Below are 270,935 nucleotides of genomic sequence, written 5' to 3'. Positions count from 1 at the left end.
GATAAATTCCCATTATAAAAATGTGTACTTTTTCTTTCCAGGCAATATATTTTAAGTTTGCAAATGGGTTCTTTCTTGTTCATCATTTTATAGATTTTGCACTGTAACTTGAGTAAGCAGTAACTTAATGGTTGATTAGCAAGATGTTGTCTTAAAAACCTCCTTCAGATCTAACTCCCTCTAACTTTCAGCAGGTGCTCATGTTTGTTTTTTCAAATGTGCATTGATGTAAAATGATTTACTGAAAATGAATTTTCAGATCCAGCAAACCCTAGCCCTCATTTTATTACAAAAAAAAAAAAGAAAGAAAAAAAATTACATTTAAACTGAGAAGATAAAAATTATCTGCAAAAACACTCATTAATCCTGGGGTTTATATGCCATTTCAGACTTGAAGTGGAATATCTAGAATTAAAAAAGTGGATTGTGGGAAGGATATCTTATGAAGGATACCTTATGATATCTAAGGATATCTTTTATTTATATATATATATACACACACACACACACACACAAATAAATACACGTATATACACACACAGATATTTGTTTTAGTTTTATACTGAGTATCTGAGCCTTGGAACCCAACTAGTCTTGCTGACACTGGCCATATCAAATATCTAGTGGTATCAGCCACTAACAAAAACCCCCCAAAAAACAAAAACCAGTAAATATCTCAAATTGAGTTATGTATAGTATAAAAAGGTACAGTATTTAAAAGATTTTGATGATCATTTTCTAAAAAGAAAATGTATTTACTAGGACGGCCCCACAACAGGCTATAAGCTCTATTAAAAAGAACTGGCCCCATTGTAATACCCAAAAAATTCAATGTGCAACCTTATTTTTACCCACTCTTCCCCCTCCCTACTTCTCCTCACTCTGCCATGGCAAGCAGGTGAGTTTAGAAACATAAATGATATATTTCTGTGACGCGCTAGTGAAGTGTGGGTGGAGGTTTGCTGTTAGATGGAAGGATGGGGGAGTCTGCAATGTGCTTACGTCAGGACTGATGAGCCAGAGGAGATATGATGATTCCCATGGCAAGTCAGCACAGAACTCTCAACACAGTGAAGCTCAAAATTCTATACCATGCAGAAATAGATCATGATGAGCAAAAAAAAGTCAAACTAACATTTCCCTGGTGGTGTAATAATAACTGACAGTTGGCTTCACTGGAGTTCATCGGGATTCACATGTATGCAAGTAAGATCACAATCATATGGTTAAACTAGGGAAAACAAAAGCAAAAAATCCACCTTGATTTCTATCCACAGAATACCAGGGTGTCCCTTTGTATCACACCTGCCCTCCAATGTTCATGTGTTGGAACTGTCATGGTTCTGCTGTATCATTGAGCTACTACAGCCTCCAGGATTTCACCATTAAGGGTGGGGTTTGCTTTCAGCCAAGCCTCTTCATCCTCTTCTGCAGTTTTATTTTCCCCTGTACCATTTGAACCAGATTCTCACTTTTGCTCATTTAAAAATGAAAATGTTCCCACAAAGCAGGTGGTCATCTTTCCTGGGCTATTTGCTGTTGTTGTTTCCTTACTAGTCAATGCTAAACTAGTGGTTCAAATTTTCTCTGCTAGTTGTCAGCTCGTTTGCAAATAAAAGGCTGTGCACACTGAGCATCTGCTCCTGCTACAGCAATAAAGTCTCCATGTAAGCTCCTGCATCCATCCTTACTGAGGTCTGTATACTTGAAGGAAGCAACATGATGGAATATGTATTGAAGATGCAAGCCATCCAATTTGAGCTAGAAATGCATTTTAATTTTTTAGCACCTTAGAGAAGTTTTCTGCTTTTAAATTAAACCCAAACCCTCTGATTCCCCAAATTTAATTTAATTTTTTAATCTCCGAGAACAAAAATTGACATTTAAACTGATTTTTAAAATTTGAATTCCATATTCTTACATAAAGTTACCAGACCAAATTAATCCTTGATGTAATTTAGCATGGATGATGGGGTTACAATGGGGATGATTTGACCCTTGGTCTCTAATGTTAAATAAAATAGTTTCAACGTAAATTACCTTTGTCAAGTGTCTTTCATCACATGCCTGTCTTCTTTCCCCTAACTGCCCCAAGCACAAATGTCTCTGCTGCTCCATGGTGGGTAACAGGTAGGAGTCTGGGGTGGATTCTGATAAATAACCTTTATTTAAAAGAGAGCATAGCCCAAGTAAACTGTAGTAGCAGCTACTGCTCGTTATGAGTAGAATTAATATTCAGGGTTCCTTCCTGAGCTGCAGCTCACAGACCTACTAAAGTATTACCAACCTCAAGAAATGAAAAATAAAATGAGATTGGGGCCAAAAATCATGAGGTTTTTTAAAAAAATCAAAATGTTTTTAGTCTGTCTTTTGGCTTTAACTCTCCTCTACTTCTCTGCCAGCGTATATGGGAGAATTTCAGGTTGAAGAAAGAAAAAACCCAAACAACCTTTAATGCACATAAAAATGCATGCCTTTCCAGGGCTGCTCAGATGGAGGCTCGACTCTACTATCCCCTCACCTCTAAGATAGGGGAACTGCCCTCCCCATCCTCTTACTGTGTTGACTCTTTCCCCTCTTAGTTTATGTCCTTTGATAACAGAAGGGCTGGATGGTAAATAATTTGAGAACCACTGACCTAATATATCATGATTCATGCTCATACATGGAAATTACATTACCTTTTAGAGTTGATGAGATATAGATATTAAAGAACTTTAAACTTACAGCAATCATTTTATATCAGGGGTTCTCAAACTTCATTGCATCACAACCCCCTTCTGACAACAAAAATTACTACATGACCCCAGGATGGGGGAACCAAAGCTTGAGCCCAACCGAGCCCTGCTAGCTTGGGGTGGGGGGACCAAAGCCCTAGCCCTACCACCCCAGGGCAGGGAAGCTAAAATCCAAGAGCTTCAGCCCCAGGTGGGGAGCCTGTAACCAGGGCAGAAGCCCTCTGGCTTTGGCCACAGGTGGTGGGGCTTGGGCTTCATCTTCAGCCCCAGTCTACAGCAAGTCTAACGCCAGCCTTGGCAACCCCATTAAAATGGGGTTATGAACCACTTTGGGATCCCAACCCACAGTTTGAGAACCCTTGATTTATATCAATGATTACTATGTCACAATAAAAACAACATGGAATTGATTTAGTCTTTCACAAGGAGTAATGCTTCCTTGACACCCTGCCTTCCGCTCTCCTCAACAGCTTCTCTGGCCAAGATTGGATTGCATTCCTCTCCTGCACTGTTTGCCTGCCTCCTAACAGCTCTGGCTTGGCCAGGGACTTGGAACGGGCAGGGCCTTGTGGCTCTCCCATTTTTAGGGAGAATCCATTGCCCGGGCCCCTGATGCATGCTTGCTTCTGCACCAAAGGAGCTTGGTGCCGGCTGGCGAGACCCTCTGGAGCTGGCTGCTGCCCAGGGAGTCTGGCTGCCATAAAGTGCTCCCACAGGAGCTCCCTGGACTACTCATGCCCCTTGAGCACCTGCTTCTCAGCAGCTTGGTCACATCATATTCACCACCTAGGGACCTGCCATTGAAGCTGGGTCACTCTCTCCATGGTCCCTGCACACACAGTGGAACTGCCCCTTGTTCCCTTTGGCTGCTCTGCCCCAACTCTGTGGCAGACAGGCTTACAGTCACATGGCCCAAGCTCTGCCATGTGAGCCCGGAACCCAGCCCAGGTGCTGGGGGCAGGCTGCTGCTGCTGACAGACAGACTCACTCCCGCCAGCTCTGGATACCCAGACCATGAGAATACATGCCTCTGTTCAGGCCCACAGTCAGGCAGCTGGCGGCACTCAGTGCCCTGCCTGCCTGCTGCCGCCATGGTCCTAGCACAGCAGGGAGAGCTTGCTCTGGCCAGGGTTACTGGGACCAATCCTGCAGGGTGGCCCACTGAGCACCCTGGGCTCTGGCTGATGTTGCTGGGCCCAATCCTGCAGTCGGGAGATAGGGTTGAGTACCCTCTGCTCTGGCTGATGCCATTGGGGCTGATCCTTCACTGCCTCATTTTTTCCACCCCTTCTGGCTTTGTGCCCTGAGCAGCTGCCCCACTCGCCCTGCCCTAGTTATGGCCCAGGCAGAAGGTGACAGAAGCCCTTACTGGCCCAGATGAACCCCAAAGTGTTACATCATTCTATACCAGTTTTAGTATTGCTAATATACAACTTCTTTGTTATCCAGAAACAAACCAGAAGCAGGCGATCTCTCCTTTGGACACTAGATGGCACAGCAGCATCTTATTTTCCCATTGTCAGGTTTATCTCAAGTATCTGATCTGGCAATTAGACTGGATAAACGGACTTCTACTGTATTTGGGGCATGTACTCCAACAGAGACTCCCATATGAAGTCATCAAGTGGAAGCCAACTGGTGTGAGGCAACAAAGGCACCCAAAAGAAACCGTAAGAAGAATCCTTTTTTGGGAGAGGTTGATCTCAACAAGCATACAGCAGATGGAAGCAACAGCAAATTACAGAGAAGAATGGAAGATACTAATGTGAGAGCACATTGCAGAAATTGATTCAGGAAGGATGTGAAAACCCAAACCAAAACAAACCACCCCACTCCATCATTTTTGCTTGTCTTATACTGATTGAACAGTTTGTGCCAGATTCTCATTTTTGATCATTTTCCTGACATTTTCTAACCTTACATACCTCTGCTATTGCTACCACTGCTTGGGCAGGGAAGGGATTTTTGATTCCACTTAATGGCAGGGAGAATTTTTCTCTCTTTAAAAAACTGCCCTTGTCAGTCAGAATGGTATTCAAAAGTCACTTTCCGGCAGCTCAGCTGTCCAAATTAATAAGCTACATGAAATTGTAAAATTATTGGATAAATCCTAAAATATCCAGTGTCATGAGGTTCAATGCCTTTCCATTGTAACTATGTTGTACAAGACACTGAAATCATTGAAAGATGTTCTTGAACATTGCTTTAATACATACTCAAGATACTGATAAAGCCAAAGGTCTGTTGATGTCATTGCATCAGTTTAGTTTCATTGCTGTGACCAGACTTCTCTCCCAACTCCCTCCCTTCATATTGAGTCCCTAAGGATTTTGTATTCCAAGATTTCTCTACTTTTTGTATCCCTGAACTTGTGGCCAACATTTCCCTATCAACAGTGCACTAGATTGAAAAGGGAAACTATTAATACCACTCCATAATTAGCTATAAAGCAATGCAAGGTACTCTCTCGCTCACTGCATATACCATATTCCCCAAAGTCTGCCTTCACAGGGAGTAAAACACTACATGCCAGATCCTTAGATGGCATAAATTAGTGCAACTCCATTGCTGATTTACACCAGCTGAGGATCTAGTCCTCGGATTGGAAACCAAATCCATATCTCCCACATCACTGTGCAGAATGTTGACTACCATGAAGTCCTGTTATAATACATTACCATGCTTTCTAAGTTCTGTTTTTTTCTTTTTTTTAAAAAAAAGTATTGGGTCGAATTCTGATCTGAGACACTGGTTTAATGTCATCACCCCATTTGACTTCATTGGAGTTGTTCCCGATTTACACTGGTGTAAGAGAGATCACAACTGGAGTATTATGTCCCCACTACGGTTTGCACTGATCATTGACTATGCCGTGATGCAAGTAACTTTAGAAGGCAAACAAGGAATTTTATGGACAAATTATAAAGTACAGTTGGATGAACTTGTTTTTGCTGATAACATTGTCCTACTTAGTTCAACATATCGTTTAATGGAATTGATTTATCAACAAGGAGCCATATATTTTGTCATCTATCAATGTCGTAAAAGCAACCATCACAATAAACAGAGAAACACTAACAGTCATTTTACCTATTTAGAGAGAGATGCATTGGTTATGACATGCTAGATGTCAAGTGAAGAATCTCAAAAGCAGCAAACAACTTTTGTAAACTTAAAAAGATTTCAAAAAGTAGCATGATGATTGGCCTTGAAACAAAAATATGAATTTTAACATGGCATCATGTCTATCCTCCTTTATGGAGAAGAGTCATGGAAATCTACAGCAGAAATTTATAAGATCAACTCATTCCAAAGTAATGCCTGTGGAAGATGTTCAAAGTATTACATCTTTTAGGAATTGTCAGCCCCCTTTGACTTCTTTTCTTCCTAACTGGTCTTTCCATGGGACTTTCAACCAACTCAGAGAAATAGTAGGCAAATATGCCTTTCTGAAGTCCAGTGTCCTTGTTTTGCTGTTGTTTTGTTTTGACAGGTGCCGAGTGTCCTCAACTCCCCCTGACTTTAAAAGGAGCTGAAGGTGCTCATCATCAGGACAATGTTGCCAAGTCTGTGGAATGTGAGCATTCACGGGTTGTGGTATTTTGGGCTAGTTTACTTATAGGCTGTTACATTTTGGGCTGCCTCATCTATGTCCCCCAGATGCCCTGGAGCTGCAGAGCTTGGGAGCTCAGTGCCCCGCGGGCCCAGCCACAGACTGAGGGAGTAAGAGCAGCCCTTGGTCACATTGTGCCCCGCATATGATGGGAGGGGGCTGGCACGCAGGGAGCCCATTCCCACTGGACACTCTAGGACTGATTCTCCTTGCCCTTGTCAGTGGGTGGCAGGAGGGGAGGCCCCCAGTGGCTTTGCCCCCCCCCCCAACTTGTGCGTGCTCAGCCATTGCCTCTCTGCACCCCAGCTGCCCAGGTGCTATGAACCCAGAGTAGGCTCTGGCTGAGCTGGGAAGCAGCAGCCCCTTGCCCCCTGCACACATGACACCTCCCTGTTTCAGTGCTGAAGTCATGGTCTTGCTCAATGGGCTCTTTCCAGCACAGCTACTCAGTGGATTCATGAGAGGGTAATGGGCTCTCTCACTGAGGCTGCCGCTGAAGCTGCTTTATCCAGACACCCCCTAGCAGCACATGGAATTCTGGCATGAATTCATGAATTCAGCTCAAATGAATTCATGGCAGAACTCTTTACTAAGGTTTTGTGGGTAGCGTGGGCACATCAATGCTGAGGTCCTGCAGCGTACTGAGCACAGTGTGACTGCTGCACCCGTGTGCAGCTCCAGTGCAATCTGCCGAGCTCTGCAAGGGTTCAGTTGGCTGCCTGCGTACAGCAAAGTGCTGGACTCCCATCCAGTTCCTGCTTGGCCACCTCCTGTTTGCCTTTAACTTCCCTACCCTTGAGCTCACTAAACCCTCTCTTCCACTCCGCACCAATCTAAGAAGATCACAGAGCCCTTTATGGGACACAACTAACAAAATGTGTTCACCGTAGGCTCCCAAAAGAGCAGTATTGAAGTGTGCGCTTACTACGTTCCTTCTCTAGGGCTACTTTATTGCCCATTATTATTTCAGTGGGGAAGGCAGAAGTTGCTAGTTTCATTCAAGAATAGAAGAAGGGGTGTGTATTGAGGAGAATGGGGAAGAGCAACTCTTCTTTGTGATGGTGATATGGGAGCAGAACACAAAGGAATATATACTTAAGTAGGATGTGAGAAGTTCAGTCTGACCCATTTTTATTTTCCTTTTTTTTCCCCTTAGAGAAGGGTTTGTGTTTTAATATGACAATTTATGGAAAGCGCAATGATTTCAAACATGTTTAGTCCTGTTTTTCTCCTTTTTAATATTTTGAAGCTTGTAAACTCTGATCTTTATTTTTAATCTCCAAATTTTTGATCACAACATGATCTTCATTTTCATGAATAGCAAACTGAGGCTTCTATCTCCAGTTTAAGTGCACTGCTTTAGTCTGCTAAAATCTCTACTCTTTCTAGAGTGGTAGGATTAAGATCTGTTAAAACTTGTAACAGATTTGATTTTTAAAGCGGTAATATAATTTGTACTAGGAATTTAATTAAAGCTCTCATTTGTTATTTGATGTATAGACCAATGTGTTAAGGAAGCTTTGTTTCAATAAACCGACTGGGCTACTTTTGGGCTAGTTTAAGTGCCTTTGGGCTATTAATGCAGTAGAAATCTAGCAACCCTGGCTGTATATCACTTGAGCCCATCTCTAAATTAAGCTATAGTTTTTCCCTCTTGCTTATTAATTCTGCACTGAAGATATAATATTGAAAGGTCACACACAATAGCACTTATTTCTCTGGCAATAGACTACATTGTCATACACATCAGATTATGATTTCACTACAGCCTCAAGCTGAGGCAGAAGAAATTTGGAAGGGAGAAAATGCTTATTTGTGAACAAATTATTTCAGTAACACACATTCTGTTAACTAAGATTCTTCATCCTTAGATTGGGGCAGGAACTATGGATTTCTCTTTATCATGTAAAGTGCTTAATGTGTGAGCTTTAAAAATATTCACTATTAATGCATGTGTGTTTAACAGTTAGTTACACACACAATTATGGGCTCCACTGCAGCCCTTGTATGCTGGGTCTGCTATTGTATATGGATTGTACAGTGTGCAGAACTGGTCAGTTGACAGAACTGCTCTCAGTCACTCCATTACAGCTTCTGGAAGAGGGGCATTCTAGGAGCACAGCTGGGGCAGGATGGACGTGTTGTGGGAATCAGGAGGGTGTGGCCAAGGCAGGTGTCATATTTTGGAAACCGAGGGAGTGTGGCTGGAGTGCACTGCAGTCTGTCTAGTGGCTTCAAAGATGCTGGGGCCACTATAGTAGAGTTGCCTCATGGGCTGCGCTAACATCTGTCCCAGAATCTGGGAGGTGTAAAAGTGATATAAAAGCAACTTTGCCCACCTTCCTTTGCATTCTGGCTTGATGAGAACACAGAATCGAAATTCTCAAATACACCAGTTTTACATGGGTATAACTTCACTGACTTGAAGTTATGAATTTAAAATCTTATGAGATCAGAATCATGCACAATAACTTTTTATGGCTCTGCTGAATTTGATTATTATGTCTACTTAAAAAAAAATGTATACATTAGGTGCCGATTCTCCAACCCTCACCCACCACTGAAGTCACTGGAACTATTTGCAGAGAAAAGTACTATTCATGATGAGTAAGGGTGATAGAATCAGGCTCAGAGTGACTAGCATTTAAAGTCAGAAACTACTAACATAATTAACAATGAAATATTCAGTAAGCCAAATTCTGCCTTACATATGTGTACAATTCTCATTAATTTAAATGGGAGCCTCAGGCACATGTTTCACCCATTGTTTTTTATTCCTGGCCCTTTATTCAAATTAATCTGACCTTCATATGAAAATTCTCACACTCCAATTTGAATAGTGTGAAGGGATTCCCCTAATAAATACAATTCTTAATTCTTTCAGTATGTATTCATAATAAATATCTCTGGGATCTGATATATTTCTATAACCTTAGGCTAGGTCTACATTACAGACCGTACAGCTATACCGCTGTAAGGTCTCCCATATAGTCACTCTATCCCTATGGGATAGAGCTCTCCTGTCAGCCTAATTAAACCACCCTCCATGAGCGATAGTGGGTATGTCAGCGGGAGAGCATCTCCCATTGACACAGCGCTGTCCACACTGGCATTGTTGGTGAAACTTATGTCGGTCAAAAAAGTTTTGCTGACAAAAGTGCTAGTGGAGATAAAGCTCTAGTCATTCTTCTTGTGTGGTGCAATATATACTTGAAGACCATCCCAAAAGATTTTAATGGGTTTTTATTAAAATATGTACAAAATATCCCTCTGCTCTCCTGGTTAATAGCGTTTGAGTAGAAGAAACCAAAGGTTCAGCAGGCCCCACCTACCAGGAATTTACTGAGAACACAGGACAACCACACAGAAGATCAGAAATTTTTTGGAAACATTATGGGGCAGATTCTATGGTGTTAGTGTAGGGAGTTGCAAATTACATCTCCAGCAAAGCTCCCTTGAGGAGAATTCACCCCCGAGAGGGCACACTTACCTTCCCTGGGATTTCTGTTTCTGCAGGGGACAGTTTTGGCTTATGAATAGAAGCCCCATGAGCAAACACTGGCAGACAATCAAGAGGAAAGTTAATGTAGCCAAAAGCTGTATTAATATAGCATGGAGCCTCCTCTGCACTGAGGAACCCTTTTGAATGGTAAGAGGCCATGTGCAAGCACTGGTAAGGGAATTCTTGACAGTGCAGCTCCAAACAGAACCACATATGGGTAAGGCTGCAGGAGGCTGAGAGGTGGTGCAGAGATACAGGGCTTCTCAGTGATTTCCTGATATTTGGGGCTGCTGGACCTGTGTCTTCCTTCACATGGAATAAATCACTGTTCTTCCTTCCCCACCTCCCAAAAATTAGAGGAAATTCTACAAGAAAAGTCAGTTTCCTGGCCCATCTGTGATTACTTCCACACGGGGACATGATCTGGCCTCCAGTTTGTACTTAATTCTGACTCAGGCTAAACTTGTAGAGAAACTAATGGGAGTTCTGCCTGAGTAAGGCCTGATTATAACTGACCAAGGATTTGGTCTACAACTGTCTTCAGTGACTCTGGAACTTTGTGGCCTTGTCTATGCAAAAAATTTTGTAAAAGTTCACAGTGTTAACAACAGAATATCAGCTCCACTGGTGGAAACAATGTTGGGAGCCTTACTATAGGCAGGTTATCAGTTCCCACTGATGTTTTAGGCACTATGTTACCTACACTTTAGAGCAGGCCAAATTGACGTGCTTAAAAGGGTGGCACAGCAGCTGGCAGGGGCAGCCTATCCACAGTGGCCCCTCTCCCAACATTGGGAATGCTGGTGAAGCTGAACCGGGCATGGCAACAAAAGGAAATTTTTGCAAAAATTATCTACAGGGCTTGTGAAACGATAAAACGGTTGTGTTGCTGCAGGCTAAGTCCTCTGTACCTTCATAGTTCAATCAGGAAGAACTGGTTGCAAAAACCTATTGATGACTTGGGTTTCACAATACTTGTCACAAGAACTTTTTAAAATGTCACTTTCTGGTCAAGGTCACACGTACACTGCATCCAATTACAATACAAACCTGTCTTTCTAAAGATAATATGAACCAACCAAACCAGTGACTGATTCAGATTTCAGCATATAATAAAACAAAGCACAGCAAATGCTCACATTACAATACAAAATGACTATTACAATAAACAGATCTAAAAAATAAGCTTCTATTTTTTTCCTCCATTTGAGTAATCTTGGCACAAGCAAAATGTACTTGTCAGAACATGAATATATAGAGTAAAAATTAAAGGTAAACTACAAAGCAAGAAACAAAACAAAGTGTCCTTTTTTGCCTCTTTATCCTGCACAGTGAAGCCAAAGAGTTTTTGGTTTTCTGCAGGTTTTCTACATTAGAAATTTAAAAAGTCTTGACTTCCCTCTTGTTGGTGGCAATGATACTCTCAAAGGCAACTGTTCATTTGTCAGGTTCAAATGTGGCATTTCTATGTTTAGGGAGAAAAGTTCTCAGCCGCAGATGTTTAAAATAGTGGGCCTGGGGTGGAGTATACTATCTCTTGAGCTCCTTAAATCTCAGTCGGGTAAAGTGAGATAGCAAGGACCTCATGTCATAGGCTTGTTCACACTTTAGTGGCCTGTCTAAACAGCAGACTTAGCTTATTTATTATAAAACAGACTAATTTTAGAGAGGAACTTTTGGTTAACATGTCTCAAATGGGTCATTCAAAAACACAAGTGTACACTTTTTGGAAAATTTAGGCTTAAAGGTCCTATAGAAAGCTTCTGACAGAGCCAGGAATAGAATCCAGAACTCTAAAATCTGTGGATCAACCAGAAGAACAAAAACATAAAAAAATCCTTCCACCTGTTATGGTAACTGACTAGAGCATTAGTAGGTAGAATTGGTTGGGAATTTTCCATTGGAAAATCATTTAAATAGAAAATGCACTTTCCACAGCACCATAATTTTGATTTTTTTCAATCAGGAAAATTGAAATATTTCATTTTAGGTTTCAGACAGAAAATCCAAAATATAAAATATTTCGTTTCAGATCAGTTTGACCTGAATCAAAATATTTCATTTTATGAACTGACCCAAAACCTTTCATTTTCAATCAGTTCAACAAACTCTGTCTCTATCATGGCACATTACCTTATGGAAGTTATACTTCGGGTCAACATCTTCTATATGGACTACATCTCCCATTAGGCAATATGGATTTTCCTCTGACTGAACTCTCCAGCTGGGCCATGAAGTAGTTCAGATCTCCTTCTGGGGATTTATACTGTACAATTGTAGACCACTTCCCCAGTGCGCTATGGGTGGGGAAGACTCAGGCCTGCCCACTACTCCAGGTCCCAATCCAGGGTCCCTAAGAATAGCAACCATGCACCTCCACATCTATTTAATAAAACTGCTTTCAGTTCCCCGGGCCACTTCCCCACAGGCCCAGCCTTCACTAAAGCTTCACCCTTATCTCAGGGCTCTTTTATGTTAGGCCTAACAGCCAGCCAGGAGTTCTTCCTTGCCCCCCTGGTACCTTCCAGCATTAAGCTGTCCATGGTGCTGTAGTTCCCTTTGTCCAGGCAGGCACCTCCTCTGGCTCCAGCCAGAAACTAACAGTTAGTACTGCTGCAGCTCCTTTTTATAAAGCCATACTGGGCCCTGATTGGCTGCTCCCTACGGCCTTTGACTGGCTGCTTCCTTTGCAGCCTCCCCTCCCCCCTGACTGGCTGCTTCCTACACAGCCTCTCTAGGTTGCTTGGAGGACTTAGCTCCACTACTCTTTTCCTGGGATGAGTATATCAGGATCCTGAGGCCTCCAGAAGGGGGCCTCTGGGCCTAGTCCACCCTGTCACACAGACAATCATTATCTTGGGTTATTTTAAACATACAGATGAGCCCATCCTGGCCCTTTCTATTCAGGGAGAAGATCCTAACTTCCAAACGCGAATGGCTCCCACTACATAGAATAATACATAATCATAATTATAGAAATGGAGGGATGGAAGGAACTTCAAGAAGACATCTTAGCCCTGTTCTTATAAACCTCTAATGATGGGGATGCCACAGTCTCCCTTGGAAGCCTGTTCCAGTACTTAACTATTTTTATGTATCTAGTTCAGTAGTGCTATATGTTATTTTTAAAAATATGTATGGCTTCAACATTGCTCTCCATGGAGCAGTAGTGATTTTTAACAGCACTATTTTTCTTTCAGCGGTGTCATTTTTATTTACATACACCTTACTGCACTCACTGAATAATATGAAACCTATTAGTAAAAACAGTTGTTTAAAGTTAGTGGAAGAATTTACTCTTTTCCTATATTTTGTACAGTACCTGTCTACTAATGTTGCATTTTGCTGTTTGAGATCCAGTCCTGCTAACATGCACATGAGTAATTTTCTTCATGTATGTATATAGTTCCACATGTGAGAGTGTTTGTACCAGCAGGCCCTTACTGTTAAATGTAAGGTTTACTAAAATGGAAAGCTTGCAGTGCAAATGACTTATTAAATAGTTAATAAAAAAAACCCAGATAGAATGTCATGTCAAAAAGCTGGAAACAAACAACTATGCACTCTGTTCCTGTGAATTAAGCTAATTAAGAAACTAATTAAGAAAGATGAAATTCAGGGCCTCATTTTCTACTACATAGATTACTGCCATATACTGGAGTGGAACTCCTAGAGGTTCCTTCTACTTCTTTCTTCAACCCCCTCAATTTCCTTTTGCTTTCTTCCTCCAGCAATTCTAATCCAAGTCCCTTATTCTAGATCAGTCCTTCCATTATCCTCTTACTTCTCATTCCTTCCCTATCTTGAAATGGTAACTTTTTTTACTATGCTCCTACAGTATATTTTTTCCCCATGCCACCTTCATACTCCCACCTTCTGTCTGTTTCCTTATTGTACTTTCTCTCTTACCTGATAAGGTTCTCAACCCAGAGTATTCATCTGCCCAACATTCAAATCAACAGATACCCAAGGTGTGGTGGGGGAGAGCTTTTCAAAGTGCTGCCTGTTTGTATTGTTGAATGCTTTTATATATGTTATCATGGATAATCATTCCCGTGATGTCATCACTGTATCATAATAGATTGGGACTTGGTATTTTTGATGGTTGGGAAAAGGAAGAAGAGGTGAAATTACAAACTGTAGATACAACTTAGAGTCAATTAAAAAAGGAAATAAAATGTGAGCCAGTGTATAACATTTGTTGTACTTAGAACAATTTTCATTCTTCTATCTCTAGCTTTAATTTTTCCTCCTAACTGATAGTGGACTCTCCCTATTATGATTTATTTTATTGGTGCAAAAAGAGAGCAAATATTTCAGTGCAGATTTACAAGAATGTCAAAATCAAAACTGTGGCATTTTGTTTTACTTGATGTCAACTGTAGGAACAATGTTAATCTTTTCTTATTTAAAAAATTTGATACCGTTAACAGGAAGGTAGAAGCTAGGTTTATTTCTGATTCAGTCTCTTTTACTGATATTGGCCCAGGGGGAGGAGGACCTCATCTGAACCAGAACAAAATAAACCTAAGAAAAAGATTGCTTAGAGATTTAAAACCATGAAAAATGGTGCTGCACAGAGAGAGGTTGGTCTACCAGCCTGAGTAGTACTGAAAGACAAAGGAATGCTCCCTCTTAAGCCAGGGAGTCACAGTAAAACTGTTCTGCTGCAACTATAGCCTACTGGCAATAATGGTCTCAGTTGTCCTTGCCCCTGGAAATTCACAGAGAAGTGTGGTGATTCACTAGGTGGTGAGAGAAATCACACTCTTCTTGGTTCTTCAGGTCATGATTGTTGGCTGTAGGGCGTAATAAACATAGCTAGTTATAGGGAAACTGCAGGTGACAGATTTCTAATTAAGGTTATGCTGAACCATAGTGGGCAAATAATGTAACATATCTGCAGTTCATGTACAGTTTTAATTCCATTCATCAATGGATGGATTCATTGTTCAATATCTTCATAAATGATCTGGAGGATGGTGTGGATTGCACTCTCAGCAAATTTGCGGATGATACTAAACTGGGAGGAGTGGTAGATACGCTGGAGGGGAGGGATAGGATACAGAAGGACCTAGACAAATTGGAGGATTGGGCCAAAAGAAATCTGATGAGGTTCAATAAGGATAAGTGCAGGGTCCTGCACTTAGGACGGAAGAACCCAATGCACAGCTACAGACTAGGGACCGAATGGCTAGGCAGCAGTTCTGCGGAAAAGGACCTAGGGGTGACAGTGGACGAGAAGCTGGATATGAGTCAGCAGTGTGCCCTTGTTGCCAAGAAGGCCAATGGCATTTTGGGATGTATAAGTAGGGGCATAGCGAGCAGATCGAGGGACGTGATCGTTCCCCTCTATTCGACATTGGTGAGGCCTCATCTGGAGTACTGTGTCCAGTTTTGGGCCCCACACTTCAAGAAGGATGTGGATAAATTGGAGAGAGTCCAGCGAAGGGCAACAAAAATGATTAGGGGACTGGAACACATGAGTTATGAGGAGAGGCTGACGGAGCTGGGATTGTTTAGCCTGCAGAAGAGAAGAATGAGGGGGGATTTGATAGCTGCTTTCAACTACCTGAAAGGGGGTTCCAAAGAGGATGGCTCTAGACTGTTCTCAATGGTAGCAGATGACAGAACGAGGAGTAATGGTCTCAAGTTGCAGTGGGGGAGGTTTAGATTGGATATTAGGAAAAACTTTTTCACTAAGAGGGTGGTGAAACACTGGAATGCGTTACCTAGGGAGGTGGTAGAATCTCCTTCCTTAGAGGTTTTTAAGGTCAGGCTTGACAAAGCCCTGGCTGGGATGATTTAACTGGGAATTGGTCCTGCTTCGAGCAGGGGGTTGGACTAGATGACCTTCTGGGGTCCCTTCCAACCCTGATATTCTATGATTCTATGATCAGAGTTCTCCTTAAATTCTAACATCATAGCTTCATTGGACTGTAATGCAAAAAGTTAATGGCTACAGGGCAATGGTCGAAGGTAAAAGTCATTGCAGATGTGTATTTCTAAGTAGGTAGCTGATGAACAGAAATACATGACCTGATTCTGCTCTTAAGTATACCAATTTTGCACTCCAGTAATTCCACAGACTCCAGTAGAGTCACCCCTTATCAAGAGGAGAATCAGGCTCAGGGAATGTAGAGAAAGTACTGGTGAATGATGGAGGAAATATCAGTATTAATTGAGCATTATAAATCAAAATAAAGACAAGGAGTTTGATTCTGTTCTTAGGTCTTGTCTAGATGAGAAAGTGGCAAGTGAGAAGGTTTAAACTAGCTCAAAATAAGCCAGTCTGAACAAAAATAAAAATGTCCACACAGGATTGCATTGGTTTAACTGAATTGATTTAAAAAACAATTTAAGTTAAACTGGTGGGATTAGTTTTTAATATAAATATCATGGTAACTCGGAAGGGAATCAGGCTAAAGGGAATGTCTCTCTTGGAACAGAATGCTGTGAAGCACGTTAGGAATGGCGGCCAAGCAGACTGAACTCAGGACTTCTTGGATTCCTGGACCTTCTGGATTTTCTCAGCAAGAATCTCCTTCAGTTCAGAATAGGCTTTTTGTAGATCATTATGGACGACGATCAGGTCAAAAAGGCCAGGTTCATTACTAAGTTCCATGTTGAATGCACCCCTTGTGCAAGCTTCAGGAAATTAGGTTCCATCTGAGAACTAGAACCACCCCAACACAGTTAGGATATTTTGTGACTTTGTGGTCACAGAGGAAGGGGCAAGACTCACTCCTTTGAGGATTTTTACCCGATTCCTGCTCAGTTTGTTGAACAGGTTGCCAATTTTATTGAGAAGGAGTATGTTTAGTGGCTGAAGAAGGGGGCAGGGAGATGGATTATCTGGCTTCTATTTGAGCTCCCCAACTGACCTTATGACCTCAGAAAAGTCACTTGAAGCTGAAGCGCAGATGGATTATTTGTAAAATGGGCATAATAATCCCCTTATTAAATATAAAGTCGATAGTATACTACAGTAATACAGAAATTTGAAACACTGCATTTTACAATACTGATACCACAGAATTGGGGGGTTGGCGTTGGAGGGTACGTGTTAGTGGTTACTATAGTGTAGAACACTGTAGTATTTATACAAGGGTTACCTTCAATCCAGGGTGATTGTAAGGTTTAGTTATTGGTTGTAAACAACTCTGAGATCTTTGAATGCTACAGAAGTACAAAATTATGAGCTGAGAGATTAATTTCTAATACAATACTTAAATATAGGCAAAATGTAATTTTTTAAAATGTGTATGACTTTCATCAGTATCACATGATAGGCTCTTGTGTGAATTGACTGCAGCCCTCAATACAAACATGGCATTCCAGAATGATAAATCAGAATGAAAACCTTGGGAGACTGACATTCTTTAGTATTTAACTCTTGTGCCCTACATAAAAATATACTGAAAAGTATTGATTAAGGCATGATTGTCCATAAACAATCCACAGATATTTTAGGTAGATTACCTTTCCTTCTGTTGGAATCAGTGAAGTTGCTGCAATATTCCCCAACAAATCCAAAGTATAACAAATCATACTTGTTAGAAAGAACATACGGGGCCCCATTTTCAGAAGCAGAAGTTGAAAGCCTCTCAAGTTGTATGTGAAAGGTTTTGAATGCCCATTTTTAGGTGCGCCAGTACATTTGGATTTGGATTGATTCTGATTTCATTTACATGGTGTTTATCAGGAGTAACTGATAAACTGATATCGACTGGTTTTAAACTAGAGTCAGTAGCTATGAGGAAGCAGGAGGACACCGTGGGGTCTGACCTGCTGTGATGGGTTGTCTATAAGGAGTCAGTTGCCTTGTATTTCAATTCAGAAAAAATCCAAGTAGTATTTCCCTGGAATTATTTCTTCTTCAAGTATTTGTCCACACAGATCCTGGTGTAGGTGTGTGTCCCTCGTGTACATGAGCCTGGAATCATTTAGCTGTCAGTGTCTATTGAGGCTCACATCTGATGCCCCTGAAGTGAAGGTATATAGGGTGGAATGGCCTCAACTGCCAGTAGGATCCTTCTCACAACCCATCGCAGCAAGGTGGAGACCACATGTCCTCCTTCTTCCTTGTAGCTCTTTGTTATTTGTTAAATATCATTTAAATCTGTTGGCTTAAAAAAGAAAGAAAAGGACTTTTTTCTTGTTTCTCTCAGGTCTTGCCTTGGTGCTGAAGGTCAGGTCCAATGGAAAACCCTAAATCTCTGGGAATTAAAATATGTCCAGTCTGTAAGACAGCCATGCCTTGTAATGATGGACCTACAAAATCCCTTTGTTTGGGAGAATCCCTTTGAGTTAATTAGAAGCAAGATTGGGTCCACAGACTCCTGGGAGTTTTTAGTCTGCAGAGAATGCCAGATCAAGGCCATAATACTTTAAAGCTGAATTTTTTGGACTAGTTTTGTAAATAATTAGTTGATTCAGGAGTTTTTAAATGATCATTTGGGGTTTAATAAAATGTAAAATAAAGTGTAATCAAGCATGAAATTTAACTATAAATAAAATGTTCATAGCACTAATCTACTTTTGTGAACTTGAAATCAAAAGACAGTCACTGACACAAGGAAACAAAAATGTTCTCTAGAGAGAACCAAACAATAATTTCTGGACGTTGATTTCAGACGGAGGGCTCCTTTGAAATTTCCACTAATGAGGAAGGTAGGCACTGGGACCAGAACAGAGGTGGATGGCTATGAAAGAAGTCTACTGTTAAAAAGAGGAAGAGGAGCATCTAATGGCCTGTATACAGGGACAGAAAACAAACTCCATAGAGAATTAGTGTATTATCTTCACAGTAATCTTTGGATGTATGATGCTGTTCAAACTCCAAGTCACATGGTACAGGAGCATCAGCAGAAAGTATCCCTCCGGCATTACAGTCTATCCCTGGTGGAATTGGACACTAGGAATACAGTACCCTGAAATGTCTGGGTTGGCAGCATTTTCCAACCTGGCCCTCCCTAGGTTCCTTTAAGTATTGTACAGCATAGAAAAACCAAAAAATAATTACTCATGTTGCAGACTATCACGTGATGAGAAACAAAGACAATTTCTTATTCTTTGACTACAGCTTTAAGGAAGACATTTTCCTCAAATCAGTTTCAGTGTGTCATTTTTGTCTAATTAGAGACATCAGTGCATTTATTAAAACCAATGTCTGTAGGAGCAAATGTCCCTAAGGAGGTCCTCAGGCTAGTGAACTAGATTAAGGCTTATAAAATCAACATGTAATTAGATTAAGGTAAATACCAATAGTTTATACAATGGGAGAATTAAATGTATGCCAAATTTACTTACAAATACTTATAAAGCTCTCCATCTAGAATGTTACATTCTTTCTGTATTTAACATTTATTGAAATACCAGGGATCACATTAGAAAAAAGAATGTTTCTGCTTCTCATTTCTCTGCATGACTGGATCATAACCTGACATGGCACTTAAAAGGACTGGGCCAGACCCTGAAAGGGTCTGAATACTTGCAAGTCTCTGTCTGTAGAAATGCAAATGTTCAGCATGACTCAGGATCTGGCCCACTATCATTACTATAAGTTTTAATAGAAAGGTCTGTTAAGAAACCCTCTTCTGTTTACCTTGGTGACTTTTCATGAATATTTTTTGAATGAGTCAACATGTTATTGCTGGATGCTTTCCTTCTTGCTTAGCATTTGTGAAACCTGATATTCCAAAGGCCCTGTAGTTCCTACCTGTTTTCATGGTAACTTACACATAGGAAGAAACAAAATAATCTTTTACACATGAATTACTGTGTGCATAAATTTTGCCACTGGGGACAACAGGCATATTGAAATTTGCAGTAGCTTTCTCAGAAGGGGCTGTAGGAAAGTACATTTTATCAATGGGGAACAGAAGCACAAAGAGACTAAGTGACTTGCCCATGGTCTGAGAAGCCTATGGTAGAAACAGGGAAATGAAACCCACCTCTCCTGGGTCCAAAGCAAGCACCTTAATCACTGGGCTATCCTTCCTTTCCTCAGAGTGGGCTGCAGATTGCTCAAAACGGCTGGGAATGTAACATTATTTAAACTATAAATGGGCTGGGTTACTGGAAATATAGGAATAATAATCTCATTTTGCCACTTCTCCCTGCTGACAAGGCAAGGTACCCATGTAAAATGTCTAGCATAAATTAAATCTGTCACAGGCACCAATACTTTTTTTAGCCTTAGAATTAAATTATGTTAAATTCACAACATTGGGGGAAAAGGTGATTTCAACTATTATTGTTTTAATTGAGTATCTTGAATTTTTAACTGGTTTGGCCATGGAGGATGATGGATACAATGAAAAAAAATCAAGGTTTACTTTGCTCCAGTTATCAAATTGTTAACATTCACTTACTGGAATCCCCAATAGTAAAAGTACATAAGAAAAATATATTTTAGTGTGCTTGTGTTCCTTATTATGTTATTTATGTCTTCAGTAAGGATTCCTGCTATGTATTCCAATAACGTATGAATGGCAGATTCTATGAACAGATGGCATTTTACATATTTATTGAGTGTATGTACATAACAAATATATGCTGTAATAAAATGTATAGAGAAAAATCATAAAATTTTTCAATGGCTGGGCAATTAATTATCTGCATTAAAAAAATTAGATCTTGTTTGAGTTCCATGGTAGATTTTAAATGTGTCCTGAAGAATCATTATCATATAATATGCTACAGTGTAGCAATGGGTCCTAATAAAAAATCCAAGCTCTAAATGCCTCGAAACTTTTTGGAAGTTTGGATCTAGAGCCAAATGTGACATACTTGTCACATTTCTACTATTTAAGGTTTTGTTGCCTAATCCTCCCATCCTTCTGCTCTGAATCTGGAAGAAAAGTTGAAATTTTGAAATATTCTGTGCAATGAACTATTGTGAAATAGTATTTTTGGAAAAATCAAAACAACCTTATCAAATCAAAATGTTTCAATAATGTCAAAACATAAAATATTAAATATATTTAAAATTATAACATAAAAGTGGAAATGATACAAAGTTGGAACACATGAGAGAATCAAAACTAAATACGCCATTTCTAGTTTGAATTGTTTCAAAACTTTTTTTTTTTATCAGTGTTGTCAAGGTAATACTTTCCTGGAAAATATTTTGATAATAGCATTTTCTGATGTGAAACTGTTCTGTGAAAATGTTTTAAATCAGCACTAGTAACAGGATCTGACCCAAAATCAAGGACAAAACTTGAGTTGGCGTGAATGGAAACAGGATTGGGCCCACTGATTTTAAAGAAAGCTGAGGAAAATCAGCATTTTGCAGGAGTGAGCCCATAGGGGAATCCATAGCCATAGCTGATTTCTAATAATTGGACCTACAAATTTACCCCAATTGTGGGCCTAACTGTGGAAAAGAGAGTAAAAGTGTTACAGTAACCTGTAACAATAAATTTTAATGGGAAAAGGTGCAAAAGGAAGACAAACAAACTGAATTAGTCTAAATAAAAAGGCCTAATATTACTCAAGGAGCGTGTTAAGATCATTTTGTAAACAAATAAAGTGTGGGTCTGTAAATCAGTGGACCAAACCTGTCAGAAATTAGGCCTAATTGGTTAACAAAATAATGAGGGGATAGGCTATTCCACCCATCACTCCCTTTTGAGTTTTTGTTTGTTTGTTTTTAAAGACATTGGTCAAAACAATACTGAAGTGAGGATTTCACAACTACATCTATAAAGACATAAGGGTTTCCCAGCTGTGTCTATTGATAAGTGAGTTCTTACCAAAAGCTGTAGCTCACGAAAGCTCATGCTCAAATAAATTGGTTAGTCTCTAAGGTGCCACAAGTCCTCCTTTTCTTTTATCAAACTAAACTTCCTTTTACATCCTCTAGGCTCTTCCCTTTCTCTGGAGGTGATAGATCAGATCACCTTTCTAACAGCCCCAGATTGCCTTATTTCAATGTGACTAGTTTGGAATGTGAGGATGTGACCATATACTTCCTAGCTTATGGCTGCCTCTGCTGCATAGCCAGAGGTGTTAGCCTAAGAACAGGGCCTCAGACTGTCACAGTGAGAAAAGGCCCTTACACCTGCAGACTGTGATTTTGATTCTTTATACCTCTATAACTAGCTAAGTGATAAGAATACACCTAAATTCTTAGATCATAGGCCTTTGCAGACAGGCCTGAATATCTATATCCTAACAGCCTTACTTAATACTTTACATTTAAAATGTTTTAACTGTTTTTCCTGTCTTTTCTGTATCTTTAATACAAAGTTTAAAAGATTTTTAATAACGTGTTTGCTGTGGTACTAAGCAGGCTAACATCTCTGGTTACCAAACCCTGAACTTTGTGTTATGGTGGACAATTTCAGAGTCAAGTTAACACCTTTGACTCTTTGGGCCCCTTTATTCCATCTAAATTAATAGAACATGACCTACAGTATCAGAGCAGCAATACACAAAGCAAAATTATGCACACAGCAAGGATAGCCATGACTAAGGCCAGTGTTTTCTGGCAATGAAAACAGAGTAATTTCTCAAAAAGAAAAGGAGTACTTGTGGCACCTTAGAGACTAACCAATTTATTTGAGCATGAGCTTTCGTGAGCTACAGCTACATCCGATGAAGTGAGCTGTAGCTCACAAAAGCTCATGCTCAAATAAATTGGTTAGTCTCTAAAGGTGCCACAAGTCCTCCTCTTCTTTTTGCGAAGACAAACACGGCTGTTACTCTGAAAAGAGTAATTTCTGATTTTCAAAGATTTATATTTTGAAAATTTCAGATATGCATGATATTAATACAAAAAATATAAGTATAGACAAACATGGGAAATATGTAATCCTTTACAGCACAAAAATGCAGTAGTCTACATTACAATGTTTACAAATGCACTTACATTTTTTTTTACATTTTAGAACATAAAAATGTATTAAGTGATCACAAAACAAGTCGGACTGCTGCCGGGTCTCTGCTTCAAGCTGGGCTGCCACCCAGGCTCCTGGTTTGGGCTGCCACCCAGGCTCCCCACTGGGATCCCAGCTCCCCGCTTCCTACCAGGAGCATGGCAGCCGACCCGGGCTCCAGAGGCGGATTTCCCCACCAGAGGCAAGAAGCCCCAGGTGGCTTCCCCCCCTGCTCCCGACTAGGAGTGGGAAGGCAAGAAGTCCCAGGGGGCAACTGGGCTCCCAGTGGGGAGCTGTGGGGGGCTGAGAGCTCTGGGTCTCTGTCCCCCATACTGCCCCTCTTCAGTCGGTGGAAATGCTCCTGTTGAGGACGCACACCACTGACAGAAGGAGGTGGACATCAGGTTGACTAGCAGTCAACACATTAATTACTGCAGTGGCTAACAGAAGTTGTCTTAAGATGGTACTGTAGACATAGCCTAAGTCTTGGCAAATGTTTGTCCATGCTTTTCCAAAAACTGGAGAGAGAAATGTCATTGGTAGTAGGAAGTTCATTTACAATGTTCCGGTAAACTGCCCACTAACCCTCAAGGCACAGAACTCAGCAGAACTCTGTTTGTAGTCACTGAAGTTGTGGGAGAGTACAGAAACTTGATTGGGATCAACGATTCTCAGATAGCAAAAGAAAAAACAGAAACCTATATACTGCTGTTTGTCTGTATATAAGTACCCCTGCAGGTTGCAAAACTTGACATTTGAGATTGTCCAGTGCATTCTGTCCTTTGTACTGAAGTCTTGCCAGCAGATCAGATGTAATGTTGTACACTTCTGTTCGTAATGTCAACCGTGATTCAAATTTAAGTACTGTCTGAACAAATGGAGTTGCTTCTGCTTGAATAAAAATTTATCTGCAAAAGTGATTCACTCTGCACTAAAGCACTTAGTTCCTCTAAAATGGCAGTCATGTCCTCCACTTTGATTTCTCGAGCAACAAACCCCTGTAGTACTCCACATGATGGTAGAGTTAATCTATGGCTTTAAACCAATTATTCCATCTTGTTACAACCAGTTCTAAATGTTGGGCTTTCAACTCTATGGTCAATAAGGTAGTGTCTGAAATGAGTGTCTGAGTGGGGGTTTGCAGAACAGCTTTTTTATTAGTGCATACAGATGGTCCACTTCTGTATACAAATGGCATCAGCACTTGCCTGGTAAAGCTTTAATGTGTGCCCAGCAGGTCACATGAATGCAGCTGGTTAAAATGCCACTGAAACCATCTTTGAATGACTTTTGCATATGCTTTGCATTATCTGTCACATAAACCACTGCATTTGAAAAGTCAATTTCATATTGTACAAGGGTCTTTATAACAGCTTGTGCAATGGTAGAGTAGTTATATGTTCTCACTGCACTGTTTCTACGAGCTTGGCAGCAGCTGGGCAATCTTCTGAAACCTTCAGCAGCTGTATTAGAATATTTGCAACATACCAGTTTAAGCTGTCTGTATAGTCATCCACAATTACAGCTACTGCTGATCCTTCAATTCAGTGATCAGCTGTTGCTTGTTTAGTTCAAAGATGCAGGGAAGATGGACTTGTTTCAGTATACTTGCTTGTGGCATACAGCCCCACATTTTGTACATGCTTGTTTAGGAATTCTCACATTTTGGGATTGTCTTTTTTCCTAATGGGATGTTTGCACTGCAACAGGCCTCTACCTTGTTTTATACTATCTTTTCCCTGTATTTCTGATTTTCATTTTGTCATGCAAGCACACCAGTAATTATGAGCTATTGCTTTGCTACTGTCACATCACTGCTCTCTGCCCTTCATTTTCTTTCTTCCATTGCTGCAACATGATGTGGACCTTTCATGTGGTTGACTATGTGGTCCTTTTTAACAGAGTCAAGAAATTTGCTGAAAATTGTACAAAATAACTTCCTTCCATCCACATGGAGAACATCTTTGCCGAATTCTTTAACTCTATCCCCAGGCTTAACAGTTTTATGCATAGGTAGTAAACGGCTTCAAATGGCTGAAGCAGAAGATGGAAAATTGAAAGGAATTGGCTAGAGGCAACACATAACGTGATAGTGGGGGAGGAGGGCAAAATTTAAAGGTTCTGGTGGCATGCAGCGGGGTTCAGCACAGGTACCTAAGAGAAAAGGAGTTTTGATTTCTAGAGCTACTTTTGATGACATGTTTTATGATACTATGTAATAGCAGATGGCGACTGTTCTAGAAGAGAGTTACTCCTGAGGTTTACAGCTGACTGGGACTGCAAGCTTGGAAATTCCCTTACTGGCAGCAAGCAACTTGTCAGGCTTTAGGACCCAAGGGAAAGACTGCTGCAGCTGGTGTCATGGAGAGTTCTGGGCAGGTAAGAAGCCAGTGCTGAGGGAGAAAAGTGAAGAAGGGAGACAGCGGCTGCACCTGAGTTGCTTTCTGGAATAGGCAGGCGGGGAGTGACTGTTGTGCAACATGGAGAGCGCAGCACCAGCTGTGTTATGGGAGAAAATGGGGGTAGGAGCTGTAGGCACTGGCAATAAAAGCTTAGAGCCCGCTGGGTGCAGGAGGGTCAGGAAGAGGCTCTAGCTGTGAGGGAACATCACTGAGCCTACAGGCAGCTCGGGCAAAGTCTAGATGTGTGCAGAAGTGGAGATGTGAGCTAAGTGCCTACAGCCAGTTGTGTACTGGGAGGAAGGGCAGGAGCCAGCTGTGTGCAGAGATTAGGGAAGGTGGAGATGGGGAGCTGTCACTGGGAGCCTGGAGCCAGCTATGTGCAGGGAGGAGGGGGCAGGAGCCTGCTGTGCAGGCAAGGTGGGGGACAGATGCTGGGCACTGAGGGCTAGAACTGGACCAGCTATGTGCTGGAGGGAGGGGGCAGGAGCCAGCTGTGTGCAGGGCAGGTGAGCAGGGGAGAGGAGCTGTGGACGCTGCTGAGAAAAGGTGCAAGCGCTGTCCATTGTGCAGCATGACAAGGGAGCCCAAGGGCCTTGCCTGTCCAGGAGAAGGAAGCTCCACGGAGGTATTGCTGAGCCCAGGCCTGTATGAGGAGGGGAGAAGTTGGTGGCGAGTCTCATACAAAAGCCAGCCCCCAGACCTGTGCCCTGGGGAGTAGTCAGCAGATATACACCCTGGCAGAAATCTGGAGGGGGCATGTGACCCGCATGCCCCCTCCCCATGCTTTGCCTCTGGAATTGGCAATTTTGGAAATGAAAGGTAATTTCGGGAAAAAACACAGCAATATTGGCAATATCTGGAAAACACCAGCCCTAATCATGATTGAAAATGATATAAAATACACACAAACCCCACAAAAGACAGAATCAGCTTGGTCTGATCATTCTATCGGTTTTGAGGGTCTGATCCTTCTCTAACTGAAATCATTGTGAACAGGACTGGTTCCTGAGAAAGCAGTAATCTGAATGCTTCTGTTCCAAGTACGCAGTTTCTCTTGTATATAGTTGAAAGGAGAAAGCCTTTATCTTTTAAGTATTGGTAAAATGATATAACAGTTAAAAATAAATTAGCTATCAAAATTACTTTCTTGTGTAATAATTTATATATGCCTGTATAATAAACATATTCACAAAGCACTTACAAATACAGTATGTTATGTAATATGAAATATTGTGTTTTTTTACTTTTCCTTTGCTTGCTCAATGATCCAGTTATCACAGCTCTTGTAAATTTTGTGTAATTAAACAAGCATAAATAAAATGACTGTAGAACATTTAAAATGTTTAAATGCACCTTTTTAGTATTACATCATGCAGTTTAACATAGCCAAATATCTGGACTTAGGCTACAAATATGTCATTTAATTAAAATGCTGTTAAACAGTAGCTCTGAAAAGTATGCAAATGTAACAACATAGTAATTTAGCTTGCTCTGACTACATTTTGCTATATAATAGTCTTTTAAAAGTCCTGCAGAGTCAAATCTTCCAATATGCAGATTTAATTCCCATAATTAACTCTCCATGATAGCTTTCCCCAGATGGTATAATGAAGACTCTTACAACTTTTCATCTTGCTTGAAAATTGTAAAAGCTTCTTTGGATTTTTTCCAGTTTTTTGCAAATGCTGTTATTCTTTGGAATGCTTCTGGCAGACCTTCCCCAGTGATGGCACAACAAGGCTGTACATACCAATTTCGATCACTGCAATGTTTCTGCATGTTGAATTTCCTGGTTATTTCCTCAGCGTTCAAAGCTCCAGGAAGATCCTGCTTGTTAGCTAGCAAAACAACAGGCACATTCTTTACAAATTCATTCTTTAAGATGAGTTCAAATTCTTTCTTTGAATCTTCCAGACGTTGCTTATCAGTGCTGTCCACAACGTACACTAGGCCATCGGCATTTTCAAAGTAATTGCACCAAAATGTCCTCATTTTATGTTGCCCTCCAACATCCCAGATTGTTATAGCAATATTTTGCCCTGTTTCAATCATTTCCACGTTAAAACCGATTGTTGGGAGTGTTAGGAAAACATCATTAAACTTTAACTTGTACAATAGTGTAGATTTCCCAGCTGAATCGAGTCCCAGCATTAATATCTTAGCTGGTTTGACTCTGCAGTGTTTGGAACTCAGCAGACCCATTCTTGCTGTAATTATCTGTATTATGTCTTAAAGATGTTATTTCTTCTATCAGAGTGATTTTTGTCAGAAAGCCCTTCTTTCTCCATGAGATGAAGCAAAAAGAGTAAAAGAAGAGGAAGTAGAAGAAGAGGCTTTGTGCTATGAACAATAAGCCTTTGTGTATTTATATAGAGTCCTTATCAACTTGATAATAGGCAAACAGTATTTTATGAAGGTATAATGTTCACTGCCTAGCCTTTGGGTGGAGCAGACATGAGAGCATACCAATTAGTCATGAAGCCCAAAGGTTACAGTATTTCTGAACATGCTGAACAGTGGCAATGCCATACTTACATAAAAAGCCTGCTGTTGTGGTGTATGGGCTATTTATACATTATAAGAGAGTATAAACACATATAACAGTGCTCTAGATACTGAGCAGGCAGTGGATTTGTAACAACACACAGGGCATGTGCTTGGAAATCACCAATTTTGGAGTTCTAATCCTGATTCACTGTGTGGCCATGAGAAAAATCATTTAACCACTCTTCCTCAACTTCCCTTTCTGTGAAACATGGATAATAATTCTTACTTACTTACCTCATGGGAGGGTGGGAGTGTTGTAGGGATTTTTGATCATTATAAAAGTACAAGCTGATAAAGATCCTGGTCTGAGGATGCAAACCCTCCTTATGTGAGTTGTTCCAGGGCCTAGAATAAGACATAACACAATGAGTGATAATCACAGACAATGAGGATTATAAGTAGAACAAATACACTGATTAACTAGTTAATGTTTGTGTGGCACATTGAATGTTTATGGGTTGATTTTCAACAGTGCTCAGCACTCACAACTCTCACTAATGTTAATAAGAGCCATAGTGCTTGGCAACTCAAAAGAAAAGTCATAAAGTGTTATTATCCATGATATTATTAATAGTTATTACAAGGAAAGCACTTTACAGAGGATTTTCAGGCCCTAACTGCACTGGCCTTTAAAATCAGTATGGATGTGTGTCAGCAATTTTACACACTTTCAACTAAATTGGTTTCTAATATAATTTATCAGGCTATGTGGACCAATTCAAACCATAATAGCCTAAAGAAACATATTTTTAGTTCAGAGTAATTTGCTCCTCCTGCTTATCCATTACCTGAAGGCATCATCTTTGATTGTGACATCAGCATTGGTTGCTGAGGAAGTTATAGTCACAAACAGCAAATTTGTTATGTTTGTGTCTAATTGTTTATAAAGGTGCTCTGCCTCTCAGAGCCAGCATACATACTTTATGATATAGCCCTTGATAAGATGCAAATTTGCCTGAAATCATAATCTTCTGTTTGTTTCTGTGTAATCACACCCACAGCAACAAGTTGTGATGTTACAGCAAATAAAGATTTTGTGTTTGCACCAATATGCTAGGCAATGGAACAAGGTGGGGGGAGGGGAGAGAAGGGAAATCAAGAGAGACTAATTGTTTCTAAACAGTATGACACTCATAGTTTTCCAGAACTTTCTGTGGATCTACATAGGGATCAAGCCTGGTATAATTCTGATTGACTTCAGTGATCTTCCCTGGTGCTCTCTTAAATGTCACAATAATTTAAAACTATATAGAACACCCAGAAGTATTAGTAGTTAGGGTTACCATTTATCTCCACCTAAATAACATACAATACATAATCTCTAGCTTTCTTTTACAAATGTTCAGTGTTTTCATTATTCGTGGAATTGGGACTCAACTGCAATCTCAAAACTGGACGGAGCCTATTTTCCAAATCTGGTTCAGATGCAGGCCAAGGTGACAGAAATCTCTCCAGAAAAGTTCATGAGATTTTGGTGCTGTCAAATGTAAACCCAAATCCTAGCCAGGGGATAGCTGCATGTTGACCAGCAGCCTATGTTCAAGCCAAACACCACCTCCTTGGCCCAAGGCTAATTATTATTTACATAGAAAATTCCAAAGTTTGGGCTACACCCTTTTCAGATAACTCTGAGCCTGATCTTGTAATGTGCTGAGCACCCTCAGTTATGAATTCTTTTGTAGGTGTTAGGGTTCGCACTACCTTTCAGAAGGTGTCAACACCTCAGAGGATCAGGCCTATGTTTCCATTTACAATTATACAATTTTGTAGTGTCTTACTGCTTTCAAATAAATAAAACTTTGATTCTCAGGTCCTAATAGACAAAGCAAGTCCTAGTTTTTCCTCATAATTTATTTGAAACTATAGAGCCACTCAAGGTGATAGTCTTAAAATATTACATATGATTTAATTTATTTTGATTCATTAACATGAAAAGGAACTATCCATTGCTCTAGACATAATTTTAACTACACTTGTTATTACAGCTCCCTTTAGTATCATCCTTACTCCAGTAATTGTGCCAGACCCCTAACTGTCAACAGGCAGCCAAAATAAAGATTGAAAGAAATTGCTCCCTCTTCCACCAGTAACTGCTGTCATAATGCTCATCCCTCTTCATAACCTAGAGTGAGAGAGAAGCAAAGCTTTGAAGGTGGGCAGTGAATGTAAAGTGAAGGGACCTTCACAGAAAACATCTAGTAAGCAGAGGAGAATTCACTAAAGCACACTGAGACAGAAATGTAGGCATGGCAATGCTAAGCATAGCCACACCCAACTTTGGAATCATTGGGCCAGTGAAAGAGAATGACTCTATAGCCTAGCAGTCAGAGCACTTAGCCACTATGTGGGAGATTCAGGAGGTGGTTTCCCTACTCCTACTTAGATTTAAGCATCTAAGGCAGTGGTGGGCAACCTGCGGCCCATCAAGGTAGTCCGCTGGTGGGCCACGAGACAGTTTGTTTACATTGACTGTCCCTGAGGCACGGCCGCCCACAGCTCCCATTGGCCGGGAACAGCGAACCGCGGCTACTGGGGGCTGCGGGCGGCCGTGCCTGAGGGACGGTCAATGTAAACAAACCGTTTCGCGGCCCACCAGCAGATTACTCTGACGGGCCGCAGGTTTCCCACCACTGATCTAGGGCCTTTTGTGAATCTAGCCCATAGCTCCTAAGCCACTTACGGCTTTTTAGGTCTACTTAATTGCCTTTAGCTATGTAACCCTTCTGCCCGTCAGAGTTGGCAGCAACAAGGGCCGGGTTCAATATCTAGGGGTTCCATTCCAATAACACAATGCAAACCGGCTCGAGCCCCCACCCAGTGACCTGGGACAAATATATACCACCCCCGCTGGGCACCTCCAAGAGGCAATACTTCCCCTCTCGCAAGCACATAGTCTGAGTGTAGCAAAAGTCTTTTAATAACAGAGAGAAACAATGTGGCATTATGTTGGGGAAACACCACCAACCGGATTCATAACACAACCCATGAGCAAAAACAACCCCACCCCAGGCAAATTGGGGCATGCCCTTTTCCCTTTGGTTCTTGAGTCCAGCAACCCCAAAAGTCCAATGCCCCAAAAGTCTCTGTCCCTGGTCAGGGCAGCCCCAGAGTTCGAAAGTTTATCGGCGGAGCTTTACCTCCCAACCTGGGTGGAAATGGGACGGGGGTAAGAGGCACCTTACGTGATCTGAAGCTGACCACCCCATAGCGGCGCTCCGCTCCGCCAGCCGCCCCACAAAACTCCTTCACGCAGCTGCACTCCGCTCCACCAGCCGCCCCACGAACTCCTTCGCTCAGCTGCGCTCCGCTCCGCCAGCCGCCCTCCGCTCCGCCAGCCGCCCCACAAACTCCTTCACTCAGCTCCATGGCCCACAAGCAGCTCCTGCCATCCACACACTGCTCCGTGTTGAACTGCTTCACCAGCCGTCCCGCAAACTGCTCCACAATATATCTTCAGGCTCCCCCACTACTTAACACAACACTCAGTGATTTCAGCTCTTAGGTGAATTCAGCTTATAGTAGGGGAGCCCCAGTGCTGGTGCACTGTCAGCCCAAAGTGAGCTCAGCAGCCTATAACTAGACTTCTAATGAAATCAAAATTAGCTCTGATATTCCACAGTGGAGAGAGGAGGAAGTGCAATCAGCATGTAAGGCCCTCACCAAGGGGCCCATGCCACCAAGTATTAATACTTGTCCCCAGCCTCTCTCCATTCACACAGTTTTGGAACCCATGACCCTTGCCTAGCGAGTGCTACTTAGATGATGGTGAATCCCTCCATCGTAACAAAAGGCCACGTACAGTTCCAAGCACAGTTCCCATAATCAGGGTAATAACAATTTATTCTTCCTGCCCCAATACAGAGACACTGGGGATCCCACAGCAGCCAAAGTGACCATTTGGGCAGCTATGGTCTCATTCTAGGCGTGGTGGGTGTGCCTATGCAAATGAGATCTGCCCCTGAAGTTCTTTTCCACAACTTGCCACACCTCACCACCAGATGTCAGGGTGGAGCTCATCCTGACACTGCTTACAGCTATAAGCAACATTTATTAAAAGATGACAAATACCTTGACCTTGTCCTTTTAGCTACAGAGTCCAAGATGTGGTTTGGCTCTGAGCCAAAGTTCCCCATAATTTGAGGGTGTTTGTATTCAGAAATTTGGTTAAGCCCATTAAACAGATAGCGCTGTACAGAGATAGGAGCCAGTTGCAAAATTGTGATTCAGCTGTGAATCCAAGTGACTCAATGTTTGGATCCGGGCCTTTGTTCAGACCTATTATCTTTTAGCAGTGAGATGTGGGATTTTGATAATGGGATGCAATGTTTTTCTTCAAGACAGCAACACATTTTAGTATGTTAGTACTCTAACTTTGGAACTAAGCCTTCAAACACTTATCAGTCTCAGGAGTGCTGACTAACATGAGTAGTCAATGTGAAGTCAATGGGACAGGCCTATTCAGTCACACCTGGAGACTGGAATTAAAGTCAATGGAGGGAGGCAGGCGAGTAAGCCCTATGGGGCAGGTCCACACTGGAACACAGGCGTCTAACGGGGCAATTAGGCAACTACGTCCCATGCTTAAGTGCCACTGAGATTCTCAAATTCCCCATGTCGCTGCCGCCTAACCATACAGGCCGGCCGGGGATGGGGGGACCAGCGACTCGGCCCGGCGCCGCTGGGGCGGGCGCTCCGGGGCTCCGCCCACCACGGCGGGCGGGGCCTCCCGGAAGTGGGGGGGTTCACCCACCGACCATGCGCGGGGGTGAGGTCTGCGAGCGGCCCGAAGGTAGGGTCTAGGCGTGTCAGTAGCGGCAAGGGGTCAGCTTCTTAGGAGGGGGATGAGGGCTGGTCCGCTGGCGGGGGGTAGCTGGGGGCTCACCCGCCCTTGAGCGCGGCTGGCGAGGCTAGCTGCGGGCTCACGCGCCCTTGAGCGCGAGAGGCAGCTGGCGGGACGTGCGGCTTGGGATTTGTGAGCGCTGGGGAGGGTTGCGCCGCCATTCCGGCTATCGTGGTGTCAGGACCGTTATTCCCTGGAAGGGTTACTGCGCATGCTCAGTAACGTCTGCTTCGGCCTCCCCTTACTGGCCCTCAGAACGGCTGCTGCTATGGAGGGGGCTCAGGGGAGAGAAGGAGGGAGGGGGATGGGTGTAGCTTGCCCCGAGGGTGGAAGCAGGGCCGGCAGCTTCTTCCTTTTGCCGTCCGCGGCGGCAGTTTTTTTCGCTGCTTGGGGCTGCAAAAACTGTAGAGCCGGCCCTGGGTGGAAGGAGGGGGCAGAGGGGCGGGCCCTGGGGGTAACGAAGAGGGAGATGGGGTGGCAGGGAGGGGAGCCCTGCAGAGTGGTTTTACGTTCCGGTGGATGGGGTGAGCCACCTGCAGTGGTTGCCAGAGGGGCAGGTGCTCCTGGCTGGCTGTGCTGCCTTAGCACCCCTGCCCCAGGGTTGTGGCCTTAGAAGTGCAGTGTAGCCCTATGCCGACGTGTTGCAGCCTGAAATAAGGTACTGAGTGGCCAAAAAAAGTTGGTTCCCTGATACGTCCACCACCCTAAAACTGGTCACAACTCTGCCTGGGTTTGTGTGAGGAGAATGCCTCCACAGGCATACCTTGTCTGTAGGGAGCCTGACAGCAGTGCCAGCTTTGGCTTAGCTACCATACGGTGAGCCTACATGGGACTCCATTTCCTGTTACCCACTGTAAGTGTTGCATCTTACCATTTATTTTAATTACTTGGTTTTAAAATGGTATTTTATTACTAATTGCCCTTAGCACACTATCCCTTCTTTTGATTCACTCTATTCAGATGCATGTCATTGTTTACTTGTAACTAAGTTACGCACTGTATCACAATGTCATAACTCTAGTTCCACTTCTTTTTCCTGTTCAAATGGTTTACCTATGCCAATGTAGCAGCAACATTGCAAAGTTCTTGTGTCTTTGTAATGCACTGTAGGTAATCATGACCTTTAAAAACTGTGAACTGCAGCAGATCAAGATTACACTACTGCAGCGTATCTTTACTAGGGGTTTTCATTGATGTGTCTATGGTTGTGTATGAAACATAGGTCCAAAAATAGGCCTACTAACTGAGTGATTAGACCAGATTAATATTTTATTGGAACTGCAACAGTATAGCTGCACCATAACAAAATGTTAGTGTGGAAAAATTAAGCTAAATAATGAATACTTTGAGATGAACAAGTTGTCAACCAATGATTTCAAATTATAGTAACTTATCCTCCCTTTGCCAAAATTGCTTCGCATTACAGATGAAAATGTTTATATATTTCCTATATATTTGACCATATAAATAAGACTGAATGTTTCCAGTGAATAATTGTCTTAGAGCAACTTCATATTACAGGTAAAAAATGTGAGGGGAAAAAAAACCGTTAAGGTTAAATCATGCTGCCTCCTGCAGTAAGGAAGGTGCTCCGGACTCACCCTTCCTTATGCTGCTGCTAAAGGAAGAGAGGGAGGTCAGAGTTGTGCAGAGAAGTATGGGGTGCATAGGAGGGGTCCAGACATGCCCTCCATATTTATTTTCCTTCTAAAAAATAGGCCTGACTCCATGTTAGTTCCTGCACTGTTCCTGCATCCTCTCCCCAGCTTCTTAATTTGCAGGACCTCTGCTGATGTCTGCTCTGGCATGGGAAGCAGGTAAGACCAACCTGCTGAACAGGCAGAGACAGGAGGCCCCTGACCTGGGGAGATGGTGTTGGGTAGTCAAGGGATTAACATGCAACATTGTCTTCGGTGACTGTGGTAATAATTATTGCCAACTAGCCAGAGGCAGTGGAGAGGGAGAGCTGGGTTATGGAGATGCTGAGAAATTATATATTTAAAAAGAAAAACAAAAAAAAACCCCCACGCCCAAGGAAATTAACTGCCTAAAAACTTTGTTAATGCAGAATGAAGGTTGCCTAGTGCTGCTTCATGCCTTTCCAGAGTGGAGAGAGTAGCTAAACTTAAACCTCTAAAAAACAGGAAGTACAAAGTTAAGGAATGTGGCACCCTTGCAATGTGACCATAACTTTCCTCCCTTTTAGTAATGCCCCAATAACACACATTGTTATCCTTTATCCTTAGAGATGCTGCAGCATACTTTGGGAATGCAGCACATGAGCATTATAAAATGAAGTCTAACTCTTTCTCTTTGCTACAGCAGAACTTGGGCTTAGGTTCAGCTAAACAAACAGGAGCTACCCACACTTAGACACTGAGCTTGCTGCACACAAACCATCCCAGACTGACAAAGCATGTAGAACTCAGTGCTGAAATGAGACATATTTGATCCCTCAAGGTACATATGCATTTCTCATATTACAGACACATCTCTGCAATTCTATAAAGTTAAATCTAACAAAGTTAATGGCAGCTGGAGTGCATGCAGATAAGTGCCGGAATTTGAATCTGTAGAACACGCGCAAACAATGGCCCAGTCTCTGTTGTTCCTCATGTCTGCTTATTATGGCAGCACTGTTACTGAACCATTGCTAGTCGCTATTGCTAGCTCCATGGGGCAGCATTAAGTCAAATTTTATTCAAAACTGACATCACAAGGATGGGGAAAAGTGAGGAGCAGCAAATTCTGACAAGGACAACCCTCCTATTATAATTTGCTACTTCTGGCCCAGGGGAATGAGAGAGGTGAAGATAGTAAATTTTGCCTTGTGTTAGCTTTTGCTACATGTAGCAGTTTCTGACTCTGCTGTTGTGTTGCTGGCCCTTAGCTTTGGTATAGGGGTTGTGTGCTCTCGAACATTGGAGGGGTTAAATTTTAGAGTGGATGATGTCTTTCCGTGCTGGTATGCCATTGAAAATTGTGTGGTTGAACACAAGGTAGTTTTCAGGTTGCTAAAATATAGAGAGACCAGTAGCTCTGTTGCAGCTCCTTCTTTCTCCTGAAGCAAACCTGTTCCGTGTTGTTCCTTCATTCCTCTCTGAACAGGGAAGGAGAGGAGGAGTCTCAGAGGGCTGTGTAGACTTGATTGCAGGGTTGATAACATTTGAGGCTTCTGGATGGGGTGTATTTAAGCCAGGATAGGGTGTGAAGAGGAAACAAGTGAATGTGTTTGTGTAGATGCTCCTACTTTTGCATTTCTATTCCCTTAGGAGTTTTTTTCCCGTTTTCAGAGGTTGGAGTTGGGGCCTCTTCATCCTCCATCACATCATTACCAAAAGCAGCGGAAGATCACTCCCATGCTAGGCCATGAACACTGTCTTCTCCTCCCCATCTGACAGTGGTGATGAGAGTAATCTGGAATTAACATCACAATGGTAGGTTTGGGGATGTTTTCTATGTTCCACATATGTTTCTTGGACGAGCTAGTAGGGATCCACAGTCTAGCTCACTGTTGTGACTTAAACAAGCTTGTGATATTTGGTTGTTTTTTTTTTTTGAAGTATCTAGGGTCATGTGATTACATGAGAATCTCAGCTGTCATTTAAAAAAAAATTTCTAGCCCTTGTACTTGTGAACAAAAGCTCGAAAAGGCCCCAAAACTAGAAGGCAAACAAATAGTACTGTAAACGTAATTTTTTAAAAATCTCATGATTTTTGAACGCTTGGAGTTGTCAATACTGTTGTGCCAGTTTAAGGTGAGGGTCCAAATTGGTGTCATGGTCACATAATACTCAATATGTCAATCCTATCCTGGAGGCCCTGTTTTCATTTTTTTAGGAGGAGAAGGCTACTGCATTTTCAGCATCCTGAATCTGGATCCAGAGTTGGATCAAGGCAGTGGTTTTATCACATGGAGGGAGAACCCTGACAGTCACTGACATCCAACTATAATTGCCTACACACAGTCCCTTTTAGATAGGGGAATAAACCAGGTTCTCCTTCTAAAATATGGTTTTACATTTCTTAAAACTATATTAAATGATACACATTGAGTGTCAGTGAAAAGCAGTTGCCTCTGAAGTGAAAGGGAACATCTGGCATATAGCACACCTTATGAGGTGGGCAAGGAGAAATACCACATGAACTGTAATGTCCATATAAGAGAAGACTGGATAAGATCTTCCTGTAAATAGGAAGAGTGACTGAACTTCCCACAATGTAGTGAATCTTGGTAATTAGTTTGGTAATGCCATACCATTACTTATTAGCAGGAATCCCAGTTTTCTGTGGAAAACACAGCCCCCCCATGCTCTGATAAAATCTATACATATGTGTCTTTCTGCAATTAAAGTGAAATACTGAACTTTAGTTTCCCTAGCCACAATATTTACAGAAATCAGTTGAACACAATGTTTATCTGAGCCTCCATTACCCAACTCATTGTATTAACTGAACCACCAGCTGCCCGAGGCTGACTGCCCAAGCTTCCCATCTTAAAATAAGGGATAGAAAGCTCTTTGCCCATTCTTCTGATTATCAGAATTTTTGATTATCCGATTCGGCCCTGATCTCAGTTAGACTGGATAAATCAGGGTTTCACTGTGTATGTTTTTATTTTTTTTACAAAATGTAAAAGCTAAAGAGTCTCTGTAAAAACAAATTTCATGTTTTTTTTGGCAAACAGATTTCTAGGATCCCTGCTTATTAGCAGTAGCTCAAAACTGAACACAGAACTTGTTTATTTGGGAATACCTAATCTCTTGTATGGTGCAGATGGGCATATTTCATCTTTTTTTTTTTTTAAGTGCTTTCCAAGGATACCATTTCTAATCATATTGGAGTAGGGATTTTTGCACATCAAGCTTTGTTAACACTGCCACTGCTGTAGCATAACTATCGGCACTCATTATGTTAATGATTATATTGTGTGCAATCCCATGTCAATTTTGGGAGACTACTGTGAGAATGGATCAGCTGGGTTGTGTGTGCATGTATACATTTAAGATTGCTAGCTCATATCTTTTACTCTCTGTGCTGCTATCTTCCTCAGTTGTCACCTGCCAATTCTTACATTATCTGTAAAGCAACCAATCAGTAGAAACTATGGATAGGGTTAGTCCTGCTCCCGTTGCAGTTGATGGCAAGACTCCTGTTGACTACAGACTACTGATTCTATTCTCACTGCATTCTGGAATGGGATTTGTATGTAGTTTCTGTTGAATGGTTTTGCTGTGCATGGCAGTATGTTGCTCTGATGATAGCTTGAGTCACATGCTGCTTGATAGTTTGTGATGTTAGGGAGTAAGCTTTACTTTGTTTACTGACTGACTAGTCTTTCCTTTCAGGATAAAACATGCTTGGCTCTTCCTGTCCATATGAGGAGGAATTGCTAGTTGGGATATGACATCCCCTCAGAGGTCTGCTGCTGTCTTCTGAGGCCCAGGAGTAAGGCCATCTTGTTAATAAACTTAACAGCATAAAAATGACTTTGGTAGCTCCCTTTTTCATCGTAACGTCCTCAGTTTGTTCTGCTTCTTGGGCTAATTCCTGTTTTCCTTGCTTGGTGAAAAATCTCATTGACTTCATTGGAGTTTTGAGTAAGGAGATCAGGATTCTTAGTGCTATCAGCTGCATTCCCCTGCTGTATTTGATTAATTTCATCTGCGGGGTTTTGGGTTTTTTTTGGGGTGGGGAGGGAGGAAGGGTGGAAGTTGTAGGGTTTTTTTGGTTTTAGGTCTGCAGTGGAATTCAATATTTTCCTCTTTCATAATGAAGTAAAAGATCTTAAATCTCAGACAGTGAAGTCTAACAGTAACATACTTTGACATCAGCTCCAGGGCACCATCAGAAGAGAAATGTTCACAGAAACTTTTCTTGTGTAGTAGATGAATAAGAGGATGGAGGAATAATACAAACAGCAGTGATACAGTTGCCAGGTAAACATTCTCTCTCTCTAGTGCTCTGAAACATATCATTATACCAAAGTAATTTTTAATTGGAAAGTTAGACTGCCATAATGTGAAAGCAAAGTGTACGTAGACAATTTCTAATTTGCAAAACTGGAAATTCAGAGTATCTTTCCATAACTCTTAGAATTTCTTTCAAAAATACTCATTATGCAAGTACCAAATAATGCACATAGAAGCACATGCTAAATTGCAGTGACACAGTTTTGTATGTGTCAAAGCCTCATAATATTGCATGCAGTTATTAGGATATTCTGGCTTGACCAGACTATCCTAAAAGTCATTGTAGAGGTGTATGTATTTACATGATAAGCTTGCAAAGTTTTCTGGCACAAACCTTAAGGTTTGAACCTGATCTACTGTACAGTGGATCAGTCTTGCTCCCATTTAAGTCAATGACAAAGCTCTCTGGCAGGATTGGGTAGATTGTCCCTTTATGTAGTTGGCTAGTTCAACATGTGCATAACTAAACAAACTTTTTTTTATTATATAGTTGTTTTGTAGGAAATAGCCATCTTTGTGTGTTGAGCATATTATAAAGAGCTTGGTGTGTGTCACTGAAATACTTATGGATGTAGGTTTGTAATTCTAGTGTTTGTTCAGTTTGCTTGTATAGAAGTTGACTCCTCATTAGCATATTCAGCCAAGAGCATGCAGTTAATGAGGAGATGCGGCTGTGTTGGGATGAGACAGCATATTTGTCTGCATTTGTTTTTGTCTTGTTTTTTTGTTTATATCCTCCTGGTCCGTTCCTGCTTACATAAAAATCTCAAACTACAAATGTAATAAAATTATTTACCTTCTTTCCATCAAAAGAAATTGCTAACTTATGGGTTTTGAGCAGTATTTAAAAAAAACACTTTAGTCATCTGTTTTTGTGTGCCACCATCCCTCCAGCATCAAGCTTTAAATGAGTCTAAAACACTAGGCTGATGTGCTGAGAGCCCTCAACTGTCTCTGGAATTAAGAGTGCTCTATACTTGGTCCTTTAGTAGATGGGACTCCCAAGGAGAAAGCCATGAATAAGATCAGTCACCACTCCTCTAGTTACAAGCAAACTTCATTCATAATCAGTATGTGGTGTTCAAGATATAAGTCGTGGCTAAAGAACAGTGTTTAGCAGGGCCAGTGTAGTTTTCCTTTTCTGACCTCATGATATCAAGCTATGTTTTGTAGTTACAATTTTAGGCAGATAATAAAATGAGTACAATTGCATTCTTAATGTACTAACCTTTTCCATCTGCATTTCTTTCAGCAAGAAGCTGGCTCTCAAAATTTCTGATCCAGGACTTTGTAAGCCTCTTGAAGCTACACACATCTATCTTGTAGCTGCTTCTGGTGAATATGTCTATGAAATACTTAAAATGGAGTTTTTTGGCACTCTCTATGCTTTCTGTCATAATAATGACATGGTACATGACACTTCCTTCGCATACTGTGATAGAGCATACAAACTGGATGTATTTCTATGAATATGAGCCAGTTTACAAGCAGAAATTCCTCTTCACGCTGCGGGAGCGTTTGAAATGCAAAGATACAAATCCGTTTCTGGTCATCTTGGTGTCTTCACAACCTATGGATATAGAGGCAAGGCAGGCCATTCGAGTAACATGGGGTTCTAAAAAATCCTGGGGGGACAGTCAGATTCTAGTACTGTTCTTATTAGGGCAAGGAGCTGAAAGAGAAGACAGCTTAGATGCATTATCGATAGAAGATGAAAGCATTCTGTATGGTGACATAATTCGCCAAGATTTTATGGATACTTATAACAATCTTACCTTGAAAACAATCATGGCATTCAGATGGGTGTCTGAGTTTTGTTCAAATACTAAATACATTATGAAGACTGATTCTGATGTTTTCATCAACCCTGGCAACTTAGTAACGTTTCTTCAAAATATAAATTCTTCAGACAGTTTTTTTACTGGTTACCCTCTAATTGATAACTTTTCCTACAGAGGGTTTTACAGAAAAACATATATTTCTTATGATGAATATCCATTTAAGGTATATCCTCCATACTGTAGTGGAATGGGGTATATACTTGATGGAAAACTGGCTCTGAAGATTTATGAAATGATGAGCCATATCAAACCTATTAAATTTGAAGATGTTTATGTTGGAATTTGCTTAAATATGCTAAATGTGAACATCCATATTCTAGAAGATACACAACTCTTCTTTTTATACAAAATTAACTTTAACATCTGTAAATATAGACACTTGATTGCAGTACATGGTATCACTTCAAGTGAATTGATGAGATTTTGGCAGGATTTATTGACAGACACTTCACTCATTTGCTAATGATCCCATGTTAATATAGGTCTGTCAAAAGCTGACTGTTTTGTCCTGGCCTCTTGGTTTGAATTGCACTGTAGAAAGTGTGTAAATTGAGTTTTGTAGAACAAGGAAATGGGGTTTTAGAAAGGATCACTCAGGCTTATGGGACCACCCTGATTACGAGGCACAATTAAAACAGCAGAATATCTCTAGAGGGTTTTCAGTATGGTGTTTTTAAATTGAGAATGAGACTTCGTTGCACCTTTTTTATTCCAGAATTATTTAGATTATATGGTAACAGTACTCTGCTCACTCCACCCATCTGGTTCATTTCTGAACAGTCTGCTGCAAGTATGGGGTCATCCTGCCTGAGTTTCCTGCCACCTCCCCAGGAATCTGTTGTCTTATGGAACCGCAGGAGCAGCACCCCTTTTTTCTCAAAGAACTGTCCCACAAACCTAGATCCTGGGGCAAAGTGCTATCTGTTTTCCTTCAGATGGGTACCCCGCCTACAATAGGGAATGTCTCATCCTGGGCCCCCATCAACACATGAACTCCTCCTCTGCACTGCAAGATGCTCAAAGTTGCTTGCTTAGTCAACCCCAATGATTCCTTTAGAAATATTGTGCCAAGATTTTCAAAATTAGCTGTTTAATTTTAGGCTCCTATGTTTTCACTGAAATCAGCAGAATTTCTAGATACTCAGCACTTCAGAAAATCTGGCTGCTTTTTTAGGTGCCTATAAATATATTTTATAGAATTGCCTTAATGGCTTCAGAAAGCTGCATTATTTTAGTGGTAACAGTGTTCTCAGTATATTAAGATAGAGGGCCAGATCTACAGCAGTGTAACTAAGTTCAAATAAACTTACTTTCAAGTTACTATGCAAAATAGGACAGCAAAATTTATGCACTAATAGGCTCATCTCCACACCTACCAGAATCCAGGCAGGGAAAATAAGCAATGAGATTTGCTGTGAAACTTGTCAGTTGAAATGGCTTTCAAATGCTGAGATCAACTTTCATTTGCAAAATGAACTGTTTGGTTCAGAGTTTAAAATAAACATTTGGAAATATTTCTAGACATTTTTCTAACAGGAATCTTAACACAAGAAAACAAATGATTTTTTTTTTATGTAAAGACGGGTATTTTATTGTCTTAGTCATATCAGCAAGGCCATGTTTCCAGTAGTTTATGCTTCTGGTAGACAATACAGAATCTGCAAGTGCATTAACACATTTATTATTCTTGACACATCTAAAATCTATCACATACCAAAGATACAACAGTGACATCCTGTACATCTAGAATGACAGAGCACTGCCAGTTTACTTCTACTCATACTATAGCTAATGATAGGATATTTACATTTAATTTGTCTTTTAAATTGTCTCTTAGAGACAAATGTAGAATAGGTATAAAATAACTCCACTACTAGTACCAAGAATGAGGTTTCATCAATATTTTTTAATGTGTACTATGATCAGTGTTGAATTTTGATAACTTTGTATAACCATACATTATATCTTACAGGTTAATTTAAGACTAAGATTCCACTTTAGTATTTAGGGGAGAAAATTGTGTTCACCACCACAAACTGTAGACCCCGGTATTTTGAACTTTGTTCTAGAAGGGTGCTCACTGTGATTCAATTCAAGGTTGTAGGTTTTATTTTTTTAAACTAGCTTGTATAGTTTAATGAAATTCTAAAGATAGGTAATGTCTTCTTTAAATATGGTGGGGAGGAAGCGCTATTCTAATTTTAGAACTAGAAATTACTGCAAAACTGCAACAACTAAACTTCTGGGATCCACTTATGATTTGATATGAGTTTTACTATAGTTGGGTGGGAAGGAACATGCTCAACTTGTATATATCATCTTGTCCAATGACTGGGCATACAGTGAAAAATTCTCACCTACAAAACCGCTTATTATTTTAAACCTACCATGACACGAACGTTTATTTAATAGTGAGTGTTTGCCCCATGAATGCTGATATTCAGTGTAGTTGGACAGTGGTTAATATTGCTTTTTAAAAGAATACTTTAGGTGGAATCACAAAAGACTTCAGTCTTCACAAAGCTGATGCAAGGCAGATGGCTGCAGCTGCAAAAATAGGTATGACAATTAGAGAAAAGTAAGTAACTTTCTCCAAGCAAGATACTTTTGTGCCTGACAAGGTTCACTGATCAGCAATTGCAGGGCTTTTGCCTTCAGAAATGTAGATTTATACACAGTTTATTCAACATGAAATTGTAACTTAGTTACAAAACTGATGATTTAATTTGAAACAGCCTCTTAGTAACTTAGACATTTTTCTTGCTTCTCCCGTTTGTAAACAGCTTTGAACGTATTTATTACTAGAAGCATAAAATGTGTAATACTGCTTGCCATGTTATTTGAACGGAAATGTTGGCTATTTTTAAAAACAAACCTGATTATAAGAGGGGAGTTTAAAATAATCGTATGAATTTACACCATCAGTCAATTTTAATGTAGGACCCAAACAACTCTGTCCCCTTAACATCTTCTGATAGAAATGAAGTGTAAACTTCAGCCTAAGATTTCTTATGACCCTGTTTATGAACTTATTGGCCTTGCAAATGACGCAGATGAAGCAGGTCAAACATCCTTTAGGACCGTACATATTCTCACAGAGGTGGTGTGCACAAAAATGCATCAAACAATGTTTAGTATTTAGAGTTTTATTCTAGTGTATTGAAAATAGCATTCACAATGTAAAATTACCACTGTATCTATCACCTGTATATTCTTCCAGTAGAGTTTGCAGATTTAAGTGTTTAGACATTTTACTGGGATTCATTGACTGCGTACCTTCAAATACAAATAGTAAATACTTAAACTGACTAGGTGCATTGCAGGATGAACCATTTTAATGAAGACCACAGACTGCATATATTCTTTGCCTGTACCCAGTTTTGGCATTGTTTTATGTCTGCTATTAGTACAGTACTAAAAAGAAAATGTACAGTAGATTTACAGAAAATTGTATTAAATCACCTGTTTCTTTTATCTTGGTATAGTTCGTTTTTAAAAGTTGGAGTAATTTAAACTGAATTTAATTATGCTTGAAGTCTGGATTCACAGTGTACATAATGTACGACACAAACTTGAACTAGAAACTGATTGAGGGTAAACTAAATAGGATGTGAACACTGAATTCCTAATCTTCTGTCTATATCAGATATGTTACTTAAATTATAAAACCCAGAAGCTGCAAACATGGGACTCAATGCTGCACTACTTAGACAAAATTCCCACTGATGTCAAGGAGATTGAGGCTGAGTGACATTTTGGATCCTTATAGGAAAATTGTAGCTTTTCCTATTGAAGTAGAATATATGATTTGGGAGGGATTTGAAATGTGTTCCTCTGAATGCTGCTTGTTAAAGTGATCTACTTGATGCTATTTAAAAAAAAAATTACACTTCAAAGGTTGAAAAACCATGTTTGTATACTAGTAGTAATCTGTGATGGAAGGGAAACATACTTTCCACAAGGCAAGGATATATGGATTTTATCTTATTTCCTTGTGTAGTGGGGTCCATGTTTTCTAAAATATGAAAACTGTAAACTAGTTTATAAATACATGTTGGGCCTCTGATAATCAAAAAGGGATTATAATCTCTAACAGGCCCATGTGGTTTTAGATTGTTTTTCTGTAGATGCCTGATAAAGTAATTTTCTAATTGCCGAGAGAATATAACCTGTGCTGTTATAGTTTCTCACCTTCAACTATGGGGCTTTATTTTGCATCCTTAAAACAAGCAAATGCTGCAATGTATTGAATATATCAAGTAGAATAAACTAAACCCAATTGAGCATAATTGTTGTGTTTTTAACTTTATAGCTAAAACCTCACTATTTCTAGCCTTGTGACTGTAGTTACTTATTACATTACTTTCTGCAATCTTCATTAATCTGACTGATTCTTAATAGCCAGACTTTTAAAAGTTAATTTAAGGTGTCGGTAGTACATACATGCTGACTCACTATGTAAAGTAAGGAAAATGTAATCTGCTGGCTTACCCAGAACTCTTTGTAATGCTTTGTCTGCAGTGTTCCTTAAAGCTATAGTGAAAGCCTTTCTCTCACAACTGAGATTTCTGAAATAAAAATACAAATTTTAAGTGCTTTTGGTTTTGAATGAAAAGCAACTGCAAACTTTATAAAGCATAAAGAGAATCTTGGCTATGATGATTTAGCAAAGTAAACACTACTTGTTTAGACAGTGTGGTTCAGTTACTGTCATACATACCTCAGGCTCTGCTCTTATAATGCACAAAAAGGTAGGAAAATACTGCACTGATAGGTTTTTAACAACCCAAACAGCCCAATCATAAAAAAGTGTAAGCATTTTTCCTGAGCACTCTTCCATATAACAGAGCCAGCCATGGTTCTACAATCTCTAACTGCAATACTAGTCTTTGTATTATTACTTCTAAAGTACGCTGCTGCATACCCCCAGCCCCTGCTCCTCAATCCACTACAGTAGTAGAATCATAGGGATCCCAAAAGTCTCATTATAATAAATTAAAAAGGGAATGGTCCTGAAACTAGCCAAGAACTAGGTCTTATTGGTAAAACCAGCCTTGGTTAACTGTCCATATTTCACATCTCTCACTTGTATAATCTGAGTAGTGTAGCAAGGAGAGTTGAATTGATTCAATATAGAACAAAAACTTCAGACATTTGGCTTTTGAACACTAACGCTCTAAAGGGATGTTCCCTGTGTGATAGTCTTTAAAAAGTGGTATTGTACTTAGACTCTAATCAGACAGACATGATTGTCTGTTCTGGGACCAATATTTGACCACTAACTGAAACCAATGTGTTATGGCTGCATAGATTCTGCGTTTAGATTGATAAATAATCTAACCATAACTGCTTAGTGATTTATTATGAATTACCTGTATAGAATACACACTGAACTGGATTTCTGAGCAGCTGTTTCCCTATAAACTAATGCACCTCCAAAGGTTCAAGGGATAGAGCTGTTGGACCCTAGGACTTGTAAATGCGGGGAAATACTGTCCCCCTTTCCCTCTGTGGCTCAAGGAATATGGACTTTTTCCCCTTTTGACCTCAGGAAGATACAAGAAACTAGCCTCTTCTAAAAGTAGGATTCAAACCTTTTTCCTCCAAAGGCCTCTAATGTGGTGGTCACAATCATATTTATAGTTTGATAAGCTTCAGTTGCTCTGACCTTGTACATTTTACTGTACCTAAGATACTCATGTAATAGCTGCTTCTATATATACTCCATGTTCAGAGGTCCTGCTCAATGAAATTTTTGTATATGACACAGAAAAACCAAGTCCTTCAGTGCTATATAAACAAACCTAGTAATTCAATATACAAAAGTATGCTTAATTTAGAATGTAAACGTTCCATGAGGTTCCAGTCTTTAGATTTGGAAAGATAATTACAAACTTAACCACCATTAAAGATTAGCAGCTATATTACATGTCTGCTAAACCTCAAGCTACTAGTAACATTAATTGCCTGTTGCTTTAATAAAAAACCTGAACCTTCCATTTTCCAAAACTACTTTTTTAAGGTCCTGATCCTAGATGTTACTCTGGACTGGTAGACTGCTGCAGAACAACTTTCAAGATTAAGGCCTAAAACCTATTTTAGAAAATGGAAGGCTGAGGTTTTTTTTTTAAAAAGAAAAATGCTGATTTTTCCCCATCCATGTGAAAAACCACTCATGTATCACCAGTATCTTCCTAATGTTTAGTACAGTGACATCTTGTCTGTTAAAAGGTAGCTGGTTTCTTGAAAAAAAAAATATATTTTCAAAATACAGAGTTAGAATTTATTTAGCAAATATATTGTATGGTTACTTCAATCTGGCCTAACTGCTCTAAAGCAAAGAATTTCTTCTGACTTTAATGAAGTAAAAGCACCATCAGATAGCTGTTATACGGAGTGAACACTAAACGCTTTACCTACCACACGTAGGTTACCATACAACAAATGTCACTGCACAAACAATCTAATACTGATTTTACTATTGATCCTTTCACTTAAATCAATGACAAATCTTCCACTGACTTCAATGGGAGTAAGATCACTAACCAAGCCCTTTATTTTTAAAAATCATCTTCTGGACCATTTCACTGACCAGACACTTCCATTCCTGTGCTTCACACTAAATGTTACAGGAAAAAAAAAAAAAAAAAAACAGCTGATGCTGCCAACCTGGAGATGATCTGTGAATTTCAGAACCTGCATGTTCGGCCACAGTGGCCTGAACAAGCTGTACTGTCACCAAACTTTTGGATGCCTGCAACAAACAGTTAAGTTGCTTCAAATGCATTCACTGATATGATACAGTAAGACAACCATGTTTGGAAAGATCTTGGCAAGGAATGCAGGGCAAGTTGATGACATGGCTCTAAATACCAAACAGGTCCTCAAACTTTTTGGTGGCTAAATTCTGCTCTTGGATCTGTATATGTAATAAACCATGGGTGCATATGTCCAGACACCATAATCATCAATGGAGACTGAATCTGGGACCTTTAGCACTAGTATAAAGTTCACTCCTGTGCAGTGGGCATGCGTATACCTTACACAGGATCTCTGCACTGGGGTAAATTTCATCCTTAAAGAACATGCATCTTTTGCTTGTGCTAAACCACCTCGGGAATGGAGGTTGGTTGTAACGCTGAAGAAAACGTTACAGTTGTTCTTTCAAAAGTTTACAACTGAACATTGACGTAATACAGCTTTGAAACTTTACTATGCAGAAGAAAAATGCTGCTTTTAACCATCTTAATTTAAATGAAACAAGCACAGAAAGTTTCCAGACCTTGTCAAATCTTTTTTTTTAAATGTTCCTTTTTTTTTTTCAGTAGTTTAACGCAGTACTGTACTGTGTTTGCCTTTTTGGGGGGGAGGGTGTCTCTGCTGCTGCCTGACTGTGATTCCAAATGAGGTGTGTGGTTGACCAGTCAGTTCGTAACTCTGGTGTTCGTAACTGAGGTTCTACTCTATTAACTTTAAGTCAGTAGGCTACTATACTTCCTTGGGCAAGACACTAGAGGGAGAGATGATCACACAGAAAGGCAGTGTATTATGTACAACTGGACTTCGCTGACAGCCAGAATATGAGGATAAGTTATAGCTCTTTAATTAGTAAAGCACAGTCCTTGCAAAGAGTTCACAGTACAGCACAACACAGTAAAACTGCAAGGGTCTGCTATAAGAATATGTATAAAAGTGTACTCAGTTAATTTGGCTCTGGAAAACCACCAGTTTAGAATACCATTGCCAATAAGAGCAACATTTAAAAAAAAAAGTGAGGTATAACTACAAGTTTACAATATTTAATAATGAACAATACATATGTTGGACATGGGCACCAGTTTAGTATAGTGGCCTTTCACATCTGGACACACAGACTCAAGGGACCAGGTATTTGGACATTGATACAGCCACTTTAGGCTAGATCCACAAAGGGACTTAGGCGCCTAACTGCCCCTTTAGATGCTTAAGTCCAACACTTAGGTGCCACTGAAATCCTCAAAACCCCTGCTCAGATGCTACCTAACCCGGTACCCACCTAAGCTCCCTAGGTGCCTAAGTTTCTGCTGCGGGGCCTGTGCAAAAGCACCTAAGGTAACGATACCACCAAGCTGCTCACTGCAAGCAAGGTATTCCCTGCCTCTCTTGCCTGTGGGGCCTGTTTCAAGAGGTATGCTCCGAGCACACCTAACCCCCTTCAAGACAGCTGGGGGCAAACAGATCAGGACATTTTTGGGGTGGGGAGAGGAGGGGAAAAGCAATGTGTGCCCATCCCTCATAAGAATACACAGTAGGTCAGTGGTTTGGGTATGCATCTGAGATACAGGAGGCCTGTTTTCAAATCCCCACTCTGATGTGGAGCCAGGGCCTCGAGCCTTGGTTTCCCGCATCCCAACCACCTGAACGTTAAAGACTTTTATAAGGGAGATGTAGATCTTCTTAGTCTTGTCCCTTGTGGGTAGCTGTCCACCTCACAAAATTGTTAGAGACTTCAACATGACTGGCAGGGTTTACAGGGAAAACCCTAGGAAAGTAGGTTTTTAAGGTAGATGCATTGACAGAGCGTGAGGGCAAATTTGCACAGTCCCTTCCCTCTTCATATACCACTTTCTTTAATCCTAAAGTGAGTCTCCGCCCCTTGTTTTTTTTTTAAATTAAGAGTAAAATCCACCAGTCACATCAAACACAGATGGTGGAAGTGAATTTCTTTGACAAAGGAAGGGAGTTATTGCAGTTATTGACAGTGCTATGGCAGACTACTAAAGCTACAGGTTTCATACACAGGGCATAGCAAAGGAGTTAACCATCAAGGAAAAAAATAAAAGGAAAATTCAAGAAAAGGTAGAAAAATAACTAATGCTTTCACAAATGCGAACATTGAACATAGGCTGAAATAGCTTTGTTTAGTTATCAGGCAAGAGTAAGTTCTGAGTCTTAATCCTGGAATAAATACATAGGTCAGTGCCACCCACAAAGCTATTCTGTGCTCCTGTACTGAGTTTCTCAAATGCTTCTACAGTGGTAGAGCCCAGCCTTGCAGCAGGACTGAGATCACATAGATCCTGCTGCCATAATAGTGGGAGCAGGATTAAAGAATAGTCCTGTGCAAGGCTCTAGACTGTGGCTCACTGCTAAGGCAACAGTATCTCATGGATCACCTACCTGCCTTCCCAGTCACCACCCCGACACCTTACCTGTGTCAACTATGGTACCTGAATTTGTAAATCTACAGTTAACAACACAGTCAAATCCTTTTTCCTGGGCTCCTGATACAGGTCTAGCTGCTCCATAGGAGGTGAAGCGACTCTACCAGCACTCCTGTAGAGCTCTGGAGTTCCCTTCTGTGATCTATTGGCTGAGCTACAGGGAGGGTGCAGGGCCTAATCTTAGTACCTGCTTTGAGAAATTTCCTTTAGCTCACGTGGTAGAGGCATACAGAGTGGGGTTTTCTGGTAGCTGAAGGACCATCATTCTAGTTCCAGCTCCCCACCTGTGTATGTATGGAAGACTTAACTGATAACTGATAGATTCATTACAGCAAGATTGTAGCCAGAGGCTGAAGTAATTCAGCTTTCTGCTGAAGTACTCGATTGAGATAGCTCCAGGGCTGTATCCCCTGCTCATTTCTACAGGTTCCTCCTCTACATTTGTAGCAGTACCTTAGTGGAGTAAACCTCTCAGCCTCTCTCTTTTCCCCGAGAAGCTGTTTCCACAACCCTTTGGGTTCTTTCCTGCAAGGACAGGCCTGTCTGCCTCTCGAAGCAGCTGGAAAGGGGAAGGCAAAGGCTTCACCATGTGACCAGCAAATGCTCCTTGGAGCCCACTTTGAGAACTCCTGCTCTAGCATTGTACAGGGTTTCACACTTATAAGGACCATCACGAAACCTCTGCACAACATTCACATCATTTCAGAGCACTCTAACCTGGAAGAGCTTTAGAAATGAGATCAGTGCAATTTAACTGAAGTGAGATCATTAATATTTCCTCTTACGACTTCAGTTTGATTGCAAAGCTACAATTAAAAATCCACTAAACTTGATTTTTTCCCTTAGTACAGCAGTTGGATCTTTTAATTAAATCTTTCACTTAAAGAATCAATTCCATGAAGGTCTCAAAATGAGGTAAGAAGCCTGTGCCCACACCTTTCTGTTCTAGATTTTCCGGTTTTCATTAGTATGTCTGACCTATTATTCACAAAAAGAATCCAAGGTTTCTGCTAAGACACTATCTATTCTCTGTTACTGTTCTGTTTCCAGATCACTATATGATAAAGTAACCAGCGATTTCCAGATCTATACCAGATTTGGAAGGTTGCTGTCTATAATAAAATTTACATTATTCACCGATTCCAAATACAATTATTGTTGAAAATCAGAACTTAAAAGTTTCTTGGTTACAGTTATGAGAATGTTTCAGCACTAAAGCATATTCCCAATAATTTACATGGCAATGGTGGTGTACAGCGTTGAACACTAAGTGCCATAAGCGTTGTTTTAGGGTTTTTTTCCTTGACAAATATTTTGAATTAAGTTTCAGTGTTACTGAACCTCCCCAGAACATCATAAAAAGCTCTGCCTTGCTTGAAAGCATCTTGTATTTTTTTCTCTACTTGTCTATGAAAATTCTTTGCTAAAAAGCAGAAGCAAGTGTGAACTGAATCAATGCTAAGCATTCTTCAACAATGACAGAACTAGTTTCTTGGTGACTGAAGGCATCAAACCTCAGAATTTGGTGAGGGAGTTTATCAGTTGATTTGAATACAGTAGGGCATAGGGAAAGTGTAATGAAAATTATACACAGACTGGATAATCACATGGATACACGGAACTCAATTATTTACTTAATCATATAGTAAAAAGGGCATATTTCATTATAAAATTATGAAGAGGGTGGCCAATTGTGGACTGGCAGAGGCTAGCATTTAGCTTCTCTTTTTTCTTCATGTAAAGCACAGACCAATAATTACAAATCTTTTTCAATCTATCACTGCAGATTAGATAAACAAGGATGCGAAGCATTGAAGAGTGCAGTTGTGAGAATAGTTACATATATGAGTGAAAAGCAGTGTCATTCCTATCGCTCGCTTATGACTGCCTTGCCCCTTCAGTGCCAAACTGAATGCAGCTTCAGCTATTAGAAAGGAAAATTAAGAAATCATCAGTATTTGAAAAAGCCTTAGGCAGGAATTTTAAACCTTAGAAATTAACTAGAATATGACCTGACCCTTCCATTTCAAAGGAGGGGCAGGTCACATGAGGCAGGACAATGTGGGGAACTTAATTATTATAACTATCCAAAACATACTTGCCGTGTTGTTCTTTTTGTTCAGCAAAGAACAGATCAGAGGGATCTTTCCCATTTCTTTTACATACAATCCTAATGATAATTACTAGAACTTTCTACCACATTAAAATACAAGAGTTTGTTTTAAGTTCACTAGAGAAGAGGGAGAGAGCTGTTATAAATTCACTGTTCTTCTGTTTTGCTGCTATTCCTGAACTTCACCACCATAACTGTTATGTTATCAGGACATCCTCTGTAAAATGACTGCAGAACTATACTCTTTGCACCAAAATGTGGTTCATCCAGGCGTTCCTTGATGAATCGAACAGCCTCTTCATTGCTGAAAGCATCCCACAGGCCATCAGATGCTAAGATCATGAACTCCGGCTGTAGTTTGTCCAGATCAAAGGTCAGAATATCTGGGTCAGGGATAACAACATTCAGATTTTTCAGTGGATAATCTCCTAGTGAGCGGGACATGGCCAGAATCCCCTGAACACGCCAGGAGCCATTAAAGCTGATGAAGCCACCTGCAATGAAACACAAACTCTATTAAATTGCATCTCTATGACTTACTGCCAGATTCACTGTAAAATCTGTGAAAAAAAACAGATGAAAAACATTACATATCTAAAAAAACAAAAGATGCCTGAAGTAAGATAAACATCAAGACAATGCAGTGAAGAGTTGGATTGGATCTACATGGAAGCCAGTGCTATTGAAATAGCTGAAACATAACATCACGGATGGCCCTCCTTTCAAAACAAAGCACAACTTTGTGTTTTTTACTCCTCAAATGAGTCTGACAAACTGTTGTGAACAGAGAGGTCTCCCTTATTTTAAGCAGTTTACCTTCCAGTGAGCTTTGTGTCAATGCTCAGACAATATACAAAGTGAATCTCTAGATTCTGGTTTTAATAAAGCTCTTCTCCTTTTGTACAATTCACCAACAGGTTTCCCCTCATTTGGGAGGATGTATGAAGGAAATGGAACATTGAAAACACTTGCAGCAAGACCAAAATCTCACTCTCATCAAAAGGCACATATACAAAAGCATTTATGGACACCTCCATCAAGTTGTCTTGGGTGAGCAATAATGATGACGACCCAGAACACTCTTGTTCTGAAAACAATTCAATTCTCCTTCAGCACAGAAAATACAAGGGAGCTGATTGCTTGCTACAAATAGCAGCACCATCCTCAGAGCAAAGGATAATTCATGATGAATGGAGGGGGAGGAGGGGAAAATTATGGTCACACTGAAGTCGATGACAAAATTCCCCTTCTGACTTCAGTGTGGCCAGGCTTTGGTCCTTAAGCAATAAGATTTAAAAAGGAAGTTGGTGTGCTAGGTAACTGTATAATGCTCAAGGACAAGGCATGGAACTAACAGATCAAGATTTATTTATATTTTAAGACACTTTTTGCTCCCTTTAAAATAAGCATTAAAGTTATGGAAGTTCTTCATCCAAAAAGAAGAAAAATTAGTAAAATTGTCACTTTGTCTTCACTGTGGACTCCACATGCATGAAAAATTCACATTTGACAAATGCAGTCATTTTTCATGATTTGCCAATTGTCCGTAAAAGAATTTTTTATTTTTTTTTTTTACAAATTTGCTATTCAAAATAATATTTTTTGCCTTGCAAATAAATTCCAGCCTATTATTGCTTGCAAACTATTCACTGCAACTATGTTATCCACAACTGATTATTTGGGTTTGCATGACAGGTCACAAAAGTCACATGACTCCCTGTTCTCTAGTTGGATGACCTAATCTTTAAACTATTTCTGCTTCCACTTGAAACTGTATTTCAGTTAATTGATTCTTGGTTAAAGCCTGAAACTTAATTTATGTGAACATCAGTCTGAACAGAACATTTTTGCCTGAATGTTTGCAAAGTGAATAATGAGGGGTATAAAGGAAAATTCTATTCAGAAGTCTCAAATATTTGTACATAATTCTCACTCCCTGCCCACCTCCATTGAAGACTGTATAAAATGGTGTCTCAATATTAAGGCATGCACAGTTCCTGACACTGGGAATTTCTAAGACTGTATCTGAAACACCTTTTCAAACATACAGTCAATCAAACCCTGGGCAGTTGCTATATGTAATTATACATTTTTGAGTGGCCTCTTGGAACGACATGTAGCCAGTGCACTTATTTGCCTGTGCAGAAGATCCACAGGACAAACTGGGGAAAAAAACCAAGACTACAAGAGAGCAAATAGTCAGAATGTAGTCTTGTGTGTTTTGGGATGATAGGAAAAACATAAAATTTGCAATACATGACAGTTAATTTTAGAGCATGCCATAATTCAAGGAATTATGACCCTGTAATTCAAGGAATGCATTGCCTGTAGCTTTTATTATGCGTACAGAGAAGACATCTGATGCAACAGACTCATTGTATCTACCTATTCTAATATTTACAGCAAGAACTGATGGATGCAAAATTTTTTTGCTGTCTTTGTAAAGCAATGACTGAAGTTTTTCTATGGCACATATTATATACCACAGGGCTGGATGAAAAAGTATTTTTTACTACTTTTAATGTTTTCTATTTTCATGATTGAAAAGAGAATACTTAAAAATTCTCATTAAAACCAAATATTCTGCATCTCTAACGGTTACTGACGAGGAATAATCCCTATTAACAGAAAAAAAGATTTTGGCAACAATACAAAATTTTGCTTTTTAGACAGCTCAGTTTAAAGGATTATATTGTTCAAGGTGAATAACTTGCATATACATCCGTGACAGTCAATTTGTGGCTCCAAAATTGCATGTGGCTCTTCACAACCCTAAATGGAATTTTTTCAAGGCAAGCATCTAATTCAATGCTTCACAGCCGACTGGGTCTCTGAGCTTCCATCAACATAGCTAATGGTGTACCTATTCCAACCGAAAATCCGCTCCTGTCAGTGGTTGTAGACTGCATTTATGCTACAGGGCTATGCCACCATAGCTATGCTGGTATAGTCTCCATAGTGTAGACCACTGGTTCTCAACCAGGGGTATGCGAACCCCTGAGGTACACAGAGGTCTTCCAGAGGGTACATCAACTCATCTAGATATTTGCCTAGTTTTACAACAGGCTATGTAAAAAGCACTAGTGAAATCAGTACAAACTAAAATTTCATACAGAAAATGACTTGTTGATACTGCTTTATATACTATAAACTGAAATGTAAGTACAATATTTATTCTCCAATTGATTTATTTTATAATTATATGGTAAAAAAGGAGAAAGTAAGCAATTTTTCAGTAACACTGTGCTGTGACGCTTTTGTGTTTTTATGTGTGATTTTGTAAGCAAGTATTTTTTAAGTGAGGTGAAACATGGGGTATGCAAGATAAATCAGATTTTTGAAAGGGGTACAGTAGTCTGGAAAGGCTGAGAGCCATTGGTGTAGACATATCCTAAGTTATGATCAAGTTCCGGTGACTTATGCAACACATTATTTCTAAACTATGTGGCAAAGACTCCAGCATTATGTGGCATCTCACTCCCAAAAGCCATTTCTCCCCTCTCCTAGTCCAGTCAGTCTTGTGTTATTTACTTTGGTATTAGATTTAATTTATTTTAGGCAGCCCCCAAAATTTGTACTTTCAAAGTACTACAAGTTTTGTTCTGACAACGAAGAGCAGCAATGAAGGACTTGTCAGGAGAAGATCGAGGTTTCATTTTTAGGTAGAGAATACAAGGGGGATTTAGCTCACAGGAAGCTGTGAGGTTTTTTGGGAGCCAGCTGAGGGGTTTGGCATTGAGGAGAAGATTCTTTCCCTCCCGCTTCTGGCTGTGAATAGGAGGGGAGGGCTCACTGAGGTGAGAGGGAAGGCGCTTAATTCCTCATCTCTCACTCCAGCAACCCTTGACAGCATCAAGCCACCCCAGTCCACTCCCACCTCAATGTCTGCGACTACATCCAAAAGTGACAGATCAGGTGATATTTGTCACCTCAGTATTAAAAGGCCACTGACAGGAAAGTTAACATTTTCTCTGAGCCAATGTTTCACGCTATTGTTTGCGGACTAAGACAGAGATTACTGCATCAGTTTATACCAGGTTCACATTCTGATGGTTGTCTTCTCCACCCCAGGGCTAGGGACTTAACTTTTAAGTGAAATCTCATCCTGCAACACAATTATGCAGCTGCATAACTGTATTATACATGGGGCCCGGATTGTGACACTGCCTTCTAATGATGGAATGTGATGAGGAAAAATTGTAATTCAGCATCATGATGTGGTTATTTTGCATCTTTCTGTAACTGCCTTTGATAAGACAGTAACTGTCCACCTCTTCAAAGGTGGAATCATGGTTTTAAATCATTATAAATGTATTAGCATAAAAATTTTATGATCAGTTAATGGAAAAATGGAGCAAAGAGGGGTAACAGATATATTATGGTACTGCTATAAACTTCATAATTACAATTTTAGCACCGTGTCTATGTTATATTTATTATACATATTAAAATCTCAAGGGCTGTTAAGCAATATGTAAAAGTACCTAGCAGAGGTATGGATTGGTGTCTGTGTCGTTAATAGCCCTGTCTACATTATAAAGCAGAGGGTTATATTAATCGTAATAATAAAAATGGGACAATACACAACAGAGAGGAAAACACATTAAGTGAGGCTAGCAAGAGTATTTTTTGTTGAGTTGCAGAGAGCTAGAACATTCATCTTTCTAATGAGACCTGTTCTTCCAAAGAGAAGAAAAAAAAATCAAGAAGTTCAATATCCTTGTGTAGACAAGCCCTTAGAGATAATCTAGGCCAAAAACACAGGAACAGGAAAGGGAACTATCAGGACAGACCTTTAGAGTTTTAAAATTTATTAGAAATGTTGGCTAGCTCTTGCTTCTGCTCTGTTCTGGATTTCTGCTCCAAGTAGACTTGCTTATCGTCCAGAGAAAAAGGTATTGGTCTAATAACAACAATGATAATTATAATAAAATCTGAAGATAAAAGGAACTCCAATCAAAAGGAAGTATGTCAGAAAAGCCTAAACTCTCAGCTGATCATGCTCAGAATAACCAGAGTGTGCTTCACTGAAATTCAGTGAGATTGGGGATTAGAAAAGGAAGGCACAGTTTATGAAAACTGTTCTTTTATTGCAATTCTTTGGTGGAGGACAAACTACACAGACTGGGTTTGCCATTCAGATCTTCTCAATATCCCCTTATTTTTGCACTTTATCACTGCCAGATATTTGTCCTTTCTATTGCCATTACTGAGAGTGTGTCCTGCATTTAACATTAGATATTACTGCGGCTGTAACTGCAATTTGTGGATAAAGAGGACTTTGATATTAATTGGGTTCCCTAAAGGCCCAGGGTCACAGCCAGTACTGAAAGAAAAGGCATCAGGAGAGAGGGTTCTATTGAAAACATACCCTGGAGCCTGGGGCACTATGCAACATGCTAAAAAAAAAACCCAACAAATCCATAACTAACATTCATCCTCATAAAACGAAGGAATTGAGAATGCAGTTGTCTGGTACAAATTTAGAAAAACAGGAATGGGAAGGAATGCTAAGAAATACAGTGCTAATAGAAGCCATTCTAAAATCCCATTTTGTGGTGGGAAGTTTTTGGGGGCTTTTTAAGAAGTGGGAAGAAAAGCATCTCAGGAGACTGCACAATCCACTCCCTGATGATAATACTGAGCACTTATCACAGTTTTAATTCACAGATCTCTAAATGCTTTACAATGGGGGATAAGCATGATCATCTCCATTTTACAGACAGAGAAGAGCTTGTGCTAAGGCCAAACATCAGTTCAGTGACAGCATTATTAGGAACAGAAGCCAGGCCTCCTGACTTCCAGTCTGCTGCTCTGGACTATCCTGCCTCCTAAGGCCACCCAGCAAAGATGTGATTGGCTGCCTGTTTAAGATACAAGAGTTCCAGGTATGGTAATTTCCTGCAATATCCTTGAAAAACCTTACTGAATTAAGTTTAAGTATCCTTGGAGTCTATTGTATTAAATGAATGATTTATGTATTAGTGTTGGCCAAGACTGTATGTAACTTCTGTAGGGGAGAGAGGCGATGTGAACTCTGGGAACTATTATGAACTTCAAAAGGACTGTATTGTATAATGTGCCAAACAAAAAATGGACTTCTGGACAAAGCAGTGTCAAGTGGTTTACCTGGGGAATCTCTAGTGGGAGGTGAATGCAAGTTCCCCACCTCTGTTTATGCAAAAGCCCAGCCTTTTACAGCTATGCCATGAGAAGGGGATCAATGTCGACTGATTACCTGTTCCCAGAGTCTCAAGTTCAAAGGCCCAACTGCATAAAGGAAAGACCAAGCTATTCACGGGGGTGCTAATTCTCAGCTAATGCTGGTATGAATTTGTAGCCACAGAAAAACTTCTTAGCAGTGTCTGAAGGACTGACTCCTATCAGAGCCCTTACTGAAGTTGAGGTGATCTCTGGTAAGCTTATTAGTATATGCATAGGTTATTTTTTGTATTTAATGTTTTCTCTGTAATGCTTCCACCTTAAGAATAAATGTGCTTGCTTAGGAAGAGCTGTGTAGCTATGGGCAATTACAGCTGTTCATAACTTTCCAAGAGACAGCAAAGTGCAGACACTGGCCTGTTTAGGCCGTCTAGCTTACTAGGAGTATCACAGTATAGGCAGGGAACTGTGCAGCCTGGAAAAATCCCTGATCAGGAGGGAAAGATGTGGGTTTCCACCCAAGAGAAATGACAGCTGAGGAGCTGGGAGCCTACAGTGGCTGCCCTTGAGAATCCACGGAGGGTGAATACAGTGCTGTTGCCTTAAACTATGACAATGATGATGGCTAAATGATGGATGATGTCTGAGAGTAAAAATTCATCAGAATGAGGCTCTGGGGCTTATTTTTCTTTAAAAGACAAAGGGTTAAGGAAGATAGAAAAGGTAGATTTGAGCAGCACAAGTACTAGAGACAGAGAATGCTGTCATGGGGTCAATGTGACTGGAGGTCTTTCAAGTGCTGAGACACCAGCATCCCTTGTTATAAAAAACACCCCTGGGAAGATGCCTCTGTCATATAGAATGATCATGATATCCCAAGACAGATGTAAGAGGAGTGGATGACAAGGATGGGGAAGGCACTTTTCTACCACCAAATTTCTTTTCTGCAATTTGTTTATCTAGTCTCCTCAGGTGAGGGATGAGCAGTTATAATGGTTTAAAACAAGCATGTCTACTGTATCTTTGTGAATACTCAAGAGACTGAAAAACTATAAGGAGCATCTGCAAGTTTTTGATTCCTCGGGACAATGAACTGTTGATGCACAAACAATTTAGATACTTCTGCTCATTTACACAGGAATACAGGAATTGCCATACTGGATCAGATCCAAGGTCCATCTAGTTCAGGATCATGTCTCTGACAGTGGCCAGGACCAGATGCTTGAGAAGAACGCAAGAATAGCCACACTGGGTCCATGAAGCCGAGTATCCTGTCTTCTGACGGTGGCCAGTGCCAGATGTTTCAGAGGGAATGAACTGAATCGGGCAATTATTGAGTGATCCATCCCCTGTTGTCCAGTCACAACTTCGAGCTGGAGAGGTTCAGGGACACCCAGAGCATGGGATTGGGAGAAACCCTGCAACAGGCAGAGGTGAGATAATCTGACCCTATGAAGATCTCATTCTAATCCTAATAGTTAGATTGGTTTAAACTCTGAAGCATGTGGTTTTATCTCTATTCCAATACTCTTTGTTAGCATTGAATACTTAGTCCTGCCTGGAGTGCAGGGGACTGGACTAGGAGACCTATCGAGGTCCCTTCCAGTCCTATGATTCAATTCTATGATTAACTAATGTAACTGGATATTCTTGTTATTCATACACATGTCCAGTTCCTCAGTCTTGCTAAATTCTTCGCCTCAAACTACATATCTACCCTAAAACAATATATACCACTCACTAAATATGAAACATCTTCCTAAACCCTTCATGACTGTGGTTCAGAACTAAAGTTATTATCACACAGGTGTTATGTTCTGAAACCACAATTCCAGCTGGCATTCTTGATAGTAGCTTCAGTGGAGGTAGTGAGGTTCAAATAGGTCATGCAGATTCAACTGCCCTCATTCCTAGAGGTGGTCTCTTGCAGCAAAGGTTGTTGGTGTTGTATGGAGAAGCTTGCATTGCTGCTGCCACTGATTAAACTATTCTGTGGAGGTGAGCAACTGGGTGCAGTGGATAGGACACTCAATGGGGTGTCAGGAGACTTGGGAGCTATTGCCAGCTTTCCACTGACTTGCCAAGGAATCCTGAACAAATTGCTGTCTCTGCCTCTGATTCCCATGTGAATTTTGAGATCTATGTCTGAGAAATGCTATATAAGTGCTAAATATTCTATACCATATAGAAACTTCATTCTCCAAGATGTCAACCTGGCACCTTTCAGGAGCATACATCACATATGAAAAAAATAATTGTGTATTATCTACAGAATAAATTATTAAAGAATGCCTTGTTTGAACTGACAAGTTTAAAATCTTACCAGCTCTTTTAATCCTCTTTCTCTCCTTCAGTTGATAGGGTTTGTGATCATGAGACAAAGGGATAGCATTTCCATCCTTATCACACAGGACTCCCCGTGAATCACCAACATTGGCCACTGTAAGTTCTTTATCTGACAGCAATGCAATCAAACAGGTAGTACCTGAAAAAGAATCAGGAGAAAGAGAGGCAAGACAATGAAATAAACATCACCACTAGTTACACTGCAGTTTCTTCAGTTGTTATCTGTACTCAGCAGTCATAGGGAACAGCAGCCGCACATGTATCTGACTGAAACATCTAGTACTTTGATGACAATCTTTTTAATGGCATTGATCAAATGTGACAGTCCATTTTGTCTAACAATATTTTTAATCTATCAGATTTTAACTCTGATAGGCTGGGATTACAGGGTCATTCCCACAGCACAGCGTCTCTCATCTGCTTTGTCGTTTAGACATTTTTAAAATGACTCTATAGCATAAACCTGCTTGGAAACAGAAACTTCTTCCAGGATACAGTTTGTATTTCTCTCTCATGGGATGATGGGTAAAATAGGTGTTAAAAAATAAGGTGTCTGTTGCTCAGATTTAATAAAATTCACTGGCAGGAGAATGTGCTTCAAATTAAGAAAGGCAGAGAGAAGTTGGGATGGGGGAAATCGGTTCCCAGTCTAGGCCTGATAGCTGTCTTCTCCTGCTGGTCAAGGAAAGTAATAGGAGAGAAAAGTTCTCTTGGCACAACAGCCTAGTAACAGCCTTACTGAATGGCAGCTACTACTTTAAAAAATGCATTAATAAAATAAATCTGGTCGAAGTATAACCTTCTGTGTTCCTTTACAGAAAGAACAGCTGTCAAAATTGGGAGCTTATGTACATCTGGCCATGCCAACCCTCAGCATTAGATGTAAATAGGTTGTGCATCCTCTGCAGGCCAGCTATCAGGGTATAAAGTATGATTTAAGATACTGGTAAGGGCGAACTTGAGGATATGTTGCACTGTATATTCTACGACAAGACAAGAGCGAAGTGGCTAAGGTCACTGTTAGTAAATAAGAGATTTGAAGAATATAGTTTGTTGGTTGTCGTACTAAATAAATAAGGATATGCAGGTATTGTGGCTCATTTGTCCATTTAGTAGAAATGAAAATGAAAAAAAGCCAAGTTTAATCAAGCGACTATTTCATGTTTTCCATTTTTCCAGTTTGGAATCTGATTAACTTGATTTTATGTATAAAGTTTTATATACACATTGTATCTTGTATTAGTTTGGGGAAGGCAAAAGCCAAATATAAAGTCAAACAAATCATTGTGTGACCTGGAGGCCCAGACGAGTTATCTATATGAAGTTTTGTAACAAAAGGTAACTTCAAAATTTTCATTACATTAATGCTCATTGCTTATGGATTACACTTGCACCTAGATAAGATGGTATAAATGCTCCAAAACACTTCAGAATCACAGAAATAAAACAAGAATTTGAGTTTATAAAAAGAGAGCCTGCAAAATAAATAAAAATGAACAACAGTTTGCAGTCATGAACCCCACAACCTATCTGTCAGCTAGGTAAATATTGTACTCCATTTTTGCACTGTTGCACTTTCAGTTTGGTTTGCACAATTTATTTAAAGGTTTGATTTTTGTGGCTTAGTCAGATGGTTTTGGTAAATGTATTTTCAAACAAAAAGCAATTGTTAGTTATCCATCAGTTCAATTCAAACCTTATTTCTGGCTTTGTTACTGTTTCATAATAAAAACCATTTATAATCCATTTTAGTCCATTATGATTCATCACTGCATGTCACATAAAATCCTTTAAATAAAGCTAAAATAATTCATACAGTTTTACAAAAATATATAATGTCCCACTTCCACCATCCATAAGCAATACTGTACTGCTCACAGTCTACCCCCATCCTCCCCTCCACAGATTAGCATGTTTGAGACTCAAAATATGAACAATAGGCATCCCAGACAATATTCCGCAGTGTGTGAGCGTTCTCTATGGGGCACCTTGCTGGCTGCTCAAATCACCAAGTCTCTGTGCCCTACCCTCACACCCATTGTTAAGACTTACTCCTTTAGTCTCACAAATATTGGGGAGAGCACAGAATGCAGCTATAATGGTCGGGATGGTTTTTTATGTTGCTTCCAAATGATTCCATAAACAGCACCATCTGCCTTCCAAACAGCCAAAAGAACACTCGACCTCCATTCTGCTGCTACTCAGGAGATAGTTAAAATGTTCCTTCCTTCTGTCGAAGCAGCCTGTGAATAACTTCATTGATCAGGGTACCAGAGGAAAAGTGGAGTCTCCCAGAGTACTGGACCATCCTCCACACCATTAATGTCCACAGTGGGCACTCGGGCAAACAGTCCTTTCTCCATTAATTTAAATAAAACTGAGTTCCAAAAGATTCTCACATTGCGGACCCTTCCAGACCACCCAACATTTATGTTTGTAAGCCTCCCATCGTGGGCCACCAGTCTTTGGAGAATGATGGAGAAACTCCCCTTTCTATTTATAAATTCTCTGTCGCGGTCCTATGGAGCGGAGGGGGGGAAATGATAGGCACCTGGGTGCCATCAGTTGCCTCTATGCAGTTTGGGAACCTCATGTGTGCAAAGTCAGCAACAAGCTGCTTAGGGTTACCCAGCTTTGCAACCCAGCTAAAGAGTACCTTATCTCCACTACAGCTGCAGCTCCAGGGCTAGTTCTGCACAAATCTTTTAAAAAATGGCCCTTCCCCTGCTGAAATTGCTCTCATGACTGCTGGTCACCCCAGGTCTGCAAAACGATCCTTTCCCACCTATCCATGCTGGTTTGCTGGGCCTAGATACAGTACTGAGCACTGTGTAGCTGAGTCAGGAACCGGTCCTTTAGTTCCAACAGCTCGGTATCCTCATCCTGCTGCAAGAGCTTTGTAGGGTTTTTCCTGCTGCTGCTGCTGCATATTCCCCTGCACTATCTGTTCAGTGGTGCAGCGGGCAAGGTCTAGTGCCAAATGCGTTCAGTTTTGAATGCTGTAATCCAGTGAAAGAGCCACTACATATTCGCGCTTGTCACCATGGCAGTGCAGTGCATTTCTGGGTACATGCTGGCACACAGCAATTCAAAAATGGTGCTAGCCTACACAAAAGGAAGCATGGGATGGAAACAGCAGAAACATGTTTTTTTTTTTAAAGTTTGAACCTACCTGGCTTCCCCCTTTGCATCCCACAATTTACAGCAAAAACAATCCCATGATGCACTCTGTTCAGCCGCAAAGCAAAGGACCACAGGACATCCCTGAGAATTAACTCATCCCTCTCAGTTCACAGCAAACTGCCATCGTGTGTTTACACACTGCAAACTGAAAGTGGGACAGGTGCCTCACCTGCATGCTATTGGTATTATTTACCATTAACCCCCCTATGTAAACATACTGTAACTTTCATGCTGTCATTGAAAACAAAGAACTAGGAATTGTTACAAATAAATAATATAGGAATGTTATTGTGGGGTATCAGAGGGAACAATGACAGTAAACATTTTGGAGGTGTATCAGTTGTTTCTGTTCCTGCATTTCTGTCCCTTCACCCTGAATTCCTTAGTCCCTTGAAGTTGGAGGTCAGGAAAAAAAAAACAACAAAAACTGATACCTTGTAAGTAATCCTAACTACAAAACATACTTCTCTGCATGACAATTGTTGGTAATCCCTTCCCTGTTTTCCTTTCTGCCCTATTTCAGTATAGCTGGCAAGGACATATGCCTCTCTTCGAGACACCTACTGTGTTTTCGTCTCTGGACAATATGACAAATACTCATGAACTAGTAAGTTCTGTTTCAGGCAAGATATATTTTACAGAATACTTCCAAACAAACTGCTCTGTGTAAAGAGAATTTCCTTGAATTACTGAATAGTATTTACCTGTTTCAGAGGCCTATGACATTTATAAACACATCAGAAAACCGGATTATTTTTAGTACAATGATTTATCAACATAAATAAAATTACTCCATCAAAAACTAACAATGAAAAAATAGCAGATAGACATTAAAACATCAGTAAACAAACCAGCTTTTCTGAGAGAGAGAGAGAAGCATGTTCTTGAGGTTTGCTTTAATTCTTGATGAAGGGCCCTATTGTACTGTTAACTGAAAATCAGCAAGCAAAATATCCAGTGGACATGGCAGCAAAAGCTGTGACACGTCAAGCCTTCCACAATTCGTGCTTCATAAATTGCTGGAGAGTATGATTATTTGGCTAGAATGCCCATCAAAACAAATGCCAACAATGTAAATTGCCAGCAGGGAACCCAGAGATGCAAAAATGAAATACAGGAAGGCATGGCTAAACACATTCATCATCAGGCTGAGGGCTCTTAATATTCCTCATCCACTCACATAGGTGACAGTGGTCAATACTGATGTGTCATCCCAGTTCATCATCTTTTTAACAAAAGAAATGTTATTCATTTCCAATATTTAATTGATACAGAGTAGAAAGCTGCACAAAACTAAAACCAACAAAGAAAACACCTTCTGTTTTTAATTCTTTTCCATTACTACAATATATTGATGATTATATACATTTGAACTCTAGCTTTTAAAAAATATTGCCCTGCTTTAGGAGACTTTAGACTTGCTATCACAATTTAATGAATGTTTTAAAGGACAAAGCAAGCAAACAAGCCTTTTTTAATGTTCATTTACATACTTCCAAAGAATGTTCCTGACATTCAGCTTAGACTATGGAGTACTGCTGAAATTAATTTAGTTTCACATCAACATAACCCATACTCCAGTATCATTTAACAGTAAATAAAATTTAAATTCCATGGTTGCTTTCTTTTCTTTTTACCTAGGTCAAAAAAGTACAAGGTGAATTTTCACCTCTGTTAGCTAATTTATATCTGATTATTCATAAGAGAGTGAGGTTTTTACCATCTCGCATAATTGAGACTAACAAGGAAAAATAGCGTTAGCTGGGAAAAGACAGTGATGGGCAGTATCCAAAATCTTTCATAACTTTTCCGACATGTATTTATTTATCTACATTAGAAGGAGTACGGTGCATAAAGGGATCTCGATAAAAATGGATCTCAGAAAACACAAACCACTTCTACAGTACTTATATGCCCATCCTTATATGGATCACAGGAAAATAGATAAACCAAACCCTCACAGAAATGGGGTAGGCAAAACAGGAGGGCTGCACATAGGAGAAGCACACCTGTAATTATGGAATTTGCCTGTAGCTTCTAGGACTATAAAAGGTAGATAACTAATGATGCAGAACCACTATGCAGCCAAAAGGAGGAGGTGGAGGGGAACAGCTACTCTACACAGCTGTGGAGAAACCACAACTTAAAGACCATATGTTACTGCTGCACTGACAAGCAGTCATATGTGGCCAGTTAGTAGCAGGGAAGCAGCTTCTTGTGAGCAGAGGGCAACAGGATGATCTAGCCATGCTGCCAGTGCCAGGGAGGGGACCATGGGAGATGCATGGAGTCAGTAGGTGGGTTATATACAGATGGAGTTCTGCAAGAGGTTCCTGATGGCACGTCCTACAGATGTTGGTCTAGTGGGAATCTGAGATCATAGATTTAGCAATGCTCACAAGCCTGCTTCACCAAGGGCTCATATCTTGGCCTCTCAGGACCGCATGGAGTGCTTTCAAGGCAGGATCTCCCCAACTTGCATCTTTTTAAACAAAAGATTTTAAACCAAAGATTCAGAGAATTCATCAAGCTAGAAGTCCTATACATCTAACTATTAGCAGTGACTTCAGGCCTCTGTGCCTGGGCTCCTGAAGAGATGAATTAGGATTTGAGCCTATGTTCTGGGGGTCTTAAATCTAAATCCTTATAATGTCAGTGACTTGCTGCATGGTTGTCCATATCCAGAATTACAGCGTTTCAGTGCAATCCCTATGTTCATACTTGATAATGTCATGATTGGTATAAATAAAATATTCTGTTTAGATGCAGTGTGCTGGTTCTTAAGGATGACTTTTCAAATAAGGGTCTGCTTTACACAGCTTCAACCAGGAAATATTTTTCATTATACAGTTGGTTATATAATTTTTTTTGCAGCTGACTGAAAGTTTATAAAAGTAAGTGGGAACAGCTTCCAGTTTGTTGCTAAGAAAAAATTTTAATTTTAGTATGATGAGAAGCACAGTCAGGAAAGTAACTGAAATACTTTCCACATGGATTGTATTTTCTAAATGGACAACCTACCTAATTCTCAATTACTGAGGGACAAACTCCACTCATTGCTATATTTTGCTTTCCACAAGCAAATCTCTATACAACTTTTCATGAGTGATGTACCCAAGTATTCGGATTCTAATACCTAAACTGTATTGTTAAATCTATTCACCTAAATTTGGGTTGTTGTTGATTACTGTACTCTATGTATCATATGACTTTAAAAACAAACTTTGGATTTGGATAATCTAAGCACTATACCCAAATGTACAGACATTCTTTTCTCAAACTATGTATTATATGATTTTTTAACATTAGCTTTAATAACATTTTGAGTGTTCACCTAATTACAATATATATAGAGAAGCCTCTTTTATGCAAAAACACAAGGAGCCAACAAAAATCATTTGCTTGGCAGAAACATTCTTTAACTAAAGGTCAAACAAAATTGTACTGAAGGCACTGAGTTTATTTAAAATGGAGTTACATTAAAAGGGCCAGTCGTAACCTATGGGATTGAGCACCATGCAACCTGGATTCTGCTAGCAACTCTGCCACATGCTCATTGCACAACTTCAACTTCTCTGATCTTGTCTGTACCAGGTATGAAAAATTTCCCACCAGTGCAGCTGCATTGGTGGTAGCAATGCTGAGAGCACTAACAGAGACAAAAACGAGGAGTCCTTGTGGCACCTTAGAGACTAATAAATTTATTTGGGCATAAGCTTTCATGGGCTAGAACCCACTTCATCAGATGCATCAAATAAATTTGTTAGTCTCTAAGGTGCCACAAGGACTCCTCGATGTTTTTGCTGATACAGACTAACACAGCTACCACTCTGAAACCTAACACAGACAAGGCACCAGTGGCTACTAGAGTTACTGTTTTGAATTGATCTGATCTAAGCAGATTTAGAGGACTCTGTGATTTAAACACAAGCACCTTCTTAGAGCACTGTCTGTACTAGCATTTCCATCATTATTTACCACCAATGGAGATACTAGGCTTTTAAAAAAAAAATTCCCACCGTTGTTGTTACTGGTGTATGTATACAATCTTAACGACTTATTTACCTCTATTTGTAAATTAGGGATGATGATCCTTACCCATATTTGTGAAGTTATCTGAGATCTATGGATAAGTGTTCCTGTTAAATATGACTATTATTATTATTACTGCTTAAGATAACACGGATTTGCCAGCTGGAGCTAGTCCTTATATAGGAGAGGATAAGATTTGAGTTGTTCGACCAAAAGGTCGAAGACAGAATACAGACCTTACTTTGTAAGTTTTAAGTTCTATAAAAAGTAAAAAAGGCAATACTAAAAATAAGCAGCTCACTACTGCACGTCTTTTGAAATATGCACAAGATGACTAAAATCAATATTTAAGCAACGGACAGCAAGAATACAGACAATTGTAGCATAAACAGACCAAAACCCTACACAGAGACCTTTCAGGACTCTGGGTAGCAAGCCTGTTAGTCTGCAGTTTCAAATGAAGGATGCGAACTATTTTGGCACAGTGTAGTTGTTCACTCAAACTAAAACACAACGTACAACAACTTTGAGGTCACTGAATTATCTGCCTGCACAACAGTTTATTAGTATTTTCAACTGCACAAAGCTCCTTCTGAATAAGAAAATTAAGCGTGCCCTCATGTGCCCTCATTTACTACGTTTCCTGTGACAGAGGTACAAGAAGTAAGTAAAGTGCTGTCAGACTCCAAGGATCGAGAGAGTTGTGAAATCTGCTGAATCCAGACTGCCTTTTTGGATATGCTCCTACGATCTAACAAAACAGATTCTTTTACCTTTTTAAAAGCTTTGATTTCAAGCCAAATGTGGTGGAGCAAAGGTAAAGGTCGAATAACCTGTCTGAACTGAAAATAAAGCTGAAAAAGACTCATTGCATCTCAGGAGTGAAATCCAAAATGGCAACCAGATGTAACAGGACTCACAAACAGTACAACAGCTGTTGTTATCTGTACATTTGCCATACTTTTACAACTATTTTTACTTTCAGAGTTTCTAGAGTAACTCTAAAAAGATATAGTAATTGGAAGGTGAGTGGATAGCATAAAACCTCAGTTTTTAACCTTTGTTGCCTTCTTAGTTTGACATTTGTAACAGAATCCATTGTCTCCCATGTGAACAAGTTTATCTTGATGCTCAGCAAATAACCTTCCCCTTTTCTAGTGATGCTAACAGAACACATATTTTTTCCCATAGACTATGTAAAGAAGGTAAAAACGAATACCATCAGATGTACAGAAACCTGAAAAATATTACAGATGACACTCTGGAGATCAACACATTTACAAAGAAAAATATTTCATAAATGTAATTTTTGTTTGGCATTTGTAATTATGGATGTAACTATGAATATAGTCTTGCGGTATGTATGTGCTATGTTAGCATGAGAGAAAGAACTGAGGAAAGGATATAATGTCCAATTTGATTTATGAAAGTTCAGTAGTTTCAATCTTTACTGCAGTGCCTGAATGATGGCTGAGTTAGCACTGAATCCCTGACCTCACCATGCACCCTGCCATTGCATGAGAAAGCAAACTTATTTTACTTTGTTTTCTTTTCCATCTATTTTTATTTCATTTGTTTAACCTTGTATAGAGGTAGAAAACATTGTGCTCTTGTCTGTTGGATCCAGATTTACTGTAACTGCACAGTGGAAAATTCCCAACATAAAGTGTCTGAAATTGAAAACACATGTTGTATTAGACCCTAGTTACAACCAGCTGAATAATACCCTGCTGAGCAGTTTAAAAAGAAATCACCAGGATATTGAAACCCTGTAGTATACCGGCTGCATAGACAGATTTTTGTAAAAATGGAATAAGATTTCTACAATTAGAATTTACAATTAAACATTGCAAATGGTAAAAGTCAAGGATGCACTGACTCTACTGGGTTTTACATAATTATTTTGTCTACCCAACAACATCGCTATTTAAAAATTAATAAAAATAAAATCTACAATACGCTACAGGAATGGAAAATTATTTGGTTTGTAGTTCTGCTCCTCTGAAGATAGCATCATGCAACATTCTTACTTATGGGTCTTGTGCCCCAAGTGTGAAGCTTTTGTGGTGTTCAAGGTTTTTGACCCTCTGCAGCACTTGTAGATTGGTTTGAGGGATTTGCCCCACAAAACTTGCTCTAACCTCAGAGGCCTCAGAACATTTGAGCCAGGATCTTTCAAAAGCAGCAGGCAACAGATCCCTATACTTTTAATTACATATAAAATGCAACAATTTCCCCCTTCTCTCTTAAATGAAAAAGGGGTCCCAGAAAAGAAAATGGGCAATGGAGAAATGAGTGTCCAAAAGACAGACACCTGACACACAAACTCATTATTTTAATCCCCTAACTCTGAGAGGAAGTGGGTGGGAGAGAGAATTTTGCATAATGATATCTTCAGAGGAGAATTATAAGGCAAGTAATTTCCCCTTCTCAAAAGATACCAGCAATGAAGGATTCTCACTCCTTGAGAGTACGTAACTCAAAGAATGTTGCAGTAAACAATGTGATAATAAATGCAATAATAGACAGTATGAAGAACATATCCAAACAATTGACAAGAGAGGCTGTTTTTTCTTATTTAAATTAGAAGGGGATAAGATACCTCCTCAGGTATGAGGGTTAAATAGAAATGGGATAAAACTCTCAAGAAATGGAGGAAGAATGAGCAAGGGAAGCCACCCAAGTGCCGAAATTTACTTTTCAGAGCAAAGGCACCTGGGAAAAGAATTGGCAAGTCACGATATCCACTGAGTGCAATTTGCCACAGTAAAATAAAAAGAACAATAGAGCCGTTTTGGCTGTGAAAAGGAACAAAATCCCTCGATGAAATTACTAGCAAGTGCATTTAAAAATTGTAGGCTAGTCAGATCACCCCAAGAGGGAACCCAGCCACAAACTAGCAAAGTGAGAAAAATTCCTTGCAGCACTATGTTAATTTATTTTGCAGGGAATTAGGGGGTGGCAGACGGTCAGGGCACAAATTGAATTTTCACATGATCATAGCAAAACCGTGGTATTTAATTTTAAAATTAGCAATAGATCGGGAGATTTTAAAAGGCTCCAGAGGACATCCCCCACCAGAGCAAGCAGCATGCATGCAGAAAACAGCTCAGAATGTAGCTAAAAAGCCCCAGATGCTTAACCGAACAAGAAGAATGGCCTGTGGTAAAGAGATTGTAACGAGTCAGGCAGATTCTCATTAAGACCAGGAATATTGGTGACTGTTTGAAATTAGAGACCTGCCAGCATTTGTAGTGTTAAATGAAGAAGTTTTTGAGTTGGTAATGAAAGAATAACCAAGACCAATATAACCAGTTTGCTAAGGATAAGAGTAGATATGGATGCAGAAACAAATATAGGTATATTGCTTTGAAAAGCACCTGCTGTGGGCTCAAGAACCAGACAGAAAATTACAAAAGGTCACAACTCCTCATTCTGCATTCCACTAGAAACATAAAGCTGCACACACCAAGACTGACAGATAGTGGCTGAATATATTGGGCCAAATTTCTGCTTCCAGCTTCATCTGTGTAACTCCAGAATATTCTCCTGACTTCAGTGGCTCTATCAGGTGGTCCGCACCTCTTGAAATCAGGCCACTTATTTAATTAGTGCCTAACTTTAGGCCCCCAAGTTACGAAATTTTGTCCACCGCATACTGACCTGTGCTTTTACCCGTAACCAAATCAGTCCTTTATCCAAACACATTTTATATCCTCCCCATGTTGTTTGACAATCAATACTTTACTATTAGTGACTTGAGACTGAATGGTAAGGGGGAAAAAATCAGCTACTTTTGGAAAGTATGGATTCCATTTTGATACATTTGTTGGTATATAGTTTCCTCACTGCTTCCATGATTTTTGGCACTAGAAGAACGCAAATCCATCATATCCATTGAGTGTAAATGCACACAGAGAGACTGGGAATCAGGTATTCATTTTGCTGGACTGAAAATGAACTTTTCCTGCCTTTATTCAGTGGTACTCAGGCATGAATTTATACCATAATTAAGCAAGGTCTAATATTTTCAAGCTTAAATAGTCTCCCAAAGATGATACAATTATTCAAACCAATTCAAGAGAGTGGAAAAATTGGAACACATTTATATGCACTGTGATACAGCATGGCCAGAGGGCAGCAGGAGAGGGTTTTTTGAGGCAGAAAAGAATTTTATTTATGTAACACTTACCAGGAATCACCAAAAAAGGATAAATCAAAACTATGCAACAAAACAAAAGCAAACACAAGGTATAACACAGCAGCCTTCAGGAGGGAGAAGTGTTCAGGCTAGCCTGGGCCCAGAGCGGGGGGACTTCCTCGACACTCGTGGTCTTCCACCCTCCTGAGTTACCTGGTGGCCTAGAGCAGGGGCTTCCTCGACACTCATGGTCTTCCACCCCCTCGAGTTACCTAGTGCCACGCCCAGTGTCACCGGATTATCCCTCTCCTGAGAGTGCCCGACAAGATGGGCACGGCTGTGGGGTGGGCGGTTTGGGGGTGGGGGGGACGTACACCACGTGTGATAGGACCCCTCCTAAGTGACAGTGATGATGGTATCCACAGTGGCAATGGCTGGGGCTGGGGTCTCTTGCTCTTCCCCTCAATCAAAGGGTCAGACGGAGAGAACCGGATGGGGTCACCGAGCAGAGAACCTTGGACAGTGCCCACCGCTCCTCGAAGGTGTCAAGGGCGTCGGTGGATGCCGCCCAGAGGAACTCCGCCCGGATATGTGAACGTACTGAGGATTGGAAAACGGCCCTACAATCGCAGGACGCTTCATTAGCCAACCTCCTCTCTCTGGTTTTATAAATGGCTGTTTTAGCTAGGGCTAGGAGGAGGTTAACCAGGATATCTCGCGATTTTGTGGGGCCATGAATGGGGGGTGTGTAGATAAAAAGGTGAGGGGAAAAGTGTAGCCAAAAGCGTAATAAAATATTTGTGAGAAGCCGGAAAAGGGGCTGCAGCCTGGCACACTCCAAATATACGTGCGCCAGGGTTTCCCTCACATTGCAAAAAGGGCAAGTATCCGGGATGGGGGTGAACCATGTCAAAAACACGCCCGTGCTCACAGCTCCGTGAAGGAGCCAGCAACTAATGTCCCCGATGGGCCTCGGGACCAAGGTGGAATACAGGCTGGCCCACCGGGGTTGCTCACCCTCCAAAGGCGGCAGGAGGTCCCGCCACTTTGTATCGAGGTGGGACACCAGGGTGTGAGCGTGGAGGGTGTGAAGCATGAGTGTGTATAAATATTTCCGTGGTGTGATTTGGAAGCTGACCAGCTGCAGTTCATGCAGCTGGCTCGCAGTGAAAGGGTTAGGGGTTTGTTGGGATCTACGGGGTAGGGGCCCAATTGAAAGATCCGGCGGGCCTGGGGTAGAGGGTAGGCGGGCTGCGCCCTCGCGCAGGGCTCGGTTGAGATAAGCCCGAGCAGCGGGTGTCAAGGCGGCCTTCACCTCCTGAAGTACGCACCAGGGGGTACGAGGTCTGGAGAGCCCCATGTGCCGAGCGAGCGTCACGGGATCCAGCCAGTCTCCCCAGTCGTAGTCCAGGAGGTCTCCGATTCTCGTGACTTCCGCCAGGACCAAACTCTGGTGCACCGAATGGGACTCCGCCGCCTGCACACGGAGCTGGGGGTCGTGTAGCAGGGGCTCCGTGAAGAGATCTGCTCCCATGGTGGCCGCCACGGACCTGGTTGTTGAAAACAGTTTCCAGGTCCGGAGGAGGTCCTGGTAGAAGACCGGCAGCCCGGAGAGGTCTCGCGGAAAACCTCTCGGACAGAGATAAAAGAGCTGCCGGTCATATCGGAGCCCGTGGAAGCGGCGCAGGAAGGCGTGCGCCAATATGCTCCACGTCGAACTACCTGCACTATAAAGGAGCCTCTGTAGGGCCTGGAGGCAGAAGACACGGACCTGAGTGTGCAGACACTTCAAGCCCTGCCCTCCTTTCTTCAGGGGTAGGTGAAGAACCCCAACAGGGGCCCAGTGCATTCCTGACCAAAAGAACTCTAGAATCGATTTCCGGAGGTCGGTCAGGAAACCCGGGGCCGGGACCAGGGTGTTGAGCCAGTACCAGAGCGTGGACAGGACCAGTTGGTTAAGCACCAGTGCTCTCCCTTGGAGGGAGAGACATCGGAGTAGCCTCGTCCATTTCCGGAGCTGCTCTATCACCCCGCCTTCTAACTTTTGCCAGTTCTCCGGCGGAGAAGGGTGCGTGGCAGAAAGGTAAATGCCTAGGTAGAGCAGTGGGCCCGCGCTCCACCGGATGGTCTGAAGCGCGGGTGGGAGGGAGCTCACCCGCCGCCAGTCCCCCATCGCCAAGCCAGAGCTCTTGACCCAGTTGACTAGGGCAGAGGAGGCTGCCGAATAGATGGCCTGGCAAGCCTCCACCCGCGCCAAGTCGCCCGGGTCCTGGACCACGAGGAGCACGTCATCGGCGTACGTCGACAGGACCAGCCGCAGCTCCGGCTCCCGCAGTACCAACCCCGTCAACCTCCTGCGGAGGAGAAAGAGGAAGGGCTTGATCGCCAGAGCGTACAGCTGGCCCGAGAGGGGGCACCCGTGCCGTACTCCTCGCCTGAAGCTGACCGGTTCGGTCAGGGTCCAGTTGAGCCTAACCAGACACTCCGTGGAAGCGTACAGCACCTGGAGAAAACTCACAAACTGAGGTCCGAATCCAAACGCCTGCAGAGTGCCCAGGAGGTACCCATGGTCCACTCTATCGAACGCCTTCTCCTGATCAAGAGACAGGAGGGCGAACGACAGACCGTCTCTACGCCCGAGTTCCAAAAGATCTCGGACTAGAAATAGGTTATCAAAAGTGCTGTGACCCGGGACAGTATAGGTCTGGTCTGGGTGGATCACGTCCGCCATCACGGACCCTAGCTGCAGCAAGATTGCTTTCGCTATGATTTTGTAATCCGTGCTAAGGAGCGAGACGGGACGCCAATTTCGTAAATCACGGAGGTCCCCCTTCTTCGGCAACAAGGCGAGCACTGCTCGCCTGCACGAAAGAGGGAGGACCCCGCCCTGCAAAGACTCAGCCCAGACAGTGGCTCGGTCTGGGCCAAAAATGTCCCAGAACGCGCGGTAGAACTCCACGGTCAGCCCATCCATGCCCGGAGATTTATTAGTGGGCATGCGACGGAGGGCTTCCGAGAACTCGGCCAGGGTGAGAGGCAGCTCTAGTCGGTCTCGATCGCCCACGTTGACAGTGGGGAGTTCCTCCCAGAGCACCCTGCAATCGCCAGGATCGGTCAGATCCAGGGAGAAAAGGCTTGTGTAGAAGTCACGGACCCTCCCACACATCTCCACCGGATCCGTGAGGGGGGGGCGCCGTCTTCTGCTAGAAGGCAGGTGACGTGTTTCTTGGCCCCCCTCATTTTCTCCAGGGCGTAGAAGAAATGGGAGCCGCGATCCATCTCCCGAAGGAAGCGGATGCGGGATCGAACAAAGGCACCTCGGGCCCGATGGTCCTCGAGGGCCCGGAGCTCCTCCTGCTTCTCCTGGCACACTCTGCAGAGGAACGGGTCCTCGGGGCTGGCGGCCAGACACCTCTCTATCTCTAAGACCTCCCATTCCAAGTGCTCTATCGCTGCATTTCTCCGTCGGCTGGTGCCCCGGGTGTAGTCATGGCAGAAGAGCTTGGCGCGCACCTTCCCTAGATCCCACCATTGCCGTGCCGAGGGAAAGGCACGCCGCTGCACCTGCCAGGCCAGCCAAAACTCCCAGAAGGACGTCACGAAGCCCTCATCCTCCAACAGGTTGTTGTTAAAGTGCCAATAGGCCGGTCCCAGCCTCTCTACCCGGAGGGAGGCTGTTATGGTGGCTAGATGATGGTCGGAAAATGGGGCTGGCCGAATGTTGGAGGAGTGGGCCTGTGAAAGATGGAAATGGGATAAATAAATACAGTCCAACCGAGAGTGGTGTGACCGATGGGCCTCCACCCGGACAAAGGTGAACGTGGAAGTGTCATCTGGGTGGTGGTCACGCCAGACGTCTACTAGGGAGTGATGTTCGACTATTTCTCGGAGAATGTTCGCAGCGGCCGGGCTCAGCTCAGCCCCTGAGCGGTCCTGTTCCTCGAGGGTGGTGTTAAAGTCCCCTCCCAGGACTAAGCACTCATGAGAATCTAGGGTGCTGAGGAAGTCGGACACCCGCTGATAGAATTGCAGCTGCTTTGGGCTTGTTGTCGGGGCACAGTTGTTGACGAGGTTGACCACGAGCCCATCCATACGGACTTGGAGATGCAGCAGGTGGCCCGGCACGGCCTCAGTGACCCCTAGCACCTCGGGCTGTAGGTTGGGGGAGAACAGGGTCACCACTCCAGCTTGTCGAATCATGAAGTGGCTGAAGTAGACCCCGTCCCCCCACTCCAGCCACCAGCTGTCCTCGGCGGTCGGATCCGTATGGGTCTCCTGCAGGAAAACCACAGAGTACCCCCCTTCCCGAAGGTAAGAGAGCAACTGGGACCTGCGGAGAGCCATCCTACAGCCCCTAGTGTTCAAAGTTGCAATAATGAGGGGTGTCATGAGGAGGGCTGGAGGGGTGGGGGTTCCTTGTTAGCGGGGGTGTTCGCAGCCCCGGGTGGGTTACGCAACAATCCGTGACCCATCCCGTAAGTGATTAAATCGTCACGGAAGCTGCTGGCCCGCCCGTAGGCCACGGCACCGTGCCTTTCTTTCCCTTTACCCTCCTTTATAAGGGCACTTGTGACCTGGAGGATTTGATCAAAGTCCCCCCATAGCTGGAGAGCTAGCTGTTGTACCCTGTTGCGGGAGCCATGGATGTCTTCTAAAAACTGTCGCAATGCTTTTCGCAGCTCATGGGGGGGTGGGGTTGCGATTTCCGGGTTATTCCCTGGTGGGGCTCTTGGTGCAGCCTCGTGGTCTGCTGAGGTGGGCAGGCAGGGTGCAGATCACCGATGGGGTGTCTGACAGGCTAAAATTATTAGGTCCGTCTCAAGGCTTGGGGTAGAAGAGGATGGCGGAGGGAAAATTGCAGCTCCTAATGGGTCGCGGCAGGAAAATGCAATGGCTGCTCCTTGGGGGGGATCCGCAAAAAACGGGAAAGAAATAACCCCAGGGGCAGCAATAGCATTGCAGGAGGAGGTGGATTGGGCAGGGACAGGGGTGGGGGTGGGGGCGGGGGCAGAGGCGAGGCTCTGGGCTTCGGGAGGCAAGCAGCTGAGAAGTGGTGCCTCCCGAACAGATTTGAGGGTTAAGGGGGTGCGGAGGGGGCTCCCAGTGATGCTAGGCACAGGCTCTGTGGTGGATTTGGCAGCCATGGCCTCAGGTGGTGGACCACCTTCTTCAGGGTGCTCGCTCGGGAAGGCGGTTGGGGGAGGGAGCACGGGGAAAGGGGGACTGGGGTAAGGTTGCCCAGATTGAGGCCAGCCGGAAATAGGTCATTCTCTCCCTGGGTGACTGGGGTCAAACCTAGGGCCTCAATCTCCTCATACATGGAGGAGAGGTCGTCTTCTGCCACCCCGGGGGTCTCCCCTCTGGCGCCCGCTACAACGGTCGCTTCGGGGTTCGCGGGGGGTTCGGGTGGTATTTGGGCAGAAGGGGCTTCCTCCGGGGTCTCGGAGGGGAGGGTTATTTTGTCTTCCCCTCCCGACACCAGCGGATGGATCTCACTCGTGGGCATAGCGGAAGGCTCAGTGTCAGTGCCTCCCTTCCTGGTCTTCCGGGGGGCCTCTGCATCGGATGGGTGCAGCGGAACTCGAGCCTTCCGCTTGCCTCGCTTTCTCTGGACTAGGGTCCAGCCCTCCATAGCATCGTCTGGGGGCTGGTTAGCAGGGGTTGTGTCGGAGGGCAGAGGTGATGGTTCAGGGGTTCGGGGGGGTGTAGCGGTGAGGCAGCATGGGGGGGGGGCGGTTCTCCTTGGGGCGGGCCCTCTCCTATGCCCGGTAATATCTTTGCTGCACCCTCCTCCATAGGCTCTGCTGGATTGTTAACAGCAAGGGCGGGGCTCCCTCGCTGGTCTGGAGAGGTATCTCTTGGGCCCAGGCAGGAGCAGTGGTGGATCGAGCAGGAGGAGAGGTGGTTTCAGATCTCGGGCGGCCAGGGGCGTCGGCAACGACGGAGCCGATGTCCTGCTGGGTCTTGGGGGTCCCGGGTGCCCCTCCCCGCCGGGCCAAGGGGCAGTCTCTTCGGACATGCCCCGCTGATCGGCAGAGGTAGCACCGTGCCTCTCCTGTGGAATAGTAGACCCGATAGCGGGCTCCCTGGTAGGGGACTAGGAAGAACCCCTTGAGCGCCTCTCCGTCACATGCCGCCAGCGGCGGGAAAAGCTGCACTTGCCAGCAGAACGAAAGGACGTGACGGAAGGTGGGGTCCTTGCAGCCCAACGGGAGAGGGCTGATGACGGAAACGGGTTTCCCCAGGGTGGAGAGAGCGGGTAACAGGGCGGCATTGGGTAGAAAAGGAGGGACGGAGGTCAGGACTAGGCGGACGCCCAGGTCTTCTAGCGGCTCCAGGGGGACAAATACCCCCCCACCCTCCGCCAGGCCCTTCTCCACCGCCTCCTGGGCGGCAGCCTCCGATGCTAAGAAAAAGATGACCTTCCCATACATTTTGGAGGCCGCCACAATGGCCGTGGGTCCTACCACCCTCGCCAACGCCTGCATGTATGTCTCCATGTGGGGCGAGGCGGGCACCAGGAGGCAACGGACGCCATGCTTCCTGGTCATGGTGGGAAAGGGGCCTCGGCCGCTATTGACGGTAGCGGAGGCGGTGGGTGGACGAGATGACGAGGCGGCAGGCGGGGGGGGGCTGCCACCGCCTGAGCATACGCCCTGGGGGCCGGGGGAGGGATGCTCACATAGCTGGTGGAGAGAACAGCGGGGAGGGATGCCATGGTCGATGACGAGGCCACAGCTGTGGGGGCAGCCTCTGCCATGGAGGGCTTGGTAGTTGTGGCGGGGCCCTTCCCCTTCTTCGCACCCTGGCCTTTCCGGCTAACCGGGGGGGGGGCTTTCCTAGAATCTGGGGGGCGGTGGGCATAGCAGCGGCAATAGTTGCCCCGGTGCCTCCGGCTGCCGATGCCCCAGCAGGGGCGGTGGCAGGTGTTTTGGCAGCAGTGGGGGGGACTTGGGGGTTGGGCAGGGGGGTAGGTGGGGGACGGGCAACTGAGGTTGTTAGAGGGGCCTCACCCCTCTCATTCCCCGCCATTGTGAGCAGGGAGAGACGGGGAGACACCAGAAGAAGGAGGGGGAAGCAGATTAACCACTTCTCCCTGTTGGGTTGCAGGCGGCGGGGGGCCAAATGGGTCGGACTGGACAGGGGAAGGAAACAGGAGTTGGGGTCAGGTAGTAGGGGCAAACTGTGGGGTGGGCAGTCTGGGGGTGGGGGGGGAACACGGACCCACGCGCATTTATCCAAAGAGTCTCGTTTGGTCAGCTGTTGTGTCTGGTCCGGATGATGGAATTCAAAGCAAGCAGTTGAGGCTAGAGGCAGATGGCAGGTTGTCAGCAGGGACAGACAGCGGGGGGCCGTGACGGTTGAAGTAGTGTTGGGGGGGGCACCGATGGATCGGGGGGCAGCTCCGTGCCACACCCCCTGTGCCCCTACAAACGCAGTCAAGACACAGTCAAACTCCCCCCACACGAGAGTACAGTTCAAAAGTTACTCAGTCTTATGGCCCCCTCCACGAGGATTTGTAGCTTCCCTGGGCGATCTCTCTGTCAGCTGTCTTCTCTCCCGGTCTTTGTGGAGCATTCCAAAAATGCCAAGCAAAGATAAGAAAATGATTAATTGCGGGTCCACAAACAAACAGCAAAACGGTTGGGTCTGGGGGCGTCCACTCCCCTCCTCCGGGGAGCGGGTTGGCAGTCCTCCCCCCTCCTCCAGAAAACAAAAAAAACAAAGAAAAAGCATTTGGCCCGGTCGCCGGGGAACTAAAGCAGGGGCAAAAAGCAAGGAAAGCCCAGGCCAGAGGGCAGTAGGAGAGTGCCAGAAGGGAGCCTTCTTCCCTGTAGAGGGAAGAAAGTTTGCTAAAGATTAATTAAAGCACCTGAAGCCAATTAGAGCACCTGAAGCCAGTCACCTGATAAAACCCCCCTGCTTCAGTCAGACAAGGGAAGGAGTTGAAGCAGAGAGCAGTTTGGAGGGAAGCAGGGGAGAGTTTGGAGAAGTGCTGCAGTAGGCTAAGAAGACCAAGACCCTAGGTAAAGGGACACCTGGTTTGTGAAGAGGGAGGGCAGGAAGCCCCACAAGCTGAAGGGCAGGAGAGGGAAGTAGCCCAGGGGAAGGAACCGCTAGTTCAAGCAAAAAGAAAAGGAGTACTTGTGGCACCTTAGAGACTAACAAATTTATTTGAGCATAAGCTTTCATGAGCTACAGCTCACTTCATCGGATGCATACTGTGGAAAATACAGAAGATGTTTTTATACACACAAACCATGAAAAAATGGGAGTTTATCACTACAAAAGGTTTTTTCTCCCCCACCCCACTCTCCTGCTGGTAATAGCTTATGTAAAGTGATCACTCTCCTTACAATGTGTATGATAATCAAGGTGGGCCATTTCCAGCACAAATCCAGGTTTTCTCCCCCCCCCACAAACCCACTCTCCTGTTGGTAATAGCTTATCTAAAGTGATCACTCTCCTTACAATGTGTATGATAATCACACTTCCTCGACACTACAGTACTAATAAACGGTGGTCACATAAACACCACCCTATACCGGAAACCTACTGACCGCTATTCCTACCTACATGCCTCCAGCTTTCACCCTGACCACACCACACGATCCATTGTCTACAGCCAAGCTCTGCGATACAACCGCATTTGCTCCAACCCCTCAGACACTGGGGAAAGTCCAGACTGACTCCTAAAAAATTAATAAGAAAAATACTTTGAGATCTTCAAAGGAGAAGTACTTGATAAATGGAAAGTGTTTCACCAACACTACCTGTGCCTCAGTGTCTCTGTGCCCAATTTCACAGATGGATAAACTGAGTCAGAGAGAGATTAAAGCACAAATTTTCAGAAGAGTTGACTAGTTTTGAGTGTCTCCAGTTTCACTGACCACCTTGGGTGAAATCCTGGTTCCTCTAAAATCAGTGATAACATTCCCATTGACTTGAGTGGGGCCATGTTTTCACACCTAGAGCCTGCTTTTTCAGAGGTCCACAAACCCAGTTGCACTCAATAAGAGCAGCAGATGCATAGTACCTCCAAGAATCATGCCTAGGAGTCTCAAGTTGGATACTCAAAGAATTAGGTACACAAAATTGGTGGGCTCTTTTTGCAAATGTTGCTGTGACTGCCTTATCCTGGTTCACAGAGTGAGTCAATAGCAGATTTGGGAACACAACCTAGAAGAGTCCTGATTCCCAGTCCCCTGCTCTCAAAAACAACCATGCTGCCTCTCTACAATCCCTACTCACACAGTTATTAAGGACAGAGTCTGAACCTAAACTATCAAATAGCATTGCAATGGTAGGCTTAATCAAGTTCTCAGTGTTACTTTAAAACAGACTGGGACTTAATGTAATTTGTGAATGGACAAAGCATGTTCAAATGGTTAAAGCAGAGGACCAGGAGACCTGGATTCCATTTTGGCCTTCTCATAGATGTTGTGTGAATGTGGGAAAGTCACTTAGCCGCTCTATGCCTCAGTTTCCCCATCCAAAAGAGTGAGATAATGCCTACTTTGCAGGGTGATACGAACCTAAATTCATTCATATTTGTGAATGGCTTTAGGAAGGCACTCTGTAGGAACTGCAGCTTTTCAAAAAAAAATTGTCTATGTTGAGGATTTTTTCTTCTTTTGATGGGTGACTAAAATGTCACTAGTTTATTCATTATCAATCATTAAGGTCAGACAGAGAGTAGATTTTGTGCTTGCACTAATACATTTTCAAGACACTTTTGCAAGGCTGAAATTTTATACCACCGTCATAAATTCCACTTTTTACATTGTGATATTAATAGTTTCAAAGAGCTTTCAGACCACAGTACACTTAACACAAAACCATCTTAGTTTCATATGTATCTACTCTGCATACCATATGACAAAATAAGTTCCCAAGGTTTCTAATATATTATTTTTAAAGAGATAAACAGCTAATGTGCATGGGCAATAACTACTTTCCATGTGACTTAAAATATTCCTTCTACAAAACACCACAAACCAAACAGCCAATATTATAAACAAGAAACCTGTAATATGCTATGCAACAAACAAAGTAACTGTGTAGCATGCAAAAAAGTGCCTTGAACCACAAAGCTACTGAGGTTTTCCTATTATATGTTAAAAAGTACTAAACTAATTAAAATTTTATTCAGAAATTCTCCTGGTCTTGGCTGAAGTTTAAAATCTTAATTGATAAGTTGAAACAATAGCTGTATAATTGGTTTACAGCAAAAAATGTGTTACATCACTATGATCCTACCAGAATGCTCTCTAGAAACAAAATGATAAATTTTGCGAATGGGATTTAATACAAAAATTGGAATATTCTTTCCTCGTCAATTACTTTGTTAATAATGTATAAAATATGCAGAGTACATTGTGTAATTACAATTATGCAAATAGGCTTTTGTATTAATCAGAAAACAAATGGTTTTATAAAATGATACACAAAGGAACATAAAAATAAAATAAATGAAAGGATTTGTATTTAGTATTTTCTTGTTCAAAAGTCAGCTATATTGTGATCTATGAACTAAAAATCACCATTTCTATCTAACTTCTAGTTATAGTTGTTACTTTCAACTAGAAATTAAATTGATTTTTCTCAGTCTGTTCTTGAATGTGTTTTCTCCAATTCTTACACTAAAGTGCAGAGCTAAAGTTTAAGGGCAATTGCATGTTATTTATCTATTTTGATCTGGAGTCACTCTTATAAAGTATCTTTGTAATTTTAACTCAAGTCACTATGCTAAGTGAATTTCATTTTAGTTTGGCAACTGTACTGAATATTCTCAAAGTCTTGATAGAACAGAGTTGATGCATTTGTATTGGGTCAAAACAGAACATAGTAGAGGAATCAAATGAGCTAATTACCCATCAATCACAGGAAAATATTCTCTCTCTCTAGACTCAAATGGGGTTTGAATAAAATGTACAGTATAAGGCTGTAAGGTATTTAGTGCATCTCCTCAGCAACACAGGCTACTGCAAACATATCAAATTTGCCTTCTAGACTAGCTTCCCATAGAATCTCAAATCAAGTCCAAGGTCTCAATCCTTATCTTCAAAGCGCCCCATGGCCCAGTCACAGGATATCTAAAAGATTGTTTAAAGATCCGAGAAGAAGGTCATAATTGACAAGTACTCTCCTCTGGCACAAAGGAATTCTCAACAATAGAAGTAAAGCTTGTCTATGCAAGGCACAAACCTTCTCTGGAGGCAGTCTGACTGTGGGATGAACTCCCCCAGTAACTCAGGACCACAACAAACTTCACCACCTTTTGCTTCAATTGCAAGGCATGTTTCTTTGACCTTGCCTTTTCTGACATAAACACATAAAATCAGGGGTATATATTTTTTCCCGTACAAAAAAAACACTTCAAAAACATGATGCTCCACTGCACAAGCTTCTCCCTCTGGAGAGAGGGTGAGAGAACAAACAACGTGTGACAGATGTTAGTCATGTGCCTTAAAGGACGACCAGAAGGCACTCAAATACTACAGTGATAAGTAGGATATAAAAACCTATACAGAATAGAATGAAAAAAATAGGGTGATTCAGTGAGAATCATAGCAACTTAACTATAGGGAAGAATGGACAGAATTTAAAGGAAAAAGCATAAACTAATGAAGGTCATACAGGAAGATAGTAGTCAATGACTTCTGTTGAGAGAGATCCCAGACTCAATTAAATACCTTCATAAGGCTGATGTACCATGGTAGGTTCATTGTGTCTATTGATCCACTAGGAACTGCATCACTGTCAAAAGTTTAGCACTGTTAGTGTTTTCCATACACTGCCGCTAGAGAAGACAATTGCTGTTTAAGATGAATGTTTGATTTAACACACACATACACACAAAATAAGGACAGGTAGGAATTCATTCCATATTCTTCAGGCATTAGGTTGGTCACTAAACCAGATCTCACAAGTAATTTAGAAACATTTTATCTTCTCCATTCAAATCATCAATGAAAACATCGTTGAATATTTCTCAGGCAACATATTAACTGGGATTCAACAAGAAGACTATCAGCTGCTAAGCTTTAATGCAGACATGAAATAGAAATACAGTCATGTATGGATATGAGACATCAAATAAAAAAAATCAAAGCTCTGGCACATGGTACAAAGCTACAGCAATATCACCAAACAGCCAACAAACTAAAGAATTTCATTAAACCAAATACTATATTCAAGTATGGAAATAACCCAAACCCAAACGTAAAAGTAAAACAACCTGCAGATTTTAGTGTTTTCAGACAAATGGTAGATGCTATAACCTCAAAGCCAACAATATTTCAAGATTTATATTTGTGACACTAATTTGCTTTGAAAAAGTAAATTAGACAATGACCTGCAGCAGAATCAGGGTCTACATTTTAAGCAGAACAGACTGCCTTGCACAGTATAAGGGCAGCAAAATGCTTAGTGATTGTGAGTTTTGCTGTGAAGTGCATAAATTTTCCAGAACAGCAAAAATAGCCTAGAGCCAGCCCTGACCTTCAGTATTCCAATATTTGCTCTGTCCTCTTGCAAACAGGCTAACGGACAACTTGATATCCTTTTCAAATGATTTTAGCTATAAAGCTATATGAACAGGGAGGCTGGACACAACCACAGGTCACTTGTGCCAAAGGCTAAAAACTGAATTAGAGTTCTATGACTTATAGTAACTGGCTGGAATAATACATAGAACATGTTTAACTGATTTTAGTTAGCTGAAGTAACTAGACCGGCAATCAAATCAAGACTGAAAATTAAACAGACTAGCAGTCAGTGGAATAGGGAAAATTGGTTGAAAACATAAGAAGGATCTTGTTCTCTCATTTGCATCAGGTTTATACCAGTGTAACTCTGAGTTCCAAGGAGTTACTCTTAATTCACACTATTGTGAGTTAGTGGAGAATCAGGCACAAAATATTTAATCTGAAACAAAAAATGAACCTGGATTTTCTGGGCTATCTACCTTAATAAACATCAGCTGTGAGAAAAGTCTCAGCTGGTAGGTACTAAAATCAATTTAAGGGATTTAATTAGCAAATCCATCAAGGGAAGTATAAATAACAACTAGTTTATAGATGCTGTGAACATCTGATTGCTCAGTCAGCACTAACATTAACAGGACACATCTGTTCGAAAATCCCCTTCAGGACTGGAGATTACATTTGACAAACTGTTTTTACTACAAGTGCATTATCCATAGGCTCTGGCAATCAGGTTTTATGAAGGACTAACAAATATCAGTAGCACAATCATACATCAGAATGCAGCTAATTTAATTGAGGGCCTCTGTAAATAACTGTCATGCTCTTCTGCTATCTTAAAGACACTTAAGTGAAAGATCACTTGCATTAACTCCTAACCAAATAAAACTTATTAGCATATAAATGGGGTTTTACAGTAGGTAGGCATTTAAGAATTATTTATTCAGTAGCCAAAGTAGTCTGTTTAAAAAACAAACAGAAAAGATTGATTGTAAACTCTTTAGGCAGGGTCTAACATTGGACATTGTGCAATGAGAAGAACAAAGGATGTGGGAAAGACACAGAAAAGAGAGGATTAAGAGTATAACACCTTTAAGTGGTTATCTAGGCTTGTTTCTGGCACATCTTGATCTCCCAACTATGGATACATCTGTGACCGGTTGGATCACAGAAACCCCTTTGGGACTGTGGGCACCTCATATGCCTACACTACCTCTGAGCCCGTTTTCCCTGCCAGATTGGGACTTCAGTACCTTGCCTTGTTTGAGCCAGACACGCTTTCCTGCTGCAAACACAGATCCAAGTCTGAACCACGTCTCCCACAACTGCAGGCTTAACTGAAAACAGCTTAAGAAGTGCTCCGGTCTCCCGCTCCCAGTGGGGTCCAAACCCTGAATAAATCAGTTTTACTCTTGTCATAAATATAAAGGGAAGGGTAAACACCTTTAAATCCCTCCTGTCCAAAGGAAAAACCCTTTCACCTGTAAAGGGTTAAGAAGCTAAGACAACCTCGTTGGCACCTGACCAAAATGACCAATGAGGAGATAAGATACTTTCAAAGTGGGTGGGAGGGAACAAAGGGTTCTCTCTGTCTGTGTGATGCTTTTGCCTGGACCAGAGCAGGGATGCAGGTCAGACCTCCTGGAAAGAGTTAGTAAGCAATCTAGCTAGATATGCGTTAGATTCTGTTTTGTTTAAATGGTTGATAAAATAAATTGTGCTGAATGGGATGGATATTCCTGTTTTTGTGTCTTTTTGTGACTTAAGGTTTTGCCTAGAGGGATTCTCTATGTTTTGAATCTGACTACTCTGTAAGGTATTTCCCTTCCTGATTTTCAGAGGTTTTTCTTTTTCTTTAATTAAAATTCTCTTTTAAGAACCTGATTGCTTTTTCATTGTTCTTAAGATCCAAGGGCTTGGGTCTGTGTTCACCTATGCAAATTGGGATTTTTATCAAGCCTTCCCCAGGAAAGGGGGTGTAGTGCTTGGGGGGATATTTTGTGGGGGGGACGTTTCCAAGTGGGTATTTTCCCTGTTGTTTTTGTTAGACACTTTGGTGATGGCAGCATAAGGTCCAACATAAGGTCCAGGGACAAAAGGTAAAACAGTTTGTACCTTGGGGAAGTTTTAACCTAAGCTGGTAAAAATAAGCTTAGGGGGTCTTTCATGCAGGTCCCCACATCTGTACCCTAGAGTTCAGAGTGGGCAAGGAACCTTGACAACTCTGTATAAAACTTATACAGGGTAAACTCAAATTGTTCGCCATCTATAACACTGATAGAGAGATACACACAGCTGTTTGCCCCCCCCCCCCGGTATTAATACTTACTCTGTGTTAATTAATAAGTAAAAAGTGATTTTATTAAATACAAAAAGTAGGATTTAAGTGGTTCCAAGTATTGACAGAACAAAGTAAATTACCAAATAAAATAAAATAAAACACGCAAGTCTAAGCCTAATACAGTAGGAAACTAAATGCAGCTAAATCTCACCCTCAGAGATGTTCCAATAAACTTCTTTGACAGACTATCCTCCTTCTAGGTCTGGGTCCAGCAGTCACTCACACCCCTGTAGTTACTGTCCTTTGTTCCAGTTTCTTCAAGGCCTCTATTTGGGGTGGCGAGGCTATCTCTTGAGCCAGCTGAAGACAAAATGGAGAGGTTTCCCAGGGGAAATATAGTCTCTCTTGTGCGTGGAAACTCCTCTCTCCCCCGGTGTAGAATTACAGCTACAAGATGGAGTTCTGGAGTCACATGGGCAAGTCACATGTCCATGCATGACTCAGTTCTTTACAGGCTGACGCCAGTGTCCACATGCTAGTTTGAACATTCCCAGGCAAGCTCAGATGTGGATTGGCATCTGTCAAGGTCCTCTGTTAGCCAAGTACTCCCAATTACTTGAATAACCCCTTCACACTATGTTGACCAGATTTGCCTTAGGTGCTTCCTACAGCAAACACTTTAAATACAAGCACAGAGCAAACGCTCATAACTTCAGATATAAAAATGATACATGTATACAAATAGGATGAATACATTCTGTAGAACATAACCTTTGCAAAGATATGTTACAGGACATATGTAGCATAAAACATATTCCACTTAGGTCATATTTACATTCATAAGCATATTTCTATAAAGCATTATGGGGTGCAACGTCTTCACTAAAGAAGTAACCCAGACTCTTACCCAGGTGTCTCCAACCCTCCTACTGTCCACACACAAAGACATCTGACATGGGTTCAGTGGTGATTTAAACCTGGGCTAGCTGGCCAGGCAGGTCATATAGCTTTGAGCCCAGGTTCCACTTTAACCCAGGCTGGTAACCTGCCTACTTTCCACTGAGGACAGAGGCTAATGAAGCACAAGTTCTGAGAGTCCTCCAATGCCTTCCCGCAATTCTATATGGACCATATTTTCTTACCCTCTACCTACTCCAGAGGTGGGGAAACTACAGCCCATGGGCCACATCCAGCCTGTGGGACCCTCCTGCCCGGCCCCTGAGCTCCTGGCCCGGCCCCTCCCCTGCAGCCTCAGCTCACTGCACTGCCAGTGCAATGCTCAGGGCGGCGGGGCTGCAAGCTCCTGGGGCAGCGCAGCTGCAGAGCCTGGCCTGACCTGGTGCTCTGTGCTGCACAGCTGCATGGCTGGCTCCGGCTGGGCGGTGTGGCTGTAGGGCCGTCAGCCACCAGTGCTCCAGGCAGCGTGGTAAGGAGGCAGGGAGAGGGCGGGTTGGATAGAGGACAGGGGAGTTCGGGGGGTGGTTGCGGGCGGGGGTGTGGATAGGTGTTTGGGCAGTCAGAGAGCAGGGAACAGGGGTGTTGAATGGGGGCAGGGGTCCCGGGAGGGCAGTCAGGGAAAGAGGGGGGTTGGATGGGGGAGCAGGGGGCAGTCAGTGGACAGGGAGAAGGGGTGGTTGGATGGGGAAGGGGTCCCGGGGGCGGGGGAGTCAGGAAGGAGAGGGGGGGTTGGACGGGGCAGCGGGGGGCAGTCAGGGGCACGGGTTCCAGGGGCAGTCAGGGAGAAGGGGTGGTTGGATGGGGCAGGGGTCCCGGAGGGCAGTCAGGAATAAGAGGAGGGGTTGGATGAGGCAGGGGTGGGGGTTCCGGGTGCGGTCAGGGAGTGGCAGGGGGGGAATGGGGCATGGAATGGGGGGGCCATCAGGGAACAGGGGGGGTTGGATGGGGCAGGAGTCCTGGGGGGGGGGCACGTCAGGGGGTGAGAAGCGGTGGGAGGATAAGAGGCACAGCCTCCTCTAACCAGCCCTCCATACAATTTCCAAAACCCAATGCTGCCCTCAAACCAAAAGGTTTGCCTGCCCCCAATCTACTCCCTTCTTCTGCACCAAAAGCACCTTCCAGTTTCTATAGTGTTTAACCCCCACATTGCATGCGCCTGGCTACATTTCCACTGTGCTTTCACAGCACCTGAGGAGAGATGCCATCGAAGAAATCTGCCTACTAATATGCTGCCAGATGTTGACACCAAGGAACTGGTGGACCACCAATGACACCGTTGTAACTCTTCACGGTCTGCTTTGGACTTAATTATCTTGTGTAGGTTTGTATCATTTGCAAATTTTGCCACCTCATTGTTTACCCCACATTCTATATGGGGGCCACCAATTATATGTTGATGTTATGGGAGATATTACAGCATAAGGGGTGTGGCTTTCCCTGTTTAGGGCCAGTCTCTCAACTTTGATGGGGGATGTTATGTTATGTGCTGTAATGTGGACTTTGAAGGAACCTCCATTTTTCCTGCACCCTCTACCTCTCTTCTTTCCCCATCCATGTGCAATCCAAGATGGATTCCAAATGGGGGGTGGGGGACAAACATGCAACCAACGATTTAACTTGGCATGAAATGCTGCATGCACATAAAACAGGGATCATGAGTGCAAGCAGAGTAATCCCTACAGATGGGCAGCACAACCATATACGTGTATATATCTTGCAGTGTGCTTTTTCACGTACTGGCACTAGCATTAAAATGTTTTCGGAGGCAGCCTAGATTTTAAGTCTGCTGCATGACAGTATGAAGTCCTAAGCAGTGGCAAAGTCCTTCAATACCGCAGTGCAGTGGAGTACCACTGCTCAGGGTGGAAGGAAGGGAAGGCAGAGTGTTACAAAGGCATATCCAGTGGTGTTTCTATGCTGCTACATCCTACTTCAGCATTCTGTTTATACTGGCACAAATTTTTGTCCATTCTGCTGCAGAAGAACTTCTCATACAGAAGGAACTCTAATTCTAAATGGTCTCTCAAGTTTCTAGGCAGAGCAAGTTTTCCACACCCCACTTCATAGTTCACTAGAGCTCTCCAGGCATCATTGTCCAAATCAGTCACCAGGCAACAAAGGATCTCCAAACCACAGATGGATGGCTTTCTATCAAAAGCCTGGAGTGGGAATTCTTTCTTCCGATCTGGAATTTCCAGCAAATTGACATCTTCCTATACCACCACTGCCTGAAATAAGATAAGCGGTGCTAAACAACGTGCTCTGCACGCATCCACAAGTGTTATTTCTGAAGCCAGACACCTCACCAGTTAATTAAAAGTAACCTGAAACAGTGGAAAAAATTGGGCTTGTGCTTTTTCATTATGTGTAAAAGTTTGCTTCTTTATGATGTAAAACAGTGATCCCCAAAGTCTGACACCCCACCTCACAGAGTGCAGAGGAATGTTTGGGGGGCATGTGTGGCAGGGCTCAGGTCGGTCCCCACAGGGAGAGGGCAGCACCCAGCCCCACATTGCTCCCAGCCCGGCTCCACTCCATCTCCTGCCTCTAGCACCAGCTCCTCCCCCAGCCCCAGTTCGGCCCCAAGCTCCGTCTTCAGCCCAAGCGCCTCTGCTGAACCAACTGCGCAGTAGCGAAGGAGGGGAGGTGCAAACAGACTCAATTACGGGTAAGGAGGGGCGCAACGGGGAAAGCTTGGGCACCACTATGTGGAACGACACCCTCCAGGTTTTTATCAAAAGAAAAAAAAAATACGTTGCTTGGGGTTTTTTGTTTTGTTTTTTGTTTGTTTTTAACCCATAAAACATTCAAGTCTTCTCTCCCTTGAAAGATTATAGAGACTGGAGAACTAGCGAAGTTACAGAATCACAACCACCTGAAAGCTTTGCGTTTGAGAGGTGAAAGGGTTACAAGTCAGACTCAATCTTTTTGGTTCCCTTAACGTCCCTTAATTTTGATGCCTGTTACTCGTTCAGCAATTCCACTCCTTCAGTTAAATTGTAGGGTTCACAAGTTACGTGTATCAAGATTCTGACCCCACCTTCAGGGCCTCAAGCAGAGAAGATCAACATTTAGATCCCTTATATTAAAGAGAGAAAAAGCAAGCAGAAAACCTCCCAACTTTATTACAAATAAAAAACTTTCAGGCCTTATTCATACATCCATAGACTAAGGTCAGAAGGGATCATTGTGATTATCTAGTCTGAGCTTCTGCACATCGCAGGCCCCAGAACTTCACCTGGTTACTCCTGTAATAGACCCGTAACCGCTGGCTGAGTTACTGAAGCCCTCAAATCAAGATTTAAAGACTTCAAGTTACAGAGAATCCCCCATTTACTTTAGTTTAAACCAGCAAGTGACCCATGCCCCACACTGCAGATGAAGGTGAAAAACCCAGGGTCTCTGCCAATCTGACCTGGGGGAAAATTCCTTCCCACCCCAAATATGGCAATGACTTAGACCCTGAACATGTCAGTGAGACCCACCAGACAGACACTTGGGAAAGAATTCTTCTTCGGGTGCTGTCTCTGTGGGTGCTCCACTGTTTCTGTAGTAACTCGGAGACCTCCCCATCTACTGTCCCATCTCCAGCCATCGGAGATATTTGCTACCAGCAGTCACAGATGTTGCATACAACACAAAAATAAATACACCTCATACTTTCATTTTCATGCCCCTACTTCAATTTTTCTCCTTGTTTGCATAAGTTACTACAGTCAATTTGTCCGAGCGGAACCAGATTGATCTGACCGCACTGGAGCTCTGTAAATGGAAGAGGGCTAGCCACACTGCCAGGCCCCAGACCCTCTTCAAAGAGCAACCACATTACCAGGGTCTCTTTTTGTGAGACAGACATTTACTCTTTGATGTTTTTGCCTCTCTGTATTTCAGTCAGAATGTGGTGGCTTCTCAAGGACCCAAGGCCTTGGATCCAGGCAGGGGCATGCCCCCTACCACCCCAATAATAATCTCCGCCACTGTCTCTAGCTTCTCCCCAGGCCCCCCTGCCAGGATTGGTATCCCTGAGCCTGTCCTCCTCTCTTTCTTCCAGGGTGGCAGTTAGGCTGAGCGCCACTGAACGCTCCTGGGAAAGGCACTGCAGCTAGCACTCCCGCCGAGCCCCACTGGAGGGAGCCTGGAGCAGGGAGGCCGGGCTGGCTGCACAGCTCTGCCAGGGGGGGCACGGGGAAGCCTGCCTTCCTCATCTGCAGCCTCTGGAAATGTTTGGAGCCCACCTGAGGTACAGAGAAGGGAGCTCAGGACAATGGGTGGGGGAGGCAGTGGGGTCCGGGGGCCATAGGTGGGGGGATCTGGTGTTTAAGGTGCCCTTCCAAAAGCAGTCACATTTAAATCCCTGTGCATGCCCCTGGATCCAGGCAGACTGCCATCAGTCTCCAATCCTAAAGTCTGAGGGAAATCCAGTAATTCTAAATTTGGGCTTGAATGTAGTTTATAGAATGTTGAGTCCTAAAACAATCTTACATAAGGTATGCAGCTTAACCAGCACCGGGTTGGGTAAGGAGAATCCACCTGACAAGGGCAATTCATCATCTAATCCTGCATGGATTGGGGAGAGACGACGACGCTTTGAGGCGTTGTGTGACTCTTAATGCGGAGAGAATGCACTGATGAGACCGAATTAGCCATGGTGTGAAGAGCCCCATTTCATATACAGGTAGTGTAAGACATACTACGATACTAATGGCTGAGGGTACGTCTCCATTGCAATCAGAAGTGTGACTGCAGCACATGTAGATATAGTATGGGCCGGCTTTAATCTAGCTACCTCCATTTACAGTAGCAGTAAAGGTGTCAACACGGGCTAGCCACTCAAGGACATACCCAGGATCCTTGGGGGTGCTTGTACAGGCCGTGCTGCCAAGGCTTCACTGCTACTGTTATTTGAGCTAGCTAGATCAAAGCTAGCTAGGGTATGCCTGCACATGCTGCAGTCATAGATCTGATTGCAGCATAGACACATCCTGTGTTGTTCCTCAGTTGAAAGTAACTTTTGTTCCTAAGATCAGAGTTTTTGGACAGCTAGGGACCTGAGTTGCTAGTGTACAAATGCTCAGTGAGAAAATAAATCTCAGATGTGACTGGTTTCATTTAGCTAGCCATATTGAAAGGGGATTAGAAAGGAAAAAGGTGAGCAAATAGACTAAAAAGCATAATTTTCAAAGCAAAGAACTCTGTGTAGGAGAGCAGCTGGCTTGCAGGCTAACAGTGTCAGCAGCTGAAATAAGATAAAGTTACCTCAGATAGGGTATCAGTTCAGATAAACACGCAGAAAGTGGTTTGTAGAAATGTGGAGATGCAGCAATCACCTTTCTGCGGTAATGTGCTAGGTGTGTGGACTGAGAGGTAACTCAGCCTTATTATTATTTGTTTTGTGGTAGCACCTCACCGTCCCAATCAGTGATCAGGACCCCTGTGTGCTAAACACTGTTCAAACATATAATAGAAAAAGTACTTAAAATCTTGGCATATGATGAAATAGGTGGATAACCCAAACAAATGGGGAGGGAGGAATGGGGCAGACAAGGTAACAGTGAAGCCATCAATGACTATAAAAATAACCAGCTGCCTCAGCACACTAACAATCTAGCTATTGCCTCAAACAGTTATAATATTTCCAATTATCTTTGAAAGCGCAGAGCATACATGCCCACTAGCAGCCATCAGGCTTTAAGATTGCCAGCTCCCTCAGACCTCAAGTGATCCTATTCCAAAGTGCTTGCTACAGAGATGCCTTTTACCTACCAGAGATTTAAAAACCATGAGTGAGATCTGGTCTGGCTGGCACATTTTGTAGGGGGTAATTACATCACCTAAGTTTCAATGTTTTCTGTTGTCACTTGATGGCAGGGAGATATTGAGTATCTGGAGTGCCATAGAATGATAGACAACATACTGAAGTTCCAAAAGCCTTCAGGGTACAGGTCATCAGTTTTTTTTAAGCTAACATCATAGGCTTGGGCGGGCGGAGGGGGGATATTACAAGAATCCCCTATTGGTCTTTGACTAGTTTCTGAAAATATACTCAAAAATTCAGTGCCGTGATGTCTTTGAAATATCCTAATCTTTTATTTGTACAGACTAGATATTAACTGTCCCAGACATTTATAAATGTAGTAAATATAAGAAAGAGGATCATCATTCAATAAGGCTCCAAAGGAAAACGGTACCCTTGAACAAAATTAACTAAACTCTAGCTAGTCAAGAATACCATTTTTTACACTAAGGGTTTTAAAGATTATGAGAGGATTTGAACGCATCTGTCACATTTGGCCTGGTTTCATTTTGTGAAGCTTTCTTAGTTAAACTTCACTAAAAAAGCTTGTCAACATATGACTATATGACTATTTTTAGATGATCTCATTTTATATGCTGGCTTTAATGTACTGATTTTCTACAGGGAAAGATTTACAAGGAGAGGCATTAGGAACGTTGACTCCGCTGAAGCTGCAAATTATTAATATAGCATGCTATGGCAAAATGGCAAAATTAACAAGCAAAATTGTACGATAAACCTTAGCAGGATCTTTCCCAAATACAGTTGTACTTAGCATTTAACAATTTGTTGTTTAAAAAGATTTGAATTCTGCAAGGAGCAAAATATTGGAAGTCATAGGAGGGAAGTAATAGTTAATATAAACAGATATTTAAAACCATCTATCTGAGGGTTATTTTAAGACATCTATAACTATGCCATCAGAGTGCAGCTATCCATGTACTTCTCCTCCAAGGAGTTTACTGGATATTGTAAAGGGAAGTGGAGCCTGAAATGTACTTGCTTCTGAGCAGCAGGCAGAAGCTCCACATTAGTCCAGTTTAACCTCAGAGATGGCTGATAAAATTGCTCTCAACATAAGAACGACGACCAACATTTACTTACTCCACATAAAGTAATAATTTAGATGCTTATCTACCTTTTTGTCTTTGTATGAGTGCAATACCATTAAGGGTAAAGCCTTGTTAAAGCCAATTTCCAAAATGAAGTTTCAGTGTATCAGGTACTTCATATTTTGTAACTTTTCAATATCTCTGGCTGACACTTAACAGAACCCCAGCTGCTTGTGATTACAGATGTTAAGCACTGAAGCGTCAGCCACAAGATACATTTTGCTGACATCCAGCATACTCTCCTGCTGGTGTAAAAGTGTGCTTTTAAGTGACATTATAACAGTTCTATTTTAAATTACTGTGTTTTTTGTCGTCCCGTTCCTGCATTCCATATATACTGGAAATGGTTTGACCTTCTTATTACGTTAAAAGGTGTCTGGCAAAAATACTGCAGTTGGTTTTTTTATACACAATGGGAGAAGGTGATGCTTCCAATACAATTGCAGTGTCACTGAATAGCTGAAGGACTTGGAATTGTGAACAACTGCAGCAATTATTTTTAAGTATACACATTTTGTACTGTACTTGTAATCAGACCTCACTTCAGGAACAGGTAGCATCATTTACTTCTTTTGTAGTAAACAAGTGACTTGATTAGAATGCTAAGCCAGCTCCAGCTCAACGTTTTTACAATTAGAGGTATTTCTTCCTGATTACGGTTCTAAATATTGGCTCTTGGTTTACATTATGTTCCTCTAGGTATTATTTTTAAAATGTATTATATGTTGAGAGACTTTTCTAATTTAATTATGTTTATAGTTACTCTGCACAATTGCTTCATTTCAGCATTTAAATCCCCAAATATTTGCACCGAGTGGTTTCCATTGCACAAACATGTATTTTTCAATAAAGGAAAATAATGTTTTCTTTCTCATCCATTCAACAAGAATTGTCAGTTTTCTCAACTACTTTTTTCTTCCTAACAAATCTCTATGAATCAAAGTGACTAAAAATAGATGACTATAACAAAAAACAAAGATACCAATCCTATAAACCGTTTAATATCAACAAGTAATTAACATTTTGGATAATGGAAGTCCCTGTTAAGACCTCATAATACACATCCTGAGATATCCAAGCTTGTCCAGAGACACCAGGGAAGACCAAACTTGGCCTTTCAGATATTTTTAAAATAGAACAAAAGCAGAATTAAAGGCACAATTAAAAAAAATTAAATCCTTTGCTGTTCATGTTAAGTACTTTGCTCTTCAAGAACCTAAATATCTTTTTAGTACACAGTATGTATAATCTGCAAATGGTATGGTAATTGAGAGTTTCTGAGATCAAAGTAGTTAAAAAGAATCAGTAGGCAAGAGTATAAACAAAGCAGATAAAGTAAATAAATCTGGCTACTAAAGCGTAAGTACAACATTGTAAGAAAAATAATTCAAATGTGACACTACTGCGTATTTGGTTTTCCAAAGCTGATTTAAGGAAGAGAACCTCGGATGATAGTAATTAGGAGATTATTCAGGAAGATTATTACTGGGTCAAAATCAATTATGGACATGCCTATATGGAGTTAGCATATTTTCCAGTAAATTACATCCCAGTACACTGATGTGCATGCAAAAAGAAGTTACAAATATCTGAACTAACGCATGATGGATGGTGAAGGAAAAACTAGAAAAGCTAGGAGCCATTCAAGTTTCTTATTGCGATGTAATCAACGTTTCTCGAATTTACCAAAAACGTTGTGTGACGTTTTCACAATGCCTCTACAAATGCATCTGGCATTTGTTTGCACCAACTACACCCTTCTTTGTTCATATGAGCAAACAATGAGCTCTGCAAAATGAAAAGATGAATTGGCTGACACCTGCCAAGAATTGGGTCGATGGTGGTAAGGCCTACATTTAAATACTGGGGAAAAACGTGTTTCAATCTCTACATTTAGCATTCATGCTAATCTTTCCACAGGACGGATGAAATTAAAAGATTAATGATTCCTTCCCTCCTTCCCCTGAAATTCTGTTCCAGTTGGGATTCAAGAGTTCAGATCTCTGTTGGTTATGGTAAGGGTCTCCTCTAACATATGGGAAAGAGGGGTTTAGAAATTATTCTAAAAAGATTTACAGTTAGAAAGTCAGGACTATGTTCTTCAAATTTTCTATTATCTTCTAATCTAGTCTGGTGCTGTTGACAGATGTAGCCACTTCTTCCCAACTATTCTTTTTTGTGAGAGACTAGACATAAGAGGACTAGATTCTGAAAGGAAGGATGGTCCAGTGGGGCGCTTGCCTGGATCTCTGCCACAGGGTTCCTGTGTGAGTTTGCGCAAGTCACTTAGGAACAGAGATACGATCTGTAAAATGAGGAATAATAGTACTTTCCCAATCTTGCAGGGGTGTTGCGAATGTGTGTTGCTCACACATTATGGTAACAGAAACCATATACTTTAGACAGACAAGGGACCAACAATGGAAGGAGAGAGGAAAACAATCTAGGAATTGGGGTGGAAGTTCAGAAGCTGCTCATTAAGAATTCTCTCTCACTATGAAGAGTCCTTCTCCAATAACTTCTGGGGTTATTTTAATGTGTTTTCTCTAAAAATTTCTTCTGCATTATCATGTGCTAGAACCACCTCATCACTACCTATGTGACAAAACATTTATTGCAGAGGTTTTTGGACAGCTAGCACCTCCTGAGTTTGTGGTTCTATTGCTTCACTGGCTACTCTATCAGGCTATGGAAGAAATACCAACAAATGGGTTTAGGTAGCCCTGTCATAATATGGACATGAAATTATTTATGTTGAAATAGATAGATAGTACATCTGGTAGAGGAGAATAAAGGGATTAAAGTCAGCAGAAGCAGGGTAATGTTGAATCAAGAACATATGAATAACAGAACCCTAAAACTGTGACTAGCTATTGGTTAACACTGAACTTGTGAATACCACCAAATTCCTACTGCAGCCTGATATAAGACATCCACATTTTATTTATAATAATTCATATACTAATTAAACCTCCTACAGTAGCGGCAAGGACCAAATATTCAAGAAGCCCTGGAAATAAAATAATCCTAATTAATTTCCCCAATTATGTCCATCTAAACTAAGACAGCTAAAAAAACTGAAAAGCCTAAACAGTATTTGCTTACTGACGTGATACAAAAGTAACAACATAGAATATATGTTAAATAGCTTTGTTCATAAAGGATGGCAAGTTGCTGCAGGCAAGGACATTTTTGTGTGAATCTTCTATATCTGTGCTTTTTAAAAAACAAAACGGGTATTAAAAATTGTAGTACACAACCCTGGTGAAAGTGTGCAAACTATTCATTTCCTCACTGAAATGAAGATGGAGGAAAAATATGTTCAGGAAATTTGCTATTTCTTCAATGACTAACAGACTGCATTTTAATGGCATCTATAAAAGCAGTTTTCATTAATGTATTTTGTTTAGCATTTAAATTATTCTGCATAAACATTCTTGATTAGTATTATGGAAGTAGTAAAGAGTTATTAAGGTTATGTTATTTTTACATGATGTATTATTTACTAATGATGCCATCAAAACACATTTGGGTTTGTAGAAATATATGGTATATTTTTAACATACACACACACACACGTTGAATGAAATGAGTTCACACAAAATCTGCAACACAAAATTGTAATATACACAAAAATGCATACAATGTTCTTATTTCTGCAACTGCATCATTATCAGTAGATCCTTATATCCAGGCAGAGTCCCAATGATATCAACAGGGCTCTGCACAGGTGCAAGGGTCCATCTTATAAATTCAACTCTAGGATCAGGCTCTTAAAATATTTGTGTATCGGTAGATATGTACATACACACCCCCAACTATTTTAATACTGAAACAAATAAGGTCCCCTTTTATCTGATTCCTTGCTTGCGCAGTAGCATCATTAATGATGTCAGACTAACTATATCAGTTAATAACTGTTGAAACAAGTGGAGTTAAATAAGATGGATAGCTTACAAAAAAGATAATAGATAGTTCTGGTAAGAAAAACGGGGAGATAAGAGGACTGGATATAAAACATTCCTTTAAACTCAGATAATATCCTCAGGACATAACCTCAACTCCCCGGACTAGAATTATGGTTTCAGAGGGTAAAGGTTAGGGTTCCAGATGGTAGGGCTCCCTGGTACATGATACGTGGTGCACATTGATGGCTGTTTTTGAAAGTCAGCTTCTGTGTATCAGCATGTAAATGCTGTACCCAGTTTCCCAAGATGGGAATGTATTAGAACCGCAGTTCTCAAACTTTAGCAACCTGAGGACCCGCATTTTGATTTAAATTTTTTCGTGGACTCCAAGCCCCGCCCCCCAGCTCAGCCCCAGGCCCCACCCCCACTCCATGCCTTCACTCAAGGTCCACCCCTGCCCCTCCTCTTTCCTGCCTCTTTCCACCCCTCCCCTGAGTGCGCCCTGTCCCCACTCCTCCCCCTCTCTCCCAGCACCTCCCACATGCCACAGAACAGCTATTCCCTGATGTGCAGGAAGCACTGGGAGGAAGGGGGAGGAGTTGATCAGTGGACCCAGCGGACCCTCTGGAGTAGCCTTGCAGGTACGCCCAGGGGTCCACGGACCCCAGTTTGAGAAATGTTATATTTGAAGACTGCATCAAGGACTTAGAAAATGGAGTGCCTTACCAACTGGATTAAGACAAGAAGCTAGTAAATAATAACAAACATTAAAAAATAAACAATAAAGAAACCCTGTTTGAACTATCAAGATGTGCAAATGCCAAAACTGAAGAACCATACGATTGTATTGCTATAAACTCATGTCTTCCGTCACCTCATCACCTCTCTACTCTTGGCTACCCTCCCTTGTCATGCCACATCTAAAATTTAGACTATGCTGTCCTCAGGACAGGATCCACGCCTTTCTGTTTTGTTTAGGAAAATGCTTAGCACATTTCTGGTAATATAAAATAAATAAAATATAATAATAATTATTATTAATAATAATAATAATAAGAGAACAACAGTACCAATGTCAATTTTGGGGCTTACAGTTCAGGAACAATTGCACTATTACTGCAGAAGGCAGCACAGGTAGACTGATTTGAACTTCGCTACAAGGTAGCAAAATTTGGAGATACATTAAAAAAGTAAGAGTAGATCAACCACCACCAACAGTATGTTAAAAAGGACAAAACCATCATTAGCAAAATAGCTGTTCTTCCAGCTATGTGGTATTCAACCCTTGAATTGGAGCATTTCCTTGATTTTAGTAGAAGAAATGTGTTATTGAGTCACTTTATAACTTTGAGGCCAAAGTTTAAATTTTCCAACACAACCACTAGCAACTTAAAGGAATTTCAAGACTGAAGGAAAGCTGACCCATTTTTTCCATTAGTTGCAACATAGAAAGAAAAGTGAATATACCTGCTTCATCATAGGATACAGTCAATTTTTCCAGCATTTCTCGGTCAATTGACAGAATTTGCTGTTCCAGGATGGTTTGGTAAGACAACACACTGTTTTCTTTGTCTCTCTCATAGTCTTGAAGATGTTGTTTCAGGACTTCAGGCAGGCGGGACTTCACATAGTCTGCTGCTGACTATACAGAAAAGAACCAAATGCGTCAATTAGCTCTTAGTGCAACTTCTTCTGGACAGCTTTATCTACATTCCTCCTACCCTCCCCCCCATACACAAATTCTTTTTAAATTTAAGAGTTAATGTTCCTCCAATATATTTCTTCACACTGCAAACACTTTTTATTAAAAAAAGGAAATTACTTAAGATAACATTCACACTTAGCACTGCCATCCCCCTAAAGTGCCAAAACCATGAATCAGGCCCCTAAAATTGTGGTGTTTTTAATATTAAATATTAAATCATGGTTTTTGGTCTGTCTTCTGATTTTTGAGCTCCCCCTGCAAACTCCTAATGTGAAAGTGAACACTACTGTCGCTAACTTTCACAAATTTATTGTGAGTAATGTTATTTTGGTCCCTGCTACAGCAGCTGTGGCTTGAGAATCCAACTGAGATCAGGATTTCACGGTGCTAGGCACTACATACATAGTGAGAGACAGTCTCTGATTCAAAGAACTTAAAATCTTGTGCAAAGCACAACGATGAGTTTGTAGCATAAGGCATGTCTACACACCAAAGAAGAACCGATGTCTGGCCCGTGCCAGTCAACGAGGGCTTCCAGGGCTGATTCATTGTTATGTTTCCTTTTGGATTCGGGCTGGCGCCTGGGCTCAAGGACCCAATGAGGTGGGAGGGCCCAGAGTTCGGGCTCCAGCCCAAGCCCAGAAACCTACACAGCAATGAAACAGCCCTGTAGCCTGAGCCTCGCAACCCCAAGTCAGCTGGCATGGGCCAGCCACAGATTTTTCTTTGCTGTGTAGACATACCCACAGGGGCTGGAATTGGGACCCACCAAACTAATCACCTATAAGGGCCATCAAACATGGATTAGATTATAACAATTTTTAACGTCTACTATTTGGGTAACCTGCAGGGAGTGAACTTGGGAAGTAAAAGCATGAGTCTCTACTACCTGAACTACAGAACCGGGTCTATCAGCACGACTGCAGCAGCAATCATAAATCTTTGTATGTACTCTAGCCACCAGCAGGTGACACAGAGCCACACCGTATTAATGTGGATTTCTAAATCATGTAATTTGGCATGCTCCTTCCAAAAGCTAGTGGCCTATATTATCTATACACATAGATTTAGTTCCTAGACCAATTTTTTTTCTTGTGTGTTTGTACAGTACCTAATATAATGTGGCTGGAGCTCCTAGGTGCTACAGTAATACAATCAAATCAAATCAATCAATAAATGGCAAATTTCAACCTTAACCATGGACCTCCTATGACTCAGCCATAATCAGAGCCTGAACACACTGTATTTGAATGATACACCTTGCACAAAGACTAGTCTGAATACAATAAAGTTGGAATTAATTATAAGACTTTCCTATGTACTTTTCACTTCCATTAGTGTAACTGGGAGTTACACACATTCATTGATGGAATCACTATGCCCCCTAGAGAATTGTAGTGAATTAGAGATACACTGAAGTGACTGGATTCATCCCTAGTTGAGGCATATTTAAATTAATCAGCAGGAAGTTTATGGTGCAACATTTGGTTTCAGTAATTCAGTTACAATTACCCATGCTTGACCAGTCATTTACAACCATAGCTAAATTTGCTAATGTATATACGTGCATGCACACACACTTAAAATATTACATCACACAATGAGTAAGTAGCGTCTTATGTGAACTTAAATCACCCTTCAAATCATACAAAGCAATTGCTTTTCCCACTGTTAAAATGCACTTAGCTCTGGGAAAGAAGGTAGTAGAAGCACCCAGGAACACTATACAACAAAAAACATAAAAGAATATTACACTATGCCCAGCCAATGCCCGAAAGAAGCATATTAACACATGGTGGCATAGTTGTACCAAATTAGGGGGGATGAGCTAAAATTTAACTGGCTCCTTCAGATGAAGGATGAGATACTTTGTTGAGTCAGTGTGGGAGAAGGTTGCTCTAATACTGTCTTCTGTGGAGAAATACAGGATAGCTTTCTCTTTTCCAGTGCTGGAACCTTTCATGAACACCACTCAAACAGAAAATCCTTCTCCTCTCTAGGCATGTGATTTTTGCTCCTGTCATACCAACACGGCTGGAAAGGAAAGATGTGGCAAAGGCCATTGCTGAGTGCTTGGGCTTTCCTGCTAGGATCAAAAAAGATTTTAAAAAATGAACTATTTCAGGCCCGAGACTGATCAGAAGTTACCTCTTTAGTTCTGCACATACACGCTTCCCAGGTTTATAGTTAGTACCCCTAAGTCAATTGGTGATTAAATTGCACCTTAAAATATCATTGTAGTTGTGTTCAATTTGTCTGCAACCTGGCAGTACAGAACAAATAACATTATTCCATAAAATGTAAAAGACCTCACTAAATGAGTACAACATACTTAATGCTAGATTTTAATAGTCATTTTCTCACAGCACTGGAAAGCCAAAAGATACGCCATAAAGTAATTAGCCTCTCCCTGTCTTGGTGTCAAGTTCAGGCATTTACATTTAATTCTTCCTTGCAAATAGTTTATGCTTTCTATAAGGACATTTTTGTATTATCCTACTGAGACAATTCTAAAATAAAGGATACAAATAACAGAACTTTGTCCAGAAAACCCTCCTTACAACATATATCCATTACATAGTACATTTCTAATTCTCATCAAGATGATTATACAGCCCCTTCAAAACTTGCCAAGTTGAGATCAGCCATTTCAGTACATGTCATAATTTGAAGATAACATAATACTTCAACATTCACTCTTAAACTGGGTATATTTTTTGAAAGATACAGAAAAAAATTATGTGATTTATATTTCCAAACATATCTCAGGAAACCACTGTCATACTGAGGTATTATACTTAACAGGAAAACAATTAGACTGTTCTTTAACCTTCTGAAGCCAAGAAAGGCAGACAGACACCACTTGGTTATTTAAACAAGCAATGACATGCACATATGAAAGACTACTTATAGGATGACCTCAAAACAAAATCTGAAGGGGAGACTAAAGTAGAAACTGAAACACTGTTGAAAAAAATCTGTTGAATCTCTCATGTACAATACATTTTTCTTAAAGAAGAAGAAAAACATATGCAAATCTTGCAGCCTTTACATATGACATCTATGGTAGATATAAAAAAATTAAATAATGAAGACGTCCGATAGATAATCTCTACAGGTTTCAAAAACTAAAATAAGTACAACTGTGATCAGACTAAAAAATTATTTTGATGGGACTATAAAGCACCTGCAGTGGATCTGAATTTGCCATTTAATAAATTAAGAGAGTGTCTTAATAGACCAAAACCAACAACTACATGCAACCACTAAGTGAACTGGTCAGATGACATGGACTCAAGTGCCAGGAATATGTAGGTGATACACAGCTCTACCCATCCTTCACCACATAGATAGCTGAACCTGAACAAAACAGAGGTGACACTGGTGGGTAGAAGAAAGCATTCTGAAGAGCATGCAGCCACTGTGCAGTCTCTTTTGTTTGAAGGCACACACTCACAGTTGATCAATTCAGTCTATAATCTAAGAGTACTCTTGATTCCTAGCTGACGCTGAGCTCTCAAAGCATCCAAGAGTAACACTTTCGGCCATCTCCAGTTGGATAGGAGACTCCATCCCATCCTGAAAGATAAAGACCTGACCTCAGTTATTCTTGCCTTCATCGCTTCTCGGCTGCACTACAGCAATGTGATATAACTTGGCATGAAGCCTTCAGCACTTAGGAAACTTCAACTAGTACAGAACGTTGTAGCACATCATCTCAGCAACACAGGCTCCTGCAAACACATCAATCCTGTCCTCTGCTCTCTATGCTGGCCTCCCACAGAATTTCAAATCAAGTTCAAGGTTTCAGTCCTCATCTTCCAAGTATTCCAGGTCCTGGGCCCCAGATACCTAAAAGACTGTCTAAAGCTTTTGGACAAAGACTGTGATCCGGAACAGTAAGTGTAGAGCTCATCTGTGCAGGAGACAGAATTTCTCTGGGGGTGGTTGTGACATTACCCAAGGTACAATCTGGACTGATGAACAGCTGTGTCCCCTCAATCCTCCAACCTGGGGTACCTTTTACACTGCTTTGCTGTGAGAGCCACCACTCCTGGTCTGCTCACACACAGCCTCCAGCATGTAAATTACTCCCAGTTATATTGTATGAGTGCTATAAGCCAGCCACTCTTGAATTCCACTGCAGAGTAACACTAGCAAATTCCCAGGCCCAGACTTTCCCCCAGAAATGTGCATCTTGTACTGCCCAGCTCTCTCCAGCACAATACAAGCTCATAAAAAGCCTTTCATTTTATTAATAGAAAATAATATGCACAAATCCTGTTATCCCAAATGGAGTTTCCCAAATACTTCAATCCAAACACAGGTTTAGACAAAACAATAAAACAAGTTTATTAACAAAAAAAGATAGATTTTAAGCGATTACAAGTAATGAGGCATAAAGGTCAGAACTGGTTACAAGAAAATAAAAGTAAAATGCAACTAATGCCTAACTTAACAAGCTAAGTGAATTCAAAGCAAAGTCTCTCTCACCACATGTTCCAACAGTCTTACTGGATGAATTTCTTTCAGTCAGGATCCCTCCCCCACTCCAATGTTGCTTCCTATGTTTTTCAAGTGCTGTCGATATCATGAGAAAGGCTGCAAATCTGTCATGGAGGTCACGGATTCGGAGGCTTTCCAGGACCTCCCTCACTTCTGCAGAGAGGTGTGCAACTGACCAAAGGGCCGCATGAGCTGCTCAGGCAGCCCTTGGGCCAGCTGCACTAGCTGCTGCTGGAGCAGTCTCGGGCTGCCCCGCCCTCTCTCCAAGCACCAGCAGCAATCTCAGATCGCAGGCACACACACAGCACCAGCCCAAGGCTGCATGCTGCTGCTGTCTCACCCTCCCCCAGCACCAGCAGTGCGGTGCCCCCCAGTTGCCTCCTGCCACTCCCTTCCAGCACCAGCAGCACACCCAGGCTGCCCCCATTCCCCAGCGGCATCCCTGGAGCCCTGACCTCCAGAGCACCCTTGGTGCCCCCAGAGCCCCCCTCTAGAGCACCCTTGGCGCCCCCAGAGCCTCCCTCCAGAGCACCCAAGATTTAGTCAGGGTTATATGGTACAAGTCATGGACAGGTCACGGGCTGTGAATTTTTGTTTACTACCTGTGACCTGTCCATTATTTTTACTAAAAATACCCATGACTAAATCTTAGCCTTAATCATGAGTAGAGAGAAAGGGAGAGAACATGGGCATCTGCTCTCCCTTCCTATAGTTCTTTCTCTTCTTTGAGAATCATTTCCAGCTGAGGCTCAGGAGACAAAGTCTGTGTGGAAGGGAACCCCCCGCTGTTTCTTTGTCAAGATGTAGATTTTCACCCACATCCTCTTTCCTGCCAAAGAATGGCCACTTAACCAGTGCATTATGTCCATTTGATTTTGTTGATGCCTGGCTGAGGCATCAGCTAGCCTTTTGTCTCTGGGGAACTGGCTTGTGACTGCTCTCCAGACTTGGAACATGTCTTAGTAATATCATACAGTAGAATCTTATAACTTTACATACAGTGTTACCATACATATTTTACAGGACAATAATGATCAGCAAATTATGAGTTTTCAAATGATGCCTCACAAGATATACTTTGTACAAACTTTATCATGGTCCTATAAAAGGGGTAAACATGGAGTACAGACTGTCACAGTGGTCCAAGACGATGAAATGAAATACATAGGAATTAAGGACATTCACAAATCTCACCCTTTTCTGCTCCAAGTGTAAGGCACATTTCTTTGATCTCACCTTCTCTAACACACACATAGCAACAGGCCTATTTATAAAGAAAAACCCACACCCTACCAAAACAAGACACTCTTTTGCACATACTTCTCCCTCTGGGGACATGATTAAATAACAAAACATGTGATAGACGTTGCTTAATGCATGACTAGAAGGCACTCAGTTATGGGCGATGAGCATGGTATAGAACAGAATAGTATTTAACTGTGATAAACATGATTCCCCATGAAAAAAAATCTAAAAAGGTCTTAGGGCTGTTTTTCCTAAAGTCAATTCTGGAATCTGAATTTTTCAAATTCTTTTGATTTCATTAAATCACATTTCCTACACATTATAAGAACAATTGAAATATGGTCATTGAGCAAAGAAATATCTTCGTGCATCATTGAACTGAATAGGACAATTAATTTTTTCCAAGCTCTACTGAAACAGCGGCATTTCACTTTTTTTATTAAGAGAAGGGTGTGGGGGAAGGAGTGGCTTTCTCAGTGGTATAACAGCACCACTTTGTGCTACCATCTGGGAGCCTATATATCAGGAATGGTGTTAGGCTTCTACAGAACACCGGTCTTGAAACTGACGGAAGCTCAGTGTTTGCCTTTTAAGCATAGGAAACTGCCTACAGCACCCTCCCATGACAACCAGCAGCAGAAGAGTTCCAGCTCAAAAGAAAATACAACAATCAACTACCATTTTAGCTAGAGGACTGCATGATAGCAAAAGGAGTAAGATGAATTCAGGGTACAGCAGTGAAAAGAGAAGAAGAAATAATATTTAAAAAAAATGGGAAATAAGGCTGAATTATGTGCAAAATAATTTAGATCAGATCTGCAGGTTCTTCTACTATGTATATAATTTGAACCCAAGAGAGGTTAACACAAGCCTCCTAAAACTCTGTCAGCACCTTGCTGTTGCATGAAAGGGTATTTCAGAGGGCTAATATTCTGTCATACTTTTAGCACAGTCAAGGTTTCATTGCCCTTGCAGGAAGCTGGATGTACATGACAATCTGGCAGCAGTAACAGCGGCAGCACATACTTTAATTTACTTCTGTCTACCTTGAAATTCATCTTTGTTACAGTAGCATATCATTAAACTTCTGACAGCTGCTCTTTGGCTCCAGGCTCCTTGGAAAAATAATGTCAGGATGCATATACTTGCTCAGTATGGAGGTACTGCAAGGTATTCAATTACAGAACATTACAATCTGGGTTGGGTTACAGTCTGCTACACTGTGACAGGCAAGTCTTTAGCTGAATTTTTGCTAGTACTGACAACAGCACTATGTGAAATTTTATGCTTAAATCCTTATTAAAAGAAGGAAGGAGTCATTTTCAGTCCCTGAAGAGTTAAAAATGTGAGAGAATATGGTCCTCATGAAATTGAGGGAGTATTAAATACTAAAACCAGGCACAGTATGGATAGGAACTGTGTAAAGTTCCATACAGACAGTTCGGCTAATGCACTTTAATCCTGATCAAACACACCCCTATTAATCTAGTCCTGGGTAAAGAGACCAGACCAGACAAGACAAGACAGACTCTTCTGATGGTTCTGTGACGTAGGCAAGTCTATATGACATAGGCAACCAAAAACACATTTCCATTTGTATTATAATTAGAACTCAGGTCTCTAGAAAAATGCCAGTGCAGAATCCAATTCACCCCTACTAGACTCCTTCAAGACTGGTTTCTCTTCTCTCTGTGTACTGTAGTCCTAGATATTGTGGTTTGTAAAAAAGGAGCCAACTTCCTTGTCACCAGAAAATGTTAAAATTCAGTCCTACATTTCCAAATGACTTAAGTGGGAATCTATGCACACATCTGAGACAAAACTAGACCTTGCAACAGAAAGTAATGGTTCCAGTATCTTGCCTTGATTCAAATAAATGCATCCATAATAAACTAAATACTTTCTAATCCTGCTTGTGTGTGACATGACAGGTTTTAATGAATCATACTGTGAGTTAAATGCAAAAAATATTCAAGTTCTTGTGGGTTTTACTAAAACAACTCTCTAGCAACTTTACAGATTTTTCCTCTATCCTGATAGAGGCATTAAGGCTTGATCTTGAGGGACGCTCAGGTTGTTCAGTGATACAGCTGCACAAGTAGATATATACTGGCTTTACAGAATCTTCTAGTACGTTCCTATACAATCTAAGGGTATAGATAAGGTGAAATAACATTCCGCAATGCAAGTGAGAGAACAAAATATTATCTGTGAAAGGTCACAAGTCTTTGGGTTTTTTTGAAGCATGTGACATACAATACTAAACAATTTATTTCACCATTGTCTATGAAACATGACAGATTCCTTACCTAGGTCTATAAAATGGTTGGAAGCCACTGGGCAAAGGTAAACAATGGTCATCTTCTTCACAGACAACTTTCCATTCTAGATCTACTCTCTACAGTCCACAGTTTACAGCATCTTCACTTCTCATTTAATAGAAAGCTAGAGAAACAAGAAAAATGATGATCTCATCCTTGGGATGAGACCTTGTGATTTGTTTGTTTGAAGCTGAGAAAGATACAGGTCTATCAGAACAATCCTGTAAAGGTCAAATCCTCTATCAGAGCACACAGCCTGAGAAAACTGTGGACTAAGGAAACCTGCAATACCTAGCACTTTGATTCATACAGCTTCGATTCTCTCTGTTACAGGGGTCTGTTTAATTCTGTCCTCAAAACATAGAGATGTCTTGACCCTATTTTTGACTGATCCCATGACATTTAACGTTGTGACATGAGTTTAGGAAATTCTGATTAATTGGACCGAGCAAGCTGTTGAATTCTGGTAACTTCCTGGTAATGTATTTTGGAGAAATCCACTTTAACTCCTTCCTCAAACAGATCACTGCTTCAAAAGGAAGGACTGAGAAACGTAGATTAATGACTCATTTCTAGGCTTATCTATAGTAACCTATTATTTGCTTGAGGGGGAGAGGATGTTTCTATCCATTTACTCCCAATACTTGAGAATGCAGCAGCTTGAATTCTCACTGGGTTTACCTCCATTCCTAAATGCCCCTACTCCAATTCACTCAAAAAGTACCTAACTGATTTTAAAGCTATCGTATCAATATAGTATAACTTTATTTTTTTTTTAAAATTCATGCAATAAAAAAAGCAGAGGTTATTCACAAAATCATATATCTTCCCTCCATTCACTTTGAATAAACCTACATTAAAGTCACACTAGGAAATGTCTCACTCTATAATAACCTGAATCCCAAGAGTAATTAGCATCCCTCAGCTACAGTTTTTTCCACGTCATGTCTGTTTACTTGACGAAGAATCTATATTCAAACTGAAAGTGCTTGAAAATCCGTACTAAGGTTACGTGTACACTAGGAGATCTTAAAGCAGCACAGTTGTACTGATGCAGCTGTGTCATTGTAAGATCTCTTGTGTAGCCGCTCTGTGCCGATGGGAGAGAACTCTTCCATCGACATAATTAAACAGCTCCCAACGAGCTATGTTGGCAGGACAAGTTCTTCCATTGACGTAGCATCGTGCACACTACCACTTATGTCGGCAAAACTTATGTCGCTCAGGGGAGTGTTTTTTTCATACCCCTGAGCAATGTAAGTGGTAGTGTAGTCATGGCCTAACTCATTGCTGAAAATTGGTCTCCTTTTCTGTAGTGTGACTGTTTGGGAGTCTCATTGCACGTGTATAAGTGAAAGTCTGAAACAGTTAATTACCAGGTTTCTTCATAAATCTATTCTAAAAGGCAAGTGGTGACTGGATCAGAGAAAAGTCACCCTGATTTACTATAAAAGGTGATTTCAAATAGATTTTCAAATATCAGTAGTGAGGAATTTAGGAAAAGGCACCATATCTTATATACCATATATCACATTTCAGACACTGTACCCATCTTTCATATATTTATGGGTGCTTTCCTGCCTGTCTCTTGCTAGTACTATAAATTGCTCTTGAGCTGTTTTGGACAATATCTAATACTTCAAATGGTGGGTGAATGGATCTTGGTATTGTCCAAACAGTGACTAAAAATCATCTTAAAATGGAGACAGGCAGAGATGTTATATAGAAGATGAGGAGAGTCTCTGATATGCGAAAGACAATGCCATACGTATAGGAAAGTTACATACGTCTTCATTTTTATCACATTCTGCACAGATTGCTACAGCTCAAAAATTTTTATGGCCTGGAATTACCAATCTGTTCAACCTTTAAAATTCAGAATCTTTCACTGATGCAAATTCACTGACCTTGAATATTTCTCACACATGGAACACTCTGAACCACTTCTACAGCAGCCTGTGGGGCAATTAGGCAAGTCTCATTAAACCACATATATCAGAATAAAAATGCACCTGTGGCAAATCTTCTCAAACTGACAATGATCGGGGGATCTGCTCATTGCAAACTCTTACTTGCTACCCTCCATCATCACTGACAGATGGTAATGTGAATGCTGAATATAGAGAGCAATTGGGTAGGAGGAATACAACAGATATGTCATCTACTGAATTACATAACTTTCCATGCACAATTGAGAAAGCCTCTTTTCCAAAAATCAGAGTAGTTCCAACATCAAAACTGTGAATAAGATAATACTCATAAGCAGAAAAGACATATCCACAGGCACACTTGTAAATGGTTTCATGTACAAGAACTGACCAAGCTACTTTATTACAAATTGTTTATTAAGAAGGCAAATGCTACGTGACCTTCAAAGTCTGTGGAAAACGAGTGCACCATTTTTAATGCTACAGACAACAGTTATGATAAGCGTGATCACATAGAAGGCAACCGAAGAATCTAATTACCTGGAAGGGAGGTCATCATTTATAATAAAAATAGATTTCCAATGTAGGGAACTGGCAGAATGAAGAATTCCCACCCACTGATTTGCGGGAAACAAAGCCATTGCACAAACTGATCACCTTTGTATTTTGTAAAAAGAAAAGGAGTACTTGTGGCACCTTAGAGACTAACCAATTTATCTGAGCATGAGCTTTCGTGAGCTACAGCTCACTTCATCAGATGCATACCGTGGAAACTGCAGAAGACATTATATACACAGAGACCATGAAACAATACCTCCACCCACCCCACTCTCCTGCTGGTAATAGCTTATCTAAAGTGATCATCAAGTTGGGCCATTTCCAGCACAAATCCAGGTTTTCTCACCCTCCGCCCCCCCCCCCCAAACTCACTCTCCTGCTGGTAATAGCCCATCCAAAGTGACCACTCTCTTTAAAATGTGTATGATAATCAAGGTGGGCCATTTCCAGCACATATCCAGGTTTTCTCATCCCCCCACCCCCCTCCAAAAACCACACACACAAACTCACTCTCCTGCTGGTAATAGCTTATCCAAAGCGACCACTCTCCTCACAATGTGTATGAAAATCAAGGTGGGCCATTTCCAGCACAAATACAGGTTCTCTCACCCCCCACCCCCCTTTTTTTTTTTTCCAAAAAACACACACACACAAAAACTCACTCTCCTGCTGGTAATAGCTTATCCAAAGTGACCACTCTCCCTAGAAAAAGGGGGTGGGGGGGTGAGAAAACCTGTATTTGTGCTGGAAATGGCCCACCTTGATTTTCATACACATTGTGAGGAGAGTGGTCGCTTTGGATAAGCTATTACCAGCAGGAGAGTGAGTTTGTGTGTGTGGTTTTTGGAGGGGGGTGGGGGGGTGAGAAAACCTGGATTTGTGCTGGAAATGGCCCACCTTGATTATCATACACATTTTAAAGAGAGTGGTCACTTTGGATGGGCTATTACCAGCAGGAGAGTGAGTTTGGGGGGGGGGGGGAAGGGCGGAGGGTGAGAAAACCTGGATTTGTGCTGGAAATGGCCCAACTTGATGATCACTTTAGATAAGCTATTACCAGCAGGAGAGTGGGGTGGGAGGAGGTATTGTTTCATGGTCTCTGTGTATATAATGTCTTCTGCAGTTTCCACAGTATGCATCCGATGAAGTGAGCTGTAGCTCACGAAACCTCATGCTCAAATAAATTGGTTAGTCTCTAAGGTGCCACAAGTACTCCTTTTCTTTTTGCGAATACAGACGAACACGGCTGTTACTCTGAAACCTTTGTATTTTGTAGGCATGCAATTCTGCCCGAGCAGCTGGGGTGAGGGGAAGCTTTATTTCAGAAATTTCTTCTGCTAAAGTCTAATTATGCACCTTTAGTTGAATGGCTTAAAAACATTATCAAGGTTTTCTCCCCACACCTTTCAGCCCCCTCTTCTTTCTGTACATATTTCTCTCTCTCTCTTTAAAGGAACCTCAGGTGCCACCTTCTCCCCCTCCCCTTCCTCGCTCCACACCAAAGCTGGCTTCTTCATAGGAGGACTTCTGTTTTCACTGCTATCAGTCTAGTACCTTTTCTGAGCAATAACTTCACCAGCTACATTAAGTTTAACTATAAGGGACACAGTTGCCATTACACAAGACAGAAGCTCACATGATCAAAGGGGAAGAAAGATTTCTTACATATGGTCAACTTCAAACTCCCTCCTCCCATACATGGGTGCCTTTTATATTTTTCCAGGTTGCGTGGTAACCTTAAATACTGAACAACAATAAACTCTATTACCTAATTTATCTAGGTATTTATTTACCTAGATAAATTAGGTAAATTATCTGGTTTCATATTGCCAAATATTATCTAGCCATATTATATAAAGCTCAGTGGATCCACTTCTGTAAATAATACACTACCACCATATAACTTTACTTGCTTGGTTCTGTACCCAACTTTATACCAAGTGCCTATTAGGGTCTGAAATTTCTATGTATGGTCTGTGCTTGAAAGTTAATATTTTTTTTTTATAGTTTGCACAGATTTTTAATTTTTTTTTTAAATGAGAGAGTGAATTAAAACCAAATCAAAACACTTTCTACAGTAAAAAAAATTCTAGAGACAGTTTTCTCAACATGACTACAGCAAAAAAAAGGGCAAATTTTGTAGATTAGATATTCCCTTCTACTCGGTCAGGCACACAAACAGGTCTGCTTCTCTTCTCTTCAGAGATTATTAATAGCTATATATTATATTATATTATATCAGTTATAGGTTATCACACAGTTCTTTCTAAGAGGAGATATTTTATTCTTAAGGTAAAGCACTGTAGAGAAAACACATTAAAACCAACAGAACCTACACTCGCTACTAAGTTTACCAGAGATCACCCCCTTTTCCCACAAGGGCTCTGGCCAGTGTCGGTCCTTCCAACCCTTCCCAAACGATTGGGGCCCTCTGTAGACTGGCAGTCCTTCCCATTTGGGTATGTCTACACAGCAAAGAAAAACTTACAGCTAGCTCGTACCAACGACTTGTGGGGCCCGGAGTGCAGGGCTGTTTTGTTGCTGTGTAGACTTCCGGATTTTCCCACCTTGCAGGGTCCTACAGCCCAGGGGTTCAGCCCAAGCGTAGAAGTCTACACAGCCATGAAACAGCCCCCGTAGTCTGAGCCCCAGAAGCCCGAGTCAGCAGTGGCACGGGCCAGCCACAGGTTTGTTTTGCTGTGTAGACATACCCTTTGTCAGCTTAAAAACTCAGGCTATTTATTCAAAGGTCCTTTCTTTGTCTGTTGATTTCTAGAGAATCTCGTGTGAACCTTTGTAGAAACCATGAATAGGTAATCATCCAGACAACAGGACCCCTCCCCAGGGAAGAACTTCAAAGAGCTGATAACCAGAGGAATTACATTAGCATACTCCCTCCTCCTAAAGAAGCTACATACAATCTCACAATAACACAAACAATTGCATTTTAATACAATGGACCCCAAAGGTAATAAACTTAATTCAATGAGGTTTGTCCAGGATATTTCAGGAAATTGTCGTCATCTGTCATGATAACCACACAGCCAATGAGAATTCCAGAAAGGTTTGCTGTGTTATTCTGGAGAGCTGTGAAGATGCCTTCCATTTTTCCTGTTAGCCTGAAGGCTTGCACATCCAACAATGTGCAGTATTTTAATCCAAAATGAATATCAGATTTCCCTCAAACTAAAGCTTATATATATCCCTAGAGGGAAAATTTTAATACCTGTGATATATGGTAGCAGAAGTGCAGAGAATTAGAAAACCTGGGAACAAGTGTATTCATGTCATCTTGTTATAATAATTATAGGTGTTGTTCCTTGACATCCCAGAGGTAGTGCAGCAGCAGCATTGTTCTGTGCTACCATGGAAGTGAGATGGCTTGGGGACACCCTCATGATTTCTGTTTCAGTACAAACTTGGCCCTATCTACACTAGAAAGTTTTACCAATAAAACTTTTGCTGGCATGCAGCTGCCAACATTGAGATGTCAGTAGAACACTCTTGGCTGCTCTTGCCAGTGTCGCACGTCCTCACCGAGAGAGGCTGTGTCAGCAAAAAACACAGTACATCGCAGGTAGGCATTCCAGTGTCCTCTGGGACACTGTCCAGCACACTGCCTTGTGGGGCTTTTTGCAGTGTATTGTGGGATATGAACACTACACTCAGGGAATTATGGGTGCCTTAGATCAAGTTCCCACAATTCATTTTCTTCCATCCCATATGTCCTATAATTTTTGTGCCATTTTTAAAAAGTTCCTCATGCCATTTTTCAACATTTTGCCAATAGAAATGTGGATAATGCACAGATGAGCAGAGTTCACACCTGTTTTAGAGACAGGGCACATATTCTTCTGTATATTTGCCAAACTTCAACAACTACCACTACCCAGAGTGTCCCAGTGCTATGATGAAGATAAGACAACTAAGAAGGAAGAATGGATGATGCAAACAGTGCACAAAAACCACAAGGTGCTGTAAGCATTCGCTGACCATCTTCACATGGTGGAGCACCACTTCTGAAATCATGTAATGAGCACTTGGTGGTGGGATCATATTGCAGATCTGGGACAATCAGCAGCGGCTGCAGAAATTTCGGATGCAAAAGGTCCAATTCCTCGAGTTGTGTGCCGAGCTTGCTCCAGCTATCAGCACAGAGACCCCATTATGAGAGCTGCTTCAACAGTGGAAAAGTATGTGGTGATCATGCACAGAAATCCAGGCTGCACACTTCCAATCACTCAGTGTGCTATCAATTTAGTGCTGGCAAATCCGTGGTGGGGGCTGCTGTCAGCCACGAAGCATCTCCTGCTGCACAGGACTCTGACTCTCAGCAATGTTCAGGAAATGATAGAGAGATTTGAAGCAATGGTCTTCCTGAACTATGACGGGGTGATAGACAGGACACCTATACAGATTCATCACCACCCTCACACACCTTGCCTCCAATGGCTTGGGGCACAGCAAGCCAGCATGTGAATCTATGGCACTTAGCTTGCTATGCAGTAACATTCCATGTGGACACTGCTACAGTGCACTAAAAGTTCCAGAGTTATTTGCCGTTTGAAGTGGGAGTATGCCAAAGTGCAACACAGAACTCTAAGTGAGCTGTTGAAGTATCCACATTGGACATTACTGCATGACAAGCCAGTGTTCTGTAGTGTCATATGCTAGCTTGATGTGCACTAATGTCCCATGTAGACAAGCCCTGAGTACGTAAATAGAAAGGGGTATTTTTCCATGGTTATGCAAGCACTGGTGGATCACCAGCGATGTTTCACTGACACTAACGCTGGCTGGTCAGAGAAGGTGCATGACACTCACATCTTTAGAAACACAGGACTTTTTGAGAAGATACAAGCAGGGTCATTCTTCCCAGACTGGTACATTGACCATGCACAAATCGTTGCCATTTTGAAAGGACAGCAGAAGTTTCAGACACCATGATGGGGAGGGGGAAAAAAATTATACATTAAAAAAAGGTCATGCAATAATATATCTACCTGATCTCCCTTCCTCTTCCTCTCTGGGCTCATTGGGGCCTGGGTACTGAAGAGCTCCTGGCTCTCCATAGGGTTTGCACCCCCTCTGCAATGAACTCGTCGTTACTGAGGTTCCCATCCTTGGTCTCGCAAGGTGTTCACAGTCATACTCAGTGTGGTGGTGGGGTACCCGTCTAGTGTAGCATGGAGCTCACCACAGAAGCAGCAAGTATGGGTGGCATTGCCCCAGATTTTCTGTTGGCCTCCTTCACCCGCTGGTATGACTGCCGTAGCTTCTTTGCCTTTACCCAGCATTGCTTCTCCTCCTTTTCATAGCCCAGCTCTTGCACCCTCTTTGCAATGTTCACAGAGGCATCTTTATTCCCATGGTTACTCCACAGTTGTGTTTATGATGCCCCTTCTTCCCACAGGTCAAGGAGAACCTGGACTTCCTTCCTGGTCCAGGCAGCAGCACAATTTTAGCTGAAGCTCATCTTTGTGCAGAGCCATACCTGTCTGCTCGAAGAGGTGGGCTAGTAGCTGTGCTTGCAAAAGAAAACAGGCATTTCCAAAACATGGTAGGGATCTGAAGAGGGGTAGTGCTCAGTGAGAGCCCTGGACAGAGGAGTTCAAAACTGGGTCAGGTGCAGTCACTGTCACAAGGATAGGGACATTGTAGGTCCGTTGCTAAAGGACTATTTTTACCAGTACAGGTAATGCAGCATCCACTCTGGCATTTTGCCAGCAGAAGTGTTGGTAGAGGACTTACGTCATTTGAGAAGATGGTTTTATTTTGGTCAGAGAAAGTCTGGGTTTTGCATAAAATTTGGGTGTGGATGTCTGCAATCTTGTGCTGACAAGACAACTTTTGATAGCAAAACTTTGTAATGCAGACCAGGCCTTAGATTCACTGCGGAGAGCATATCTTCTCAGAATACTGTGACAGTCTATTCACATTACAATGCAAGAAAACTTTGTGTTGATTGAAGTAGATATCAAAACTCTGCCTTCAGACATGTGTGCCACATCAACTGATTTCAAAGAGTACGAACGCATGTATGAGTCCTGAATTTGGCACTAGATATTTAGGATCTGATTGTGCTCTCACACCAGCATGAATCAGGAATAACCCAACTGAAGTCAGAAGAACAACACTGGTACAAAAACTTTGTGAATAAGAAGATAGGCAGGTTCTTAATATCTATATGTAATAGCAGAACATAACTGGGGTTGTGAGACCCTAATATAAGACCTCTATATGACATTAGAAATGTTAGGAATTTGCCACTTAAAGCAAAGAAACATGTTTTAAAATAGTTATATGCAAAGAAACACTTTAAGAGCATTCCCTTAGTGCATTACATTTTTGCCATACTTGGTATACTTTTCCTGTTATAAAAAAAGTAGTACTTTTCCCATAAAAGAATATTCAAGCACACAGAACAATTTGTGTATATGAATTATACCATTTTTGATCACTGTGTAATTTAAAAACCCCTCAAAAGCAGTTTTCAGTATTTTAGATTAATAGTAATTCACAGAAAAAGGATGATGCAAGAAAGGTATCATAGAATCATAGAATATCAGGGTTGGAAGGGACCTCAGGAGGTCATCTAATCCAACCCCCTGCTCAAAGCAGGACCAATCCCCAACTAAATCATCCAAGCCAGGGCTTTGTCAAGCCTGACTTTGAAAACCTCTGAGGAAGGAGATTCCACCACCTCCCTAGGTAACCCATTCGAGTGCTTCACCACCCTCCTAGTGAAAAAGTTTTTCCTAATATCCAACCTAAACCTCCCACACTGCAACTTGAGACCATTACTCCTTGTTCTGTCATCTGGTACCACTGAGAACAGCCTAAATCCATCTTCTTTGGAACCCCGTCAGGTAGCTGAAAGCCGCTATCAAATCCCACCTCATTCTTCTCGTCTGCAGACTAAATAATCCCAGTCCCCTCAGCCTCTCCTCATAAATCATGTGCTCCAGCCCCCTAATCATTTTTGTTGCCCTCCGCTGGACTCTTTCCAATTTTTCCACATCCTTCTTGTAGTGTGGGGCCCAAAACAGGACACAGTACTCCAGATGAGGCCTCATCAATGCCGAATAGAGGGGAATGATCTTGTCCCTCCATCTGCTGGCAATGCTCCTATTTATACAGCCCAAAATGCTGTTAGCCTTCTTGGCAACAAGGGCACACTGTTGACTCATATCCAGCTTTTCATCCACTGTAACTCCTAGGACCTTTTCTGCAGAACTGCTGCCTAGCCACGTGGTCCCTAGTCTCCAGAGTTCAAAAAGTCTGTTTTATGACACACATAAGACTGAGCACTAACGGCATGACCGTCATCCTGCAAACAGTGCACACATGATTCTGAAACAAGAAAAATGTACGCAACATTAGCTTCACAAAATCTTTAGTCAATCAGAAGTCTCATAATCATGAGAAAATTAACCTGGTTCTAAGGAGACGTGTAAAGTTTGAATTAGTATTCACACTGAATTATCAGGGATATATTAAGTCTATAATTACAGTAATCCACAGCTGCTTCAATTGTAGAAAATAATGAACTGTCCAGTGAGAACTAGTGTCCATGAAGTGGAAAGAAGAGGCCATCTGTTGTAGAGTTTTGCTCTGATTTTATGCTTTGAGCACAGATAGCTTGCTCTTCCTTGACGTAGTCTATATCTGGATGTATGGCTACAAGCGCTTCCACATAATTACATCACAAAATGGAAAAGGTAAAACTAACGGATAAATGCTGATGATTTATGGTTCTAAGTTCTGCATTTTAGTTACTTCCCCAAGATGGCACTTTTCACTCTTTAAATAGGTTGTTTATTTAAATATCCTAGGATAAGAAGAGAGTAAGTCAACATAATTTGTAATATAAAATGATATGCTCTGTTCCTTCCCTCTCTCCAAAACACTAGTCAGATGAAATTTTTTTATGTAATATCAAGCTTATAGCAGAATAGTTGTACGGCATTTGTGGAGAAAATAATATCTGCTTCTGCTCCATGTCTTGGAGCAGAAAAGGTGGAAATAAACATAAAATAATATATTGCATCTTGCATTAGGGATATATTTCTATACTATCTTTCCTCTAAATATCTCATTCTACAAAGATCAATGAATTAAGATACAAACTCCATGTCAGGCAGTTAAGTAATAAACCCATTTTACAAATGCAGAAATTGAAGCAAAGAGAGGTTAACTGATTTGCGTGATGTACACTAAGTGGCAGGGCCACAAACAGAACCTCAAATCTTCATTTATAATTCATAGATTACAAGGCTAGAAAGTACCATTGTCATCATATATTCTGACCTTCTGCATAAAACAGGACAAAGGACTTCCCTGGATTAATTCTTGTATGAATTACAGCAAATCTTTTAGAAAAACATTGAATCTTGATTTAAAAATTTCCATTGATGACAAATTCACCACAGCCAATGGTAAACTGTTGCAATAGTTATTTACCCTCATTGTTAAACATGTTTCAGAGTAGCAGCCGTGTTAGTCTGTATTTGCAAAAAGAAAAGGAGTACTTGTGGCACCTTAGAGACTAACCAATTTAGGTGTCACAAGTACTCCTTTTCTTTTTGTTAAACATGTGTGCTTCATTTCGAGTTAAACCTGTCCAGCTTCAAGTTCCAACTATTGGAACTTGTAATACTCTTGTCTACGAGATTGAAAGGGTCTCTATTAACAATTTCTCTTCCCCATTTAGGTACTTCTAAACTGTGATCAAATTGCCCCTTAACCTTCTCTTCAACAAACTAAATAGATTGAGCCCTTTGTTCTCTCACTATTAAGGCATGGTTTTCTAATCCTTTAATCATTCTTATGTAGCAGCACAGGAGCTAGCAAATAGAGCTGTAAACAGGGGAGTTTGAGTGGGAGTTCTGTTGGAGAAGAAGGTATTTGTATTTGGTTTTGTATTTGTATTATTTGTATGTATAGAGGTTTATAGGGGCTTTGTGCTGGGAGAGAAGCTGAGTCCTGATTAAGGGGCGGGGCTTCTCTGACTAGGGGTCCTATAAAGGTAGCCAGCCAGTCAGGCAGTGGCACAGACAGCTTTAGTGGCACAGGAGCTAGCAAACACAGCTGTAAACAGGGGAGTTTGTGTTGTGGTGCTTGTTTTGGGGTTTGTTTTTGCTGTGGGTGGTGGTGTTTTGGTGTGGTTTGTGTTTCCCAGATTAACAGGATTTAGATGGGAATGCTATGACAGATACACAGGCAGCAGTGGGAGTGACTCATGTAGTGGAAGACACAATGAAGATGACTGGATGTGGAAGCTGTGGTATGTACATGATCCTGGAGGGGCTACCTGGTAAGAGTTTTGTCTGCATGAAATGCTGTCTGATAGAGCTGATGGAGGAAAAGATCTGAGGTTTGGAGATGCAGGTGGAAAGTCTGGTTGAATTTAGAAAGGGGTTCAAGCAGATTATGGAGCAAAGACATGAGGTGTCTGAAGGGAAAAGCTCAGACTTGCAGATGGAAGCTGGACTGAGGAATTCTGAGGGGAGACTGGGTGAGGAAAGTGGTCAGTGGAAGCATGTGACTAAAAGAACCAGGCAGAGGAAAAGAAGGGCTAGTGAAGTAGAAATAGAGCTCAAGAACAGGTTTGCAAAGTTGGAAAATGAAGAAGGGGCTCAGCAGGTAGTCACTGAAGGTGGAAGGGCAAGGAAGAAGAGAAGAGCGGCTAGTCCTATAGGAAAAGGGGAAGAGTCAATCAAGACTACACCAAATATGAGCCCCAGGAGGATACAGGATGGGTTGAAGAGGATTACAAGGGAGAATAGGAATGTAAAGAATTTGCAGCCAGAGGGAACAAGGGATAGACTAGAGAATAGCACCATCACCAGGAAAAGGCAGGTCTATGTGATCGGGGACTCTTTACTGAGAAGAATAGACAGCCCTGTAACCAGAGCTGATCCAGAGAATAGAAGGGTATGCTGTCTTCCAGGTGCTAAGATACGGGATGTAAACCTGAGGTTGAAAAGGATCCTAAAGGGAGTGGGAAAGAATCCCCTAATTATCCTTCGTGTGAGAACAAATGATATGGCTAGATTCTCGCTGGAAAGTACTAAGGGAGACTATGCTAGGCTGGGGAAGATGCTTAAGGAAATTGAGGCTCAGGTGATCTTTAGTGGGATTCTGCCTGTTCCTAGAGAAGGGCAACAAAGGCGTGACAAGATTATGACCATCAACAGGTGGCTTAGGCAGTGGTGCTATAAGGAGGGCTTTGGGATGTATGGCCACTGGGAGGCATTCATGGACAGAGGACAGTTCTCTCGGGATGGACTTCATCTGAGTAGGGAAGAAAATAGACTTCTAGGATGGAGGCTGGCACTACTGATTAAGAGAGCTTTAAACTAAGAATTTGGGGGAGATGGTTGGGAGATGTCCAGATAATCTCCATGCCAGATTTTAGCATTGAGGGAAGAAAACGAAGTAAGAAAGGATACAGCTGTGGATAGGAGAATGTATATAAGGAGGAAGGGCAGTGTGGATACCAGTCTATTAGGTTATACTGGCTGTAGAATGACCGTGCCTAACAGGGCACAGAATGTGAGCGAGGCCAAACAGCAAAAATTAAGATGTTTGTACACCAATGTGAGGAGCCTAGGTAACAAAATGGAGGAACTAGAGCTACTGGTGCAGGAAGTGAAACCACATATTATAGGGATAACAGATACATGATGGAATAGTAGTCATGACTGGACTACAGGTATTGAAGGGTATGTGCTGTTTAGGAAAGACCAAAATAAAAGTAAAGGTGGTGGAGTAGCATTGTATATCAGTGATGAGGTAGAATGTAAAGAAATAAGAAGCGATGGAATGGATAAGACAGAGTCCGTCTGGGCAAAAATTACATTGGGGAAGAAAACTAGAGCCTCCCCTGGGATAGTGCTTGGGGTATGCTACAGACCACCGGGATCTAATTTGGATATGGATAGAGCCCTCTTTAATGTTTTTAATAAAGTAAATACTAATGGAAACTGTGTGACCATGGGAGACTAACTTCCCAGATATAGACTGGAGGAGGAGTGCTAGTAATAATAATAGGGCTCAGATTTTCCTAGATGCGATAGCTGATGGGTTCCTTCATCAAGCAGTTGCTGAACCAACTAGAGGGGATGCCATTTTAGATTTGGTTTTGGTGAGTAGTGAGGACCTCATAGAAGAAATGGTTGTAGGGGATAATCTTGGTTCAAGTAATCATGAGCTATTTCAGTTCAAACTGAATGGAAGGATTAACAAAAATAAATCTGCAACTAGGGTTTTGATTTCAAAAGGGCTGACATTCAAAAATTAAGGAAATTTGTTAGGGAAGTGGACTGGACTGAAGAACTTATGGATCTAAATGCAGAGGAGGCCTGGGATTACTTTAAATCAAAGCTGCAGAAGCTATCGGAAGCCTGCATCCCAAGAAAGGGGAAAAAATTCATAGGCAGGAGTTGTAGACCAAGCTGGATGAGCAAGAATCTCAGAGAGGTGATTAAGAAAAAGCAGAAAGCGTACAGGGAGTGGAAGATGGGAGGGATCAGCAAGGAAAGCTACCTTATTGAGGCCAGAACATGTAGGGATAAAGTAAGACAGGCTAAAAGTCAAGTAGAGTTGGACCTTGCAAAGGGAATTAAAACCAATAGTAAAAGGTTCTATAGCCATATAAATAAGAAAACAAAGAAAGAAGAAGTGGGACCGCTAAACACTGAGGATGGAGTGGAGGTCAAGGATAATCTAGGCATGGCTCAATATCTAAACAAATACTTTGCCTCAGTCTTTAATAAGGCTAAAGAGGATCTTAGGTATAATGGTAGCATGACAAATGGGAATGAGGATATGGAGGTAGATATTACGATATCTGAGGTAGAAGCGAAACTCGAACAGCTTAATGGGACTAAATCGGGGGGCCCAGATAATCTTCATCCAAGAATATTAAAGGAATTGGCACATGAAATTGCAAGCCCATTAGCAAGAATTTTTAATGAATCTGTAAACTCAGGGGTTGTACCGTATGACTGGAGAATTGCTAACATAGTTCCTATTTTTAAGAAAGGAGAAAAAAAAGTGATCCAGGTAACTACAGGCCTGTTAGTTTGACATCTGTAGTATGCAAGGTCTTGGAAAAAATTTTGAAGGAGAAAGTAGTTAAGGACACTGAAGTCAATGGTAAATAGGACAAAATAGAACATGGTTTTACAAAAGGTAGATTGTGCCAAACCAACCTGATCTCCTTCTTTGAGAAAGTAACAGATTTTTTAGACAAAGGAAACACAGTGAATCTAATTTACCTAGATTTCAGTAAGACGTTTGATACCGTGCCACATGTGGAATTATTAGTTAAATTGGAAAAGATGGGGATCAATATGAAAATTGAAAGGTGGATAAGAAATTGGTTAATAGGGAGACTACAGCAGGTCCTACTGAAAGGTGAACTGTCAGGCTGGAGAGAGGTTACCAGTGGCGTTCCTCAGGGATTAGTTTTGGGACCAATCTTATTTAATCTTTTTATTACTGACCTCGGCACAAAAAGTGTGAGTGTGCTAATAAAGTTTGCGGATGATATAAAGCTGGGAGGTATTGCCAATTTAGAGAAGGACCGGGAAATCATACAGGAAGATTTGGATGACCTTGTAAACTGGAGTAATGGTAATAGGATGAAATTTAATAGTGAAAAGTGTAAGGTTATGCATTTAGGGATTAATAACAAGAATTTTAGTTATAAGCTGGTGACGCATCAATTAGAAGTAACTGAGGAGGAGAAGGACCTTGGAGTATTGGTTGATCATAGGATGACTCTGAGCCGCCAATGTGATATGGCCGTGAAAAAAGCTAATGCGGTCTTGGGATGCATCAGGCGAGGTATTTCCAGTAGAGATAAGGAGGTTTTAGCACGGTTATACAAGGCACTGGTGAGACCTCATCTGGAATACTGTGTGCAGTTCTAGTCTCCCATGTTTAAGAAGGATGAATTCAAACTGGAACAGGTCCAGAGAAGGGCTACTAGGATGATCCAAGGAATGGAAAACCTGTCTTATGAAAGGAGACTCAAGGAGCTTGGCTTGTTTAGCCTAACTAAAAGAAGGTTGAGGGGAGATATGATTGCTCTCTATAAATATATCAGAGGGATAAATACTAGGGAGGAAGAGGAATTATTTAAACTCAGTAAGCTCTTGTGGACACAAGAACAAATGGAAATAAACTGGTCATTGGGAAGTTTAGACTTGAAATTAGATGAAGGTTTCTAACCGTCAAAGGAGTGAGGTTTTGGAATAGCCTTCCAAGGGAAGCAGTGGGGACAAAAGACCTATGTGGCTTCAAGATTAAACTTGCTAAGTTTATGGAGGAGATGGTATGATGGGATAACATGATTTTGGTAATTAATTGATCTTTAAATATTCATGGTAAATAGACCCAATGGCCTGTGATGGGATGTTAGATGGGGTGGGATCTGAGTTACTACAGAGAATTCTTTCCTGGGTATCTGGCTGATGAATCTTGTCCATATGCTCAGGGTTTAGCTGAATTGCCATATTTGGGGTCAGGAAGGAATTTTCCTCAAGGGCAGATTGGAAGAGGCCCTGGAGGTTTTTCACCTTCATCTATAGCATGAGGCATCGGTCACTTGCTGGAAGATTCTCTGCTCCTTGAAGTCTTTAAATCACCATTTGAGGACTTCAATAGTCAGACATAGGTGAGAGGTTTATCACAGGAGTCGGTGGGTGAGATTCTGTGGCCTGCGTTGTGCAGGAGGTCAGATTAGATAATCATAATGGTCCCTTCTGACCTTAGTATCTATGAATCTATGACTCTTCCCTGAACCCTCTCTAATTTATCAACATTCTTCTTGAATTGTAGAAACCACAACTGGGCACAGTATTCCAGTAACAATCGCACCAGTGCCAGATACAGAGGTAATAGAACCTGTCTACTCCTATTCAGGGCTCGTTTTCACTATGGGCTAAATCAGCACTGCTGCAGTTGATGAAGCAGGCATGAATTTAGTGGGTCTAGTGAAGACACAATAAGTTGATTGGAGAGCACTCTCCTGTCAACTTCAGTACTCCACCTCAACAAGAGGCGGAAGCTAGGCTGACAGGAGTGCGTTTTCTGTCGACATAGTGCAATGTAGATGTAAGTTACATCAACTTAAGTTTCATAACTTATGTAACTTAACTAGTGTAACTTGAATCAATTTACAAGGTTACTTTAGACAAGGTCTCAGTATTCCCCTGGTTGTGCATCCAAAGATTGCATTAGTGCCTCTGGACACAGCATCACACATTAACATATCCACTTATGACCCCCAAGTCTTTTTCAGAGTCACTGCTTCCCAGGATAAAGTCCCCTATCCTGCAAGTATGGCTTGCATTCTTTGTTCCTAGATGTCTGACTTCACAACTGGCCATATTGAAACTATATTGTTTACTTGTGTCCAGCTTACCAAACAATCCAGATCACTCTATCAGTGACCTGTTCTCTTAATTATTTACTGGTTCCCCCAATCTTTGTCATCTGCAAACTTTATCAATCATGATTTTATGTTTTCTTCCAGGTCATTAAAAAAAAAAATTAAATAGCATAGGGCTAAGAACAGATCCCTCTGGGACCCCACTAGAAACAGATCCCTCCCCTCCATTTGATTATGATTCCCCATTTATAGTTACTTTAAGACCTATCAGTTAGGCAGTTTTAATCCATTTAATGTATGCAATGTTGATTTTATATCATTCTAGATTGTTAATCAAAATATGTGGTATCAATTCAAATGCCTTACAGAAGTCTAAATATAATAAATCAATACTATTACCTTTATCAAGCAAATTTCTAATCTCACCAAAAATGATATCAAATTAGTTTAATAATATCTATTTTCCACAAACCCAGGATGATTGGCATTAATTATATTGCCCTCCTTTAATTTTTATTAATTGAATCTCATTTCAGCAAGCCCAGGATTGATGTCAGGGTAACAGGCCTATAATTAACCAGGTCACCCTATTTACTCTGTTTAAATATAAGTACAACATTAGCTTTCTTCCAGTCCTCTGGAACTTCCCCAGTGTTGCAAGACTTTTTGAAAATCAACATTAATGGTCCAGAGGGCTCCTCAGCCAGCTCTTTTAAAACTTTTGCATGCAAGTTATTTGGACTTGCTGATCTGAAAATGTCTAACTTTAATACCGTTTTTTAACGTCATCTTGATCCTCTTAATCCCATGTTGTAACCATGTTCTCTCTGTATGCTGCAGCCCGGTAAGACCATACACAAGAAAAATACTTGCAATACCTCATATCCTGCCTCTGACATTAAAACAACAAACAAATTTGTCATGAATATATACCAAACTTAAGAATGGTCACTGTATGCAAGGATGGGAGACCTGGATCAGATGCAACGAAGAGTGTTCTGGTGAAGTGCAACAGAGAAGATTGTGTTATTTGCATTTTTTTCTACTCATCATAATAGTTATGTCAACCACCCAGCCTAGGTGCAGAATTCCTCCCCCACTTTGTGTATTTTGTGGTCTGAATGGCATGTTCAGATTCTGCACCACTTAAGCAGTCACTTAAGCACTCATGCCTGCAAAGCTCTGAACTGCATATAAATTGATAATGTTTTCCTGATTCTGCAACCAGCGGGAAACAAGAGTTCCGAAAGGTGTGAACACTCCCTAATCTTTTTAAGTTGATTAACTCTAGAACTTAACAACAACTTGCCAAATGTTTAGCACTAACTGTATCATGGGAAGAGGTGGAAGTCAAGTCCACAGAGGAAGGAACTGGGAGTTGATTCATGGAAGAAAGTGCAGAGGGAAGAAAGGGGGAGACACACAAAGAGAGGAACAGAGGAGAGAACAGAGAAAGGTAGCTGCGGAAGGAAGAGGAAAAACAGGCAGAATCAGTAGCAATCCTAGAGATGAGCATGTTTTTCCAGCGAATGATGCAGAACACAATAATTAAGCACTGATCACATAAAAAAAGTGAAGGCCCTATTGCTGCTCAAATAATTATTTTAACTACAAGGATTATTACTGCATAAAGGATATATTCTACACTTGATCTCCGTGCAAACTTCCTTTTGACATTAGTGGCAGATCTGCTATGGATTGAGGATAGTATGCATTCCTAAATTTATACTCCAGCTCATGGACCATAGATGAAAAACAGAATGCATTACTAAATAAATAAATTCTGGCTAAAAGTTATCAGAATTATTACCATGGATGACTACTGAGATATCCAAATTTATATAAACATAGGATGAAATCCTGGCCCCAGTGAAGTCAATATAGGTTTGCCATTGATGACTGATCATTTTTATTTTATTCTAATTGTTTTATTGACCCATACCAGTATGGAATTTAAGAAAATACCAGTAAATAAATTAGAGAGAAAGAGAGAACAGAACAGAGTAATGTGAGTTTTGACCTCACAAATTTAGATAGAAGTACATGCATCCATTAATATTCAGATTTCATGGGCACATATATGAACTGTGAATCAAAAAACCTAATTATACATCTGAGCCAACAGTCACTGACCACCAATCATTTTTAGGCAGCCTAAAAATAAGATGACTAGATTACTTTTCAAAACTATGTAGACAAGAGGCACAACAAGGGAACAAGTAATTTATGATGTCCCAGCTAGGCTATTAATTATGAAACTAAAGCTTATTATAATTAGGGTAATACATTTTTAAAAATCCTGGTACATTTGCAGGCCTGGATTCCTATTTTGCCAAAGAAAAAAAACCCAAACAATTAGAGACCTTTGGAAGCCAGGGTAGACCTTTTGGATTTAAGCATGGTTGAAAGTATCAAGATGATACTAATATTCTGGTAGTAAACATAGGTACAGCCCCTTGCCAGAATGTATGATTTACACCTAATGGAACATAAGAAAAAAATTTTGAATGAGGAACCAAAGAAAGAAAAATAGGAATGTCAAACTTAATCCCAGTTTTACTGATAATTTACTAGATAAATCCCTGAGAAGTACAATTGGCTATGGTCAACCAGTTACAAAAGCAATTGTACTTGAATTAGCTTACAGTAATGAGATTAATACATACAAACAATTTAATGAATCATTAGATCAAGAGCTTTCACTAATTCTGTAAAACAGTTCTAGGACTTTAGCAACTGACAATGCAAGGTCATTATTATGTCTCAACAAATTGTGAGCACTGTGGTTTCAAGTGACTGCTACGGTACTAACACATTAATAAAAATGATAAAGTCTATTTGCTGAGCATCTATAGTTTTCTCAATAAACCTTCACCCAGGCAGGAAGAACTGAAGTCAGATGATATTCTTTTTTAACATCAGTACAACCAGCTATAAACAATGAGGAATCAAATCACTCTGCTAATTCAATTTAGGGGAAAATGTACTTATAAACGATTACAAAACACACTGAAATAGCAACAAGGGTGTTTTTCCTTTTTAAATTTTCTTCTTTCCTTTCGAACAACAAATGAGTGATTATATAGTGATATTTTGGTCTAAATGGCTTCTTCTGGATCAATGATTTGACAGATCATCTCTTTCAGCAATTCCAGTTAATCTGAAAGCATATTTACTAGGCTGAATCCAAGACAACTAGAATGCTGCAGTTTGAGCTGAGAGACTGGAGAAATGTGCGTGTTTATCTATGTATTACAGGCAGCGCTCACTATTAGTAAGGTTGCTTAACACTTCTCATTATAAGACTCTGTTTTCAGTTATTTAGAACTGTGCCAAACTTTAACCATTTGCGCTGAAATTCTACAGGTCAGGTGTCCGCCTCAGGCTGGTTTTTTTAAATTTCATTTCAGACAAAAATAGTTCCGTTGTTTCCAAGAATGAGGCTAGAGAAAATAAATAGTTTTCCCCCGCTGTTAAAAAATTCTGGTGATCTTTCTTTTGCACAACATTACTGCCCCAATTCTTCAGAGCATGGACTTTAAATTTGGAAGACGATGACTTTTGTGTCAGGGACGACCCATTTGCCATCCCGATGAAAGTCTGCTAAATCTGGCCATTTCCTTGGTATTAAATGCTAAACTCTCTGAAGATTCCATACTCACTGAGCAAGCTTGAGTCTCTCACGTCCTCTTGTGCTGACCAGGCTTTGCCTACACCATCCCCACAGAGCAGGCTCCATCCCCTCCCAGGTAACACATGTGATTGGACTGTGCACGCGCAGATTGAGCACGCTCCCTCCAGTCTAGGACAAGAAGGGTGAGCCCAAACTATTCTTGTAATGACTGTTCCCCAGCTGCTCTGGAATGTGGAGCAGGGAGCCTGTCTCCCCTGTGTGAACAATGCCCCCACCAGCACCCAGGCAGTGTGGAGGAAGAAGCTGTCTGATTAAAAAGCAGAGGAGACAAAAACTTGGACCAGGCAGCACAGAAAGGAGTAGATTGGGACAAGGAATCTGCTGAGAGTGGGACTGAAGGAGAGGAGAGAAAATTGTGCCTATGAGTAGCTAGGAAAGGGGACTGGGAACCAGTGTGGGAGAGGAGACAGGGAATGGGATACCGTGAGGGAAATCGGGTGTGGGGGAGAGAAGGAGACTGGGAGCCAGTTCACTGACAGAGGGAACATAGATAGAGTGAGGAACTGGGAAGAAGGGGAAAGTGGAACTGGCTAGACAAGGAGTCTTGGACTTAGGAAGAAAACAAGGAAGGAGGAACAGATCTGACAAGGAGCTGTGGTATGTGGGGAGAAGTGGGACAGTGATGGGGAGGAGGGCGGAAGATTGAGATTAGATGAGGATCCTAGGAAGGGAGACTAGCACTAGGAGTTAGCAGCGGCAGGAATGGAGGACAGGGGGACTGGATGAGGTGCTGGGGCAGGAGAGGAACTAGAATTGGTTGGGCAAAAAGACTGGGGAAGAAGCTTGAGTAGTGGTGACTGGGACTGAGTAGGCAAGAAGACTGGAACTGGGTCCTGGGATAAGAATCCAGGATGGGGACAAACAGCACTGGGACAAGGACAGGTTGGAGGGAACAGGGTAGAAGGTGGTCAAGCTTGGGGCATGGGCAGAAGAGTCTGTGCCCACTAGAACACACTCCTTTCGAGAGCCTGGAATGGAACCCAAGATTCCTGCACCTCACTATTTCTCTGCTGTCAGCAAATATCTATGAAACTCACTGGCAAAGTGTGTGTTGTCCCCCTTGTATTGGTTGCCCATAGAGAATGACAATCTATTATTGCGGTCAGCTCCTCCATTAGTTCAAGTGGCAGAGTTCTAAAGTTTCCAATCTGCCAGTAACCCATGTGGTTAGTGAGGCAGAGTGGCCTCCTCTGAGGCAGAGAGGGAGGGACCACTCTCTGAGTCCTGGTGGGTGGAGCCACACCATGGCCACCCCTCCCACTGGAACATAAGAAGCAGGACAGGAAGTATAAATGGTGGGTCTGGGAGCTCAGGTGGAATACAGCTGCCAGAGGAGACAGATGCCTTCCGCTCATTCCTGAGGCTGGAGACTGAAGAGAAGCCCCAGTGAGCGGAGGACTGGCCAGAGCTGCTGGAGCCACTAGCTGACTGAAGCACTGAGGAGTTGCTGGGACTGCTGCTGGCTATCTACCCCCAGGAGACAGAGAATACCCATGGATCCAGGCACATCCCGAGGAGAGGAAGTGGCCCAGGGACAGCTGACTCCAGTCTGGCTGCATTACTGCCTGAAACCCAGTCAATGTGTTGTAGCTGGATCCCCGCTGACCCAGTGGCAGTACAATCCACCACTACAGGGTGACAACACGGTGCCACATGATGGAATTTCTGTATTTTTAGTTTGCTTTTTTAAAAATCTAGGAAATCACACACAAAAACCCCCTTTACATTAAAAGAACATTATTCATGTTGCAAAGTCAACTACTCAAAGATTAGGAAATGATAAAAGCAAAAACTATCATAATGCATAGGCACAAGGGGACCAAATGAAGGTTACTTTTGCAACCTTCATTCTGGTATTTCCTAACTTCTGAATGCTTGACTTTGTAACCTTAATTTTCTTCTAACATAGCTTTTCTGTGTGTAACATTTATTTATAAATAATAGACATCAGATTTAGACCCCTTTTGAAGTCGTGCTCTCAAAGAAGAGAAAAGGCATTTATACACAAAGGAGAGAAGGAAGAAAAAAGCGGAAAAAGAAAAAACTCTCAGTAATTTACATAGTAAGGGCAAGATCAAGTTTTTCCTAAACAAAATCTGTTTCATAAACAATTATGTGGAATGATCCCAATATATTTTCAAAAGTACAAGAAGACTAACAAATAGAAAATGAGCATGAACTATCCGATAACTATGTATTGTTGATATGTAAAATTATAAGTTCTCATTTATCCTCTATACTTATAAATATTCCATGTAGAACCAAGTAAGAGGCCCAGAAGAATCCCCGTAATGTAGGAGAGTTCTCCACTGGAGTAGGGATGGCAGAGAAGACCTATGAAGACATCTGGTAGAGCTCCCAGAATAGGATATGTTCAATGGTAGGAAGCAAGGCAGTTGGAACCCATGTTGGGAGCCAGCCAAGACTGATGTAACTGTTCAAGTTGTGCTGAGGGCTGGGTCCAGAATTTGAAGGTTGCAAAAGGCAGCTTAAAGCCACTTTTTGTCTTCCCCTTGACCCCTCCCTCACCTAGGCTGTGCTGCTCAAGAGAACTCAGAATTCCAGCCCACATTCACAAATACCAACCGTTACTGGATACTAGAGTATGCTCATAATGGCCTTACCGAGACATGTTCAGTGAGATGGATGAGCTTGGGACAGCCTGAAGGTGCGGTAATTAAAGGTGGAGGGAGAGACTGCAGCTGGGTGATATTGTACTGGACAGGAGGAAGATCCTTGAGCAGCCATTCTGCCCCTGTTTCTCCTTGTCACTCTGGCCAATATCATAGGAGTGTGCCCCCCCACCCCTAACTGTTCCCCCTTGAACCACTGTGCTCCCATTCAGTCTCCCTCACCTCCCTACCAGAAGGGCTCCAAGTAATCTGGCTGCTGCCTCCTGCCCTCTTTCTCCTCCCTGGAGGCTTCATGACAGCTGGACACCAGCAGGGTGTACCACTGAGAGCTGAACAGTCGATCTCCTTGCCCTCAGTGCTGGGGTCACAGCAGCCCCCAATGGCTGGAAAGAGTCACTGCAGAGGAAACCTTGCTCTGTCGCTGTAGCCCTGCTGAGAATAAGAGAGGCTCAAGCTGGAGCAAACAGACATGAAATCTCACAGTACACTCCAGACAGCAAATTGCATTTTCTTATTTCCAAGATTACTAAAGAAGAGAACACATAAGATTCTGACTCCACCAAGATGCTGTTCCCTTCCTCTCCAGAAGACCTGGCTCGGAGTTTGAGAAAGCTTGTACTCTACAGGAGGAGTCTAACACTGAAAATACTCTTAAGGAAAATGAAAGGCCCAAACAAATGTCAGATGACCTTAAAAACATTGCATTAAGGAATCCCATTAAAAAACTCTCTATGGTACATCCAGTATTGTAATTAAAAGAAGGTAAGAATAATGGAGATAAACCACTTCAGGATTTTTTTTAAAAAAAGAAAAAGTATTTGATGTGGCAGAGCCTACGGGTTAATCCAGGATCTGCAGATGTGTTCTGCAGTGCCTATCAGTTAGCAGAACATGAGAGATTAATAAGTAGCTGGCAAAACAGCAGCTGGTAGCAGCAGTAGTTACTGGAATCCCGTTATCTCTCTGATAGCTCTAACAAATACTGGGCATGACCAGCTAAAAGGAAAAATGCAGCCATCTAATCTTTTAAACAAATTTAACACATGGGCCTGATGAAATTTTCCTTTAGCAATGAATATGGAAATTAAATATTATCAAGGTAACGACTTTGATGATTCAGTGAGCTCTGTTTAAAAAACAATTTTAGCTCCTTTACTGAGGTTCATTCCTCACTAAGTTTTTGAGAAGGCCAATTGTCAACCTATGCTACAAATAATGGGGAAGAAGTTGGTTCAGAAAGGGTAGCATTCGCTATTTATAATTCAGCACCACTCAAAAATGAAATAAATTCCTGTTGCCTGTAACTCTTCTGCAGTGCAGGACCATTCACCCAGAAAAAACACATTTTTCTTGCTTGTCAGATTTGAGGATCCTGGTGGATAATCAGCTGAACATAGCTCATAGTGCAACACTGTACATAAAAGGGCTAATGTGATCCTTGGATGTCTGAACAGGGGAACATCAAGCAGGAGTAGGGAGGTTATATTACCTCTATACAGGGCACTGGTACAACCACTATTGGAATAGTGTGTCTGGTTCTGGTGCTCACTTTTCAAGAAGGATGTTGAAAAATTGGAAAGGATTCAGATAAGAGCCATGAGAATTATTAAAGAATTGGAAAACATGCCTTATAATGATAAACAAAATAGACTGAGCTCCTTGAGTCTAACAAAGAGACAGTTAAGGGGTGACTTGATTACAGTCTATAAGTATCTATATGGAAACCAAAAATTTGATAACAGAGAGCTCTTCAGTATAGTAAACAAAGATATAACAAGATCCAATGGCTGGAAGTTAAATCTAAATATATTCAGACTAGCATAAGGTGCATGTTTTTAACAGCGAGGGTGATTAACCATTGGAACAACTTACCCAGGGTTGTGGTGGATTCTTGTATATTTTTCTAAAAGGTATGCTGTAGTTTAACAACAGCTATTGAAGTAGCAATTAATTCAGGGAAGTCCTTTGGCCTGCGGTATGCAGGAAGTCCGACTAGATGGTCTCTTCTGGACTTAAAAATCCATGGATCAATTGTTTTCTATGACCGAGCTCTGTGAACCCTGGGTCTCTTGTTCCTTAGCTTTCGGAAAGGCAGGAGGTGTCTAAGTAGAAAACAAGATTTTCATGCCCAATCCTTCTCTCTCACAGTTGCCCCATCAATGACTTCCAAATGGAAAGGTCAAAGGTTAACCTATCATACCCTTCATTTCACTAGTCACTTGGTCTAGATTCTCTTCACCCAACATCGGGCAACTGCACTAGCATAGAAGTTTGACCATGCAAGGAAAACTGACAGAGTAAACAAGCTGGATGCAGGAATGGATCAAGTGGGATAGATAGAAGCTTTCTCTCCCTCCAGAGGGCCCCTGAACAAGACAAAGGAAATTGTATTTCATTAACTCTTGCACTGGAGAGGTAGGCTTTGCGAGAGGCATTGAGGGAATGCCAAAATTTCTTTTTGACTGTTTGGAGGGTTAGGCTAGAAGGTAAGGAGGGAAATGTAATTAAGATGGAAAGCAGACACCACCTTGGAAGAAAAACAGAACCAGTGTAGAGAACTAGTTTCTCTTTGTGGATGTTGTCAGCTGGAGGTCAGAGCTGCTAATTCCCCTTTTCTCATGACCAAAGTAACGGTGATTTGGAAGGAAACTTTCTGGGAGACAAAGTGAGGAGGAAAGCAATTTAATACAGTAGAACCTCAGAGTTAGGAATACCCGAGTTAGGAATTGACTGGTCAACCACACTCCTCATTTGGAACTGGAAGTAGGCAAACAGGCAACAGCAGAAACCACACAGAAACAACAAAAAACCCCACTAAGCCAGCTAATACAGAGTAGTGTGGTAAATGTAAACTACTAAAAAAATAAAGGGAAAGCAGCATATTTCTTCAGCATAGGAATGTTTCAAAGCTGTATTAAGTCAATGTTCAGCTGTAAACTTTTGAAAGAACAACCCTAAAGTTTTGTTCAGAGTTGTGAACAATCTCCATTCCCGAGGTGTTCGTAACTCTGAGGTTCTACTGTAGTCCAAATGGGTCTTAACAGAGGGCTTTTAGGGCTATGGTAAGGGTCCAGAGAGGGCCCTGAGGTAGGAAACGCCTTAGGACACTGACCACTAAGGAGTTACACTCCATTAAGTAGCCTTTGAGAGCACTATGGGCCAATACCTGCACCCAAAGGATGTTAAGTCCTTTTTGAGCCACTCCTGAACAAATTCAGAGATTACAGGGAAGGAAAGAAGAAGGCTATGCCTACTGTGGAAGCAACCAGACTGCCACAAAATGGGGCACCTGCAATGCTCTACTCCAGAGAGACCCTTACATTCACAGTAATTAATATTTATAAATCCTACAGAGGAGCAAATGTAAAAAGTCAGCTTAAAAGAATCCTTCAGGTAAAAACATGCCTTGCTGGAGGGTACTGAGTCTCTTGGTATATAACTCAAAGTAATCTCTATAATACATGAAATACAGCATAGAGTAGTTCTCTCCCTGACCCTACACTGAGATTAATAGTTAATAGTAATTCTTTCCCCTCCCCAACCCCCAACAAAAAGCAGAGTGAAGGAAAGAATTGGCAGATCAGCAATACAATGAAACACACAGCCCCAACACTTGCCATGAAAATGTCTTTAATTTAGGATTATTATTTTTTGCCTCTCAAGTTACAGTACTTGTCAACTTACAATAAATATGAATAGTATAAAAAAACCACACCTCAAAACATACCCTCAGGTAAGAAACACACAACCATCCAGTGTGGGCAGGATTAATGACAGATAGTAATTGCATTATTAATTAAAATAGCTATAACAGCATATAAACTTCATTAAACAAACAGACAGGCACTTTTATCAAACTGAAAAGCAGCAAATTAAAATGCATAAACAGAAAAAGATAAAGTCCCCAGTGTACCCATCTTCTGGAGCCATTATCACCACCATTTCAGTATGCAGAAACACTATAAAGCAGCATCCTTTGGGAAAGACAAGGTGTAAGGTGCAAGTTGGGTCTCTAGGCAGGAAAAACCCAACTATGTTTTATGGTCTCACTTTACAAGGTACATAGTCAAATTTAGTCATATTAAAAAGATTTTCTTGCCTATGTTACAAATGCCTTCTGAGATTATTGCATCCAAAGGCATTTAAACAGATAAGGGCCAAATTTTGTCCTCAGTTATACATATGCAACCCTCACTTAAAAAAATAGCAATTACACATGCACACCTGAGGGTAGAATTCCCCCCTCCCCCGTCTTTTTGTTTTGTTTAAAATAACCTGTATGTAGAGCCTGACTGAGGTGGTGCACAGGGGTAGAGGGTATGGGGTATCCCATGCTGGGACTTCTCTGCAGGATTCTTTGCTCCATCCCCTTAAAGGGAGGAACAGAGACAGAATAAGGCTGGCCACATTCCTCCTTTCCATGTGGGTATCTCCCAGCTGGGAACAAATCAGCAAGGAAGCCTTGTCCGCAGCAAGGAAATCTGGGAACGCCGAAGCTCAGCGATAGCTGCTAGCAGCAGTGAAATTCTCTAAAGTTCTCCATATCCTTCCATTTTACCCTCCAGATGAGTGGCACTTCTGTTTGTTTGTGTGGCGATTGTTTGTCCTCCCCAGTCCTCACACCTTCCCCAGATGCTTCACCTGCCATCAATATTGGGTTGTATTGGAGTGTCTAAGCTATATGCTCACATCTTCGGAGGCAGGAGTTAAAATAGCATTGTGCCTATCCTTCTAGATACTTGTATTGCCACTATCACTTTAGTACATAGGCACCGACTTCTGCTTGTGCCGGTGGGTGCTCGACCCCCCTCTGCCCCTCGCTCCACCCCGACTCCACCCCTGTCCCACCCCCATTCCAACCCCTTCCCCGAAGTCCCCGCCCCAACTCTTCCCCCTCCCTGCCCCATTCCGATTCCTTCCCAAATCCCCGCCCCAGCCCCACCTCTTCCCCTGAGCGCGCCATGTTCCCGCTCCTCCTTCTCCCTCCAAGCATGCTGCCAAACAGCTGTTTGGCAGTGGGAAGCACTGGGAGGTAGGCAGAGGAGTGGAGACGCAGCGCGCTCAGGGGAGGAGGCGGAGGAGGAGGTGAAGTGGGGCAGGGAGGGGAGGAGAGTTTGGCTGCCAGTGGGTGCAGAGCACCCACTAATTTTCCCCCGTGGTGCTCCAGCCCCGGAGCACCCACGGGGTTGGTGCCTATGCTTTAGTATCCAAGTAGATAAGGCACAGCGAGATTAAGTAATTTGCCTAAAATCATACATGGAAAGAAAGGGATAAGGGGAAATAATGGGAGAGAAGGAAAAGAGGAAATAGACACTGAGGACAACACCAAAAAGAAACACAGGAAAACAAAAAGAAATTTACAGTTGGGTGGAATACAAGGCAAGGAGAGAAAGGTGTCATGAAAGCAAGGGAGATGAAAGTTACACTTCCAAAGAATGGTTTCAGAGTAGCAGCCGTGTTAGTCTGTAGTCGCAAAAAGAAAAGGAGTACTAGTGGCACCTTAGAGACTAACCAATTTATTTGAGCATAAGCTTTCGTGAGCTACAGCTCACTTCATCGGATACATGTTTTCAAAGAATGAAAGTTGATTGAAATATGTTATCATTAAATATAGTAGACAACACAATACATAACTATTTCTTTACATCACAGGAATGTGGCCACAGAGGTATTTTCACCATGGCTGGTAGGTTTGGTCCTTAAAAATATAGAAGGTCAGGTACATTTTTCAAGTCCTGATTTTCCTGATTTAATAGATGGAGAAACCTCAGTGAGCAATTAAGTGATTTATCCAAGGTTACACAGATACCCTGTGGCAGAGCTAAGATTAGGATTCAGTATTCCAGCAAACTCTTGGTTAGCCACAAAAACATCATTCCTCTGTTATTTAAAAAGTTGTGAATAAACCAGAGACAATTAGAATGGAACTATTTCATTTGGGTGAGTGAAACAATCAGTTCCATTGCACTGTAAGATACAATAATGAATGAACTAAATAAATTCTGTTAGGTTTCCCAAATTCTGTTGGAGTCATGCTTTATGTTCATTGACTGTAATAACAGACACATACTATGAACCTTGAGTTAATACCATTTAAGTGTATGTTGTAATCATCACATTCAGTAGTTTGTACTTTGTATATCATACCACCACACTACTATATCTAACTTAAGTAATTTCATCAGTAAGAGACTGAAAGATACTGACATGACTGGGTTTGCTTCATACTGAAACTGAATGAGCAAACTCTGAAAAGTGAGACTGATTAAATGTTTAAACAGCTTCTTTGTGTTATCGCTTCACTTTGCAATTTCTCACTATTTTAAGAGCAGCCACAGCATGCATTAAATGTCCATGATATCACACCAGAAAACTTCAAAGACACAACTGGAAATTATTCTGCCTTTCCAGTAGAACCTCCCTGAAAGAGCTCCTGCTCTGAAGAGATAACAGCACAGCTTTGATTTCAAGCCTTTTGTATTGCTCAGTATGTTTGTATATTAAAGTGACATAGTCTGAAATTTTCAGATTTCATAGCGAGTTTTGAGATGATGGAATGCACGTACCTTTATTGGAAACGTGTAGCAAAGCAACTGATGGAACAGAACTTAACGTTTTGGAAAGTTCCCACAAATATTTAACCTTTAGCTTCTACAAGTTTGAACAGGAATTTAAATGGGGCTGAGCCAATATTTCTAAATAAGAAAAACAGGTTTGGCATTCGGAGAGCCCAATAAAATGTAGAATCTGCTTTGTCAAGTGGTTAGGCAGCAAAATAGGGTGTTGCCTGACTTTCTAGCAAAGCAAGTGCTGGCAGTGACCTCAGAATTGCCACCTCTTTAATCTATGGAGCCTAAGCACGCATAGCAGAGGCGAACTGTTTCAAAATTGGTATTGTGAGTAAAGGAAAGCGAGGTGTAAGGACGCCACTCCCACAGCACTGCTTTATGTACACTCTGTGGAAATAAGTTCTATTCAATTCTCCTACCAAACACATCAATCACCATGATATCTGAGCATCTGAAGGTGAGGAGACATCATTATCTTCATTTTACAGAAGGGAAACTGAGTCACTGAAAGAAGTGGCTTGCCCTGGATCACACAGGAAGTTAGAGGCAGAGTTGAGATCAAAATTCAGATCTCCCAATCCAGATCCCTAGCCACTGGACTACACAGCCTCCCAATTAATTGGAAGGCCTTATACTGAGCTTTTATTAGCCTCCTATTAAAAAAAGGGAAAACTGAACAAGGCAATAATTATAGGCCCATGGTACTAGCTCTCAGCACCAATATCACAATTTTCCCATACTAATTGCTCCCCACACTCCCCAATCTGTCACCCAGCTCCTGACCCCTGACCTCTCCCTTCTATTCCATCTCACCTTCCAAAACTAAATATTAGGCAATAGTGTCTGCAATCATTTAAAATTCAGATGTTAAAAATGTTTAAAAGAAATCTCACTTTCCCACTTCATACTTCTTAGCAAGTTGGCTCTTGACAAAATCTTAACCTTAGCCATTATCCAAGTAATTCATTAAGATACTGAATAGAACTGAGCCCAAGACAGATCCCTGCAGGTCCCCACTCGATATGTCCTTCCAACTTGACTCTGAAGCATTGACAACTATTGATATCTTCCTGTTGTGTCTTGTAATGTAACTATTGATATCGTCCTATTGTGTCTTATACATACTGTAAGCTCTTTGAGGTAGGAACCACCTTTATGTTCTGTGTTTGCAGAGTACCTAATACGCTCGGGGTATTGGCCCACATCTGGGACTCCTAGGTGCTACTGCATACAAAAATAACATAACAATAGAATATTCAGTAGTATAACCCAGGACAGAGTTTTGAAGGTGAAGGGCAGGGAATCTTGAACTTTACAAGAATTGGAACCACAGTAAGTATTTAAGAAGAGATGAGTTGTGGTCAGAATAAAAAGGAATGGAAAAGAAAATTATTTTGGTTGCTGTGTCTGCATAGATTGGAATGATGGCCATGGGAGAAAGGGTTTCAAGAGTAGAAGGCTGGTGGTGTCAAGGTGTACACAACTAAGAAATGGAATAGTTTCTTGGCAACTGAATTTGAAAGACACACTGTAGAGGAAGTAGCAGTACATTTTTACAAGGCAATGAGACTGGAGAGTCTAAGAGGACCTCAGAGTTGTGAGAATGGTTCACAGGAATGCTGATGCTGATTTTTATGGAGAAGGGATAAAGGACAGGATCGGTGGATGTTGAGAGAGTTGGGGTGGGGGGGTCAAGATGAAGAAAACCTTAGTTTTGAACACAACAAATGAAACATCCACAGGAAACATTGGATAGAGTCAGACACACATGGCTAGATGGAGGGTAGAAGGGAGAAACTGATTTTGGAGCCACTAACGCTGAAACGACAGTGGAAGTCAAAGGAGTGAAAGATCACCTAGGGAATGAATTTGAAGTGAGGAGTGGACAGAAGGGAGACAGGAGGTGCAACCTCAAAGTGGGCTATGATGGAGGGTCAGAAAAGTATGAAGTGAGCCCAGGCAGCACACAGCCATGGAAACCCAGAGATAAGGTGCAAGGTGGATTAATTCAAATCAAACAGGATTTAAATCAGCAGTTAGGAAACCTTGGTTTAAACAATCAGTTTTAATCTTGTTTTATATTTGTAATTTTTAGTAATTTTCCAAAAGAAATGTTTTAATTGTTATCAACCTGTTCATTTGCAACTCTGGCTCCAGATGCTTAGCCAGTGACTTCCAGAAGATTAGTGGTTTGACTTTCTTTAAAACTTCAGCAGCACACACGTACTACATGAATATTATTTTTTAATTTAATTTAAATTATCTTTATAATGATGCATGAGCTTTCATGAGCTACAGCTCACTTCATTGGATGCATACCGTGGAAACTGCAGAAGACATTATATACACACAGAGATCATGAAACAATACCCCCTCCCACCCCATTGTCCTGCTGGTAATAGCTTATCTAAAGTGATCATCAAGTTGGGCCATTTCCAGCACAAATCCAGGTTTTCTCACCCTCCACCCCCCCCACACACAAACTCACTCTCCTGCTGGTAATAGCCTGGATTTGTGCTGGACATGGCCCACCTTGATTACCATGCACATTGTAGGGAGAGTGGTCACTTTGGATGAGCTATTACCAGCAGGATAGTGAGTTTGTGTGTGTATGGGGGTGGGGGTTGAGAAAACCTGGATTTGTGCTGGAAATGGCCCACCTTGATGATCATGCACATTGTAGGGAGAGTGGTCACTTTGGATGAGCTATTACCAGCAGGATAGTGAGTTTGTGTGTGTGGTTTTTGGAGGGGGGTGAGGGTGTGAGAGAACCTGGATTTGTGCAGGAAATGGCCCACCTTGATTATTATGCACATTGTGAAGAGAGTTGTCACTTTAGATGGGCTATTACCAGCAGGAGAGTGAGTTTGTGTGTGGGGGGGTGGAGGGTGAGAAAACCTGGATTTGTGCTAGAAATGGCCCAACTTGATGATCACTTTAGATAAGCTATTACCAGCAGGACAGTGGGGTGGGAGGAGGTATTGTTTCATGATCTCTGTGTGTATATAATGTCTGCTGCAGTTTCCACGGTATGCATCCGATGAAGTGAGCTGTAGCTCACGAAAGTTCATGCTGAAATAAATTGGTTAGTCTCTAAGGTGCCACAAGTACTCCTTTTCTTTTTGCGAATACAGACTAACAGGCTGTTACTCTGAAACCTGTCTTTATAATGATGGTATATTTAGGCCTTAACATAGATTGCTTTTACATGCCATTTGGTATTTCTTTTTGCTAACCAGGAGGATACACTATAAACATTTTAAAGCATTTATTCATGTCCCGCTGTCTGGATTGGCTCACGACTGTGAGTGCCTATCTCAGGGCAGATTGTCAAAAAAAGGGCAGACATCCCAAACTGGTATTGTGTTCTATAATTAGATTTCACCATGTCAATAGCAAATGTGAACTCCTGGATCACTATAACAGTCTTACCATGGAGTCACAGACAGTCCCTTTAGACCCTCCAGTCTATCTTGCCACTCAAACTGGATTTAAAATGATAAATGGTGACTTAAACCAAAAATCAGACCACATTCAGGTTGCTTCCAGTCCCAAGAAACCAGTCACTTACTCCAGATTAACTGGTAGCCTAGATGTCTTACAAAGACATTGCCTGTAGCCAATCCTGTAATAAACTATTTAAAGGTTATTAACTAGAAAAAAGGAATAAGAGTTATTTACAGGTTAAAGCAAGCAAACATATACATACAAATGAGTTACCATCTAAATCCTAAGAGGGACAGAGTTGAAGTGATCTGTCAATTCAAAGAGTCTTTCAGAGCAGTCCCAGAAGGCAGCCCTGGGGATCTCTAGCTTTAATTTAGTCTCTGGCCCTTTAGAGTTCAATCAGCCAAAAGGCTGAAAAATCTTCACATCAGCTATTTTTATTTTTATTTTCCAGCATTCAAAGCAATGGGATGAGGTCTTCTGCACATACTCCTCTATGAGTGTGTGATAGGGCCATTAACCAATTATTTGTATTGCAATGGTCCTTGATGGCTCATCTGATTTTGACAAGTTCACAAGTTCAGAGCAATCATTTTCAAAGTTGTAAAACAAGACTTACATATTTTCTTATAGCAGTGAATACAGACATTATAAATGAGATTAATGCATGCAGCAATTTACAAGTAGTTCAGAATTTAAACACTAAATACTTTCTTATAAGACTAATACCTATTTTGAGCAAACCTAACATACAGATGACCTGGCCTGGTCTCTAGCTACAAGGCTGTCAGTTCTTAACTAATGCCTGCAGTCTGGGCAAGAGCTGGCATCTGGCCTGCCGTTGTCACAATTCAGATTATTAATTTTTACTTTATTATGTTAGAAAATGATAGACACATTTCTTATTTACTAGATTTGTTTTTTTTTTAAACTTCATATTTGCATCAAGCTGCATTTGGATGGCAATTGGAATTCAATTAAAAATGTACAAAAACAGCATTTTAAAATTCTTATTTGTAAAAAACAAAACTACCCTAAATGTGCTTCATATTTTAAAAATATTAAGCTTATCAAGACAAGTTTTGCATATAAAACTAACTGATTTATTAAAAAGGGAAGTATTATCTGGAGTTAAGAACCGGAACTGATTATTACTGGCTAATATGTGCTTCGAGACTTTAGAACTAGTAGATCCCATTCACATTTTTAGTCATAGATTAAAAGAGGAAAACAAGCTTTCCTATTTATTCAGCTTCCAGTGAGCTAGCCACTGAACTGAAGTAGTTAAATGAATTTGAATTGAAGAAAATATTCTCTCTGAACCTGCAGCAGAGACTACTTCTGTCAAAAGCTGCTTTAGCATTTCATCAGACTCTGGCTCCAGATGCTTAGCTAGTGACTTCCACCAGGTTAGTGGTCTGACTTTAAAACTTCCGCAGCACACATGTGCTGCATGAATAGTTTTTAAATTTAATTTAAATGTTTTTATAATTATAGTAAATTTAGGTCATAACGTAGGTTGTCAATTTTAAATTTAATTTTAAATGTTTTATTTTAAAAGGAAAATGTATTTAATTTAAATATTAAATCTGGTTTAAAATCAAGAAAATCCCATTTAAATAAAACATCCTTTTAAAAAAATTCATCAGTTTTCATCCACCCTGATAATATGTAAAGGGAGAGGCACTGGATATTAAAGGCAGCTTTCACTAAACTGAATGGGAGTTGCTAGTGCTCAGTGCTTTTGGTAATCAGACTACTTATTTAGGTGCCTAAATATGGATTTAGGATTTTTAGGCACTCATTTTTTTAATTCTCTGGTGCTGTAGTTGAGCACACAAGATAATCCCATTGCCCCAAATCCATCCTGTACAATCACAATACATTGGGTGTCCAGTGCGCCAAACTGCATCTGCACACAATTTTCCCCAAAGAGAAAGAAAATCATGGATTGGAAGTTAATGCTGCTTCTAAGAGCATCAGTAAATACCAAGAGGTTTTCTGCAGGCAGATCCCCCAATTTCTGACATTATTCAGTGCTCCGCTCAACATCAGGGCACTGCATAAACCTAAAGCCTATTGATTCTCTCTTAACAGAGATTATCCCATTTTCAAAAACCAATTTTTCTGAGAACAGCTTCTTTGGTTGCGGTGATTGTTGGCAAGAAGCGCTATGCTAGGCTCCCATCAGAAGCAGGAACTTTGCACTCGAAAGTGATGGAAGGTAGCTGTGCAAGCTACAGAATAAAACAAAACAAAGCACTATGCCAATCCATCTCACAGTGTATATGCCAGCTCAATACTGCAAAGCCAGATTTGTTTGCCTTGCTTGGCCTTTTTGATTGAATCTTGAATACTTTTAATCCACCCTATTACGGAAACAACAACAAATCTTCTACAAAATAAATACTGGATTGCATGATCCTCATCCTGCAGAGCTACAACTATATAAATACATTATAACTGAAGTGTTCTGAAAAGAAAGGGAATCAAACCTTATTAACTAAGAACAAGTCAGCATGACATGGTAAATTTAATTTAAGCATTGTTTATCTACAGAAGTTATACTTTAAAGAAACACAATTTTATTTTCCATTTAAGGCGCTTTGCAAATGTCAATACCAAATAAATAAATACGTAAAAAAGCTTGAGAAAATTTAATCAAGTCTTCTTCTGAACTTCTCATTTCAATTTATGTTGTCCATAAAGCCCCCTTTTGAAACACGTATATGCAACACTTACGAACCAAGGATATTAGTGAACTGGTAAATCAAATTTGCTGAGCAGTTGCTGTAGGAAACCGTGATAAAAAGCCTCATGTTTGATGCACATTGGTAGTTAAAACCATAAAAACATTTTATTGGTGAGGATTTTTATTGTTTTTTCTGAATTTTGTATTAGACAATTTGAATATGAGCTACAAGTCAGATGAGGGATGAACGTGACTAAGAAATTCAAAAGACGGAAAGGAAAGGACACAGAAAAATCTCGACCAAATTATGCCATAGGCAAATGGCATATAAAACCTAAACAATGTGGAATATACCATGTGAAAGTGAGATTACTGTTCCACAGTATCATGGGAAAAGGTAGTACTTACCACGCAGCAATTATAGAAATACAGTGACAAAAGCCATCACAGTTAATCTGATTGTATTCCATTGGATAAGAGCTATCACACATGGAAATTCTTCATTACACTATATCATGAACGGACTTCTTGCTTTGTAAAAGTTATCATAATTGTTTAAAGCTTTACATTAGCTTCCACTTGTAATTGAGGAACTACAAGACATTATCTATTTTCTTGCTATTTTACAAGCTTCATTCTTCCATCGCTATTTCTAAATGTCATGTTTTTGTCCTTCTCCCCAACTCTTCGGAAATCTCTTCCTGCCCCTCTCTCTTTATTAAATTCTCATTTATTTTAAATCCCGTCTCAGGACTCTGTCTTCTTAATGCTATTTCTTCCAATAATTTATTTCCCATCCCCTTTCTTGTAAGCCCAATGGGCTATATTCACCAGTGTAGTGAAATCACTTTGTGTTACACCACCAATGGATTCTGTCCACACAGCTGGTATAACCAGACATGGGAGGATCACCCCAGTGCAAGAGGGATCCTCCAGTGATGTACAACCTCCCACATGCTTCCTGCTGCCAGCTAAGGGATGTGACTAGAGTAAAGGGTGAACCAGCATCCACATCTCTAAGTCACACAGATCCTTGACTACTCTTCAGGCCCTTTGTGCTGTTAGTGGTCAATGTAAGGGCACTGGCCTTGCATACAACAGTCTAAAGATCCAGAAAGCACAAAGATGAGTTTTATGCAAATTATGCACCCGCAACTGGTGCTGCAAGTTTCTATCCAGAGCCAAGGAATTGGCCCAGAATTTTATTTAGATTCAGAACTACTAGTGGGTGATTTGGTTTTTATTACAGGTTATTGTATTTTTTGTTTTACGGCTATGTCCTATTAACCCTTCTCAGTGCTTTGGATCATGGGCATTAAGTAAGCTAAATGTAATGTAGATTTACAATGTCAAGCAGCAAGCACTGAAAGAGTTTAAATACTTTTATACTTATGATTTCAAGAAATATTCTTGTTTTCACTTGAAAACTAATTTACGAAACCCGATAGCTAGATGTCATCATTTGCAGAGTACCTTCATTGTTTGTATTGTCTATCCATGACAATATAAATCAAGAAGAATGTGCACTCTAAGGTACAGGTTGTTTCTTTCTTAAGCAAAATAACTGACACTTATTTTAAAACTCTTTCTAAAAAAACTAATAATATTAATGATTTCCATTCTGCTCTGTCAGACTGATAAAATATTCATTTAGTAAATATATTGAGGTGGAAATATGGCAAGGAGCTCAGGGCAATTTTTTTTTTAAATGATTGGCTCTCAAGCAATTCTGTGGCTGTTTTCCTCTTCACTGTCTATTAAAGGGGTGTAGCATAAAAAACAAGTCAGATTTGGCACATTACTTTTTAATAAAATATCAAATGCTATCGTTACATTGATGAGAAACAAAAGCCTGTCTGAAATTATTTCCACAATGATGTAGTTTAATCTATTTGAGTTCTGAAAAATTCCACCCCCTTGCAGCGTTTTGAGTGATCAACTTTGTTTGGATCACAAATCACATACTACAAATTCAATATATGCAAACCTGCATGCTTCAGCTCTGCAAGGTGGAGCTAAAGGTTCTGTGTTATAATGAAGAAGTGAGAGGGTGGAATTGCATAGATTTCGCCAAGCACTGACAATAACAATGAGAAAATTTTGTTTTATGGACTATGCCAATGGGAACTAAACAAGTGTGCCATTTGTTAGACCTTTAAAAATTATATACTGTAATACATGGAAACAACTTTGTATTCCTAGTTCCTGACTACTGAATAGTGTAGATCCATTCCTCTGATTAAAAAGTAAAATAAAACCCCCACCTCTGATTTTGAAGGGCAGGTGGGGGGGGGGGGCTGCAACAATTCAGATAACTCTTAGCTGTAACTTAGTTCTCTGTGGGGAATCACAACTATCCTGTTTCTGCAAAAGGAAGGCTGGAAAAATCCATAGCTTGGAGATCTGGCACATAAGAAAAACAATTTGTGTTGACCCTACTGCTTTCTCCAATTTCAAATTCAAGTTTCCTTATATTGGATTTAGAAACAGGAAATTTTGGTCAATCCAGGGACTATGTGGAAGTATCAAGCTGCAGTGAGACACTGGTTGTTTGGAGGTTTTTTGAGTAATCACAGATCACTCGTTCCTCTTTCCAGTGGAGCTCAGTCAAATCATGAAGGAGGTAACGTTGGACTGACAGGGAGGTTATATTGAGGGATAGTCACTTGGGATATGTCTACACTGCACCAGGGAGCAAGCCTCCCTGCCTGGGCAGATAGGCTTGTTTGAGCTACCATGCTAAAAACAGCAGTGTTGACATTTTTCAGAGTAGCAGCTGTGTTCGTCTGTATCCGCAAAAAGAAAAGGAGTACTTATGGCACCTTAGAGACTAACAAATAAATCTGATAGTCTCTAAGGTGCCACAAGTACTCCTTTTCTTTTGCAGTGTTGACACTGAGGCTCCAGCAGAGACTCGGGCTAGCCATCTGAGCTCAGACCTAGGCGGCTGGGTAAGCTTGAAAGCCCAACCCACCACCCAAGCCAGAATGTCTACACTGCTTTTAGCATGCTAGCAGAGCCCTGCTACTGAGAGTCTGTTGGCTAGGAGGCTTTCTCTCAGCTGCAGTGTAAACATACCCTTGTTGCACAAAGAACTCCTTGTGACTAATTTAATGGGCAATATTGGAGTCTCTCTTGAAGCTGAAAGAACAGTACTATAACTGTGGTCATCTACAGAACACGAGGCTGAAAGGAACAACATATCCCACATCAACCCCAAATCCTAGCAAACTTGGAGAACTGCCTTTTCCTATGGTATGTGAGGGTGGTAGGCTGTAATATTTGGATAACTGACAAGATAAGGTGTAAAAGGTTGCTTTCCTACTGTGTAACAGATTCAGAGTTAAGGATCCTGGCTAGATTCAAATAGTCTATCTTATTAATTGTTGGTTTCAAAGTAGCAGCCATGTTAGTCTATATTCACAAAATGAAAAGGAGTACTTGTGGCACCTTACAGACTAACAAATATATTTGAGCATAAGCTTTCGTGAGCTATAGCTCACTTCATCGGATGCATTCTGTACCTTATGGGAACACCCTACACTCCCATGTTCATCCTTATAAAATGATTGTGTGGTATCCAATGCAAAGTTTGTCATGTCGGGTGTCTTCGGAAGACTCATGATGCACTGCGCATTGTTGTTATAGTATTGTTATAGTCGTTGTTATAGTCATGCTATAGTTTGTAATTTCATGTATATAGTTATGAGGCTCAAAATGTGTCCTCATGGCTTAAAGCAAGCCCAGGCAAAAACTCTCCAAGAGCAGAGGGGCAGTTTACACCTCATCAGGGCATGTATGGGACAAACCCAGCCCAGCCTCACAAGACAAAGGACAGTGGCCGAGGCAACAAAAAAGGATCTGTTGGACTCTCGAGTGAGTCACCCCCCTTCCTTTGGTCTGTTTGGGACTGCGATGAGGTAATGCTCACCTGACTCCAAATCAAGGGGAAGCCAAGAGGGAAGAAAGGACATGATAAAAGAGAAATGTTTGCCATGCTCTTCCTCTCTCTTCCACCTACATCTACAGACACCACCACCAAGCGACTGAAGAGCTGATCAAAGGAGAGGGCCTGGCTGTGCCAGCCAGCCTGTGGCAAGAAGCATCTAAGTTTGTAAGGGCACTGAAAGTGTTAAGATCAGTTTAGAATGCATTCTGATTTTATTTCATTTGACCAAATCTGACTTATTGTGCTTTGACTTATAATCACTTAAAATCTATCTTTGTAGTTAATAAATCTGTTTGTTTATTCTACGTGAAGCAGTGCATTTGGTTTAAAGAGTATCAGAGACTCCCCTTGGGATAACAAGCCTGGTACATATCAATTTCTTTGTTAAATTGACAAACTCATATAAGCTTGCAGTGTCCAGCGGGCATAACTGGACACTGCAAGATGGAGGTTCCTAGGGTTGTGCCTGGGACCGGAGATATTGTCTTGTGTCATTCAGTTGCACAATCCAAGGAGCAGCTTACATGCCAGAGGCAGAAGGAAGATGATTTGTCTGGTTTGACCATTCAGAAATAAATAAATTCTTTGCACAATTACTATTTTCACTTTTCCAACATCTTTACACCTTTTTATTTACAAATCAAAATAAAACTCAACTGTTTGCAATTAAGTTTGATATAGCATTGTGGGTTCACACTGAAAAAATTCCCAGGTTTGCAGATACTTTATGAACAACAAAGGCTCATGAAACATTAGTGAACATTCCTAATACCACAGTCCTACATAAAGCTTTGTTTGGAGGTTTGTTTTGGGTTGGGGAGAAAAGTCCTAGGAGATCCCTCTCAATGACTCCTTCGTTAGACTGAGCTATTCTCCAGCTACTGTAGTTTTTAATCACATGATTTCTCAGTTTGTGAGTGTCTCATGTATTTAAAAGCTGAATTATAGTAACATGGAGCAAATTACAGCAACTGATGTTTAAAACACATGCTTCTCACCACTCCCCTTCAAATCTGGACTTATCCACTATGATTTGAAATACTTCCAGGGGAGAGTCACCTAGACCTGCTGGACTGAGCAGATAGATTATAAAAACAGCTTCCTCCCCCTACATGCTTCTCTTGGAAAATTTATTGTGTTATTTTCTTTAAACCAGCTGTTGTATATATTGATTTTATGTTCATTTAATCCCCATTTAATTCCCTGTTGTTAAATTCTGTATTATCTTACTATGGCACCTCTGCAAGTCTTAAGAAACATTCTTTTCAGATTCATTTGTCATCACTAGATCCAGAAATCCAATAATCAAGGGTTCTCTCTATTATTAATGTATACAGGTAATCTACATGCTAGCTTTTGAAAGAGTTAATATTTCTATCTAACCATCAGGTGATTTATAACACTTTAAACTAGGGCTGTTAAGCGATTAAAAAATAATCGTGATGAATCGCACGATTAAAAAAATTTAAACAACTGTTAAAACAATTGAATATAATTTATTTTAAATATTTTTGGATGTTTACTACATTTTCAAATATATTAATTTCAATTAAAACACAGAATACAAAGTGTACAGTGCTCACTTTATATTTATCTTTAATTAAAAATATTTGCATGGTACAAAACAAAATTATTTCAGTTCACCTCATACAAGTACTGTAGTGCAATCTCTTTATCATGAAAGTTGAACTTACAAATGTAGAATTATGTACAAAAAATAACTGCATTCAAAAATAAAACAATGTAAAACTTTAGACCTACAAGTCCACTCAGTCCTACTTCTTGGTCAGCCAATCACTCAGACAAACGAGGTTGGTTACAATTTGCAGGAGATAATGCTACCTGCTTCTTGTTTACAATTTCACCTGAAAGTGAGAACGGGCGTTCGCATGGTACTGTTGTAGCTGGCGTTGCAAGATATTTACGTGCCAGATGCACTAAAGATTCATATGTCCCTTCATGCTTCAACCATCATTCCAGAGGACATGCTTCCATGCTGATGATGGGTTCTGCTTGATAACGATCCAAAGCAGCGCAGACTGACGCATGTTCATTTTCATCATCTGAGTCCGATGCCACCAGCAGAAGATTGATTTTCTTTTCTGGGGGATTGGGTTGTGTAGTTTCCATATCAGAGTGTTGCTCTTTTAAGACTTCTAAAAGCATGCGCCACACCTTGTTTCTCTCAGATTTTGGATGGCACTTCAGATTCTTAAACCTTGGGAAGAATGCTGTAGCTATTTTTAGAAATCTCACATTGATACCTTCTTTGTGTTTTGTCATATCTTCTGTGAAAGTGTTCTTAAAAGGAACATGTGCTGGGTCATCATCTGAGACTGCTATAACATGAAATATATGCAGAATGCAGGTAAAACAGAGCAGGAGACATACAATTCTCCCCCTAAGGAGTATAGTAACAAATTTATTGGACACATTTTTTTTAATGATCATCATCAGCATGGAAGCATGTCCTCTGGAATGGTGGCCAAAGCACTGAATGGGCATACGAATGTTTAACATATTGGGCATGTAAATACTTTGCAACGCCAGCTATAAAAGTGCCATGTAAACGCTGTTCTCACTTTCAGGTCACAATGTAAATAAGAAACAGGCAGTAGTATCTCCCATCAATGTAAATGTTTGTCTTAGCGATTGGCAGAATAAGAAGTAAGAACTGAATGGACTTGTAGGCTCTAAAGTTTTACACTGCTTTGTTTTTGAGTGCAGTTATGTAACCAAAAAAAATTTGCATTTGTAAGTTACATTTTCACGATAAAGAGATTGCACTTCAGTACTTGTATAAGGTGAACTGAAAAATACTATTTCTTTTATCATTTTTGCATATATTTGTTATCAAAAATAATAATATAAAGTGAGCACTGTGCACTTTGTATTCTGTGTTGTACTTGAAATCAATATTGAAAATGTAGAAAAACATCCACAAATATTTAATAAATTTCAATTGGTATTCTATTGTTGTAAATGCGATTAATCACAATTAATTTTTGAGTTAATTGCGTGAGTTAACTGCGATTAATTGACAGCCCTACTTTAAACCTTTCATCATCACCACTAGTGTTAATACTAGTCAGAAGGAGCTCATCACTGGAAATCAAATAAATATGAAATTATATCTGATCTTAAGTACTGTTCCAAGATACCACTACCTCTGTTTGAGCATGCTCAGAATAAAGCATTTCCCAAAACCATTTGGTTATCCAAATGATAATAATTAATAGTATTTATTTAGCACCAACCATTTTCTATGGAAGACATAAGATTAAGATAATGTAAGTAAGAGTCAGGGCCTCAGTATGTGTGGGAAAGGGCAATTGGGGAGGCAGGCTTAGGATGGTGATATGTTCACTTCTGGTGAAGCACCATAGAAAAAGTAATTCTGTAGGAGGGACTTGAAAGTGAGGAGGGCTGTTGCTTAGTCAATTGGGAAGTCAAAGATTTGGGAGTGAGAGAAAGAAATGAACAGGGCATTGTTGACAGAGTGCAGGGAGAGAGGATCAGAAGTGTAGGCTAGAGAGTATTTATATAGGCCCTTGAAGGCAAGGACAAATAGTTTAAATCTGATGTGGTAGAAAATGGGAAGCTAGAGTGAAGACTAATTTACTACAAAACACCCACGGCTTGATAAGGATGAAGAAAGCCCACTGGATTCATAACTTGCTTAGCTGAGCATTCTGTTACAAGTCAAAACTGCCACCTCATATATGCAGAAACTATTAAAAACTCTCTTCCCATAATAAAATATGTATGAACTGGAAATGGAAGTCATGTAGGTCACCAACAGCACAAGAATGGACTGGAGAAATGTCACAACACAACCCCCCCAAAAAAAATATTCTTGGCATATTAATTCAGGAATAGCTTTAAAAAAAAAGTTTGTTTCAAAAAATATATCAATGTTTGGACTGATCAAACCATAGCACTTTTCTGACTTTCTAAAGCTGGATTTATGTACCTCTGCTAGCTGCAACAGAAACATACTAGCACATTTTTGTAGCATCATAAACCCATCTATTTGTGTATATTTTTAAAAATTAAACAGAAGATTCAGTTAGTAAAATATGTGTTTTTAATGCTTGACAATAATTTATCCAACAGGTAAGGAGGTTATTTTACATCTGGAAAATCTTAGCTTATAAAGCTCAAGTATTTTCTAGAACTGCCATACTATTGGATTGATGATGCATGAAAGAACCTGAAAATATCTGTGTTAAGCTAAGCTGTCAGTAGGTTTCAAAATGTTTTGGTATTTGTGAGGAATAGGTTTTTCTTTCATAGGATATTCCTCTTTCATATTCCTAAATGAAACCAGAACCTTGCTCCAGTTCTAAGTTTCTAGCTATATAACTGCTGCTCTCTCTCTACTGGACTCAACTGTTACTGCAACATACCATAGAATATCAGGGTTGGAAGGGACCTCAGGAGGTCATCTAGTCCAACCCCCTGCTCAAAGCAGGACCAGTCCCCAACTAAATCATCCCAGCCTGGGCTTTGTCAAGCCTGACCTTGAAAACATCTAAGGAAGGAGATTCCACCACATCCCTAGGTAACCCATTCCAGTGCTGCACCACCCTCCTAGTGAAAAGTTTTTCCTAATATCCAACCTAAACCTCCCCCACTGCAATTTGAGACCATTACTCCTTGGTCTGTCATCTGGTACCACTGACAACAGTCTAGATCCATCCTCTTTGGAACTCCCCTTCAGGTAGTTGAAAGCAGCTATCAAATCCCCCCTCATTCTTCTTTTCCGCAGACTAAACAATCCCAGTTCCCTCAGCCTCGCCTCATAAGTCATGTGCTCCAGCCCCCTAATCATTTTTGATGCCCTCTGCTGGACGTGTTCCAATTTTTCCACATCCTTCTTGTAGTGTGGGGCCCATACTGGACACAGTACTCCAGAGGAGGCCTCACCAAAGTCGAATAGAGGGGAATGATCATGTTCCTCGATCTGTTGGCAATGCCCCTATTTACACAGCCCAAAATGCCATTAGCCTTCTTGGCAACAAGGGCACACTGTTGACTCATATCCAGCTTCTCGTCCACTGTAACCCCTAGGCCCTTTTCTGCAGAACTGCTGCCAAGCCATTCGGTCTGTAGCGGTGCATGGGATTCTTCCATCCTAAGTGCAGAACTCTGCACTTGTCCTTGTTGAACCTTATCAGATTTCTTTCAGCCCAATCCTCTAATTTGTCTAGGTCCCTCTGTATCCTATCTCTACCCTCCAGCGTATCTACCTCTCCTCCCAGTTTAGTGTCGTCTGCAAACTTGCTGAGGGTGCAGTCCACGCCGTCCTCCAGATCATTAATGAAGATATTGAACAAAACCGGCCCCAGGACTGACCCTTGGGGCACTCCACTTGATACCGGCTGCCAAGTAGACATGGAGCCATTGATCAGCACCCATTGAGCCCAATGATCTAGCCAGATTTCTATCCACCTTATAGTCCATTCATCCAGCCCATACTTCTTTAACTTGCTAGCAAGAATACTGTGGGAGACCGTATAAAAAGCTTTGCTAAAGTCAAGGAATAACACATCCACTGCTTTCCCCTCATCCACAGAGACAGTTGTCTCATCATAGAAGGCAATTAGGTTAGTCAGGCATGACTTGCTCTTGGTGAATCGATGCTGACTGTTCCTGATCACTTTCCTCTCCTCTAAGTGCTTCAGAATTGATTCCTTGAGGATTTGCTCCATGATTCTTCCAGCGACTGAGGTGAGGCTGACTGGCCTGTTGTTCCCCGGATCCTCCTCCTCCTCTTTTTTAAAGATGGGTACTACATTAGCCTTTTTCCAGTCCTCCGGGACCTCCCCTGATCGCCATGAGTTTTCAAAGATAATGGCCAATGGTTCTGCAATCACATCAGCCAACTCCTTTAGTACCCTCAGATTCAGCGAATCCAGCCCCATAGACTTGTGCTCGTCCAGCTTTTCTAAATAGTCCCAAACCACTTCTTTCTCCACAGAGGGCTGGTCACCTCCTCCCGGTGCTGTGCTGCCCAATGGGAGGTGACTTTGTTTGTGAAGACAGAGGCAAAAAAAGCATTGAGTACATTAGCTTTTTTCACATCCTCTGTCACTAGGTTGCCTCCCTCATTCACTTTCCTTGGCATTCTTCTTGTTGCCAACATACCTGAAGAAACCCTTCTTTTTACTCTTAACATCTCTTGCTAGCTGCAACTCCAAGTGTGATTTGGCCTTCCTGATTTCACTCCTGCATGCCTGAGCAATAATTTTATACTCCTCCCTGGTCATTTGTCCAATCTTCCACTTCTTGTAAGCTTCTTTTTTACATTTAAGATCAGCAAGGATTTCACTGTTAAGCCAGGCTGGTCGCGTACCACATTTACTGTTCTTTCTACACATCAGGAAGGTTTGTTCCTGCAACCTCAATAAGGATTCTTTAAAATACAGCCAGCTCTCCTGGACTCCTTTCCCCCTCATGTTATTCTCCCAGGGGATCCTGCCCATCAGGTCCCTGAGGGAGTCAAAGTCTGCTTTTCTGAAGTCCAGGGTCCGTATTCTGCTGCTCTCCTTTCTTCCTTGTGTCAGGATCCTGAACTCGACCATCTCATTGTCACTGCCTCCTAGGTTCCCATCCACTTTTGCTTGCCCTACTAATTCTTCTCGGTTTGTGAGTAGCAGGTCAAGAAGAGCTCTGCCCCTAGTTGGTTCCTCCAGCAGTTCACCAGGAAATTGTCCCCTACATTTTCCAAAAACTTCCTGGATTGTCTGTGCACTGCTATATTGCTCTCCCAGCAGATATCAGGGTGATTGAAGTCTCCCATGAGAACCAGGGCCTGTGATCTAGTAACTTCTGTTAGTTGCTGGAAGAAAGCCTTGTCCAACTCATCCCCCGGTCTGGTGGTCTACAGCAGACTCCCAGCATTTGTACTTGATGGACCCATAAGTTGGGTGCTTGATGGACCCAACTTATGAGTACTTGTACAAGTACCCATTGTACTTATGGGTACTTGATGGGTCCATCAACAATGTACAATGTACTTATGGGTCTACCAACTGAGCCACAGTAGAGGGAGCATAACTTTACTTAGTGTTGAAAACACTAATCTTTCACCACAGGGATCTAAAATCCAATCCTTGTTTATATTACAAGTGAACACAAGTTTCACAGTCTCATCATATTCTTAATTTGCGCATACCACAAAACCAGGACACAATTGGGGAGGATTGATGTTCTACACTCAAGACAAGCACAAAACTGGAATAATAGGCATGTCACAGGTCAGAGATGATTTTTGAAGTTCTAAGCTTGCTGTAAGGGACACAAACCAGCAGCGTAATTAGTGCTTTACTTTCAGGAGCACTAAATCAAACAACACTTTGTTCTTAACAGAAAAATTCTGAAGAGAAACAGTTACCAACAGGAAATATCCTTTCTTGTGAAGAATTTGGAAAGAGGGATGTGATCATACTAAGAATGAATTCTTTTTAAAAGAGCTTGAAAGAGAACCACTGATTTTAAATAGCAAAATGTTAGGATTTATAAGTATTAAATACTAATACTGTTTTGTAACATCTAAAATAATTTAACTGCATTATAGAACATAAAATTGTAACTAAGCACTAATCACAATGGCTCATTACACATAATCCAATTAAAAATGAAATTATTTTACTTTATCCATATCCACAGTGAATATTTTCCAACAACTGAGCTGAAAAAGCTCATATGTTAAAAAGCTCATTTAGACACCATTCTCATATGGCTGGCAAAAATGGCCAAAGTTCAAAACAGTTACAAATATAGCACTTACAAAAAATCTCTTATAGCTGGGTTTTTAGTAAATGTCACATCAATCTGGCAAATATAAAGGTTATAGAAAGCAGATATCTGCTAACTAAATTATCCCAAATCCTTTCTGAGGTGTCTGAGTTATTTTGAAAAAGCATGCAAACTTCAGTCTGAATGCATTTGGAGAAGAAATAATGCCTTAACTGCTTCGGTGAGTGATTTCTCATACTAGAGTATATGAAGTAACATTCATACTCTGTATCTGCAGTCATAACTCCATGGGTTGTGATACTGTCCAATTTCCCAAACTATGAAGGATTAATATTTAGATGGGAGACCTCAAAAAACAAAAACAAAAAAAACCCTACGGGATGCTGCAGGAATTGGTGTTTGGGAGAACTAGAATGGCACTCTTCCCTCCAAACAGCACATTAAAGGTCATTAGCTTTCTAAAGGAAGTGCCATATTTTGGATGAAATACAAAATCTAAGTCCTAAGCATTTAGAGTCACTGAAAACATCATGGAATTTTTCATAGCAGTGTTGTTATCCTTGTATTCTGGACAAATTTCTTTGGGTAGGCACATCTGAATTCCCCATCTGTTTTAACTTGATACAGTATATTCTTCTCTTTTTCTGCCTCATGTGGTATGTAGAATTATTGTACACTTGTTACAAGAACTGCTGCTTTCCACTCTGGGGAAAACTATATTTCACTAAGGTAGCCACTCACATCCCCAGAATACTGGACATTCCAGTACTTCCAGGAATAGAATGGGCCCACCTCCACCAGCGTGACCTCAACTGCACCATATGCGCACGGTCATGCTACATGAAGATGTCATTTTGAAGCATATGCCACCCTGCGACCACCGGTGTGACCTCGCATGCAGCCATGTTAGTGTGGGCATACTCTTCAAAATAGCGTCCCATCTCACACTGGACAAAAGCACATCCAGTTTTCTCTCAGTATCCAATGGGGAACAAACCTTAGAAAAGCAGGACTGTCTTAAAACCGGATGAATGGCCTGCCTACATTTCATTGACAGGTGAAGACATACCAGTGTGGACAGTTTATGAAGTATTTGGGATGAAAGGTGCTACATTATTGATACTAGTGTATCATATAACATGACTTATTTTTGTCTTTTCCATGATAAGCATTATCAGAAAACACAGAGCTCATTTTCAAGATGTGAACACCCTAAGATGATATCCAAATCCTGTAGCCGTAAAGAGGAAGCATGGTCCAGTGATTAGGACACTAGCCTAGAGCTTGGAGACCACAGATTTCCTGTGTGACCTTAGGCAAGTCACCTAACCTCTCTCTGTACCTCAGTTCCCATCTGTAAAATGGGATTATGCTAGCACTTTCCTATCTCATAGGGGTGTTGTGAGGATAAAATCATTAAAGACTGTGAGGCACTCAGATACTACAGTGATGGTCCGATCTAAGTAGGCTAGACAGAAATTAAAATTGGCATTCATATACTTGAGTACTGACCTGAGCATCCACACGTGGGATGTGGATGACTTATTAGGTTGCTCACAGTTGAAAACTTGGCTCAGTGTATGCTAAACAAACAGCATTGCATGTTACTTGTAATATTTTAAATATACATTTTTGGGAATTTTAACTCAATAGCTGATACCTGGTCAAAATAAGAATTTTTTTTTTAAATCAAACGTATGAGTCTATCCCTGAATAATCTGGAAACCACTTAAAGTGTAGAAATATATAGATACTTCAGTAACTTTTAGAAATATTTACTACAAGCGTAAAAAGCATGTCCTCTTTTCATATCTCCATATTATCACAAACTAGGTCAATCACAGGATTAGACTCTGGCATCTGGATTTAACGTTTGCTAATAATTCATATATTTATTTCCTGAACTTGGCAGGGGAGATCTCTACAACTTTATGAGCCTCCGTAAAAGGAGATAAGGAAATTGTTGGATGCTGACAAGAGAGATTTTTGTTTACGTGACTGCTGAAGCATCTCCCTAGCACAGTTCCAAAAACTGCACAGAAATGCACCTCTATTTTTGGACATGTTCAAGGTCAAGCAGACCAATAAAAGATGAAAGCAGAGGGATCTCATGACAATAGTTTGAGAAGGAAGAGACCCAAAAGGCAAACCTCCTCCAACAGAAACACTTCAGGAAAACAACTGTCTTTGAAAGGAAATTTCCAACAGGAAGCAGGGGTAGTAGGAAGCTGCACCATTTGATGTTATTTTACCTTTGTTGAAACTGCACCCTTACAAAAAAAACATTATATTCAACATGCTCAGGTTTTTCCACAATAGCTTTCATCAATCCACAGCTGTAAACATTTTGTATGTTTTTATTTAGTGCAGTAAGGACAGGGTGATAGTCAGAGACCAGTGTGAGGCAATACAAGTCACGGGCACAGTGCTCATATCCAAACTCTCAAAGAGCTGTGAAAACACAAGTTACCCAAAAGGAAACATGCACGCACGCCCCCCCACACACTGATCTATAGCATTTTCCCTACCACCTCTGAACAACACTCCTTCTATAAAAAGAATCATAGACCAACTATAATAAACCTCTGGGAGGTTGGGCTCTAGAATTACAGATCAGTTCTCTGTTCCAAAAACTATTCTGCAGGTGGGATGCTGTGCTACAGGGAACAGCTTTAGGTTAGTTTCCACACACACACAAAAAAAACACGACTACCACACTACCTTTATAAACAGTTTAAATGTGACTTGATTCCTGTGAAAACAATGATCAAAGGACTGGGCAAGATTTAAAATGAGACTCCCGGAAGCAAATGGGGAGGGATGTTGTCACTGAGCACACAGACAGGTCCTGTGGGAGTATCTAAAAAAGCTTGGACCTTCCCCTCTTCCAGGGAATGGTAAGTCTTAGGGGTAGACATACAAGCATATAGACTGGTTCATTGTTTGAAATATCTGTTTTCTCTTAAACGCTTTTGTTCTAATAAATATTCCATTGCTCTAAGAAGGGTGTCTTGTCTCTGGATAACACTGTCATTGCTCCCGGAGAAAATAAATATGGCTGCTTACCATACAGTAACTGTAGTTCTTTGAGATGTAGTCAGTGTGGGCCTACTGTAGGCATGCATGAGGCGTGTGTACACTTACATGTACTTAAAGAACAACTAAAGGTACTGAACAGAAGTCAGACCTGCTGAGGTAATCATAGCTGAAACACAGGAGACCGCAATGCAGGGTTTAGTCTCAGAACAGAAGAACTGTGTGATTCCATCATAAGAAAGGTGATAGCTTGAGGCTTAAAGCCTGAAAAAGGGTGCACTCAAAGAGACAAGGTGGGGTCAGAGGTGCAGTTAGCCTGGTAGCGGTGACAGTGAGCTCCATTTGGTGAGGCATTTTTACTATTATGAAACAAAGAAAACTAAAGATATGACTCAAAACAATGTCTTAAAATAAAGTATTTCATGTCTAAGTTGGAGCTCACTTTGAAATGTACTGAGTCTTCAGCTGAAAAATGACAACAAATGGGCTTTTATCCAATGGCAGATCATTAAGGCCCTACTTAACTAGCAATATTGAGGAAACTGCAGATTCCACAATATTAGGCTTCCACCACAGTTTTGACAGCAGGATCCCCGCCGTGTGTGGGGCTGAAAGTGGAAACCTGCGCGGCCGCTGTGAGCTACAGACAGCCAATAACAGAAGCCCCTGCTCTGAGCCCATGTTCCTGCTGTCAGCCCCAGGCTCCCGCTCTCATCCGCAGGAGGCCGACAGCAGAAAATCGCAGAAAACCAATAATGGACTTTATTACCATAAATAATAATGTCACTTATTACTTTTCCGCAGTTTTCCATGGCTTGTCCACAACAGCCACAATTTTTTGACAATCATCCCGCAATTCAAGTAGGGCCTTACGTATCATTCATAAAGGGACAGTAAGGGGTCTCTGAGGATGTGTGTGCACTGCAGTCAGAGGCGTGACTGCGGCTTGGACAGGCACACCCGTGCTAGCTTTAATCTTGCTAACACCGCTAAAAAACCCCACACCAACCAGTGAAAATGTGGTGGTGCTGGCTTCAACACAGGCTAACAATGTAAGCAGGTATCCAGGGTTCTGAGCAGGCTTAGCCTGAAGCCCATGGCCCGCACCTTCACTGCTATTTTTAGCATACTACCTAGAAGAGACTGAAAAAGATTGGCTTGTTTAGGCTAGCAGAACAAAGACCAAGAGGGGATGTGATTGCTCTCTAAATACTTCGGGGGGGGGGGGGGAAACACCAGGGAAGGTGAATATTTAAGCTAAAGGACAATGTTGGCACAGGAACACATCAGGATAACTGGTTATGAATACATTTAGGTTGGAAAATAGAAGAAAGTTTCTGACTATCAGTGGAGTGAGGTTCTGAAATAACTTCTCAATAGGAGTTGTGGGGGCAAACAACTTAACTACTTTTAAGAGAAAGCTTGATAAATTTATGAGTCGGGTTGTATGATAGGTTGCTTGTAGCGCTGGGGAGCAGGGCACAGTAACCCTGGTAGTCTTATGTCATGTCTTATGTCAAGTCTTATGTCTTATGTTCCTAAAATCTCATGCTTCAGGGCTTTAGCTGGTCTGTCAGGGTCAGGAAGAAATTCCTCCCCACCACATCTATCCCCATTTTATTCTGGGTTTGTTGTGTCTCCTTCCTCTGAAACATCAGAGATGGCCACAGCTGGAGATGAGAGACAGGATGGGGTGGGCCAGTGTTCTCAAATGGCACTGAGAATTCCTTCTCTCAAGTGTTTGGCTGGTTCATTCTTGGTCACATGCTCAGGCTCAAACTGATCACCATATGTGGGATGGGGAAGGAACTGTCCCCCAGGACAGACTGGTAGTGATGTTAAGGTTTTTTCCCTGCCCTCTGCAGTTACAGGTTTCTTGCTAGAATCACCTGGCTATAACTCACTTAATCGATTCTCGTACTTCAAAGGGGCCTCAGGCACTAGTATCTTTTGGTTCCTCCTGTTCTACTGTGTGCCACAGGCAGAGTTTAGTCTCCTGTGGGCTGTAATACTTTGATCTAGTTCCTGTTGTTGGGGTTAGTGTGTGGGTGATTGGGTGGGGCTAGAGGCCTATAAATGAGGTCAGCCTTGATGATCTGATCATCCCTTCTGTCCTTACACTCAATGACTCTCAGATTAAAGCTAAAATGTGTGCGCCTACATGAGCTGCAATCACACTTCCAATTGCAGTGTAGGCATAACCTGACAAACACACAAGGAATGTGCTGAAATTGTTTGATTTTTCTGCTTAAAATCAAGGGCAACACTCTCTTTGGATTACTACAAGTTCCAATTTAGGTCCTTTATCGTCCAACTGTTTGTTCTTTAAACAGCCATCCATTAAGGCGGGGGCAGAGGTGGTAAAAATCAGGGAACAGATTGTTTTTCAAGCAGCTAGAGGGCAAAAGGAGGGAGCTGGAGCCTCTTGTATCAATAGGCAACTAGCACAAAGACAGACAACTACAAGTTGCACAGGACAGCACCCAGTCCATAGAAAAAAAGATATCTTTACTTGTTTCTTTAAATAAGATCAAGAAAAAGTATCTGTTGGTAAAAATGCCACATAATTCCTGATAAGTGACAGAAATGCTCTGATCTGTCTTGACCTCACTAAAATGAACAGTTCTTCATTGTCAGGATACCTATTCAGACATTTCTGGATTTGTTCTGAAAATAGTACATAGCTCTTTCTTGACCACATACCTACAGAAAGCTGGGGATACTGGTTTTTAAATGTTCAGGCATTTGGTCTACCCACTAGTAGCTGCTTTTGAATTCTGTTTCAAAGGAGCTGGCATGCAGGAATTCATACCTGAGAACTCCTCCACATTCTTCTTCTTAATCCTCCACAATTTCATACATCTTGCCCAACCCTCAGTGCTTGAGGAGATGCTTTCAAAACATTTCTACAGATGAGAGAGGGCCCACAGTCCTCTTTCAAGTACATTTAAAAAGAAAAATATTTTGCCATTTGCTATGAGGTGTACTAATTCTACCAGATGATTATTTTAATTACAGAATACACCAAAAACACGCAAGGCACTTGACTGAGCACACACCCCCAACTCAATGTTTTTGGCCCCATCAGCTTTGAGTCATTTTACCATAGCAGCTCAAGAAGCAACGAATCCAGCTACAGAACATCTAGGACTCTTATTTGCATCCCCCACCAAACTCCTTCATAATTATCTAACTGAAAAGGGATTATAAGAAACTGAAGACATAAAATCATGTCCGAAATGACACCTATTTATCAAAATTCTTTAGATCCAAACAGTCACTATTCTTATGAAAAAAAAATCCATATACACATTGCACTACATGTAAATTAACAGAATTAGCTACTCCTGTAAAGGATTTTCTAAGAACTGGGCTTGTCTTCTTTTCCACTCAAACCACACTTCTTTATAGTATATAGAGAGGGCCTAAAAGACGAAACGTGCAAACACCCTTTCTTGCTCCTGTCTTATCAGAAATTCAGATCTTGACTAACCTGAAAGACTATAATGGAGAAATTGGGAAATTATGATATCACAAGCACATAGGGTATGTCTACAGTACGAAATCAGGTCGATATTATAGAAGTCAATTTTTAGAAATTGATTTTATACAGTCAATTGCGTATGTCCACACCAAGCGCATTAAGTTGGCAGAGTGCGTCCTCTCTACTGTGGCTAGCGTCGACTTACCAAGCGGTGCACTGTGGGTAGCTATCCCAGAGTTCCTGCAGTCTCCACCGCCCATTGGAGTTCTGGGTTAAGCTCCCAATGCCTGATGGGGCAAAAACATTGTCGCGGGTGCTTTTGGGTACATGTCATCAGTCGCCCCTCCCTCTGTGAAAGCAACGGCAGACAATCGTTTTGCGCCTTTTTTCTCCGCGCAGATGCCATACCACGGCAAGCGTGCAGCCCGCTCAGCTCACCGACACCGCCGCTGTTGTGTCCTGGGTGCTGTTGGCAGCAGACGGTACAGGAGGACTGCTAACAGTCATCATACACCGCTTCCACTGGAACTCTGCTGGGCTGCTACTGTCTCAATAGCAAACTTCTCCATGTTGTCTGTCATGGGCTCCCGGGTATGTGTGTTCTTCCTCAGGAAATGTGTGTGGTGCTAACCATCATCCTCCACCGCTTCCGCTGCAACTCTGCTCTCATGAATCCACCTCCCAGGTCCTCTCGTTGTTCTCTATAAATATCTATTCTCGTGGCATCCGTCTTCAGCCACCGCTTCCGTTGAAACTCTGCTCTCCTGCAGATGCCATACCACGGCAAGCATGGAGCCCGCTCGGATCACCATAGCAGTTATGAGCATTGTAAACACCTAGTGCATTATCCTGCGGTATGTGCAGAACCAGAACCTGCAAAAGCAGGAGAGGCGGCGACGGCAGTGCCATGACGAGAGTGATGAGGACATGGATACAGACTTCTCTCAAAGCATGGCCCCCGGCAATTTGGACATCCTGGTGGCAATGGGGCAAGGCTCATGCCGTGGAATGCTGATTCTGGGCCCGGGAAACAAGCACAGACTGGTGGGATTGCATAGTGTTGCAGGTCTGGGATGATTCCCAGTGGCTGCGAAACTTTCGCATGTGTAAGGGCACTTTCATGGAACTTTGTGACTTACTTTCCCCTGCCCTAAAGAGCAAGAATACCAAGATGAGAGCATCCCTCACAGTTCACAAGCAAGTGGCGATAGCCCTCTGGAAACTTGCAACGCCAGTCTGTCGGGAATCAATTTGGAGTGGGCAAAGCTACTGTGGGGGTTGCTGTGATCCAAGTAGCCAATGCAATCACTGAGCTGCTGCTATCAAGGATACTGGCTCAGGGAAATGTGCAGGTCATAGTGGATGGCTTCGCTGCAATGGGATTTCCTAACTGTGGTGGGGCGATAGACGGAACGCATATCCCTATCTTGGGACCAGACCACCTTGGCAGCCAGTACATAAACCACAAGGGGTACTTCTCAATGGTGCTGCAAGCACTGGTGGATCACAAGGGATGTTTCACCGACATCAACGTGGGATGGCCAGGAAGGGTACATGATGCTCTCATCTTCAGGGGCTCTGGTCTGTTCGAGCAGCTGCAGGAAGGGACTTACTTCCCAGACCAGAAAATAACTGCTGGGGATGTTGAAATGCCTATTGTTATCCTTGGGGACCCAGCCTACCCCTTAATGCCATGGCTCATGAAGCCATACACAGGCACCCTGGACAGTAGTGAGGAGCTGTTCAACTATAGGTTGAGCAAGTGCAGAATGGTGGTAGAATGTGCATTTGGACATTTAAAAGCACGCTGGGGCAGTTTACTGACTTGGTTAGACCTCAGCAAAACCAATATTCCCATTGTTATTACTGCTTGCTGCGTGCTCCACAATATCTGTGAGAGTAAGGGGGAGACATTTATGGCAGGATGGGATGTTGAGGCAAATTGCCTGGCTGCTGATTACGCACAGCCAGACACCAGGGCGATTAGAAGAGCACAGCAGGGTGTGCTGCGCATCAGAGAAGCTTTGAAAAACAGTTTCATGACTGGCCAGGCTATGGTGTGACACTTCTGTTTGTTTCTCCTTTATGAGAACCCACCCCCTTGGTTCACTCTACTTCCCTGTAAGCCAACCGCCCTCCCCCCTTCGTTCACCACTTGCAAGGCAATAACGTCATTGTTGTTTCAAAATCATGCATTCTTTATTAATTAATCACACAAATAGGGGGATAACTGCCAAGGTATCCCGGAAGGGGTGGGGGAGAAGGGAAGCACCGGGTGGGGTGGTGGATGAGGGGAGGAGGGAAGGACAAGGCCACACTGCACTTCAAAACTTATTGAATGCCAGCCTTCTGTTGCTTCGGCAGTCCTCTGGGGTGGAGTGGTTGGGTGCCTGGAGCCCACCCTCCTCTGCGTTCTCGGGCGTCTGGGTGAGGAGGCTATGGAACTTGGGGAGGAGGGCGGGTGGTTACATAGGGGCTGCAGCAGCGATCTGTGCTCCTGCTGCCTTTCCTGCAGCTCCACCAGACACCGGAACATGTCAGTTTGATCCCCCAGTAGCCTCAGCATTGCATCCTGCCTCCTCTATCATGCTGCCGCTACCTCTCCGCTTGCCCCTGCAACCTCTCATCTTGCTCGTCCCTCCTGTCCTCACGTTCATTTTCTGCTTTCCTGGACTCTGCCGTTCTTTGCCTCCACGCATTCTGCTGAGCTCTTTCAGTGCGGGAGGACTGCATGAGCTCAGAGAACATTTCATTGCGAGTGTGTTTTTTTCACCTTCTTATCTGCGCTAGCCTCTGGGACAGAGATAAGGGGAGTGTTGAAACATTTGCATCTGCGGGAGGAAAAAAGGGAGAGTAGTATTTAAAGAGACACATTTTAGAGAACAATAGGTAGACTCTTTCAAAGTGAACCAAGTTGTTAACATTACATAGCACATGTACTTTCAGTACAAAAGGTCACATTTTGCCTCTTATATTGAGGGCCTGCCAGTTTGGTGTGAGAGATCACACACGCAGGGCTGGGCAACAGAATTCAGCTTGCAGGCAGCCATGGTAAGCCAGTCTTTCAGCTTCTTCAACCCTCATAACATGTGTGAATGCTTTCAAACAGCAGCACCCCCCTTTCCCATACCAAGCACCTGTTTGATTGGCCATTTAAAAGGAGGGGCTGTACTGGCCACGAATGCATCCCAAGTCTTCAGGGCAAATTAATCATTAAACACGCTTGCTTTTAAACCCTGTACTGTATTTACAAAGGTACACTCACCAGAGATGTCTTCTCCTGCTTCATGGTCCGGGAGCCTGCCTTGGGAAGGTGATAAACAGTTCTTGGCTGTCGGGGAGAACGGTTTCTCCGCTTGCCTGCTGTGTACTATCCTCCTCCTCATCTTCCTTGTCCCCAAAAGCTTCATGCCTGTTGCGTGAGACTCTCCCCTTGCAGGTGTCCACGGACAGGGGTGGGGTATTTGTAGGGTCGCTCCCTAGAATTGCATGCAGCTCATCCTAGAAGTGGCATGTCTGGGGCCCTGATCCGGAGCAACCGTTTGCCTCTTTGGTTTTTTGGTAGGCTTGCCTGACCTCCTTAATTTCCACGCGGCACTGCTGTGGGTCCCTGTTGTAGCCTCTGTCCATCATGCCCTTGGAGATTTTGGCAAAGATATTGGCATTTCGTCTTTTGGAACGGAGTTCTGATTGCACGGGTTCGTCTCCCCATACAGCGATCAGATCCAGTACCTCCCGTTCGGTCCATGCTGGAGCTCTTTTCCGATTCTGGGACTGCATGGTCACCTCTGCTGATGAGCTTGCCATGGTGGACAAACAGGAAATGAAATTCAAAAGTTCTCAGGGCTTTTCCTGTGTACCTGGCTAGTGCATCTGAGTTGAAAATGCTGTCCAGAGCAGTCACAACGGAGCACTCTAGGATAGCTCCTGGAGGCCAATACCATTGAATTGCGTATACACTACACCAAATTCGACCCAACGATGTTGATTTCAGCACTAATCCCCTCGTCGGGGAGAAGTACAGAAATTGATTTTAAGAGCGCTTTAAGTCGACAAAAATGGCTTTGTCGTGTGGACGGGTGCAGGATTAAATCGATCTAACACTGCTAAATTCAACCTAAACTTGTAGTGTAGACCAGGGCACAGCGAGCAAAAGCTAAGCAATGAGGTGATACTCAATTTAAACACAGAGTGGCAAGTATGTGGAATGGACTTCCAAATCAGGTGGCAAAGCCAAATAGTACAATTTTTTAAGCAAAAATTAACCACCTAAATGACATTTTTCTTCCAGTATAACTACATCCACACTAGAGATTGTACCACTTTAATTATTTTGGTAAAAAGAAATCACTGCTCTAATAGAAATAACTAAAATCAGTACAAAAACTGTGTGTAGACCAGTAATCTGGAATACAAGTCACACTGATTTTCATTGGGATCTGTCCTCCGAAATTACTTAGGCGGCCTGGAAAAATCCCACCACATCAGATATATTTTGGATCCTACTGCAACACAATTAATAATAAGGAACTATTCTTTGGAAAATAAAGAGGAGGGAGAAACTTCTGTTTAAAAAGAAATGTAGACAAGCAATCTATCCCCACATCTCAAAATTGTTATTCCCCTCATGCACTCCCTTTCACAGTTTATTGAAATTCATATATTGTCTCTGCCATAGAAGAAAGGTTGGAAAAATAATTACAGAAAATGAAAAATGAAACAGATTACATCCAACATGTAGCCATAAACCAAAAAATAATGGCTTCTTTACATCTAATGTTCTGAGATATTTTTAAAACTAGAAAGGTTAGAGGTTAATCCAATAAACATGAAACTGTTTGACAGTTTTAGAATCCATGCAACATCACCCTTAAATACACTACAGGCCCATAACATCTATAGAGAAAATTTAATTTATATTAATGAAGGGAGAAACATGCTTAAGGCTTTTCTAGAGATTGCTCTGGTTCCAGTTAATGACCTGACTTGCATGAAAAGGATTTTGAACATATTAGTAGTTCAGGCTTGTTTAAATAAAGTAACTGTTTAATTGTAAAGAATCAACTGAGCTCCTGCACAGTCATGTGTAATATACTGTCAGCTCTGAGACGCAAATCTTAAAACTGAAGTAGGGTCCAGTTTGGACACACCTAAGTTGGTCACAGCAATAAGTGACATGTTTAGATTACTAACTTGCTTTGTTGACCCCACCTCATCACGTTGTAAATTATTCAGATTGGTCCCATACAGTTTTCCTGGCTAGTCAGGGCAACTGTAGTTCTTTAGGGAATTACTCTGTTTTCTGACCTTAGGAAACAAAATCTGCACAAGCAAAATTGTGGCTCTTATTCCTTATCCTGTATTTTATTTAAGAAGAACTATAAATCAAAGGAATAATAAGAGTTCCTGAGGGAATTCTGTACCAAACAATTTAAAATTCTACAAAATTCTGCATATTTTATTTGTCAGAACAACAATATAATCATGCCAGTTTCAGTAATTGCGGTAATTTATTTCAAAATACCTGTCAGCAAGTATGCTTGGAACAATACAGACAGAAAAAAAAAAGATTCAGGTAATTTTTTTTTGACAAATAGATTCCTTATTAAGCATATTAATACAGAACTTTGAGTAATTCATTTAAACTACAATACAGAAGCAGTGCAAAGGCTTGGGGAAGTCAGGGGTAAGGGAGGAGCTGAAGGAGAGGGAAGGAGCCTGGGAGTGAACCTGGAGGGTTGTTGGGTGTGGTTGGGAGATGTATGAACTAGGGTTGTTTTGGTGGAGGGAAGATTGATAGGAAGTTGGGGAGCCTCCCCCATACCGATCCTGGATGACCCCAAGCCTCTCCCATTCAGTCAGGCACATCTCCTTGTCCCCAAACCCCCCATCCCTTGTCCCTATGTGGCTCTGCAGCCCCCCTCCCATTCAGCCCCTGGCTCAATGCTGACACCCCATTAGCGCCTGAGCCCGCACCCCAGTCTGTCCCCCCACTAGCCCTTCTGAACCCCAGTCTGTGACCCCCCAGCAACCTCATGTGCCGCACTCTGTCTGTCCTAACCTGGCTCCGAGGGCAGGGTGCTGTGATGAATGCAGCCGGCTGCTAGCTGTTCTAGCACCACAACAGCCTCTGGTGGGCGAAAGGTGGAACTGCAGCACTTCTTAGGAATAATGTATTTTCTGCAGGAAAAAAAATTCTGCGCCAGACATGAATTGTGTGCACGCACACTGGTGCAGAATTCCCCAAGGAATAAAACAACCTTCAGTATAAGCACCATTAACATCAATTATAGCACCAGCCTTTGCAGCAGAGGTTACTAGCTGCCCCTCATGCTTGTGAGGCATTTCCTGTAAGCATCCCCAAACCACTTCATTATTCTCCTTCAAATCTTTCCTTAATACTCTCCTTTGCCAGGATGCCCACAAAAAAAATTGACAACAGTTATGTGCTGGTGGTAAGACCACAACCTATCATGATGACCAATATTATCTCACTGTTTGCTTGTACTCCTGTTGGTTGGTCTGTATCCATCTGTCTCTCTCGCCTTATACATAGATTGCAAAATTTTGCGACAGGGACTGTCTTGTGCTTCTGTGTTTGTACAGCACCTAGCACAATGGGGTCCTTGTTCATTATTAGAATGTCTCAGTGCTATGATAATACAATTAATAAATAACAACCATAGTAGAGCCAAAATAATGAGAAGGAGAAGAATACAAAATTCATTGGCCTAAGATATACATATGGGCAAGGTGATTATTATTAGCATTTATATTGCAGTCGTGTCTGAATGCTCCAGCTAAGCTGGGCCTCATTGTGCTAGCTGCTGTGCAAACATATAACAAATGAGAGCTTATAGTCTAATAAATTAAGCTTGCTATCTAAATAATTTGCTTCTGTGCAGTGCTGGCATCAGATCTCAAAATGCTTTACAGCTGGATAAACTGAGACACACAAAAGTACAGTATGTTACTTGGACAAGGTCACACTACAAGTCAGTGGCAGAATGGTTCACAGTGGTTCAACTACATCAACTACCCAAGTTTATTTTCAGCTTTGGGTTTGAATTTTAATGAAAATTAAAAGCAAAAAACAAATTGTTGTCTGCCAACATTTGGACATTTTGTAATTAAAATTTTACAGAGCTACAGTTTTAATATTAGAAAGCATGCACAACCTGTAAACTCCTTTTTAAATCCTATGATTAATAAGTGGCCAAATGGTCTCCAACATATGCTTCATATTTCAGCTTTCTCCCCTCTGTTTTCTTCCCAGCTATCGCTACTTAAACTCCTAAGAAATACCTTTCATAGTGGAACAGTTACGAGATCCCAAATCGAGAATCAAGGGAAAGTACCGTAGCACTGGGATTTGAATTTCAGAGGTAATTTTGTTCTGGATATGAATGCAAAAACATTTACCAAGATATAATCACTTTATGGTTAGAGAAAACTGTTTATGAGTTAGTTGTACAGAGATAACAGCTCTAAATACAATGATACTTCTCTCATAAACCGCAAGGAAAATGTTCTAAAACCTGTAAGTTATTCAAACATTTAACGTATTTAAAAACACTGACACAAACTGAAGATACAAGTAAACAAAACTTCCACTCCAAAATAAATTAACTGGATTCACAATCATTAATTCCCACCCTCCTCTGCTACACCCTTGAGATATAATACATTTCACTGACATTTACACAGTATGGCAGTGAACATGACATAGTCTACTGTTACCTGTTTGGATTCCTTCTTAAGCACTTAAAGGTAACCTGTATATAATCTCTCTCATATGCAATAGTGAATTAACATCAATCCTGTATTTTGTTATAGTTGATTTAAACAAAATACAGGATACCTAGGAATATATGTAGCATGATAGTCTGTTCCATTGCAAAAAATAATGAAGAAACGCATCATGAGCTAATGAGGACGCTGTAGTGAACCTGCATCTCCAATATATCATAAACTGAGAATCTATTACTGCAAAATGTGGAATCTTTCTAAAAGATTATATGCATTTTTGTTTAATGAGAAGTATAAATATAGCCCTGGCCATCAGATTGCTTTGCTTGCACAGTGATATCCACAGAGAGGTGCAGAGTCTGAAGCTTAAATGACAGGTTTCAGAGTAACAGCCGTGTTAGTCTGTATTCGGAAAAAGAAAAGGAGTACTTGTGGCACCTTAGAGACTAACCAATTTATTTGAGCATAAGCTTTCGTGAGCTACAGCTCACTTCATCGGATGCATACCGTGGAAACTGCAGCAGACTTTATATACACACAGAGAATATGAAACAATACCTCCTCCCACCCCACTGTCCTGCTGGTAATAGCTTATCTATCTTAAATCTTAAATGTTTCAGTTGCTGATAACATGCACAGTTGTTTAAAAAAGTTCAAATGGATTTGTTTCTGCTTTAGAAATCCTTCATGCTACAGAAACTCCAATTACTTCACAATCATAATGTTATGCTTTGTTAGTTATGGTGAAATTGATTTACACATCAGACTAAAGGGTAAAATTGTGTATTGGCCTTCTGAAGCCCATTTTGGAAATCATACAGTATAAGCACGAGCATTGATTATGGCCCTGTTTTGAAAATAAAGTATGACGGGGAAGGAGATTGAGTAGCTCAGGGAAGCTGACATCTATGTGGCAGTTCACACACAATTCAGGTTGGTAGTGTCAAAGCTTACTCCTGAGGGAATTCTGCACCACTGCGCAATGCAGAATTTTGCAGAAATTAATGTTTTTTGTGCAGATTTTCCTTTTCCCCCACAGAAATGGGTTGCAGTGCTGCTGGCTGCACTGGGGCCACAGGACCAGGCAGAGCACATCTCGCACGTAGAAGACACTGCAGTGGGGGGAGGGGAGAGTAGCAAGTTCCTGGCAGCTGCAGTTCTCCGCATGCTCTGAGGGAAGGAGATGGCAGCACGCAGGTAACTCCACACAAGCCTGGGACTGAGCATCAGGCTGTTTCTCCCTCTGGATCCCTGAGCTCTGAGAGGTAGGCAGCAGGTGTCTGGGCTGGAGGGGGATATGGCTGAGCCCTATGGGGAAGGAGGCAGGTGTCTGGGCGGGGGGAGGGGCCCGCAGCTAGGCTCTGGGGCCGGGTGCAGGTGTCTGGGCTAGGGGGGCCCTACCGACTGGGCTCTGGGGGGGGTAAGGAGGACGGTGTCTAGGCTGGGGGGGCCACAGCTGGGCTCTGGGAGGAGGGGTTCTGGGTGTCTGGCCCCTTGACTGGGCTCGGGGTGAGGAGAGGGCAGAGAAACAGGAACTGGATTGTCATAGGGGTTTCTTTAACTCTTTACTCTTGGGGGAATTTTTGTATTTTATGTATACCTAGGGAGGTGGTAGAATCTCCTTCCTTAGAGGTTTTTAAGGTCAGACTTGACAAAGCCCTGGCTGGGATGATTTAACTGGGAATTGGTCCTGCTTTGAGCAGGGGGTTGGACTAGATGACCTTCTGGGGTCCCTTCCAACCCTAATATTCTATGATTCTATGCATCTATGTTGTCACAGACATACTTGTTGACGGGTATTTTGAAATAAATTACAAAAATAATTGAAACTGCTATAATTATGTAGTGTTATTTTGACAAATAAAATGTGCAGAATTTTGCAGAATTTTTAATTTTTTGGCACAGAACTCCCCCAGGAGTAAAAGTTGTTTCCAGTTTATTGCTGTTCAGTGGTCTACTCTACAGGAACTGAGTTGGTAGCCTTTGTTCAGCTATTACTAGAAAAGTGTCCCCATCGTGAAATCTTCACTACAGACAGCATTCAAGAAATTAGCAATCTTGTATATTGAGGACTTGTCTACACTTGAAAAGTAATCCAGATTAAGGTAGGGTATAAATTTAAAGCACAAAAACTATTCCTGAATAACTCCAACACTTTGAAACTGGATTAAGCTAAACCGGAACAAAACGCTCATGTTCCGGAATAGGAGTGCCTACACATGGAGTCTTCAGTAGTTATTCCTGAATAACGGCAAATGCAGACAAATCCTAACTAAAGCTCTCACTGCTGGAGTAGGGCAGGGAAGCTCTCACAGCTGCTACCCATTACAATATACACTGCTTGTATATGGCAGGGTAGGAGTTAGGAGAACGAAAGAATGTCAGTGTGACCGTGTTAACAGTCAGTGTCTCGTTTCAGAGAGGATAAAAAGGACTTTTTACTACTGCCAGTTCATGTAGGAGAAACCCATTTTCGGAGAAGAAAGATGAAGGTTTTAGTCCCACCCCCACTGAGGATTTGTATGATTATAGGTATATTAACCTGTACGTAGGTGTTTTGACATCCTGTGCTGTGCCTGTTCTGTACTTCAGTCTCTAGAGCTGTTAAGCTGGTATCTTTTACTAGCAACAAAAACAAACAAACTAGAAAAATGTATTCTGCACAAAAAGCACAGGAGCAGTTGCGATATGGGTTTTAAAAAGGTACAAATTCAGTCCCAGACAGGGTGGATAAAAATAAATTATTTAAAAAAATTAAAAAATAAAATATTTTTTTTTAAAAAACATTGGATTTTTTTTATTTAAATCAGATTTTTTTGATAAAATGCTTTTTGAGGAAAAAACCTACCTAAAGATAGTTTTAATTAAGATCCATGATGAAATATATTTGAGCTATAATGTAATAGGGATTATAAATTCTAATTCTATAGTATGAGAATATATTCATGAAATGTTTAAGAAAAGTTTTGTAAATGAGTTCCAATAGTTCATGGATTAGGGACCCAATTTTATGGGGTTCCAGGGGCTTCTGTATAGATTATTTAGGTTAATCTTTCTATCTAGCCAGCGGGGCTCAGTCTAGAAGATACTATCAGAAGAGATGCTTAGTTTTGCAGTTCTCAAACTGTGGATTTGTGTCTCCAGAGATAACATGCTTCTTAACAGCAAAAATGTTTGTAAATAAATAAATAATATATAGAGGTGAGAAATAACAGACCTCAACCCTATTGTACCTCTGCAAATTTGTGTACAGAGTCAATCCCTTACCTCTCTCTAAAACTGCAAAGTTTCAAAAAGTTCAGTGAATAGAAGTTTACTGGGGGCAGAATAGATCTGGACAAGGAGAAGAAGTCTGGAGACAAATGTTAGAAGGGAGGGACAGGCAGCAGAAACAGAAGTGAAACTGTTTGAGCAGCATATTCCAGAAGTCTTGAGGTCTTTCTGAGTGTAGCCTTCATTGATTTGAGATCTACCATACCATTCTCTCACTAAAAGGAAAAATCTATAATGGCAGCAGGCTGTAAGAGAGACCCACTTAGGGAATAAGAACCATTCAAAAAATATGTTTGCTGATGACGTTTTAAGAAAGTCACACCAGTGAACTGGTGGAAGTCATTTAAGCACTTGGATTCAAAGACTGTTAAAGTGATAATCTCCCTTTTAACAGCAGTAGCTTCCTCTGCTGGTGTAGAAAGAATATTTTCTTCCTTTGGACTAATTCATTCCAAATTGAGAAATCGCTTAGAACCTGAAAAAGCAGGAAAGCTTGTTTTTCTTTTCCAGATTATGAACAAACAGGAAAATTAAAGAGAAGATGACTGAGTCAATTGCAGAAGCCAATATCTTAAGTTTCTCATGTTGACCTGGCTGATATAGTTAAATGAAATATTTTTAAAAAAATTTAGATTATTTTAGTTAGAAACAATTTTAACAAAAACAAACATGATTTTAAAAAACTTGAATGTTTAAATTCAAAAATTCATATGCTTGTTTTGTTAAAATATTATGTTTGCTGTTGAAGAAAAAAAATCCAGAATACATAATGTTGTTTTAGTTAAATAAAACAATTTAAATGTCTGTCTGGCGATGTTCTCCTCCTAATACAGCAAGAAAATCCTCCAAATATTAATGATTAACTTGTTGAATTGGAGATAGTGCACCTCCCAATGACTTCATAAATATCTGCTTCGATTACCTTTGGTACTGAAATAACCAAACAATCATTCATTTTCTGATATAGCTGTAAAACTAATCTGAAAAGTTTTCAAAATAAATCACTTTGAAAATGTATAGTGTATACCTTCTAAAAATGAAACCTAAATCTATCTCTGAGTTGTGAAGACTATGTATTAAGGTTATAACAACCAACAAGAATGCACTTTTATGTAGAAATCCAAGATTAAATTGAGTCTTCCTGACTCAAGATTTAAATCATGATTTAAATCAATTTGATTTAAATCAAATCCACCCTGGTCCCAGAACAAAGAAAAATAGAGCTGGAGATACGTTAACAGGAATTCAACCCAAAAGGTAAAGTGGGAGGACGGGAGACTACCACTACATTTTATGAAAGTTATTAAAATCCAACCCACATAAGGAATGTGATGCTAGTTCTAAGCAAAGACAAGAAGGACCAACATATAATAGAACACTGAATCAGAAGATAATTCTGTACTATTGTTCTCTATAAACTCTGAAGGTAACTTCTGAAAAATGACACTCCAGAAGGATTAATCTAAACTACGGAATCTGATTCAGAGGATTTAGAACAAAAACAAGTTAAGCAGAATTCGTGTTTTACAAAAGCGAAAAGGTTTACTATGACTGGTTTGTCTACTCAAGTGCATTCTTTGGAATAAAAGAATACCATAGCTGTAGCTCACAAAAGCTTATGCTCAAATAAATGGGTTAGTCTCTAAGGTGCCACAAGTACTCCTTTTCTTTTTGCGAATACAGACTAACACGGCTGCTACTCTGAAACCTAGTTTATTGACTGTCATCTATCTGGTACTCAGTCACCATTATTGTTCATGCAGTGAGACAGTGCAGTTCTTATTCAGTCATGCATTTCATGGATTAGATATGAAGGCATTTCTGGCAGACAAAAGATCATCAGTGCTAAAAGGAAAACATCTTTTGCCACATTTAAATTGCTAGAAACTAGGGCCATCGATTAATCGCAGTTAATACACACGATTAACTCAAAAAAATTAGTTGTGTTAAAAAAATTGTGATTAATTGCAGGTTTAATCGCACTGTTAAACAATCAATTGAAAACGTATTAAATATTTTTGAATGTATTTCTACGCTTTCAAATATATTGATTTCAATTACAACACAGAATACAAAGTGTACGCTGCTCACTTTATAGCGGAAGTGGGCAAACCACAGTCCGCAGGCCACATCCGGCCCGGCCCCTGAGCTCCCCATTGGGGAGGTTAGCCCCCAATCCCTCCCCTGCTGTTCCCCCTCCCCCACAGCCATGCCGCCGTGTGGGCAGCGTTCCGGGCGGAGGGGCTGCGCGCTCATGCAATGAAGCGTGTCTGGCTCCGGCCGGGCAGCACTGGCTCCAGACATGCTGCTCTGAGCGGCATGGTAAGGGGGTTGGGGGGTTCAATATGGGGCAGGGGATCCCAGGGGGCAGTCAGAGGACAGGGAGCGGTTGGATGGGGCAGAGGTCCGGGAGTGGTCAGGGGACAGGGGACGGTTGGATAGGGCAGAGGTTCGGTGGGGGGTAGGAGCTGTGGAATGGGGGGGGGTTGGATAGGGGGTGGGGTCCCGGGGGGCAGTTAGGGGCGGGGGGGGGTCACGGGAGGGGGCAGTCAGGGGACAAGGAGCAGGGGGGAAGTTGGATGGGTGGGGGGTTCTGAGGGAGGCTATCAGGGGGCGGGAAGTGGGAAGGGGTGGATAGGGGGCGGGGACCAGGCTGTTTGGGGAGGCACAGCCTTCCCTACCCGGCCCTCCATACAGTTTCGAACCCTGATGTGGCCCTCAGGCCAAAATGTTTGCCCACCTCTGCTTTATAGTTATTTTTATTACAAATATTTGCACTGTAAAAACAAAAAATAGTAACATCCACAAACATTTATATAAATGGTATTCTATTATTGTTTAACAGCACAATCAACCGTGGTTAATTTTTTTAATTGCTTGACAGCCCTACTAGAAACCTATTTTTATAATGCTGCTTTCAAGGTTTGCTGTTTGTAAACTGAAGTTGAGTTTGACTCACCCCACACGGAGCTTGAGTAAATGGGGGTATAGGGAGTGGGTAGATTTACAACTCATCTGCACATAGGTGCTGAAACTAGAGGTCTTGGGGATGCTACCGCACCCCCTGGCTTGAAGTGATTTCCATTATATACAGGGTTTACAGTTTGGTTTAATGGCTCCCAGCACCCCCACTATAAACATTGTTCCAGCACCCCAGCATCTGCATCAAGGGGGGGAGGGGAGAGAACGAAGAAAGGGGGTTGGGCTGGACTTCTAGATGTGCGCAACTGTGGATCTGATATTCCTTCCTTCATCTCACTCCATGATTCATAGCCCCTTCCACCACACGCACAGAGTTCTGTCTGCTCTGCCACAAGGAGGATTAAAATGATGGAGTGGGCCTATACTAACCCTCCATGGAGGGTTAAATTAGCATAGTCATAGTGAAGTTTATTCTAGCCTTTTCTAGCAGCCACAACAACATTAGTTATGCCAAGTTGCACATATGTAGTTCTTCTGTTCCTGTTCTCCTTATGAAATGTAAACCTGTACATATTACTGTGTGTGTTTAATGCTGAAAATTGAAATACATACATACATGAACCATGTGTATTTGGCAGACTTAAGGATACAGCAGAAATTTTCTTTTTGGAACTTCCCAACTTTTAAGTGCTTGATTTTTCAACCTTAACAATGCATGAATGCTAGTGTTTGTAGTTAATAAAACAGGATGCAGCTTTCATTCACTGCATTATTGTCTCAGAAATGAGGTGTCTAATATTTAGACATGTCCTGATAAGACTGTAATGAAGTGATACCTATATTACTATAGCGATGACGGTCAGTATTTCCATAATAAACAGAGCTTCCCAAAGTTTTATGAAGTGGATTGTAACTTTTCCTGCGGCTTGAGCACAGAAGACCCTAGTTTCCAAGCCAAAAGCTATTTTATTGAACATTCCCCATTAAAGATTTTACAAAGATGTTCATTCTAGGAATATCATCAACGCCTCTTGTGACACGTCAACTGAATGTTCCTGCTCTAAACAATTTGATTCCTTGTTTTTTCTTCCACAAATTAAACAGTTCTTTTCAAGAATATATCCCAGTAAAACACACATTCTACCTATGACTCTTGTTTACCTTAATAAGAAGAAATTTAGAAATCCCCTCCCTTCTTCAGTGTTTTCTACTCTTTTACTCTGGCATAACTACCATGCTTCTACATGCTAATTGTCTTGGCTGAAGGTATCAGCCAGGAGCTGAATGAGTCCCCTTTAAAGGTCCAGGGTTTATATAATATTCATAACTCATTCTAAAATTAATTCTACTTTACCAAATCTGAATTATGGACAGATTAAAATCCAATCTGTCACCGATATACAAACAGTGAGTGTAAATCAAGTAATAATTTAAGGGAAGTAAATATCTAAAGAAGTGTTCCTGAGGACTTGTTATATTGAGGTGGGAATGCAAGATGCAGTAATGGAGGGAGGGTAAGGGTGAAAGGATGTACTGTAAATACTATGTTAAAGGAAAAGAGAGTTTAAGAAAAGATCTGAAATGTGGGAACAATCTGATGTTTTCTATAGGACTGTCTACACTAGAGGAAAAAGCAGTGTTTGAAAATTATATTTAAGCATGACTCTCTGACCATCTCTCAACTGAAACTGGCTAGGCAGCCTGTGTAGACTGGGTCAAATCACACTCAACATCTAATTGTACATTTTCTCAATCAGGCTTAAATGTAGGAGGGCGATAACCCAGACAGAGGGGGCAGCTGCAGTGTAAGTAAAAGTGTAAGGCACAGCTGAAGAGACTACTCAGAGGAAGGAAAGATCGATCCAGATTCTGCATTCAGTTTTCACATGCAAATCCCATTGAAGTCCCTTCCTTTCAGTCTATGAAAACAAACATTCAAAGAGTGTAATTTTTCCTTTTAGACCCACAAGAAGAGGTGAAGAAAGTTAGGAGAAATAGAGTTACCTTGTTTCTTTGTATTTATAGTGAATCCTTAAATCACAAAGAAAGATTTAATTTGATTATAGCTTCCTTTTTTGACATTTAGACTTACGTTGCGCTGAAAACCCAGCAGGGAAAAATAACAGATGAAAGTTAAATGTTAAATAATATTTGGTACTTGTTCCTGGGACATCATTTAAGAAAAGTGGTAAAATAGTCTTTGATAAGCGTCACTGAAAGAGAACAGTACACTCTAAAGAATTTATGATACTTTTAACACCATTACGTTGCTATAAATAAAGATAACATATATTCCTTTTAGGCATTTCCCTGTATTAGCCCTTTGACTTATATACACTGTCCGCAACAAACTTTAACCAACATCAACTTAAGGAAAAGGCATTGCTTTAAAATCAATCTCAGAAGAAGTGTTTTAGTTTTGCAGTTTAAAGATTAGACAGCTCACATATCTAGTTTAAGTGTTGTAACGGAGAGAGGAGGAGGAGCTTCGTGTTTTATTTAGGATCTGAATGTTTTTTGTCTGCATGATGGCATGGCAACATGTTTAAAATGAAATAACTTAATAAAACTTGTTTCTAAAGAAGGCTTGGTATCCTGCACTATTAATGGGCTGATGCAGATATGAAACCCACAATGATAGCAGAGAAGATGTGATTTGTAATCACAAGAATAAAGTAACATGATTCAATGTTCTCAGCATCACTGTAAGGAATATATCATTTCTGATTATATAGTTTAAATTTACAATACATCTCACCACAGAAAAGATACTTTATGGACAGAAACTCCTCCACAGTGATCAAGAGAGGTATCATACACAAGAGTAGAGGTTCCCAATCTTTTTCTTTCTGAGACAGGCCCCCCCCGCCAACATGCTATAAAAACCTCCACGGCCCACCTGTGCCACAACAACTGGTTTTCTGCATATAAAAGCCAGGGCCGGTGTTGGGGGGTAGCAAGCCAGGCAATTGCTTGGGGCCCCATGACTTCAGCTTCAGCTCTGGGTGACGGGTCTCAGGACCCCGGCTTCAGTGCAGTGGAGCTTCGACTTTCTACCTTGCGCCCCAGCAAGTCGAATGCTGGCCCTGCTTGGCAGACCCCTGAAACCTGCTCACAGTCCCCCAGCTGCCACGGTTTGCCATTCCCGGCCAATGGGAGCTAGAGGGGGCCGTGCCTGTGGACGGTCACCATAAACAAAATATCTCATGGCCCGCCAGTGGATTACCCTGATGGATCATGTGCCAAAGGTTGCCAACCCCTGTTTTATATTCTCTTTTTAAATGGAGTTTTATGCTTGAGAAAGGCTAACAGCTCTGGCAATTGAAGTTCTGTTTATTTAAGGGATATGTACAGCCTGGGCAATGACACTGCAAGTTTCCCAAAATCCTGATAATTTGCCTCAACCCTCATCTGGAGAATAATCCCCTCCAGGGGCGAGGACAATTCTGTCTCCATGCTCATTCCATCCTTAGACACTCTGCCAAGTCTGCCCATAAAGTTCCCAGCGAGCATCTATGTGGTGGTGGCAGCAATTCTGAAAGGAAAAGATGTGCCCAAATGTAATTGGGCTCAGAATGATAGACTCATTTTTCTTAACATAGCATACAGGCATTGGAGGGTAACTACTTACACCAACCTGATTTGGTTTTACATAGCTGCATAATTAAACAGGACCACAGGCAAGTCACAGGTCCATCATGACAAGAATGGTTCAATGACAACTTTTTCACCTCCATTATATATATATTTTTAACAAACAGACAGACAGAAAGACAGACAGAAAGACAACTCAGCTCACCCTTATTTGTACCTTGACCAATTCAGTCCTCTCCTCCTTGAACAGCATTTACAATGGCAACAAATCTTATGTGCTTATACTGGAGACATAACAGATAATTTATTCACAGCCCAATTCTGTTAGGTGTTTACTGACAAAGAATATATACATGTTTTTACTAAGAAAATGAAGAAGACGACTTTATATTGGATCCAAGAGTATCAAATTACTCTGATTACAGCTGTCAGGGTTCTCCCCCCCGCCACTCTGAGGTACAGATGTGGGGACACGCATGAAAGACTCCCTAAACTTATATTCTACCAGCTTAGGTTAAAACTTCTCCAAGGCACACATTCCTTTCCTTGTCCTTGGATGGTATTGCTGCCACCACTAAGTGATTTACACAAAAATTCAGGGAAGGGTCACTTGGAATCCCTATTCCCCACAAAATATCCCCCCAAGTCCCTTCACCCCATTTCCTGGGGAGGCTTGGGAATAATATACCAACCAATTGCCTTAGCAGTGTGAGCACAGACCAGGCCCTTTGTCTTCAGGACACTAAAATCAATCAGGTTCTTAAAAGAACTTTATAATAAAGAAAAAAGTAAAAGAATCACACCTGCAAAATCAGGATGGAAGGTAACTTTACAGGGTAATAAAAAGATTTAAAACACAGAGGATTCCCCTCTGGGCTCAGCTTCACAGTTATAAAAACAGGAATAAAACTATCTTTATAGCATAGGAAAAATTCACAAGCTAAAACAAGAGAACCTAACGCATTTCCTTGCCCTACTTACAATTTCTGTGGTTTTATGTGGATTATTCCAGGTATATTTTCAGGAGAAGTTGTACCTGCTTGGCTTCTCCCTCTGTCCAGAGAAGGAACAACAAAAGAGAACAACAAACAAATCCTTCCCCCCCATATTTGAAAGTATCTTCTTTCCCCATTGGTCCTTCTGGTCGGGTGCCAGCTAGGTTATTTGAACTGCTTTACCCCTTACAGGTAAAACAATCCAGTACAGCTGCTAAGTAGGGATTTTACACTTCTGCATACAAGCCCTGGCTGGGATGATTTAACTGGGAATTGGTCCTGCTTTGAGCAGGGGGTTGGACTAGATGACCTTCTGGGGTCCCTTCCAACCTTGATATTCTATGATTCTATGATTCTAAAGGTTGCTAGCCTTCCCTTATATTCATGACACAGCAGTACCACACATACTGTACATCACTAGAGGTTGTATTTTCTTACAGATTAAAGTTTTTTTAAAGTTCATGATTTCTTTTCTAAAATCAGAAGATCCTTCTCCATCCCATGCTGTACTTTGAATGACTACAGGGTTTAAAAGCAAAACTCTATTTCTGCATTCTTTCTCCTCTGGGCTGATAAAACAATGTTTCACAGAAGAAACCCACTCATGCCTACTCAATTCCAAGATACATGGTAACATAGTATAAAATATTACTAACATCCATGAGTAAAATCAAAGTGAATGGAGCTTTGAATCTGCACATTCTAAATATAATTCATATGTATATTATGCTATGAATAATTCCTCAGTTCAGGAATACTGAAGTGCCTATTTAATTTTATACTGCAAATCTGTAATTTGGGCAAATGAATTTGCTGGAGACTCTTCTCTTTAGAAAGAATATCCTAAAATAATTTCCCTCTTAACAGTGTAGTTGCCAATGCTCCATTTCCCACTATAATTGGCCTTGATTGATACAGCATTTTACATACAGACACCTAGGCTAGGGAACACCAATGGCATGCTTTCCCCTCAAAACATGGTTTCCACATGACCATTACACAACCCTGGGTCAGCAGAGAACAATCATTCCATGATGCCAATCTTTTCTCTGTTTTTTTTTCTCTCCTACTCACCTTACCTGATCACTCTCGTTACAGTGTGTATGGTAACACCCATCGTTTCATGTTCTCTGTGTATATAAAATCCCCCTACTGTATTTTCCACTGCATGCATCCGATGAAGTGAGCTGTAGCTCACAAAAGCTTATGCTCAAATAAATTTGTTAGTCTCTAAGGTGCCACAAGTACTCCTAATCTTTTCTCTAAATATGTAAATGGCTTTATGAAAAGTGAACAACCCTCTTGCATAGTTAATGGCCATTTCAAAGAGCAAAATCTTCTAGAACACAATCAAATAAGACTGTTTATCTTCTCTTCAAGTTTCACTTCCCTTCCAAAAAAAGGGGGGGGGGAAGAGAGGGAATTAGACAAGAGGAGGCAGTATTTTCTACAGGCTAAAGCAAGGATTGGGAGTCAGGTCTCCTAGTTTCTTTTACAGACTCCTTGATTAAGTCAGTCACTGGGAAACCTTTGGCAAGTGACTTGGGTCTGAATTTTCTGAAGTGCCCCCTATTCTGGACTCCTCAGTTTTATAGATGTCCAACTTGAGACATCGAAAGCCTGTTTTGCAGAGGTGCTGAGCACTCACAACTCTTTCAAGTCAACAGGAACTCTGAAAATTGGGCCTTAGGTGTCTCAGCTGGACAGCCAAAAACTGAGGCTTTAACAGCCAAGAACTTCCATCTGCAAAACCAGAAGAATACTTACTACTTCACACAATTTTTTTGAGGCTTACTTAATGTTTATAAAATGCTTTGGGATTCCCTGGATGAAAGAGACGCTATGTAAGTACATATTCCATGTTATTTTATAGAAGCATATTGTTGCTAATTTAAAATCATTATTTTAGCATATGGTAGAAATAAATCTATACTTGGAAGTCTTTGTCAAATTTAAAGGGGGTGGGAAGAAATCAAGAAATTTAAGTTATTCATACAGTTAATTAGGAATTTATTTTACTTGCAACAGCTGCATATTGATCATAGTCATTACTGTTGATGAAGAAGTTTGAGAGGTGCTTTAAAGCATGAAACAGATAGTAATAAGCATGTCATTTATCTTTCATAAGGCTGACTGCTGTCAAAACAAATGACTTCTTAAAACAAGGTTCACGTGCTGAATACTTGTTTTGACAAACACGCTGGGTTCATAGCTACTCATCATAAAAGATACAATTAAAGCAGAATGAACATACATCATTTAATTAACAGGTTAGTGACCAATGAATTGATGGTTTCAATACATGTGAAAATGCCACTGCACTTTAACAGTGAAAAGATAAAGTAATTGTAGCCTTTTTCTGTAAGCTGGAAAGAAAAAAAAATCACTAACTTACAGAACCTGGAAATGTGGAGCAGGAAGGGACTTTGAAAAGTCATCTAGTGCAGGCCCCATACTGAATCAGGATCAAGTAAACCTAGACCATCCCTGACAGGGGTCTCTGTCTAACCCAGTGGTTCCCAAACTTGTTCCACTGCTCGTGCAGGGAAAGCCCCTGGAGGGCTGGGCCAGTTTCTTTACCTGCCGCGTCTGCAGGTTTGGCCAATCGCGGCTCCCAGTGGCCGCGGTTCGCTGCTCCAGGCCAATGGGAGCTTCTGGAAGTTGTGCGGGCTGAGGGACGTACTGGCCACCGCTTCCAGCACCTCCCATTGGCCTGGAGCAGCAAACAGCGACCACTGGGAGCCGTGATTGGCCGAACCTGCGGATGCAGCAGGTAAACAAACCGGCCCGGCCCGCCAGAGGCTTTCCCTGCACAAGCGGCGGAACAAGTTTGGGAACCACTGGTTTAACCTGTTCTTAAAATCCCCCAATGACAGGGATTACACAACCTCCTTTGGAAGCCTATACCTGAGTTTAACTATTCTTATAGTTAGACATTTTTTTCCCAATATCTAACCTAAACCTCCCTTGATGCCAATTAAGCCCATTACTTCTTGTCCTATCTTCAGAGTACATGGAAAACAATTGATCACCATCCTCTTTATAGCAGCCCTTAACATATTTGAAGACTGTCATCAGCCCCCTCAGCCTCGGCCTCCTTTTCTGAAAACTAAACATACCTAGTTTTTTTTAACCTTTCCTCATAGGTAGGGCCCTTCCAAATTCAGGGTTCATTTTGGTCAATTTCACAGTCATATAATTTTAAAAATTGTAAATTTCATGATTTCAGCTATTTAAATCTGAAATTTCACAGTGCTGTAATTGTAGGGGTCCTGACCCAAAAAAGAGTTGGGGGGGGGGGGTGCAAGGTTATTGAATGGGGTGTTGTAGTACTGCTACCCTTACTTCTGTGCTGCTGTGGGTGGCGACACTGCCTTCAGAGCTGAGCAGCTGGTGACTGTAATCAAGGTGGGCCATTTCCAGCAGTTGACAAGAATGTGTGAGGAACAGTAGGGGAGGAAAATAAACATGGGGAAATAGTTTTACTTTGTGTAATGACACATCCACTCCCAGTCTTTATTCAAGCCTAATTAGTGGATGTGTCATTACACAAAGTAAAACTATTTCCCCGTGTTTATTTTCCTCCCCTACTGTTCCTCACATGTTTTTGTCAACTGCTGGAAATGGCCCACCTTGATTATCACTGCAAAAGGTGTTTTTTCTTTCCTGCTGGTAATAGCTCACCCTACCTGATCACTCTTGTTATAGTGTGTATGGTAACACCCACTGTTTCATGTTCTCTGTGTATATAAAATCTCCCCACTGTATTTTCCACTGAATGCATCCGATGAAGTGAACTGTAGCTCACAAAAGCTTATGCTCAAATAAATTTGTTAGTCTCTAAGGTGCCACAAGTACTCCTTTTCTTTTTGTGGATAAAGACTAACATGGCTGCTACTCTGAAACTTTTCACTGGTTATATCTGGAAATATAGCAGGTCAGTTGCAACGCTTAGGGTTTTTGGCATGAAGGTACGCATCCTTTCATCTCTACTGAGGCCAGGAACCGCCCTTGGCCGATTGTAGACACAGTAGTGCCCAAGGATTATTTTGAATTTCTGGTACTTAGATTGATTTAACCACTCCAAGTCCACAATGGGCCTCAGTTTCTCTACTCTTTTGATGACTACTACAAAGTGTATTGAATAAAAGGCCTGTTTAGACTAGTTGAACAGAATATGCACAACAGCTCCTTCAAAAACCCAGGAAATCGCCTCTGCTTTTTCAGGTGTTTGTTTCTGGGTTCTTTCCATTGAATATGTGCAATAAGGGATCCATCCCCTCGTTGAAGAACAGAATTCCACTAAAATAAAAATATTAGCCCACTACTATCTAAAACACTCTTACTGAAGCACCTTTAAAAGAAAATGGATGGAAATAATTGCCTCCCTTCAACCTACAACTTTTATTATAGCTAAAATACATAGCAGCTGTACTAGCTGCAAAAAATTTTTTATCATAGATCTTTGCTTTTTTGAAAAGGGGAAAGGAGGGAACAGGAATTCTTTGCATGCATCTTACAGGATCTGCAAAAGATTAAGCTTTTTTAAAAATGCAAAATTAATGCATAAAAACATGTAGAAGAGAAATTTTTTTTTTTAAAAAATGGTTCTTGTACACTTCTGGATTCTGGCTGTCCTGGTTTTATCTGGCTTCAGATTATAGAATCACAGGACTTGGAAGGAAACTTGAGAGGTCATCTAGTCCAGTCCCTTGCATGGCAGGACTAAGTATTATCTAGACCATCCCTGACAGTTGTTTGTCTAACCTGCTCTTAAAAATCTCTTAATGATGGAGATTCCACAACTTTCCTTGGCAATTTATTCCAGTACTTAACCACCCTGACAGTTAGGAAAAACTTCCTAATGTCCAACCTAAACTACCCTTGCTGCAATTTAAGCCCATTGCTTCTTCTCCTATCCTCAGAGGTTAATGACAAACCATTTTTCTCCCTCCTCCTTGTAACAACCTTTTATGTACTTGAAAATGGTTATGTCCGCTCTCAGTCTTCTCTTCTTCAGGCAAAAAAACCCCAATTTTTTCAATCTTCCCTCAGAGGTCATGTTTTCTAGACCTTTAAACAATCTTTGTTGCTATTCTCTGACTTTCTCTAGTTTGTCCACATCTTTCCTGGAATATGGTGCCCAGAACTGGACACAATACTCCAGTTCAGGGCTAATCAGCATGGAGTAGAGTGGAAAAATTACTTCTTGTGTCTTGCTTACAAGAGTCCTGCTAATACCTACCAGAATGATGCTTGCTTTTTTTGCAACAGCGTTACACTGGTGACTCACAGGTACCTTGTGATCCATTATGACCCCCAGATCCCTTCGTAGACAGTCATTTCCCATTTTGTATGTGTGCAACTGATTGTTCCTTTGTAAGTGGAGTACTCTGCATTTGTCCATTCTATTTTCTTCTGACCATTTTTCCAGTTTGTCCCGATCATTTTGAATTTTAATTCTCTTCTCCAAAACACTTGCAACCCCTCCCTGCTTGGTATTGTCAACAAACTTTATAAGTATACTCTCTACACCAGGGATCGGCAACCTATGGCACGCATGCCAAACACGGCACGCGAGCCAATTTTTAATGGCACGCTGCTTTCTGCCGGACCTGGGCAATCAGCAGCGTGCCACTAAAAATCCTGCCTGGCCCGGCCAGCTCTTTTCCGCCCCCCGCTCTCTCCTTGCAGGGCAGGCAAGCTTCCCCCTCCCCCTGCCTCTTCCCCCAGCGTGCTGGGTTCCTGCCCCCCCTCCTCTTCTCTCTCCCTGCAGCCAATCAGCTGACAGCCCTTGCTACGGAGCAGGAGAGGTAAAAGTGGAGCCGCAGCAGGCTCTCTGCTCCAGGGACCTTAGGGAAGGGGGGTGGAATCAGGGCATACTCCCTCCAACCCCCTGCTGTGAGCCACTCAGGGCAGGGGGCTGGGAACACCCCCACGACCCCACCCCACACCCCCAGCCCTCTGCCCTGAACCTTCCTCACAGACACCCAGCCCTCTGCCCTCACCCCTGCACCCCCCACACACCGCAGCCCCGTGCCCTGACCCCTGCACGCCCCCACAACTCCAGCCCTGACTCTGGCACCCCCCAACACATACCCAGCCATCCGCCCTGACTCCTGCACCATCCTCACATACCCCCAGCCCCTTGCCCTGACTCTTGCACCCCCCACATCCCCACTCACACCCTGAACACCACACGGGAGCTCCTGCACACACACACACACACCCACATTCCCACCTGTACCCCTGTCATAAATATAAAGGGAAGGGTAAACCCCTTTGAAATCCCTCCTGGCCAGGGGAAAGCTCCTCTCACCTGTAAAGGGTTAAGAAGCTAAAGGTAACCTCGCTGGCACCTGACCAAAATGACCAATGAGGAGACAAGATACTTTCAAAAGCTGGGAGGAGGGAGAGAAACAAAGGGTCTGTGTCGGTCTATATGCTGGTCTTTACCGGGGAAAGACCAGGAATGGAGTCTTAGAACTTTTAGTAAGTAATCTAGCTAGGTATGCGTTAGATTATGATTTCTTTAAATGGCTGAGAAAAGAATTGTGCTGAATAGAATAACTATTTCTGTCTGTGTATCTTTTTTGTAACTTAAGGTTTTGCCTAGAGGGGTTCTCTATGTTTTTGAATCTAATTACCCTGTAAGATATCTACCATCCTGATTTTACAGGGGGGATTTCTTTATTTCTATTTACTTCTATTTTTATTAAAAGTCTTCTTGTAAGAAAACTGAATGCTTTTTCATTGTTCTCAGATCCAAGGGTTTGGGTCTGTGGTCACCTATGCAAATTGGTGAGACTTTTTATCCAACATTTCCCAGGAAAGGGGGGGGTGCAAGTGTTGGGAGGATTGTTCATTGTTCTTAAGATCCAAGGGTCTGGGTCTGTAGTCACCTAGGCAAATTGGTGAGGCTTTTTACCAAACCTTGTCCAGGAAGTGGGGTGCAAGGTTTTGGGAAGTATTTTGGGGGGAAAGACGCGTCCAAACAGCTCTTCCCCAGTAACCAGTATTAGTTTGGTGGTGGTAGCGGCCAATCCAAGGACAACGGGTGTAATATTTTGTACCTTGGGGAAGTTTTGACCTAAGCTGGTAAAGATAAGCTTAGGAGGTTTTTCATGCAGGTCCCCACATCTGTACCCTAGAGTTCAGAGTGGGGGAGGAACCTTGACAACCCCTCGCACCAAATGGGAGCTGTCCAGGTAAGTGCTCCACACCCAAACCTCCTGCCCCAATCCGGAGCCCCCTCCCTCATTCTAGCTCCTGGCCAGACCCTGCACCCCAAACCCCAGCCTGCTCCTTCACCCCCAGCCCTGTTCTCAGCACACTCCCACCCTCATCTCAGGGCAGAGAGAGAAAGAGAATGGCTAGAACCAGGAAGAAGGTAGGTACCTACTCTATGTGGACAGGGCCGGGACTCCAGACCGGCAGCAAGCTGAGCGGGGCCGGCAGCTGGGACCTGGCTGGCAGGAGCCGGCGGACGGAACTCCAAACCGACAGCAGGCTGAACCACTCAGCCCACTGCCAGTCTGGGGTCCAGGCCACCGGTCCCGCTCAGCCCACTACCGGTCTGGGGTTCTGGCTGCCTGCCCTTTCCCAGCCGGGGTCCCGGCCGCAGGCCCCACTCAGCCCACTGCCAGCCTAGGTGAAAGGAACCCTAGGCCGGCAACGGGCTGAGCGGGCCAGCGGCGTGAGATCAGCATTTTAATTTAATTTTAAATGACGCTTCTTAAACATTTTGAAACCCTTGTTTACATACAACAATAGTTTAGTTATATAATATATAGACTTATAGAGAGAGACCTTCTAAAAACATTAAAATGTATTATTGGCACGCGAAACCTTAAATTAAAGTGAATAAATGAAGACTCAGCACACAACTTCTAAAAGGTTGCCAACCTCTGCTCTACACCATTATCTAAGTCATTATTGAAGATATTGAACAGAATTGGACCCAGAACTGATCCCTGCAGGACCCCACTCGATATGCCCTTCCAGCTTGACTGTGAACCACTGATGATTAACCCTCTGGGAACAGTTTTCTAACCAGTTATGCACTCACCTTATAGTAGCTCCATCTAGATTGCATTTCCCTGGTTTGTTTATGAGAAGGTCATGCGAGACAGTATCAAAAGCCCTACTAAAGTCAAGGTATACCACATCTACCTCTTCCCCCCATCCACAAGGCTTGTTATTCTGTCAAAGAAAGCTATTAGAATGGTTTGACATGATTTGTTCTTGACAAATCCATGTTGTTACTTATCACCTTATTATCTTCTGGTGTTTGCAAACTGGTTGCTTAATTATTTGCTCCATTATCTTTCCGGGTACTGAAGTTAAGCTGACTGGTTTGTAATTCCCCAGGTTGTCTCTATTTCCTTTTTTTTTTTTTTTAAATAAGTCTTTCCTCCTCAGGACTGTTTATTTCCAGCCAATTCCTACAGTGTTAGCATACCATCTGATCTCTTGCTTTATGAAACACTTGCCATACATACTAAAAGCATCATTCATTGCTTAAAAAAATATCTTAACTAATCTTCAGTTACCTCCAGCATTTAGAGTTTGACCCTCTGAAAGAAACAGAGCAGACTACATCTGTAACACATTTAAAATTGTGTGTTTCTTAAACACTGGAACTTGGAGAGCTCTATAATTAGTCATTCATCAAAAATCATTCAATAAATTCATTCTGTACAGACAGCAACCAACTCCTGAACTTGCAGTCAGTTTGACCTGTACCACAATCTGGAGCAAGAGACAAAAACAGTATACATCTAGCTAAATCTGTTGTCTTCTGTGCTGTAGATTAAGGACTCTTCATTCAGGGCCACAGTCAACATGGAAAATGCAATAACCATTTGGATTGGCTCCTGCAGTTCAGTGAGTGATCAATAGCAGAGACATGCGGAAATCCACAAGATTCTATTTTCAATAAAATGACAAACTTCAGTCTCATTCTATAAAGTTCACAGAAAGCTACATTAAAATAAGTGAGGATGTCACTTAGAGACACAGGGAGAGATTCTCTCCTGAACCTAGGTTCATTTTGGTTCTGGTTCTCTGTCTGGCTGCACCTATGCCATGGGCTAAGCCCCCAACCCCACAAGATATTATCTGCCAACTGGAAATTGCTGGAGCACTCTGGCCAATCCCTGTCCCTGCCACCGAGCTATACTTGCTGGGGAATATGGAGAAGATGGCATAAAAACTGGCTCCACATTTCCTGTAAACGGCTCCTTGCCTGGGGAATCCTCAGCTAGGGGTTTGCAGTCAGTTGCCATGCTCTTTGTGCCACCTAAGCAGCACACAGAGAGCAGAGAATCTGCCTGAGGCCTAAAGTAGGATTTAGCAGTGGAAACACCCTTTAATAGCAAGAGCCATTACATGGCTAAATTTCTCTGCACCACTTTGAAAACTTAGAGGAACAGGAACCAACATTTTAAAGAAAGTGTGATCTACAGCAGATGTCCAAAAGCACCTGGATTTTTATTTTAGAATCATGGACATAACTAATACAAAGTAGAGAGTAATACAAAACATGCATTTTGAACAACTATGTTGAGTGAAGAGATGTTCTTTAGGAAAGAAAAACTAATTATCAATTTCTGAACGTTTTGGTCTATTGAAATGAAGTCAGGGAGAACGTAAACACACACGAAAGATTTATATTTGTATTAGTGAGGTATGACTTGCTACATGTCCACCTTCCAATCCAATGTTCAAAAAGTCACTAATGAAACTGTATAATGAGCAGTAGAAAACATTTTTAAACAATCAGAATTGCACACACAGGCAATTTGGATTGTCACACTGAAGCTGAATTTTTATTTATTTATTTGGTTAGGAAAAACAGACAGGCAATTTTATTTACATTGATGTTGATTTAAAGTCTTGTAAAGATACACAGGCCCTGATATTTCATTTACTCAGTTCCTACACTTCAGGCAACAATGGAAGTGGGAGGGGAAAAATAAAAGAGGACTACAGTACTTTTGTAATCCCTGTATGCTAGGGCAATGTAGGGAGCCTGCTCCTCTCCAGGCACAAGTTAGCTTAGCCACAGAACCGTTCTGACTTATACTCTCTTCCACAGCCCCCTTTGGGCATTGGGACACAGAAAACAGGCATAGTGAAGTTCACTCTGGTATGCCCCTCATAGACCCAGTGGGCTAGAAGCAGGGACAGTGTAGAGCTCTTATGATAGCTTTCCTCTAGGAGGCATGGAGTAATTTCCATCTACTTTAAGACCCGTTTATGCTGCAAAAGATGCATCAAAAGCTGTTTGCCTAACTGAGATTTAGGCCCACTCTGTTCAAGTTTCTTTCTTATTCAATTATGCTTTCCTTTGCAAGATTTTTTTTTTCGTTTTGGGGTGAAATTTAATAAAATATTACTATTCCTGAAAGTCAGACACCCTTAACATGAGCTCATGCCAAGCACCAGCTTTTCCTACCACACATGCAAGACTCCCATTCTTTCAGTGCTGTACTTCTCCCAAGTGCATACTGTCACTTGTGCCGAATTGTGTGATCACTTGAAGAAGAGAACACCACCTACTACAGAACAAATTATTTTCACTTGCACCCTTATGTTAAATTTGAAGCCAGATCTTCAAAGATCCAGAACAAGAGTATAATCTACACAGACATACTCTTGGTACTTTTTATTTTAAATTTTATTTCCACCAATTCTCCATATATTATATGCGTTACATTCCTTTTGCTGCAAGACAAAGCAAAATATATGCTCAATTATGCTTGTGCAGGTCTTCTAAAAGACTTTCACACTCACTGAAGGAGAAGCAATAAGTTAAATATTTGCAACTAGATTTCTGTTCTTCCTGTAAAGAAAACATGACCATATTATATGCAATGGGCTGTGAAAAGAAAGGAGATGAAAATAACCTTTTTCTAGGACGTTGTCCAACATGTATGCAGAAAGTTGTATTTCTCAATTTCTTATGGTACCTCCCTGAGAATACAACTGTATTTTAAAGCTCTTAATACATTTAAGTACGTTTATGCAACTGTTCTGTTCACATTTATTTGTATGATAATTTTGTTATTTTGGATAAAGAAAGAGTTACTTCTTTGTTTAACTCAAGAACACATCTAAAATATAGAACGGAGCGCTGTATTCTTATTGACTAATATTTAATCTGCCACTACATTATTTTTCAGACTTGGCTGACTGAATATTTTCACTACAACAGAAACATTTGGATTATATGCACTCCTATTAGAATATGCAGCTATGTATTTATTTTCAATGGAATTGATGAGCCAGCAAGTACACTAGAAAAGGGGAGCAGTGTAATATCAGTTGACTGGTGCCTTACATCCCCAATACGTTCAGGGAGGAGTCCCATCTTGTATGTAAGGAGATGGACTCCAGATACCTTGGGTATATGGCTACAACAGAATTCCGAGTTTTAAAGAATTATGGACAGAGAAGGGTGAGCCAAAGGTTTATGCTTGGAGAGGATGAACATACGGTACCAATTTTTTTTTTAAATAATTCTTCACTTTTAGGACATCAATCACCCAATGTCAGCTTCACCAGCTTTAGGAAAATAAAATCTCATTTAAAAAAATCATTGAAGTCATGTGAAAAATACAGAAGCAGCACTGCAGACAGTCTTTGCACGTCATTTGTACTAACAACCCAATAAAAAATTACATATTGGAAAGTAGGATCAATACCTCTTCCCATTTACATAAGTATCATTGAGACACTTATGTGTAACTTCTGCCAAGCTAGCAGTGAAGGCTGAACACACAAAAAAGCAGTTCTTCATGAAATGACAACTAAACCAAGCCACAGATTTCACTATATGAAGAGTCGTTTTAAAAAAAAAGATATATTAGCTTCATCCTCCTGATGATCTTGAATCCTCTCTCCCAGCTTTCCATGACTTTCATGAGTTACCCAACTGTGATTACATGGTACTTAAAACTTAACAGTCTAGAAGTTAAACAGGAAGTGTTTCAAGTTCATAGTATAGCTCTTAATAAAAAAGGAAAATTGAAGGCTACAAACGTGGAAGCATTTAAATGAGACAGACATGGGTCTGTGATCACCTACCTACCTTAAGTTTGAAAACCTTTAGGTATTTCATTTTTTTTTACTGGTTCCCGGGGAGCTGTTCACAAGACTAGATCACAGCAGAAAATAAGATCAGATGCTAAGTATAGAGGATGCACATCCTAGGAGAATGCTGAGAAAGAATGAACTCCATCCCTAAGGCTGTGTCTACACTACGGACCTTACAGCAGCACAGCTGTACTGCTCAAGAGAGCTCTCCTGCTGGCATAATTAAACCACCTCCAACAAATAGCTATGTCAGCAGAAAAGCCTCTCCTGCCAACCAGCACTTTTGGCAGCGAAACTTATGTTGGACTGGTTGTGTAGACAAAGCCTACGCAAGGCTGAGCGACCAGATACAAGAGGGTTTTGCTGTACCTAGACAAGATGCAAAGTCTTTGCCCTTCACATCCTGTAGCCAGTTACACACACTTAGAAGTCACTATGTGATTTTCTGGCCCTAATGTTTTACTGCGTATGCAAGAGAGAGTATCTAATCCACATCTGTCTGCCACAAACCAGTTAGGGCCTAACCCAAAAACCCACTGAAGTCAATGAAAGCCTTTCCATTATCTTCACAAAACTTTGGATGAGACATCTAATGAAAAGCATTGATGGAGTTCCAGAGGAAGTACTGTGCTCAGCTGGAAGGTGCAGATATGAGCATCCTGAAAGAATGGCTGACATGATAAGGAAACTTAAAAACAGGAGTAAAGGACTGATGAAAAGAGTGGAGGGTAAGATGTAGCTGAGGTACAGGGAACCCACCAAAGTCACCCGACACTGGCTGAATATTTAAATTATTGCCACCCAGCGCTGAAGTGCTACACAGCTTTTTCTCTCTGTTTACATTTTGTACCTTTCTCAAAAACTCTGCTGTCGGCATAAGAATCAGAACTAAAAAGAGATAGCACTGGATTAATTTACTGTGATTGAAAGACAAAAATAAGTGATGTTAGGAAAAACTCACTCCAAATACGAAGGTAAAAATCAGTTAAAAAAAAGATCTGGCAACCAAAAACATTTGTGAATGCAAATAAATAAAATAAATAAATAAATAAAAAGCCCTTTTGTCAAAACAGCATACCCTGCTTCAGAGTAGGCACGCCATTCCTGCAAGAGAATAAGGAAGCCAACAGAGCAGAAAGCTTTCAAAGGAACAATTGCCTTCTATTAGGAAAGCATGCAAAGTAGGGGGATTTTTTTTTTTTTGCACAATCCATTATTGTTCTTCTCTATTTTCTTTACTTCCCATACCCCCAGCACAACTGTTGTCTCTTCGGGATTGGGTGGGAGAGAAGTTGTGTGTTTTTAGTACAGGGACATATTTGTTCAATTATCTGCAGAACCACAGCCTCTTCATCAAATTAGCTTATCTCTATTTATAGCTGATAATTCTGTATGGGTGATCATTGATAGAGCACTGTCAGATTCAACTTTGGTCTTTTTCCCCAGCTGAGAATTGTATTGGACAGTCAGCAGTTTAATTGTAAGAGGTTCAACCATGATGCAAAAAGTGTTCATTTTAAGAGTCTGCAAACATCGAATTTTAAAGGTAATGCTACTCATTCAACATTACAAGTGACAAATTTAACTATACTTTTTTTCTAGGTTGCGTTTCAGATTTGTATTCCCAAATGCTAAAGCAAAACAGTAATTCTAATTATGCACTGAAAATGACTCTGCCACTGGAAAGTATCTGAAAATGTTCTGATGTGACTTCTTTTATTACTGACTGGTAACTACTTTCATTTCAAACCCTGTAACATTTGTAACTGTGCCCCAGCAACCCTGGAAGCATGCTCACTCTAAAACAGCCCAGAACCTCTGTGAATGAACACTGCAAACCTTCTCCTTGCCAAAAAGCCATTATAATTTGGGCAAAAATGCAGCTTCTCCTTTAAGAAGGGAGGGGGGACAGAGCATTTGGAATGCAAGCTGATTTACCAGAAATGAGAGGAAACAGGTAGAGAAAGGAAGTAGGATGCTGATGGTTTGTGTATGTCCAAGAAGGGGCAGCCTCAAAAGGAACCCTGCAAACAGGTAAAAGGGCTCAGTATTAACATATTTGGGAAAGACAGGGATTCAGAATACATGAATTGGTGTGCACGCACTGGAAGAGGTGCCAAATTATTGGGGAGGGAGCAAAAAATTAATTAATTGATTTGGAACCTTTGATGTGACCGTATAAAGCATGGCTCAGGTAGTGGAGTGTTATGGCAGTGCAGGTAGTTTTCATCTCGGCTGGTAGGCTTGGTCCTCAGACAAGAAAATGTCAAGAAGTATTACAATAGTAACAGTGCAAGGGGATCAGAGTTTAGACAAGAATTCTGACATTTTAGTTTGGATGAAGGGAGACCAGTCCAGAGTGGAGAGGGATATTTGTGAGTCAACAGCATGAAGTTTGTAGTCACCACCATATTTAAGGAGAAAAATAGGGGCCAACAGCAGAACCCTGGGAGACTCCCACAAAAAGAGGAAGAGAAGGACCCACCAAACAAGATACTGAAGCAATCCAAAACAGAGGAGGAGAACCAGAACCAGGAGAGGATGCAGTCATAAAAGCCCAGGGATGACAGAATTTCAAGTCCAGTATGATCAACATCACAAAAAGGTAGACAGACCAGATCAAGGAGGAGAAGAATAGAGTATGGACCCTGAAATTTGGCCAGCTAAAGGTCATTATAGGTCTTGGTAGAATGATTTGGGGAAACCGTCTGTACAACTGAGAATGTCTCTATGTGGATGTGGCATCCACCACTTGCTGATATGGGCTGCAGAACGTACCCACCAAACTAGGGAAAATGGAGAGTTGCTAACGTTATGTTAACAACTGTACTCTGACCAAAACACTGAGCACGTTAAGGAGACTGGCTGCAGCTAGTTCCTACAACTCATCTGCAAGGAGGGGGAAGTACAGAGAGTGGAAAATTCCCAAACAGGACAAAGGAAGTGAGGTGACAATGAAGGGGTTTGAAAAGTACTCACAGAGGAACAGAGGTGAATGCTTTTGAAGGGACAGGAAGTTTTGGGCAGGAGACAGAAAGAGATGGGCAGACTTTTGTAGCAGGAGCAGTTTGGATTTCGGTTTAATTGCTTGACCAGCCAAGGTCAGAGAAAGCTAGCTGAGTTGGAAAAGCTTCATGATTCTGAAGAGAAGCCATGAACTGCAGGCAAAGGACCCTTGACAAGTCGAAAGATTCTACCCAAAAAACCCTCATGAGTTGTGAGGAACCTGAGACAGAGAAACATATATTGGTATGTTTATTATTTTGTATAAACCTGTGTTCTGCTAAGTAAAGAGCAATTTAGAATTCTGTGCAAAGTCTCTGTGTCTGTTGGCCTTCACTGTCAAATTCCCCCAAAGAGGTAAACAGTAAACCGGAAGGTTCACACATCTGATGGGATTCTAGGGAACGGGCAAGAGACTCTAGAGAGGCTCAAGGGAGACAGCAGTAGTTCCAGGGCCTAGACAATTGGACCATGCAGTCCTGTGATGGGGTGTACACCCCACACTTGCCCTGAAAAGGTTAATGCAGTCTGAGAAGGGGCTAATTAACCCAACAGGCCACAGCTGAGAGTAATCAGGTGGCTAAGCAATTTCCTGATTGAATGAGGAAGCCATGCTGAGGAGGAAGGAGCTATGCTGGGATTATAAAGGCAGGAAATCAGCAGCAGAAGGGGGCTGCTGGGAAAGTCTGAGGTCACTCTCTGGGAGAAGGGAGAAGCCAGGAAGGTAGGACACGGCTTAGGGAAAGGCAGTAAAAGTCTAGAAGAGAACGGGCCTTGACTGCTGGCTAGAGGGTCCCTGATCTGGAACCTGGAATTGAGGGCGGGCCTGGGTTCCCCTGCCAGCCATTGAGCGAGTGGCACTACAAGGCAGTGAATGGGAGATCTGCCTAGATTGCTGAAGGAAGACTTTGGTACCCCAGAAGGGGAAAACACGTAGAGTGACCTGGCCAGAGGGCTAAGTCATGAAGAGGCAGCAGCAGCAGCTTCTGAAGCGAGAGAGGTGCTGCAGACACAGAGAGTGTGGTGGAGAGACTGCATGCAACTGTGGGAAGTGGTATTGATCTTGCGAGCTATTCCCCAAAACGACTAGGAGGCGGCACCATCCTAACAATTAGTTGAGCAACCCGTCACAGGTCCCCACTGCCAAGAGAGGTGTTGGACATGAGGCCTGTACCTGAAATAAATGCCTAGGGACCCAAAGCCAGACAGTGCCTAAACTCTGCGCAGACACAGCAAGCTAAGGGCATGGGGAATTTGGCATTTGGATCCCCTCACAGAAGTCTGATGAGTGTCCAACTGACTGAGCTCAACCAGATCTGTGACACCTAGCGAGTACTGTCTACCAGGGGAGCCCATAATGCTACCACTTGGATGACTTTACAAAAAGTACTGCTCTTACATTTAAAGTTCAGTCTTGCCAGTGTAAACTGGACCAAATTGTTTTAGACACAAACCAAACAATCTGTAGTACAAATGGAAAGAAACACTTAAGTTTGTTTAGTCTCATCTACACTGACAAATGAACTCTTAACGATCAGGTCATTACCTGGTTATAACCTGGTCCCCCAACACAGTAATGTTACAGTGTGGAGTGGAACTGTATAACCAACTGGCTTTTGAAGTAGCTCCCATATCAAATCACTTTGCTGAATTCTATACATCAGAATGTGTACCTATTCCCAAGGAGACTGTGCTACATGCCGATACATAAAAAAATAATTACGATTTTTGATGCAGATACGTCATTAATTACAGTTATTGAGAAGAGCTTTTTCTCGAAGCAATTACAGGATTGAGAAGAGCTTCTTCTCTATGGCACACTTTTTAAAAAGAAACATTTATATATGTATTAAGCAGATCAAATTTTCCTTCACACATTTAAGGTAATTAAGAAGTCTTCTAAAGTAACTGTTTCTGGCCCTCAGGTTTTGTTCCTATTTTGTACTGCACTATATTTCACTGCTGGAGTTTAAACGCCAATAGTTTAGTTTAATTCTCCAACCTCTGACATTTTTATAAAATGGTGCCATTTATAATATACATACTACCTAAATCTCTATTTACAAGCAAGTAATTAAAAATAGGATTTTATTTTTAGTAGTCATAGCTGAGAAGTAAACCAGCTATCTTTAGTCTATTAAAAGGAAAAACCTAGAAACTCTAAAAAAAACTGTACTAGGATTTATGAACTCACTAGTCTTTCAAATTTTAAAAAGGGGCAATGTACAAAAGAAGAATCAACAATAAAATCAGAATTATTTCGCTAGCTATTTTTACCATTTAAAACTGTGTTCTGTATAATTTTGAATGTATGCTAACAAAATAGCTCCTCTAGTTAAAAATATCCCTTTGGGAGTACTTGAATCTGTAATATCTTTGTCATTTTCTGGCCAATAAACTAGCCCAGGGGTAGGCAACCTATGGCACGTGTGCCAAAGGCGGCACGTGAGCTGGTTTTCAGGGGCACTCACACTGCCCGGGTCCCGGCCACTGGTCCGGGGGGCTCTGCGGCTGGCCTGGGGTACCAGCCGCCAGCCCCCTGCCAGCTGGGGTTCCCTCTGCCGGTCCCGCTCAGGCCATTGCCAGCCCCGGGTCCTGGCCACCAGTCCCGGGGGCTCCGCTGCCGGCCCCCTGCCAGCCGGGGTTCCATCCGCTGGCCCTGCTCAGCCCGCTGCCGGCCCCGGATCCCAGCCACCAGTCCTGATGGCTCTGCTGCTGGCCTGGGGTCCCAGCCGCCGGCCTGGGGCTCTGCAGCTGGCCCCAGCTGTAGCCCACTGGCCCCAGCCAGGGGCAGTGAGGGGTGCAGACGGGGCAAGAGGGGACACAGCTCAACACCCTCACCTTAAAAATTCTTCCAGTGCCACTGTACTGGGATATTTTTAAGTCCTGATTTGCTGCTTACATCACTATCACGCCACGTGGAACAGCACACTACATTTGATGTTGAGATTAGAATGTACATGCAAAAACTGGAATCAGAATTTTCTGACTGATTTCAAGATTTCCGGTGATTTGGCCCCATGCTTTCCTTTCTAATCAAACCTGAAAAATTCAACAAAAGCGACTTGGATTTGTCTGTATTTCAGTGGATAGGTGTTGAAGATTTTGAAATGCAGCTCATTCAGTAAAAAAGCTCAGAATTGTGGGCATCCAAGTTTGGAGATCTGCAGAGTGCACTTGAAGCTACCGAGAGAGATCATGGCCTCTATTCTGACCTGCTTGGATATCCCTGTTTGAAGAAAATTGTGTTTGCAATGCTTTCAGCATTTGGATCCACATACCTGTGTGAACAGGTATTTTCATACAAGAAATCTGTCCTCTGTCCCTCGCAGAGCCGGTTAACAACTGATCACGCAGAAGCCTGTGTGCAGCTTAAAGTATCCAAATACGTGCCAGACATTGGAAACCTCAGCAAGGAAAAGCAAGGGCAAGGATCACACTAAACTTATAAAATCTGCATTTTAATTTAATTTTAAATGAAGCTTCTTAAACATTTTAAAAACCTTATTTAATTTACATACAACAATACTTTAATTATATATTATAGACTTATAGAAAGAGACCTTCTAAAAACATTTAAATGTATTACCGGCACGCAAAACCTTAAATTAGAGTGAATAAATGAAGACTCTGAACACCACTTCTGAAAGGTTGCCGACCCCTGAACTAGCCTCTTGAAACATCTTTCAATGCATACAAGAGATTTCTCTCACCTTGTTTATCCATTTCTTCCTGTCTAACAGCTGGACAACCTTATGTCACACAACATGAATTTAACACAAATCCCACTCATTTGTAACTATGGTAATCAAGAGATGAGAGTAGAAAGTCATTTTTAGTCTGATCTCTCTGCTTTCCAACGCTGTCCAATATGTTAAAGCAAAAGGCTGAGAAGTTAACATGTTGATACTCCTGTACATTTTGGAGATAAGGTTTCTGTCTTCATATTCATTCATAAAGCAGCTAGCCCACCACAGGTACTTTTTTATTTAAGTAAATACACTCAATTTTAAAATTAATATGAATATTTATTTTCACCTGGGCAGGTTCACCTGCCTTTTGTTTAAAAAAAAAAAAGTCAAATAGTGATGCCTCTTCAAGAGGCAGATTACACATACTGGCTTTACAGAAGACATGCTCCGAAGAGAGCTCACTGAAGCCTTTTAAGAATGCCATTACTGAATTTTCCATCTTTTTATATTGCTGTTTGTCACCATTAAGTTTTACCATATCTTAATGACTTTATAAACCTCACATCTCAAATAAGAAAAACTGAAAATCAATATTACGTGGTGCTCTAATTCATAGTGGTTTTCAAATGATCTTGCCAGGTTAGAAGTGTGTTACTTTGTTTATCTTTCTGACTGAATCCTTGAACTGAAAATACCAAATAAGCAAATACTTCTGCAGACTGAGATCTTCATCCCAAACCAATACACTGGAAGGCTGCCACTGTCTCTGACTACTGCCATAATCACTTTCAATATGAGTCTATATTTGGAGAGACAAATTATAGAAAAGGAGAAGTATGAATATTCATCTAGTGTTGCAATAAAGAGCACATTTAAAGTAATTTTAAAATATTTTTCTTCAGCCAATTTCTGAAATCAAACTTTAATTTGAAAAAATCTCTTTAAAAACGTTAAAACAAATTGAGAAGCGATAAAAAGCAAGTCAGTTGATTTTTCTCCAAGCAAGAAAAAATGCTACCATTATGAAGATTAAGGATCTGAACCAGTACTATAAGTTTTCCAAACATAAACTTTCAATTAAGCTTATTTAAACTTTTTTTCCAGTTTCAAAATTAAAATGGTTTCCCTTTCATTTTATGTTCTGTATCTCTTTAAAACAGAGCTCCCAACCATACTAAGCAATCAATGGAGTTTAGCAACAACAGGAGAGCAGTTTGCTGCCCAACAATGTTAAGCTCAGGCAATTACATTGAAGGGGAAGGTTTAGGAGATTAAAAAACAAATAACCCTAGAATTTATTCTAGCCTAAGAAGGTTGGGTTTTTTTTTATTTAAAAGAAAATACTATTTCTACAGTCTTACCCCACCCAGGCCAAACTGTGTCAGAATACAGTCAAGTAACTGAAGTAACTGCCACCAGTCAGTTGCTTGTGTAGCGTAGAAAGAACATTAACCCACCTTTTATTCCCATAAGGAATGAGCAGTAGGGTTAACACTTTTTAAGTTTACAAATATGATTTGACTTTCCTTTAACTTAAAGTTTAGAGGAAAGTCACTTAGAAAGGAAACGACAGCTAACATCAGAAGTAGACCTACTTTTGGAGTGGTTTATTAAAGTCTAGATTCTTTATCATTTAAAAGATGGCTGAAATGAAACAGTGCAAGCTGTCAAGATGCATGAAAGCTAATTTGGGCAAATGGACATTTTTGATTACGTTGTGAAAATGAACCATAATAAGAACTTGTAAGATATGTTCAACAATGAGGCCAAGATGAGATTGTTTATGAGTTTTCTGTTGATAGAACCAATAACTGTCAAAACAAAGGCAAACTTGTTCAGCATGGGTCCTCTTGTTTTTGAAGAGCCTCAGCCTTATACTTACAGTGCAAAATCCATGCGGTCAATTCCAATAGTTTATTGTTGCTTCCATAATCTCAGCGGAAGTTATGACGAAGTCGCAATGCATCTTTGCTATTTTTTGTGGTCCCAACGTGCTAGACACTTATGTAAGACATCACAACAAACATCCCACATCAGAGAATTTTTAATTCTGTATTTCAAAATGAGAATTCAAATAATAAGCAAGTCTATATATATATAAAAAAATCACACATGCACAGCTGCAACCAATTACTGAAGCAAATCAAACACGTGCAAAATTTACTGGTAACTAGCTGATAGACTTCTTTTAAGTCTGTAGCCATTTAGCATGTCAAGTTAGAATGTTTCCATAAACTACATTTCTAATGTTAATGAAAATAGGATTGTCTCAGGCGCACTTCCTTTCAGAGAAAGTGAATTAGGTCGCACATATGTGTGTCCCTTAGTGGTGAAAGGGGCATGACATTTCTGATATGACCAAATAATTTCTCCCCTCCCACCAAAAACAACCAAACATTCCTTGACAGGTGGAAACATTTAAAATTAAGATTTTCCATATATTTGTGCTCAATGACACCAGAAGAAGAGTTTTCTTAATCTCATATATAAATTTAGATTAGCTAAAGCACAACTCAAGAACCAAGGAGAGAAGCAAATGTCTGTTTTTGCAATAAAGTCCTAGGGAGCTCATTTTTTTGATTTACGAGACAGCTAGGTTTTTCAGTCTCCTAAAGGCAAAGAGCTGAATGCAGAATCAAATCAGTGTCATCAAGGGGAATCTTACAGTAAGATAATAAATTTTCTATTATTATCTCCACTACAAATAGACTACAACAAGGACAATACACAGTCAAGGACATAATTCAGTTCAAGGAAAGTGTGCGGCTGGAGGGGGGCATGCAAAGAGGGAATGAGGAAGAAAAAAAATGGTTCAACACAGCAGACAGCCAAAAGTAGCTTGCAATAAACTTCATTTGTGAGCCACCCTGCTACAATCATCCCTATTTATATATTCAAAGGATAAAGTCTCCACTGGAAGCTTTCAAATAAACCAATGCATATGGAAAATTTTAGAACAGTTTGATTCAGGTTATAAATTGATGTCAGATTAAATAAATATCTCCAGTACTACAAAAATATAGATTCAAAGCACTTTACTGAATGCCTTTCTACATCCAATGCTGTAAAGCAGCTGCCTTTGTTTGTTTAACGTGAAGAATGGTTAATGTTCATTAAGTATTATGATTTATGGCTTTCCCTAGAATAAATCCAGATTAGTCCATGTGAATTAGTAATGATGGGGTTAGAAGTAGATGGTTTACAATTATTTTTTCTGGTATTTGAATGTCTAAATTAATTATATTGGTACAATTTATAGTCTTCTAGATTTCTGGAGTGGGGGATAAAGTAGGTTATATTGCTTTTTGGGGAAGTTTTCCTTATTCAAGGGTGTGAGTGAACATTTGAAGTATTAGAAACTCCTGTAAAGATTTCTAGAACTCCCTGCCAACACTGTCCACCAACTGGAGTTTTACCATTTAGAAAGTCCTTTATAGTATTCTAAACTTCAGCTGTGATCTCTCTACTTCAAAATGTACTTTTTGCTCTTAGGCATCTGCCAGATTTCTAGGTTCTTCAAAAAATTGTGTATTTATGTTGTATCAAGAATTACTGAGGGTGAATAAAATTTTGTAGAATCAAGTGTTTATATTAATGCTTTATCAGTTTTTATTTTCTTCTGGTGTAGTTATGGACGTAACTTTTGGAGAATTGGCAGGATAGCAAAACATTAACACAGATATTTTTGAAAGCATACATCTGTCTATTTTTAAAAAGTTCTGGGCATGGAAGAAAGTTCTTGGTGCCCTCAATTCAGGAACACTGTCAAACTGAGCTGCTTCACCTTCTCCTTTTGCTTCTCGGAAAGCACTAAAAATCCATTCAAGATTTAGTTTTGTTTTTTTTTTCTGTGTGTCACATATGGAATGAAAAGGAGTACTTGTGGCACCTTAGACACTAACCAATTTATTTGAGCATGAGCTTTCGTGAGCTACAGCTCACTTCATCAGATGCATGCCGTGGAAACTGCAGCAGACTTTATATATACGCAGAGAATATGAAAAAATACCTCCTCCCACCCCATTGTCCAGCTGGTAATAGCTTATCTAAAGTGACCATCAGGTGGGCCATTTCCAGCACAAATCCAGGTTTTCTCACCCTCCACCCCCCCACACAAATTCACTCTCCTGCTGGATTTGAAGTTTTTTTGTTTTAAGATAGCGACCCTCATGTCTGTGATGTTCATGTCACAGACATGAAGGTCGCTATCTTAAAACAAAAAAACTTCAAATCCAGACTCCAGCGAGAAACTGCAGAATTGGAATTCATTTGCAAATTGGATACTATTAATTTAGGCTTAAATAGAGACTGGGAGTGGCTAAGTCATTATGCAAGGTAGCCTATTTCCTCTTGTTTTTTCCTACCCACCCCCCCAGATGTTCTGGTTTAACTTGGATTTAAACTTGGAGAGTGGTCAGTTTGGATGAGCTATTACCAGCAGGAGAGTGAGTTTGTGTGTGTGTGTATGGGAGTGGGGGGGATGTGAGAAAACCTGGATTTGTGCTGGAAATGGCCCACCTTAATTATGCACATTGTAGGGAGAATGGTCACTTTGGATGAGCTATTACCAGCAGAATAGTGAGTTTGTGTGTGTGGTTTTTGGGAGGGGGGTGAGGGAACCTGGATTTGTGCAGGAAATGGCCCAACTTTATTATCATGCACATTGTGTAAAGAGTTGTCACTTTGGATGGGCTATCACCAGCAGGAGAGTGAATTTGTGTGGGGGGGTGGAGGGTGAGAAAACCTGGATTTGTGCTGGAAATGGCCCACCTGATGATCACTTTAGATAAGCTATTACCAGCTGGACAATGGGGTGGGAGGAGGTATTTTTTCATATTCTCTGCGTATATATAAAGTCTGCTGCAGTTTCCACGGCATGCATCTGATGAAGTGAGCTGTAGCTCACGAAAGCTCATGCTCAAATAAATTGGTTAGTCTCTAAGGTGCCACAAGTACTCCTTTTCTTTTTGCAAATACAGACTAACATGGCTGTTACTCTGAAACCTGACATATGGAATGGTCATTCTTCTAGAGTTTAATTCTATAGGTTTTCTACAAAACCTGTGCAGAGTCTGCCTCCTGGTCATTTATTTCAAAATAATGCTATTTATGTTCATGGATAAAATGAGCAATTGCTCTCGTTTTTTGCATAAATTAGGGTATGGCTGGCTACCACGGGGGTTTTAGTCTGTACTAACTTGAGTTAGTGCAGATTGAAAAAGCCTATGTACAAATGATGCAAACTCTTAAAGCACACTTACTCCCTATTCTGGTGGAAATTTGATGTGAATTGAGTTAGTGCAGACTGTTGGTGTGGATGCAATGCTATTATGCACTACTTTGGCAGTCTCTAAGGGCACGTCTTCGCTACCGACCTTACAGCACTGCCGTGGCAGCGCTTTAACGTGGCTTGTGTAGTTGCAGCCGAGTGCTGGGAGAGCACTATAAAAAAACCCCACCTCCACGAGGGGGAATAGCTACCAGCGCTGGGAGCACGGATCCCCGTGCTGGTGCACTGTCTACATTGGCACTTGACAGCGCTGAAACTTGCAGTGCTCAGGAGAGTGTTTTTTCACACCCCTGAGCGAGAAAGTTGCAGTGCTGTAAAGTGTCATTGTAGACAAGTCCCAAGACTCAGACTCACAGACTAAGGCCAGAAGGGACAATCATGATCATCTAGTCTGATGTCCTTCACATTGCAGGCCACAAAACCTCACCCACCTACTCCTGTAATAAACCCTAACCTCTGGCTGAATGACTGAAGTCCTCAAATCATAATTTAATGACTTCAAGTTACAGAGAATCCACCATTTACAGTAGTTTACACCTTCAAGTGACCTGTGCCACATTCTGCAGAGGAAAGCAAAAAAAACCCCAGGGTCTCTGCCAATCTGACCGGGGGGGAAATTCCCTTCTGATCCAAAATATGACAATCAGTTAAACCCAGAGCATGTGTGCAAGACCCACCAGTCAGCCATCTGGGAAAGAATTCTCTGTAGTAATTCAGAGCCTACTCCAGCTAAAGTGTCCCATCAACCACCATTGGAGATATTTGCTGCTAGCAGTCGCAGATCAGCTACATGCCATTCTAGGCAGTCTCATCATATCATCCCCTCCATAAAAACTTATCAAGCTCAATCTTGAAGCCAGGTAGGTTTTCTGTCCCCACTGTTCCCCTTGGAAGTCTGTTGCAGAACTTTACTTCTCTGATGGGTAGAAACCTTCATCTAATTTCAAGCCTAAACTTGTTGATGGCCAGTTTATATTCATTTGTTCTTGTGTTCACATTGTGCTTAACTTAAATAACAACTCTCCCTCCCTGGTATTTTTCCCTCGGATGTATTTCTGGAGAGCAATCATATCTCCTCTCAGCCTTCTTTTGGTTAGGCTAAACAAGCCAAGCTCTTTGAATCTCCTCTCATCACGTAGGATTCCCATTCCTCAGATCCTCCTAGTAGCCCTTATCTGCACCTGTTCCACTTTAAATTAATCTTTCTTAAACATGGGAGACCAGAATTGCACACAGTATTCCAGATGAGATCTCACCAGTGCCTTGTACAGTATAACGATATTAACATTTCCCTGTCTCTACTGGAAATACCTCGCCTGATGCATCCTCCAACTGCTATCCCACTCTGCTTTGCAAGCATCTGTAACCAACCTGTCTGTTTACCTGTGTGCCCTCCACTGCTTTGGGGTCAAGTTGATCCGATGTCCCCTCCCCCATTAAAAAAAAACCTGGCACAAGCCCAGAATTTGCCCATTTTAATCTGGATTTGAATATATCAGAATTGCAGCAATAATGCGCCTGAAGCCTTTCAATATGCCTCGAGCAAACACTTGGAGCCATGGTGACATCCTTGATCTCCTTGCTGTCTGGGGAGAAACGTCAGTGCAAGCAGCTCACAGTTTCTTCTTGTGGTGGCTGGCTATTTGTGGAGATCTCCAAGCAGATGGCTGAAAAGCATCACAACTGAGGCTATGTCTACACTACAACTTAGTGGGGTTAGCTCTAAGTTTGAGAGGGCCAAGCAGCTGCCCTCAACTGATCAATTTGCAGTAAGCTACCACTTACTGCATCGTTCTTTCAGCTGGTGAAGTACCTGCTACATTTCCTCTCTCCCCACCACGTTTCCCCCTTCTTGTTGCTAAGGAAATATGTTCTCAGAGCAATTTCCACCCTCCTTTTCAGAAACAAATGGACTGCTTATTAAACAACCAACATTATAGATAGAACAGAGGTTGAATAATTAAAGTTATTGCAGAAACATCCAATAATAGTCTGCTGGTTCCTGTCTGATTTATAATTATGAAAGAACATAAGGTAACAGACAATGTTCTCCCCTCCCCCGCCTTTTTTTAAAATACCCATATTATAATATTCATAAGAGATGGAGTCTTTCAAGCACTATGAAGTTTGCTGAGCATGTTTAATAGTAAATGAAAGTAATCATGACAAACTTTGAATTATATCATTCAAACATTTTAGTTGGTTGTCTTCAATCAATGTGGGAGGAGGGGAGGAGGAGGAAGGATGCCTGCAGTTCCTGGAAAACAAGATCGCCCACTCAGAGGATAATGCTGAAGATACTGGAAATGGAATCTATAGTTTTTTCAAATAGAATTTCTGCTGATTTTCAAAAATGCCAAAAAAACTCAAAAGCTCCTATTGATTTCAGCACTTTTGAAGGTCAAGCAGGTGCCTACACAGATTTAGGAGCCTAACTTTAGGCTTCAATTTTTGAAAATCTTGGGCCTTCAGGGTTGCTGGGTAGAAAGTAAGATATCTGACACACTGAGTAGAGTCCTTGATGGCTGAATGTAGTTCCCTGCCTCTGAAAAAGGGGAGAGAAAAAAAAAAACAGGAAAAAATGAGTTTCCCCTTTTCAGTATGATCCCTCTCATGGCAGCCTGTAAAATGGATTCCTTGTCTTTAAAGTTCTGAAAGCCAATAAGTGCAGGTGCGGTGCTAAGTCTGTTTTACTTAGCCATTCCTGGTGTCTGATTTGTTTTTGTTTTTAATTTTATTACCTTTTACATAGTAACTTTGGGATCCATTCTGGAAAAAGTTCATTGGATTGGAGTTTTCCATTCCTTCATGGAAGCCAACTTGTATAGTGAGTCCGCAGCCTCGGTTTCCAATATTTCAGTTATGTGATCTGAGGCAGAGATACTACTTTCCAGGAGCTGCAGGCAGGTGATTGAGCGGATTCAGGTGCCACTACTCTTTGTCCCACTGTTAGATGGCTTTGAAATCCACCTGCTATCTGCCAAGCCACCCCAAGGCACATAGCCTCCAATAACAGCCTCAGGGAACCACGGCTCTAGAAATACTGAATTGGTGGGAAAAAACAGTCTTTGAGGATGGTGGGGAGTGTCCTGCACTTTTCTGCCCCCTTCTCTTTTTCAATACATCACACTTCACATATTTTGTCTAAGCTCTGCCCCATGGCCACTATCCTCCTCCATGCTTGAGAGGAACACAACACCTTCCCCCCTTCACAGCCAACTCAATACCAGTCCTTAATTGAGCAGTGAGAGACTGCAGTTCATGCAAGGAACTCACCTGTACCCAGTGAGTACCCTCCATGCAGCACTTCTAGCCCCTGTTGATCCAAGAAGTCAGATTAGAACTGAAAGTGCAATCTGGGCTGGTAACAAGAAGTACTGAGCACTACCCCTACGCCTCCTACCAAATAAAAAAAATAAATCAAAATCAAGACAACAAGCTGCATGACACCTTTTTCTTCTCACCTCCCTCCCCCAACCCCCGCCCCCCCTCACTCCACCACTTTTTTCTTTACGTATATAGGATCTGGTTAAGTCTCAATTTAGATTTTCATTTTACTCTCATGTCATATGCCTTGATAGTTTACAGCTAGAAAGGTCTTAGAGAACTTTAAATCTATAGTGGGGAAGGCACAGGCTTTAAACCAAGGAGAATTAAATTATTCAGCCAACATACAGCTGCAATTTTTATCATGTGGGTGATGTAAAATATTTGTGAACTTCACTTTTAGGGCAGCCCTAAGCAACCTTTCTACAGTGGGAGCAAAAGAATATTTCCCTGTATTCTACATTCCTCTCCGTTAAGTCAAATCTACACGCACAAGGAAAGGATATCATTTAACCAGCTTCTGTAAATTAAAACACCCACAAGTAAACAAACTACATGGAAATCAATGAGGATATAGCAGTATCATTGATCTGACATGCATATGCAGGCAAGAACACCTCTCACTCCAAACACAGACATCTATCTTAGCAGTTAAAATTTCCTATTAAATATATTTTCAGGGTACAAACCATGTTTATGGTTATATCTGCTCTCAGCTTTACAAGAACTTCTAAGCATGATCTCACAACATTTATTAATCCTGGGGGAATGCTGCACCACTGCGCATGCACAGAGTGTATGTCTCCTGCAGATTTCTTTGCTTCCCCACAGAAAAATGATTGTCTGACAAGGAAAAAAATGGAAGTCAGAAGAGCGGTTATGCAACTGCCCCCAGCAGTATGTTTTGGGTGCCCAGGGCAGCCGGCAGAGAGGTAAATCACTGTGGGGCAGGAGGCGAGACTGGGGAAGACCTGGCTGATGGCTCCTACCCTGTGCCAGGCTCAGCTGGTAGTCTGGGCTGGGGAGGATGGGACTTCCTCTTCCCATGGACAGCATCCGGGGCCGAGTCAAACCCATCCCCCCCGGCTGCAGGAAGCACTCCCCCTCCCCCTCCCCCTCCTTCCTGCACCCATTGCTTCTCAGCTGCAGGGGGAGGGATCCCTGTACAGGGAGCTGCTCCCCCATCCACCCAACCCCGTGCATCCAGACCCCCTCAAACCAAGATCCCCTACGATGAGCCCCGCTCCCCTTGCACCTGGATCACCCTAACAAGCCACCCGCACCCGGATCCCCACCCCAACAAGCCCCAACCAGCTGCACCTGGATTCCCACCCCACTCCTCCACTGGACCCCCCCACAGAGTTACTAACACCTAGACCCCGCTGCTGAGACCTATCCTCCCCCATTCCCAGACCCCCACCCCCACCCCTCCCGGCTTATCCCAAATCATAGAATATCAGGGTTGGAAGGGACCTCAGGAGGTCATCTAGTCCAACCCCCTGCTCAAAGCAGGACCAATCCCCAATTAAATCATCCCAGCCAGGGCTTTGTCAAGCCTGACCTTAAAAACTTCTAAAGGAAGGAGATTCTACCACCTCCCTAGGTAATGCATTCCAGTGTTTCACCACCCTCCTAGTGAAAAAGTTTTTCCTAATATCCAACCTAAACCTCCCCCACTGCAACTTGAATCACCTTCACCTGGACCCCCCTGCAGAGTCCCATTACCATGGCATCCACTCCTACCCCCAACAAGCCCCTGTGCATCCAGATCCTCTCTGCACCCAGATCCCCCACTGAACCACCCGCACCCAGACTGCCCACATAGAACCCTCTCAACCCACACCTGAATCACCCCATACTAAGTCCTTCCACACTTGGATCCTGCTTTGCTGAGCCTACCTGCCCACACCTGGTGCACCTGGCATTGAGGGGCAGGGCCCTGGGGTGTTTCTGGGCGAGGCGCAGTCCTTTCACTGTGTCAGGGTTGGGTGAAGCCTCACCACTAAGTCTGTGTCCCAGGGGAAGGGGAGCTGCACAGTGAGCTCCCAGCTCTGTGCAGCCAGTGGCCTGTGCTCCCCAATGCCATGCTAGAGCCTCCACATTTATTTGACAAATAAAATTTGCAGAATTTTAAAATATTGTGTGCAGAATTTTAATTTTTTTGGCACAGAATGCCCTCCAAAATAAAAATGTATGCATGCACTGTGATCCTATCATGAAATAAATATAGACTTTTTTTTTACCCCACCTCCTCAATGAACTAAACACTTGTGTGATTTTGGTGTGAATGAAAAAGAAGGCTCAATGTCACTGACTAGATCCCAATACAGTGCAGGTAAGTACTGTGCAAGCTCTTCCAATGCACCTCCATCCTGATCTTCAGTGTTAATTTGGAGTGTAATTTTAAATAGTGCCTAAGGGAAATAGATGCCCAACTCCCACTAACAGCAATATGGGGACCACTACCTCATTTCCAGCAGCAAGTCTCCCCCAGCACCACTGGCTACCACAAATACATCAAACTTATCTTGCACTCCCTACGCTGGCTTCCTAAAGAATATCTAATCAAGTTCAAAGTCTTGATCTTTATCTTCAAGCCACTCAGTGGCCTAGGCCCTGGGTACTGAAAAGACCATCTAAACTTTAAAGCTCCAGGATGAAGAGTGTTCAAGAACCATTACTCCTATGGCACAATAGAACCTTCTATAATAATGGTAAAGTGTGTTTATGCAGAAGACAGCTTTCTCAGGGGCCAAAAACAGACACAAATTCCCAAAGGAACTAAGGGACTCAGAAACTTTATGATCTTCTCAAACACATTCATACTGCCATGTGTTTGTAACCGTGTAAGAAAATAAATTAACAACACTTCATACACTTCTGCCCCTGGGGAGTGGAGGAGAAGACAAACGTAACAGATGCCAGTCATGTGGCTTAATGCACAACTGGAAGATACTCAGATACAGCAACGAGCATGGTGTAAAAACCTATATAGAATAGAGTAGGCTGGGTCAGCCCTTCCAGCAGCTTTTTCCTCAATGACTGATAGGAGGAAAACCATGGAGAAGAGCATCAAATATTCACTCCTCTATGGCTACCAAAGATTATATTTAAGTAATTAAAGATTTCTACTTGCTTTGCAGGAAATAAAGAGGGATCAAGCAGGACTGAAGGAGGTGGCTGCATCTCCAAATATTGATAAACTGATACTGTTCTGTAGTCTATAGCTCTATTTCTCTCTTCTTAAGGAAGATTTAAAGCGCTATCCAATATCCATTAAAGCTTCAGGGTTGTGCACAAGATGCTCTTTCCCCTGATTAGATGTTATATCACAGAGCAAGACTTGGCTCTTTGCAAACCTTTAAGCACATTATCAATATCAAGGTGCATTGCAATTAGTGTGCAACCTATTCATCTCTAATACGGCTGTACTGGCAACAGACCTTTGAAATTGCATCTATATTCTATCTGAAATTTTATTTTTGCATCCATCTAAGTTCTTATACTATATCAATCATTACAATATCACAATACCCCAATATTATGAAGCACACCCAAGATATCCAGAGCTCCTGCAGCTCTCAAAATGGTTTCCCCAGAATGCTACTCCTTTTCATTAGCATGCGCTAAACAACTAATACACAAATTGATAGCTTTTGTAAAAAACAGGGGACAAATGGGAACTGATGAAGACATCAGAAAACTCTGGAACTTGCTTGGAGAACGTATTGGAGAAAAGCTACAACCTGTCTGCTGAAAGCAGCCACACAAACCCTAATGCTTGAATGCGGAGTTAAACACTGTACAACAGTTCAGTTAGACAGAGTAAGATACTTGCAAATTACAATAAAGTCTGTCATGTTTCAGTTTTGTTTATACACGAGCTTTCTTCACAGGTTACAATTCATGATACTTATAGTCACCGCAGTCATGTGGCAGATGTTAGAAGGTCAACAGTAATTGCAACTATATGGTGCTGCTAGACATAACTTTTTTTAGTGTTCTGTATAGGATTTCAAATTGTCATGTAGTTACTGACTTCATGCCCTACAGCCATAATTACAGATTGAATTAGCAATACAAGCACCAAGACTTCAAGTTTCTTCTTCCCTGTAACTTTATCAAAGGATATATTACTTTTCTGAGTTTGTCACTCTTTTCATTCAGTAGATAGAATTATTTCTTAGTGAACTGAAGAATTCCATGTAAATTGTGAGTAAAAGGTTAGGATCTAAGGCAGTGGTTCCCAAACTTTGACAACTTGTGAACCCCTTTCACTAAAATGTCAAGTCTTGTGAACCCCCTCCTAAAAATGAATATTTCCAGGGATTTTCTCCTTTACCTGAGTATAAATTATAAAAATATTGATCTTGCAAATATAAAATTTGTTTTTATGACATGCTTATTACACACTATTTATTATTAATTATTTATCATTACAGTATTTTTATTACATTATGAAAACAGCAACACTCTTCCAAGATCACTCTTTCGTAGTTTGTCACTTTGAAGAAGTCTGTTATAAGACAAGGCTCCTATGTTTCATCAAGGAGTATCAGATGTGAAACAGCATGAAGGTATTTAAGAAGCCAACTCAGAGTTCCTCCTACACAAGCATTCAGGTCTTGAACAGTCCAGGCAAACAATGCACATTACAACAAAGCTTAAAGTTACTCTTCATCATAATTTTAAAAAACAACACTTAGTTGCCTAGTTAATTTTAAAAACAGCAAAAAATATCCACCTCCCTTTCTATTTCTTATAAGGAGTCTTGCAGTTTAAATCTCCTCCGTGTGATAGATATGCTTGCTTTCATTTGCTTAGCTTTTGGAAATCCAGGGGCTCTGGGCTGCTGGCCCCGCACTGCCCAGTGTTCCTAGGGACAACTCTGTCCGCCATTAGGGAATTTTTTCCCCCGAGAACACCCTGTAACATTTCACGAACCCCAGTTTGGGAACCACTGATCTAACCAAGTCTGCAGTACATTTTTTCCTAAAAATGTCCCTATGGTTGCAGCTCTATCACTTGTAGCCACTATTGGAACACTAAATGTAGACAGGATGCAGGCAACACAATGAATAATCCACCAGTGTCAGAAAACACTGACTGTTACAGCAACAATTTCACAGGTGCATATGAACTTCAACTGGCCCATGACGAGGCTTAAGCAGGGTTTTTTTGTTTTTGTTTAAAAAAAAAAGTGTTTGTTTGTAGCAATCATCTCACTGGCACTTGGGCTGCTCTCTCCCCTAAACATCCTATTGAAAAAGTCTTCCAACACTTCTGACACCACCAACTTCTACATCTCACTCAACTCAACAGGTCCTTCTAGGAACATTTCGAAACTGAAAAGGCAGCTTTAGCCTCTATTCCTAAAAGGGAATAAATCCCAATTCTTTGGGAATCATACCAAGAAAATAGTCTGCAGTGCCTACAAATCTGGAGATCTTTTACTTGTGCTGAAATGAAATGTGCCCCAAACAAATTTATTTTTTGCCTTTTAGTGTTTCATTATGGTGAATAAAATGGATTTTTTTCAAAGGAATCTCTTATGTTTGTTTTGTTTCCTAACCACACATGCATATTTTGGAAGTATCAGGTCCCCATTTCCCTCTCTTTGCTATACCAGGGCAAGCTCTTCGTAGGGCCTCAATTGTGGTGTCACATAAGGCTGTAACCTCAGCTACTGCAATGAAGAACGGCTAATTAGCAACCTGAGAATCATTATCCTCTCTCAACCAGGCAGTTGGTGATTACAGAGGGAGGTATACACTGCTCGGATACCATTTCCTATGACATTTTAATTCAGACTCTTCAGGAAAGAGGATGTAAAATATAACCAGATTTTACAAACATCTTACAGACCATGTTTTTAAAAAATCAGTTCAAGTAAAAAAATAAATGTTTTGTTTGAACTTCAGTTTCTCTTTGTCATTTCATAATTAATTTAAGGTATCTGGCTCTCTTTAAAGCGACAAAAGGGCTGTTAAGCAATTAAAAAATGTAACTGCGATTAATCACACTATGAAATAATAGAATACCATTTATTTAAATATTTTTGGATGTTTTCTACATTTTCAAATACATTGATTTCAATTACAACACAGAATACAAAGTGTACAGTGCTCACTTTATATTTATTTTTGATTACAAATATTTCCACTCTAAAAACAAAAGAAATAGTACATTTCAATTCACTTAATACAAGTACTGTAGGGCAATCTCTTCATAGTGAAACTTGAACTTACAAATGTAGAATTATGTACAAAAAATAACTGCATTCAAAAATAAAACAAATGTAAAACTTTAGAACCTATGAGTCCACTCAGTCCTACTTCAGCCAATTGCTCAGACAAACAAGTTTGGTTACAATTTGCAGGAGATAATGGTTCCCACTTCTTATTTACAATGTCACCTCTAAGTGAGAACAGGCGTTCGCATGGCACTTTTGTAGCCAGTGTCGCAAGATATTTTATGTCCCAGATGTGCTAAAGATTCATATGTCCCTTCATGCTTCAACCACCATTCCAGAAGACATGCGTCCATGCTGATAACGGGTTCTGCTTGATAACAATCCAAAGCAGAGTGGACTGATGCATATTCATTTTCATCATCTGAGTCCGATGTCACCAGCAGAAGGTCGATTTCCTTTTTTGGTGGTTTGGGTTCTATAGTTTCTGCATTGGAGCGTTGCTCTTTTAAGATATCTGAAAGCATCCTCAACACCTCGTTCCTCTCAGATTTTGGAAGGCACTCCAGATTCTTAACCTTTGGGCCAAATGCTGTATCTATCCCTAGAAATCTCACATTGGTACCTTCTTTACATTTTGTCAAATCTGCTGTGAAAGTGTTCTTAAAATGCACGTGTGCTGGGTCATCATCTGAGACTGCTATACCATGAAATATATGGCAGAATGTGGGTAAAACAGAACAGGAGACATACAATTCTCCCCTAAGGAGTTCAGTCACAAATTTAATTAATGCATTTTTTTAATGAACATCATCAGCATGGAAGCACGTCCTCTAGAATGGTGGCTGAAGTATGAAGGGGCATATGAATGTTTAGCATATCTGGCATGTAAATACCTTGCAATACTGGCTACAAAAGTGCCATGCGAATGCCTGTTCTCACTTTCAGGTGACATTGTAAATAAGAATCAGTCAGCATTATCTCCTGTAAATGTAAACAAACTTGTTTGTCTAGCAATTGGCTGAACAAAAAGTAGCACTCAGTGGACTTGTAAGCGCTAAAGTTTTACATTGTTTTTGAGTGCAGTTATGAAACAAAAAAAAAATCTAGATTTGTAAATTACACCTTCACGATAAAGGGATTACACTACTGTACTTGTATGAGGTGAATTGCAAAATACTATTTCTTTTGTTTATCATTTTTACAGTGCAAATATTTGTAATCAGAAATATAAAGTGAGCACTGTACACTGTATTCTGTGTTGTAATTGAAATCAATATATTTGAAAATGTAGAGCAACATTCAAAAATATTTAATACATTTCAATTGGTATTCTATTGTTTAACAGTGCAACTAATCGTGATTAATTTTTTTTAATCGCAATTAATTCTTTTGAGTTAATCGCATGAGTTAACTACTGACAAGGCTGATTCCCCACTCTGGCACTTTGAGTGCAGAAGGTGGGGGCTCGCAAGGATTCTAAAAATTAATACTGGCCACTCCAGGCTTTTATTAAACTCCCATGGTTACAACTTTTTTCTGACCTTGGATGGGTAGATGCTGCTACCACCCAAGTGCAAAAACTCTTTTGAGAGCCCGGGAAGGTGCACTTGGGAATTCCTTCCTGGGGGGGTACACCCTCAAGCCCTTTCACTCCCACTCTGGGGAAGAGCTGAGAAAGAAAACAAAGGAAATCAGCTTTTGTCACCAGCTAATCAAATAACATATGTACAAACCTCTCAGGAACACAAAAGTCCAATCCTGTTCTTAAAAAAAAAAAATGGTAAATTTTATTAAAACAAGAAGAAAGAAATACATCTGGAACTTAGGCTTTTTGCTAGGTTTTAAAAAAAACAATTACACCGATTAAACATCAAGATAGCTTTTTGAGGTCCAGCCTAAGGGTTACAAGCAAAACAAAAGCACCTGGGATAAGCACAGAGGAGTCCACAAGCCATAAAGAAATAACAGAGATAAACCTAATCGCGTCTTCCTAGACATTTCCTGATCTACTTACATATCTGGGGTTTCAAATGAGTAGTTTCTAGGTATGATCTGATGATTTCATACCTAGTCCAAAGCTTTTTACAGCATCGCTGCTCTATCCCCCCTCTCCGGAGAGCCACAACAGACAAAGGGAAGGTCTTTTTTCCCAATTTTAGAAAGCCTTCCAATTGGCTCTTTTGGTCAGCTGCCCACCCCCTTCTTTTACCTATGGACTTTGCTACTTGCTTTACCTGTAAAGGGTTAAAAACAGCTACTAACAGGAATTTTATAGCTAACTGGCTGGCTGGGTGTCCATAAAAGGGAGCTAACCCCCTTCATTTATCACAACTGTGATTAATCATAGACCTACTGAAAAAGTATCACAAAAATCTGACCCTAAATATCTGCTCCCCAGTGGGTATTTGGAGAATACTCTAACTTTAGTGACAGGGTTTTTTACTCCTGTTAGTGCTTCAGAATCAACACTGCTAATCAAATTAAACTCTGGCTCATGCATCAGAGATTTTAGCAAAATTCCAGTTCTTATTCTGTCACTAGATATAACTGAGTGAGGACAATGTAGCTGCACAAGTAACTGACAGCAGAATTTGGCATGAAAAGCTTCAACATTTCTTTACTGTTTGTAAAGCACAAACCAGAAAGAACCCAGCTTAGGTGTTAGATGCTAGGCTGAGTTTTTACAGATGCAACAGTCTGAAAAAACCATCTCTTTCTATTTATGAACTGAGGCCAAGCTTTTCCAAAATATATGCCTATGGTCTTAAATCCTCACTTCGTCCTGATTTTCAGGAATGGAATGTACCTAGCAACTCCTGTTGAAGTCAATGAGTGCTCACAATTATTAGGCCACTCATTTAGGTGTCTGCATATGCCTCTAGGAACCTAACGATATGCACCCATTTTGAGAGGCTTGACTTGAGCCAATTTGAGCCACAATTCACTGACACAAAAAGGGTGTTATTTTCAAAAGCACCTATGTGAATTTAGAGCACAAATCCAATGGGAGTTGTATTCCTAAGTGACTTCAGTGCTTCTGAAAATTCCACATTCGTGTGGAACTCTACAACACTATTTCTACAGAGCAGAACTATATTTAAACTAAACAAGGGCTTAAGCCTGCTAAAACTCGTTGCTCCAGCAGCAGGGGCTCCTGCCTCCCCACCCAAGTTCTTTTGCTTTACTAAAGCTATCTCACTTGCTATTCGCACCCTCCACCTCACCTCCTCCTCTTACCATCATCCAACCGTCACTTTGCTTCCTCTTCCCTTCTTTAGGCTGCTCAGTTCCACCCTCCTCCTTTTAGTTCCTCATACCTCCCAACTCACTTGTTTATCTGTATTATGCCTGCACTACAGTTTTAAGCTCTTCCCAGAAATAATTTTCTTATAGCCTGTAAAGTGCCCAGCAAACTTTACGTGAGACAAGTAATGTTTGTCACCATCCAATATTTCCACTTTTGTCATTTGAAGGCATTCTGTGCTTCTATCAAAAGGCAATGTAGTAAATAAGTTTCCACTGTATGTCAAGGAAGTCTTGCCTGATATTACCTTTGGTAGCCCTGGCAGCAGCATCATGCAAGAAACCACAAAGCTGGAAGAAAATGTTGTGCTTTTTTGTTCCTGGAGATGACCAAGCTAGCCTAAATCAGGGGTGTTTAATCTGCCTTCTCTTTGACCTGTACAGCAAGCTTTCATGAACAATGATCCCCACACTCTGATATTTGTTGAAGTTAGTTCTGCTAATTATTTGATCTTTGGCTAAGAAAGCTTAATGGTTAATGACGTGGGTTAAGATGTGATGCAGAAATTTGCATCCCTGAAACTGTTTATTGGAGTACACAGTTTCTTCAATGGTTGAAGCCTGCCCTTCTAGCCTTACTCAGTAAGTTTGTTCTGAGTGCAAGGGTTTCCTTGAGCTACTTCTCAACAAAAACTTGACCACTCTTCCTCTCTACTGTAAGAACTACAGTAATATACCGTCTGCACGCTCTCTCATTTGCACACAGGATTCTCTCCAGTAACCATGGAGTTTCCTGAACTACTAGCTTTCAGAAATGGCAACATCCCTAATATGAAGATTGTGGACATTTGTTCAGCACTCTAATTTATTCAAAAAGAAAAGGAGTACTTGTGGCACCTTAGAGACTAACCAATTTATTTGAGCGTAAGCTTTCGTGAGCGACAGCTCACTTCATCGGATGCACACTGTAGAAAATACAGGAGATGTTTTTATACACACAAATCATGAAAAAAACGTGTTTATCACTACAAAAGGTTTTCTCTCCCCCCACCCCACTCTCCTGCTGGTAATAGCTTATCTAAAGTGATGACTCTCCTTACAATGTGTATGATAATCAAGGTGGGCCATTTCCAGCACAAATCCAAGGTTTAACAAGAACGTCTGAGGAATGGGGGCGGAGGGGGGGGTGTTAGGAAAACAAGGGGAAATAGGTTACCTTGCATAATGACTTAGCCACTCCCAGTCTCTATTCAAGCCTAAGATAATTGTATCCAATTTGCAAATGAATTCCAATTCAGCAGTCTCTCGCTGGAGTCTGGATTTGAAGTTTTTCTGTTGTAATATCGCAACTTTCATGTCTGTAATCGCGTGACCAGAGAGACTGAAGTGTTCTCTGACTGATTTATGAATGTTATAATTCTTGACATCTGATTTGTGTCCATTTATTCTTTTACGTAGAGACTGTCCAGTTTGACCAATGTACATGGCAGAGGGGCATTGCTGGCAAATGATGGCATATATCACATTGGTAGATGTGCAGGTGAACGAGCCTCTGATAGTGTGTTCTGTTATTTTCTTTGTTAGGCCTGTCCTGTAGTAAGTGACTTCTGGGAACTCTTCTGGCTCTATCAATCTATTTCTTCGTTCACCTGCACATCTACCAATGTGATAGATGTGCCACACTCTCAAAGAAACTGTGGAACCACCTGATCAACATCCTATACAGCAAACAGGGAAAGATTAAGAATGAGCTCTCACAACTGGATTCTCTCATAAAAAACAACCTTCCACACAAACTTCCTCGTGGCTGGAGACAAGCCATTTACAACACACACTTTGCTTCTCTACAAAGGAAAAAGGACACTAAACTATCTAAACTACTACATGCCACAAGGGGCCACAACAGTGGTTCCCTTAACCCACGCAAAAATATTGTTAATCTATCCAGCAATACTCTTAGCCCAGCAGAAGAATCTGTCCTATCTCGGGGCCTCTCCTTCTGACCCTCCACCCCCACAAACATGCTACAGTTCTGTGGTGACCCAGAATCCTACTTTCGACATCTCTGACTCAAGGAATATTTCCAACACACCTCTGAACAGCATGCTAACCCACAGAAACCATCCTACTAACACTACAAAAAGAAGGATTCTGGGTGGACTCCTCCTGAACGTTGAAACAGACTGGACTTCTACATAGAGTGCTTCCGCCGACGTGCACAGGCTGAAATTATGGAAAAGCAGCATTACTTACCCCATGACCTCAGCCGTGCAAAACACAATGCCATCCACAGCCTCAGGAACAACTTTGACATCATAATCAAAAAGGCTGACAAAGGAGGTGCTCTCTTCATCATGAATAGGTTGGAATATGAACGAGAAGCTGCTAGGCAGCTCTCTGACACCACATTCCACAGGATATTACCCTCTGATCCCACTGAGGGTTATCAAAAGAAACTACACCATCTGCTCAAGAAACTCCCTGAAAAAGCACAAGAACATATCTGCATAGACAAACCCCTAGAATCCCGACCTGGGGTATTGTATCTGCTACTCAAGATCCATAAACCTGGAAATCCTGGATGCCCCATCATCTCAAGCATTGGCATCCTGACAGCAGGATTGTCTGGCTGTGTAGACTCTCTCCTCAGACCCTATGCTACCAGCACTCCTAGCTGTCTTAGAGACACCACTGACTTCCTGAGGAAACTACAATCCATTGGTGATCTTCCAGAAAACACCACCTTGGCCATTACGGCGGTAGAAGCCTTCTGCACCAACATTCCACACAAAGATGGACTACAAGCCGTCAGGAACAGTATCCCCAATAATGTCACGGCAAACCTGGTGGCTGAACTTTGTGACTTTGTCCTCACCCACAACTATTTCACATTTGGGAACAATGTATACCTTCAAATCAGTGGCACTGCTATGGGTACCCACATGGCCCCACAGTATGCCAACATTTTTATGGCTGACTTAGAACAACACTTCCTCAGCTCTCGTCCCCTAATGCCCCTACTCTACTTGTGCTATATTGATGACATCTTCATCATCTGGACCCATGGAAAAGCTGCCCTTGAGGAATTCTACCATGATTTCAACAATTTCCATCCCACCATTAACCTCAGCCTGGACCAGTCCACACAAGAGATCCACTTCCTGGACACTATGGTGCTAGTAAGCGATGGTCACATAAATACCACCCTATACCAGAAACCTACTGACCGCTATTCCTACCTACATGCCTCCAGCTTTCACCCAGACCACACCACATGATCCATCGTCTACAGCCAAGCTCTACGATACAACCACATTTGCTCCAACCCCTCAGACAGAAACACCTACAAGATCTCTATCAAGCATTCTTACAACTACAATACCCACCTGCTGAAGTGAAGAAACAGATTGACAGAGCCAGAAGAGTACCCAGAAGTCACCTACTCCAGGACAGGCCCAACAAAGAACGTAACAGAACGCCACTAGCAGTCACCTTCAGCCCTCAACTAAAACCAATCCAGTGCAACATCAAGGATCTACAACCTATCCTGAAGGATGATCCCTCACTCTCACAGATCTTGGAGACAGGCCAGTCCTCACTTACAGACAGCCCCCCAACCTGAAGCAAATACTCACCAGCACCACACCACACCACAAAAACACTAACCCAGGAACCTATCCTTGCAACAAAGCCTGTTGCCAACTCTGTCCACATATCTATTCAAGGGACACCATCATAGGACCTAATCACATCAGCCACACTATCAGAGGCTTGTTCACCTGCACATCTACCAATGTGATATATGCCATTATGTGCCAGCAATGCCACTCTGCCATGTACATTGGCCAAACTGGACAGTCTCTACGCAAAAGAACAAATGGACTCATATCACACGTCAAGAATTATAACATTCAAAAACCAGTCAGAGAACACTTCAACCTCCCTGGACACTCAATTTCAGATATAAAAGTCGCAATTCTTCAACAAAAAAACTTCAAAAACAGACTACAACGAGAAACTGCAGAACTGGAATTAATTTGCAAACTGGACACCATTAAATTAGGCTTGAATAAAGGCTGGGAGTAGATGAGTCATTAGACAAACTAAAAACAATTTCTCCATGCTACTTTTCCTCCTACTGTTACTCACACCTTCTTGTCAAGTGCTTGAAATGGGCCATTCTAATTATCACTACAAAAGTTATTTTTCTCCTGCTGATAATAGCCCACCTTAATGGATTGGCCTCGTTAAGAGTTGGTATGGCAACCCACATTTTTTCATGTTCTCTGTATATATCTATATCTATCTTCCTACTGTATTTTCCACTGCATGCATCTGATGAAGTGGGCTTTAGCCCACGAAAGCTTATACTGAAGTAAATGTGTTAGTCTCTTATGTGCCACAAGGACTCCTCGTTCTTTTTGCTGATACAGACTAACGCAGCTACCAGTCTGAAACCTATCACCATTTAAGGGCCAAGTTATTTATTTATAGGCATCATTCCCATGGAAGAGACTTTTTACAGAAAGCTAAATCTTACCTTTCAAAATAAACAAAGCTAGGGTTGGGCTCCATACAGTCTCTTAAGGCAAAGAATTCTATAGCCAGCGTCCTATTACTAGGAAAGCTCTGTTCCCAGCCACCAATAACCTAAATTTAGATCTTTATAGCCACATCAGCTGTACTCTGGAGTACAACTACTTTGCAAGGCCACAGAAGGTAAGGCAATTTCTGTAGCAGCCAGGTCCCTCTCTTTTATAGCTCTGTAGATAGGCCAGTACTTTATATTCTGTTCAGAAGTGAACAAGGAAACTAGTAGAGTTCAGATGTGAACAGGTGTGAGGAGGCTGTGGCTTCTGTTTCATGTACAACAGTGGTCCAATGTGGAAAGTGTACATGTCTGCCTGGCCAGTCAGAGAGGAAAGAAATCCATCTGTGAGAAATCCATATGGGGGAAGTTCTGCATGACTTAGACTTCATACTAATTTGACAACTGGTCTGACGTTGTCTACTGTTAATGAGGTTAGACTACTAGTAAGTAAGATGATCTCTGTAAGCACAGTGCAGTTACAAATCTTACAAAACTAAGGCCTTGTCTACACACTGGGGTAAGTCGACCTAAGTTACTCTACTCCAGCTGCGTGACATAGCTTAGGGCGACTTACCACAGCGTCTTTACTGCAGTGCATTGATGGGAGACGCTCTCAGGTTGACTTACCTTACTCTTCTTGGGGAGCTGCAGTACCAGAGTCAACCAGAGACTGCTATGCCGTCAATTTAGCAGATCTTCACTAGCCCTGCTAAATCGACCCCCGCTGTATCGATTGCACCTGCATCAATCTCCCAGTAATGAAGACAAGCCCTAAGAAACTATTTTGGATTATCAAACAAAAACCTACAGACCAGTTTTTGAACATTCCACATAGTTCACAATTTAAAGGTGCAATATTATAGACAGCCAGCCATCAAAGGTCATAATGCCATAAGTAATTATGTCTTCCTCCCATTGAGCTTTAGCTACCTGTTCTTTATCCCTCCATTTATCTCTTCCAGGTATTAGAACACCTGGGTGATAAGCAAAGGGTGCATAGCTGGCGAAGTAGTCAAGTATCTTCTGCACATTAAAAGTACTGCTAGCACGAGACCATGACATTGTACATCTTGAGAGGTCTCATGCAGATATTTAGAGAGGAAAGAATATTGTGTATTATGGGGAGCCACAAAATAGAGGGGTCTGCTTGGTTAGAAGTGTCCTCCATGACTCCAAGCGATCGAAGCACCTACCCTATTGTGATTCAGCAAAGACATTCAGCATTGTTTCTAATCTGAGGCCATTAGATTAATCAAAATTAGCAGGGCCTTTGCTATACCATGTTCTGCCCTAAAAATTATTGTGAAGGATACACAATGCTGATGGAGGACAAGTGATGCTGGAGCTTAGATGTCACCACTTTCTTGATTAACTTGCCAAGAAAAGAAATGCTGAATAGCTTAACAGGTGCTCATGAATTTAGTTTCAAGAATTCTAATAATTACTATGTCTTATTTTCAGCTCTCTCTCCCATCTGTAGGGCCCTACCAAAATTCATAGTCCATTTTGGTCAATTTCGCATTCATAGGATTTTTAAAATTGTAAATTTCATGTTTTCAGATAAATCTGAAATTTCATGGTGTTGTAATTGTCAGGGTCCTGACTCAAAAAGGAGTTGTGTGGGGGGGGGGGGCGGGGTTGCAAGGCTATTAAGGGAGGGTTGCAGTACTGCTACCCTTCCTTCTGTGCTGCTGCTGCTGGTGGCACTGCCTTCAGAGCTGGGCAGCTGGAGAGCAGCGGCTGCTGGCCGGGATCCCAGCTCTGAAGGCAGAGTCGTCGTCATCAGCAGAGCAGAAGTAAGGATAGCATGGCATGGTATAGCCACCCTTACTTCTGCGATGCTGCCTGCAGAGCTGGGCCCTCAAATCAGCAGCTACCACTCTCCAGCTGCCCTGCTCTAAAGACAGCAGCACAGAAATAAGGGTGGCATAGTATAGTATTGCCACCCTTACTTCTGCGCTGCTGCTGGCAGGATGCTGCCATCAGAGCTGGGTGCTTGGCCAACAGCAGCCGTTCTCTGGCCGCCCAGCTCTGAAAGCAGTGCACAGGTTAGGGTGGCAATACCACAACCCCCTAAAATAACCTTGTGAACCCCCAGCAACTCCCTTTTGGGTCAGGACCGCCAACTTGAGAAATGCTGGTGGTCTCTGTGAAATATGTATAGTACAGGATAAAAGCACACAAAAGACCGGATTTCATGGTCCGTGACACATTTTTCATGGCAATGAATTTGGTAGGACCCTATTCATTTGTGTTTTAATCATAATGGGTTTTAGGATATGCCTTTTCCTGTTGTTCAGCAACATGGTTTTAAAACAGCTGGCTATGAAGGAAGACTTCAGTAAGAGATGTATATTCCACCTGCCAAAAAAGCTTTTAAATCTCTTTGGAGAAGCCAGTGCAGGTGAAGGCCAGCCTCTTAAAAAGTTGCCGGTACTCTGGATGCATTTTCATTTGATTCTTTTTTCATGGTGTTATAAATTGAAAATGCTGTTTTGTTTATCTGAAACAGCTATAAGAATTCCCACTCTAGTTCAGAACAAGTTTATATTAACTTATTTTTAAGAATTTGTTAGCTTCAATCCAAGCAACTAAAAAAAAATAAAAAGGAAAGAACGATTATAATTAAGACTTCTGGTGCACTCTGCATATTCTCCTAGTGAAGTAATTCAAAGACTGATGCTCGAGTAAAGCTGGTTTTGAAGACAACCCATGTAGAACTCCGCAACCACAACCATACTTAGAACAACAATTTTATATTCAAGCAGACCACCAAGCATTTCTTGGGAGGCAGAAGGAGATAGAAAGTGCTTCTGTCCCATAGCTTTAAAAATATCATTATTACCTTTAAAAAAGGTACTATTCCAGTGCATTATAGTCTTTGGCTCTTCCATGCAATGTTCGTCCAAAGGGGATTCAATCACTCTGAATGGTCGGCTATTTCTTCGAACATCACAGCTGTAATTAGTAGCTTTGAGAAAAGTTCTCTTCAGTTGCCATGCAGTTCACTTATTTGTACAAATAAGATGTTCAAACAATCATTTTCAATGTTACATAGCAATCCCATCTTCATTATGAGGAATTGAACTTAATAAAGTTAGCTACATGTTGACTTCATTTGTATTAAAAACACACCTTTTTGCACTGTTTTGTTTTCTCCCTCTTGTGTATAAGACTCTTGCAAAAGTCAACATTTAGAATACTTATTCACCTCTCTTCCAAAAGGAGATGTTAACATGCCCATATTTGTTTATAAACTTAAGTAGCATCTTATGTTAGCATTTCTTTTTAGAAGAGAAGCAACATTAAAGGCCACACAGTTCTGGGAATTGTGACACTCCATCAATTGCTACTGCAAAATATTCATACGGAAAACAAAATACTGAGCCAAATCCTGAGTCATGATGAGTATAGGCACATGCCAACAAACTGATTGCCAGCAGTAGGATCACAGAGCAGAAGTTAGTGTCCAGAATCAGGAAAGCTGACACACTGGAAATGCTGCTCCATAGGCCTTCCATGCAGGGGGACGTAGCCAAGGTGTCTGGGGCATGGTTTGCAAGTTGACAAATACTCCCTGACTCACTAATGGCTGCTATGCATACACTCCCTTTTGCCCTCAACTATTCTGTCTCTTTGTTGAAATATAATGGTAGTATGGCAAGCTTGCTAGTAGCCTATGTACAAGTGCATGTTAAACACACCTTACAGTAGCCCACATATCCACTTATGGAGGAAGACAGGGTGGCTACACCACTTTTCATGCACTTGACAGAATATGGTCCACCGTTTTTGTCACAGTTCAGTGTCTGTTGCGCCTTAGACCTTTCCCTTGTGTCTGCACCCCTCCCCCACGTATTAGGCCTCTTGGTGTCTCTACACCGCTCTGCAGTTGGACTAACAGGGAAGGGGGGGGCTAAATAGCAGTGCGTACCGAAGTAACTCCCCTATGTGGATGTGCCATCAGAAACTAAAAGGTTCCTAGTTCATGTTAATATAGCCCTGTTTGAAGACGATTACATTAATGCAAACTAGGAATCTCTTAGTTTGCACCCCCCAGCATCCACATTGGGGGGGGGGGGTTACTGTGCAGCACTTCAGTAGGCACTGCTATTCACACCCACATGTGTGCCAACTGTGATTACTCAGCAGGTCTGATGGGGTTTGACATCTTTGGGAGTTGTGACCACCAGTGAAAATAGTTTTCTCAAAAAACAAATTGTTTAATCCCAGCAGTAGGAACACAGCATAACAAGAGAAAAGGGTTTTAACAAAACCATCTTACCTAAGGTTTAGGTGGGCCTAGTTTTCCAGGCTCCAAAGTCCTTGCCTCTCTTTCACACACCCCCTCAGCCCCACTTCAGGGTTGTGCTTTTATCCCTCCTAAAGTGATACCTTCATGGTAAATGACACCTTCATGGTCCATTCCGTGAACGGTGCGGTTTTGAGACTATTTACTACTTTCCTGCCTGCCTGGAATTAACGCCTTGTAATCAATACAGCAAACGACAACAACAGTCAAACAGAAGAACCTATTCATAAAACATTTCAGGGATCTCCCACATCCCTCACAGTTTTGTTCAGTGTCCTATAAAAAGACCTTTTTTAAAAACTAGAGAGAATCCAGAGGGTTTTTATGTCAAATTATAACATTTTTAATTAAAATTCAGGTCTAAAAATCATATCTTACCCAAAACATTTTTTAAAGTTTCCCCCACTAAGATTCCATGCCACATGCACAGAATCCTGAATTTATATTTTACATAACACTAAATCAAAACCAGTTATCCCAATACAATTACCTCACTGGTTTGGGAGAAGAGATTTAGGCAATTTCAGTTTAGTGATCCATCTAGATTACCTGCAAATTAACACATCCTCACTTAAATGCAAGGTTTTTGTGTTTTGTTTAGTTGTTTTAAAATGGTACATGACCTCGGATGGACCAGAGAACTACATTATGGGACATGCACTTTCACTGATTAGAAGAAATGCTTAATGCCTTCCAGAAGTTTTATAACTGGTAGAAAATGAAAATGTAAAGAGATTTATTTCATTAAACAGTTTATTGGTTGAACGCAGCACTGACAGTCTCTGCTATTAAAAATAGAATTTTATTAAATTAATGTTTATCCCTAAGGGGGATTTTGTTTAAAAAAAGATTTGCCAACATTAAATGATGACTAGAAAATTTGCAAGGAATAACAGAAATTTTAAGATTGAAAGTAAATGCAAATAAATGTTCATTTCTCCAGGGGAGCTTTGAGGTTTGCCGACATGCGGTGCAATGGATAATTGCATTGTGGTTTAGCAGTTACAACACGTACTTTGATTGTCTGGCTGGAGATGTCAGCTGCTCACACAGCTGTGAATCAGACAAGGTTGGAGATGATGAGAGCTGGCAATGTTTCAGCATCATAATAATCAATTTGTATCATCAGCAGTATGATTGGTACTCCATGCTGTCATGCAGCTCTCTCACTGAAGTTCATTAAGGCTCCCAAGAAGAATAATTATACTGCTGCTTCTTCGCCCTGCCCCACTTCATTGTATTACCTGGCAATCCTGGGGCTTCTCTACTCATTTAGAGGCTCTATCCCACCTGAGCACCTCTCAGCCTTGAGCTACTTTCCTAGAATAAAAATTCATTGTTTCATCAAAAATTCAATCAGAATATTTTATGGCCTCTTTGTTATTCTAGACCTGAAACCCTACTAGTCACTACAAGTATTTGTGTTTTATTATTTCATGGACTAACTTATTGAACACATAGACAGTCTGAAATAGCACCATCTATATAGGTCCAAGAAGAACTGTGTCATTTTACAATGCATTATGGCATAAATGGACAACTCTCAAACTGCTATTAAAAATCTTCCCCCACCTCTCTCTACCCCATTCATTCAATAAACTAAATTATTTGCCAATATTCTGATAACTTGCAGGAAAAAATGTCTGTAGGTATGCCAGAATTTAAGTTTTCTATACTGTACTCTTCTGATCAACTTTTCATTTGACAGCAAGTATTAAAATCCTTTTATAACAACAATCTAAAGGATGTAAAAATCAGAAGGGTGCTCATACACAGTACTCAGTGCATTCGATCAAAGGGCTTGAAAAATCTGCTCAGAGAATTGGAGAAGCTTAAAATCATCAGTGTTTAACAAATTTAAAAACTTTCATTTTAATATTTCTAAGTTATTACTTAGCCCTTCTAGATGCAAAGGGTCTTCCTAATACGAACCAATATAAACTGATGATACAGTGCTGCCTTCCTACAGCTCCAGTGCCTCTACTGGTACACAGGTTTACCAGTCAATTGAGTGAAATTAACAGGACACTGGTCAGTTTCACTAGGGGCTATATAGAACCTTATGGGCAGCAATGAGACTTAAGAATCATGTCAATTTCCTGTTGCTGTTTGAGCTTTGTGGGAAGCAGAAGAGTGTAGTTATTTATGGAGGAGTAAAGAGACTACAAAAAGTCTGGGGGAAAATATGAATTGAGTAGAAGAGAACTGTCTGTCTTGTAACATCCAGGAAACATTGGAAGAGGGAGAAAAGATAACGCTTCTTCTCTTACCCAACAGCTAGAAGCAGAACACTCAAGCTCTGCACTGAACTATTTTTTTAATCCCACTCCCATCCCCTTCCCATCCTGTTCCTGCTCCACAATACCCACTCCCACCCGCTTCTGCATTGTTTCTTGCATTTTTATCCTGTTCCCACCCACAAAAACCTTAGATGCCGCAAATCCTGCAAGGGAGAGAGAGCTTCCCCGTGCCACTAAAAATAAATAGGATCCGTTATTATATAAACAGAATTCAGACAATTTTTACCACTAAAAGAATAAAACAAATCTTTCTTAAACCTTGTTATAATACACATCAAATTTCTTTCTATTCCATGCTTAAATTTAAGTATTAAAATCTTTCTTTTAAAAAATGGCTGAAATTCTATTTATGACAAACTGAGGAGAGATTTAGTGTTTTCCTGCAAATTACCACAGTCTGGGGGCTTTTTTGCACACCCAATCCCACCCACAACAATCCCACCCACCTGCTCCAGCTATTATGGCTATTATCCCAGTCCCACTGCAGGGCTCTACAGAACACCACTTCTACAAGACACAGGCTGGTTTGAAGAGTCAAGTCTCCAGAGTCCAGACAATTGCAATTATTCATTTTAACTAGGGCTGTCAAGCGATTAAAAAAATTAATCGCATGATTAATCGCACTGTTAAACAATATTAGAATACCATTCATTTAAATATTTTGGGACGTTTTCTACATTTTCAAATATACTGATTTCAATTACAACACAGAATACGAAGTGTACAGTGCTCACTTTATATTTATTTTTGATCACAAGTATTTACACTGTAAAAAACAAAAGAAATAGGTGAATGGAAAAATACTAATACAAGTACTGTAGTGTAAACTCTATCATGAAAGTTCAACTTACAAATGAAGAATTATGTACCAAAAACACTGCATTCAAAAACAAAATGTAAAATTTTAGAGCCTGCAAGTCACCTCAGTCCTACTTCTTGTTCAGCCAATTGCTCAGGCAAACATGTTTGTTTACATTTGCAGGAGATAATGCTGCCTTCTTATTTACAATGTCACCTGAAAGTGAGAACAGGCTCTCTCATGGCACTGTTGTAGCCGGTGCTGCAATATATTTACGTGCCAGATGTGCTAAAGAGTCATGTCCCTTCATGCTTCAACCACCATTCCAGGCAACATGCGTCCATGTTGATGACGGGTTCTGCTCGATAACAATCCAAAGCACTGCAGACCAACGCGTGTTCGTTTTCATTATCTGACTCCAATGTCACCAGCAGAAGGTTGATTTTCTTTTTTGGTGGCTTGGGTTCTGTAGTTTTGCATTGGAGTGTTGCTCTTTTAAGACTTCTGAAAGTATGCTCCACGCCTCGTCTCTCTCATATTTTGGAAGGCACTTCAGATTCTTAAACCTTGGGTCGAATCTTTAGCAATCTCACATTGGTACCTTCTTTGCGTTTTGCCAAATCTACAGTGAAAGTGTTCCTAAAATGAACACGTGCTGGGTCATCATCCAAGACTGCTATAACATGAAATATATGGCCAGGGCCGTTCCTACCTGAAGTGGTGCCCTACGCAGCCCAAGCACCTGCACCCGTTCTGCAGGGAAAGCAGCCGTTCCGCTGGGGGGCCCGGCCCCTCCGCCGGGGTGGTGGGGGGGAGGGTTGCGCTCAAGGGCTGCAGGGCAAGGAGCTGTCGGGGGCAGCAGCATAGCAGGGAGGACCAGGGCAGCATAGAGGATTAGCTGGGGGCCTGGTGCCAGCAGCAGGAGTCAGGCCCACGCCCCCGCACTCACCGGTGGCAGGAAGAAGTAGAGCAACCTGGCCCCAGCCCGCTCCACTCCCCCAGCTCCCAGTCCTGTCGCTTAGAGGAAGGGGTCAGGCCCACCCCTGCACTCACCAGCGGCAGCAGCGGGAAGCGGAGCAACACAGCTGGGAGTTGGCAGAGCGGAGCGGGTTGGGGCCGGGTCGCTGTGCTTCCCGCCGCTGGTGAGTGCAGGGGTGAGCCAGAACCCTTCTGCTGGCTCCAGTACCCCCGCTAATCCCGCGGGCCACGTCACTCGGGGAGGGAGCAAGGGGTGGAATGTGGGCGGGATGGGGGCAGAGCAGGGGTGGGAAGAGGTGGGGTGGGGTGGAGCAAGGGCAGAGGTTTGGGGGAAGGGGTCAAATTGGGGCACGGCGGGGGCGGAGCAGGGGCACTGACCAGGGAATGGGGCTGGCTGCTGGAATCAGCACCATATACACAGCATGCAGCTGCCTAGGGCACCATGAAATTTGGCGCCCCAAATTACGTGGTGCCCTATGCAGCTGCGTATTCCGTGTATGCCTAACAACGGCCCTGTATATCGCAGAATGCGGGTAAAACAGAGCAGGGGACATACAATTCTCCCCCATGGAGTTCAGTCACAAATTTAATTAACACATTTTTTTAACAAGCATCATCAGCATGGAAGCATGTCCTCTGGAATGGTGGCTGAAGCATGAAGGGGCATATGAATGTTTAACATATCTGGCATGTAAATACCTTGCAATGCCAGCTACAAAAGTGCCATGCAATGCCTGTTCTCACTTTCTGGTGACATTGTAAGTCAGAAGAAGGCAGCATTATCTTCTGTAAATGTAAACAAACTTGTTTGTCCTAGCGATTTGTTGAACAAGAAGTAGGACTGAGTGGACTGGCAGGCTCTAAAACTTTACATTGTTTTATTTTTGAATGCAGTTATGTAACAAAAAAAAAATCTACATTTGTAAGTTGCACTTTTACAATAAAGAGATTGCACTACAGTAGTTGTCTGCGGTGAACTGAAAAATACTATTTCTTCTGTTTATCATTTCATTATCCCTCAGTCCACGCTGCTTCCTGCAGCCCCCATTGGCCTGGAGCGGCAAACTGCAGCCAGTGGGAGCCACGATCGTCCGAACCTGCTGACGCAGCAGGTAAACAAACCGGCTCAGCGCGCCTGGGGCTTTCCCTGAACAAGCAGTGGACCACAGTTGAGAACCACTGAGTTAAACCAATGCAAGTCAGTGTCTGGACACATACATCTGTTTAAAATAATTTATCTCAGTTTGGCTTGCACCTGTACGTTTGCTAGTGCAAACCAAACAGATAAGCCTGGTTTTAAAATGACTATAAGGTTTTCCACCATAGTGTTTTCCACCAGTTTAACAAAATTGGCTAAAATACCATACCTTTAGCTTAACTGCAGCAAGCTTGTGTATACAGCAGGTCTTAATTAGAATGATATAAGAGTTATTTTGCAATGTGAGAAGTGTCTCTCTCTGACATCATACCCATGAGCTGAGACTGTTTTACTATCCAACAACAGAAATTTTGCTATATTTCATTTTATTTTGGGGGGAAGGGGGGTTCTTTGGGCCAACAGAGATTTGAGAATCATGGATCAATATAACCCCATCACTGTAAATATTTACTCAGTAAACAGTAAGTGCTTTGCAAAGGATCCCAGATTGAAGAATGAAGGAAGTTACTATAAAAGGAAAACCATTAGTAACCCTAACAATTCCTTGTGCTCATATGAACTCTGACTGTCTTGGAAAATGTATATTAAAAATGAGACATAGTGTTATCTGGCAAATAAAAATCAAAGCTCATTTACTTCCTTCAGACATAACTTAAGTTAAAATACTTCTAGAATGCAAGAGTAAAGTCTGCAAATAGGAACCTTTAATGTCAATGAACCTAATCAGCCCAAGATGAGCTAATTTGTTTTAATGCTAGTGATGAAACTTTATCTTCAGTGTTACAGGAAATAGACAATTACCTCTGTGTCAGGTACAAGTTTTGACAAGCTCTGTGTTCAAGATATCAGTAAAGGCAAAACAACTGATTAGCCTGTTTTCTTCCTTATAATGCACTCACCAAAAGCTCTCATTATCAGGATAAAAATGAATGCTTGAGAAAAAGAAACGGGGGTGGTGGGTTTTTTTGGTCAAAAAGGCAAAAGCAAACACTATTTTCCTTCCAGTAGTCTGCCATCATCTCTAGTTGGTTTACTGGGCACAGAATTTAAGAAAGTTTTTACAATATTTGCAGAAGGCTGGAAGGGTAGGTTGACCTACATACAGTACATTCCTGACAACATTAGTAAGGACTCTACACTGTTATCTGCTGGCCACTGCTCTCCGCCCCCCAACTCCACCCACTTTATACACTGCTAAGTTAATCAATTATCAGCATCTCCCGCTGATTACTTAGGACATTAATTTCTAGATCTTCTGGCACAAAAGGGTGTACTGAGTGGTTTGCAAGTATTTTAAATAAGCCATTAACTGTTTATTTGGTGAATGCTTTCTGCCCTCTCCCCTTCCCAAGATCCCAAAAAAGTTGAAAAGAACATTCAACATTCTGAGCATTTAAACAGGTCAATATGATATCAACTGCAAAATGCTCCTTTTACCCTAGTTATTGGGAGCATCCAGTACGTAGCTATTTATTGATTTTTTTAAAGTTTCCCTTCCTATATTGTTAAGGAAAGCCAACTATATACAATACAGCTACACATTTAAAATTATCAATGTTAAAGTATGGCTAAACATCCCTTCCTCTTTCAGCTGGTCTGTTTTTATGCTTATGGTTTGCTATTATACCATTTAACTAGTTTTCTATTCCTCACACTCTTCCAGCCTATATGGGACCTAAATTTCTTTTTAAAAATGCATACACAGCCTTTCAAGCCTTCTTTATATCCTAGAGAAACTAAAAAAGGCACCCAACCAGCTTTTTCACCCCCATTTGTAGATCACCTTTAAGAGAACTGTCCAAAGTCACACCATAAAGTATCAATGAACTGATTCCATATTTTCTTCTGCCAGTTATCTGCCTTAACCATTAAAACACACACACACACACACACTTCTCTACACATACTGTAAGAGTAGTTCATATTGCTCTTCAAGAAATAGTCAAATCAATTTTTACCTAAAGAAAGTTTGCACTACACATGATATAATGTATCAAGTTTCATTCCCCAAAGTAATTTTCCTTTTAACTTTTATAACTGCAGTAGCTAACCAGACCTTTAACTATAACAAATGCCACTAATATTTATTCTTGACTGTCTACTTATTGTCTAGGCAGCCATCAAAATTTGCAGTGGGTGGCTACTGACCATTCAGACTAAAGATTGCCTCTCTGGTCTTGTAATCACCCACACTACTAATAGAATTACTTATGTAAAATATTAAAATACTTAAAATGTTCACAAATTAACACTACACAGCAATTAATATTACTTGGCTGATGCTTCTCTGTCCTTCACCTGATGTGGCAACAAATAGTAGGGAAGAATTAATTCGGCATTTTATGTTTGCAGTGCTCTTTGTTAAGAAAAGTAAAATCTGCTTCATGTATTGTTCCACATATAAGTCAGGGATTGCCATTCACTTGTCCTTTGCATGCAAGACAAGAGGTTTTATAGAAGCTACTTAGCCAAAAGAAAAATAATGGAAAATTAAGTCATTATGAAATCTTTATTATATGTTTAGGCACAGTATTCCAAGGAGCCATTAACCATGTTTTAGGATTCCCCTCCCCAGATATTCAGAAAAACTCTTTAAACATAAGACTCCAAAACGAGACAAATATTTTGCATGCAATAAAAGCAAGCATTGTGCTATTCTTCAAATCAACAGAGCATATGTAGATAAAATTAACTGTTATGCCCACAGGGTGTTTAATGTGATGCACATAGGCCAGGCATGTCATGCTCTGATAACTCATTTTCTTTTATGAAACACCACAAAAACAGAAAACCATTTATGTATGAAGCGCTTAGACACTTGCTTCTTAAGAAAAGTAGTAAATAAGGACCCATACAATACTTTCATTTGAAAGCTAGATAATGGGTACTGGAATCTGTATTTTAAGACATTAGCCTGAGTAAAATTTGGAGAGATCTATTAAAGCCCTCAAAATTAGAGCTTTTTATTTTAAACACTGCCCACAATGTTAATCAATTAGAACAAATCCTCAGAGGCACCAGAAGCAGGTGGATATTAGTATAGAAGGTAAATGAGGTTTGCAGAGATATTAAGTTATTAGTTCAATATATCACATGTATATAGTGTTAGAATCTGAGGTCAGACCTATGTCTATTAAAAGTGAAAGTACTTGTATTAATATTTTTGTTATTTAATTGCACTTTCTAATCTTACATTATTTAGTATCTTCAGCTTTGGAAACAAGTGCTTAGATTTCCTCTAGCACCTCCTGTCCCCACAGAGGAGAGGGGCAGAACACACACACACACACAGTGATTGTACTATGTATTTGTCTATACTGGGCTTTTTAAACAAAATTCAATGTTGTTCCAGACATGGTTTGACTGGCTGGTGTCTACAACAAAAATTGTTTAGAGTTTTCAAAAAATTTAAACTTGCATTTCTACTCCACATTCTGGTTTCAGACATGGCTCAGAGGACAGAGCAGTTCAGAGGTGATCTTTATTAGGTTTGTGGAGAGCAGGGCAGGCATGAATTTGTTCTCTATACAACTTAATTGCCACTCCTTGGAGGATGGCTAGGAAGCTAGCATTGCTATGTACCCCTCCTTCCAATCCAAGGGGAAAAACACGGTATTGGTCACAACCAAATATAAAAACCTGACAAAAGCCTTTAATAATCGAAGTGTTAAGTTTACTCATACAATCAGTTGTTATTACTGAGGTGACAAAATCCTAACCAAGGCAAGACAATAGAAACATAGACCTCAACCATTTTGTCTGAAAGGAGATAAAGGCAATTTTCTCCCATCTGTCCAATGCATGGGGTTTAGAAACAGCACATTCAGGTTTAGAAGGGCAGCAGCTGCTGTCCTTGTGTGCTCCCTGAGTGCCTGATCTCTGTCAGAGCTTTTCTAGGAAGATACCTTGGCTGCTTGATATGTGAGAGCAGCTGAAGGAAATCCAAAGCCATCATGCCACAGCACAGTAACACACACACACACACACACAGACTCTTCAACTGGTGAGAAGAAATTTTAACATGCTTCTCTTCTCCAACTCCTCCAAAAAAACTCCTTCCCTAATCGTACACAAACCTGATACTGTACAGATAACAGGGCTGAAGCTAGGATATCATAAAGGGACCTTCCTTCTAAATTTCCTTCCCACTCTGAAAAATAAGCCACGGTTACAAGAACTTGCTCTTTGTGTGCAATGCCAACAGCTAAAGGGCAGCTTTGTACTCCTAGATAGGGGGGGAAACCTAAAGAAGGTTTTCACAACTACTGTTTGAGGTAAAGATGCAGCTCATCAAGTAATAATGTAAGCCACAGAAAACAACGTGAAAAAAGGAAAAACCTTCCTTGGCTGGGAAATAAAAGGTTTAGCAACAGCAAGCAAAAAATTTTAGTGGCAACATGAATTTCCCTGGCTTTCCCCTCAAAAGGGGAAACAAATCATTAACAGGAGAGATGCAAGAGATAAAAAGAAGCTCCGTGGGCTTCTCTTGCCTTGACCAAGAGGATGGGTTACTGAGGGAAATAAAGCTTCTTCCTATGTATGAAAACTTAGTGTTGCTCATATTAATTCTTTACAAAAAAAAAAGTTTATTCTGTGTAGTCTCCCCCTTGACTAACCCCCATTGCTGTTGCTGAGTCCAGTCCCTCACAAAATGGGGAGCCCAGATCACACCATTCCCTGACAAAAGATTATCCAGGCAGTCTGTATTAATTATTCTGCAAGGCAGAATCCACCTCCTGGAGCTTTTACTGTCCAAACAATTCCCTGCTGTAAAGCGTGTCGATGCACGGATTCTCCCTGTTTTCTCCAAGAGCTCTGATACTGGAAGGCAAGGGAGACCCAAGACTTATCCCTGCCCCTGAGCCTAGGAACTCTGTTGGAATTTAAAAAAAAAAATGTGAACATCTGGCCCAAAAGCCCCAGAAATGGGGACTCATCCATTCATTCCCCCTTGTGAGCATTAATCACCCCACAAACTTGCCTCTCCTCCATGCCCATCAAATATCCCGAAGATAGAGGGATGGGTCCTGTTGACAAGGTCCGTGATCACTTCGAACCTGTCCTCCATGTGGTCCCTCCGCCCTTGGATGGAGTAGACAGCCACATTGTGGCTCTTGAACTCCCAGGTCTTGGAGAACTCTGCATCCAGCACATCCAGCCCCCCAAACCTGTCATTCTGCATGATCTCAGCCACCTTGCCCTTCACCATCTTCACAGCATCCCTGCTGGACTTGACAATGGTTTTCACCTCATCAGTGTGGAAGAAATAACTCCAGAGGGCCAGGCTGATGCATAGCAGGAACAGGGTCTCTGGTCTTAGCAAGAAGTAACGCATGATCCGGCCCAGCAAAGACAGCAAAGTCATTGTATCCTCTATCATTTATTATAGAGACAGTGTATCTCCCACACCATGCACCACGCACCCCGATGGCTGGGATGGGTCTAAGACAAGGCAGCAAATCAATGCATGCTGTGCTAATGCAAGCCCAGTGAGGGCAGGGCTAGCTGCAGCCTCTTGCTCCTGCTGCTGCTTCAAGTGGGCTCACTCACTCACAGACGGCTGGGATGACTCTGATGCAAGGTAGAGATCAGCGCATGTTGGTGCTACAAAGTAATCCAACAAGGACAGGGCTGGTTAGCCGCCACCTCCTCTTGCTGCTGCTTCAGCTAGCTCCCACAGGGACAGATCTGACGTGAGATAGCAAAGACCAATGTACTCTCTGTTAGTGCAACAAACCAAGGGCAGGGTTATTCGGATGCTACAGCGGGATGTACGCGGCCCGATGACACAATGCTCTGCTATTGCAAGGCAAGGTCAGGTTCCCCCCTGCGGCCCCTGCTTCAGGGGTCTCACACAGGGATGGCTGCAGCCAGCTTTGATGCAGGGCAGCAAATCGACTCGTGTTTTGGGTTGTTCTACTAATGCACATCCAGCCAGCCCGCCCGGTGGCTAGGACAGAGGCAGCGGAGAACAGCGCACAATGCAAACCCACGAGCAGCGGGGCTCCGGCTCACCCCCTCCTCTGCCTGCTGCAGGGGCTGGTCTGACGCCCGGAGCAGAGCACGCTCGGCTAACGCCGCGCGCCCCACAAGGGCAGGCTCCCCGGCTTGCCTGCCTGGCGCTGCGGGGACGCCAGGAGCAGGATCCGGACACTGCCCGCTAGTACTGCAAAGCCAGGGGCCCCCCGGCTGCTGCCCGCCTGGAGCTCACGGGCACCGGCTCCCTCAGGCCTGGGCGGCTCGGGCGCACACCCCGTTCTCCCGCCTCACCCCTGCCCGGCTCCGGCGCCAGCGGTCCGCCTGCAGCAGCGATGGCACCGGCAGGGCCGCGCTCAGGTACCGACCTGCCTCTCGCCCCCCCGCCCCCACGTCTTGCGCCTGTCCCTCCCCCGGCCGGGGCGGGGCTCAGCCACCTCCTCCTCCCCAGAGGGACCCAGCCGCCTACAAGCCCCAGCAGTCCGTGCGCTTCCGCCTCGCGCGTGTGTGGCAGGAACCAGCCCAAAGGCTGCTGGGGGCTGTAGTCTGGGGAGCAGGCTAGATGAGGACTGAAGACTCCTGGCCCCGGCCTAGTAGCAGGCTGGACCCTGGACAAGGACTGAAAACGCTTGGCTCGGTCTGGACAGGTTCTGTGCACTGAGGGGTGGGTGACTTGGCCCACCGTGGGCTGGGCACAAAACAGGAATAGGGTTGGGAGGAATGAAGGTTTCAACATCTGTTCCCAGTTGGGTCGGAAGGGAAATCAAGACCTTGCACATTTTCTTGTGAAAAGAGGGAGTGAGAGAGTCCAGCCCAGGGCAGCCAAGGCTTCTGGCATTCAGCTCACCTGGGATGGGTTCACATCTCTCACTGCCTGCTTCAGAGCAGGGACTTCAGCCTCCATCTTCCCTATGCAGAAATGTTGACCTTGGGGTGGTCTGGTCCCTTTCTGATGAGAAATTCCATCCTAGGCCTGAGAAATCTACACAGAGGAAATTTCATCAAAACTGTTAAAAGTTTTTATTTCAACTAATTGAGGTTTTCAGATGAAAAAATTTTGTGTTGAAAAATTCCCAACTCTTGTTCCTTCCTGCCTCCCATCTGCAACGCCTTCGTCAGACAGGGTGAGGTGTCAGGCAGAAGGCTTTGCAAGGGTCCATCGAGCTAAGGCTGGGTTCCCCTATCCCTCCAGGGCCCCGCACATGGCCTTTAATTTGGAGGACCTTATCCATACCTTCATTCCACCCAAAGTTGATGTTCCTTCACTTTTGCTATTGAAAACTCTTTACATCAGAAATAAAGAATCAAATGAAAGTTATAGAACGTTATTAATGTTACAAGAGGAATCAACATTTTGAATATCTTCAATAAGCTTTTCAGAGGGGTGGAGGGCTTCTTCCTTTCAATCTTTGTTACACATTTGGGCCTTGGCAGGTTGAGTGAATCTCTTAATGTGGGGGGTGGGAATGGTTTCACACTGCTTGTGAAGATGGCCAGTATAAAGGCTACAACACATTTCCTGGTAACTAAAATACACATCCAGCTTACAAAAGAGTCACTCTCAGAAGAAAAAGTAAATGGATAAACTGTTTAGGTTTTAATCCCTATGCTTTGTCAAACAGCACTGACTCTAGTGCTAAGGAATTTTGGTATAACAGCTTAGTTAAGAGAAGAAAATGAATGTTAATTTGAGTCACCTTTGTGGTTTCTGAACACTTCTGTGGCTTTGATTTACCTTGTCATCTGCAGCCAGCTCCGTTCATAGGGGAAAAGACAGATTCTGTCAGACAAGTGGTCAGCTCTCTTTGCAGAGGTAGAGGCCAAAAATATATTTTTAAATAATGCATTTAAAAGAAAGGACATGGAAGTGAAGATGGATGCAAACTGCTAGATGAGACTATACTACAGCTTTGATATTACAGATTTTCCATACTCTTCCTCATCTCAGCAGGAAGTGGCATCAGAAGAACATGGCAGTGAAAGCATAAGCTCAGCTGAGACTGAAGATGAATATTTCTAAATCCAATGGCAGCAACTCCTAGTATGATCTTACTGGGTCAAGATCTAATGAAGTTAAAAAACAAAACAGTGATAAATTTGGATCTGAAGGGAGTTTAATATTAATATTTTTGGATGGGCTTGGTAATTGGTCCCAAATATTCATATTCACAGACAGGTGGAGGAATGAAGGTAGCAGATTTTCAGTTTCCAAATGATTAAACTACTAGTAGAGCCAGTTAGCATTTCCATCCAGATGACTTTTTAATAGAAAATAAAACACAATTTTTTAAAAAATGTTTTGTTTTTCGACTATCTTTAGCCAATAGATGTGTGTCTACTAATTAGAAACCAGTGAAAGCTACCACGTGGTGACTGTATTGCAGAGACTATTGCTGGAAGAAAAAATACACTATATTATTTCTGTTGCAGATGCTTTCCAGCTAGCTGACTAATGGTGCTTTTAGAAACTGACCAAATTTATCAACCAACCTTAAAGGAATATGACCGCTGACATAACCCCCACCAACACAAGTGTGGCTGGAAAATTAATCAGAGAACCACAAGAGACAAGAAAACCAGTCAACATAGAATGCCTTTTGGCCAACACTCAGTATTTAGGGACACGTCTTCCCTTCCACATACTTCTTTGTCAGAAGGAAATATCTAAGTACTAGATTTCTTAGCTTATTTTGCAAAGATCAGTTTAAGCACATTATGTCAAACAGCTTAACCTAATGGTAACCAGAAACACCTATTTGTATATATCTGACTCTCACATCCAGGCATCAGAAGCAGGAAAGTTAAGGTCTACTGCTGGGTATGAAGATACTGAATTGTAACATTCATACAGCACTTTTAATTCAAGTATACCAAGTACCTACACAAAGTTTGGTATTATATTCATGGGGAAACTGAGAAACACTGGATTGCTGTGTGACCTTGAGAAAATCTTTTAGGCCTACATTTTCAGGAGCCTCCCTTAATTTTGGGTGCCCCAACTGGTGACAGCTAGTGAGTTCAATAGAGTTACATTGCTGTGTAAGTGGAGAAATATGATGGTAAATCAGGCTCCTCATTTTCAGAGGTGCTGAACACCAGCAACTCCTCTTGAAATGTATTAGCATTAAGGGTGCTCAGCACCTCAAAGTTAGGCCCTAGGTATCTCAAGTTGGGCTCCCAAAATTAGTAGACACTTTTGACAGAGTAGTATCAGAATCACGTTATCCAACTCCTAGAGCCATTCTTTAATCACTACTCTATGCTGCCTTCCTACACAGGGCACAATTCATATGCTATGGGGGGCGGGGCAGGCAGGGAACAGTTAGTAGCTGATCAAATTATATTATTTTAGTGCTGATCAGATGAAAAGGTATATTGCAGATTTTACTAATGTTGTAATGTAATTCCCCACTGATAAAGACATTCCCACCTTCTATCCTTCCCCACCCCCAGCACCTCACCCACACTATCTCAAAGCTCAGCGCAACCTTCTGGATTCTGAGCCATTTGAAGAGAGCTCAGTTCACATTTTCAGGATTTTCTCTACAATCACAAGAGCTAGAAACAAACAAGTTGAGATTCTCATGTAATCACTTCCCTGTAGGTACCAGGACTTTGTAAAAACACCAGTATTTCAAAACTCACATCAGTTTCTCTCTATGTTCTTCTAAGTACTTTTCCATTATGAGGAACACGTCTTTTATTTAATTCAGGAATATCACCATTATACTTACATAAAATGTCCCCAATAATTGCTTTGACCTTTATTTACCTTCAGCTCAGGAACAAAAGGAAACTAAACAATTTTCCAAATTAAGGTTGTCCTCTCGTCTCAGCAAAGAATTGATATTAACGTATCCTCTTTGCCCTTTTTATAAATATTCCAATATATTTAAACACAAACTACATTTCTTGCCTTTTGACACAACCAATACAGTTCTGTTAATATATATGGTCTCATAATAAAAGCAGTTACAGGAAGACCACAATTTGTTGTATAGTATAGTAAGAGAATACTCCAAAAGTATTCTCAGGGCAACCAACATTTCTATTGCGAGTGTCATCTACTTCATATATACAGTTCAAACCTCCCCCCTGCATTGGGTTGCAAGCTTTCTAGCTGCAGGCCAAGATTTGGATCCAGGGTTTTGCAACATGATTGCAATACAGGCCTTGTTTACACGAGTGTTCTACTGGTAGAGTTCTACCAGCAAGCTCAGATTTTCAGGGTATGTCTACACTATGGAACTTACAGCAGCACAGCTATACCACTACGCCGCTGTGAGGTCTTCTGTGTAGCCATTCTATGCCAGTGGGAGAGAGCTCTCCCACCAGCATAATTAATCCCTCCACACACACCTCCTAACGAGTGGTGGTAGCTATGTCAGCAGGAGACACTCTCCCTTTGACATAGTGCTGACCACACCGGCACTTTTGTCGGTGAAACTTTTGTCGGTCAGGGAGGGTTTGTTTTTTTTCACATCCCTAACCGACAAAAGTCTTGCCAACAAAAGTGTTATTCTAGATATAGCCTCAGACTACAAGGTCAGAAGGGACAATCAATCATCTAGTCTGACTTCCTGCACATTGCAGGCCACGGAACCTCAACCTACCCCCTCCTGTAATAGACCCCTGAGCCCTGACCAAAATAAGCTATACATGGGTGGCAGGTGAAACTTCCCCTGGGGGAGGCTAGCTCTCTGTCCCACCTCTTCCGCATGCAGCCCTTCCCCAGACCCCTTCTCTCCTCCACACACCCTTCCCTGCAAGGCCCCCCTGCCCACTGCTCCCCACGTCCCTCCTCTCCTCCAAACCCCCTTCCCCCATGAGACCCCCACACCTGCCACTCCCTGCATCCCTCCTCTCCTACTCCCTTCCCCCACAAGGCCCCCACCGCCTGCAGGGATGCGGCAAGTGGGGGAGGGCCTCGTGGGGGAGAGGAGAGGATGGACATGGGAAGCGGCGGGGACCTCCAGAGAGCGGCGTGGAGTAAAGGAGAGGAGGGACTCACCAGGCAGTGGTGGGGGCCTCACAGGAGAGGGAGGTGGAGGAGAGGAGGGATGTGGCGGCCTTGCAGCGGAGGGGGATGGAGGAGAGGAGGGCAGCGGGGACCTCCTGGGGGCGGTTGGTGGAGTGGAGGCAGGTGGCGGGGCCTCGGGAGTAGGGGCAGAGCACAGGCAGGGACACCACGGCCCAGGCTCCAACAGCTACACCAGGGGAGGCTTAGCCTCCCCTGGCCTATTATACCCGCTGCCAATGAAGTTATACAAGCAAAAGGTCCTTTTTGCAGATTTAACTGTCTACAGGAAGGCTTTCACTAGTACAGCTATGTCAGTTAGCGTGTGATTTTTTTCCCCCCACAATCCTAATAGAGATAAGTATGCCAGCAAAATTTTTAAGTGTAGACCAGGCTACAGTTTAGTCTCATCTAAACAGGTAGATGAAACCTTGGTAACACAATCCCCTGACTGTCTATTTGCCTGTGTTGATGGGCCCTCAGAGAGCCAATTGTTTCTTCCTGGCTTTTTGCTGTATCTGCCTGTCCACTGAAGGAACTTCTTTTTGAATTGTTTTATTATATTAGCTGAATAGCCTTATGTGAGAGATGCCTGTGTCTGCTACAGCAACATTTGTTCCGTAACGTTTTTAGTAACTGCTGAATTATTGCTTCTCTTTGACATCTACTTCTCTTTATTTTTGTGTTTAAAGGTTTAACATACATTTTAAAATGTAGAGAATAATCATCACTGTCATAAAATAAAAATGTATATGGTATCCTGTGGGTACCACTGCTTGTATTAAAGTTGTGTTTCATGGACAGTTTTAATTCAGGCTGTAGTAGGATTTACAAAGTGAACCAGAATGGTTCCATCCTGGATGATGTGCGAGTCATACATCTTGCAGTAGTGGTTCCTAGCCACCAGTATGTGACTCAGTATTGGTTTTTCAGGTTGGGTGACTGGTATTCTACATACTTATCTAGAGGCCTGATTCAGCATGGTGCTGAGTACCCTCAATCCCATTCAGTCCTGTGGGAGTAGAAGGTGCTCCACACCATGCTGAATCTGGCCATTAATGACAAGACACTGATGTCCGCCTCTTATTGAATTGTGCATGTTCTAACCTGCCAGCGAGCTTGAGTTGTTACAAACTCATCTTCCTTATGACATTCCTTATGACATGGAATGCTCTGGAACCCAAACTGTAGATTAGATTAGAGCATGCACATCTGAATAGGGAGCAAGGGATACTACAGGGTACAGACCAGATTCAAATCTGCTAAACTGGTACAATTGAAAAGTTTGGGAAAGTAGTTGCAGTAGAAACAGAAGCATCTTTAGAGTATGCTGTACATGTATTACAAAGCCCTATCTTCTTCCATTCAGCAAAATTTCAAATGGAACTGTCCAATAGTTAAAATGGAACAATCTGAGCACAAGTTCCACAGCTAGGCACCTTATATGCAAAGCTATAGAATTCAGAAGGAATGTTCAGTCAGACCAATGATCTGAGCCAGCATGAATAACTGAACACCTAAGTGTTTTACAGTGCATTCTTTGGGTTCAATCTGCTTGCTCCCTGCACTGCTCACTCAGGCAAGACACCTTCCTGTACCTACTGGGGTAAGTGAAAAGACACTGACAGGATCCTATCCTACCCATGCCAGTGCTGCAAATTGATAGTGAATTCATAAGGTTTTTTGGTGTGTGTGTGTTTTGTTTTTTTTTGCATTTTGTTAGTTTCTGAACTGAATTATGAACAATAATAGAATTAACTCCATAAATTCATAGTCTCTACTACACTGATAGTAACAGTCATAACATAATGACCTCTCAAAATGTAAAGGCATTTCTTGCTCAACAGCTCCTTCTGCTGCTTACAAAGTACCAGAATACTAAGGTTGTTGACTCCATTTACTTGAGGTGTTAATTGTAACAGCAAATTAACTGTTACTATAAATACAACATTCAGAAACTATGGTGATGGGTAGAACACAGATTAGATATATATTGCATAGGGTAATGGAGTCATCATTTGGAATTCAGTTTTAAAAGGTTTTTGATTCTGAAAATATGCAACACATGATTTTCATTTGTCAGTAATTTCCATGGTAACCAGAATTCAAAAATTAATGTTGGGAAAGTAATTTACTGTTGGGTAATTTACACAGCACTATTAATGCTGTAATTTCTTGCTTGTAATGACAAGAAGTTTTTATTCTCAGAATATGTAATTATATAAAGATATGTATAAGGCAAATTTAAATAATAATCAAACTATAATTCTATTTCATTTACTCTGGATGCTGATTGAGTGCATCATTATTTCACCCTGGGGATGGATTGTGAAAAGGTGGTTCCGTAATTCTACAATCTGCCTCGTAAACGTTAAAGTATAATTTAGGATTCAGTTTGATGGAAGTTTGCTTGTAATAGCCCTATCAAAATTCTACAACATATATATTTTATAATATCCTCTGTGACAAAGATTTTGATACAAGTTTTCTTCTCAGTTACCTCGGGGTAAATTTAGAGTAATAAGAATGGAGTCAATTCCAGATTTACACTAACGTAGCTGAATGGAGAATTAGGATTGTACGTATTAAAATAAAGAAAGAACCTTACAAGATATCTTTCCCTTTCTTCTATTGATGAACATATAAATTAGCCAAAAGTAGTAACAGAAAATCCAGTATCAGTGCTAACTATAAAACCATTCTTTTTTTTTAAATTATTTCAGATAAGGAGGAACACCTTTTTGGGGTGGTTATAACTCTTGCTGATTTATTATTATTGCTCATTATTTCAGATATTTAAAGAAACAAATCTGAGAATATTCAGAGTGTTTTCTAGGCATGACAAAGAAAAGAATATCTCCACAGGAATTACAGCACTGCAAGATATTAAATTGTCTTGTACAATTGTTTTCACAATAGGAAACTAGAGCCTAACTTTCTTGTTGGAACATTCTCTTTTCTTTTGATCTCAGAGTTAAAAATCAGCAAAGCTTTCAGAGTATTGTTTCCAGAATGATATATATATTTTAATCTTGTAGTGAATGCCAGGAATCTCAGTGTGGAATTTTCCTTGTCTCACTTAACCCCACCAAGGGAATTTGCTGTAGGGATATTGCAAACAATATACACTGTAATATGGCTAAATGTAGTATCTGGGAACAAAGGCTATAGGCCATACACACAGGAAGGGGGAATCTATCCTCGGAAGCAGTGACTCTGAAAAAGACTTCGGAGTCATGGTGGATAATCAGCTGAACATGAACTCCCAACATGACACTTCGGCTAAAAGTGCTAATGCAATTCTAAGATGCATAAGCAGGGGAATCTCGAATAGAAGTAGAGAGGTTATTTTACCTCTGCATTTGGCACATTGTGCGACTGCTCCAGGAATACCGTCTCCAGTTCTGGTGTCCACAATTCAAGAAGGATGTTGATAAATTGGAGAGGGTTCAGAGAAGAGCCACAAGCATAATTAAAGGATTAGAAGACATGCATCATAGTGATGAATTCAAGAAGCTCAATCTATTTAGTTTAACAATGAAGTTAAGGGATGACTTGAGTACAGTCTGTAAGTACGTACATGGGGAACAAATATTTAATAATGAACTCTTCAGTCTTGCACAGAAAGGTATAATATGATCCAATGGCTATAAGTTGAAGCTAGAGAAATTCAGACTGGAAATAAGGCATATATTTTTTTACAGAGAGTGTAATTAACCACTGGAACAGTTTACCAAGGTTATGGTGGCTTCTACATCACTGGCTATTGTTAAATCAGGATTGGATGTTTTTTTTAAAAATATGCTCTAGGATTTATTTTGGGGATGTTCTATGGCCTGTGTTATATACAGAGTCAGATTAAGGTTTTGTGGGGCCCTGGGCCAGAGCAAGTGGGGGACCCCTCCTCACCCCTTCTGCCTGCAGTCCCGTCCCAGTTCTGCCCCTTCCCCCTGCCGCCCTGCCCCGTTCCACACACAGTCAGCGCCATTCTGCCCCGCCGCTGTGGCCCCACAACCTTGCTCCTTTCTCCCCCCTGGCATTGAGGCCCCAAGACTGAAGAAGCTCTGTCCCCGAGCCACAGTGGGGAGAGTTCCACCAGCCTTGAGGCCGCAGCAGGGAGCTAGAGCTCCTCCAGTCCCGGGGCTATAGGCATAGTTTGACTGCTATATTTGGGGAGGCAAAGCGTGTACATGCACACACGTGCACACTGAAGCCAGTCCCCTTGGTTCACTGGCTCTTTCCCCACACCTACAGTGCTACCTGGGCTGCTGGTGCTGTGGGGGATGGGATGGCATAATGTGGGAGCCCCAGCTGCTACTGGCAACCACTCCGGCACCGGCTGCTGCGGTGATGTCACTGCTCTGGTGCTGATGCAGTTGCCTCCCTGCTGGGGCTGCTGCTGCCCAGGGAATGCTACATGCTGGGCTCGTGCTTCCCCCCACCCATTCCCATATCCCCTTCTCTTCCCCATCCCCTCCCCCTTCCTCTCCCCTTTCTCTTCTCCTTACCTCACCTCCCTTGCTCTGTGCCCCACCCCCCGTCATTTACGCTAGTTTAAACCTGCAAGTGGCCCATACCCCATGCTGCAGAGGAAAGCAACCCCCAGCCCCACGGTCTCTGCCAATCTGACTTGGGGGAAAATTCCTTCCTGACCCCAAATATGGTGATCAATTAGGCATAGAGTGAGGCTGGAGAAATGTGATTCTCAGTTTCCCTTCCCTCATAATAGGCTACATTTGGTACCCAAATACATAGTCTCTGATTCTCATGCTCTGGCAGTGTAAGGGGGCCTAAGACTCAGGCCCATAGTATATACTGATGAATGACTGATAGTGATTTCCTGGGACAAGAAAGTGGTGCTTTAACAGCATCTTTTACATAAATCCCCATTTGGCAAAATTCTGCTCTTGGGTTTACATACATGTGGTGAGACAAATACAGATGAATAAAAACAAAGGGATGGAGTGGTAAAGATAAAATCATGGGGAAATGGAGGAATTTACGTATAGAACAAGTTCTTTTCCTCACCTCCAAACACACGTTAAAAGGCCAAAATGGTTTATCTTGGGTTTGACTTCACTCTTAAATACCAAGGACCATATCTTTAGCTGGTGTAAATCAGCATAGCTCCATTACACCAGCAAAGGATCTGGTCCCAGAGCTGCAATATGGTTTGGTTTTGTCTAGGTCAACCAGTGTAGTAATACAGTTTGGGGTACTGTTTTGTGCTCCAAATGCTGGCCTGCAGATTGGATCCAGCCTGCAGGACGATTCTGTCTGGCCCCTGAATGCATCCACTCCCACATCAGACCTGGTCCACAAAATGGCATACTCCATATGGCATGACCTTGCACCCAGGAGTGAAAGTAAGCCGGTATGGGCTGGTACGGCATACTGGTAAAAAGTGGCCCCCGGTACCAGCCCGTACTCAGGCAACGTTAAAGTGCTTTAACATTGTGGCCCCTTTTGCCTCTCCTCCCCGCCGTCGGACCACTGACAGGGAATGGGGAGGAGCAGGTGCTCCAGGGTCCGTGATTTAAAAGGGCCTGGGGCTCTGGCCGCCACTACCATGGCAGTGGCCAGAGCCTCGGGCCCTTTAAATCACTGCTGGAGCTCTGGGCAGCATGGGCCGGGCAGCGCAAATGGGCTGGCTGGAGGATGCCGACCTCCAGCCCAGTCCCTTCCACCCAAGGCCCGGCCCCCGTACCGGTAAGTGTTAAATGTTACTTTCACCTCTGCTTGCACCCACCATACATGTGATGTTATGCTGCATGGAGGAATCCTTTTTGTAGAGCATGTATTTATGTATGTGGCCGGTGGAAAACTAGCATCCAAAACAAGCATCCAAATCACAGCACTGAAAAGGTTGGACCACCCATTCTGAACCAGCCAGTTTGGCTGTAGAGGCAGAGTTCAGATTTATAAAGTTAGAAATTGTTCTTGCTAGAAAGGTGTTATGTCAAATTCTGAGATACAGAGGAACAAACAGCTGAGTCTATTATAGTTTAGCCTATAGACTATACAGCACTTATTACACTGTTAAATTCTGTCTACACTGGGATTAGAAACAGTAAGCTTTTTCAGCATGGCTCATACCAACATGGGTACATAGTACAGGGGGTACTTTATACATACACACCAAACCACAGAGCATATACAGAGAAGCTGTATATTCTTGGGCCATTGGTGCATGTCCTGAGTGTGGTGAGAAGCACAAGATTGAAGGTTGAGTGTTTTCACTACCCTGTACATGGACAGAAAACCCAGGAATGCACACACAGAGATGATTAGTGATGTGAGGTTTACACATTTTTTTTTTTCAATAGACAAACATTAACATTTGAGTTCCCAAAACAAAAGAATATTTTTACCACAGGTAGTAGAAAAGTCACAGAGAGAGGAATTCCATATTTTTGTTTTTTTTTAATAACATGGTGTCACAGGATTCATCACTCGTTTGACAACTCCTCCTCATCACTCTAGGGCAGGGGTCTCCGACCTTTTTACGCCCAAGATCACTTTTTAAATTTAAGGGCAACACAGGATCTACCCAGTCCCTTTCCCAAAATTCCGCCCCATTCACTCCATCCCCCACTCTCTCCGTCGCTCGATCTCCCCCACCCTCACTTTCACCAGCTGCGGTAGGGGGTTGCGGTTCAGGAGGGGGTGTGGGCTCTGGGCTGGGGCCGAGGTGTTCACAGTGTGGGGGCTCTGGGCTGAGCCTGGGTCAGGGGGTCGGGGTGCAGGAGGAGATGAGGGGTGTAAGCTCTGGGAGGGAGTTTGGGTACAGGAGGGGCTCTGGGCTGGAGCAGAGTGTTGGGGTGCAGGAGGGGGCTCAGGGTGCTGGCTCTGGGAGGGGGCTCAGGGTGCAGGGGCGATGCGGGGTGCTGGCTCCGGGAGGGGGCTCAGGGCTGGGGATTGGGGTGCGGCCTCCTGCCAGGCGGCACTTACCTTGGGCAGCTCCCAGTTGGTGGTGTAGCGAGGCGAAGGCAGACTCCCTGCCTACCCTGGCCCCATGCCACTCCCGGAAGGGGCCAACATGCCCCTGCGGTCCCTGGCGGAGGAAGGGAGGGGAGAGACATGTGGCTCTGCATGCTGCCTCCTCTCTGCAAGCACGACTCCTGCGGCTCCCATTGACCACAGGTCCCTGTTCCCGGCCAATGGGAGCTTTGGGGCGGTGCTTGCAGGCAGGAACAGCACAGAGGGAGACCCCTACCTCCCAACCTCCACAGTTTGCACACCATCACTCTGTCTCTTTCTGTGGCCTGCAGTCCCTTTCTCACTCCAAGAACCACAGCATCCTCTTCATGACTGAGCCCTCCAGCCAGGTCACTCAATGTTCCCCCTTTCTGGGATAGCAAAGTCCCTTCTCCCTAGCAGGCCCAACTCCTGCTCCTACCCAGCTGAACCTGCTTCCAATTAGTTCCCTACTCCCTGGTTCCTCCTCCAGGTGTGGCCTGTGGAGGAACCAGGAGACAGGCCTTTAATTGGCCTGTCTGGCCATCTTAACCCCCTCCATTCCTGTGTGGGGTGGGCACCCCATCACACATGGCCAAGTGTGTCCTGAGAAACACTGAAGTCAAGGGAAGATGCATACATTTGTTTTAAGACACAATTTGGGCCAATATCTCTATAAGTGATAATTTGTGATGGTCACCACCCTCCACCACCTATAAACCAAGTCAACAAGAAACAGAATTGGGCTTGAACATTTTTTTGAATTTCTAATTAGTTATTGTCATAGCACCACCGGATCCCAAAGAGGAATTAGCACCTCATTGTACTAGTCACTGTATAAAGAGAAAACAAATATCATCCCTGTCCTAGAGAGATCACAGTCTGTGATACAGACAATGTGCAACAGGAAATAGACAAATAGGGAGGAAGAAGAGAAATGGGTGGACAAGAAGAGTTACTGTAGTCTTTGTAGTCACAGGTAGTTAGTTACCAGACTATCCAGATTTATAACAGATACTTTCAGAAAAACTGGAACACAGAGAGATTAAACAATTTTCTTAAGGTTACACAGGGGCAGAAGTGGAATTAGAAACCAGGGATGAAATTCTGCTTCCACTGAAGTTAATAGGAGGTTTGTCATGGACCCCAATCGGAGCAGAATTTCATCCTGGAAGTCTCTGATCATGGTCATAATTTATAAACCCTCTAATTGCAAAATGCCCTTTTATTTCCCACAGGTTTCCATTATTAGGCCCTTAATGTTGCAATTATTCAATGCTTGTATTTTTCTTATCATTATTTTCCAGTTATAAATTCATATGAGGTTGGTACATGACTGGGACATCACAGAACAACTAAATGGGTGAATCAGAAGATTATCTTGACTGCCAAAGCCTTGCGCTAATGCATTATCTCATTAAATATTTATATCGCATCATAACTTTGCATTACTACAAAGTGAAGATATATTTGGAAATGGGTCAGAACAGTGGCTGGTGGATTAATGCATCACATACTTACCAACAATGAAAATTTCAACAAGGTGTAAGCAACAAATATTTGTTTAGAGCCACTTTGAATTGGCAATAAACCGATAGGATTCTTTTGTTGTTGATTTCTATCTATTTGTGCCCAAGCCTGAGAAAGATATAATAAGAAAGCTATTTTTTGTCATTAATTTTTACTTGGTTTACTTACTAGTCTGTTTAATTTGCATTATGCGACGTGCATAACTTTGATTTACAAGCTTTAATTCCTTGGACCTTTACTTCCTTCAAATACACTCTTTGTAAAATATCATGGGCTGTGTTCTGGGCTAGATTCTTAGTCTGGCTGAGTTCTGCTTGGTACCAGATCTGAGGTGAGAGGGAGATCAACGTGACTTGATGCCACCTTTATACCCTCCCCGCATCCAATCCTAAGGCTGGTTGGGCTCCCTCAGGGTTACTCTAACTTGCATTCAGCTGCAACAGGCCAGAAGGGACCTGTTACAGCAACAGTGGATTTCTGGAGTACAACAGTACTCCAACCATGCCACCTTCGCTTTACCAGGCTCCCAACATATCTCACATGGTGAGGCCTGGTTGTCAGAGCACCCAAGATTGTGAAGTCACCTTGTTATACTCTCCCTCTAGCATGCATGAAGGAGACCTGCTTGTGCTTAGCTGGGTGTCACCTTTCTACCACCAACAGCCAGCCTGTTAGCCACTCAAGTACTCTCTTCTGGGCTATGTCAGCCCTTACTTTGCCTTGCAGTTTAACAATACATACACCTCAGTCCCCAAGTCTCTTTGAAACATTCTCCTGGGATATCCATCCCCTAACACTGGCTACTCAAAGAACTACTAGGTCCACCATTTCTAAAGGAACAGAACACACTAGCTTGTAAGATTCAATTCAAGATCAGCACTTTTCTTAACATCCTAGCACTTAGATATAGTTATAGTGAAAACAAGAATAAATTTATTATCAAAGATTCAAGATTGAGGTAATAGTGAGTAACAACATTGGAAACAAATGGTTACATATAAAACAAAAATGCTTTCTAGAAACTAAACTTAACTAACAGATTAACCTCCTGCCTAAAGAAGTTTATCACAACAAAAGTTCTCTGCAGGATTTTCAGCCAAGGTTGGTTGAGATCCTGTTTTCATTAATGTAAATGCACTGTTCATTTATTTTGTAGGGTAGGAAGATGGGGTGTCTTCTTGCCTTCTAGCAATACTCCACCCACAACATTCATTATCTTTGCACACATCCAGGATAACCTTCCGTGGCTTGTTTCAGAGTAACAGCCGTGTTAGTCTGTATTCGCAAAAAGAAAAGGAGTACTTGTGGCACCTTAGAGACTAACCAATTTATTTGAGCATAAATTGGTTAGTCTCTAAGGTGCCACAAATACTCCTTTTCTTCTTCCGTGGCTTGTTTATTCCTGTGGGCTCCTTTCCTGTTAACTTTGTATGTAGATGGACAGTCATTGCATTAGCTTACAATGCTTAATTTACATCCAAGAGACAAGATGGGTGATATTACCTCACCCACCTTGTCTCTTCCATATTGTGGGACCAACGTGGCTACAACAACACTGAAAACAGTAATTTACATCCTAACAGAGAGAGACACTTTTTTTTAACCTCCTGTCTGGAGGTAAACCTGTTTTTCCATCTTTACTGGTACCTTCACACAGACCTTAAAAGATATTTGCAGTATATACACACACAACTCCTTAAATAGTATCTGTACCTACATTTCACTACAATATTAAGGACCAGAGTGACAGCAGTTTCATTTGAGACCTCACATGACATTCTTCGGTGAACTAGAATGTCTTTGTTTTAAATTTCTTTCTATCGCCGTTATTTTTTCTAATTCCCACAGCTATACTAGGTCTCCCGAGGCACCACACTGTGAAGGTGATACCAGCTCAGGGGAATGAGTTTGAAACAGTTGCAGGCTGCCCTACCATCACATCCTCTTAATCAATATTAACTTCTAATCAACAATATGTTTTAGGTAAATGATACCAGGATAATACTAAATCCATCATTCCTATCTGCAAGGGTGACTGCTCTCAGCATTCACATAAACCCAACTGTCTGCAAGTTTGCCACAATCACATTATCTGAGGCAGTCCATGATGACACGGAGTAAAGCAAAAGGTAAGAGAGCCAGATTCATTCCTGGGGGTGCAGTTTGCTCTTATGGCACCCCTCTGTTAAATGATGCAACCAGATGCTGTGAACTCCTTTTCTATAGCAAATCACTCCTGCAAACACTCTACTCTCAGCTGACTTTCCACCTTAAGAGATGCTTTGGGGCTGCCTACTTTACTGTATGCCTGACCATAACCTCACTTCAAATCTTAAACAACAAACAGTGGGGGAACGGGGGGAACAGACAAATACTGTGGTTTTGTCCCATTGTTTATATTGACAGGTTTCAGAGTAACAGCCGTGTTAGTCTGTATTCGCAAAAAGAAAAGGAGTACTTGTGGCACCTTAGAGACTAACCAATTTATTTGAGCAATTTATTTACTTGTGTAGAGAGTTGTCACTTTGGATGGGCTATCACCAGCAGGAGAGTGAATTTGTGTGGGGGGGTGGAGGGTGAGAAAACCTGGATTTGTGCTGGAAATGGCCCAACTTGATGATCACTTTAGATAAGCTATTACCAGCAGGACAGTGGGGTGGGAGGAGATATTGTTTCATATTCTCTGTGTGTATATAAAGTCTGCTGCAGTTTCCACGGTATGCATCCGATGAAGTGAGCTGTAGCTCACGAAAGCTCATGCTCAAACAAATTGGTTAGTCTCTAAGGTGCCACAAGTACTCCTTTTCTTATTGTTTATATTGTCTCTCTCCATCCCTTTGTCCCCTACTCACAATTGTTTATAGCTGTTAATTACCATTCTGCAAGGTAGTAGTTCTTAGAGATTAAAAGAAAGTATCTCAACTCCATATGGCATCAGTGGGAGTTGAGGGCACTCATCAAGTAACATATTAAGTTGCTTACTGTCAGCTCCGCAAAGAAGTGATCCTGTCTTGTTAGTCCCTTGTACCATGCCATGCCCATCAGCGACACTATGTAACAGTCATTAATAAATTATCGGATATGCAATTTGATAGGGGTTTTAAGTAATTAATCACTGCTTCTTAGAAAGCAACTGGCTATAGCCAACCTATTTAAACAGTAAAAACAACGAGGAGTCCTTGTGGCACCTTAGAGTCGTGCAGGTTCTGCTGTCACACTCATTAGTACTAACACAATGATTTCAGGTTTCAGAATGGTAGCCATGTTAGTCTGTATCAGCCAAAACAACACCTTAGAGACTAACAAATTTATCTGGGCATAAGCTTCCGTGGGCTAAAACCCACTTCATCAGATGCATGGAGTGGAAAAAACAGTAGGGAGGTATAAATACACAGCATATGAAAAGATGGGAGTTGCCTTACCAAGTGGGGGTCAGTGCTAATGAGCCAATTCAGTTAAGGTGGAAGTGGGCTATTCTCAACAGTTGACAAGAAGGGGTGGAAATCACTTTTGTAGTGCTAATGAGGCCAATGTAATCAAGGTGTCCCATTTCAAACAGTTGACAAGAAGGTGCGAGTATCAGCAGGGGGAAATTAGTTTTTGTAGTGACCCATCCACTCCCAGTCTTTATTCAGGCTTAATTTGATGGTGTCCAGTTTGCAAATTAGTTCCAGTTCTGCAGTTTCTTGGTGGAGTCTGTTTTTGAAGTTTTTTTGTTGAAGAATTGCCACTTTTAAGTCTGTTATTGAGTGTCCAGGGAGATTGAAGTGTTCGCCTACTGGTTTTTGAATGTTATAATTCTAGATGTCAGATTTATGTCCATTTATTCTTTTGCATAGAGACTGTCCGGTTTGGCCAATGTACATGGCAGAGGGGCATTGCTGGCACATGATGGCATATATCAAATGATTTCAGCTTACAGCAGTAAAAATTAGTGCACCATGAGCACCATAAGTGGATCATATCCTTTACTTTGACCCCCTGAACCTACTGTATCATATATGTTCCAACAGCGAGACCTAGTGAGACTTCAACTCCAACACTAAGAAAAAGATCAATACTCAGGGGTCATCTGTGCACTCAAGAGACAGCTAATTCTCCACACATTGCTGTCATGTCTAATACTAAATACTCCTGTTTTACAGTTGTTTCACCTCAGTCAGACTTTTCAAATTGGATGTTTTAGGAGTCTACACTTGCCCTGTCACCTTTCCTTGTCAAACACTGATTATCCTCTTCACAGTGAAACTGCGCAGCTGAGACACAAATCATGTTTGAGTGTCATGCTTATTTGTTACCGTACAGAAGTTACGGACACTATCCATGCAGCATACAGAGGAGCATCCCTCTGCTGGAAAGTGATATAACACTGCACATGGCCCCATGCGAGCTGTTGTCGAAGGAGGGAAGGTGACAGCCCCATTCCCTTCCTCCATGTGCAGTTCATGCTCCTGCTGCAGCTATTGCTCTGCTCCTGCTGCCATTATATCAGCTCTGATTTATTCCTCAGGACACTGAAACCAGTACAGTAACTGCCTCTATTTGCTGCACTGCCGGTGGAGCTGACAGCCAGGATTTATTCCGGCATGAATCTTGACCTCTACAGAAAATGGACAGAGACTGTGCTCATCTCTCTCTTGACTGAAATAGCAGCATGAAAGAACATGTTTGCTTTGCTCTATACCAGCGCCTGTAACACTTTATGGTCTCTCCGTTAAATATAATGAATGAACATTGTGCCCTAATGAAGAAGTCTACTCGTTGCTTAGAGCAGATCTGGAATGTGAAACAAAAGTGAGTTTTAGAGCTGAAAACTACTTCTCAGTGCAAGGAGGAACCAGATACTGCCTTAGGGCATTCACATTATCCCATTAAAACTAGAAATGGGCGAAAACTGAAACCTAACCCCCCATCTCTCCTCTCATATTTTGTTTCTGGTGTGTCACCAACATGGGAAAGGGCCTATTTTTTAGTTGTGGTTTGGATGCGGAAACACTTGCTGTTTTAACATCTAACAGAGTGAGGGGACAATGCCCTATGTTAGATAGCAGGCTTTCTGACATGGGAGGTTCGGATAATGGAGGCTGCACAGGGTGCATTAAATCAAGGTTGGATGTTTTTCTAAAAGATATGCTCTGGGAATTATTTTGAGGAAGTTCTATGGCCTGTGTTATACAGGAGGTGAGACTAGATGATCACAATAGTCCCTTCTGGCTTTGGAATCTATTAATCTGTGAATTTACATTCTGCAATGTATCTTTCCAGAAAGAGGGGCTAAAAACTTATTTTTTCTTTAAATGAAAGCATAAAATCTAGGAAAAATATTAAAATTCTCTGTTGAGAGATGCTAAATCTGCAGAATTTGTGGATCCTCTGTGCATGAATTTCTATGACCATGCTTATCTCTTTCCTTCACCCATACTTTCAATTTTGGAATCCCAATAAAAGCAGCACAATAAATCTTTTTAGAAGTAGAATATACTGCATCCTTACATTAACTGCTGTTAAAAAGAGGGGACAACCTGCTCCTCTCCAATGTATGTCAGCTCAATGCTTTTCAGAGAGTTTTCTTCCACAAAAGATGCTGTCCATCCATACTAATTAGTAATATCTTACAGATGGTCCTTCATATTTTATTCTTGTAATGATTAAAACATTAAATAGTATTATGAAAGATTTTTCTTTTATCTTCCTAAGTTTTCTAACAGCAACAAGTCTTCTGCATTGCTGCACCGCCAAGATAATCTATAATGCTACTTTTTCCATGTGAACTTGACAGTTCAGTCTTTTCCCTATGCATGGCTCTTAAGCTCCTTTTATTCAGATATTTCTTTTATCACATGTCCTAGTTTCACTAATGCAGTGGAATAATGAAAAACCAGAAATTGGCTTTTGCCATTAATGCCAAATCAAATTTAAGACAAAAATAAAAACTGGAAGTATTCTGAAAATTTATATAAAAAAGAGTGATGTTCAACTAAAAAGCACACACTTCGTAGTTTCAAACAGTGCATCAATAGTATGTGATCCCAAAATTAAAGACTGTAGCTACACAAGAGGGTAGAATTGATGTTACACAGGAAGCCTTAATTCTGGCATTTCCACATTTTGGATGCTTTTATTTTGTGTCTTTGACAGTGTTTCTTTAATGTAATATTTGTTTGGTTTTTGGTAAAAAGAAAACTGGAAAAAATACTTATTTATACAACTGTAATGTACTCCTACATGGGTCATCAGCAGGGTTTGAACTTAGGGCTTTCAGATCCACCCCACAGATTTCTACCAGTGGAGCTAAAGGAACAGCTCTATTAACAGATAGCAGTAGTAGGCTGCTATCTCTAGCAGACACTACTTTGCCCTTGGGTGCCATAACTATTTGCTAGACAATAACAGAATACTGGGAATCAGGTCTTGTGGGTTTTACTCCTGACTCTGGAGGGGAGTGTGATCTGATGCTTTAACTGGAGACTCAGAGCTATGTCTACTGGGTGCTATTAGTTGTTAATGGTGCTTTGTATTTACATAGTGTTCAGTCAAGAGTGAGTCTCAAAGGTGGGTATGAAGAAGTAGCCTCATTTCATAGCTGATTGGAATTTAGGAAGCTATTACACTGATGATACACAAGACAAGAGAGTCTGGAGGGCACTCAATTTTAGCTATGTTGACTCTGCAGGCCTGTCAGGAGTCAAAAGCAGTCAACTCTTTCTTTGGCCACCAAATATGAAAATATCTGAAAGGAGGTTTCTGGAGTAACCATTTTATATACACATTTCTTTTGTACCTGTAATAAGGCAGGGGTTGTCACCAGGTCGGTAAGGACTCACTCCCCCCACTACACCCCCATCTCTTAGGCAGTTTTATTGTATAAACTTAAACGGTTCCTCAGCTTACCCTTTACACTCCATGTTCTCACTGCCTGTCTTCCCAGGGGACTCTGGTGGTGGTACTTTTTTTTTTTTTCCTCTCTCTCTCTCTCTCTGTCTCAACCAGTTGTGACTCACTAAGCCTCTCTCAGATCCTTTATTGCCTCTGGTGCAGCCCTGCCCACTTAATTGGCCCAAGTGGGAGCACCTGTTTTGGCACAGTGGTGCTGGATCTCCTTCAGTTAGTGGGGCCAACCATCCTGTAACAGTCCCCTTTTCTTGTTAGTGGCCATTTGTTATTGTAGAGCTTTACAGATTTTATGGCTAGTTTAAAAATATCTTCTCTTATATATATGCAATATCCACCTTTATGATTAATAATGCAAATATCACGAGTGGTCTTCTAAGAAGACTGATCACTTTCAAAACTTGAAGAAGCACATTCACTCTACTCCCTGGCCTGATCCTAAATTAGGACATATTCTCCTCAATGGAGGAATGAGATATTACTACTCTGTATTAATCAAAGTCTGAGATCATGTTCTAATTTAATCAAAGAGTGAAGAATAACCTTTACTAGCAAACGCAGGCATAATCATCAAATGACTGATAACTGAGGGTCAATGGTGTCATGTCTTATAAGAAATGTAAGAGATGTTTAGGCAGAAGATTTTACTTATTATTAACCTTTACAATCTAACTGGGAAGAAATATTTCTTAGCAAGAATTGTTTAATGCCGATAGCGTGCATTTGAATCTTCATGGATTTATGAACCAGTATTCAATTATCTTTTTAATTCTTTCCTCACATACTGTACTTCATCATTTTACAGCTACAAAGCACCATAAAATTATTCAGGACCCTGACACTTCAGAGAGACCTATTGTTTCAGGTGTATGAGAAGACTTACTCTTAGAGCCCATTTCATGTTTCATAAATTTTTATATCAAACATTTGTACCTGATTTGCCTTCCTATATGATTGGCATATCAAATTATTTTAAAAATAAATGAAATCCCTTTACTCTTCATCACTCTTGATGCAGCTTGATAGAGCCTCTGTTGAATATATCCCTTGAAGGTGACAAAGAGACCAAAGAACATTTTGAGGAGAATTATCTAATATTTTTAGAAACTAAGGAATTTTGTTATTGGCCAACTGAGGAGTCCAGCAAATGTTCCCCTGTGTGAAAATATAGGGTTGAAGTCACCCCAGATGACACAATTTTCTTCCTATACATTACAGACAGATGCTTAAAGAGCAGTTTGTCCTGTTCTCTGAGATTAAGTGGTTTGTAACAGGATAACCTTAATTTTACTAATAACAGTGTCTTTGATGTTTTGTATCATTCCTTCCTCTTTTCCCCATCCTCTTCTTATGGCACAAGTTGTAATCATCAATTTTAACATTCCAGTCATATGACTCTGTGATGGGGTGTACTCCCCCGACTGCCCCTGAAAGAGCTGAATTAGGCCAGATGGGCCTAATCAGCCAATTAAGCTGCAAAAAGGGGAGATTTAGGCTGTGTACAGGTTGCTGATTAGGAGGAATCTCACCTGTGAGGGAACAGGTGAGAGGCCTTCTATAAAGCCAGGAGGCTGGCACCAGTACACAATTCCTGTCTTTGAAGTAAGAGAGAAAGCAAGAGAGAAGTAGCATAGTAGGAAGGAGTCTGGGGTAAAAGTAGTAAGGTTGGTGTAGATACAACCCTTCACTGCTCATGACAGGCCTCTGAACTGGAATCTAGAGTAGAGGGTGGGCCTTGGCTCCCCTACTATCCATTGCAGAGCACTATTGCATAGGATAGTGACTAGGAAGTTGGCTGACTCATTACAGGAGTGACTTTGTCAGGGCAGTAGGTGTGAAGACTGCCTGATCCTGCTTGTGGACAGAGACTTTGGAAGACTCCCCCAAAAGGGAAATTAAAGTGTGACCTGGTCAGAGGACTGAGTCATAAAGCAGTTGTATTGTGACTCTGTATTACATTATATTTACACAGGTACACTCACCAGAGGTGCCTTCTCCACCTTCAATGGCCGGAGCCCACCTTGGGAGGGTATTGGCTCCAGGATGATAAACAGTTCCTGGCTGTGGGGGAGAACGGTTTCATCCTCCTCCTCCTCATCTTCCACATCCCCAAAATCCTCATCCCTGTTGCGTGAGACTTCCCCCGTACAGGAGTCCATGTTCAAGGGTGGGATAGTGGTAAGGGCACCACCTAGAATTGCATGCAGCTCATCATAGAAGTGGCATGTCTGGGGGGGTCTGACCCAGAGTGGCTGTTTGCCTCTTTGGATTTTTGGTAGGCTTGCCTGAGCTCCTTAAGTTTCACGCGGTACTTCTGTGGGTCCCTGTTATAGCCTCTGTCCTTCATGCCCTTGGAGATTATTTTCCAAATATTTTGGCATTTCGTCTTTTGGAAGGGAGTTCTGATAGCACGGATTCGTCTCCCCATACAGTGATCAGATCCAGTACCTCCCGTTCAGTCCATGCTGGAGCTCTTTTGCAATTCTGGGAGTGCATGGTCACCTGTGCTGATGACCTTGCCACACTGGCCAAACAGGAAATGAAATTCAAAAGTTCCTGGTGCTTTTCCTGTGTACCTGGCTAGTGCATCTGAGTTAAAAGTGCTGTCCAGAGCTGTCATAATGGAGCACTCTGGGATAGCTCCTGGAGGCCAATACCATCCAATTGCATCCACGCTACCCCAAATTCAACCTGGTGATGTCGATTTCAGCGCTAATCTCCTCGTCGGGGAGAAGTACAGAAATCGATTTTAAGAGCCCTTTAAGTCAACAAAAATGGCTTCATTGTGTGGATGGGTGCAGGGTTAAATCGATCTAACGCTGCTAAATTCAACCTAAACTCGTAGTGTAGACCAGGGCTGCGAGTGAGAGGAGAATACAACAGCAGAAGATAGGGGTTGCTGAATCAGGTGGAGCTAATCCCTGGAATTGTCCAAAGGGGGCACCATCTAGCAATGAGTGATAATCCTGTGACAGACCCATATGCTAACCATATATTAGAGAGAGAAGGGGGGTGAGGTAATATCTTTTATTGTACCAACTTCTGTTGGTGAGAAAGAGGTGTTTACAAAGAGCTTTTCAGGTCTGGGAAATTAGTTGGGGTTCTAAACAATTTTTTTGGTGGCCTCAGAATGCAGCCACCAACTCTTGCAGGTTGCTGCTTCGATAATTTTTCCTAAAATACTTAACTAATTTAGGAAAAACAAATAAATATGCACATATACATGTCCAAATCATTGTAATTTATTTATGTAAGGGTGTGTTTTTTAAACTCAATACAAATAATGTATAGCTGTCTCTATCCTTTACTGGACCAAAACCGAATAGAAACAAAAATAAAGTGTTTTGCATGTTCTTGTCTTTTGTTGTTGTTTCTCTTGCTTGTTTTGTTTGCTTTAAGACTTGCTAGCTAGTAAGTCTGCTGCTCTGAAAAGTGATATTTGTATGCTTGTTAATATCGTTTTTCACAGCAGCAGACTTGCTAGCTAGCTGGGAAGCAGTGAAAAGTGATATTAACAAACATACAAATATCACTTTTCACAGCAAATTTACAAAGCCCTGGCAAGCTGGGGGACAAATTAAGCCCTAGATGGGGAGGTGGGTAGCAAGGCATGGGGTGCTGGAGGAGGTAGTGGGGCCAGGGGCAATGGGTTGGGAGAGGCAGTGGCCCTGGGGTCAGCCACACTAGCCACTGCAGAAGTAATGGAGGTCATGGAAACCATGACTTCCGTGACCTCCACGACAGACATGGAGCCCTACCCACAGGTGATATGATATTTTTGTCTTTTATTGTTTTCCTATGTGAGTTCATTTGAGAGCATTGTGATTGTCTGGTTTTGCCCACAGAGTGGCTGTTGGGGCATCTAGTGAACTGGATAAAGTATGACACATATTGTGATAGGCATGTATCCAACCTGTGGCTCTTGAAAGGTGGGTTGTGGTGGTGGGTGTTGATTATTGTAACAGTAGAGGTATGTCTGCAGGTTTTTCATCTGTTGTTCTGGTGCCACTTTGAGCTGGTGTCTCCTAGATTCGAGAGCTTGCTTCTGATGAGGTGGAGGGGTTGTTTGAAAGCCAAAAGAGGGGATTCAGGAAAGATTTCTTTCAGGATAGGGTCCCCATTGAATATGGGCTTTAGCTGTCCAATGATATCGTGTATGGGTTCCAGTGTGGGGTGGTAGGTGACAACTAGAGGTGTGCAGTTGGAGGGGGTTTTAAAAGATATTGGTTCACTCACCTTCTCTCAACCTGGGAGCAACATGGCTACAACAACAATGCATATAACCATATCACATGTTTTCATATGACCATTTCCAACTCCTTGTTTAATACCTTGGCTCCTATCATTAGTATACAGACAATTTAAAAATGTATTCTTTCCATGCCCATGCTTGGATTCCTCTCATGCATGACACCATGAGGCTGTTTTATATATCTGTATGTTTGTACGATGGTTGCCCCATTACCACCATGCTCCTATGTTGTTTAGAGCAGCGTTTTTCAAATGTGGACACCAGTGGCTTTTTTTGTGGGCACAACAGCTTTCTGGGAGGTGATTGAGTGTAAGGGGGGAGCAAAGCAGTGGTCCCCTCCCCTCCCTGTTGATCCTGGATGTACTGCCTTGGAGTTTGTTGGTACCACCAGCAGGGGTCGATACCCTACACTGCCTCAGGAGACACATGGGGCACAATGCTGGAGGAACCTTGGACTCCACAGGAGGCAGGAGAGTTCCAAACCCACTTCCTGAGGGCCCCTACTGCATCCCTGGGCTCCCCGCCATTGCTTGTGGCCCCCACTGCCTCCCCATCCATCTCCCCCCATCCAGTGCTTCACTTGTGCTGGGGCTGAGCCACAGCACCTAATAGTGCAGACTTCACAGCAGACTTACTAGCTAGCAATAAATAAATTGCAATGATTTGGATGTGTACATGTGCTTATTTATTTTTTCTAAAGTTAATTAAGTGTATTAAGGAAAAAGTGTCAGAGCAGCGACCAGCAAGAGTTGGTGGCTGCACTCTAAGGCCATCAAAAAATGTCATGGAACCATTGGTTTAGAGCCCTCCTGACTCTGACTAATCATCCAGGAGATTGGTACCCCAGCTACTGACATGGAAGCCATCAGAACAATACAACCCCTTTTTCATAGAGATGCCTCAGTGTTCCACAAAACCAAAACCTTCTCCCCTATGCTATTTACCTAATCAGCTGTTCACCTCCAGTATCTTTTGCCTTCTTTCTTCTCTGGATATTCGTCTGGATATTCCTTTCCTTCACCTCCCTTCCCAGATCGCTGAAGTCTTTCAGGAACAGTGGAACACTGTAAAGTCCTTCTGTGGTTCCTTGCTGTTTTCCTTAGTTTTGAATAACCTAAGTACTCTTGTCTTGGGAGGGGATTACCCTCACTATTCAGTCTAGTAATTGAAATGCTAACTTGCTGTCTTCCTCTTAAAGTGGTAAAGAGGAAAAGAGGCTTTACTTGATTTTATGGACAGTTTATGTTAAGGTGAGAAGACGGTGTTAAACTTCAGTTGGTTAGAATGTGATGCTTTAAAAAAACCCCCACCTCAAATCTCACATCTGCAGATTTGGAGCCCTTTGCTTGGGCTATGTCCATACTATGCAGCTTTTAGCAAGATGGCTGTGATGCTACAGCCGTGCTACCAAAAGGCGCGCAGCGTAGCCGCTGTTTGTCAACCATGTCAAGGTTCCTTCCCCACTCTGAACTCTAGGGTACAGATGTGGGGACCTGCATGAAAAACCTCCTAAGCTTATCTTTACCAGCTTAGGTTAAAAACTTCCCCAAGGTACAAACTTTGCTTTGTCCTTGAACCCTATGCTGCCACCACCAAGCGTGTTAAACAAAGAACAGGGAAAGAGACCACTTGGAGACGTCTTCCCCCCAAAATATCCCCCCAAGCCCTACACCCCCTTTCCTGGGGAAGGCTTGATAAAAATCCTCATCAATTTGCATAGGTGAACACAGACTCAAACCCTTGGATCTTAAGAACAATGAAAAAGCAATCAGGTTCTTAAAAGAAGAATTTTAATTAAAGAAAAAGTAAAAGAATCACCTCTGTAAAATCAGAATGGTAAATACCTTACAGGGTAATCAGATTCAAAACATAGAAAATCCCTCTAGGCAAAATCTTAAGTTACAAAAAGACACAAAAACAGGAACATACATTACATTCAGCACAGCTATTTTACAACCCATTAAACAAAAGAAATCTAACACATTTCTGGCTACTTACTAATTTAACAGAAGTTCTGAAGAGCATTCCTGACCTGGTCCCGGCAAAAGCATCACACAGACAGACAGACAGACCCTTTGTTCCCCCCCACTCCAGCTTTGAAAGTATCTTGTCTCCTCATTGGCCATTTTGGTCAGGTGCCAGCAAGGTTATCTTAGCTTCTTATCCCTTTACAGATGAAAGGGTTTTGCCTCTGGCCAGGAGGGATTTTATAGCACTGGGGACAGAAAGGTGGTTACCCTTCCCTTTATATTTCTGATAGTCAGCAGGAGAGAGCTCTTCTGCCAACAAACTTCCACCCTCAATGAGTGGCGTTAGCACTGTCATCAGGAGAACGCTCCTGCTGACAAAGCACTGTTCACACTGGCACTTGTTGTCAACAAAACTTTTGTCTTTTGCGTGGGTGTTTTTTAACACCTCTGAACAACAAGTTTTGTCTTTCACTTACCAGTGTAGACAAAGCCTAGGATTCAGCTTTACAGGTAGTGTGATCTGGATTGGGAGTTGGGAGATGTGGGTTCTGCTCCTACCTCTGCCACTGACCTGCCGGATGACCTTAGGTGAGTCACTTCACCTCTCTATGCTCCTGTTCCTCCTCTTAGGCTATGTCTACACTACGCACTAGGGGTGTGATACTAAAGCTAGCATGAGTACAAATAGCAGTGTATCTGAGGTAGCATGGGTATTGGCAGGGGAAGCATAGCTGAGCTGTGCTGAGTACAAACCTGCCTGAAATAGGTGGGTACCTGAAACTCCTGTCTTGCAATGTAGACTTAGCCTAACTCTGTCAGTATTGTCTATTTAGAATGTAAGCTCTCTGTGGCAGAGACTATTACTAATCTGAATGGTACCATGCACAATAGGGCTCAGATCTCAGTTAGTGCTTCTAGGCACTATTGTAATGCAAAAAATAAATAAAACCACAATGATCCTCAACTTTTCTATGTTGACCCCAGGTTACAGTTTTTAAAAGTTTCAGGACCTACAACTAGCCATATTGACAAGGAAGGCAATTATGCCCTTCAACACCTGTTCCGAGCCCTTGTGTGGGTTGAGAACCTATGACTTAGAAGGCTATTTGAGAGAAAAGTGAATGATGCATAATACAGTTCAGCAGCATGACAGAAAAATTATGCTGATAGGGCTAGTTTAATCTTTATTTTCTTGTTTTTTAACATCCATTATGTGAAGCTGTGTGACTGACACCAGAACTAGCAGGACAAGTTATTTCTAATGATTAAATATTTGATTAAAGAAAATGAGTGCACAAGCATTAAGATCAGTGTAAACAACGGTTAGACAGTTAACAGGAACACAGGAAGGCATAAATAGAACTGTTACAAGCACACATACATCCATTTAATCAGGTCTCAATGGCTATCTTATAACAACCCTGTACAGTATTTATGCTTTCTATTCCTGTAGTAAGTGATCTTTCCATTTTAGTGTCTATGCTATTGACGTTTTACATTTGCAGATAACCTGGAGGGTCTTAGCTTGGAAGCTAAACAGTGCTGAGCCTGCAAACACTTCAGCACAGATGTAGCTTTACATGTGTGAGTAGTCGTGTTGACTTCAGTAGGATTACTCAGGTGACTCAAGCTACGTCTATATCTACATTACAAGATAAGTGCCAGAGAGCCCCATCTACCAGAACACATGCTTGAAGTCAGCATGACTATTCATGTATTTAAGTGCTTTGTGGGATTGGGGACGTAATTTGTAGAAACTAAATAATTTAGTTCTACAGATTTCAGAATGTTTCCAAAGGTGTCCCAGACTCCTAGCCCACTTCCAGTCTAGTTTGAATGTTAAGCATTAATTGGTTATGATTAGCTAAGAAATCCAAGTATATGAGAGAGAGCTTGGACTTTCACAGCCTCCAAAATAGCTATGGTAAGATCTATGCTGAAAAGATGAGATTTATGTAACCCTTCGGCAAACTGCTTAATGGCAGCAAGAAGGGCCAGGTTCAATATATCTAGGGTTCCTACTGAAAAATAATAAAGAAGGTCTAGCTGCCACCCAGAAACCTGGGAAAATTAAAAGCACCTTCCCTGGGTGCTCTGAACAGACAGAACTTTCCCATCAGAAGCACTCTAGCACTCATAAAGGACTGTGTACAGACAATGAACTCTTTATTAGGTTAAAGGGAAATAGCCATAAACTTGGGGAAACCTGGCAGCAGAATAGATATTAAGATAGAGTAAAATACCTTTTTCTAGTAACATTGACAGTAACTCCATCTAATTCCCTTCCCACTCAACAATGAGAATGTCCCTTGATGGCACCACCTCACCAATCCCACTCATATTTTGGATCAATGAGTAGCAGAAGTTCAGGTATCTCTTTCCAGGTCTGTCTCCAGTTCCAAAGGAGCTACTTGCCTAATCTCTCCAGGAGGCACCACCATCCAGCTTAGCAATTGATCTTTAGTAATGTGGTGGGTAGGCAGAGCCTTGCCAGAGTCCACTCAGCTCCTGTACTCTGCATCATCTCTTGCAGCAAAGTTCTCAATCTGTATTATCTCTTGCAGTAAAGTTCCCATGGGCAGGAAACTAGGCATGCTTAGGACCTGTGATGTTGCACCCCATAATGCTTTATAGAAATATGATTATGAGTGCAATTATGTCATAACTGGAATATGTTTTATGCTAGATATGCCATGTAACATATCTTTGAAAAGGTTATGTTCTACTGAATGTATTCATCCTATTCGTATGCATGTATCATTTTTATATCTGAAATTATGAGCATTGGCTCTATGCTTGTATTTAAAGTGTTTGCTGTAAAAAGCACCTAAGGCAGATTTGATCAACAGAGTGTGAAGGGGTTATTCAAGTAAATGGAAGTACTTGGCTAACAATGGACCTTGATAGATGCCAATCCACATCTGAGCTTGCCTGGGAACGTTCGGGCTAACGTGGGCAATGGCTCGGCCTGTAGAGAACTGAGTCATGCATCGACATGTGACTTGCCCATGTGACTCCAAAATTCCATCTTGTAGCTGTGATTCTACACAGGGGTTGAGAGGGGTGTCCACCCATAAGAGAGAGACTATATAAGCCCCTGGAAATCCCTCCATTTTGTCTTCAGCTGGCTAAAGAGATAGGCTCTCCACCACAAAGAGATGCCTGAAAGAAACTGGAACAAAGGACAGTAACTACAGGGGTGTGAGTGATTGCTGGACCCAGACTAGGAAGGAGTCTAATCTGTCAAAGAAGCTAATTGGAACATCTCTGAGGGTGAGATTTACCTGAATTTAGTTTCTTACTGTATTAGGCTTAGACTTGCGTGTTTTATTTTGTTTGGTAATTCATTTTGTTCCATCTGTTATTACTTGGAACCACTTAAATCCTACTTTTTATATTTAATAAAATCACTTTTTACTTATAAATTAACTCAGAGCAAGTATTAATACCTGGGTGAGCAAATAGCTGTGCATATCTCTATCGGCTCTATAGAGGGTGAACAATTCATGAGTTTACCCTGTATGAGCTTTATACAGAGTTAAATGGATTTATCTGGGGTTTGGATCCCATTGGGAACTCGGTATCTGGGTGTTGGAGACAGGAGCACTTTGTAAGCTGTTTTCAGTTAATCCTGCAGTTTTTGGGGGACATGGTTCAGACCTGGGTCTGTATTTGTAATGGGCTAGCATGTCTAGCACAACCAGGCAGGGCACTGAAGTCCCAAGCTGCCAGGGAAAATGGACTCAGAGGTAGTCCCAGCACATCAGGTGGCAGTTCCCAAGGGGGTTTCTGTGAACCAACCCATCACAGGACCCTTGAGCAGAATCCTGGCTGTTTGGAAGCAGGCTTCTTACCACAAAGTAAGAACTATCGCTCTCTTTCTCTGGGAACCTATTACTTTCCAAAATTCAGTTTCCAGTTATGGTGACTCCCCAAATGTCACTAGAGGATTGTAGATAAGTAGCCTATGCAAATAAAGCTCTGTAAGGCAGCACTTTTCTTTTTTCATCAATGGATGGTGTTGAGAGCACTTTCCCTCTGAAATTTCTGGCCACAGGGTTTCACTTATAACAAATGAAGTGTTAATATCTGGTGTGTGAAAGTAGTCCAGTCTGTTTTAACGTATACAAAAGGCACCATCAATTCATGGTTTGCCAAGTGATAATATTTTGTTGCCATGCAGGAGACAAATTAACTCACTGGCCAGCAGCAGCTCTTGTTAAGGGAGTGAGTGTCTGTGCTGCTCACCAGTGACTCCTCCTTTAACATTGGCATCCTGTGGCACTGACAAGCTACTGAGACTCCTGTCCAATTTACATGGGTTGCAGAAATGGTATACAGCTGTAACATGGGATTTTTATGGTAAAGCTCTGAAGGTAAAATTAGAGTTAACTGGAAAGTTTCTCAGTTTTATAGATGACTTCTCATTCTCCCTGTAGGAAGGTAACAGATTCATGTAAAGTTAATAAATGAGTCTCCTTGAAAAGCTAAAGAAATTAAAATGTACACAAGTTAGTGTGCCTTTTTGTTTCATAGCTTTATATAAATTCCCCAGAGGCATTTGATTACCACAGTCTTAAATTTTGACTTGACTATTCAAAACTAGTTTTCTACTTCTTATTCTATAGAATTAGTGAAACTAGGACAGATGTAGTAAAATATCTGGATAAAGAATCAGCTTAAGCTCCATATATAAAGGAAAATACTGAACTTTTGCTACATTCAGTTGAAGAGAAAAAGCAACACTACAGATTATATTGGTAGTGCAGACATGCAGAGGACTTGTTGAAAGTTGCTGGTAGAAAATTTATCAAGATAAAGAAAACCCTTCTCAAATTCTCATTCTGAATGAGTCTTTCTTCCTATCTTAATCATTACAAGAATAAAATATGAAGGAAGCCTCCCTTCTCTGTAAAATGTTAGTGATTACTATCAATGGACAGCATTGACTTTTGTTGAGGAAAACTCTTTGAAAAGTATTGAGCTGACACACTGGAGAGGAGCAAGCTGTCCCATCTTTTAAGCAGTAATTAATGTAGGGGTGTAGTATATTCTACTTCTGAAGAGTTATTATTCTGCTTTTTTGTTTTCAGAATCATAAAGACATAAGTAGGATTTGAAATATAAGCACACAAGGAATCTATCTGTTTGGCAGACTTAGGATATTTCAATGAATGAATGATTTTCCAGCTTCTACGCCTTCATTTGAAAAAAATCACTTCCTCTACTTTCTGCTTGTGAAGACTGATTACAGAGTACGAACTAATGCTGTACAGTATAACTAATATAATAGAGTATCTTCACTGCAGAATAAATAATGCGGTATATCCAACCATCAATTATCCAAAAGCCCCTGTCATCTACATGGTCAGAAAAGTATGGCCTGGACAATGGAAGTAGCCAACTGGCTCATCTCAGTGAGGAAAAGGGAGTGGCAGGAAAAGGACATGACCTAGATTAAGCCTTTTTTTACACCTAAGGGCTTCTGCATAGCAATTTGTACCAGGTAGAGTAGTTGGAAGGAGGGAAGAGTGCTTCTGGCAGCTTCAACCTCTCTTCCTGGTTCCTCCCAGCATCGCTTCTGAACTCAGCAGGCCTTAGCTCAGGCCACAGGGATAGAGGCTCTGCAGGCTTTAAATAAAGAGTCCAAAGCCTTGATTATCCAAAGTTTGCATTGTCTTGCCTTTCTGAGTCTGCCTCCAGAAGGACTAAAAACCATCACAGGGAGGTGTGAACTCCTTAATTTGTCTCAGAAGGGCATCAACTTTGAAACCTTATTACTACTATTTAAATATTAATATTTCAGAAACATCCTGCTAATGTGCTTATCAACGGTAGCTATCTGAACCAGTGATGCCTTAATGCTCTCTTACTTAAATCAGCAGTTCTCAAACATTTTCATAGGGTGAGCCATGCCGTAATAGAGTGACTCATGGACCACTTACACTCTCATTCATAATGGCACAGATCATCTCCCTTCCCCTTTGCGACTGCTTAGCAATCCTGTATATGAAATGGTAAGATTAGCAAAATATCAAAGTCATCAAAGTGATTCCCCCCACTTTTTGAAAAAAGTTAATCATGCTATTTTTGCAGAAATAGAGGTCGGGATCAGTGACTAAGAAGGAAAATATTAATAATCTCTTCCATTTGACAAGAGAGAGAAACAATTGGGACTATTTAGAAAAGAGAGGAATCAGAGGTGACATGATAGAGCTATACTAAATTATACATAAACTAGATAAAGCACATGTGAACAAGCGATAGCCAATGGAATTAAACGGCAAAAAAAAGTCTAAAAGGAAATCTATTTTAATATTGCATATAATTAACCTGTGGAACTCAATACCAGAAGATATCAAGACCAAGAATTTAGTAGGATTCAGAAAAAGACTATACATTTATATGGCTAACAGGAACAGCCACATTTAAATTAGATAGGATGAAAAATATTTTGTGGCCACTTCATTTCAACTGAAAAAAAATTGGGAGCACAATTTTTCAGCAAGGGATAGATTCTGTGTCAAATTCTTCGACCACAGAATTGTGGAATGAATGGGACATGGAGCTTTAGTGTGAGGCTTGATTCATGTTAATAAAGTACTTTGGGGTTGTCTGAGGACTATTCTATTCCTTGGTACTAGGGAAATACTTCTATAACACCTGTTCTTCCAATAATTCCTTGCCCTGCAAACTGGTATCTGAAAACTCTTCTATCCTAGGTTACTGTGAAGCTCCTTAAATTAAGGCAATGAGACTTACTAGTGAGGCACATCAACTTTAGGCTGTGTTGTGCAATATGCATATTCACATAGCACTGACCACA

General features: G+C 41.7%; 3 protein-coding genes and 2 long non-coding RNA genes across 13 annotated transcripts; 3 read left to right on the top strand and 2 right to left on the bottom strand.

Annotated features, from left to right (window-relative positions):
* Nucleotides 1–26,490: 26,490 nt before the first annotated feature.
* On the bottom strand, nucleotides 26,491–27,374 carry ARL14 (ARF like GTPase 14). The gene has a single exon (XM_084639302.1). It carries the CDS (start codon nucleotides 27,342–27,344, stop codon nucleotides 26,760–26,762), a length of 585 nt encoding a protein of 194 aa, XP_084495428.1. The 5' UTR covers nucleotides 27,345–27,374; the 3' UTR covers nucleotides 26,491–26,759.
* Nucleotides 27,375–30,882: 3,508 nt separating this feature from the next.
* Nucleotides 30,883–44,934, top strand: B3GALNT1 (beta-1,3-N-acetylgalactosaminyltransferase 1 (Globoside blood group)). Of its 8 annotated transcripts, XM_084639295.1 has the most exons (6): nucleotides 30,884–32,478; nucleotides 34,852–34,989; nucleotides 35,802–35,966; nucleotides 37,878–37,977; nucleotides 38,364–38,468; nucleotides 39,754–44,934. In XM_084639295.1, the coding sequence occupies exon 6, from the start codon at nucleotides 39,843–39,845 to the stop codon at nucleotides 40,803–40,805; it is 963 nt and encodes a 320-aa protein (XP_084495421.1). In that variant the 5' UTR covers nucleotides 30,884–32,478; nucleotides 34,852–34,989; nucleotides 35,802–35,966; nucleotides 37,878–37,977; nucleotides 38,364–38,468; nucleotides 39,754–39,842; the 3' UTR covers nucleotides 40,806–44,934. The 8 variants fall into 8 exon arrangements, with proteins under 8 accessions (XP_084495424.1, XP_084495426.1, XP_084495421.1 ...); XM_084639298.1 differs by lacking the exon at nucleotides 34,852–34,989 and having other exon boundaries at nucleotides 30,883–32,478; nucleotides 38,415–38,468; XM_084639296.1 differs by lacking the exon at nucleotides 34,852–34,989 and having other exon boundaries at nucleotides 35,823–35,966.
* Nucleotides 44,935–48,125: 3,191 nt separating this feature from the next.
* Nucleotides 48,126–237,891, bottom strand: PPM1L (protein phosphatase, Mg2+/Mn2+ dependent 1L). 2 transcript variants are annotated; one of them, XM_084639292.1, is made up of 5 exons: nucleotides 237,861–237,891; nucleotides 236,494–237,204; nucleotides 99,530–99,700; nucleotides 60,144–60,305; nucleotides 48,126–52,152 (listed from the first exon to the last, which is right to left on the bottom strand). In XM_084639292.1, exons 2-5 carry the CDS (start codon nucleotides 236,894–236,896, stop codon nucleotides 51,806–51,808), a joined length of 1,083 nt encoding a protein of 360 aa, XP_084495418.1. In that variant the 5' UTR covers nucleotides 236,897–237,204; nucleotides 237,861–237,891; the 3' UTR covers nucleotides 48,126–51,805. The 2 variants fall into 2 exon arrangements, with proteins under 2 accessions (XP_084495418.1, XP_084495417.1); XM_084639291.1 differs by having other exon boundaries at nucleotides 237,787–237,875.
* LOC311526363 lies at nucleotides 52,209–60,262 on the top strand. The gene is made up of 4 exons (XR_014712992.1): nucleotides 52,209–52,708; nucleotides 57,381–57,546; nucleotides 58,959–59,253; nucleotides 60,175–60,262. It is a non-coding gene; the product is annotated as an uncharacterized lncRNA (long non-coding RNA).
* On the top strand, nucleotides 61,411–69,168 carry LOC311526364. The gene is made up of 3 exons (XR_014712993.1): nucleotides 61,411–61,504; nucleotides 63,873–63,956; nucleotides 68,573–69,168. It is a non-coding gene; the product is annotated as an uncharacterized lncRNA (long non-coding RNA).
* Nucleotides 237,892–270,935: the final 33,044 nt, after the last annotated feature.

Source organism: Lepidochelys olivacea, assembly GCF_965140295.1.
Source record: "Lepidochelys olivacea isolate rLepOli2 genome assembly, chromosome: 9".
NCBI classification, from domain to species: domain Eukaryota; kingdom Metazoa; phylum Chordata; order Testudines; family Cheloniidae; genus Lepidochelys; species Lepidochelys olivacea.
This window is presented reverse-complemented; position numbering and strand designations above follow the sequence as displayed.

Excerpts from the sequence above, each read along its gene's own strand:
- ARL14 (XM_084639302.1), bottom strand. The coding sequence starts at position 27,344 with ATGGGTCTGCTGAGTTCCAAACACTGCAGAGTCAAACCAGCTAAGATA.
- B3GALNT1 (XM_084639300.1), top strand. The coding sequence starts at position 39,843 with ATGTCTATGAAATACTTAAAATGGAGTTTTTTGGCACTCTCTATGCTT.
- PPM1L (XM_084639292.1), bottom strand. The coding sequence starts at position 236,896 with ATGATAGAGGATACAATGACTTTGCTGTCTTTGCTGGGCCGGATCATG. Across the intron at positions 99,701-236,493 it reads TGGGCATGGAGGAGAGGCAA|CAGCAGACTATGTGAAGTCC; the intron begins GTTTGTGGGGTG and ends CTGTATAGTCAG. Across the intron at positions 60,306-99,529 it reads TGTATCCTATGATGAAGCAG|GTACTACCTGTTTGATTGCA; the intron begins GTATATTCACTT and ends ATTCTTTTTCAG.